Below are 271,136 nucleotides of genomic sequence, written 5' to 3' on the forward strand. Positions count from 1 at the left end.
TTTTCAGTGACACATTTGGTGACCCCAATATAATCGTTTCATATTTCGTCAATCTGGCATCTGTCATGTGCTGGGTTTTTGTTCGGGTCAGCAAAATTTCAACTGAGTGTGGGACCATAACTGTTAAAGGATGTCCCATCACTATGCCTTCACACTGTGTAAGGCTTTGACCAACTGCTGATACTACACGCAGACAACCTGGTAAGGCTGCTGCGACTGGGTCCAAAGTAGCTGAAAAATATGCTACTGGTCTGTTTGCACCTCCATGGACCTGTGTCAAGACTGACAAAGAACAAGCACCACGTACATGACAAAACAGGACAAAAGGCTTCGTGTAATCAGGCATACCTAAAGCTGGAGCCCTGCACATACACTCCCTTAGCTCAATAAAAGGCTTCATCTCTTTCTTGGACATAGTTATGGTATCTGGGCTATCCTTTACCTCCTTAACCGACAGTCAAACCAATGGCTTGGAGATAACTGAGAAATTCGAGATCCACTGGCGACAGTAGCCCACCATTCCCAGAAACATCCTAACGGCTCTCCGGGATGCCGGGGGATTCGTCTGCAATATGGCAGTCACTCTTTCCTGGGATATTTTCCTTGACCCTTTCTCAATTAGATGACCTAGATATTTCACCTCTTTCTGACAGTATTGCAGCTTCTTCGGGGACACTTTCTGCCCATTCTTTCCCAAATGGTTCAGTAAGGCAATAGTATTGTACTTGCTGTCATCTCGTGTTTTGGATGCGATTAACAAGTCATCAATGTACTTCACTAGAGTAGATTGGAAAGGTAGTTCCAATGACTCCAAATCTTTCTTCAGGATCTGATTAAAGATGGAAGGTGACTCCGAAAACCCTTGAGGGATTCAACACCATCTGTAAACTTTGTCCAGGAACTTAAAACTGAAAAGAAATTGGCTGTCCTCATGAAGAGGCACAGAGAATAACGCTTGAGACAAGTCCACAACGGTGAACCACTCTTCATCGCATGGAACCTGGAACATAATCACAGCTGGATTTGGCACTATTGGGCAACACTTCACCACTATGTCATTTATTTTTCTCAAATCTTGAACAATTCAAACTTTCCCACATGGCTTCCTCAGTCCCATAATAGGTGAATTACATGGGCTGCTCATCACTTCTCTCCGGACCCCTTGCTTCACAAAGTCTGCGATTATCTGCGTCACCTGTATGAGGACATCCTGTGCCATGTGGTACTGCGGTACCTGGGTAAACACAGCATTTGGCTTCACATCTACTTTGACTGGTTCTACTCCTTTTATCAATCCCACTTCCTTTCCTGTCAAGTCCCACAATTTCTCTGTCACTGTCCCCTGCAGGTCTGCGGGCAAATCAGTCACTGTGAACATCGGGAAGAAGCTTATCAGGGGTACTCCTCCTCTGTTGTCTCCATCTCAGGTTCTGAGATCTGACCATCATCCCCTTCATCATCACTGTTTGTCTGCACCTTAATTCCCTCATTAGAGCAGGTGATTGAACACCTCGTTTTGCACAGTAAGTCTCTTCCCAGTAGGGACACAGGACTTGAATCACAAACCACAAATCTGTGCAATCCCTGGAAGGTACCAATTTCAACCTGGACTGGATCAGTGATTGGGTTAGTCAGGAGCTGGTTTGCCACTCCTACTACTTTTATTGTACGTCCTGAAAGAGGCAACTTCGGAACCTCTGCACTTCTGACTGTAGAGCGTGTAGCTCCTGTGTGTGTGTCAACCAAGAATGAGATCTTGTGACCCATCACTTTCCCTTGCAAATAGGGCTCTCTCTGATCTACTTCTAGGGACGCTGCCAGTCTACACTCCTCACTATCTGAACTGTCATCCGACCAGTCATCATTTATTCCATTCTCACCACGCAATGGGAACTGTTGTACTGCACTATTTTGACTCATTCCGTGACCTGTTGAGGAAGCATCACCTGTTGCTGTCCCATTGGTGCTAAGGGCAACTGCATTTGCTGTCTAGGTACCATGGGAATCTGCTGTTGGACTTGCTGCATCTGTACCGGTTGTACACGTGGCATCTGTACTTGTTCCATGGGTTGGAGACCCTGTATCTGGACCATGTTATTCTGGAAGTTTGGATTTTGACCTCTCATTCTTGGTCCTTTAACATTTTGGAACGTATGGAAATCATTGCTTTGTTGAACAACACCTTCCTGCACCATCATCGCACACTCCCGCTTCCAGTGTCGAACGCCCTGCAAGCATGACAAGGTAACACCTTCTTTATCCTCTGCACATAATTTTGAACCACTACAGTATTCAGATCTGGACCACGGTTCACAAAACCTCAACCTTTGCCTCTCACTTGTGCCTGAAAAGCACAGTTTCCTTGCGGCTGTTGCACCATCTGTGGCACCCCATTTCCCTGCATCCCTGCTTGCGCTGCTTTGATTTGCATCACCATCACTTTCTCCTTCAATTTTCTCTGCTTCAACTCGATTTTGTCACCACAGTATTTCGCATACTGCAACACCTCCTCAATCGGCTTCGCTTGCCAACAGATCAAATGATTCTTAATCATCTGACTAATTTCTGGCCTCAGTCCCTCAACAAACCTGAACACAAGGTGGTTCATGTCCTTTGCTTCTATGACCTCCGTACCGATATAATGCTTAAACGCTTTCAACAACCTCTCATAGTAAGCATGTATTGACTCCTTGGCCTCTTGTGCCGTTCGATCAATCTTTTGCCAATCAATATTCTGTGGCGACACTTTCTGCTTTAAAAACTCAATCACCTTGTAGTAATATCTCATCACCTCAGGAGATGGTGCTCCAGTAACCCTATCCCTTGCCGGTTCTTCTGTTGGCCAATCCACACTCCTCTGACACTCAAGCCACAAGTCAGCTGGAACAATGATCTCAAACAGTGTGTTTAAGTCTTCCCAAACACACTTCGCAAGCTTCACAAACCTATCTGTCTGCTAATACCACTCTATTGGCTTCTCCCTCAACCTGGGAAAGTCATTCGTAAATGACAGGATGTCACCCCTGGACCATGGTACATGGACAAGAACCCCTCCAGCTGTCTCTCTCATGGGGTACGCTTTTATTGTACCCGTGTCTGGCACTGATTTTGCCTGTTGCTGCTCCGAGCAGTCACTTTTCCTTTTATCTCTCTTCTTAGCCCATCTGCCTTCCCACTTTTCCAATGCTCCCCAAACTTGTGCACCCTGCAGTATTTCTTTAAGGTGCACCTTCATCCCAGTAGACCTCATGTGATCAAAATCCTTCGGCTCAAAGTCTAACCTATAGCTCCTCTTCAGATGTTTAGTATTGTCTAAGTCTATGCCATATTTATCTGCTAGGTTTGCCAACCTCTGATGCACTTTGGTCACTTCTTTAGTTATTTTTGGGCACAAATACCTCAGTTCTGCCTCAGTGTAAGACTCTAGTTTGTTTACTCCCATGCTTCCTTCAACTAGCTCGGCTGCTTCCATGCCCAACCTCACAAAATTCAAGTACTCTTCTCTTTCCGACTGCTCTGCTGTCACCAGGGTGGTCTGTGGTGATTTTAACTTGTCTAACCATTCATTCAGTTGTTGCGCCGTTAACCCTTGCAAGGAGAGATTCCCAGCCTGCATTACTGATGTTTGTGGCATGTTTGCACTTGAGATCTGAGGAGTCAGCAGTCCCAAACCTGAGGGTCTCATGGCATCTGGAGGAACCCCTATCGGACTGAAGTCTAGCAAGGACCTCGACCTCTCTACCATCTGTTCCACTTGAGTCATCCCTTGAGAGCTCCCTACGAACCCTCCTCTTGTCATGTCTTGGGTCATTACTCCCTGATCACATACGCTAGGCTTGTCCTGCACGTACATTGGTACTGGTGGACCAACTGTAATGGGTAAGGATACGGCGGCTGGTGCCGGCTTATTCCCCACAACCTGCAGAACACTAGTTCCCATGTTCTGATTCATTATCTGTGCCGTAGCTAACTGCTGTCCTGTGACCGAAGTATAACTTGGAACCATCTGCTGCTGGGGCAGTAAAAGTGGAGATGGCTCACTCTGCGCCAACTTTGGTCTCGTATATGCCTGATCAGGCGGCACCATTAAGCTCGTAGTGGTTTCTAATACTGGGGCATCAGGGTAGAGCCTCTGGACTGGTGGTGGCTGCAACTGCATCTGCATCTCTGGGGCAGTGGACACACTGACACTATTTTGTACCGGAGCTGGTGTTGCAGATGTATTTACCTGTGCTGTATTCGCTGTTCCCTGGTTCTGTGTTCAATTTACAGGACCTGCATTAGTATTTGGTCTATTGTCATCCATGGCATATGGCGGTGGACGATCATGCAACAAGTGATTAAGGAACTCGTCATCATCTGAGTCATCTGCATCTGCCCAAGACTTCTTAGTCTCCTTTTCTTTGCTAGAGCCCTTGTCCGTTTTACAAGTGGCCTTTCTTCCCTGCGTGTCTGCTTCTTGAGTTATTGCCGGAAACATTCTGACTCCGTCTATTATTTCTCTTCTCCACATTCTGTGCTCACTATCCCATCTAGCCTCCGCTAGAGTCTTTTCTGCCTTTCTCATTCTCCTCTCAAACGTTTGTTGCCGTTGTCGTATGGCCATCAATTCCCAAATCACCAACGCCTCAAACTGTGCTGGCCTCGGAGGCGGCTTTTGCTCATTTAACTCCTTCCGCAAATTCTCTAAGATCCCTATGTTGAACGACCCATTCTCTGGGAACGCTAAACACCCATCTTTCTCTGTTAATTTGCACCATTGCTTTAGCCAAAGACATGGTGGGACTCACTTCTCCTCCATTACGGTCCAAGCCGGAGTATCCTCTGGCGGTGTAGGCTCCCCCACACTCGCGGTAATGTACATATGTCCCCTCAAAGCGTTCCTTAGAGCCTTGAAGAACTTCATTTTTGCATCTTATTTCGTTTATAAATGAATCTGGAAGTGACTTTAATTCCCAGAACACCCTTTGCATACCTTCTCAACCACTGGCCGCTCACGGACGGTTGCCAATCCGTGCGCGACCCTTCTCACTAACCGACCTATCCCAGCGCAGCTCCAATTACATCACACTCACACACACTGCGGCTGACAAAGTCTTGCGGCTTGTCGTCCTCACTCTCGATCTGCACAAACTAATGCAATATATTACGAGCAGTAACAAAACTCAAACTTGCCGGTTTACTACAGGAAGGTGTAACGCAATTTCTTCAGAACTTTAGAGATTTCACTTGAAGCCTCGGCCGCTACTCTCTCCTTCTCAGATCCCACACTCACAAGCAAAATTTGACCCGCAAATTCTACTCTCGACTTGTCAATCGTTTGTCCTAGTGCACTGTAGAACTCACCAAATCTCCATCGATGTTTTCACACACACTTTGACTCAAACTCGACTTGTCAATCACGCCCGATTGACCTATTAAACCACACAAATTACAACATAAACCAAGTGTCTCATACACTTCAACACACTCCGGAGTCTTAGACCACGCAGGGTCTGTACATCATCAACAACCACGTGGACAATTTTTTTAGCACAAAGCGCCACAGTCAAATGCAGTTCGCCGACTTCTCTACTCTCATACTGCGGAATTCACACTCCTACTAAAATATCACCTGGCCTAAAATCCTCACAAACCTCACAATTCACCTGCGATATGCATAAGCTGTGCAAGCGCAAACCCTACGTCACTCACACCATCACTAGAACGCCGAGAACATACCCAACTCACTTCGGCAAGCTCCAGGGTCCCGGGAAAGTAATTTGGGACTTAGGGGCACATCATCTTTCCAATTTGCCTTATTCCGAAAACAATTCTAAAACAATGGTCCCTCGTCCTAGGGCCCCAAAGGGCCAAAAACGTCCTTTGCTACCAGAACTGATAACGTGTCCCGACCTAGGTACTTTCTTACACAGGGGCTCGTTTTAGGCCAATGAATCTTTTGACCCTGATTGGAGACACCTTAAGACGAGATCTCTATTCAGAATTGCGAACCATAAATCAATAACCTCACCAATAGTCACAATAACAGTTCAATCAACTAGTTAATAATGTTAATAATTAACACACCATGACCTTTCGGTCCAGAATAGCCACACGACTTTAGTAAGATTTTTAGATATTTATTTCCCTATTTGTTACACTCTACAAGCAAGTTTATTAGTCTCAATACCAGCAAACACATCATCAATGTAACAATATGGCAACTTGAATAAGACTTAAGCAAAGCAAAGATCATGAACATTAGAACGAAGCACGACGTCAACATGAATCAACTTTAGCAGAGTATCATTAGTACAGTACTCAACGCAAAGATTCAGTCATTTGTCTGTTTGCACTCGATTTAGGGAATTCCTTAACTAACTTCGAATTAGCATTAGCATGTTGGGCTTCATGCAAAACAATTTGGCAACATAAATTTGGAAAACATCTACATATGGCCTCTGTCAAAAAGTGGTTGGTACCTAGAAAGAAAAGGCAAACAATTACAATTTTTCATCATATAGTTACCCACCGTAATGGGTCAGCATACAGAGTCAGTCTTCGTCCTCAGGACAGCAGTCGATTCGCCATCAGCCAGGATAAAACAGCAAAGTCTCAGCAAGGTAGGGCAAAAACTCTTCCCTCATAAGGAGGAGAAGCAAGTAACACGCGAGGCAACAAGGATAGTTCAAAGTGTCAAACAGCTAAGACTAAGATGGAATATCAGAGTAACAGCAAGAGTGTCCCTCTATTGGCTGATTTCTCCTTGTGTCCCGTTGTTAAATTGGATTTGCCAGACAAGTGTCTAATTTCCAATTGGTCAATATTTGGTGCATCGTTATCTCTTGAACAAGTCGGGTCTCGTGAGAAAGAATTTACTACGGTTACACACACATCTCTGGCTTCTGGAAAAGTACAGTTTCATGTCCTTCAGGAAGACAGCACATTGCACAATAGAAAAACACAGTTAATATGAGAACAGCCAGCTAGGCCCAGGGCCTTGCTAACTAGGGCCTAGTGATTAACTTAGCAAAACCTTAATACATAATTCACAATGCTAGTACAAAATCGTACATTATTAATTCATTATTAGTCCATTTCATTAATCATCGTATTCATTGGTGGCCACTCCCCGTGGGCACATTTCAAACGCGTACATTAATTTTCTTCTATCACGTTTTCTATGCAGCTTCATTATACATTATTTTGCAAGCTTTTCACGTTAATAATGATTATAAAAATTACAATCCAACACCCTCATATACTGTTTGAGTGGTAGCTGCTGATCTGAAAGGAGTAGTAAGGTCATATTTAGTATGGCCAGAATGTCATACAAAATCCTGGTGAAGTTGGATTTAATACTACTGTTTTAGAAATGCCACTTTTAGCAAGTGAGCATTTCTCTGCACTTAAATCCTTCTGTGCCTTACAATCCACGTTTGGCTGGGTTCAGTTAACAGCTCCCTTGTGCATTCACTCAGACACACCCCAAACACAGGATACTCAGCCTCACTTGCATACATCTGCATTTTGAATAGGTCTTCCTGGGCTGGGAGGGTGGAGGGCCTGACACTTGCATGTCAAAGGACAGTAGCCTGCCCTCACACAAAGGACTGCCACACCCCCTATGGGACCTTGGCAGACAGGATTGAACTGAAAGGGGACCTTGTGCACATCTAAGCCACTCTTTGAAGGCTCCCCCACTTCAAAGGCATATTTGGGTATTTAAACAGGGCCTCTGCCCCTACAAACTCAGACACTTCCTGGAGAAGAGAACCTGAACCAGAACTTGCATCCTGCCCAGAAGAACTGCCTGGCTGCCCAAAGGACTCACCTGTCTGCTTTCTGTGAAGGACTGCTGCCTTGCTGCTCTCTGGCTGTGGTGAAGAAATGCTCTCCAAGGGCTTGGATAGAGCTTGCCTCCTGTTCCCTGAAGTCTCAGGACCAAAAAGACTGCCTCTCTGCAAGAAGGACTCCTTGTGCAGCAAAATTCGATGCACAGCCTGCCAGAAATGAGGCACATCCTGCACCGGGATGAAAAATTCACTGCACGCTGAACCGGAACGATGCGGCCCGACTTCGCATTGAGACCAGAAATTCGACGCACGCCCCACTGGATCGACACACAGCCGAGCTCATCCTTTCTGGTTCTTTGTAGAGATTTCACACGCGAGCCAGGTAATTTGTGCTTGAAAGACATTTATTGCTTTTAAAAGACTTAAGACACTTTATTTCACTTTTACAGTGATATCTCAACATTTACTTATTGCATTTTAAACGTTTTGACCTGCATCTTATCAGATAAATATATTTTTCTAAACACTGTGTGGTGTATTTTTGGGGTGCTATACTGCGTTATTGCATGATTTTATTGCACACATACTTTACACATTGCTTTCTAAGGTAAGCCTGACTGCTCAGTGCCAAGCTACCCGAGTTGGGCACAGGATAATTTGTATTGTGTGTGACTTAACGTGGCTAGAGTGCAGGCCCTTACTTGGACAGGGGGTAACCTGACTGCCAACCAAAGACCCCATTTCTAACACCTCCCATAATGCCCCATAGAAAGTGACATACAAATTCTCAAGAAAGGAACAACATAAATCCAACAACCCATAATGCAGTAAAATTCTCCCTCCTCCACCCCCTGGCCACCCCAGAGTGCTCAATGTAATCTTCCCTTTTTCCTTAACCAAGAATCAAACAGTGCCACGGGACCCCTGTTGTGTATCCCACTAATTAAAATATTGACCATGTTCACTGGCTCCAAGCCCTCTCACATATTACCCATGTCTGGTCATAGGTCAGGTGAACTGCACTCAGCCTATAACATTATTGGCCTCATCCTCCATCACCGCTGAGGTTGCAGGGCTATGCTAGTCAAGGTCACAAACCATGGCATCCCATGCCAGCAGGTCATTCACTAATTTATCATTGTATCTGACTGTCATGTGTGCTGCCTCCATCCCAGCTCATTCTCTCATGGGGGGGGGGGGGTCGGGGGCGTCGGAGGGGGGTCGAGGGGGGAGTCAGGGGCGGCGGGGGTCTTGGTGGTGAAATTTTGACAGTTCTGAAATTTCATTGCCATTTCCAGTGATTTTGACTCTGCAAAATCAATCATTGAGGCCAACTCAGAAACTAAATTGATAGGCACCTCTTCTTGCCTCGTGCATCTGTAGTCTTCAGCAATTATCATGCACCTTATAATCACCAAATTATTCAAGGGGAACAGTTGGACTAACTATGCCCAAACTGTATAAGGATAAATAATTCTTACTCACTACCCTCGATTGCCTAAATATATCTAAATGTGCAAATGGGCCTAAAGAAATGCTGTTGGATCACTCTGCTTGAGTCAGTGGCAGTAATTCTCTTTGAGGAGTGCGTCAGCCTTAAGTTAAAATGGCTGAGATCCTTCCTCTGACCTTGGAAGCTGATCCGTGGATGTTGGCTCCACTGCCAACTGCTGTCTCAAGGGAGATCCTGAAACGTATTCAGGAGTGGGCGTGGTGCAAGAAGAGACACGCTTGCCCCAGCTTTCCTGACCCACCAAATCCTGCCTCACATCAAAGAGTAGAAGTGCCAGTGTGCTGGATCACTAATCCCTTAACCACCAAACTTTACCTGGTGCACTCCTCAATGGCGGTATTCGAACCAGAGCACCGGGCAATCATCAATCACCCCAATCTACTCCAATGGACACACTGACAATAGTGGCTTCCCAGGAAAGGTAAGACTTCCTGAAATATGCATAACACATCCGTAAAACCTTGGTAAATAATGGGAAAGTAATAAACACTGATCTGAGGCTGCCACATGCAGCAAAGAATGGGGACAAGAAATGGATGTCATGCATTATTATAGTATGGGTGACTGTCATTTGTTAGCATGGTCATATGATTGGCATGCAGTAGGTGTTCATGGGAGTAGTAGCTTATTTTTTGCTGCTGTGAGTTTCAATAAAGAAGACAAAATCATAATTCGAGCCTCTGTCCTGACAGAATATATTCTCACATGACTGAGGAAGATAGTGAGAGTTTACAGAAAATATGCTCTAATTTTAGCTTCTGGAGCACCTTCCATAACCTTTGAAAAAACCATGAAGGGAAGGTTTTCTCTCAAACCTGGTTCATCAATTCCCAGCAGAGGATTACCCTTATACAACAGTTAAATCACGTTAGAATACACCACAATCCTCAAACTTAGCATGGTAACACCAACAAATGACGTATAGCGACTGCAATCTGACACCCTCAAAAACAGGTGCATTTCAATAGGGACCATGTCCAAGAGCCCTGTAATGGCTGCCACAACATGTCATCTTAAAGTGAGGTGCTAACTAAGGGATCACTTATGAGATTATTCAGTAGCAGAAATCGCTAGTATAAAATAGGATTCATCAAGGTTTGAGTCCAGATATTCAATCATAAACAATTGTCATGAAAAATATAAATCTGGCAAGCTAAAAAAATAATTAAAAATGAAACAGGCATACATAAAATCATGTCAGGTGGCTCAAATATATGTTTACCATGTATATGCATTATTTAGGGTACAGTAAAAATACAACCAAGCATAGTGTATTAGATATACAGTGCCTCTTAACATCTCATAGATTAATGCATGAAAGTCTACTCTGATTAAAGGAGTCCATCTGTTTGTGTATATTTCACAGTCCAAACGTACAGTAGGTCATAAGTGAGTAGTGGAACAGCGTCTAAGTTTCAGCCTCCTACGTCATAAGTAAGACTCCTAGATTTCAGTTTTTACAGATTTTTGTAGGTAAATACAGACAGAAAACAAAGTTTTTGTCTGTATTTATTTTTTAAAGTGGAATAAATAAATAAAATTGTGATTCTTGTGAGTAACCCCCCATGCTGTGCTTCATGAATTTGAAGCCAAAAGCTGAACAGGTTCAAGCAAGAAAAAATAAAAAAACAGGATCAGTTTTCCTTAAATACAGGCATATGTTAGCATATATTTGTATATAATGCAAATATTTATCTGTGGGTGTATTTTGTTATATTGAATTGCTTAATTTGCTAAAACGCGACCGGCATCAAAGTGTGAGTCAATGCCTGTCAAATAAATATATCATTTTATGACTCCATTTATTCTCAAAACACAAAATAAATATGGCTAAATAGAAATAAGATGGCCCAAAAATAAATATGGATAAATACAGATATGCTTAAAAAATAAACACCATAATACCGGGAGCCCTAGTCATACGTACGCAAGACAATACTCAGGACCAACAATAGAAGTAGGCTTTTGTGATGACCCAAATAGTTTACAAAGCTAATAAGATTCTCATATAAAGAGAGATTAAGTATATGTTAAAAGGTTCCTGTGATGTACTGGTGGGCAGGAAACTCTGCTCCACCAGCAGAGTTTGCTGAGATTTGCCACTCTGCGCCCTGCTTGAAGTACAGAGTTTGGCAAATACTTCACCAATGTCCACATGGCAAAATGTCCCGCCCTCCCCCATGTCAACCAGCAGTGGCAGCTGCGGCCCAACAGCAACTGGCCCATTACTTCAAGGGGCAGTGGACTAGTAATATTGATAACCATTTGTGGGGCTGTACTACTGCCTCCGAGTGCCAACCAGTATCGGCCTGCAGCAAGACTGAGAATTTTAGCTTTCTGACAGTCGACGAGAAAAGGCTAAGTGAATCGGATTGGATGTAGGAGTTATGGGTCCTCTCCTGCAAGAATGCATTTTCACGCAACTGGTGAGGTCCTGTGCAATTGCTGTAAATGTGCCATTGGTATGGATATGGAGTCTGGGATGCCTGACAGTCAGGGAGGCAGCACATAATGATATTGGTTCTGAGGGCACAGCACGGAGGCCACATTTCTGGATATAAAGTACATTTTTTAAAGTAACCACTTCTCCCGTCCTGAGGGCCTCTTGTGTACATACATACACTACGCTGTGTCTGCTCTTATGCACACTTTTCCTCAAGCTTGTACTAGTCCTGCGGTTTGAGCTTTGCACACGCCTGTAACATGATCCTTGGGGGTTTTCATTGTGTCAGACTCGGTGCCACAGCTGTTGTGAGCCTCAGATCTTGCCAACATCCCAGCAAGTGGTACAGGGGCCCATGTGAGTGTTGTTGGAGGAAATCTTATCAATAAAGTAAGACAAAACAATTTTACACAATAATATGGTTTTAATCACTTGATCAATTGGGAAAATCGGCCAGTCTCAAAAAGAGACCAAAGTCAGAAATTAAAAGTTTAAAGCAGTGGTATTTGTACTATAAAAGCCACAAAGAAACATGAGTTACAAATTCCTATAAGATGTATATAGCAAGCTGAGCAAATAAGACATTGTCAACATACATAGGTATTTCCAAGAATTGTGTGCATGTCCATGTTTAGCAGAAGCCCCTCTTGTAGGTTTCTTTGCAGCTCTCAGTATAAGGGTGAAATAACCTATAAAAACATTTTTGGTTTTCTGCATAGCAAGTGCTTATCTTGTTTGATGTCATTGGGCCCAGCCCAGCCTATCTGACTTTAATATATTCTCAATAGGTTTGCTCTAAGGCAGAATCTACCCTTATTTAAACCCTGTGCTCAATGACAATGCACAACCTCTGTGTGTTTTCTAAAACTGATGTGCACTATGACCTTTATATTTCTGCAAAACCCACAGTTATCTTTTTCAGCACATCTATCTACTAGGCTTAGGCCATTTCACTACTTACATAGTTTTTAAACTATCCCTCACCTGAAATGTTTGTATTGGGATCTGGGATTATATATTTGTGTATGTCTATAAAATATATTCCTATTATTTCCTTACATCAGTCGCCACCCCCCACCCAAGTTGATTCTTCAGCTATCTTTCCCACCTACTAGGGGGATTACCTTATGCTCACTAGTCAATCCCGCAACATCCTTAGCACTTTTACTAATCAAAAAGGCTGCTCACATTTTAGCTGTCATCCTTTTACAACATGCTATTATTACCTGAAAAATAAGACATGTTGAGCAATATCACTATAAAAGGCATTCAGGCCTCAACCCCTACATCCAGGAGGGCACCTATTCAAACCAGCCCTCAAACCACCATTCAGTGTAGGTCATGCAAATTCTGAATGGCCTTAATCAATGTCCCATTGTCCATATCAGTGGCTGGAACATAAATACAGCAGGCGGACCCAATCTTCTTACACAGCCCTCCTTCCATAGTCATGAAGTCCAATACAAATCTGTGCTGCATTACCATCCGTGTAAGGGCTTGGAGTTCTTCCTTGATAGCATTGAATCCATCCTCAGTTGCATTGATTGTCTTTAACTCCCAGCTCGTCACTTGGAGCCAGTTGGGAGTGTCTTTTGCCTGAACAAATGGTAGAATGCTTCCAAAAAAGAGCTGGCCATCTTTGAATAGTCTATATTCCTGTGGGACTTCTTTCTAAAGAGTAGTAACATAGAATTCTGCAGTTCTTTTTGACCAGTGCTGATGAAGCAAGGTCTTTGGACGGCCCATTAGATGGCTATGTAACTGGGAGATGTTCACACCTGGTATCACCAGGGAGAGGGTGTGTAACGTCATGAGGGAGCAGAGGCCATTCCAGTTCAGGGGTAGTTGCATATAAAGCCAGGCCCCACGCATCCAATAGTGATCCATCGGAGGTTCTGCCCTACATATTGGCACTGTAGTTTAGGTTACTCTTCAACCTTACTGTCCCATTTCCTCTGACACAGAGAAAACTGTTAATTTCATTGCTATTCTGGGGTGCGTTGTAATTTGTCTATGTATGTTTAAATCCCATATTTCTTGACACCGGCCTATTATATTAACTTTTAGGTGACCATTTGTCTTGGTACCATCCCATAAGGATATTGTTTACATGTGAACTTGGCTCTAGTGTGCCATTTGACCTGGGCAAATACTGATCCCATAATGCTAACACCTGGTCTGCTTTCACAATCATGGGTTAGAGGGTTAGCTAAATAGTTACTACATTCAGACAATGGGTAAGACCTTCCAAAAATGCCTCAGTGTAATACCCCTTTATCTCTCTGTGTGAGCCCTCTTTTGCCCTTCCTTCTTCATTCTTGATATCTCTTCCATTATCTCTTGTTTTTCTGTGAGAATTTTTAGGACTTCAGGGGTGATGTCAAATCTAGTTATATTAACTTGTGCAGTTACAGGACTAACATGAGTTGGTTGTAGCTGTGCTTTCATTCTGCATAAAAAGAGGTGCAGGAGACAGTGTGCAATATTTGAAGATACCTCTTTAAGGAGATGCAATCTGTCTACTACAGCACAGCATGAGCGATGTGGGAGCATACATAACAGCTGCAGTTGGGTGTGCCTATACTATCCATGTGCTGGTACCACATATTCTCAAATAACACAGTATGGAGAGGATGATGGTCAGTATCATTATCAACAGTTCTGCCAATACAAGTAATAGTTGATGTACGATCAAAGGAATAAAAATGCCCTAGGGCTACCCATAACAGTATTAGTGCACCGAGAAGGAAAAACAAACAAAAAATACATAACTTAAAAGAAGTATTGTCTATTGTATCTTCTGTTCGCCCCCTTCTTTTACCTGCTCGGTGTCTCAATGGATGAATGGCATGGTCAGGGCTAGGCAGATATCCATCAGATGGATCCATGGTTTGTAACCTTGAACTTTCACCACTGTAATCATGCTTTCAGTCACAGGGAACGGGTCAATTGAATCTGCTATCTTTCCACTTGTGCCCTAAATTTTGGATATAAACTAATATTCCCAATGGCAATGGAGTCTGTTGGTCAGCTACAGGAGGTGAGTGGGGATGCTTTTTTGGTGGTATGTGTAACCTGGTTAGAGAAGAACTTTGCAATCTTTGTTAAATCAAACATATATACATTAATTTCAGTTTGTACACCTTCAGGTGAACTCTGTGTCCAACTTATGCTGTGTTTATTGTTCTGCTTGTCATGATTTGATAAGGAGTCAAATGGTCTGATCCTGGGGTGTTTCTCAAAGCAAATAGTTCCAGTGGAGACAGTATAGAATTGTTTTCCAATGTCACACAGTTTAGCTATTTTATTCTTGAGGAGGCTATTAAGGTGATCCACAGTACCATTGCTTAGCTGAGGACAGTTTGTGTGTTATTCCCAATAAGGTGATGAGATGGGAGAAGATATTGACAAAGTGGGTGTCATTTTCAGACCTGATCCCTTCATGAACGCCCAACCGGGATATTACCTCCCGGGTCAGAACATTAGCAGCAGACTTGGCATCACAGTGGACTCAAGGTCCTGCTTCGATCCACCTTGAGAATGGGCAGGCTATAACTATGAGGTAGCGATAATTATTACATCTCTCAATCATATCAATGTAGTCAATGTGCAGTTTCTTAAATGGTCCTTGTGGTCGGGATGAGACTTCAATCAGCCTTAAAGGAATCAGTGTCTGCTCCACCGCATGATGCTATGCACTATTGTGGTGACATTGACAGAATCAGAGTATACTGTTATTATTTCTCCTTCCCCTTGTTTGAGGGCTGCCACTGAAGCTACTAATTGAGCAGCCTAGTCTGAATACTGAGGTGGCAAAGTTATCTTTTCTGTTATCTGTAGTGTATCTGAAGAATCAGGCTGCATCGCTCTGACCACTGCAGCACCGGTGTCTTACTTCTGTATCCTGGTCTATTGTGGAAGACCCATCCACAAAAATTTACAATGCTACCCGGAATGGGGTCTTCTATTGCTTGGCTACACGCATCTGGAGTATATGTTGCAAAGTCATGGACATTATCGTCTGTGTCCAAAATAAGATGTGCAAAGAAGGTAGTAGGATCGACTGAGTGACATTTAACTACCTTCAGGGATGGCAATGATAATATTATTTCATAGCCTGATACTCTGTGTTGTCAGTGTCATCTTAGCTTTCTGAACTATTGCAAACACTGCATGTTCAGCTTACAGTGTCATAGGTGCACCCATGACAATGGGGCACTTTTCTCGACTGCAAAGGCTGCTGTATCTAACACTTGTTCACAAGGGTAATGGCCTTTCATGACAGAATCAAGTAGGCCACTAAAATACACAATTGGCCTGTGGCCTAAAGGATGCTTTTGAGTGAGCACAGCTTTTAACACCTGGCCATTACAGCGGGTAAAAAAAGGAAAAATTATTTATTGTAGTTTGGTGATCCTAACACTGGCGCTTTTGCTACCTCCGTTTTTAACTTGCTACATGTTTGTTTCATCTCTTTAGTCCATGTTATGCTGTCCTTCTCTGTTTTAGCCTGTTTGATAGATGCAAGCAATGGGGATTATTAAGTACTGTAATTAAAAGCCCATTGTCTAACGTAGTTACATAATCCCAAGAACTTCTGCATTCCTTTCACTGTCTCAGGCTTTGTCATCTGTCGGATGGATGCTGCTCTTTTGGGCATAACTCAGTGAACAGAGACTGACGGCAGTTGTGCCAAGTATTGGACTTCTTTCTGACAGAAATGTAATTTGTCCCTGTCCATCTTGTATCCTCATTGAGCAAGGGTATACAACAGGGACTCAGGCGGTCATTATGACAATGGCGGTGAGTGATAAAGTGGCAGTAATACCGCCAACAGGCTGGCAGTAATTACTGCCACATCATGACCATGGCGGTGATAACTCCCATAGACAGCCAATGTACCACACCAAGTGCCAGGGTGTTAACACCACTGACCATACCGGTAGCCATCAACAGCCAGGCGGAAGACAATGTACCGCCCACCATATTATGACACAGCACACCGCCATGATTTCTGGGGCAGTACCAACACCATCAGAATCCTGGCAAAAACGCAACACAGAAGACCAAAGTCTCGCCATTAGAGATACAGAGAAGATCAACGCCACCATGGAACAGGAACTGCAGGTCTTCCGATGCTTTTCTACACCATGCTTCACCTGGAACACCAACACCGATGAAGACGACGGTGAGTACAGCCGCTTAGTACACAAGGGAGGGTGGGAGGAAAAGGAGAGTGACACACACACACAACACACACCATTCACATACACACAACCGGCTGCAGATGAAAAACAATGTCACCAGGACACACATCCTAATAATGCAAGGCCAACAGTAAGGCAGAATTAAAAATGTATTCGCCTGACAACAACCACCTTAGTACCGAAGTTACAAATATTATACATGAACCATTGTCCAGAAAGGGCCAATGCCCAGTCCAAAGTACAAAAGGCCCACATGGCTGCAGGGTCTAAGCCTCAACTTGATCATGACATTCACTGCACCAAACGGCAGGGGCAACATGTTGGAAGTGGGCAGGCACCTCTGGGGGAAGAGGGGTGGGGGGGGGCACCTCAGCTCTCAGCTGAACTGTGGAACTCACTCATTGGTCCTGCAGGGGACTCCATGCCCAATTCCCAAAGCTGGGGAGTGCAAGGTGACTGTCTCTGAAGTGGGGAACTCGCCCGCTGCCTCTGGAGGGGGCTCCTTGTAGAAAGTCTCTGGAGGGTGGTCTACATGCCCTCTGCTGGAGGTGAAGGCTGCATTGTCTCTGCTGGGGGAGGTGTCTCCTGGGCAGCCTCTGATAGAGATGAGTACTACATTGTCTCTGCTGGGGAAGGTGTCTCCTGGGCTGCCTCTGCTGGACTTGAGGGCTGCATTCTCTCTGCTGGGTGAGGTGTCTCCTGGGCAGCCTCTGCTGGAAGTGAGGGCTTCTTACCTTTCATTGGAGTGGGAACCATTACTGTCATTGGTGGTTGAGTGGGAACCATTACGGTCATTGGTGGTTGAGTGGGAACCATTACGGTCATTGGTGGTTGAGTGGGAACCATTACTGTCATTGGTGGTTGAGTGGGAACCTCTTCTCTCATTGTTGGTTGAGGGGGAACTGCTGCTGTCTCTGGGGGTTGAGTGGGAAATGCTGCTGTCATTGGTGATTGAGTGGGAACCTTATCCTTCCTGGCTGGTGGAGTTGGATCCTTCCCTTTCCTGGCTGGTGGAGTGGGATTATTCCCTTTCTTGCCTCTGTGACTAGGAGGTGTCTCTACTGTTCCAGTGGATGGTTTGGCTGAGGTGTTGGGCCGGGTTGTTGGGACCCTGCTCTTATGGGCAGGACGGGGGTGGAGAGGGAGGGAAGAGATCTAGTTGGGCAAGGAAAAGCCTCTTGGGGACGGTGGGGTGGGATGAGGGAGGAGGGATGGGAGCGGAGGTGCATGGGCAGTGTGCTGAAGTGAGGTGGACGGCTGTTGGGTGTCTGAGTGCCTGCGTTTGTGTCCCTTAGGAGCAGGAGGACAGACAGGGTGGGAGAGGACACAGGATGCGTGGATGGATGTTGTAGAGGTATTTGCTAGTGAGGTGTGTGTGCTGCTTGGTGTGGTATTGGTGATGGTGTTGCTGGCTGTTGGAGCAGTGCATGCAGGTGTGAGTGTGGATGTGACTGTGAGGGAGGAGGGGGAGAGAGTGGAGGCAGTAGATGTTGTTGTTTGTGCAACTGTCTGGTGTTTGTGAGAGTCCTTGTGACCTGAAGTGTGATGCCTGTGTTTGACTGTGCCACTCTTGTGTGATGTTTTGTGTGCATGATTGTCTGTATGTGTGCATGGGATGGGTTGGGGTTTAGGAGACTGGGACCGAGAAGTGGTAGGTGGACGGGGATGGTAGGAACCGAGAAAATGGCTGCCATCGGAGAGGAGGCCAGAGCCTGAATCGATCTCTGTTGGGCCACCAATCCACCGTTGATATCCTTCAGGAATACATTGCATTGCTGCATCTGGGATGCCAGCCCCTGGATGGCATTCACTATGGTTGGCTGCTGTACAGAGATGGTTCTCATGAGGTCAATAGCCTCCTCTCTCAGGGCAGCAGGGCTCAGTGGTGCAGCGACTGAGGTGAAGGCGATGCCCACCCTCCTGGGGGAGCGGACACGGGCAACTCGGTGACAGGCTGCTGGGAGGGCGGTGCTGGTATTGGGGGGGTGGCGGATGGAGCTGGGGTGGTCCCAGAGGTGTCGGCCACCACCAGGGATCTCCCATCGGAGAAGGAATCAGTGTTGTCACCTCCTGTCTCTACCATGGTGCTCCCCTAGCCCTCTATCCCACTGGTTCCCTCAGCGGCAGTGGACTCTGCCTCGTGGGTCCTTTGGGATGCAGCTCCCTCAGTCACCGGTGCCCCTGCTCCTCCACCAGATGTTGCTAAGGCACAGATGCGTGTGAATGTCAGGTGTGTGATTTTGGTTTTGGCCATTGTAGTGTTTTGTATTTGGGTGTCCATTCAGAGCGTGGCGGTGTGTACCACCAATGGTTTGATTCCGTTGACTGTCCTCAGTGGTGATTCGTGGGTCATAATGTGGTGGCCGTTGTTTTGTTGGTGTGACGGTATGGATGTTGGTATTGACACTTTAGCACTGACCTTTGGTCTGGCAGATTTGTGTATGTGGCAGTATTCTGTCGGATTGGTGTGGGTGTCATAATTTGGCAAACTGATATCTGCCACTGTGGCGGTATGCTTGCGGCTGTCACCACGACATTAAGCGGTATTTACCACCAATGTCATAATGAGGGCCTCAGTGTCTTTTTTACACTGCTCCTCTGTTGGACTACAGATCAGTAGGTCATCCTCATGCTGCAACACAATGCTGTCACATTGAAAATGGGTGAGGTAATTCTTAACAGTCCTATGAAAGACACTAGGGGACTCACATACCCTTGAGGTATTAGAGAATGGAGGTACTGAGAACCCGGATAGGAAAATGCAATCAAATACTGGCTGTCTGGGTTCAGGGGAATGCTAAAGAATACATTCTTTAAGTCTATGACCAAAATGTATTTAGCATCTTGGAGTACATCGGTGAGAGTGACAGAAGGGTCGGGCACTACAGGGAATTCTGGTATCACTGTCTCATTATTGGGCGCATGTCTTGAATCATGCCACATGTTGCCCTTGCCCTTCTTGACTGGGTAAATTGAGGCGCTGCAGTGGGATACACCTGGGTATATAACTCCCTGCTCCACTAGTGCCTGTATAAGGGGTGCAATGCCCCCTCAGTCTCCAACTTATGCCTAGTTAATGGCACACAAGCACTCATTGTTCTGCCTGTATAAGGGTGCAATGCCCTCCTCACCTTCTTTGGATGGAAGGTATTGTCTTACTCTTGGCAGTATTGCTCCTTCTTTCAGGGTTATTCTAAATGGTACTGCTGTGGGAATGAGGCCTACGTCATGGGGGCTTTTTGTCTACAAATTAGAGGGTACCTGTGCAAAGTCATTGCCTTTGATAGGGCTGGAGACATTTCTTGCTACCGCAGGCCTTGCCTCCAGTCTGGTGCATAGGGATTTACTGTCTTCAAAAACAATCTGTCCTACTGGGGTCATCAACAAACAACTGGTCATCTGACAGGTCTCCTGCCTTTATGTTGGGATCATGAAAGATGTCACATGTCCACATCGCACCAGTGTGGTCACTTGCCATCAGTGTCCCATAGGTGGGAGACACTTTCAGAGCCTCTGTTTCCAGAACAAGGTCTTGGTTTAATGCTTCAGATAGGGGGCCCTGCCGTTGGCAGAAAAAGTTTTTAGGTAATTTGACTAATTTCCCTGTCAATTTCTGTGTGCCTGCTATGATCGTTTACACAGCTCTAGTGAAGGCTAAAAGGTCTCTGGGTCTAGCCCTAACCTGGTCACAGCCTAAAAGATGTGTGACCATAGTCATGATGTGTGTACGAAATATTCCTTGTGTAAAACATATCATAGATCCATCATCTTGAAAGTGAATACTCATGTTTAATTTTGCCATGAGATCACGCCCTAGCAAGTTGGCTGGGGCATTTGGGGAGAATGAGATGGCCTTCTGCATACCTCCCCCCCCCCCGCTCGCCATCTTCACAGGTTTAGTGAAAGGAACCGTCATTTTGGGTCACAATGGTTAAAAGCTGAGGAATCCACTAAAGAGGAAATAATCCAAAAGATCCTACTGGAACAGTATTTAGACACCTTATCTAGTCCCACTAGGCACTCGATAAAACACCCAAATGTTTCTAATACTGAACCCATAGACTTAGCTAATGCTGATCATAGAACCATGTAGTGTAAGGGATCTCCGTCCTGAAATAACAGGGCATTACTTCCGGTGGGGAAGCACACAGTCGCAAAACCCCCGGTACGGGAACCTGCAGAGACTCCTAGGCTTTCTAGACCCATAGGCAGAGAGATCAACAATCAACCTCAATGCTATAATTGTGCTGAGTGGGGACATATTGCCTGCAATTGTCCCCGACTGGTTCAGAGCCCTAAACCCATGGAAATCGTTTTTTCAAAAAGAAGGGTTCTATGCACGGAGGGGCTCCAGATGAAGTATCTTCTTAAGATGAGTCAATGGAAAGCCTATACAGGTCTTAAACGACTCAGGATGTCTCCAGTCCGTGATCCAGGCAGAAAGAGTAGAACCAGAATAATGGATGCCCAAATTGAAAACAGCCATAACGTGTACATGGCGAGACACCTACATATCCCCTTGCCCAAGTCACCTTAGAATGGGGTCCTGCAGAGATTATCTGGGTGGGAGGGGTACCTGACCTTATGCAGGACCTAATCATTGGCACTGATTACCCTGAGTTTACAACCCTATTAGAGAAAGCCATCACAAAAGAAACATCTACACAATGATTGTTAGAGGGACCTTTCCATGGGGAGGAAATAGTCAGGTAAGGAGAGGGAAAAATTAACCCAGACATAAAAGAGGGAGAATAAGAAACACTGTAGTCCTGGAATTGGTACTCATAATGTTTTCTTCTTCCCTACAGTATCCTCTACGAATAACCGTACAAGGAGCTTCCACACCTGTCTGAGAGAAGACCCCACACTTAACATGCCTGGGAACAGGGTGTTCCTGAATTACCCGACCAGATAGGAACTTATTTTTTTGTTAAAAAATGTTTGCTTTATAGATTTAATAACCCCAGATCAAAAGAAGACCCCATTGCTAGTACCAGGTCCTGTTAGAACTCAAGTTCTACACTTATACCATGGTCAATGTGGGGGAGGGATCTTTTAAGATCACTGGTAAGGTCACCCCAGTCACTTACAGAGTAGCAGTGACAAACATGAAAAAACGCGAACAGATTTATCATATTAATATGTTGAAAGAATGGAGGGAGCCAGAAAAACCTATCCCCGTTTCCCTCCTCACCACCATTGCAGATAGAATTTCCACCCGTAGGCGGGGACAGGGAGAATACTTTCCCTGCCTTTGATATAGAACTTTCTCAGAAGCAAAAAGAACAAATACTAGCCCTTGTCCATCAGTATCAAGATGTCTTTTCAGCTCAACCAGGAAAAACAATCCTAGCACAACATCAAATTCATACAGAACCTGGGAAATACGTTAGGCAAAAACTCTATTGTATTCCCAAAGCATGGAGAAAAGCTGTAGAGGAAGAAGTAAAAAAAAAAATGCTGGAACTAGACATTATGGAACCTTCTACAAGTCCTTGGTGTTCTCCTATTGTCTTAGTACCGAAACCCAATAATAGCATTCGGTTCTGTATGGATAACTAAATGCTATTTTGACCTTTGACGCTTATCCCATGCCTAGAATAGATTAAATGGTAGAACAACTAGGATCTGCCAAATACATGTCCACTCTGGACCTCACCAAGGGTTATTGGCAAATACCTCTTGCTATAGCAGACAAATGTAAAACTGCCTTCTCAACTCTCTCAGGCCTCCATCACTTCAAAGTCATGCATTTGGATTACATGGAGCTCCTGTGACCTTTTAAAGGCTTATGGATAGTCTCCTAGTACAACACCAAAAACATGCAGCCGCCTATCTAGATGATATTGTCATATTCGGTCCCTTGTGGGATACCCATCAGTTGCATTTAGACAAAGTCTTGAAAACTCTTAGAGAGGCTAATCTCACGGCGAATCCCAGTAAGTGTAAGTTAGCCAAAACTTCCATTCAATACCTAGGGTATGAAATTGGACAGGGTACTCTCAGTCCACAAATGGCTAAAATCCAGGCAATACAAGATATACCATATCCCACTACAAAAAAACAAATGTGTTCCTTTTTGGGCTTGTTGGTTATTATAGGAGGTTTAGACCCCACTTTGGTCAACGGGGCAGCCTTCTCTGCAGTCTGTTACAAGGGAAAAATCCCAATACAATCCCTGCTTTAACGGATCAACAGATAGCTAGTTTTAATAACTATGATTAAGTCTCGGTAACCATCCTGTATTATGTTGTCCAGATTTTTCCAAGCATTTTGTACTTCAAACCGATGCCTCTACTCAGGGATTAGGCACTGTTTTACTTCAGCCCGATGAGCACAATGAATTACATCCGGTGGTTTACATCAGTAGAAACTTACCCCATGAAAGGAACTAACCAATCCTAGAACTGGAATGTTTGGCTATTGAGTGGGCGGTGGAGTCTCTACAATATTACTTGCTAGGCTGTTCTTTTTCTATCCACACGGATCATGCCCCACTAACCTGGTTGGCCCAGCATAAGGACATGAATCCCAGGATTCTTTGTTCTTAGCTCTTCAACCTCTCTCCTTCCAGGCCATTCACCTTCTGGGGAAACACCGGATCCCGGACGACTACTTGTCCTGCTCGTCTAGTCCATCATGGCCCAATAGGCCATCCTGGCAGGGAGAGTTCTGGAACGGGACGCCGTTAAGGGATTGCAGCCAGCAACAACAGTTGCCAGGGCAACCACAGTCGATACAGGAAGGAGCCCCGGGGGCACCTTCAGAGGGAGAAAATCAGAAACCTCGCATCCCAGTCCCAGGAAGGCAGAACAAAGGATTTCCTCTGAGAGAGGTTGTTACACCCTCTCCCTTTGGAAATAGATGTTAAGGGCTGGGGAGGAGTAGCCTCCCCCAGACTCTGGAAATGCTTTGAATGGCACAGATGGTGCCCTCCTTGCATAAGCCAGTCTACACCGGTTCATGGATCCCCCAGCCCCTGCTCTGGTATGAAACTGGACAAAGGAAAGGGGAGTGACCACTCCCCTGTCCATCACCCCCCCCCCCCCCCCATGGGTGGTGCCCAGAGCTCCTCCAGTGTGTCCCAGACCTCTGCCATCTTGAATGCAGAGGTGTGGGGGCACAGTGGAGGCCTCTGAGTGGCCAGTGCCAGCAGGTGACGTCAGAGACCCAACTTGATAGGTGCTTACCTGACTAGGTGGCCAATCCTCCTCTGAGTGCTATTTAGGGTTTCTCCTGTGGGCTTCTCTTTAGATAACGAATGCAAGAGCTCACCAGAGTTCCTTTGCATCTCCCTCTTTGACTTCTGCCAAGGATCGACCGCTGACTGCTCCAGGACGCCTGCAAAACCACAACAAAGTAGCAAGAAGACTACCAGTGACATTGTAGCGCCTAACCCTGCTGGTTTCCTCGACTGTTTCTTGGTGGTGCATGCTCTGGGGGCTGTCTGCCTTCACCCTGCACTGGAAGCCAAGAAGAAATCTCCCGTGGGTCAAAGGAATCTTCCCCCTGCTAACGCAGGCACCACACCTCTGCTTCACCGGTCCTCTGGGTTCCCTCTCATCTTGATAAGCGTGGTCCCTGGAACACAGGAGCTTGGATCCAAGTGACCCCGACAGTCCAGTGGTCCATCTGTCCAAATTTGGTGGAGGAAAGTCCTTGCCTCCTCACGCCAGACAGTAGTCCTGTGTACTGCATGACTTCTGTGCACTTTTGCAAGGAATCCTTCGTGCACAGCACAGCCCAGGTCCACAGCACTCTGTCCTGCATTGCTCAACTTGCTGAGTTGACCACCTTCTTCGTGGGACCCTCCTTTGTAGTGTTGAGATGATCGCCATGCTCAGTTTTCTTGAACCCCTGTTCAAGTGCTTCTCGGGTGCTGCCTGCTTCTGTTTGGGCTCTGTGTTGCTGAGCGTCCCCTCTGTCTCCTCCCCCAAGGGGTGACCTCCTGGTCCTTCCTGGGCCCGGGCAGCACCCATTTTTTTGAACTGTGACGTACCTAGCAAGGCTTGTTTGCAGTCTTTCTGTGTGGAAATAACTCTGCATCCTCCAGCACGCTGTGGGACATCTCCTGTGCAAAGGAGAAGTTCCTGGAATCTTCAGTTATTGCAGAATCTTCAGCTTCTTTCACCCGGAGGCAGCCATTTTGCACCTTCATCTGGGATTTAGTGGGCTCTTGCCCCCCCCAGACACTTTCGTGACTCTTGGACTTGGTCTTCTTCCTTTGCAGGTCCTCAGGTCCAGGAATCCATCTTCAGTGCTTTGCAGTCTGTTGTGGTCTTTGCAGAATCTCCTATCATGACTGTAGTGTGTTTCTGGGGAAGTAGGGTCACTTTACTCCTACTTTTCAGGGTCTTGGGGTGGGGTATCTTGGACACCCTTAGTGTTTTCTTACACTCTCAGTGACCCTCTACACACTACACTGGGCCTGGGGTCCCTAAGTGGTTCGCATTCCACTGTCTTTGTAAATGGTTTGTGTTGCCCCTAGGCCTATTGCATCCTATTGTATTCTACAGTGTTTTCACTACTTTTCTAACTGTTTACTTACCTGATTTTGGTTTGTGTGTATATTTTGTGTATTTTACTTACCTCCTAAGGGAGTATATCCCCTGAGATATTTGACACATTGTCACTAAAATAAAGTACCTTTATTTTTAGTAACTGAGTATTGTGATTCTTATGATATAGTGCTATATAATATAAGTGGTATAGTAGGAGCTTTGCATGTCTCCTAGTTCAACCTAAGCAGCTCTTCTATAGCTACCTCTATCAGCATAAGCTGCTAGAACACTACTAATAAGGGATAACTGAACCTGGCATAAGGTGTAAGTACCATCAGATACCCACTATAAGCCAGGCCAGCCTCCTACAACTCCTTTAATTGTGTTTTGCACTGATCAGTCTCCATGCCTGTGAGATGCAGTGCAAGATTGCTGAATTGTGAATAACATTTAGGGAAAATGTTTGTCGCTAGTGTAAGAGCAGTAGCTCTAGTAGTATTTTGGGACTCTGGTTAAACAAAACAAGTAGATAATTTGCCAGTAAACTATTAAATGGGCTTTTTCTTTCCTACATTCAGTACCACTAAAGAAGAGGGCAAGGGAGGCCAAGGCTGCAGCCTCCAGCAGTTCACTCCACAAGACCTTTCCTCTGATACTGGTAACATTTTTATCTATTTATTCTTATTTGATGTAACAGCTTTTCTCCTCTAGGTTAACATGCATCATTGATTTCTGTGTATTCATTTTTTATTTTTCCTAACTTCCCCTTATATACTTTAGTCTCCATAACCCCTCACACATCTGTTTCCTTTTAAATTCATTTCTGTTCAGCAGCATTCTTCGTCTTATCTGTTTCATTTTTTTTATTTCTGTTCACTTTTTTCTTAGTGTGGCACCAGCCTCTTCCTTACCCCTTTTACATGTCTCCTTTTAATCCCTTCTTCTTAGTCTAACCATAATTTCAGATTTGAAAAGTTTAACTTGTGCAAATAGTGTGATTGCCAGTGATATTACGGAATAAGTGCTTTTTGTTTTTGTCCAAATGTTACCCAGGCTGAAACTGTGGAGGGCCAAGAGGACCCAGGTCAATATGTGGAACGTAAGGGGGAGGAAGCAGCTGCTTGTGAGTGAGTGGCAGGTCAATTTCCTTTCTCAATGACAGTTGCTGTTCTTGTCAAGGTATTTCTTCTTTACTTGCTTTTATGTCCAGCCCCCAGTTTTCCACTTTCCTTCCTATGTTTCTTTCACTGTCTCTCTGCCATTTAAATTAAGGGGTAGAAACAGGGGTGTGTTGCCGAGTGCCTACCCATAGCAGCTACCACCTCCAATTGTCTCATCCTGTTTCCATCCCAGCTGGTGCCACATTTCTCCCACACATTTTTCGTACACGTCTTTTTCGTCTTCTTCAATATCTTTCAATGGCCCATCCTCTACCATCCATTAATCATGTCATGTGAGTGTGAGGTGACCCAATCTGTCCATAGCCAGACCTAGAATTGTGAAACCCAATTTTAGTTAATCATTTTTTCTGTGGGAATCTTTCATTCTTTTTAAACACATATTAAGTGCCTGATGTGTCACCCCTTGAGTTCATTTAATTTATGCTTTTCACCCACTTAACCTTTTTCTGTAAATTATGCATGTGAATTAAATAATGTGTGTAAGGCACTGTGAATAGTATCATGTGAAGTGTGAAAAATTCCAGCGGCCCTAGAGAACTAGCAAGACTGTGTGGCTGTCTTGCTAAACAAATGTGCTTTAAGTGGGTACTATAATTAATTTTCATTTCTTCTCTCCTTAGATTATCCAATTGTCCTCGCCAAAGGCCTGGCTCCATAGACCTACCAGGGTAAGGTCTTGGACCATCATTGGCGGGGATGCCTACTAGGCTCTGCCTCTGTGAGAAAGCCATCCTTTTTGCCCTAATCACCCCCAAACATTTGGACTGATACTGGTGGTTACTGACTGACTGTGCCCGAGGGCAGTGCTAAGCAGTCCCACGGCCAGTGGCCTATTTAAAATGGTATATGGGAATTGGATCTTCCAGCCTACCAATAAGTCCTTGGTATATGGTAGGGTAGGGCATGACAGTTTAGGGACCCCAGTGTAGTTGGGGCATCCATGGGTGCACTGCTGGGGTGCCATGTGCCATTTTGAAGTAACTCCAAATTCGACTTTGGAATTAAAAATACTTCCAAAGGCTTAAACTACCTTATTTTTTCATATGTCACACCTAAGGTCTGCCCTAGGTGCCCCAAGGATTGAGTCTAATGTAAATATAAGCAATGACTTCATAAAAGATGACTTATAAGCCCTGGTGAGGAAAAAAACTGCCAAATTAGTTTTCCCCATTGTAGTACATTAGCTTCATAGGCTAACGTTGGGAGGCTTTGTTTAAAAACAGTTTCTTTTCTGCTAGAAAAGAGCTAAATATGTCTTGTTTCATACCAAAATAAAAGAATAAATCCAACAACTTGTCAATGTTGTATGTATTAAAACTAGTACAGAGAAAGAGTTTTAGCCTTGTAGTGCCCTTTCTGGATTGGTCAGTCTCTGGCAGCCTGAGTCAAGCTACCGTAATAAGGTGTGAAGTGGTCTGGGATGAAACAAAGTAAGCATCTGGTGGTAGGAGGACTGCTGCAGCAGAAGGCCGAGCAGGAAGTGGGCTAGAGTGGCCAAACTGTTTTCAAAGGATGGAAAGCCACCTTGGACAGAAACTAGACCTACCCCATTTCCTACTCCCTCAACCAGATTGGAGTCCCAGGACTTAGATTAGGAGAGGGGCTGGAAGGGATGTTAGGGAAATGTAGCCACACCAGTGGGTGGACTCAATCAGATGTAACCTCCAAGGAGAGGTTTTCTCCATGTTGGATTTTTATAGAATTTTGCTTTCTGGGATTGATATTTTCCTCACTTAGCAGGACGTGGTTGCCCCAGAGTGTGGCACCCTGCACCCCATTGGTCAGGGGTTGCCCCCCTGCTTGCCAACACAGGAGCAAAGATAAATATGGCAGAGCTGCCCAGCAATTTAGATCCCTGCTGGAAGAAGATACTGGAGAAGGACTGCCTTGCTGAACACCTGGTCTGCACCTGAAGGACTGCACCAGCTGCACACTCTGGGCTTCACTAAGAAAAGGACTTTGCCTTCCTTATACTCTCAGTAAGCAACAGGTACAAAAGAGCTGACCAGACGCTGCTGCATCAAGGCCTGCAAGAAGAGCCCAGTTGACCAGTGTCCTGTCTCCATTTGAGAATTCTGGGAGCTGTAGCTGTTGGATCAGGTTTGTGGATACTTCAAGGACCCAAAAAGGACTTCTGGAACCTGATCCAGAAGTTTGGAGAGGTTTGGAGCAACTTTGTGAAAAAGCTCAACATGGTGACTGTGAGACTTTTCATCCTTGGCGTGGTCTCCCTTAACTTTTTGCCTCTGTTACCCAGGTTGTTGATGTGTGCTGTACTCTGATTTTACTGTTTTTGTTACTCTTGGCACTGCACCACTGCTAACCAGTGCTAAAGTGCAAGTGCTCCTTTACAAAATGTGTATTTAATTGGCTTGTTCATGATTGGCATACTTAATTTACTAGTAAGTCCATAGTAAAGTGCACTAGAGGTGCCAGGGCCTGTAAATCAGATACTACTAGTGGGCCTGCAGCACTGGTTGTGACACCCACATAGGTAGCTCTGTAATCATGTCTCAGACCTGCCATTGCAGTCTCTGTGTGGGCAGTTTTAACTGTAAAAGTCGACTTGGCAAGTGTATCCACTTGCCAGGCCTAAACATTCCCTTTTCTTACATGTCAGACACCTCTAAGGTAGGCCCTAGGTAGCCCCAAGGGCAGGGTGCAGTGTATGGTTAAGGTAGGACATAAAGTATTGTGTTTTATATGTTTTGACAGTGCAATATTGCTAAATTCGTTTTTTCACTGTTGCAAGGCCTGTCCCTCTCATAGGTTAACATGGGGGCTACCTTTCAATCTGATTAAAGGGTAGATTCCCTTTGGGAGCGGATGGACATGTGGAGTTTGGAGTCTCTGAGCTCACAATTTAAAAATACATCTTTTAGTAAAGTTGATTTTGAGATTGTGTGTTTGACAATGCCACTTTAACCATTTCCGTGACTGCCTGTTTGTGGATTACCTGTCTGGGTCAGTTTGACAGTTGGGCTGGTTGCACCTCACACTAGACAGTGACATCAAGGGAGCTGGGGTGTAGTTTGCATTTCCTGATGAGCCATCTGTGCTAGGAGGGGAGGGGAAGAGTGGTCACTCACACCTGAAAGGATTGTGCCTGCCCTCACACAATGCAGTCTCCAACCCCCTGTTGAATGTCTGGGGCCTGGCCTGGGCAAAGCAGGATTTCACATTCAAAAGAGACTTTACTTTGAAGTAGGCCTACTTCAAAGGAGAAATTGGGTATACGAAGGGCATCCAAAACCACAGACTTTAGAACACTTCTGGAACCAAGAGGAACCTCTGCCTGGAGCTGAAGTGCTGAGGAAGAAGAGCTGCCCTGCCTGGGACTTTGTGGAGCTATCCTGCAGTTGCTGCTTCTGCCAGACTAAGAGGGCAAAAACTGGACTTTGTGTGCCTTCCATCTTGAGAAGAAATCTTCAAGGGCTTGATTTAGAGCTTGCCTCCTGTTGTTTGAAGTCTCAGGGACAGCAAAGACTTCTCTCTGCCAGCACCTGGAGTCTCTGGAGAGACTCCTATTCTGCCCTGTGGTGCCCATCCTGTTCCTGGGACCCTGAAAGGAGAAGCTGGCAGCCCAAGAGTGAGAAATCCACGCACAGCGTGCCGTGCGGGGAAAAGATCAGCGCAACTCCGATCTGCGGCTGAAAATCGACGCTCGCCAGAAACACGACCGGAGAATTGACACACGGAGTCGGAGAAACGACACACACCATCGCTGATGGAGATTCGGAGATCAAAACCCGCGCTGCGTGGTTTTTGAATCATCGTGTGGCTGGATTTCCGACTCAAGTACCGCTGGGCATGTAAAAACAATGCAAAGCCTGCCCAGACCCAAGAGTGCCGACCGGATCGACGCATCGCTCTCCTGCGGAGAGAAAAATGACGCGCCCTGACTCGACGAACGGAGAAACGACGCAAGGTCCCGCTCATGGGTGGAATCGACGCATCACAAGCCCTTTTTGACGCTCACTCGCCCGTGCAGGGTTATTTTTGACGCAGCCAAGGTACATTTTCACGCTAACAGTGTTAGTGTGTGTTTTAAAATACATAAAGACTCTTTTTGCTTTTTAATTGATGACTTGTGTATTGTGGATTCTTGTTGTAATGGTCTTGTTTTGTTTAGATAAATATTCTCTGTTTCTAAACTGGTGTTGTAATTTTGTAGTGTTTTCATTAAGTTACTGTGTGTGTTGGTACAAATACTTTACACATAGCACTGTGAAGTTAAGCCTACTGCTCTGCCAAGCTACCAAGGGGGTAGGCAAGGGTTAGCTGAGGGTGATTCTCTTTTACCCTGACTAGAGTGAGGGTCCTTGCTTGAACAGGCGGTAACCTGACTGTCAACCAAAGACCCCATTTCTAACAGTGACCGAACAGTCGCCGAGAGTTAGGCCAGCAACGTGAACCGCCATGAATTACGGGTTTGTCCTGATGAAGCCCCAGAGCTTTTTCCAGTCAACAAGACTTCCAAGATTTGACCAGGACCTCACGCTGAGTCAAGCTGATGACTTCGCAAGCTGGCCTAAAGGGGAGCCTCGACCAGCGACAAGAGCAAAAGCTCCAAAATAGAGGTCAAGTCGAAAGGTAACATTTTGACCAAGGCCTACCGCTCAGTGTATCCTACTTGGGCTCCACTGCGGTCGGCCTCAAATATTGATTTTGCCCTGGTCAAGTACGACCAGATGTCCCCCCCCGTTGGCACTTTTTGCGTTTAGGGACTAGAAAGCTAACTTTTACATTTAATCATTAAAATGTAATATCTCCAGTTTCCTACATTGGAGTTTGTTGTTTTGTTGACACCTGTCTCCTGAGGTAAGCCTAACTGCTTGTGGGCCAAGCTACCAAGGTTTGAGCAAGGATTAATTTAATGAGACCTTGACTGTGCCTAGTGTGGGACTGTGGCCTGTTGCTAAGTTTAGGTACCTACCTGCCCTAACTAATCCACTTTCCAAAAGCTCTAAACAATTGAGGCAATAGCTGCAGGTTTCTACTGACTAATTGTCCTCAAGGAGAAGATGACAGTGGTTGCCACTGCCCTTCAGATAAAGTCAATCAATAACATTTGAAAAGACTGGACAAAATTGAGCAACACCTTTATTAGGAAGGGGCTGTAACAGTTGTGGGTGGTGAGGTTGGGACAGTAGGGAAAGGGATGGCTTTCGAATGACTTACGGAGGGGGTTAGCCTGTTGTGGGAACTGAGGGTGGGAAATATTCTGATCAAATAAATACTTTTTCCTCCTCTTTAGAAGCTTTTATTAATTGTTATGGTTACCTATTATGGTTATTTGTTGGTTTGGCTGTACTTTAGTCTAACATATTTTGAACAAGAAAATAATTTTAGTCTTATAGCCTGATTTAGAGTTGGCAGAGGGGGTTACTCTGTCACAACCATGATGGATATGCTGTCCACCGTATTACGATCCCTTTAAAGCCTATGGAGATTGTGATACAGCAGATGGGATATCCATCATGTTTGGGACTGTGTAACCCCTCCACCAAACTCTAAATCAGTCCCTTCGTCTAGGTCAACAGGGAGGTTTCAGAAGAGACCTGAAATGCAAATGACCAAAATAAGAATCAAGTAACTCTCAGCGTTCATCTTTAATCAAATGATCACCCAAGCATGAAATACAGAGTTTACTTATGCAAAGCCTATCCAGATCCGTACTTGAATCATCATTTGGCATCCATTGATGCAAGTTACCTGTTCGAAGTGTGGTGTCCACCTACCAATCTGTGCATCTTTTTGTCCCCGTGATAGTGATATACAGAGGTTGGATAGTTCAGTCCTTTGCAAGTTTTGTTTCTACTGCTGAGGATGGGAATGCTGCATTAGGAATGGAGTGGCAGACATCTTTTTATTTTTTTTATTTTTTTTTTATTCTTTTTTTTAAAAAACAGTACATGATCTAGAAGTGTCCATTCTCCAAAGCCAATGGTTGACTCTCAGGCTGAATTAGTTTCCTTTCTTTGTCACCACTCAGCACACCCAGTGCTAATAGCCTCCATGTTTATCTGTGCTTCACACATTTGTTCCACACTAAATCTAAAAATAAAAATGTTTTTCTTTCTTTCATATTGGCCGTTTCTTTTGTGTTATTGTTTCTTTTTTTTTACTCTGGAAAGTAGTGTTCATCCTCAAAAATCATTGAGGTTGTCTTGAGGATAATCACTTTCCACACTTGTTCATGTTTGTCTTCTGAAAGCCTTATAATTTCTGGGAATTAAATGTTCATTTTATATTTGTCAGTCTCTCCATGTTTTAAGGCAAGATATTGGCCCTTCTGACCGTGACAATTGCCCGAACTCAGGACAGGCCAGATACTTTATTGCCAGCCTTTTGAGTTCTGGCCACTGTTCCTTCTTCCTATGCCAATAGGTCAATGGGTCTTGATCGAAGTAGACCTCTCTTGGGTCATCCAAATAGTCCTGTACCTATTGCAGATATTAGTAGTGAAGTGGTTTGGAGTGTTCGTTTAGTTGCATGTGATGGTATTATCACTGGTGGGTGCTGCTGTAGTGAGTGTGAAATGCTATTTGAGTCTGGGCCAACACTGTGCTCTACAGAAGGTGAACACAGCATCTCAGTTCTTATACGGCCTCAAAATCGCAGTTGTTCTAGATCATCCGCTTTCCTGGCGCTCTAATTCTTGTAAATTGAGAATGGCATTGTTGGAAAACGGAATGAAAGTGGACAGCTTTTTTTTTTTCTCTTGCTACATTGATCCAGTATCAATGCACAGATGTACTCTTCAGAGGACACACTAATTGACACTGGCAAATGTTTGTTATACCTTTTGCAAATCAAGAAAGGTGGCAGTGGGATAAAATTAACCACATTCCCTCAAGTCCCAAAATTGTGTATTGAATTCTTTAGAAACTAGTGCTCAACCAGTAGTGACACTGAGCCACCCAAACAGTGTCAAGAGATGCAGGGAGAAACCGACAAACAAACGTGATAATGAAATCTACCCAGAGAACATTACATATAGTCACAAATGTGCTCAAATCAATCAAATGCCATTTAATACAGGTGTATTGAAAGCCAAACTGGATAGTGGTACAATCAGGGTTCATTTATTTCGCATGAAGCATAGGCAGCCGATACATGTTTCATCAGAGGCGACTTTCTCAAGACTGCCAAATTGACACCAAAATACACAAAAATAATAATCAAACACAGCTCTTAGTGCGCTATTAAATAAACTGAGTGGTCAAAAATTCTGTTATCTTCTACTTCGTGAAAGAAGAGATCCAAGATCTACTGTGCAATGGAAGCAGAGGACCCACCACAAGTTCAAGAAACCTAGAAAGTTAGAAACATATGAGAACAAAGTAGGAATACACATGGTAACATATAAAAGAACTGAATTATCAAAAAAACATTCACCTAATTAAACCGGATTTGCATACCAGTCAATGGTCTAAGGTCAGTACATCTGCTGTGCACAGTTCGGTATTTGTTGTCACAAGGCGAAGAAAACTGAATTAAAGAAAACAGTGACGAGCAGGAAAAAAGAGAAGGGTGGAAAACTATGTCAGTATCCAGGTCTACCCCTAGCCAATAAAACCCAATTCACCATAGACCAGAAATGATCACATGCCAGCTTAGGAGTAAGTATCCTTCATACCTGATAGTTGTAAGCATTGAAGGACAATGCAACCAATAGGATGTAGCCTGTTATATAACAAAGTCGCACTATCCTGAGTGAAGGAAGCTGGCCTGGTGTGTAGTGGGTACCTATGGTACTTACAACCTATACCAGGTCCCAGTATCCCCTCTTAGTGAAGTGTAGGCAGTGTCTAGAATCCAGGCTCTCTAGAGGTAGCTGTGGATGAGCAGCCAAGGCTTATCTAGGAGACATGCCTAGCTCATGCAATACCTCTACAGTCACACAGTACTTACAGACAAGTTGGAACACAGTATCAGAAAATACTAGAGGCAACCCTCCAATGGGGGGTAAGTAAATATATATATATATATATATATATATATATATATATATATATATATATATATATATATACACATACACACACACTAATAGAAAGAGGCATAAAAAGGTTACAAAACAGTGAAAAATAGCAATAAGCAATAGTGGTGCAAGGGGGAGCCCAAACCATGTACTATAAGTGGAATGCGAACACAGGGCCCCCATCTAGCTAAGTAAATTGTGTAAAGGGGAGCTGAGAGTACTAGGAAACTACATAGGTTAGTAATGGCAATTCCCCCCAACGAACAGGAATGCAGGAGTAAAACAATTGATTTCCCCAAAACCACCCCAAAGTTTGGAAAGAAGAAAAATACACCCAGAGCAGCCTGCAAGGAACCAGTAATGGATTACCGAAGATGGAGACCTGTGGAGAGAGGGGACCAAGTCCAGAAGTGTCTGTGAAATCCAGAGGGAGTAGGACATACTAACCACCCAGAGGTACCTTTTGGAAGAAGGAAGACAGGTCAGCAATGCAGCCCAGAAGCTGGAGAAGAGTTTGCTGATGCATGCAAAAGGTGCCCCACGCTGGAAGCTTGATTGCAGAAGGGTGTCAGGAAAGGATTTCCACCAAAAACCCTTGGCAAGGGCAAATTCACCATTGGAGGGCAAGGGGGCTGGCGGGGACCAACAAGGTCCTGGGGGGTGTCGCAGGGGACCCTCCACGTAGCAGAAGGCCCACAGGAGCAGAGGCAGCACCCACAGGTGTACCACAGGACAGGGACACAGAAGTCGCTGAAGCAGCCCACGCAGCACCCCAGACGTTGTTCCCACTTCACTGGGAGACCATGCAGAGGCCCAGGAGGGAGTGTTGGGGGCTGGAGCTACATGTTGTGTGAAGTTCCCCTTCTAGGTGAAGCCGACAAGCCTGGGCAGCTGCAAAGGACGCGGTGCACGGGGTGCTGTCTTGCATGGAGTGAAAAGGACTTACCACCACCAAAGTGCGACAGCTGGTAGAGAGGACAAAGGGGAACTCTCCGGACCACTACCCGTGATGCAGGACCCAAGCCACTCAGGAAGAATGGGCGATTCACGCAGCTGGTGTCATTGCAGCCAGGTACCTGTGGATGCAGGGGAGTGATGTCTTCACCCCAATGGAGATTCCTTCTTTTTCTGGTGCAGGTTGAAGAGTTGTAGTCTTCTGAGGATGCACGGTCAGGGAAATATTGCAAAGCTGGCAGGTATTCTGGATACAATGTTGCAGAAGAGTCTTTCTCGTGGATCTGCAGCTTGTAGGTTCCTGGAGGGTCCAGTCGTGTTTCCGGAGGCCATAAGTCGAAGCAGAGTTTGCAGAGGAGTCCTGCTGGAATCTTGCAAGCCGAATCTGAGGATCCACCCCAGAGGAAGACCCTGTATAACTCAGAGAATGGGGCTTGTTCACCTAACCAGGTAACTACCTATCAGAGGGTGCCTCTGATGTCACCTGCCTTGCTTGGCCACTCTGATGCTCCCAGAGTTCCCTGCCAAACTTAGAAACAAGATGGCAGAACCCATGGACCCTCTGGAGGAGATCTGGGCACCACCCCTAGGGTAGTGATGGACAGGGGAGTGGTCACTCCCCTTTCCACTGCCCAGTTTTGAGCCAGAGAAGGAACTTGGGGTCCCTGAACTGGTGTGGACTGGTTTATTCATGGACGGCACCGAATGTGCCCTTCATAGCAAATTCAGTGGCTGGGGTAGGCTACCCCCCAAAGCCAGTCACACCTATTTCCAAGGGGAGAGAGTGTTACCTCCCTCTCCCAAAGGAAATCTTTGTTCTGCCTTCCTGGGCTTCATTAGATCAAGCAGCAGGAGGGCAGAAACCTGTCTGATGGGTTGCAGCAGCTGGGCTGCCCAGAAAACCCTGTAATACTGGTGGTAGCAATGCTGGGGGTCCTCTACGGAGCCCCCAGAGTGCATGGAATCATACTTCCAATACTTGCAACAGTATTGGGGTATGATTCCGAAATGTTTGATACCACACATGTCCGGGTTCAGAGTTGCCATTATGTAGCTGGGCATATGTAGTGACCTATGTCCAGTACATATAGAAAATGGCATCTCCGCACTCATGAAGTCCATTAAAATGGGGCTAGAGTTTGTGGGGGCACATCTACTAGTGCAGGGGTGCCCTCACACACAGGTACCTGCACCCTGCCCTCTGGGCTGAGAGGGCCTACCATAGGGGTGACTTACAGTGACGTGGTGGAGTGACCTGTAGTGAAACCGGGTGCGTGCACGCAGACTGCAATGGCAGGCCTGCAGAACCCTTTGCATGGGCACCCTATGGGTGGCAGAATAACTACTGCAGCCTATAGGGGTCCCCTGGGGCCCCAATGCCTTTGGTACCTTGGTACCATATACTGGAGACTTATATGGGGGACCAGTATGCCAATTGTGAGAAAGAATGGTTACTAACAACCAAATTTAGAGGAGAGTGCATAATCACTGGGGTCCTGGTTAGCAGGATCCCAGTAAACACAGTCAAGCACACTGACGACAGGCAGTAATTGGGAGTAACCATGCCAAGAAAGAGGGCACTTTCCTACACTGAGTGTATAGTGAGATGAAAAACCCATGAGAGGTCCCTTGTGTCCGTACTATACAAGAGAGAAAAATACCCTATTCAGTAACTTCAATAAAGTTTCCATGTGAGGTAGGATGGGGTAGCAAGGGGGGGTGGAGAAGGGGGGGGTGGGGGGGGGAGTCTCCATATGGTAAGGAAAAGTATCAGACTTACTGAGCGTATAAGTGTATCAGAGTAGCATGTGGCAGCAACTAGCCGACCCTCCCCATTGTTTTACTTTTGAAGGGTGGGCAAAAGACATAGAAAGAGGACAGGAAAGTGCCCACAGAATGGCACCATAGTGAAAAGTGAGCACCATGCTAGTAGTGATTGCTCTCTTCAGGGACGTAATGTAACTTCACTGACCACCTGGTCAGCGTCTGCTGCCCTCCCCAGCTTCTCTGGCTGTTTCCGCCACCTGCCGGGGACGAACTGAGAGCCTCCTCCACCTGCAGGCTTCTCCCTGCGCCTCATCCCTGGTGGTCTAGTGGCCATCACCAGTAAGTATTTTCTCTGTTGCTCTTTCACTCTTGCTTTTTCTGTCTTTTCTCACTCGTTTTCCCTTTTTTTTTTCTCTCTCCTCCTTCCTCTGCTCTCTTGCTTTCCTCCTTTTTTCACACTTTCCCTTTTCTTTTCCATCTCCCCTCCTTTCCTCTGCCCCCCTCCTGTGCCCCCATCCCTCCGCCAAGCACCTCTCCTGCCTCCCAGCTGATTGCTTCCCTCCAACCCCCTCCCCTTGTTAATGGGGGCTGCGTCTGTGGTGCACCAAAGGCAAGCCCGCCCAGGCGCCAACCCACACCCAGCACCAGGAACCCTGGATCTCCGTTAAACCGCCCCTTGGCCTGCCTCTGTTATGACAAGACCCTCCTCCACCTCAACACCAGACGTCTCAGCAACTGCTGCATCATCTCCCCCAAGGACACCCACTGACTTTTCACTTGCAGGAACTGCAACTTCAGCGCAAGCCTCAACAAGCTGAAGGTACTCTCCACACACAGATACCAACAACCTCCACAACCTCATCAACTGCCTACTCCTGAACATCTGCTCTCTCCACAAGCGCGCCACCGAACTCTGGGATTTGATCGACACCGCCCCACCAGACATCACCTTCCTTACAAAGACCTGGACCAACTCCAGCTCGGGACCGGACATCACAATTGCCATTTCCGATGGCTACAGCATCCTAAGCAAGGACAGACCCTCCCGCCCAGGCAGAGAACTCGCCATTGCACACAAGTCCTTACTACGTGTCAAGGCCGTCCCAGAATAACAATGCACCACCATGGAACACCTTCACTTCCTGGCCCACTCCAACCACAACTCCTCCATCTGCGGCACCCTGGTGTACAGGCCACCTGGTCCTCTCCTAGATTTTATAGAGACCGTTGTAGACATCGCTACCCCCAGGCCCTGATGTTGGAAGACTACCTCCTCCTCTGTGACCTGAATTTCCACCTTGAGGAATGCACTGATCCAAACACCACCACTCTACTCAACAACCTTGTCATCCTCTGCCTCAGACAGCTGGTCTCCGCGCCCACACATCGCAGTACACAGACTGGACCCCAACTTCACCTCAAGCAACCAGATCCCCATAGAGATCATCTCCACCCTAGAATCGACCGATCACCGCTGCACACTTTTCACAATCACCGCACCTAGCAACCGCACCCCCACAACCCCCTCACAGGAAATGGAACGAAATCACCAACGAGCAACTCAACTCATCTCTTGCCAAATCCCTCCCTCCGATGATGCCAACTTGGCAGTGCGCAGTCTCAACATATGGATCACAGAATATGCCAACACTAGCCCCCCGGCTGACATCAGCCAAACGCGTACCTAAGAAAGCCATCTGGTTCACCACCGAACTCCAAGAATCAAAGAGTACCCACAGACATTTAGAGGAAAAAATTGAGTAACAGCCAAACCAGCGAAGACCTTGCCTCCTTAACCACCAACCACCACCCACAGCTGAAAAATCAAGAGCGCAAGGAAGGGTGCACTCTGGGAGCACATCAACTCCTCTACACACACCTTTAAGGAACTCTTCTCAGTCTTCGAGCTCGCAGATTCCCCCCCCCCCTCTGAAGCCACCGGCATCCCCCGTCACAGGACCTCTGTGACAAACTCTTCACCTTTTCCACCGCAAGATCCAGGACATCTATGACAGCTTCCTACCGGAAAATCCTGGCACCAGAACCTGTGACTGACCCATTTACCCCCCCCCCCACCCCAAGAACCCACCCAGACCATACACAGCTGGTCTGCGCTCACCACTGAGGAAACTGTCAGCATCATGAACAGCACCCACTCCGGAGCCCCCATGGACCCATGCCCACATCACATCATATACATCAGAGCCAGTGCATCCATTGCCCCCGAGCTCTGTAACCCAATGAACTGCTTCATCAACACTGGCACCTTCTCAGAGGGCTGGAAACATGCCGAAATACACCCTCTCCTGAAGAAAGCTTTGCCTGACCCATCAGAACTAAGGAACTTCCGGCCCATCTTGCTGCTACCTTACCCCACCAAAGTATTGGCAAAAGCAATCAACGCACAACTACAGAATTTCATTGAGGCCAACAACTCCCTGGACAGCTCTCAGTCCGGCTTCTGCAGCAACCACAGCACAGATGCAGCCCTCCTGGCAGCCACCGACGACATCCGATTAGTCCTAGACCGCAGCGCTCATACTCCTCGACCTTTCTGCAGCCTTCAACACGGTGTCCCACAGCACTCCATGACATAGGAATCCCCGGAAGAGCCCTGGAATGGATCCACTCATTCCTCTCTGGGAGGATGCAGAGGGTCTGACCCCCCACCCTCAACATCTAGACCCACAGGAATCAACTGCGGAATCCCCCAAGGATGCTCACTGAGTCCCACACTGTTCAACGTATACATGGCCCCACTTGCAGCCATTGTCAGAAGCCACAGTATGGACATCGTATCATATGCAGATGACACAACTCATCATTTCCCTCACGGAAGACCCAGACACAGCCAAAAGGAACTTCCACTCAGGAATGAAAGCCGTTGCCACCTGCATGAGAGTAAGCTGCCTCAAGCTCAACTCCGACAAGACTGAGCTCATCATCTTCAGAAACGCCACCTCAGCTTGGGATGACTCCTGGTGGCACACATCCCTCAGTGCCCCCCTTGCACCGACTGAGCACGTCCACAACCTAGGCATCATTTTCAATGACTCCCTATCCATGACACGCCAGGTAAACTCAGTTGCCTCCTCCAGACTGTTGCAGGACAGTAACCCACGCCTTAGTCACAAGCAAGCTCAACTAAGGCAACGCCCTCTACATCGACACCTTGACTAGAAACATTAAAAATTACAACTCATCCAGAACGTCGCTGCTAGACTCATCCTTGACCTCCCATGCCGAGAACATAGCTCCCAACACCTGAGGACCCTCTACTCTCTCCCGGTCGAGAAACAAATCACCTCCAAGCTACTCACCCACACATGCAAGGCTATACACAATGCGGGACCAGCCTACCTGAACCACAGCATCTCCTTCCACACCCCCTGCCAGATCCCTCTGGTCCACCCAGATGGTGCTGGCCACCATCCCCTGCATCCGCAAAACCTGTGCAGGAGGATGATCCTGCACCTATATCGCAGCAAAGAGCTGGAACAACCTCCCCCTGCACCTCAGACAAAGCCCGTCACTCACCATCTTCAGAAAGAACCTCAAGACGTGGCTCTTTGGATGAGGCCCCTCCCCTCTAGCGCCTTGAGACCCTCAAGGGCTGCGCTTTACAAAAACTGATTGAATGTAAAGTTGAACATTCATGAACCAAACTGTTTTAGTAAAAGAAACAAAATCCTATCAGAAGGACAGGGGGAAGCAGACTAGAGTGCCATCAATGTATATTTGTCAGTAACCCAAATTTAAAAACAAGGGTTGGGGGAAAAGTAGGAGCGTTCAAACAAACAAATGTCATATTATTAGAAGAAAGAAATACTGTATGTTAGAAATGGGGTCTCTAGTTGGCAGTCAGTTTGCACCCTGTCCAAATAGGGACCCTCACTCTAGTCCGGATAAGGGAGATACCCGCTTAGATAACCCCTGCTCTCACCCCCTTGGTAGATTGGCACGTGCAGGTTTATCTCAGAAGCAATGAGTAAAGCCTTTACACATAACACACAGTAACAAGTGAAAACACTACAAAAGGACGCCACACCAGTTTTAGAAAAATAGCCAATATTTATCTGTGTAAAACAAGACCAAATATGATAAAAATCAAACATATAGTAATAAAAATATGAATTATGCAAGATTTACTCAAAAATACAGTTCCTTAAAGTCAATAGATCCACCTGGGGCTATCAGCGCGTTGTGATCAACAAAACCAACAGTTCAGGCCAGCTGCGGCATTGAGGGCCAGCTATGGTGTCAGGAATACCTGCAAAACAATACCTTTGGAATTGCAGGGCGTCGTGATCCTCGTGGTGAGCTCCGGAGAGCGGCGTTGCGGTGTCTGTTCTGGAGTCGGTGTGGGAGTTGTCGGGCCCTTAAAGTCACACGTGTGCGGATCAAACTGGAGTGGATGGTGTCTGGGCTGTTGTACGAAGTGGGACGATGCGACGTGCAGTGCCCACAGGTCATGGTGCAGGCAGAGGCTCAGTGACTGCATCCAGCAGCCTCGGTGAGACCATGGCTGTGGTGTGAAGCGGGGCGGTGCGATCTCACTAGGTCACAGTGCAGGCAGCGGCGTTGTCATTGCTGAAGCGCTATCGTCGGTAGGCCCAAGCCAGCGGTATGGGACAGTGTTTTGTGACCCTCACGAGCAATGTCAGCAGGCCACGGTGCAGGCGGGATGTCTGGTGAAGACACTGGAGTCAATGATGCTGGCATCTCTGGACCAGGGCAGCAGTGTGGGACGGTACGGTGCTTCGTGTACCTCACGAGCAGTGTCCACAGGCCACAGTGCAGGCGTCGGGGATACCCAGGCTGCAGTGTGAGCAGGCAATGCCAGAGTGCGGGCCCCCAGGTTGCGGTGCGAACACTGGCTCGGTGAAGTAATCTGATGATGGCGTCGGTGAGACCAGGGTCAGGGTGCAAAGTGGGGCAAGGCGACTCTGTGCAGCCTTGGTAGGTCAGGGTGCAGGCCAACGCCATCGTTGGCAGCGTTGCGGTGGTTTTTCCTCTTGAGCAGCACAAAACACAGTTCCCAGTGCTGCAGGTCAAGGAAACTGAAGTGTTTGGTGTCCCTGAAACTTACAACAGGAGGCGAGCCCTGCTTCAAGCCCTTGGGGTACTTTCTCAAGCAGGATACATAGCAAAGTTCACCCTTTGCACTCTTTTAAGGCAGAAGCAGCAACTGCAGTCCAGCAAAGCATCACCGCAAAGGGACAGTACTCCTCCTCTAGCTCTTCAGCTCTTCTCCTTGGCAGAGGTTCCTCTTGATTCCAGAAAGATTCTAAAAGTCTGGGGTTTTGGGTCTTCCTCTTATACCCCTTTGTGCCTTTGAAGTTGGCGAACTTCAAAGCAAAGTCTCAAGTGTTTGACAGATCCTTCCTTGTCCAGGCCAGGCCCCACACACACACACCAGGGGGTTGGAGACTGCATTGTGTGAGGGTAGGCACAGTCCTTCCAGGTGTGAATGACAACTCCTCCCTCCCCTCTAGCTCAGATGGCTCATCAGGATATGCAGGCTACACCCCCGCCCCCTTTGTGTCACTGTCTAGAGAGGTGCAAAGCAGCCTAACTGTCAAACTGACCCAGACGGACAATCCACAATCAGGCAGAGTCACAGAATGGTTTAAGCAAGAAAATGCCTACTTTCTAAAAGTGGCATTTTCAAACAGACAATTTAAAAATCAACTTCAATAAAACATGTATTTTTAAATTGTGAGTTCAGAGACACTAAACTTCACATTTTTATCTGCTCTCAAGGGGAATCTGCTGTGCTTTAAGGATAATTAAAGGCAGCCCCATGTTAACCTATGAGAGAGATAGGCCTTGCACAGTGAAAACCAAATTTGGCAGTATTTCCTTGTTAGGACATATACAACACACTAGTACATGTCCTACCTTCAACATACACTGCACCCTGCCCCTGGGGCTACCTAGGGCCTACCTTAGAGGTGCCTGACATGCAGTAAAAGGGAAGGTTTAGGCCTGGCAAGTGGTTACATTTGCCAAGTTGAATCGGCAGTTTAAAACTGCACACACAGACACTGCAGTGGCAGGTCTGAGTCAGGTTTACTGGGCTACTAATGTGGGTGGCACAACCAGTGCTGCAGGCCCAATAGTAGCATTTGAGTTACAGGCGCTTGCCACCTCTGGTGCATTTTACCAGCAACTTATCAGTAAATCAAATATGCCAATTATGGATAAACCAATCAACAGTACAATTTACACAGAAAGCATATGCACTTTAGCACTGTTTAGCAGAGGAAGGAGGCAAAAAGATTGGGGATGACCTTGCAAAAAGGGACAGGTGCAACACCATAGATGAAAAAGCACTGTATAGGAGTGAAAAAATAAATACAATTTTGGGCATAAAACAAAAACAATGTGCTAACAATGTTAGGGGCTGGAAGACAGTCTAAAGATGATTTGTCAGATTTTAGTCAAGTCAAAGTCTTTAGCCTAACACATTTAAATAAGTGATAATCTAAGGTGGAATATATGAGATAATGTATGTTTCTTAATAAGAGACTGAACATTGAAATGTATGACAACCTACGTACAGCACATGGAAGGTTTCCCATTGGTTGGCAATGTAATTAAAGTACAGCCTATCATATTCACATCAGAGAGAAAGCGTCAAAAAAGGCATAACATGCAACATGTCTAAACTGGAACTAGTTACAAAAGTTATTAAAATCTGTGTGCTTCACTGTGGAGAAAATTCACAATTTGCTGTATATGCAATTGACCTAGTCAAAACCACCCTAAACATGGAGCCTGTGATGTCAATCGAACAGAAATCGTTAACTGAGTAAAACAAACAGAATAAGATTTCCATCAATCTCTATCAATCTATCCTTCATTCCCACTCTGACCCATCCCAAATCCATTCTACTACTTTCATCTCCTAAATAACCCTGCCTAAGCTCTTCCCTCCTCTTCCACATTCAACTCACCCAAACCTCAGTTTACTACCATGATCTCCCAAACAACCCTAGTAAATTCTCCCTCATTTATCTCACCTTTAACTCATCCAAAACCTCTCCTGGTACTATGATCTCCCTAACCATCTCCACAGACTCTACCCTCCTCCATCCCCCCTTTACTCATCCCAAGCCTACATCCTATTACTATAAACTCCCAATTAACACTTCTGGATTCTTCCCTCCTCCACCCCTCCATTACTCCAGTCAATACAACTAACATATACGCGGCACAAATTAACTCATAATACTAAAACTGTACTCCTATTTCCCTGTACTAATCCACCACTAATTCCTTTTGGTTCCGGAGTAATGCGGCTTAACGAAAAGTGCTTCGACCACTCGTCAGGGGTAGTAAGCGCTATATAAATACTATTACAATACAATCAGTGTTGAAATACATAACACAAAGTGTGAAAAATAAATGTGATTCAAGAATTATCCAGGAAAACATGCAGTTCCAGATTTATTCCATAATACAAGGCCTGAGGTTTGGTGATCCATCTTGTCTTCAGCTTCCTTAGTGTCCGTATTCTGTTTCCCCCCTCTTGGATGGACCGGCACTTCCCCTAGGGCAAGAAATCTGATTTGCAGGAGGTCGCCCACTTTGTGCTTTAAAATGAAGTGCGAAGCAAGAAGGCAATTATTTCCATTCCTGACGGTTTGGATATGTTCTTGTATTCTTTCTTTAAGTGGTCTAGTTGTGCTCCCCCCATAGATTAGATGGCAAACACAAATTATGCAATAGGCCAAAAATCTAGTGTTGCAACTGAAAAAATATTTGATAGTGTCATTTAAGTGTTATAACTGAAATGTCTCAATTTGTCGAGGGCAAAGGAACAAATGTTACAGTAGCCACACTTGTAAAAACCCTGAGGCAGGTTGTTGATCCAATTAGAAGAGGCTTGTTTTCCTGCGTGTATCAGGAAACTGGGGCATTACGTGTTGCAAATAGTTTTACCTATGTTGTAAGTGACCCCGGGTCTGTTAGGGATATGGTCTCGCAACTGGTCATCCAAATTAAGTACATGCCAGTGCCGTGGCAGGATCCTGTAAAAATAAATGTGACTGAGGTAATTTCTGAGCTGTACTAGACGACCGATGTTTGTTAGCAAGTGCATCGTTTCACCTTGTGTATTCTTTGTTTTGCTTGTGTAATGATTTTGACCCGATATCCCCGCTAAATGAATTTCTTTTCCATGACATGGAGTTCGACTTCGAATTCAGTGTCATCACTGCAATTGCGCCTTAGCCTGGTCATTTCCCCATAGGCAATGGCATTATTTTGGGATGTGCGCTGGTGGCATGAAGAATGGAGTTACACACAGTGTGCTTTCTGTAAAGCTAGACGTGATTTTGTCATCCTTACTGTACATTGTCAGATCAAGGGAAGCAGTACGGTTTTGGTGATATTGATAAGTAAATGAAATGTTACAGGTATTGCTATTGGTAAAGTGAACAAAGTCAAACAGTAAATCCATTTTCCCAGTCCAAATGACACGAATATCGGCTATATACCATCCCAAAAACGTACATGCTCAATTAAATGTGATGGGCATTTTGATCAGATGTACGTCGTTTCTATCCAACCCATATAGAGGTTGGCATATGAAGGTGAACATTTGAAACCCATCTCTACACCTTGGCGGAACCAGGTGTTATGCAAAAAAATATTGTTGTCTAGTATAAGTGAGTTCACATCAATAAGCATTTCAGTGTGTTCCAACGAAGTTGCATCTCGTGAGGAAAGGAAATTACGTATTGCTAGTAGGCCCTTTCATTTAGGAATGGAAGTATATAAAGACCATGTCCAGGGTCACAAAATAGAACTCCTCAGTCCACGTAAAATCCATAAGTTGATTCCAGTAGCTGCCGGCAGCTTTAGGAGGGTGGTGGGCGGGGCACACACACACTCATTCTTTCACACACAGACACGCACGCACGCACATCCATTAACAACACTCATACCATTCAAACATGCACGCACGCACCAAACATTCATTTTAAAACATCACACACATACACACACACACTTACCTTCGGCCTCCAGGTCCCAGGAGGGTTGGGACTGCTGCCTTCCCTCATTGGCTGACCTTAGGTCAGCCAATGAGGGAAGGCAGCAGTCCCAGCCTCGTCACAGAGTGGGATGGGGTCAGTGAGACTGCTGACCCCACCCCACTCTATGACGAAGTGTCACTGATTGACACTCGCCCTGGGCACTTCAGGGCTTAAACTGAAGTACCCAGGGAGAGTGTCAATTGGTGACGCTTTCCTCGTCACCCAGGAGAGGGCCTCGAGGCACCTTTGCTGGGCCGAGGAGGTCACGCCCATAGGAGCTGTGATCTCCCAGCCCAGCAAAGTTCAGCTCAGGCAGCCAGGAGTCTGCGCATGTCTGCTCCTGGCTGCCTGACCTGAACATGAAGAGTGTCTGTTAGGCTGACAGACACTCTTCATGGGGGGCAAAAGGTGTGGGGCCGTGGCCCCTCCGCCCTAAAGGACGGGCCGCCACTGGTTGATTCAGGACATCCCTAGTGTCCGGAATGAAGGATAACTTTGAAACGAGCGGCTGCAAAAAGTTATCAATATAGTCAGAGTCCTTCCGTGGGAGAGTCCATCACAGAGATCATCAGCCCCAGGAAAATTTGCCCAATTTATGGATTTTAGGTAAGATGTACAGGCAAGGTGTTCTGGCATAGGGATTGAAGATGTTTTTAAATTCCAGATCTGAAATTAAGCACCGCTCTCTCCAGCTCTTACATTTGTTCTCCTGAAGTTCGGTGATAGCAGGAAGGGGATTGCCATCCAAGATAATGTAGGCAGAGGTGTTAGCGAGTTGTCTATTATTTCATCCATATAATCTTGCCTATTCATAAAAAACTATTTCCCCCCCCTAGTCCGCCATTCTGATGACAATATTCTGTGCTACTTGAAATTATCTAAGAGGATGGCAATCCCCTTTCTAACATTACCGATCTTCTGCAGAATAAACTTAAGAGCTGAAGGGATCGGTGCTTAATTTTGTATTGAAGCTTAAGAAGTGATAGCGCATAAGTAGCACCTGCCATGAATAACCTAATATTCCTGCCACTCAGATAGACAAAAAGCCATATGTTTCTTGTTAACTGTGGCGTCCTAACAGGAAGCCTGCTCCAAACACTCCGTGGGAAGGCTCAGAGGAACAACAACTGTGAACTGGGTCTGTTAGCTTAACTGAATGTTCCATGCCTCTCCTTTTCATAAACGAATTGCTGGCTTGTGCTCCCAAAACACTTGACTATCCAACTCCGTCATGCTCCAGCTTGTTTTCACACACTTAGAAAACCTATACAACACATAAAAGGTGATGGGAGGAAATGCTTGCAATTTGTCTAATCACTGGCAAATGCTCCGGGTAGCATTTTAATTCACAGTTCTTTGCCCATGTTCCTACCTAAGATTAAACAGAGCCTATAGTTGCCCCAAGGTACCTATAACTCGCGCCCCCGCCATGCACAGTTTTTCATAAACAAATTGTACTGCAAATATTACATGGATATTCAGTGATGTTATCAATGATGTCACGAGTGCTGTAATTTGTGGGGTAATTAGCAGTACATGGTGAGGGCGTGAGTTATAGTTATCTAAGTGCACTAGTTTGTTACTGATAACAGGTGAATTTCTATGTTTATTTAGGTTTTAAATGTGAGCCTAACTATAATATCCTTATAACCTTTTTTTCATGAATTTCTATGTTTTTAATTCTATTTACTAACTATAATGTCCCTGTAACCTTTGTTTCTTTTTTTGTGTGAATTCCTATGTTTTTTAAAAATCTATACTCATTTTTATTACTATACATGAAATCAACCACCGCCGTGCACGGCCGGTTGGGCTAGGCCCTGAAGCCAACCCCCTTATAAGTACCCAACCTTACACCCTGCACGGCTTTTGCCTGTGTGTGGCAGGGGTTCCCCGCAAGACCTGGCCTGCGGGTAGACCCTGCGGTCAACCCCCCCCTAACCACCCAACCCTACACTGTGCATGCCCCTTAGGCTGTGCGTGGTGAGAGTTGGCTGCAGCCTGTCTCTCTGGGTGTGAGAATGTGTGAGAGGGTGTATATGGGGATGAGAGTGGCTATGAGAATCTCTGTCTGGGTGTGAGTGTGTGTGTCAGTGTCTTACTGGGTGCGTCAGTGTCTGCACAGGTCTGCCAGTGGGTGAATGAGGGTGTCAGTGAGTCTGGATGGGTGAGTTCCTGAGTGGGTGTGTGAAGGTCTGGTGAGTGGGTGCATAAGGGTCTGAGTGAGTGTGAGTGGGAGAAAGATTGAAAGAGAATGAGAGGAAGAATGTTTTTTAGACTTTTATGGATGACGTACTTAAAATGAGATTTCTGGACAAATTGAAAAGAAAAATATATTTGTCAGTTAAAGAGAGAGATCACTTTTCAGGCTGAACTTTAAACTTTCGAAGTTTAACTTAAATTAAAGGAGGGAAAGAATCACGGACATACCTGTAGTAGAACCCTCAACTGTCAGTGTTAAGGGTCTGTGACTTTCATCATTAAGCCACAGGTGACTTCTGTTGGACTATTGGACCTTGATGGACTGTTTCCAGACATATCTATGACAAGCAACCCACACATGTGAGAGGAAAGAAACGTTAATGTTCAGTTACTAGGAAGGTTCGACAGTCTAAACTCTAGTAAATAAACACATTGCCAAACGATACTCTGAATTGAACCTTCAGCCCACTGAGTGACAGTACAAGAACTTGAACATTAGGCCAACAGTGACTTTGTTCTCTGCAGGCAAATGTAACTATAACATTTGTACTAAACATCCAGCTAGTCTCACTATTTGAAGCCATTGCATGGAGAGACCATTACAATAACAATCTCTCTCTCTCTCTTCCATCCCATTATGGGAAGGCTATGAGAAAGTGTGACAGTACCACGGGGGCGCCTCAAGGTCCTAGCTGGTTCTCCACAATCTGTGAGAGACAACTTTGCTCCCAGAAGCAGGGAGCTGCTTTAAATAGCAACTCCCTGCTTGAGGGAGAAATATTTTCATTTGCTGTTTGCGGTTTGCTTTTGCTTGGTGAGAGCTGTAAGCAAAAGCAAACAGTCTGCTTTTCATCAAAAAAGCAGAGTTTTCATCTGTCTTCCCTACACAGATATTTGCATGCTGGGAAGACAGATAAAAACTCTGCTTTTTTGATGAAAAGCAGACTGTTTGCTTTTGCTTACAGCTCTCACCAAGCAAAAGCAAACAGCTTTGTCCTGGGGGTGGGCACCCTGGGACATAGCAGGAGCAGGCCCTGGGGGTGGCGGTACCCGGGGCCATCATTGGCTCCTCGAGGGGCTGCGTGGCCGCCCTCCAATGTTACACAGCCCGAGGATGTGGTGATTCCCATGGCTTGCCTGTGCGCCCCCCCCCCCAACATAATATTTCTGTTAAGCCCGAGGAGGTGGTGGTCCCCGGGATTGCGGGGGCGGGCTCTTGGCCTCCCACACCATATTTCTGTAAGGTCCCAGGGAGGTAGTGGTCCCTGGGAATGCAGGAGGGCGACACAGCCCTCCCTGCACTCAATATGATAAAAGCCCCAGGGAGGTGGTGATCCCAGGGCTGTGAGGGGCAGAGTGGGCCCCCCGCATTAAATTAGCAATGCCCCCGGGACTTGGCCCCCCCAGGGTCTTAATTAAATTTATTTTTTTCAATTTTCTCTGGCGCAAATTTTTAAAGACATGCTTTTTATGTATGTATGTATAATAGTTTTCATAAAGCGCATTCTGGCTAAAAATCATTGAATCGCTAGCAGAGGTGAGAGACACAAGACACTAAACAAAGAAGAAAACAAGAAGGCAGAGGCCCACAACTATCGCTGGAAAAGCCAAGTTTTTACTAATTTCCTGAAACTTAAATAACTAGGTTCCTTCCTGATATTCAGGGGAAACGAGTTCCAACATTTTGCAGCGGCCACTGAAGGCTTTGTCACCCCATTTAGCTTTATTGGTGTGAGGGGTCTGAATTTTGTAAGCTCCAGATGACCGGAGAGGGTGCATAAGTCTATACCAGTAAAGTTTGGAGACATGATAGTGGGAGCCAATGCCATGAATAGCTTTATGAGTCGTGCAAAGTGTTTTAAAAATAATGCGCTGGGCCACCGGGAGCCAGTGTAGTTGTTTGAGACTATCTCTGGCAGAGGCTGAACGGGGAATATTAAGGATAGTTCTAGCAGCCGTATTCTGGATCAGCTGTAGCTTGTTAAAATAATCTTTATCCAGATTAAGTAACAGGGCATTGCAATCGTCCATTTTGGACATAACCAGGGCCAAAGTTACTGTGATTTTCCATTCCCTTTGAAGATAGGGAAAAACTTTCTTTAACATTTGAAAGTCCACAGGCATGATTTTACAGTATGGTTCACTTGACTTCATCAAAGATGATCCCTAAATTCCTAGTGGCAGTAACTGGAACTGGAAGGGTGCCACAATCAGTCGGCCTCCACCATGAGTTTCACAGCTCATTGCCAAGTCCAAAGCAAAGAATTTCAGTTTTGGCGCCATTTAATTTAAGCCAGTTAGTCCGCATCCAGCTATTTACTGCCTGCATGCAATTATTGAAACGATCCGCCACTTCCTCCCAGTTCTTATTAACTGGTATAATCAACTGTGTGTCATCTGCATAGGAAGTGGGAATTAATCTGAAAGATCGAATCAAGTTGGCCAGTGGGGCAACATACACATTGAACAATGTGGGGCTGAGTGCAGAACCCTGAGGAACCCCACAGGCTAGTAAGTAAGCCGTGGATCTGAAGTCACCGCAACTAAACGTGGTCCACCTATCAGTCAAAAAGGAATCCAATAGTTTAAGAGCCTGCTCTCTGATGCCTGCTTGATAGAGGCGGGCTAGCAAGGTTTGCGGAGAAATGGTGTCAAAGGCCGCAGACAAATCTAATAAAATTAGAAAAGCCCCTTGCCCTTCATCCACCATTCTCCGGATGGAGTCTGAGGAAGTAATCAGGACAGACTCTGTACTATGTGCCTTTCTGAAGCCATGTTGGGAGGCATCTAAGCCTCCCGCTCCCATTAAGAAATGTACTAGTTCCTTATTGATATATTTTTCAAAAATCTTAGCCAGAAAGGAAAGAAGCGCAATAGGACGTAGGTTATTTAAGTTCTGGCAGTGTCCATTTTGCTTTTTTTTCAGGGGGATGACTGTGGTCTCCTTCCAGGAAACTGGATAAACCCCGGAAATAAGGACCTCCTGAAAAATGGGAACTAAAGCTCAGGAGATGAGTTCGGGAGCCAATTGGAAAATAGAGGGGGGGCAAGGGTCCAGGGGAGAGCCTGATTTAATTTCAGAGATCAGCTTTTTAATGTTATCCCGAGAAGGGGGTTGGAAATTGGCTAGTGTGTGATGGCTAACTGTAGAGTCCATCTGAATTGAGGTAGGATGGTCCAGCATGTCCTGATAGGGAGTGAAGTTAGCATACATTTGTAAAATTTTATTTTTAAAGTGCAGAGCTACTTTATTGCAGAATTCCTGGGAATTTCCAATTCAGACATGTTGGGGGGAAGACAGTGCATTAATCACTTTAAAGAGCTCTCTGGGGGCATTCGAGGGTTCTTTAATTCTTAAAGTGTAGAATTCTGATTTGGCTTTAAAACTTGCTTCTTTGTAAGTTTTAAGAACAATCTTTAATGTGTCTTTCTCCCTTAAAGAAGGGTTGAGTTTCCAGCGTCGTTTTTGTTGGCGATACTTTCTTTGAAGGAGCTTGAGTTGATTAGTAAACCAAGGTTGACTGGGCTTCTTAAAAATTACATGGCACATATACCTTGGAGGGGGCCAGCTGATTCATAGCAGTTTCAATGCCCTGATTGAAGCTGTCTAACGGGGACAGAGACAGCTTGTTAGCCTTGTACCATCCCTCTTCCAGGGCGGGTGCCAACTGTTCTCATTTGACATGTTTCCATTGCCTAATTAGTTTACTATTGGCTTTCGGTGCCAGGGAAGGCTAACTGACTGTTAATTTAAAGGTCAGAAGGAAATGATCAGTCCAGCTTAGCGGGGTATTCAATAGTTCCAGCTGGTCCTCAGTGCGGGTAAAGACCCAATCTAATAGATGTCCTGCTACATGTGTAGTGGAAGAGACCTTAAGTGCCCAAAAAAGGGTCGACATGAGGTTTAAAAACTATTACGGACGGATTGTGAATCTCGTCAACATGAATATTAAAATCACCTAGTATAATGGCCTTGGTGGACATAACCATAGGTTCTACCAAATCAGTCCAAATATGAAAGAAACTGGACAGGGGTCCAGATGGACGATAGATTTATAGACCTTCTATGAGAGGTGAATTATTCTGAAGAATTTTAAAAGACATTGCTCTGCATATCTGAGGGGGAGTTCGTACCATTCCATATGCACGTAAAATCGGACCTACAAATGATTGCTAGTCCTCCTCCCATGCCAGTTGTCCTCTCAAACCTATAAAAGGCATATATCATGGGGGCGGCCTCAATAAAATCGGGGTTAGATTCCTGTTTGGCCCATGTTTCAGTAATAAATAAGCAGTCAATGTCAAAAATGGCAATTATCTCCCTAATTTCCAGTTTGTCTTTAGGGAGCGAGCGGGCATTAATCAGGGCATGGTTAGGTGGTTTCCTATAAGCCGCCTTATCACAGGCAGGAAGATTTCCTGACTTAAACATCCCTGCATCTTGGGCTCTAGCCTCCTCCAAAGTTTGGGGAACTTGAGACTCCCAGCTGCAGTGTCTGCAGTTCCAGTTTGTAGGCCAGTCGGGGCCACCTTATATAGGCAAGGATTTCCAGCCAACGTGCGAAGATGTGCAGAGGGGAGGGTGCCCATGTTGGAAAATTGGGCATAATCCTTAGACCTCGGCCCCGTTCGGGCGCGGACGGGCGAAGACTGGCTTGCCTTAGGCGCGCCCGCTGAAAGCTGGTATTGATGGCGCCGGGTCGTAAAAACAGACCTCCTGGCGTCTGGACTGCTAACCAAGCGGATGCGGGTCCAAAGAGCCGGAAGTAGGACTCTAACCGATCCTAACTTCCGGAAAGAAAAAAAAAAAAGGAGAGAGAAAGACCCTCCGATCAACTCCCGTAACAGGGAAAAAGCCCCCCACACATAAAGAGGTAGGCAAAAAGTGCCGTGCTACAGTGTATGCTACAAATTTAAAATAAGAAATCACAAAGAAGCATTAAAAGTAATAAAACCGGGCCAATAGTGTACATAAAAAAAAGATCAAATAGCGGCAAGCATGCTTTTTTGTTCTGGGGATTCCCTTTAGGACGCCAACACCAGAGCTAAGTGGTCAGGGTGACTCTACCCTGGCCCCTTGGTTTTTCTTTATTACAAGATGGCTGCCACACTTCCTAGTTTGATGTATTGGCAGCCAATCAGAGCTGTGCATTTCCCTGCACAAGCTCGTGTTTTTTCGTGAAATCTTCGTGCCCAGAGATCTGGAGTTTTTTCCCTTTAATATCTCCAAAACTACTGAATGGACTTAAGCCAAATAAGCAAAAGCGCAATCTGCATACCAAAATCTATTCTTCTGACAAATGTGGTGGAATTCCATCCAGTGGTTTGGGCTGTAGCCTTGTTCAAACGTCCTATGGAAATTAACATGGAAAACGCATCTTTTTCACCCCCCACCCCCCTTTTTTCTTGGCTCCCACTTGACAGATCACCCCAAAACATTGTGCGTAACAAGAATCACTGGGGTACTTTTATTGGAATTTTTTTGAAGATTTGCCAAATGATGGCAAAGATATGGGCAAGTCAAAAAACGCTTTTTCTATGGAAACATGGTCCTAACTATAGCTACCTAGTGGTGACCGTCACTAGGTAATACGTGTGTGTATATGTGTATATATATGTGTGTGTGTGTGTGTATATATATATATATATATATACACACATATATATATATATATATGCTTTGCCAAATATTTAGGTGAACCATAGACACCCACAAGAAGCAGGTTAACAAAAAGTGACCATTTATCTCTGATAAGTGCTGGAGGGTCACACCCACGCATACAATCCCTGCATGCAGTGCATTTCACCTCTTTAGTTCACATTCATCAATGATTATGAAGTGATTGCAATTCATATTACCAACTGTGCCTCCTTCCATGGGCTACGTGCTGGCCTGGTCCTCCCTCCACTACTCAGATTTGTGTTGTACAAATACCAAGTGACACAATAAATTATGCACCTTTCCTCATCATTCCCTTCCTCTTCCAAGCAGGGGTATAATAAAGCTGCACATCTTCGTCAATCTCCACATCTAGGACAAAAGACACCTTGAGAGCCAGAAATAATTCAGCGATGTTAGAAATGGGGTCTTTGGTTGGCAGTCAGGTTACCCCCGTCCAAGCAAGGACCCTCACTCGAGTCAGGGTAAAAGAGAATCACTTTCAGCTAACCCCTGCTTACCCCCTTGGTAGCTTGGCACGAGCAGTAGGCTTAACTTCACAGTGCTAGGTGTAAAGTATTTGTACCAACACACACAGTAACTTACTGAAAACACTACAAAATGACACAACAGAGGTTTAGAAGAATAGAGAATATTTATCTAAACAAAACAAGACCAAAACGACAAAAATCCACAATACACAAGTCAAGTTATCAATTAAAAAGCAAAAAGTCTTCATGTAGTTTTAAACGCACACTAACACTGTTAGCATGAAAATGTACCTTGGGTGCGTCAAAAATAACCCTGCACAGGAGTGTGCGCGTCAAAAAGGGCTTGTGGTGCGCCGATTTCACTCACAAGCGGGACCTTGCGTAATTTCTCCTTTCATCGCGTTGGGGTGCATCATTTATTCTCTCCGCAGGAGAGCGATGCATCGATCCGGTCAGCATTGTCTGGTCCGGGCAGGCCTTGCGTTGTTTTTACACGCCCAGCGGTGCTTGCATCTGAAATCCAGCCGCACGATCTGAAGACCACATAGCGCGGGTTGCGATCTCACCAGCCTCTGTCAGCGATGCTGCGTGTCATTTCTGCAGCTCCGTGCATCGATTCTTCAGTCGCGTTGCAGACAAGCTTCGATTTTCAGCCGCATAGCCTGTGGCATGTCGATTTTCTAGCCACAGATCGGCGTTGCGTCGATATTTCCCCGCACGGCGTTTGTGCATGGATTTCTTCCTCTTAGGCTGCCAGCTTCTCCTTTCAGAGTCCCAGGAACTGGGTGGGCACCACAGGGCGGAGTAGGAATCTCTCCAGAGACTCCAGGTGCTGGCAGAGAGAAGTTTTTGCTGTCCCTGAGACTTCAAACAGGAGGCAATCTCTTAATCAAGCCCTTGGAGATCTTCACAAGATGGAAGGCACACAAAGTCCAGTCCTTGCCCTCTTACTCTGGCAGAAGCAGCAACTGCAGGATATCTCCACAAAGCAGTCACATGCAGGGCAGTTCTTTTTCCTCGGCTCTTCTCCAGGCAGAGGTTCCTCTTGGTTTCCAGAAGTGTTCTAAAGTCAATGATTTTGGGTGCCCTTCTTATAACTATTTCTCCCTTTGAAATAGGCTTACTTTAAAGGAAAGTCTCTTTTGATTGTGAAATCCTGTCTTGCCCAGGCCAGGTCCCAGACTCACACCAGGGGGTTGGAGACTGCATTGTGTGAGGGCAGGCACAGCCCTTTTAGGTGTGAGTGACCACTCCTCCCCTCCCTCTTAGCACAGATGGCTCATCAGGAAATGCAGACTACACCCCAGCTCCCTTTGTGTCACTGTCTAGTGAAAGGTGCAACCAGACCAACTGTCAAACTGACCCAGACAGGGAATCCACAAACAGGAAGTCACAGAAATGATATGACAGAAAATGCTCACTTTCTAAAAGTTGCATTTTCAAACACACAATCTTAAAATCAACTTTACTAAAAGATGTATTTTTAAATTGTGAGCTCAGAGACCCCAAACTCCACATGTCTATCCTCTCCCAAAGGGAATCTACACATTTATCATATTTAAAGGCAGCCCCCATGTTAACCTTTGAGAGGGACAGGCCTTGCAACAGTGAAAAATGAATTTAGCAATATCAGGACATATAAAACACATTACTATATGTCCTACCTTAACCATACACTGCACCCTGCCCTTGGGGCTACCTAGGGCCTGCCTTAGGGGTGTCTTACATGTAAGAAAAGGAAAGGTTTAGGCCTGGCAAGAGGGTACACTTGCCAAGTCGAATTTACAGTTAAAAACTGCACACACAGACACTGCAGTGGCAGGTCTGACACATGATTACAGAGCTACTTATGTGGGTGGCACAACCAGTGCTGCAGGCCCACTAGTAGCATTTGATTTACAGGCACTGGGCACCTCTAGTGCACTTGACTAGGGACTTACTAGTAAATCAAATATGCCAATCATGGATAAACCAATCAACCATACAATTTACACAGAGCATATACACTTTAGCACTGGTTAGAAGTGCTCAGAGTTCGAAAAACCAACAGCAACAGTTCAGAAAAAATAGGAGGCCAAAAGGTTGGGGATGACCCTGCTTAAACTCAAAAGTCTAACAAGCGCTATAAAATGTAATTCATCTATTGTAAAAGAAGGAACATTATCCTGAACTAGACCTGAAATTGTGAAGTTGGTGGCTCTGTAAGCCATAGATAAGTAACTCGAACGTGTGCTCCCAGAGAGTTTGCTGTGATTCATGCAAACTGCTTATGCTCACCATGTGCGTTGCTGTTGAAGTACGGAATCAGCACTTTATGCATGTGGAGTCAAAGCACAGCAGCAGCCGCTGTGAAGCAGTTGACGACAAAAGCATTGTAAAGAATCTACATGTCGTTGACAGAGAATCTGTTGGTCAGACCACACATAAATTTACTGCCCTGGCACGCAAGATAAAATTGTACATGGTACATAGCGTTAATGCTGAAGGTTGATAAATCCAGGTTTTCATAGCGCTGCCAAAAATAACTTGGCAAATACCACTGGAAACAGAAGCACTGCAAGGTGGAGATCAACCAGGAGTCAAAGTGCAAACTAATATTTAGAAAAGAAGAAATAAATGACTTACCAAATCCAGTAATGAGTCATTGTACTGCTGCACTCGATGATGTGGCTCAAGGGGAGTGCCCTGAGTTGTGCTTACTGAGCCGGCCACACCCAAAGCACAAAGTTGCAGAGTGGGGCTCAGAACAACTTCATAGGTCTACAAAAAATAGAGCTGAAAGTGACTTTCAGAACAGTGAATTTTTTCAGATGGCAGCTAAGAAAGAAGGCAGTTTCAAGAATGTTAAGGATGATCCTGAGGCCAGCATGTCAAAGGACCTTGGTGAATGTGAGTGTTAATTGGGACTGGGTGGAATGCGTTGAGTTGTGCTACGTGGAACTCCGCGGAGTGGCAAAAAAACTACACTCTCCCTTGGAGGTAAGTTATGTTTAGTTTACTTTAAGAATATTACTTAATGTCATCCAGTTAGAGCTGGGCAGGTGTTTGGCGCTTCATTGTACCCGCAGGTACTCACTTTGGCTGATTATTTTAGAAGCCATTGCAATGAATACTCCTCCATGCTCCTGTCCACCATAGTGAATTAGTAATCAGTGAGTTAGCATTCTGTGTGACTTTCCTTATGTAGCTAGTCGAGTCCCAAGCAATTTCAAAGTGATGTGTAGTACTAGTATGCATGGATGCATTGCAAAAAATGGGAGACTGAGTCGGTCCATCAAAGGAGTTGAGAAATGCAAACAGAATCAAATATCATTCATTGTAATTCATTATTTTCAAATGGAGTTTTTGTTAAGGAAATTTGGAATAGGGATTTTAGAAGTATAGTCAACTCAAGGATAGTCGATCAAACTAGTGCCATAGGCGGTCTGATTTAAGTTCAATGTTACCTCATTTGCCTGTTATCTAATAATTGTGTGGAGATTAACTGTACCACTAATCTATTTTTTATCTTCTTTAGTTCTACATCAGCAGCCAAGGGCAAGAACAGGGGTACCACAGAGGTTGATCCAGCAGGAGCTGGGGAGGTGCCGACCACCAGCACAAATGCTGAGGGCTCTGCTAATCCCAGTGAGTCCTATTACTTAATATGATTATTTCCCTAAATTTATCCTCTACCCACTATTATACTACTTCCAATTGTGCCTTGTTTACTTTGTTTATACTTTCCAACTCCACTATCCATATTTTAATTCCTGTTATACCTGCATTATCTGTTTTTCCTGTCTTTATTTGACCATTTTTATTCTACCCTTCCATAATGCTTCAATGATTGAGTCATCATCATCAAAAGCTATAGCTCTTCCCCTCCATTATGCAAAGTTTTTGGTTGGCCTGACTACCTGGCTTTTCGAACACTGTGAATCAACAAAATGCCTAGAGTGATATTTTTGATAGAAGATATTGCAGAGCTAACAGGACTGTAATGATGTATTGCAGTTGCATTTGTTAGATTAAAAAAAATTAAGGGGAGGTGTACCTGTCATCTAAAAACTGTTTGTTGCTAGCCACACCGACCACCAGTGGAGCGGCTCAAGTTCTGCTATAGGAGCAGATGGAGTAGGGGGAAAATCTGCAGCAGGGACCGGGTGGTGGTAAGTCACATTGCTTGCTGGTTGACAATTACTATTACTAGCTACAATGGCATAATTGCGATCATGATTGAAACCAAACCCTCAACCCCCTACTCGCACCCCCACCTTTTCAGCTACAGCAGTGGTTGGTTAATCAAATCAAATCATTAACATTTATAAAGCGCGCTACTCACCCGTGCGGGTCTCAAGGCGCTAGGGGAAAAAGGGGGGGGTTATCGCTGTTCGAACAGCCAGGTCTTTAGGAGTCTCCGGAAAGCGGAGTGGTCCTGGGTGGTCCTGAGGCTGGTGGGGAGGGAGTTCCAGGTCTTGGCCGCCAGGAAGGAGAAAGATCTCCCACCCGCCGTGGAGCGGCGGATGCGAGGGACAGCAGCGAGTGCGAGGCCAGAGGAGCGGAGGAGGCGGGTGGGGACGTAGAAGCTGAGGCGTCTGTTGAGGTATTCCGGTCCCTTGTCGTAGAGGGCTTTGTGTGTGTGGGTGAGAAGTCGGAAGGTGATCCTTTTGCTGACAGGGAGCCAATGCAGGTGTCTCAGGTGTGCAAATGAGCTAAAGCACAAATAGGCCCTCATATAGAGTTCAGCAGTGTTAGGACCTCCAACAGGCCAGCGGTGCAGACCGCCGTATTATGACCTCCAACAGGCCAGCGGTGCAGACCGCCGTATTATGACTGCAGTGGTGAACAGGCTGTAACACAGTTCACCGCCTGTACCGCCAGTACGGTCCGACCGCCAGAGACAGCGTTTGCTATCTCCAGGCCGGCAGACAGGACCTTACCTCCCACTGTATTATTGCTCAGCACAACCCCACGATTTCCAGGGCGGTCAGACCGCCAACCAAGCATAGCACAAAGGAACAGTATACAAGGAAACACTCACCGTAGGGACACAGAAGGCTGCTGATGACATGCAGCGTGAACTGGAGATCTTCCTAATGCTTGTACTTGAAATCCATCTTCAGGACCTGCAGCGCTGACGAAGATGACAATGGAGAGTACCCCACCTACCACGCAAGGGAAGGGCACAATTACACACCCACATGCCACACACCCGACACCGACTGCCACGCCCACACACAAACACACACACACGCAGCAACACTCCTACCCATATACACACCCTTACTCACACTACACTCACGCACAACCAGAACACACACCAGGCCCAGTACCCACATCCCTCACACACCAAACAATAGCATACATAAACACGCCACAACACTCAAACCCAGCTGCACACAAATTGAAAACAAAACTACGGCCGACAAAGACATCAGGTAGCAGACAGGTATACCAGACACACATACGGCACACAACCACAAGTGCCAAACCTCACACACTGGTACCATGCCATGACACCATTGTACATACCACTCACTCTACCCACACCATTCATAACTAAATAAACATCACATTCAATCACCCACACACACCATCCACACCAACTCCCAAACTCACCACCACACATATACATGACATATACCATTTCACACACCAATACTGAAAGAGGTAAAATTAGGAACAGAAGTGTTGTTGCTACACAATCACAGTACACACGCACAGATGAGGAAAATGATCCACATACCTCTGTACACGAGGCAATAGTAGTCAAACGCAGGACAACTGAATCAAATTGCACCAATTGGGCAGGTTGGCCAGATAAATTAAAGAAAAAATGAGGGAAAAATTGAACTATGTACAATAAATGCCCACTGGGCTGTCCAAAGGTCCATGTCCATGTGGCACAACAGGGCCAACAAGGCCCCAGCTTAACTCCTAACACGATCATGGTCTCCACAGGGCAGGGGTATCAATGGGACAGGCACCTCAGGGGGAGGAGGTGGTGGTGGGCACTCAGGTTAGGAAGGAGGGGGGGCTTGAGCTTAGACTTGAGAGGGGGTGGCGGCTTGACCTTAGCTTTTGATGGAGGGGGAGAGGGTCTAGACTGGTGGGTGCGAGTGGGGTCAGACTTCTTAACTATTTTTTCTTGGCAGGGGAAGGGACATGGGAACTGGAAGGAAGGTCATGGGAGGATTGTGAAGTGGAGGTACTGGGTTTGGAGAGGCCAAGGGTATGTGTAGGAACAAGATGGGATGGGCCAGGAGGTTCAAACAGGTCAACGCAGGGAAGGAAAAGTTTCTTAGGAGCACGTGGAGAAGCTGTGGAAACAGGCTTGGGAGTGGAGGTAGAGGGTGTAGTCGTAGGACGTGTAGGTGTGCTGGATTTGGATGCAGGTGGGTGCTTAGTCTGCTTGTGTGTGGTGGATGAATGTTGGGTGGCTGAGTGGGGGCATTTATGTGTTTTGGGAGGGTGGAGAAAGGGTGGGAGAAGGCAGGCAGGTCATTCGAATGGATGTTGTGGTAGTGTCTGCAGGTCTGGTGTGTGTGCTGCAGGTGTCTGTTATGGTTGTTGTGGTGAGTAAGGAAGTAGTGTCTGGGTTGCATGTCTGGGTGACTACTGTTGTGGTGATTGTGTCAATGGGGGCAGGATCAGTGGTGAGGCCACTGTAAGGGAGAAAAGGTGGGGGAGACAGTGGAGGACGTGGCTGTTCTGTGTGCATGCTAGTTGGCTTGTGTGCTTGGGATGGGTGAGGGGTGCTGAATGGGCCACAGGTGGTTGGAGGGGGGGCGGACGTACCAGGGATACCGGCTACCATCAAAGAGGAGGTCTGAAATGATCTCTGTAGGCCAGACCAGGCACAGTGAAAGCCTTCCAGGTAGGTATTGGTTTGCTGCATCTTGGATGCCAGCCCCTGGATGGCATTCACAATGGTTGTCTATCCCATAGAGATGGTTCTCAGGAAGTCAATAGCCTCCTCATTGAGGGCAGCAGGGCTGACTGGGGCAGAGGTGCCTGAGGCGAAGGAGGTGCCCACCCTCCTGGGTGAGCAGGCACGGGCAACTTGGTGGGGAGCTACTGGGAGGGTGGTGCTGGTGGGGGGGGGGTGGCGGACGAAGAGGTTGTTGGGGTAATCCTAGAGGGCCCCGCCATCACCAGGCAGCTGCCATCAGAGGAGGAATCCGAGTCAGATGTAGGAGTGGTAGTAGGTTCCCCAAGGTGCTCCCCTCCCCTGCCCTCCAACCCACTGGTTCACTTGGCGTCGGTGGACTGTGCCTCCTGGGTCCCGTGGGCTGCAGCATCCCCACTCGCCGGTGCCTCTGCTCCTTCACCTGATGACGCTGATGCACACAAGAACACAAGAAAACAGACGGAGGGGGAATACCTTGAAAGGGATGCAGACTGAGTAACTTACCAATTTTGCAGGAAGGCACACATGCAGTACACTTTAGTCTAAGACCACACCTACCATAGCTTTAGTTCCATAGAGGAATAAGCCATAGATAGGGATTACACCTGCCTCTTTTGTGTTCACTACACTGACAGATTTGCTGGACATCTCCTGCATAACCAACTGAGGAATCCATTCAATGCTCAGATGTATTGAGTACCACTCTGTCACTTTGCAAGACAACAGGAACAATATCTGACTGACTGTTCTACTCAATTACCACCTAACCTGGGTACACAAGCCACCTACGCAGCAAAGTAACGAACCCTGGACACAAAGCTGAACACCTGCATACCCTGACATCTGGGTCACTGTAACAGCATACTTTCTCCACATTACGTACCATCCACTCACTACATTTGGAATGAAGAACAGTGTGATTACTCATCCCCTTGTGGCTGCTGTGGAGCATTCAAGTGCCCATCCAACACTGGGTTGGCCACTGCCAGTATGCAGGCCATTAGGGAGGGGGGTCAGGGTCCGACATGCACCCCTCCCTCATTGGGAAGACGTCTCCAGCTGGGCCTCCGTGGTCTTCCTGGCCCAGCATCTCCGGTCCTCCCACCGTTTCCTGCAGTGGGTGCTCTGCCGGCTCTAGACCCCCAGGGTCCACACTTCCTTGGTGATGGCTCATCATAATCCCTTTTTCTGATGGGTGTTAACCTGCATGGGAGACACATAGGAAAATACATTTATGTAGACTTACCACATGCATGCTGACCTAGGGTACAATCTTACTGACAGTAGTCAACCATACATTCCATCATCTTCCTTCAAGTTCACATATATGGCCTATTCCACTACTTCTCTTCACTTGGTCATCCAACATTCACACACACACATGCACCCACAGCAATCGCAGTCACTTCAAGGACACTGTTAATCCACTCACCTGCTCCTCTGGTCGCCCATACAACTTTGCGTTCAGAGGTAGGACCCCGTCCACAAGCTTGGTGAGCTCCTCCGGGGTGACGGCTGGGGCCCTCTCCCCTGTTCCAAGTGCCATCTTCGCAACCAGATGCAGGACACAGCAGCACATGCAGTGGAGTTGTGGTCGTGTTGAGATGCAGGAGTCAAGTGGCAAGGGAAAATTAAAATGGTAGTTATGACTGCAGAGGTTCGCACAGTCACTGCCTGCGGTGATCATGATTTGCCCCTGTTCCCCATTGACACCAATGTTAACCAGTGAGGAGTTGCTCAGTGGTACAGACCGCTTAACGGCATGGTGACTAACACCAGCAGAGTGATGTCACTTCCATCTGTCCTCTGCATGTAGGACAGGCGACTACCATTAGAAGTGCAAAATGTTACAGTACAATCTATATGTACCGTCCATGCTGTTATAATAGATTGTACATATTTGGTATATCAGTCATACACAGCTATACATGCTATATGTAATGTGTGACACTAGTTGGATGCATATGTAGGTTGTATACCACTGTAATCACTCGTCGACTGTCACAATGTAAACAACCCTTCCAATGATTGGAAGGCTACATTAGTGCAATTGTATGTGTGTAGACAGAAATTATTAATGTGTTGTGATGGTGACACGTGTGTTGGTCCTCTTTAGGAACCGACCCATCTGGAGACTGAGGAATGTACCGGTGTACTGGCCCCTTGTTGACCTGGACTACACATTTTACTGACCTACCGTCTGAAAGGATGACAATTTGTGAACTGTGTGCCCAATTGGAGCCAGATCTACAGCCAGCTCTACGTAATCCCTGTGCTATTTCTCCTCCTGTGCAGGTACTATCTGTGCTACATTTTTTGGCCAGTGGGTCAGTGGGCTAAGCAGCATGTGTGTCGCAGCCAATGTTCAGTAACATCTTAAGGGATGTGCTGACTGCCTTGCTGAAACACCTCCACAGCTACAGCAAATGTCCCCAAACTGCTGAATTGTCCACTGTGAAATCTGATTTCTATGTCATTGCACCCATTCCTCATGTGATTGGGGCCATAGATGGCACCCATATTCCTTTCATTCCTCCCAGGTTAAATGAACAAGTGTGTAGGAATAGGAACGTTACCACTCCATGAATATACAGGTGGTGTGTCTTGCAGACCAGTACATCTCTCAAGTAGCTGCCAAATTCTCTGACTCTGTGCATGACTCCTACATTTTGAGGAGCAGCAGGGTTCCGCACATGATGGCACAACTACAAAGAGAGAGAGCCTGGCTTGTAGGTGAGTGAGATGTGTAAGTGCAGTAACTAGCAACCTGCCTTTCCTACTCTTTACCCTCTACACAAAGACATGTGTCTTTACTGGTATAGGAGAAATGACCTAATTTACCGGTGAATGCTGAGGGGGACAGAGGACAGCGATGAAAAAGGGGAGGAGGAGGAGGATGATGTGAACTCCAAAAGTCCCACAACATTGCCTATGTAGTATTGTGTACCAGTGACAGATTTAACAACCAGTGCTGTAGAAACAGCAGTGTGTGTGTGGTAGCATGTATGTACTGTCACATTATCCTCACTGCTTCATGTGTTTGAGGACTCCAAAAGGAAGTATACACACAGGTTGTTTTCCTGAATGTGATTTCATGCCTTCACATGTATGAACTGTTTGGAAATGCTGTGTGGAAAGAGATTGTGGTCCTGTTTTGCTGTCAGTATTTGACACTCACAATATCCTCATTACTGGCACACCCACCTGGAGTTCCTCACAATTTGGTTGAAGGTAACCTCAGCTGAAGTAGATGGCCTCTACACTTGTACTTTTGTGCAAAGCTGCATTTGTGAGTTACTTACTGGTGTGTAGTGCAGCTGACACATAGGAAATACTTGTAAGTCAAGACGTGAGAGTACTCTGGCAATGATGTAAGACATTGGACACAAAGAAGGTACATGTATCATGAAACAAACTGTACCTAAATGTGTGCAACATTTGTTACTCACAGGTCTTTCTATTGTGGAATTCCCTTTGCCATGGAGGGTATGGACATTCCTGGGGAAAGTATTAGAAACGTATTCCTACTGATATGGAAGGAAACATACCTGCATACTATCAGGCTAGCCAATTTAACATCCTGTTTCCCAATTTGACATATAAAAAGCTGTTTGTCACATGCATGTATAGTGAATAAAGCAAAAATGCTTTGAGAGTGAATGAACAGTGTTTATTTTGTGGATCAAAATAAGGGATGGGGCAACGCAAAGGAGTGGGCAGATGGTGGACGATAGTCAGTTTAGTGTTCAAAGCTGTTGGTAGCACAGGTTCAGAGTCCATGGGGCCATTGGTAAATGGAGCAATGACAGTAACAAGTCAACAAGTTGTGCCAGTGGCACACTAGGGAGACAGTTCAGGAGAGGGTCACTTCCTGGCAGTGAGTTTGGTCTTGGCTACAGTCTGAGGGATGTCTGGCTCGCTGGCCACAGTTGCAATACGGTTCGACTGCTACAGAGGAAGGGGTGCTGCTGGCCTGTGAGTCCTCTGGCAGGGCCACCAGTCCACTGACAGCAGCAGATGTGGAGGGCTGGGGTGTATTGTGGCTACTGGAAGGGGCCTGCTGGTGGGTGAAGAACTCACGCAGGACTGCTGTCATGTCCTGTAGCACCGCTTGCCATGGTGGCACTGTGGGCCTGCCATTGCTCCACGGACTCCTGATGGTGATCCCTCTGCAGCCTCTGCTGCCAAGGCTTGCGATATGGCCTCCTGGCCAGTCGGTTCCCTGGTTTGTCCCCTCCCTCCTTTGGCACACAGATGCCCTCCCACTGGGACAGGCCCATGTGCACAGTGGTACCTGTGGAGTGGAAATACATTTCATTGTGTGTCCTAAAGGGTGTTTGACTGTGTGTCAGCTGGGTGGTAGTAGTATTCACATGCTTCAGAGGATATGGTATTGACAGTCAGCTTTCTATGGTGGACATTGTATGTGTGTTTTACTTTCACATATTAGCAGTGGCATGTGTTTCCTTCGGTTTGTCCTCTAACCTGTCATTCCCACGTCCCTGTCAGCATTTGCCACCTGTTTCTTGTGCTTACATCCCCATTCATCTGCATACTCCCTTTGGAATGGGTGCAGTGCAGTTATTCGTGGGATGGGTGATGCATTGTGGGACTTGTAGTGTTTCAAGCGTTACATGCAGGGACTGGTGGTTCTGTGCACAGAATTTGGGTAGGTGTTGGTAGGGTGGCATGGGCATCTAGGGTATAAGGGTATGGGTGATTGAGGGGGTGGGATGGATATGGGATAGGGTGTTTTGGGATAGTGACAAGGGGAGGGGGAGATGTGCATTACAGTTGTAGGTAGTGGGAGAGCTGTGTTAGTGACTTACCAGCGTCCAGTCCTCCAGTGAGGCCCTCTGGAAACAGGATAGCCAAGACTTTCTCCTCCTAGTCGGTGAGCTTGGGGGGGAGGAGGTGGGAGGCCGCCACCAGTCCTCTGGATAGCAATCTGGTGTCCGGATGCCAAGGAACGTACCTCCCCCTGCAGGTCTTTCCACCTCTTCCTGATGTTGTCCCTTGTGCGTGGATGGCTTCCCACCTCATTCACCTTGTTGTTGATCCTCTGCCATAGCTTCATTTTCCTAGCTAGGGATGTCTGCTGGACCTGTGCACTGAACAGCTGTGGCTCTACCCTGGTTATTTCATCCACTATGGTCCACAACTCCCTATCAGTGAAACGGGTGCGACATAGTGGGTTATGTGGGGATAGGAGTGCTTTGATGTGCTGGAGTTGTTTGGGGTAGTGGAGTTTGTGGGTGAGTTAGTGAAAGGGTTGGAAGTGTTGTATGGTAATGTTGTGGGATGCATGTTTGGGAGTTGTATGAGGTGTGTGGGGTGTGCAATAGTGTATCTTGGGTTCGTGGTATCTCTGTGTTCCAGGTGGCTGGGAGTTCTGTGGCAACAGGTAGGCATAGCTAAGGATTGTGGGTATTGTAGGTGTGTGTTTGAGTAGTGTGTGTGAAGTGTATGTATGTGTATCAGGTGTGAGATTTTCAAAATGCCCAATGTGTTTTTTTTTGTTTGTTAGTGAGTTAATTTTGTGACCGCAGCAGTCCATACCGCCAATGGCAGACCGCCTTTACATGAACGCTTTTACATGAACAATGTGCTATTTTGGAGTCACAATTTGGAGGGTGTTTTTTCTTCTTGCGGTGGCGGTTTCCGAGCTGCCTATTTGCTGCTGTCGTTCGGCCTTGCGGGTCGGATACATGGTAGTTTTCTGGCGGCCTTTGATATTTGAATCGTAATACAGCGGTAAGTTTACCACCTCCAGGGCAGTTTTTTGCTGGCCATGTGCTCGGTGGTAATTACCGCCGAACTAGTAATGAGGGCCATAATGTATGCTAAAAAAATAAATGGTGGCTTTATGGAAACAGGAAAGAACACAAGGTTAAAAAAGGATAGGTAAAATGATCAAAAGGAAAGGATGGGTGGATGAAAGGATGCATGGGTGAAAATTAGGTAGATGCATGGGTAAAATGATTAAAAGAAAGCTTGGCTAGTGGATAGTGAATGGATAGATAACGGATTGTGAATTTTGGTAAAAGACTGAGAGAAGGTAAAGATTCAATCATGGTGGTTATGGGTGAATATAGTAGACAGAATGAAAGGATGATTGAATAATTGCTTGGATGAATAAACAAAGGCACTCTCCTGTAGAGGGGCATGCTACTCACTTACTTAGCTTACTTTGTGTTTTATGGTTATCAAAGCTATAGTTCAAAGTGAAGGGTATTTTAATTTGTATTTGAATCCCTCGACTCACTGTATTTGTTAAACAAGGCAGATATGTATCCCGCCCATAATAATCATTCATCAAACCCCTTCCGGCCTATGACATTTTGCCACTCATGACCAAAGAAGTGCAGTGTGGTTCATTTTGTGCCTGCAGTGTTGGCTGTGCAATGTGCATCTGCTTCAGTAAATGCAGCATTTACTAAGTTTTCAATGTATTGCAAACCAAACAGTCAGTTAGGCACACGATAAATCGATCAGTGACACCCCCTCTATTCTATAGCAAAAGCTCTAGCTACCTGTCTAATGCCTCTGCCTTACTCTGCAGTAAAGTAAGTCAAGTTTCCTTTCCTTACTTCCCAGTGAATTAATTTGTTGGAAAGAATTTGTGGTGGAGGACGAGGCCAGTGAATAAAGTGGGGCTAGTAAGTGCCCGATTTGCTTTCAAGTTTGGCAATACTTTGTGACAAATACAATCCTTTCCTTTTATGCAGTGCATTATTTTCGCCACTATCTACTTATGACTGACAGGATATATATATTTGCATTTCATACATGATGTGTGGCATATCTTATTTATCTGCCTCTTTGGAGTCAGGGTAGAAACTAAGTGAAAGGCATTTGGGGAAGCGCAGAGCCATTGGCATGAATTAAAGATAGATAATTGTCAAATACAGCTGCCCCAGCTGTAGACAGTAGCAAAGTACTTAAAGCGCTGGCTAGCATGTCTCCATTAATTTGACACAACAGCTTGTACTCCATAGTGCATAATGCCTTATTTATAAATGAGGTAAGTCATTTTTATTTTTCCACTAAAATGTCTGTTTAGTTGCTAGAAACATATTTAAAATAAAAAAATGAAATAATAGTTTTTTTAATCTAGTGTTATTCTGCCTTAATTTTTCTACCAGTCGGTGATTTTTATGTGAGGCATGTGTGGGTAAACAAATAACACTGGCCCTGTGACCCTCCTAATCACAATCACATCAAATTCCAATGTCCCTGGGGGACCAGCAATGTAGTACTACTGTGCCACCCATTACCTACTCTTGAAAAAGTGCTTCTTCAGAGCATTGTTTACAATTTGTCTTTTTTATTTCTGTTTTTCTCAATATACTCCTGCTGGACTACCACCTAACATGCAGGATATAGTGACTCATCTGAGGCGGTAGAGTCTGTAGAACACCCAGGCTGAATTCCAGCGGCTGGTGGTCCTGGAGCAGGAAGAGGCTGAAACAGCTGCTTGAACCAAGGACCCACCTCAGCAGCACGTCAGCCCCACCCTCCCAGCCACTACATTGCCTATACCATCATCGTCAGCTGTCAGGGTCCCTGACTGCACCTGCTGACACCACACCGTCTCGGACAGGGCATTGCTCCACTATAGCAACCCAAAAGGATGATGGACAGAGTTCTGAAACTTTTCAACCACTCCCCCCCCCATTCACAGATCTGGGTTTAATCCAACGTTCTTTTGCTCACCATGCCACCCCAGTTTGTGTTGCTAGAGTTGCCCTATGTGGGAATGGTATGCCCAGACGTGGGTCCCTTGCTCACTGTGCCACTGGATTCAAGCTAACCTGGCTGATGAAGGGTGATACCCTGAAACCTGTCCCATGATGCTTGTTTCCAGACCAGAGAGGACCTGGCCTGGCATTTCGGGCTGGACTGTTCCCATAGGGAGCAGGGTCAAGACTGGTTTGTATACAGCTGGGTCCAAACTGGGGTAGCATGGTGAGCAAAAGAACAATGGATTAAACCCAGATCTGTGACTGAGGGTGAGTGGTTGAAAAGTTTCAGCACTCTATCCATCATCCTTTTGTGTTGCTAACATTGCTCCACTGTATCCTGTAGGGGATGAACAGGGTGGAGAGCTCGCTCTCTAGAATAGAGTAGAGTCTGGACCAGCTCTGGGCCTATATAGACCGTGCCCTCTTCTGAGCCCTTTTCTTAATTATTTGTTTTGGCGGGAGGGACTTGTGGGTGGAGAGGGTGAGGAGGGAGTTGGGACCGGGTTGTCAAACTTTTCATACTAGGCCTTTTCGTGGACTGGGCTATTCGTTTTGGAAGAGGGATGGGCATGTTGTCTTTCTGCAGGGTTTTTCCCCAAGGTGGCATCTCAAAGGGGTCGTAGGTAGTAGTAGTAGCTGGCTAGAGCACTAACAGTGAAGACCCGAGGTGCCACTCCCACCCATGTGAACTCCAACTGCAGGATTAATCAAAGGGTTATTCATCACTGTCAAATAGATTGAAATAAAACAGAGTTAGTGGGTTATATTATATCATAACTTTAGGAAGACCAGACTACCACAGTGACAGTATTTGACACACAACAAAGACCTGATATGATTAAAAATTAGCAATATCCCCAACTTCTGTACAATGATGGGGAGCTAGTATTTAAAAATTACTTAGGAAATTAAATCGTGGAGTCAGGAGAAGTGTTTGGACAAGGTTGAGGGTTTATGCAATTCAATCAAGCAATCAGAGCATTTGTAAAGTACACTACTCACCCATGAGGGTCTCAAGGTGCTGATGGGAAGGGGGGTGCTGCTACTGCTTGAGGTGACTCCTGAAGGTAAGTAGATCCTGTGTCTGTCTCAGGTCACAACAGGCCTTATTAATGATGTTGATGGGGCCGGTGTGAATTTTGCTGAGGTAATAGGTACTGCAGTGAGTTTGTATTGCTTTCACCACATCTGCCCTAGCAAGTGCGTGATCCATTTATGGTGTAAAATTAAGTCACACCTCAATAAATCACACAGCCCAGGGGAAGAGGGTTAGGGGGCTCGATGAATAGATGGGAAAGGAGATTTGGGGAACAAAGACAAACACTACACAAAAGAAACCATGACAGTAGTCATTGTTACGCCAAGCAGCACACCATCATCAATCTGTTGTGGAAGGAAACCATAAAGGGATAAGTATGACGCAGTTCAGTTAAATGCATTGCAAACAGTCCTTCTGCCCCAGAGAGACCAAAGATGGTAGATCTCTAAATGTCATGTCTTCTAGGTTTGAAAACTACAAGTTTTGGACAATTGAGGTTAACCCACCCAGTTCTAAAAATTGATAAATGAAAAGGATACTGTATTGCCAAATTGAGCGGCGCATCTCCATTCTTCTTGGAATGTCCGTCACTCTTGGGTGCCTGGCTGAACCTGTCTGGTAGGTAAGCTGGAGTCTTGGGCGTTCACCAAGTTTTATTTGTGCACGTGAGGACTAGGAGAAGGCCTGCATATTGAAATAACTGTATTGTAGAGTAAAGAAGGATAAAAGGAAGCAAAGTAAGCTCATGAGGAGTCAGGAGTGTATCAACAAGTCTGAGCCAGAGCAATAACATAAACAGGAGTTTCACGTTTGAGCCAACAATGCAGCAAACACCATCAGCAGCATTTCCCAAATCAATGCGTCTCTCTCCAGTCCACAGAGCTGAGTGAGTTCTAGGCCTCAGTCTTCTCCATCATCATGGTTTCTCTTTGAAGTCAATAAACATTCTCCTGCTAGCTGTTGAGGTAGTCACGCCCTGAGTCCTTCCATCTTCTTCCTTCTGACTCTGAGTAACTCCGTCTCAGTCCCAAACCGGGTGAGGTTAGGGAGACCTGTGTAGTCAAGTGTGCTGCTGTTGAAGAATAAATAGAGAAACAGAACTGGAGTATTTAGTATAGATTTGTTTGGTAACTAAAGTGACTGGTCCGAGGAACTAGAAAAAAGGAGTGGACGCTGCAAGTACACTTCACTAAGTTGGAAAGACCAATCACTTTCAGGAAAAAAATATAACTCATCCGCCCCCAAACATTGCAAACCATCAGAATCAAGTTTACAAATTTGTTGAACTCCCTCATTGTCAACCACCACATACATCAATCGTCACTCACAATCACTCAATATATCACCACACATTGGTGCAATAGTAGTTACCTCTTCCAATCCAAGCCTGGTGGTTGAACAAAATAATTCCCTCCATTGGTAGCAAGTAGCAACACATTGGACTTTGGCTTTGGCACTGGCAGTCTTTTAATCAATGTTCATCTGGGGCAGCCCTGCCAGGTGATGTTAAAAAAAAAAAAAAAAAAAAAAAAAAAAAAAAAAGATAGGCAATGGATTATGAGGGAGGCAGGCATTGTCTCCAGTGTCCTAAAGGGAATGTGGGGGCTTCTTCATTGCACACAGGGCCACATAATATGTGACTAAAAGAAATGATGGGGCAGCATAAATCCAGCACAAACATAAAGGTCCACTAGTGATTTGTTTTGGGGTTGTTTTTTGCAAAAAAAGAAAGAAGTTCATCGAGAAATAATGTAAAATTCTATGATGGTCCTGACATACTCGCTCTGGGAACTAGAGTTCATCCTCAAACTCGGATGGCTCACCCAGAAGTTGATCAGCAAATACACTTGATTATGACCAATCATCCTATTCCTGTGGTGTTTGGGAACAGTGTAATCAGTTGGCATGAAATGCTGGTTCATTTTGATCATGGTTAATCTCTCCACGTTCTGAGGCAAGAGGCTGGCCTTTCTCACTGTAACAACTGCATCAGCTGCACTGAACACATGTTCATCTAACACACTGGGTATAGGAGAAGCCAAATCTTTGCCATTTTGCTGAGCTGTGGCCATGTGTGCATCTTCCCATACCAATACACTAATGGGTTTTGATCCACATACACCTCTTTTGGGTCATCCAGAAACTCCGGGAACATCTTCTGAAGTGTCATTGGTGCTGCCACTTGCTGAAGCCCTTTTGACTTCGCCTCTGCAGTGGACTTGAGACATGCCACTTGAAACCTCTGAAAGCTCTAAGAATCCCACTCCATCCACAAAAGAAAAAGGGAGAAGGCCCAGCACTAGCATTTTTGCCAGCTTCCCATTGTACAAACGTGCCATTGGATGGTTGCTGTCATAGGGCCTGTCCTGCCTATACATGCCCATAAATGTATCCTGGATTTTCTTCTTTTGTGTGGCCATTGATGCAGGTGACTTTTGAGATGTAGGTGGTGGTAGACACAATGTGGGTCATGGTGCAGTCACCATATGCCATGGTGTCACCATCTGACTGAGTCTTCCTGTGCTATTGTGAGGTTGCTGAGGCTGGTGATTCTGGTACACTGCTGGGGACAGGGCTGCTCTGCATGAAGATGTCACCCTCTTCTTCTTCACATTCCACCTTGATTTGACAAGTTTAAGCTGATATTTCCTGGATATCCTCACCTTCACCACTGCAACCACAGTCAGCAATTTTTTTAAAGGTGCTCCTTCCACCGGATTGCATAATGTTTTTTCATATGGGTCGTCTGGCCTCCAGTACCCTAATGTGAACCAGGCTTACCTCCACGAAAACTTGTGTGGGAAATGGAGCATATCGCAATGTTCTTCTCCTGTTTGCTAATTGTAAAAAAGTCCCAAACTGAGAAGAGGTACTTTCTTATGGGCAACTGCCAATGCCACCTTGAGGTAGGTGGGTGTGTTGATTGCCTCTCTGCAGTGCATACTTCTATTTAGGTATGGGTTGGTGCAGGTCTCTGCTGGGGCCTTATAAATATGGGAGCTGGCTGTGCTGTTGTGCTTCCTCCCTTGAAGATTGGATAGTAATGTCTCACTCCTCTGTGCCAGCTTCCAGAATTACTGGCTTGTCACCATTCTCCTCCTCAACATTCCCTTCTGTGATTCTAAGGCTTTCTGGAACTTTTCTTTTCCCTTGCCACTCTGGCGTATCCTGAACTCTGCTGGGATCCACTCTGTCCCTATCATCGTCCTCAGAAATGGTGCTTGGAGAAGATGGTGGAGTAGTACCCTTTCTTTTTCTTGCTGGAGATCTGGGAGCTGTTGCTTCTGAAACAGGAAGTTATTGCTCAGCAGGATGCTCAACCTCCTGTTCTGTTCCAGCTTCAGGAAGACCTACTATTGCTGGCTGCGGTCCACTTTGCTCTGTTTCCTGAAATGATTGGGTACTGCTGTGCAAAAGGGACAAATCCAATTTAATGTCACTCCTCTTTGGCATAGCCATGATTACACTGGTGGTTGGGGTGATGCTGTTGACGCGGGAGTGCTGCTCCCAGGTTCCTCCCCAAAGACTGGTGTGGCAGGTACACGTCTCCCGATGAAGGTTGTGTTTTGCACGCCACTGGTGGAAATCTGCTGTTTCTCCCTGGCTACTTTCTTGGCAGCAGCTTTCTTTGCAGCCATCTTAAGCTCTAAGTTGGCAGTGGCACTAAGATGTGCAAGTGGAAGAGTTTTCAATTTAATCCAATGCCTTCCCTGCCCTAAATGAAGTTAAACATATACCACTGATATTTATTTCATGCACTGATGACTTCTAGTACTGGGCCCACTGGCTAGATGGCCCTTTGGAAACCTAGGCCACATAAGAAATAATATTGCAAATGTTACACATGTGTAGAAAAGGACAGGTACTGAGCTGTGCAACAATGTTTCTTCACAAAAGATGAACAATCAATGAAATGCTAAATAAATACTTAGGCCCATATTTGAACTGCAGGCCACCAACCACCATAAAAATTATAAAATTAAAGTACATAGAAATACTAGTGCATGCTCAAGAAACACCCTTATTCAATAGTTTTTTAACTAACTTGTGTGATTTCACAAAAACAAAGTCCTTAAATTCAAAGATATATCCAGGAGAAAGAGTGATCCTTATACCTCGAAATTCAAGTGAAAAGTGACCAGGAGTTGTACAGACCACTGGGAGGAGCCTGCTGAACAGGAAGTTGGAGTCTCTAGGGCACGTCCTTCCACTTTTTGACTAGATTTAGATGTGTCTGAAGTAGAAAATCTACTCCAGGTACATTTGCGCTTGCAAGCAGGACTGTTTTGGCTGCCGTCGCGGCCAGAAGCAGAGTGAGTAAATGCAAAGTCTTGCATGCACTGCTGGAAAAGGGGCAATCAAACACAAAGTCTTATGCTCGCTAGTGGCCCAGGAGTATTGTGGTGCTTGCGGGAGATCACCAAAACCCAACCTCCCACACGGACGAACTTCATGCTGGATTGCTGAATTCGGGAACTTCGCGCTACTCTGCCTACTGTGAAATTCCTGAATTCCACAAACCCTGCGGGCGGAGCAGATTTCTATGCCCGAGCCTAGTGTTAATGGCTGACAGAGCTGACGAGCATGCTGAAAGACAGGCTGCTGGCATGGAGGCCAGAGGTGCCCAGAGTGAGTTTGTCATGAGTGTGAAAGCCAAAGCAAAAGGCTGTAGGATGCGAATTGATGTCTATACATAAAAAGAAGTTATGTTTTTAGATGTAATATTTCTTCTACATGAAAGTAAATGTCCAGCTATTGGACAGATGCGTAAAGACTGTGGGAAATTGAACCATTTTGTGATGGTTTGTAAAGCAAAGGGAAAGGTAAGTGGATCATGGTGGGAAGACAAAATGGCCACCAGAACTTTACAGTAGCAACACTCATCGCACACCCATAAGGCCTAGTGGTGACATCAGTTGAGGTAAGTCAAAAGTGAACGAAGTCGATTGTTACCTAAATCATTGGCGAACAGTTCTTCCATTTCAATATCAAGTGCAAGTGTGGAAGTTGGTTGCGCCATGTTGATGTTTACCTCAGAGAAACATGTGCATTTTCGACTGACCGCATGAGAAGAAAAATGTCAGTCAAAGGAAAGTCAACATGCCAAAGCACCAAAATCATACAAACACTGTCCAAAGATGACATTGAAAAAAAAATAGTTGTTCAATACCTTTCATTATGGACAGTACTGCATTGATAAACATAATGCCTGAAGAGAAATAGAAACTATTTTCACAACCTTGCCTTATGCCATTGAAAACCAACCTGGATACATAGGATGCATTGATGCCCATAAAAATACAAGGTTAATTTGTAGCAGCAATGAAACACAAGAAAATTAATCCATGTGCTTTAAGGTACAGCCTCAAGTGCCTGTTTACTTAGTTTCAGCACAGCAACTAAAATGGAACTGATTTCTGTGAATTACAAGATGAATGCTCATCACGAAATATGAAGTCAATTCCTTCATTGTTTAATGGTTTAGGAAAGCTTAAGACTGCATATTAATGAGGATGTCCATCCTGTTGCTCAGAGACATAGATGCATTGCTTTTAATTTATGAGAAGCTGTTGAAAAAGATCTTAAATCATTACTCAAGCATGACATTATTGAGCGTTCTACTGGTCCAACACCATGGATTTCTCCCATAGTGGTAGTGCCCAAAAAGGACAGTGAAAGAGCTGTATGCATATGCATTGACATGCATGAGGCAAACAAGACAATTGAACGAGAACTACATCCAGGTCCACACATTGCTGACATAACCAATTAAATGGTGCAAAGGTCTTCTCTCGCCTTGATTTAAATAAAGATCATCATCAGTTGGAACTTGAAGGAAATTGCTGGTACATTACAACCTTTTCAACACATGATGATTTTTTTCGATACAAAAGACTGTTATGACATCTGCTGCAGAACTTTTCCAAGACATCATTCGATGTATCATACAGCCTGTTGTGAATGCATTCCATTATAGCTATTACATATTGGTTTTCCGAGCTACACAGGAACACAATAGAGCTCTCACACAAGTATGTTGTTTACTTACTGATTCAGGTTTGACTTTAAATGCAAATAAGTGTGAGTCACACATGATAAAACAAATTCTTGCATCATATCTTTTCTGATGGGGAGGTACGACACTCGATCCTGAATAAGTACAAGCACTATCAAATGCTGATTCCACTCCCCCAAAGATGTTTTTATGGTACGTTTGTTTATTTCTTGGTATGACCACTTACTGTTCAAGATACACACATGACTTTGCCACTGTAAGTGCTCCATTATGAGAGATGACAAAGAAAAATCTTTCATTTCAATGGTCACAAGATTATGAGAAATGTTTAAAAAGAATCAGGCAAGCCATTGAAAATGCTGCTGAACTGGCACTATTTAATCCGAAGCTTCATACTGAGGTTGTTGTTGACGCTAGTCCAGTCGGGTTAGGCGCTATCCTTGCACGGCACAGTGGTCGCCCAAATGCTTGAAGGCATATTGTGGCCTATACTAGTAGTTTGTCCCCAACAGAACATGCTTACTCACAACCTGAGAAAGAAATTTTAGCTGTGGTATGGGCTTGTGAACATTACCATGTTTCCCTTTATGGAAAGCCTTTAACTTATCAAGCTTTACTGACTATCTTTGGCAATCCAAAATCTAAGATGCCTTCTAACATTGAACGATGGGTACTACAATTGCAAGAGTACAATTATACCATTGTGTATTGTCCAGGGAAGGATCAAAACCCTTCTGGCTACTTTTCCAGAGTGCCTACATAAGGTCAAGGTACTCCATCCAAGACGGCTTGATTATAAAATCAAATATGCCAGCTGCTATCATTAACCCAGATTATCTCTGCCATAATAGGGACAATGCTGAAGTTAAGACATAATTACGCCTCGGTCATGGAACCAACACACTTGACCTTTCACCAATGACACTGATTATCAAAGATGCAGAAATATTAAAGACGAACTGTCCAAAACTCTAGAAGGAGCTATTCTATGATGGTTGAGAATCCTGATTCCGGAGAGTCTCTGACAGAAAATAATTGAAGTGGCTCACAAAGGGCATCATGGTATTGTTGCCACAAAAAAGCTCTCCAAGACAGAGTTTGGTTTCCGTATTTAGATGAGAGTGGTGAACAATAATTTCAGGCCTGTCATCTATGCAACTGCCTTTCTACGAATGTTACTTAACATACCCTGAACATGTCAGAAGTCCCTAAGCATGCATGCGAAAGATTAGCCATAATTTTTTTCAGAACACTCGATAATGGACATCACTTGATGGTGACTGTGGAGGAATACGTTTTCCATTAGTTGAAGATCTCTCATCCACAACTCACGAACAAGTCATTGAAAGACTAGATAAGATCTTTGCAACATGGGCGTTCCAGCCATTTTGAAGTCTGTTAATGGCCTACCTTTTAACAGCAGAGAATTCAAAGTTATCCTGGAGCATTTAAATATAAAGCATCAAAAGAGTGCATCTTTGTGGTCGCAAGCCAATGGGCTTTGTTGAACATTTTATGAGTATGCTAAAGAAAGCAGTAGAGTGCAACTCTTGAGAATCTTACTTAGAAAACTGTCTACGTTTCTACCCTTCACGTTCATAGTTTAACACCTCACTTGACCACAGGTGAGAGTCCTGTTCCTTTGATGTTTGGGAGAGCAATGACAACCACAGTACCTCAATGTACCTACAAGAAAGAAGTGATAACACGATTCTTACAAGGGACTTGGTTAACAAACAGAAAATGAAAGGCTATGTAGATAAGATGTAACATGCAAAGAATATAGCCTAAAAGAGAAGAGATTCAGTGATATCCCGATGGATGAAAAGAAGGAAATCTGATGCTCCAGATGATGCTGAACCTTTCCACGTAGTGTCTACCTAGGGACACATGGTGACTGCCCAGTTCCCTGGGAAGTCTGTTACCAGATACACTTCTCACTTCAGAACTTTGATTTATCGGTCTTCAAATTGAAAGAAATTACAGATAACTTCAATTTGCATCCTCGCGATACACTTCTAATTACCCCATATATTATATCAGTCATGACATCTTCTATGGCATCACAGTAATTATCAATGCAACATTTGCAATAACAACATTATTGATGAGGAAAGCGTGCATTGTGGGAGAGCAAGTTATAGTTACCTTAGGGGATGAATTATAGTTACTTGAAACACACTAAATATAACTGCTGAATTTCTATGGTTTTGTACGTTTGAAATGTGAGCCCAACTATAACAGCCCTGCAACCTTTGGTCTTTGGTTTATTAAGTCTGTGTGTGTGTGTGTGTGTGTGTGTGTGTGTGTGTGTATATATATATATATATACACACACACACACACACACACACACTTTGTAAAAAAATAAATGTGCTTTATTTTTTATTTAACAGAGGGGGAGATGTACTGTCATGCGAGTTTTCTGACCGAACCCTTTTGGTTCTGAACGGACTCTGTAGAAGTGTGGCATAGTTGTTTGAGTGGAATGCAATGAAAGCTTGTTTTAGAATGTTGAGTTAGCAGTGACATGTAGAAAAATAAAGACATACATTATTCATCTCCGTATGTGGCGTAGTCATTGGTGGGTACCCAGGCTGGGGAAGATGCTCCCTCCTTCTCCACCAACCTCCCCCCTGAACCACTTACCTCTGTAGTAGAGGGTTGTGGATTTAGATTTTTGTGCATCATTAGCATCAATTATTATGCATTTTCACACATGACTACACATATGAGTATATGTGATTTAGTTAGGCCACATTTCTGTGTAACACACTATCTTAAATAATATAGGTTATCTCTCTCTCTTGCTTCCCCCCCAGTGCACACCCTCTTCCACAGGCTTCACAATCCACAGTCAAGATGAAGTCGTAATAGTTGATTTCAACTGTTACTGTTGCGCTCACGGTGAATCTTCCACCATCTTCGATGGTGCTGGTCTAAAATTGTTAAATGTAGCTATGTTTTCCGTCTTCTTTGCTGGACCTATTAATTCGAAGAAGGTCTTGTTGTCAAATGTTTCATATTAGTTCAAGGATCTCTGGATGACATCAGCATAGAGGGTGATGAATTTATGGGATCGTCCTTATGTGTTAAGGTAATGACATTCATTGTTCTTATGTTCTGATTTGCTGAAGAAATTATACATTTGTGCACACCATGATGAATGCAGAAATAATTTTCTATGCAGGAATCGTGTATGAAAACCCATTGAATTTTGGGGTGAGACAGAATTATTGAAGACTATCTTGTTCTGTTAGGTATGCTGCCCTATGGTTTTCTGATTGTGCTGCTCATTTGAGACTTGGAATATTTTCTGAATATTGCATACTCTGTATACTTCTGCATCTAAGAGCCTTCCTAGCATTTACTCAGTATTGCTTAATGTTGAATGTTTCTAATAAAACTGGTTTACTTTTCATTGATTGAGAACTCCATTATTGAGCCCATTACTTTATGAATTATTTTACTTTGCTGATTTGATGTTTTGGGAGATGCTATAATGTGGGGACACTGTCTCATGAAATTGAGGGTTACTACTGTCTTCAATCCAAGAAACTAGTGGACAACTGGGTGAGAAATTTTGGGGTGACTACATTTTGGAGTACCTTTTTTCCTCACACACCTGCAAGCAGAACTTTGTGAATTTTTGTTGCCAGGGCCATCTGTAAGAAAAGTTGTTCCTATAAGTATGTTGCTTTAAAGTGGATAAGGCTAGCTATAGTTCTTGGTTCTTTAAATGACTTGCAAAAAACCTTCTCCCATCTCTTTGCTAACTGTTTCCACTCAAAAAGGGCATCTGCAAGAGCCCTGACCTATGTGGAAGATTAACCTTCCACTTGTGTAAGTGGAACTGCTGACCAGAAGTAACCATTGCACTAGCTGCTATTGCTGGAGCCTTAGGTGACATCCAAGAAATGTTTTCTCTCGCTCCATGTTTGCCAGAAGGCCAGAACAGTCGCCCTTCTCCATCTTGCCTGTGGTATAGGTTAAAAGTCTTTGACAAGCCATAAGATTATAGATTTTAGACACTCAGGCCGGAATAATTCCTTTTCACAGGGGTCTCTGGCTTCTCAGCTTTGGAAGCAGAAGTGGAAAAAACGGACACATGGCGATCTAAGCCAGTTTTAGACAAGCAACAGATGAACCACGTAACCAATGCATGCACAGGATCCTCTCATATCCTTATCATATTATCTTGCAATGCTGGATTAACTTGGAACTTGGACACCTCAGTCCTGTGCAATTTACAGAAACATTCCCAAATGGACTGGGTCTCTCTTCATCTGGAGACAATTGAAGATTCAAAGTGATGTAACCCACCATCTCCTGCAGCTCTTCCTTTGTATTTATTTGTCGAGTGGGGAGGAGTGCAAAGATGAGGAGTTATCACCCTCATTGTACTCGGACGAAGGCCATGATGAAGTGATTGAGGATAGTGAAGACACTAAAAAGCAAGAGGAATCTGAAGGGACCAGTGGTGGATGCCACTTCTGGTTCACTACCATGGGCTTCTCCAGAAACTCTAAAGACCATAGCAAACTTCAGCTGGTGTCGACAGAAATGAGTAGACTTCTGCAAGCCCTCCTGCCAGAGGGGAGTGTGAGACATGGCACCACTAATCAAAGTGCTTGCCCATCACTTCTTGATGCCATCATACACAACTCCTCTGCAGAACAGAAGGATTCCCAGTATAGGTGACCACCACCTCCCAGAAAGGAAACCACACATATGTAAACAATCAGAAAAGCTGCCCTAATTAAACCTTGCAGGTGGACTCCAGATAGGAGATGTAGCCACCACGTGAACCTAAACACTGCCACTGCTAACTTGCACTGGGAAGAACATCACACATAGGGGTCAAAACCAGCCACCACTTGTTCCGATCGGACAATGCATAGATGGTGCATCCTCTCCACCTCTTGTCAGCCATATGGAAGTGCACAAGGCAAGGAAAGAAGCATTACCCTTACATGAAGTGAATCCAGAACACCCAATGCGCAGGGCGTAAACATTCTACATGAGCTTCTGCAATGTCCTCACTGAAACAGTTAACAGGGGAAATGCACAGGTGACAGGATCTCTGCAGAAAGAAGCCAGACTCCGCCCCCCCAGTGCCACTATCAGTGACCACTTAGACTGACCCAAGAAGGAATCAAAAGAAGACCGCACAGCAAGGGATGCTGGACCCCAGTGGATCTCTTGTCCACTGTCAAGTGAAAGGTGACATTGCAAGCCCAAGCTTTAATGTCTGCCTTTCCTCCATAGGTTCTTTCAAAGGGTCCCATGATACACACGGATCCCACGCTCAAATATTGTGGCACTACGACCCTGTATGAATGCTTGCAGCATTGGTTGTCAACAGAGGGTCTCAAGCCCGTCAGAGACAGGGTGCATGACCCAGGAGAAAGCGCAAAACAAACCAGGATTTGCAAGTGGCGCAGATTACCTTTTTGGCCCCAGCGCAGTGCGGGTTATTGTTCATCAAAAACATGAAATTATGGAATGTTGATCCAGGGAGACGGGTCTTTCCTTACTGCACAGGCAAATTGACGATTGGAATGAGGAAGTAATATTGTGCCATGGTGATGGGCTGGGGGAGTGTAAGGATACTGGATTTGTCAGAGAAATAAATACTTTGTGGGCACCATTCTATGAGACAAAAAATTGTGGCCAAATATCAAATTATTCACTTAATTAGAAATCATTTATCAGAATAATTTGTGTGCAATTAAATGAAATAGTAATGAATAACGAAGCTCTGGGACATTCCTGTTCAAACTAGAAGTCTTCAAAAATAGCTGGACGATTATCGGATACATTTAAAAAATACATTAGTATGTAAAAAAAAAAAAAAACATGAAATATATGTGGTCTAGATTTGATACATTTATGTCTGAAGGCTGTCCTAGTGAATTCCACAACGAATATTTGGACTTTTAGTATGAATGCAAGGCGCAAACAACTAGTGACGCTCTAGTGCCAAAATCCCTGTCAGGATGAAAAGCGATATGTACCTTGCTACACTATGACAACGTTCTCTGGTCTGTAAGTTTGCAGCTCTGTAGAAGTTTTGAAATCGATTTCCATCTTCAGTGATTGCAACTCTCGAGAATTCTTCAAACCGAGGTAAAATGTATCCAAAAAGGCATATGCACTGTACTGCCGCAGGAACTTTCCCGCTGCCCTCAAGGCCTGGAGCAGCAACACTTACTTTCTGGGCAAAGAGAGCTTCTGCTGCATTTCCTGATCTTGTTGGACGAGGCATCAGGCTACATGTACTTCGAGTTTTTTTTAACTATGCCGCTTACGGGGCAAATTCCCAGACTTCCTCGCTTTAGGCTAATTGTGACATTGTCCAAATCTATCACCCTTCAGGCCATTCTTACTGATTTTCTAATTTGACCAAGAAATGCATTTAAGAATTAACCAACCATCATAATTCGATCTGAAACGTTGTACAAAAACTATAGTGGCACATAGAACAATGGAATAAGGTGACGAATGAAGGTGATTATCATAGTGTACTCTGTGGCAGCTGTATGGCTATCATCTGAGAAGAAAGACAGACACAAGTTGTCCATTCCTCTTCACCCAGTGTGGCAATATGGTGAGCCTGGGGAATGAAGGGGAGTGCCATAGTGAGAGGAAGATAAAGCATGGGGAGTTCTTCCTCCTATTGTTGACAGGTGGCACACTAGCAGAGCTCCACTGGCAGATCCTGCGATATGGCAATTATCCCCTGTGTATAACCTCCATCCACATTCCTCATTCACCGGACGTTGTCTCATGTGGGCTACAGCACCCAAAGGTGTGCCCTGAGATACATTGGGGAACCTGCCCCGAACGGGTGTGCCATGTGGTCTGTGGCTGGGACTCTGCCCTCTGACTCAGGTGACGGCCGAGGCTATGGAACTCACTGAACGGCAGTGCCTGAACTGTTGCTGGGGCTTCCTGTGACAAGTGGAGCCACTTCTGCAAGAGACGCAGTGATCTTGCCGTGGCCCCCGATGGCGGCGCAACTGCTTCCCCTGCAAACCGGTGAGTCAGAAGGGCCTGCCACCAAGGAGCTGATGCCCATGACCAAGGCTGTGTCAGCGGCCACCTATGTCCTGTGACTGAGAGGCTGTGATCCGGTGGTCTAGAGCACTGGTTGCTGTGGGCAGGGGCTGGGCCTGTGACGGTGGCGACCGTTGCCCTATGACGAGAGGCTCCGCGGACTGTGGACTTAGAGGCACGCCTGAGCTTACCACTTTTGAATTCAGTGCCACCCCACTTCCCTCCCTGTGGCGTGTGACAATTGCCAGCATGAGCACCAGTGGATTACCAGGACCATATGAAGGCCCGTGAGCCCCCTTGTTTGAGATACAGGTTGGGGGCCTCCCGTGCTGCAGACATCTTGCCTGGAGCTGGGTGGCAATGAAGGGTTTGTCTCTTGTTCTGCTGCCCTGCAGAGGCCCTGGCAGAGGTTGCGCTAGCCCTGAGTCTTTGGGCCCTGGCAGCTGGGGCTTTCGTGAACAGTGCCCACTTTCCCTGATGCCTCGTAAGCGGGCTTCGGTGCCTGAGCCCTGAGTATGAACTCGGGCCCTGCTCAGACACAAGACCCTGCAATGGAGACTGCACATGTGCTCCTCTTCTCCCATGATGCTGCGGTGGCCCCAATGCAACTGTAACCATACAGTTGCACCTAATTAGCCCTCACTGCAGTCTTCGGCTGCCACTTACAGAGGCACCGGGCTGCTCATGCTGCAGGGTAAGCTTCACATTAGCAAGATCCTGCAGACCAGTTGCGGAGGGATAGGTGACACACTAGTTGACTCTACTGGGGGAGCTTGGCCCCCTGCATGCCACTGATTAGGTGTACTTGCTGAAGGAGGAGACCCCCCCCCCCCATGTCTCTCCCTGCTTCACTACTGACTACAGCAGCTGTTTGACGATGATAGGGTGACTTCACTTCGGTTCCCAGCACTATGGGGCAAGCAAACAGGGACCATTGGAACCACCTGCAGAGGACACTGGCTTGAGGGTGGATTCCCTTGGAGCCACCACAGTTGAGGACAAATTGGACCTTGTCCAAGCGACAATGGAGAAGTCCTTAGTATCCCTTGAAAGTAAGATTGATACAGTAGCAACGGACCTTACTTGGCTCAAACAATTGCTGCAAACTTGACAGAGTATGCACAACGGAGCAGGTGGTGTCTGCGCTTCAGCCACAGACGGAAGAGACTCTGGTACAAATACAAGCACTGCAGTCTCAGATCTGCACACTTACAGGCATAGCGGAAGACACCAAAGGGTGCTTCTGCAGAAACAGCATTAGAATTTTGGGGGCCCCAGGGGGAGCTGAGGGGCAAGACGCTTTGACCTATCTAGGGGAATGGCTTTGAAGCTTTAATCCTGCTTCCACCCTCACTGTCTTTTTCACAATGGAACGAGCCCATTGAGTGCCTGTGTGCCAACCTCCCCTGGCACACCCTCTAGATCATTGGTTGCCCGCCTGTTCCACTAGAGAGACTACATCTTATGAAAAGCCAAGAAGCAAGACACACTGATGAAAGCGAACGCAGCTGTGATGATCTTTCCTGACTGCACACTCACAGTTCCATAGCAATGACATACATTCTTGGCTGTCGAAAGCAAACTTTGGGGACTAAACTTTAAATATTCACTCCTGTTTCCAGCCCGCCTCTGGGTTTAGGTGGAGCCATTCTCAGTTCTTTACTAACCGTAAAGATGCTTGGGAATAAGTGGAGTGCCATGGTGGTGCAGAATATTCTACCTTACAGCAACAGATAAGCCACACGCAGACTCTGGGAAGTGGTAAACAAAGATGTGGAGGATGTCCTGCTCCCTCTACTTGAAGCAATTGAAACCGGAACAGAGGAGAGCCTGACAGGTGGCTGTGGCCTTCTGCAACCCTACTCCTACATTGGACACTGATGAGGCAGACACCAAATGTACCAGAGACGAGGGCTCTACATCCTCCATCCTCCTCCTAATGGGCCCTGGTACTCCACCCACCATGACTCTACAAATTGTGATGATGTTCTCTGACTGGATGGAGTATTGATTGAGTTATATGTATGTCCTGTATATACCACACTGCCACCACATGTAGCTATACACCTCCTCTTTCTTTTATCATCTCACTCTTTTATTTATCATCTCTCACACCAGGGTAAGATTTCTTCCTGAATCGGGGCTCCCCCTCTCTTTTCTTCCCCCCCTCCACTGATAAATTACATATATCACATGTCCTGGATGGAAGACGGGGTCATATCAACTACTACATCCTACAGGATCACTGCACTTGTGCCTTATGCAACACGTCACTTGCCCAACACATAGCAGCCGCAGGATGGATTGCATGGTTTGAAAGTTTGGGCAAGATGCTGCTGTATCTCTGCACCTCTTGATTTGTGTTCTATTAACAGTTAAGTTAGGTTTAATATTGTTTCATAACTGCACCTGTCTACTACACTTTCCCTTGCAGTTACCTGTCCTACCCCTGTATTAATGGGAACCAGCAGTCCCATCCCTTCCCCTTCTCCCTCCTGTCAATAGACATTGCACCCGACACTAGTATCGGGACTTGGAATATCTGCGGCATGCATATCCCCTCCCGATGGTATGCAATGTACTTGTACCTGCAACACATGAAAACACAGATTGCCTTCATCTAAGAATTGCACCTCACACAAACAAAAGCCCTGTGAATACAGAATAAATGGAAAAGGCCAAGTCTACTCCACTAATTACTCCACCTCTGCTCAGGGAGCGCTGGTGTGGATAGATGCTGGAGTAGTGTTTGTGGCCTACATCACAGAGGCATACCCTGGGGGTGTGGGGCAACACGCATTTGTTGAAGGTAAGCAGTTGCTACTCGGAACAATCTACAGTTTCAACAGAGACCAGTCACACTTCTTTCATGAATGATCAGAAGTACGGGAGCGGACTTCCATGGGCGATAGGGGGTGATTTCAACAGTGTCTTCAATGTTATCCTCGACAGATCATTTCCATCCTTCCCCCCCCCACACTTCTGCCACCTCCAACGTCCAGGCCCTTACAGACTGGCTAGGTCAGTGGCAGTTGACGGACATTTGGCTACACCAGAGCAGAAGTACTAGAGTTTATTCATTTTACTTACACATGCACAGCCTCTGCGTACACGTAGACCGACTTGTCATCACAACAGACATAATACCTCATGTCATGCATGGACTATCTAGGCAGGACACAGTCGGATAACAACCCACAACAGCTGTGCTCCCATTGGGACCTTAAACTCACTCCCAACCCCACCGGTGACTTCAGGCAGATGCCCTGGGCGATTAGCCTCTCTGTGGACCCCTCTATAACTGCATTACCAAATGCTTTGACATTAACACAGGCACGACCTTGTCTGGGTTGGTGGAGTGGAACGCCTTCAAGGTGGCAATCAGTAGGCATTGTCTGGGGAACACCATTAACATGAAGCACATGCTAGATAAACACATTATGGGAATAGAGCAGAGATTGCTAGGATTGGAAAAATGGGCCCGGGACTCCCCAGCTAGCAGGCGAGGCAGGAACATGCTGCTATGCTGGAGCTGTTGCGTTGCCTCAATTACACAGCCCACAGCTAAAAAATACATTCGGAGCCTGACAAAGCAGGAAGACTCCTGGCATGGCTAGTCCTCCAGGAGCAGCCCAAATACCACATATCCATTCATCAGGCCTCAGGTACTTGTGTGCAGTGACAGTGGGAATACATGAAGCTTTCATGCAATACTATACCGTCCAGTTCCCATCCATACTTGAGGCTACCTCAGCCGACATTCATGCTTTCATAGCGCTGGTGTTGCTTTCCTGTGCTACATTAGACCAAAGAGAAGAACTCAATGGGGAAATCGCCTTTCTCAAGATTCAGAAGCCCATCTGGGCACTGACCACTGGTAAAACTCCAGGCCCTGATAGGCTGCGGCTTGAGTTTTATAAAAACATCACCATTCTCTTGGCCCCAAAACGGAAACATTGTACGATGACTCCATGACTACCTCTCTCTCCTCTCACCCTCCGTAAGCAAAGCTCTCCTTATATTGCAGTGGATCCTATTTAGTTTTAATGGGAATCAGGAGTTTAGCTTAGCCTTCTGGCTTGCAGGTCTGTGCCCCCGACATTTAACCTAATTATCCTGCTACGTCTTAGCCTATTTATTTTATTATTTCTTTTACGATGGCTGCCTTTGTTTAGAATTAGAGCAATGTTTTGATTTAAGTCATCAGTGCCACTCTGTGAAGGTGTCACTATCAGCGTCAAAAGTAAGTGATGTACGTAGATATTCACATCATGTCCCTTTCCCACTTCCATGAGACTGGAACATAATACACTTTTTGGTGGTAATTGTTTACATAGTTGCTGCCACAAGCCTGCCCCTTATCTATTGTTTGGGGAAAATATATGCGTCAGGGGTCCTACAAGATCTATTTGAATACATCTCACGCAGACAAGGTTATCAGAGAGATTCCTACCAGGTGCCATTGATGCCATCTATGCTCCACATCTCTTTGATGCAGATTCAGCATTCGTGTCAGCACGGAGTCTGATCTAGAGACCTCATTCCAAGGTAACGAGGGTTGGGGGGCTGCTTCTCATGGTCATAGTACTGGCAGATTAGGTTTATCACACCTAACTCTCGTTAGGTTAGAGATTAGGTTCTCCATGCTAGGGTTTTAGGGATATTTTACATTTCATGTTTATTGCAAGATGGTGGTGGTCTTTGTATTTAAGACTCTCATCTTTACCATTCTGTTTCTTGCATTGTCCATTATCCTAATCATTGCAGCTCATGCATTTTATCGTAGATTGCGTTCTTTTTATTAAACCCATTGTGACTGAGACTTATGATTAACGTGAGAAAAGGGTAACTTCCTTTCCACCACCACTCCCCTGAGATGTCGCATTCTAGAGTCCATGTGTAAAGGCTGCCAGAAATCACCTTTTACTGTTTGGGTTTTTGGTGAGGTACTGCTTGTGAGCCAGGAGGGATGGGCCAACAGTTGTGACTTGTTGTAGGATTGGCCTAGTCGCCCACAAACAAAAGTGCCATCATTCCTAAACCAGCAGTGTCGCCTAGGAGCGAGAGTCAAACGACAACACTATCGCTGCCCAAACTGGGCAGAGACCCTGAGGTATTAGCCTTCTACAGACCGTTAGCGCTACTGAACACAGACTACAAGATCTTAGCCAAAATCCTGGCTGATAGGCTGGCCCACCTGGTTCCACAGTTGCTACACCTAGAACAAAATGGATTAGTTCCAGCCAGGAACACCTCCCTTTATATCTGTGGGTTCTTTAGGTAATTGAACTCATCCCTCCTGCTTGGCCACACTCCAGAAGCCTCGTTCTCGACCTGGAAAAAGCATTTGATTCCCTAGAATGGGCTTATCTTCTCAAGGTACTCTCTTGCTGCAACCTGAGGACACTATTTATCATCCTAGTTTGGCTGTTGTCTATGAACCCCACTTCTAGAGTCAAGATGGAAAAACTCACATCTGACCCAATACAGATTCACAGGGGGCACCCAGGAGGGTTGCCCATTGTCCCTGGTTGATGATCTCACTAGCAGTGGAGCCAATGGCTCACATTTAAAGGGACAGAGGCCTGCAATGGGGGATTCATCTAAGCAGTGGACAGCATTGTGTCCCTCTTCACTGATATGCTGTTATCTCCAGGTTGTCTGGACCATACCTGACACTATAGTAGGTGCACTTGACAGGTATTCAGTGGGTCCGGACTCAGTTAGCTGGATCAAATCCTTCCTTTTCCCTTTTGTGGCCAATTCACCTGACCCTAGGCTCATGATCAAAGGGGTCCCCTTATTGTGTCAGCCCAACACATTCAGATACTTGGGAATTTGCATGTACCACACCCCATCAGACCTACTGAATGGCAATTTGTGCCGTGCAGTTGCTAACCTATGGTCGCATATGGCATTTTAGCAGACTCTGCTGCTATCTGTGGTGGAACACATTGCCCTCATTAAAATGGGTATGTTACCATGCCTCCAATATTACTTTGCCAACCTTCCACTATACATCACAAACTCATTCTTCTGCACACTGGAACAAACCTTGCGGGAGCACACTTGCAATAACTCCTGCACAGAGTGGCCTTGGCCAAACTCTATATCTCGCCTAAACAACTTTGAGCAATACTAATTGGCCTCTCAGCTGCAATGGGTGTCCAGGTGGTTGGTGGGTCAAAAACTGTAGGATACGGCCATCATCCTTTTGTGTTGCTAAAGTTTCCCTAAGTGGAAAGGGTATGCCCAGACGTGGGTCCCTTGCTCACTGTGCCACTGGGTTTAAGCTTACCTGGCTGATGAAGGGTGAAACCCTGAAACCGGTCCCAGGATGCTTGTTTCCGGTCCAGGGAGGACCTGGCTTGGCAGTTCAGGCTGGACTGTTCCCTTGAGGAACAGGGTCAAGACTGATTTGCATATGGCTGGGTCCAAACTGGAGTGGCATGGTGAGAACAATGGATTAAACCCAGATCTGTGACTGGGGGTGAGTGTTTGCATTGTTCAGCACTCCGTCCATCATCCTTTTGTGTTGCTGATGATGGGGCACACCTGTCAAACTGGTGTCGGACACTAGGCAACCCCCAGGACAATTCCTTCTGTACACTTCCGTCACCTGGTCACTGACAGCACACTGGGGCAATATACAACAGGAGCTGGCCATGCACTTGACTTTACAATACATGCACATGTTGGGAAAAGGCAGTCACCTAGTGCACTAGCTGGCTAGCTCATTACTCTCCAACCCTGCCATTTCCCAAGGTACATTTTGAGTTAGCACTAGGACACAGACCTGGGGTGCCCCAACATCGACCGGGAGTGACAGCGTATTGAAGGATACCCTGCTTCCACCTTATGCAATGCTATGTGCTACATAGAGTGCACCTCATTCCCTGAGAAATTGATCAATACTTCCATTGCACTGACACAGCCTGCCCACACTGCTACACAATAGATGCAGACTTCTTTCATATGTTCTGTGTGTGCCCTGCACTCTCCCAGTACTGGCAGGGAATAGCAACTCGTCTAGCTAGATACATGAGGCACACTGAACTGCATAACTGGAGAACCTGCATATTAGCCCAGATGCAACTCATCAAGAGAAACAGGGCTACTGCTCGATTCATAGACATAGCAACTCTTCTCACCAAGCGACAGAACACACACAAATGGAAATCTTCAACTATCCCCCACTCTGACTGGCTGGGTGCTCTCTATGATTACATGGGCACAGGCTGAGAGCCGAGAAGACACCAAGAGACTGGGAAAATATCCCATAGCGGCTGCATGGGACACCCTCCTGTCAGAACACTAGGCTGACTTGGGGGCTAGTGATCACCTTCGCACACCTGACACTGTGATGTCTACAGGTCCTCACACAGAGATCTGGAACCCATGACAAAGCAGGTGCCACATAGGCTCATTCCCAAATGTTATGTAAGGCTGGGATTCTGCAATGGTATCCCCGATTTTTGCAGACAAGTGCAAATTATTTAAAAATAAAGGTGTTTTAGGAAAAGGTTGTCTCTCATTATCTTGAGCCCATTGAGCTGTATCCTACGTACTCATATCAGATGCCCGATAATGTCCTAGTTCTAGCTCATGGCTCCTGAGTTATAGCAGGAAACTTCACCCATGCTTCACAACGCTTATTACAATTTGATTATTGTTATCGATACATACCTTCTGGTAGTTATGAAATGCTGTACAATGTGCTGTGTACAAGATAAAAATGCAATAAGAAGAGTTGGGGAAAAAAGGGATCTGACCCTACACCAAACCCACAGGGGGATACTCGTTGAGTGTTGACAGGGCAAATCCATTGGTAATGGTCTTTAGCACCATTCTGCTCAAGGAGTTCAAAGCTAAGACAATCAGGGTAAAGAAAGACTCTCTGCTTCTCACCATGTGACATCAACTTAGACTGATCAAGTGCACCAGATGTCACCCATGCGGCCAATCTGACTCCTGGAGAGACACTGATCTGTCACTTGCTGACCATATGGCAGCCACAGTTGGGAGTATTCACCAGAAGGTCACATCAATTGAGGGGAGTCTGGAAGATGGTAAAGGAAAAGTCTGCCAAAATGAAGTGTTACTGTGGGGGTTGCATGGGCGCCTAGCAAAAGTGATGAGCTCTGTCAATGAACAGGTGGCAGCACTGGAGAGTTATGCCACCTTCATATGTTAACTCTACCATGATCTGGCAAGAAAGAGAGATTGAGTTGTTGGACACTACTGTATGGGATGCACACCTGAGCATTTTGAGATTTTTATCTACTAGAGAATGAGTGGAGATGCAGATTTTCTTGCAAGCAGGGGTGATGGAGGCTGAAGCCACGACTTCACAGGAGGTTTGTAGGGTAATTTGCGAGCTGACAAGAGGACCTAAGGGGAAAACTTCAGAAAGTAGGGACTGGTTCAGTTAGACCGAGGCCTTTGCATTACGATTTGCAAGCAATATGAGCTGCCTGCAAAAACTGAAGGCTTCCCATTAAGTGATACAAAATACTGATTTCCCCAGATCTGAGTATAACATCACAAAACATGTGGGCTGGGCTTCAGATCATAAACAGTTTTTTAGTGACCAATTGCAGTGCTTTCTTCTGACATCCAGCGAGGCTCCGTGTGGGTAGAATATATTCATTTTTAAAACAGAGCCCCAGGAGGCAAGAAACTTCTAGAGAGCAAAAGATGAGACACAGAACTTGAACAGTTGATTGTGAACCTAGAGCTATGTGCTGTGTTTAGGTGTTCCGGCAAGATGCTCAGGGTATGGAATGTGAAGCAGCAACTGTGTACAATGTTACAATAGTCTCAATTCACCTTCTCTGCTTTATTCCTGTGCTTCTATAGCTTACTCAGGGAGCACTTGTTCCTAGAGGATTTCCATAAGTTAGCATGTTCTCGTAGGGATCTGCAAATTAGTTTGCAGAAGCTTTGATTTTTCATTAGTGATTTGTAGTAGCTTTATAAAATGTACAATTTGATGGTTTTAATGATGCATAGTCATAATTGATGAATTAATGATGTTGCACTTGAAACAAATTTACTGAGTCACTTTGAAATTTAATTAATACTGTCAAGTAGTTAGGCCACATTTCACGTGAGATGCCATTTTTCTTAATATGGATGCAGTTTCTGGTGTCCTGTTCATCTCACTCCTCCTCATTCCCCCCTCCCAATCTGTCCCACTGCAAGCCATTTCTCCTCTCATTTCCATGGAGCACCAAGTGAGAGATGTCTAGGATTTAAAAAAATGAATTATTGTGTTAGGGAGTGTACATTGTGAATGAAGCTTCCATTGTGTACCCAAAGTGCCCTATTCAAGAACCTCCACTTGACATTTCGCTGAAGGTGTGCTAGTTCTATGAGCCATAGTTTGAGAAATGTTTAATTTTGTGCTGCTTCTACAGAGTGCAGTTGTTGAGAGGATAGATGGAACATTTCTCTTACCTTAAGAAATGGGTTAGTCCTAAAGATTGTTAATATTTCTGATTTGCCAATGTGATCGTAGCTATGATCATACCATGCTGAATTTGTAGAATCTATTGTTAGAAAGTGTGATTTGCGTTTAAATATTCTTGGGTTTTAGAATTGTGATGGTAGTTTTTTTATAGTTGTCTTTAGAGCTGCTGGGGAGAATTCTCGTTTCTTTCCAGAGACTGCCCGTTTGCCTTAGATTTTTCTGATGGGGATATTGTCAGTACTCTGAGTTGGACTTGGAATTTTATCTAAACTTGCCTAATTTCTGACAAGTTTTAAGACTCTGTATTATTGTATTTCGGCCTTCATGGCAATTTCATGAATTCTTTCTCTGTAGCGCTTATATTAATAACTACATGATAAATCTATTTTTGCCTTATTTTTGTTCTAGAACTGTTATTAGCTCTTCCTCATTTATTCTGTTTTGCTCTGCTGAAATATATATTTTCCATGAGGAGTGCTGTCTCTAGCCGCTAGTTCTATTGGAGGTTCTGGAGCTGAATTAATTTGGTGAAATTTGGGGTGTTTGAAATTCTGGGGTTCAGGTGATTATTGGGGCTTGGCTCCAACAATTTCATGAGTAATATACCATTATTATTTTGACCATTGGGCTAATATACAATAACAGTTACTTAAAGCTAAAAAGAGAATATCTGATTTTAGTGAAAGGTACAATGTTGTGGCTACAGTGTCACTTCACTTCCATTTGCTTAACTCTTTTGAAATCACTTATCTGTTGCACATCTTGGACACAAATTGTATTTGCCTTTTAATATTTTGTACACCTGATATTGAATGAGGCCATTCCTATGCTAAGTGAAAGAAGTCAAAACTCAGCAAAATCACATCTTTGGCAAGTATCAAACACTCCTGCAAACATCAAGTAAGAATGAGAATGAATTAGATCATCAAGTAATTTCTTCATAATTAGCAATTGAGGGGATAATAACACATTTTTCAAATTCATCAAAAAAGTACACCTTCACCAAAAAATGTAAAGACAGTCCACACTGAAGTGTATAATATTGAGTGGCAATAGGCTCTTAACGTATCCAATTACTATTTCAACAGATCTTATTCCTCAACAAAGAGTTTCCCACTCACACATAGGCCCTTATTACAACAGGTGTAGTTTTGGTGGACGTATGGTCAACAGAAAAACTAAAACCTACCAATAGGATAATTATTAATATAACTAAGGCAATTGTCACTATTGGTCATGTCAGTCTCTGTCTTTTCAGATAAAATAAATCAGAAATCAAAACTAAAATTCTACTTGCTGCTCCCCTTTGTGAAAATCAGCAAAGCAATCAGCTCATTCAATATAAGTATATCAGTTCAGTTGAACACCAAATTTGGAACCTAAAGCGAGAGGAGGATTCCCTAAAATGACAACCCTATGGTGCTACTGTACCCTGCGACCTAATCATTTTACAAGATACTCAGGATGTAAAAACGGAATCTTCGGCATTTGTATGTGTCACTTGAATTCAGTCAATCAAAAAAATCAGTTAGTCTTCACTGTGGTAGCACTATTCATGAAGGTATTTTAAGGACTCTCTGCTGATTTTCACTCTTGTGTGTTCTTGAGTCAGGCCCAATTTCAGCAATCTAAGGCCATTCAGGAGCTGAGTAGCTTTGACTATGCACCCACGGTCTCTTTGATCTTCTGATTACTGGTTGTTTGTTGTTGCTGTCACTTTACTTGCTTGTGTCTGTTAATTTTCTGATTGTTTCTGGGGTACTTTCCTCTGACAATACTGCTCTACCTTTTTACCCATCTCTCTCTTCTCTGCACTCCTCTAGCTAAAGTGCCTGTATCTTCTTCAAGCTCAGTGTACACCCTTTCAGCTTCTGCTGCTTTATTCACTGTGGTTACTCTTGCCTCAGTCACCACAGGCTCCGTACTTGTCTCTACTTGACTTCGAGACACTTGAACGAAATCTTCTCCTCCTTTTGAACATTTATTCCATGCTGAAGTTTGACTCTGCGACTCAGTGGTTGTAGTCACCACTTCTTCAGCGGCTTATCTCACTCTTTGTGGGAGCCACGGATTCAGTTTGAGAGGCCCCTGCATTTCACAGCAGTATTCATGGCAAGGGTTCACCTTAGTCAGAAGGACAAACTAGATTAAACAAGTCAATTTTACAAACATGTTTAATCTACATCAGAGAGGGTCTGAAGGAAACTATTCTGAAATGTCTTTCACTGTTAAATGAATACTTGAGTCATACATGCACACAACTGTTATATATGCACATACTTACCTGCATCCACAGCAGCTGGTGTTACATTCCGTTACCACTTTCATGTTGCCCTTTTATGCAGTATCGTTATGAGTATATTGTATGAACAATAGTGCCATGAATGTTATTTTTCTAATGTCTTTTTGCCTTTAGAGTATGTGCCTGTGTATATGAATTCAAATCCTGGAGCATAATCATTGGAAAGGATGGGTCATTATTTAAGGCTGATCACAGAAATGAATATGCTTAAATTACATAAGGCTAGAATTACATGTAAATTGACTAGACCAGAGAATTATTTCATTGAAATTATAAAATAATATAAATTAACCATGTAAGGTCAGACGTGCTAACAGAGATGCTAGCAGTGTATAATGGTTAGCCTCCTTAAGAGTCCATCATAGAGGACCCGTAGACGGGTGGCCCCTAAAAGAGAAAATTTGCAGAAAGTTTGTTTTTCAAATTCGATGATACAAAGTGAGGAGAAAATGTGCCCCTAAATACTTTTCCAGAACCTTGAAGCTTTCCAATGATTGTTTGAGGATTTTCCCAGCATTCTAGTGACAGTGTGAATGAAGTAGGTTTTGCGTGTGCACATCATATGCAAATCACAGCTGAATTGTGATATCTGTGAGGGTTAGGGAGTTTGCGTAATCCAAATGAAGTTTTAGAAGGAGCGTGTGTACTCTGAAGTGTGAAAGTAGGGAAGTAGTCAAGCTTCACATATGTGCGGTGCTTTGTGCTCTAAAATTGTCCAAGTGGTTGTTGGTATACGGACCCTGTGTGGTCTAAGACTCCGGAGTATATTGAAAAGTGTATGAGACACTTGGTTTTTGTTGTACTTTGTCTGGTTTAATAGGTCGATCGGGCGTGGTGGACAAGTCAGAGTGAGTCAAAGTGAGCAAAAGAGTTTTTCAACTGAGATCTGGTGAGTCCTATGTGCACCAGGACGGACCCACTGATCAGTTGGGAGTAAAATTTGCAGGTCGAATTTTGCTTGCGAATCAGGGAAACTGAGAAAGAAGGAGTAGCTGTTAGAGCAAGAGCCGTCAGTGAAAAAACTGTAAGATTTCTGAAGTGATTGTGTTACCCAAACCTTTAGTAAACTGACAAATTGGGTTTTGATTTTGTTTAGTGCTCGCAATAATTTTGCATTAGTCTAGTGTGAATCTGAGTTTAGGAGGACAAGCCACAAGACCTTGTCAACTGCAGTACATGTGAGTGTGACATCATTGGAGCCGGGCTGGGATAGGTTGGTTAGCTAGAAGGGTTGCGCACAGATTGGCAGACAACCGTGAAGCACAATTGGTTGAGAAGGTCGGTAAATAGGATTCTGGGATTAAAAGTCACTTCCTGATTTGATTTTACACAACATAAAGGTCGCAGAAATAAAAAAGTTTAAAGCTTTAAAGCGTGCTTTAAGGGGAGATAAGTACAGTACAACGAGTATAGGAGAAATTGCACCACGTGAAGGTACACCAGTTTACATTGTAATAGAAGAAAAGGGTGCTGTGCCATGTCTTTGGCTGAAACAATGGTGCAAGTGACAGAGAAAGATGGAAGTTCAGCATTTCCTGCACATGGAACATTTCCTTTGAGGAGCTTAGAGAATCTGAGGAGGGTGCTGTATGACTTGAAACCCCCTCCGAGACCAGTATAGTTCGAGGCATTAGCAATCTGGGAATTAGTAGACAGACAGCAATAGCAAATTAAGTTTGAAAGGAGGATGAAAAATGCAGAGAAGACCTTACCGGAGGCTAGATGGGACAGCAATCAGAAATTTTAGAGAACAGAGGCTTTACAGGGGATTAACTTGTTTTCTGCAATAACACTGGACAGTGCGAGAGAAGGAAGGCAAGCTACCAGAAAGACAAACAGAAGCCCTTCTAAGAGAAGGAAGCAGAGATCAGAGGAGTCTTGGAGATCTTTTAGACTTGCGGAAGAGTCAGATCATGATGAGTTTATTTTACAATTATTGAAAAATAGTCTCCCCACCATATGCAGCACAAGAGAGCGGTCCGAACACTAGTGTAAACCGATCAGCACTGACATTGTCTAACATGACGACCTGTCCAGTGCAGATTAATCCTAACATGACAGAGCCCAATGCAGAGCAGCCTTAACCTACCTACTACATTGGCACCACAAAATCAGATGCCACAGTTGAATGTCCCGAGAATTTACCCTGATGTACCCATTGTAGAGGCTGCCACAAATCTAATAGTTCCAACAGGACACGTTTTCCCAAAACCGACATTGAATCAGGCAGAACCAACTCCACTCTTTCTGCCTCAAGTGCAGCCACAAGCAATGCCAAAGTACACTCCCATAACAGGGACACAGACAGATATGTCTGTACTCATGAGCCAGAATACGGGAATTATGCACCCACAGAAACAGAATGTTAGACCAAGTCCCGACACTTTCTGTACCCATCACCATTGGCCCAATAGTATTTTTGTTTGCCCAAGGAAATCACAGTACAAATGGACAGGGAGTCCTGAGTCAGAATTCAATGAGTGGAAAAATCAATAGATATGCCGGAGTAGTTTCTCCTGTGGGACCGACCTTTGACGGAACAGGATCATTGCTAGACCTTAGTCCATTCGAAGTTCCTCTGAATACTGGAGCAGGGTCAAACGTCAGTCATAGCCTGAAATTACTGACACCGCAGTCTCCAAATCTAGTTGTACTGCTGTTGCCAAATACCCAGCCCAATACCATTTAGTTGCAAGGTTTGACTGTCCAACAATTGACTGAATGGTTAGACAAGCTGAATACCCAGCAGAATGCTCCTAGGGGAGAGGGGTACTTGAACTATACGAGATTAAGGATGGAAGCGGTGAGCTTATTGAAGAAACTATGGGTGTGAACAGACTCGAATCTTACACTGAAGCAGAATTAATATACCTGTGCCCGAAAATTACAGCAGAGGCAAGAGAAGCACATCAAAAGCCAGCAGACGTAGCAGAGAAGTACGGAATAGAAATAGAGAAAACAAAATATTTGCAGAGGAGTTACAGGTTAGATTTTGACACAAAACATTTTGAACACATGAGATCTGCAGGAATGAAAGCACACATTAGGGAGTTACTCCAAAGTGTCCAGACATGGGGAGCATTAGATGAGTGGGAAGGCAGATGGGTAAAGAAGAGAGATAAAAGCAAAGGGTATTCTGGGAATCTTACTGCAAATGTGCAGCAGGTTGAGGATCGGGTAAAACGTTTACCCATGAGAGAGATTACAGGAAGGAATTTTGTTCCTGTCCCTTGGAGCAGTAGTGACAGTCTGTCCTTTACAAGTAATTACCCCAGGTTGAGAGAGAGACCAGTAGAATGGTACCAGAAGACTGCAGGTTCATGAAACTTGCAAAATGCCTGTGGGAGGATCTGAATACTCTATTATAGATAGTAGTTCCAGCTGATTTATGGATGGAGTGCAAGAGAAGTATAGATTAGCCAATAAAGTAACCAGAAAGGGATCCAATTACAGGTGCACCATCTCCCGAGGTAATACAATATAACTACAAAGTGATTGAAATTTTTAAAACAAGAATTTTCCCCCAAAACATTGACTGGCAGAGAATAGACAGGACAGCTCAGGAAGTGAAAGAGTCGATACATGAATATTATGAGAGATTGTTGCAGGCAATTAAGCATTACAGCAGTACAGAAACAATTGAGCCGAAAGACATGATTCATTTTGTGTTTAGATTTGTGGAAGGATTAACACCTGAAATTAGCCAGATGAGTCATTTTATTAGCTGGCAAACAAAGCAGATTGAGGTACTGCAGTATACAAAGTACTGTAGTGATGAGATTGAGTTGAAGCAGAGAAAGTTGAAAGAAAAGGCGATGGTGATGCAGATTAGAGCAGCACAAATAAGGATGCAGGGAAATTTTCTGCAACAGCAGCAGCAGCAGGGAAATGTGGCATTTCAAAATCAGACGAGAGGCAGAGGTCGCGGAGGAATTGGAAATGGAAACAGTAGTCCCGATTTGGGTACTGTAGTGGTGCAGAATGATGTGCAGGGAATGAAGAGATTGTTGCCTTGTCAAGGTTGCGGAGGAATAGGAAATTGGAAGCAGGAGTGTCCGATGATAGTACAGGAAAGTGTTGTTCACCAAACAAGTGACATCAATTCATTCCAAAGTATGAGAGGACCAAGAATGAGCGGTCATAATCCAAATTTTCAAAACAATGTGAATCAAATGCAAAGATTTCAACCCATGCAGCAAGTGCAAATGCCACGTGTACAGATGGCTCAATCACAGCCAATGCAACAGCAAGTTCAAATGGTACCTAGACAGCAAATCCAAATACTTCAAGCCCCAGTGGAACAGCAGCAGGTGATGCTTCCTCAACAGGTCACATGTCAGAAGTTTACACAGTACGCCAATTCCCGTTAGACAGTGAGAATGGAATAAACGATGATTGGATGAGCAAGAGTTCTGATAAAGAGGAATGTGTGCTTGCAGCTTCCTTAGAAGTAGATCAGAAAGGTCCATATGTGAAGGGAAAAGTAATGGGTCATAAAGTTTCCTTCTTGGCTGACACATGAGCTACACGCTCTACTGTGAGAACTGCAGAAGCTCCAAACCTGCACCTTTCAGGAAAAACAGTCCAGATTGTAGAAGTAGCGAATCAGTACTTCACCAACTCAATTATAGAACCAGTTCCGGTCAAGATTGGCAACTTTAAAGGATTACCTAAATTTGTAGTCTCTGACTCAAGTCCAATATCCGTACTGGGAAGAGACTTGCTGTGTAAAACAAGGTGCTTGATCACTTGCTCAAATGATGGAATTGAGATACAGACGAACAGCAATGATGAGGATGACCCAGCAGCAGTGTGTGAAATAATAAATGAGTACCCCTATTAGTTTCTTTCCAGTTTTTACAGTAAAAGATCTTCCTTACAGGGAACAGTTAAAGAGAAGGTGTGGGATTTGACAGGGAAAGAGATTGGCCTGATAAAAGGAGTTGAGCCAGTTAAACGTCTGGTGAAGCAGAGCGCAGTTTTCCCCAGATTCCCCAGTACCACATGCCACAGGACATCATTGAGAAGGTTGCTCCTATAATTGCAGAATTTGTAAACCACTGGGTCTTGAAAGAAGTGTTGAGCAGTCCATGTAATTCACTGATAATTGGATTGTGAAAGCCATGTGGGAAAGTTCGGATTTTCCAGGAGTTTAGAAAAATAAATGACATTGTAATCAAATGTTGTCCTGTAGTACCAAACCCAGCTGTGATTCTGTTTCAGATTCCATGTGATGCTGAATGGTTCACCGTTCTAGATTTGTCACAAGCATTCTTTGCTGTGCCTCTTCATGAGGATAGTCAATTTTTCTTCTGTTTCAAATTTTAGATCAAGGTTACTGTTGCTGTAGAATTCCTCAAGGGTTTTCAGAATCACCTCCCATGTTCAACCAGACCTTGAAAAAGAACCTGGAATCATTGGAAATGCCTTTCCATTTGACATTGTACAGTACATTGATGATTTGTTGACTGCATCTAAAATGAAGGAAGAGTGCAAATATAACACGATTGCCTTACTGAACCATTTGGGAAAGAATGGTCATAAAGTGTCCCGACTTAAATTACAATACTGTCCGAAAGAAGTGAAGTATTTGGGTCACCAGATTGAGCAGGGAGTAAGGAAAATAGCCAGAGAAAGGGGCACGGCTATGTTATAGATGAGTCCCCCAGCCACACAGATGTCTGGATGTTTTGGGGGATGGTAGGCTATTGTCGCCAATGGATTTCTAACTTTTCAGTCATTTCAAAGCCATTGCAGAAGCTGACTCACAAAGAAGCCACTAATCCCCCAGTGTTAGGACAGGTATGTATGAAAGCATTTTCTGAATTGAGTTTGTGCAAAGCTCCGGCTTTCAGAATGCCTGACTACACTAAGCTCTTCATGTTGTTTTGTCATGAGCGTGATGCCTGTTCTTTGTCTTGACTCAAGTCCACGGAGGTGTAAACTGCCCAGTAGCATATTTTTCAGCTACTTTGGACCCAGTTGCAGCTGCTTTACCAGGCTGTTTGCGTTCAGTCGCAGCATTTGGGCAGAGTCTCGCACAGTGTGCAGGCATTGTGATGGGACATCCTCTGACTATTATGGTGCCTCACACCATTGAAGTTTTACTTACAAGGACCAAGACGCAATAATTGACAGGTGCCAGGCTGACTCGTTATGACACTAGCATGTTTGAGTCACCTAATGTGTCATTGAATAGATGTACAGTGCTTAACCTGGTAGCCTTACTCCCAAATGAAAATGTTTAAATTGAAAAATTGGAAGACACCCAGCATGATTGTCTTGAAGTAACTGATCTATGCACAAAACCGAAACCTGACATTAGAGACACCTGATTGGAAGAAAATGACCAAATCATCTTTGTTTATGGTTCCAGTCTAAGGGACATTGAGAGCATGATATGCAGGATATGCTGTGCACAATTTCAGGTATACTTGAGGCGTCCTGGCTTCGAGGAGTATATTCTGCACAAGTAGCTGAACTGGTAGCCCTTACTAGAGTGTGCCATGTTTCAGCGCAGCTTAGTTACTATCTATACAGATAGCCAGTATGGACTTGGGGTAGTGCACGATTTTGGCCAGTTATGGTCTCAGAGAGGTTTTCTGACCTCTTCTGGTTCACCAGTAAGAAATGGTGAGAATTCAAGAGCTGTTGCAAGCTACCCAAATGCCTGAGAAAGATGCCCGTGGTGAAATGCAGTGCACATCTGAGATCGCAAGATTTTGTGTCAATGGGAAATGGATATGCAGATCAAGCCGCCAGGTTTTGCGCATTTAACTGTATATCATTCAAGGATAAGTGGGAATTGTTACCTGAAGGAAATGGGATGTCCAAATTATACATTGAATGTTATAGATAACTTGGAAGAACTGAGAACACTGCAGAATAATGTCGACAGGGAGAAGAAAAGATCATGGGGCAAAATGAAATGTGTACAGCAAGATGATGAATTGTGGGTTTCAGAAGAGGGTCAATTAGTACTGCCGAACAGTTTGTTGACTCAAATGGCTAGTGACTGTCATGGTCAAGCACATGTTGGGAGGGATGCCATGATTCGATTGTTCAAACAGAATTAATTCAATCTGAAGTTTAGACAAGTTGCTGAAACAGTTTGCCATTGTTGAGTCATTGGTGAACAAATGAACGCGGAAAAAGGGAAGTGGTCAATTTGAACTACATTGGAAGAGCAGTAGGTCCATTCAGCAGAATGCAAATGGATTTTATTGAGATGTACGTGTGTTGAGGATTGAGATGTGTTGGTGATTGTCTGCATCTTTAGTCATTGGATTGAAGCTTATCCTACACGCAGAAATGACAGTCTCACAGTAGCGAAATTACAGCTTACGGAACTGATACCACGTTTTGGGTTTCCAGTCTCTAAAATCAGATAGAGGAAGTCACTTCAACATTGAAGTAGTTAAATTACTATGTGCAGCCTTAAACATTGAGCAGAGCTTGCTTTGTAGTTACCACGCTGAAGCATCAGGACTGGTGAAACAGATGAATGGTACCTTGAAATTAAGAATGGTGCAAATGTATGCGTCCACGAGTCTGAAATGGCCAGACGCACTACCATTAGTTCTGATGACAATGAGAAATACACCGACAGGAAGACAGGATTGTCACCACATGAGATCCTCATGGGCAGAGTAATGAGGTTGCCAGCGGTTCCTGCAAATGCTCTTGTGAACATAACAAATTATATGGTGTTGGACTACTGCAAGGGTCTGGCTAATGTGGTTTACGCTTTCTCTCATCAGGTGGAAGCCACCACGCTGCAGCCATCTCAAGATCAAGGACACAACCTGAGAGCTGGTGACTGGGTTGTGATCAGAAAACACGTGAGGAAGACATGTTCGGAGCCGTGGTGGAAAGGCCCTATCCAGGTAGTTCTGATCACTACCCCAGCTGTAAAGTGCGTTGGAGTTCCAAACTGGATCCACGCAAGCCATATGAGAAAAGTGGCATGTCCTCTGGACAATGGAGAGGAGTTGATGAGAGTACCGACAACAGACCAACCTCAGAGCTGGAAAAAGGAACTGAGACCAGATCTGAGCACATTGAGAATGGTTCAGCCACTCCTGTGAGAGACGAAGGAGAAGACCTACAGGAGAGTGACAGTGAGCCAATCTCAATTGAGGCAGCTGGAGAGTCCAATTAAAGGAGGGCTCTCCAGAAGTAGATGATTTTGAGAGCCAAACAGAGCAATCGCCAGACCCTAAGGGGGAAGGAGTTAAGCGGATCAAAGCCAATGTGGCCTGACTCCTCCTGAACCAATCACAGATCTGTTAAAAGAAAATCCTACAGAGCATGAAGAAGTTTCAAGTACACTACTGAAAAAAACATCAACCAAGGGTCCACTGAAAGGAGATAAGTGGCCGGAGTCACAAGCAAAGAGTAAGGAAGCAATTGTTGTGACGACGATTGAGGAGGAAGTAGATACGACAAGGAGAGGAGACTTGAGTGAAGAAGAATTAAATGGAGATCGAAAGTTGAAAAGAAAGAGAATAGCAAGTCGAAGGTACGCAGGTCCTGGATGGGCATATGCGACAACAAGTGAATAGCAAAGATAATTTTTGTCTTTTAGTTTGGATCGAGACATTCCTGGTCAATATTTTGGCACTTGAAGGAAATCAGTTAACTGAACTGTTGAAACTATAAGCTGAGAAAAGTATCAGGAGAAAGACTGTTGAACGTAACTGGAAAATACTTTGATAACCTGATTTGACAAGATAAACTGATGTGACAAGCTGCTAAACCAATTTTGACAACTTTACCGATTTTGACAAAGGGTCCTGTAAGTAAGACTGAAAGCTGTAAATATTTGCTGAAAGAAGATTGAAGATTTTTTTTTTTATTTTGCTGCATAATTACTAGTTTTTTTCTTCTACTTTCTGATTCTTTACAGATCATGGGTTACCTTAACCAGCAGGGTAGGAAGAATAAGTGCTGTAAACACATGAGTATTGGTTTGCCGATTGTGTGCGTGGTATTGTGTCTGGTATTGTGGGAATGACTGTTCTTGACGAGTAAAGCCAGCCATACTTCAGCTTTAGAGAAAACTACTGCACTAACAGCAATAAAGAAGTTTAAGTTAGATGAGAAGTATCTGCATGTAGATAATGCACAAGGAGAACTTTCCTCTAAATGTTTTCTATAGCTTATTGAGTGAGTATGTTGAGACGATGGAGATGCGAGAAATTATGTATGCACGCAGATTCCTTCATCAGTCGAAGGAGTTACCTATCATAGTTTGCCCCTCGTGTATGGGATAAGTTGTAGTCTGTTACTAACAAGATTCTATAACCAGGAGTCAATCCAGTATTTCTATTCCGATTTTAATATTGTGTTTTCGTTTGTCCCCATAATTAAGTACCTGAGTAGAGTAGCTAATCGGAACAATATAGATGTAGTGAGAGGATCATTTGAGCCTATATTAACTTTTGGCACGGCATATGAGCATAGAAATAATCTGACATGCTGACATTACAAAAGAGGTCTTAGATCAGACAGATGACAGGAGAAAGGCATTAAAAGAGAAGTTAGAAAAGGGTTTAGAGAAAAGGACTTTTAGAAATGATTATGCATTTAGTGAAATAAAAACACAAGTGAGGTTAGCTTTAGATGCGCAACACGTAGGGAAGCTTTGTGTATATAGGCCTAAATCTAGTACTGACACTTTGTGGGAATGAGTGAATGTAGACATGTGTTTTTGTTTCAGAGTAAATAGACATTTATGTTGAATGGACAGGATCCAGCGATTCCTGGAATATATTACATCTGTGGGTCAAATGCTTATTACCATCTTCCAAGAGGATTGTATGGCGCGTGTTACTTAGGGATCGTTTTCCCAAAGATATTTCAACTAGAGGACTTGAAAAGATTATTAGAAATGACTGAGTTACATCACCTTAAACAAAAGAGTCTCCTTCCAATATAGTGGGAGATATATTTGGAGCAATGATTCCTTTAGTAGGAGTTATTCTGAATTCTATAAAGTTGTCTACCATTGTGGATAACATGTTGACCAAGTTTTCAGGAGCCATGATCCTAATGGATACGGAAATGGCTGCAGTAAGATCTGACTCTTCAAAACTGCCTTGCGTAAGACATTCTTTTAGCAAAGGATGGCGGAGTTTGCAAAATGCTTAATTCGAAGCATTGCTGCTCATATATTCCTAATAATAGCAAATAAATTAGAAGCTTACTTACTAATCTAACTAATGAAGGTGCTGATTTGAAGGAGCTGCTAGAACCAGGTGTTTGGGAGAAAGTTGGAAAAGGTTTTGCTTCATTGGGGTATTAGCTCAGCAACATTGGGAAAGGAATAATATTGAAAATAATACAAGGGATATTGATTATTGTGATTTGCATAATTGGAGCATGGGGAGTATGTGAATTGTATTGTAATCAAAGAAAATGAAAAATGATCAGAGGAGGGAAGAGATTAAAATGAAGAATTTGTTTAGGGAAAATTCAAGGAGTGAACGGAGATTAAAAGGAATAGAGATTTTAGCTGAAGTAGAAAATTTGGGTGGGAAGGTGTATATGTGATGACATATTTAGTCACCAGAGGAGGGATTGTTAACGCTGAACTTTTACTAATGAATATTCATGTATTCTGAGTGTTGAATCTGCATAGAAAATGAGTTAACGTAGAGAAATAATACATGCATTTGAAAATGTGCTTGCTTGAGTGACCACCAATAATCAAAAAGTGTACTTATTGATAGCTTATTAATGTAAAATGTTAAGCTCATGTTTCTTAATGTAGTAGTATGTCACATTGAAGGTTATGCATTATGTACTTGCTCTATTAATGATGGGCCTTAATTTAGCAAGGTGTTGGGCCTAGTTGCACGGCCTCATGTTAAGCTGCATTGCTTAGGCGAATAATAAAATGGCTGCTCAGGAGAATTAAATTGTGATTTTCCATTGCTTGGACCAGATGTTAGTAACTAGAATTATTGTTCATGAGAACTGCTTGTTAGAATATGCTGTACTAGCTAGGGATACATTGTATAACTGTGTGTAAAGACGACCTTCCCAGGAGCAGACAATGGAAGCACTGACTGGAGTATAAGCGGATACAAATTAGTTATATGACGAGCCCAATGACAGGAACAGGAGAAGAAGAGCCAATCATCGAAATATGAACAGTGGGCTAGTAAATTCTTTGATTTGGGGTCCTACCTTAATTGGACTAAACGTACAATTCTTTTACCAATAGCAACGTGGGAAGTAGTTTTAGGGACTCTTACTTAGGCAGACTGCACTGAGAGGAGAGTCGCAATTAGCCCTATTCTTTCGAACTGCCTAGAGAGGCCACTTTCTGATTATTATTCTCTTCACTGCATGATGGAACTTTACTTTCCTGAACTTTAACGCTGAAGTCCGATGCTTTGTTGACCGAACAGATGTCCAGCTTGCTGACCCATGTAGAGGCATGGTATAAGACGATGTTACTGATTGTTATGTCTATTTGCTTTTTTCTCTAGGTACCAACCACAAATTTTGATAGAGCCATGGTTATATGTTTTTCCAAATTTGTGTTGAATAAAATTGTTTTGCATGAAGTACAAACATGCTATTCTAATCTGAAGGTTAGTTGGGTTACTCACTGTTGATGCTTGCTACATATAATAACAGTTGATGTATTTTCTTTGATGAATCTAAATGTATGTCATTTCTCTTGCGCAGTTATTCTTGATATTGATTTGTACCGTAAGCTTAGAATGTGTAGTGATCCAAGCCTTGATTAAATTGCATTTCTTTAGAAGATTTGGGCAGCCAGTGTTTCTGTATGCTTATCATTGGATATTGAGACTAAGTTATGTGATATTAGCATTGTTAATATAGGGAAATAAACAGTATAACTTTTACAAAAAGGTGTGGTTATTCACGATCGAAAGCTCATGGTGTGTGGAAATTACTGACTCCTATGATTATTGATGCTATTGATTGACATTGTTATTGATTGGCATTGCTATTGATTTTAATTGGTATGGAGTCTCATGGTGGGAACTACTCTAAGCACAGTCAAAACGTTAATCGACCTATAAATGCATCCCCTAATTAATTAACGTAAATTAACCAACTAAGGTCAGACGCGCCAACAAGACCTGGAGTAATCCAGGCGCAAGCTGTAAAAGTCGACAACTGTTGTGTATAGTGAGGTTTTAAAAGGGAAAGTGAGTGTAACATTTGACTTCTAAAGTCACCAGAGGGAGGAATTTGAATGAGATTTTGCCATTATTAAACTATTTGCATCAATCTCAACAATAATATGTAACACGCAGATGTAATGAAAGTGTATTGTACACCTTTAGCATAACCATAGCTAATGTATGCCACATTTTAAAATGGTTAACATCTGGTTGCCATTTTGTTCCATGTCATGTAGCTCTATTTCAGGAGTAACCAAACCAGCAATCTCAAGTGATGTATCTTTTTTTTCTGTTTCCATGTGAAAGACAGTCTTTCTTGAATGTACCAATGAGCACCTGCAAAGAGCAGCTTGGCCCAAAAATATTTATTCATGTTGAAGCCTCATTGTGTAGTAGCTTGAGAATATATTGAATTTAGTTATCAGGTTGTTCATTAACCTCATAGGCCCCTCGTCTGGCAATATAGTGCAGGTGTAGTGAAATATTCGAATCGTGTGATTTAAACTAAGCAATGTAGAATCAGACACAAATCCCTTTTTATTTTGCTAGATCTCCTTTGCCTGACACTCTGGCAGATTCCTTTGTAGCAGATTGTTGGAAAATGGGTTATTGGTAAGGGCAGGTAGGTACCTACACTTAGCAATAGGCCACTAACCTCCACTAAGGTCCAGTTAGGTCTCAGTAAATTAAACCCAGCTCAACCCTTGGTAGCTTGGCAACGAGCATCAAGGCTTAACTTAGGAGACAGAGTGTAAAGCATTCAAATATCACAAAACAGTAATTAAATAAAACACAGGAAACCGTTTAAAATCCAAAACCAATTTATAAAAATAGATTATATTTTTATCTTTAAAATGACACCAAAACGAATAAAATCAGATAAGGGGATATGAATTTTTAAAGAATTATTTTTTTTTTAGCGCCTAGAAACAAAAAGCGCCAATCGGGTCATCTGGTTGCACCTCGACCGGGGCAAAGTCAAAGTTTCAGGCCGACCGCGATGGAGTCCTGCTCGGCTACAGGTCGCGGGAGGCCTTGGTTAAAAGTTTACCTTCACACTTAGGGGGTTATTACAACTTTGGAGGAGGTGTTAATCCGTCCCAAAAGTGACGGTAAAGTGACGGATATACCACGAGCCGTATTACGAGTTCCATAGGATATAATGGACTCGTAATACGGCTGGTGGTATATCTGTCACTTTTGGGACGGATTAACACCTCCTCCAAAGTTGTAATAACCCCCTTAGTCTTTTTTCCGAAGATTTTCTTCAGCGGGACGAACCTGCCAGTCCAATCCGACCTCCTGGAGCCCTTCTCCAGATACGCGATGCGGGAATCCTCGGTGGAGATTTTTACCTTCGGACTTAGGGGGTGATTCTCACCCTGGCGGGCGGCGGAGGCCGCCCGCCAGAGTTCCCCCCTCCAAAATACCGCTCTGCGGTCGAAAGACCGCTGAGGGTATTTTGGGTTTTGCACTGGGCTGGCGAGCGACCGCCAAAAGGCCGCCCGCCAGCCCAGTGCAAAACACCCTTCCCACGAGGACGCCGGCTCAGAATTGAGCCGGCGGAGTGGGAAGGTGCGACGGGTGCAGTGGCACCCGTCGCATATTTCAGTGTCTGCAAAGCAGACACTGAAATACAAAGTGGGGCCCTCTTACGGGGGCCCCTGCAGTGCCCATGCCATTGGCATGGGCACTGCAGGGGCCCCCAGGGGCCCCACGACACCCCATACCGCCATCCTGTTCCTGGCGGGCGAACCGCCAGGAACAGGATGGCGGTATGGGGTGTCAGAATCCTCCATGGCGGCGCAGCGAGATGCGCCGCCATGGAGGATTCATTTGGGCAGTGGAAAACCGGCGGGAGACCGCCGGTTTTCCGCATCAGACCGCGGTCAAACCGCCGCGGTCGGAATGCCCTGCGGGGCACCGCCAGCCTGTTGGACCGCCGGGGTCAGAATGACCCCCTTAGTTTCTTTTTCGAGGTGAAAATCCTTCGACCGGGGTAAACCTGGATCTTGATCCGACGTCCCTGGAGCCCTCCTCGGATACGCTGGCTGGAAGGTCCCGGACAACTTTTTACCTTCGGACTTAGTCTCTTTTTCTGAGATTTTCTTTACCGGGACGAACCAGCAAATCAGGCCGGGTCGCGGTTGAGGCAAGCCGGCTAGAGTTGCCGCGGTGGGTCGGACCCTCTATGGAGCTTTTTTACAAAAGTTGTCCAAACTTCTCCAAACTTCTGGGGCTTCTCCCAGATGTCCTTTTAAGGTTCTTTTGGGGTCCACAGCTCACCCCAAGGGTCCAGAAGTTCTGAGATGGCCCTTGGGGGGTGCGGACTACAACTCCCAGAATGCACCTGGCGCAAACTCCTTTTTGGCCACTGGACAGTGGTCAGCTGGTCGCTTTCTTCAGGAGTTGGTGCAGGGGACTCTGGATAGCAATTTTTCACCTGTAGCAAACAGGGAGTCCCTCCTTGAACCAGTTGAAGCCAGGCAAAGTCCTTCTTGTGGTGAAGCCCAAGTGTGCAGCTGGTGCAGTCCTTCTGAGTGCAGGTTCCAGGTGCAGGCCAGGGGTCCAGCAGGGCAGTCCTTCTTCTGTTGTTCTTCCTTTTTAGATGTGGTAGGGAACTGAGGTGTGGGTGCAGGTCTGCCAGTTTTATCCTTGCTCCTGGGTGAAAAGCAGGGGGGTCCTGGTTCTCCAATCAGGTGCAGGGTCCTTCCACCTGCTATGACCACTTCCTGGGAAGTGTGGCAAATATCAATCCCAGGAGGCAACATTCTCTAAAAATACATCATGGCTGAATCTGATTTTTGGAGGTTACATCTGGCTGAGCCCACCCACTAGTGTGGCTAAAAATCATAAACACACCCCTCTCCTGCCCTCTCCTAATCTAATCAAGGGGGCACCTAGTTGTCTGGGGTTGCAGGATGTGGGGGTGTTGCTGGTTGCTCCAAATGTCCTTCTCTGCCTTTGAAGACCAGTTTGGCAGCCCTCCCCCTTCCGGCCTCACCATCTGCTGAGGGGAGATTCCCTCCCACAGGCACATTCCTTTGTGTGAAGCCAGGCCACTTCACACCTCATCAAGGCAGCTTGGCCAAGCTGCTGCATGCTGGCCAATCAGAGCACAACAGCAAAAACAATGCAGGGCTGAAATTGGTAACTTTTCAGGTAAAGTTTAAAACTCTTTACCTGAACAAGTTATATTAAATCCAACAACTGGAAGTTGTGGGATTTATTACAACAATTAATTTGATACCAAACTCTTGGTATGCATCATCTAAGGAGACTTTAAAAATTAAAATAAAGTCTCCCTATTCTAGCCTATGAAGGCCATTTACTACAATGAGGGAAAAACGAATTTGGCTGTTTTTACCTCACCAGGGCTTATAAAACTATTTTTATAAAGTCTCTGCTTATAGTTACATGGCACCCAACCCTAGGGGCACATAGGGCACACCTTAGGGGTGACTTATATGTAAAAATGAGGTAGTTTAAGACTTTGGAACTACTTTTAATTCCAAAGTCGAATTTGCATATAACTTTAATTTAAAAGCAGCAAGCAAGGCAGGCCTGCCTTTAAAATGACAATGGGCACCTCAGCAGTGCACCTATGGGTGCACCACCTATGCTGTGGTCCCTAAACCTACATGCCCTACCATATACTAGGGACTTATAGGTAGGTTAGCTTAGCCAATTATAATTAGCCTAATTTGCATATCCATTTTACACAGAGCACAGGCCCTGGGACTGGTTAGCAGTACCCAGGGCACCATCAGAGTGAGGAAAACACCAGCAAAAAGTGGAAAATGGAGCCAAAAAGATAGGGGGCCTCTGCAATCAGCCCTGTTTTCTCACACAGATGCTATTTCCTGTGTCTTTATGACAGAACCCTTCTTCCCTGATTAATTAGCAATCTTTCCTTTGCTTAGCAGAGTAGGGAACTATGGTTATGTGAGACCTGATCTTACTTGCATGTCCTTTTGAAACATCTTCATAATAGTTTATCTTTGCTTTATGACTTTGACTGGCATTACATTATTCATTGGCTATTGCATTCATGTATTGATTGCTGAAGATAATTAATATGGATGATTTGAATCTGTAGCTATGCTAATCCTTTAATAAACCTTTATGGTTTAAAACATAACCTCTCTGTCTTCCTTGTGGACACATTACTAAAATGTGTTGAATTTTCTTTCTAAAGCAGAATTTGCATGGAGCAAAGTAGTCTATCACAAACATCACAGTGTTGCTGTACATTGTTTAGCGCTCACATACCTTCTTTCATAGATCTGTAGTGAATGCATTTGTCATTTTAAGTATAGTATTTAGTTGTGTATGAATTATAGTACCTTTTCTTAAACGTAGAAGCACTGACTTGATGTTTATCTACTGTTGTGTGATTACTGGAGTCCTACATTTATACCATATACAGGGGAAAAGAGAGGCTTGTTGACCTTTAATCACACTATACAGTGAAACAAACCATGACCTCTGTGCAGGTTTCCTTATTTAGAGAGTCAAATGTAGTCAATCCAGGTAGTAGGATTTATAGTGGAAAAAACAAACAATTAGAGGGCTTTTCCTATTACGATGAAGGGTCCCTCACTCACCAAGGTGGCATGCTTCATCAACTGGACCTGCTCCTCATTGGGTGGGGTGTGCAATACCCAGCAAGGAACCTTACGGAGCTCTTTATGGAGATCTTTTATCTCAAAAATCAAACAAACCAGTCTAGGTGGCTGAATTATCTGAGAATTATCTGTGTCTTGAGAGGTAACTCTAACAGATTGGGCACAAAGGAATTAAAGGAAAGGCTAAAATTAACTATTTAAACGCTTGAAGTAAAGACTTTATTAGTGGTTGACTTCCATGGTAAAATTAAAAACAAAGGAGAGATTAATTGCGCCTAATCCTTCATAAAATCTGGTTAGGTCGACATGTTTCTTGCCTCGATTGCCCAAAAGGATCAGTGGCATTCATCAGGACCAGTATAAGTATATTTTCACTGACTGTACTCTCACTCCTCAATGACTAGCAATCACCACCTCCATTTTGTGAGCCTCAGCATCTTCCCTGTGTCGTAATACAGACCAGTGTTCAAGGATTGCAAAAAGACCTAGGTAAGGAGCCCCCAGAATTTTCTGGGTAAATAGTATTATTTGTTCAAAAGTGTTTATTTCAGCTACCTGTGTCTGTTTTTACTGTGGACTCTCTGTGTTTCAGGCAGCCTGGCCTTTTTAAAGTGGGGTTTTTTAAAATTCGTTTTTGCCGTGACTGTGTGAATTACCTTGCTAGTTTGTGGCACATTACTTCATAACCCCCCCCCCCCCTCCTTTTTCTAAGTAAAAAGGCTACATGCATCTTGCAGAGTGTGTTTTTAGGAGACTGTTTGAATCTGTGTCTGTGATTAAAGTTGTGTTTAGAAACTGACTGCCCCCCCTATTTTTTTTGCCCTTAAAAAAGCCACATTTCAGCATGCGCAACCAGCAGTATTCCAGTGTTTTCTTTTTAAACAATCTCTCCCTTACCTGGAAAGTATACTCAGCCTGTCTGTATCCAAGGAGTTTCTAAATAGAGCAAATAGAGTAAATGAGGGATATACTCCCAATTAACACTTCTGGATTTCTTTCTCCTCCACCCCTCCATTACTCCAGTCAATCGAACTAACAAACTCTCATATCCGCGGCTCATATTAACTCATAATAATACTAAAACTGTACTCTTATTTCCCAATACTAATCTATCACTAATTCTTGTGGGGTTCCGGAGTAGCGTGCTACTCGCCGAAAAGCACTTCGACGCCTCATCAGGGGTAGTAAACGCTATATAAATACTATTACAATACATAGTCATGCCCATTATTACACCTGTCATAGAGTAGCATTTGCATACTACCAACAGTCCTCGCATCCATTAGACTACCAGCCACATGAGAACGGAAAGAACTCTCACATCCTGTACCAACTAGCAGCAAAGTCAATAGGTCTGACTCAACTGAAAATGCCTCTTCATTGGTGCATTTGTACATGATATTGTGTATGAGTGTGGGTACATGCAAGAATGAGTCAACAGGTGGGTAGGTTTGTGCACATGGATAAATGATTCCGTGCACAAAGATGACAGATTGACTGTAAGGATTTCAGCATCCATACACCTTCAGTTATTCGTCAGTACTCAAAACCATCCCGTTTGTAAAAACAAAAAAAAACAACACAAACAAACAAGAAATTAAACTTGTTTCCTATTTATTTAGAAAAAATATTTATTCATTGGTGCTTCTATCCAATGATTCCTCAAGCAACACATATTACTTTTGTAACAGGGTTAACATACTTCATAAGACCCTTGTAATACATTATTAGAAACAAAACAATGGACTCAACAAGAAACACGATAGACTGAATATACAGAAAATAAGAAAGTTAGAATTGCAGCTATGGCTCTGCCTTTCCTTAATATAAAAAAATAACTTACATTATTATACTTGAATAAATAGGCAACCCTGGCATATTCTATACAGTGTTTAGCCCAACTCTCACCTGTTTTTCAGGAGTAAACTGTACTTATTCTAAACCCTGCTCTTCCACACTTTAAACCTGGTAGACAGTATCACCTGTGCCCGCTCTTTCGAGTAAAGGGTCCTAAGGAAGAGGTGGGTTTTTTGTGAGAGTGTTTGTATTCACTGGAGCTTCCTGTGCCTGCCGAGAAAGCTGGGCCTCACTTCCTGTGTCATTGGCCCAGCCCAAGGCGGCAATATAGAGCTTTTTTGGCATTGCACACACAAGAAGCCTGTCACATACCTCAGCTGGCCAATCCCTTGCTAAGGGACGTGGCCTAGCTAGCGCATACTCCCATCAGCTTGGACTCCAAAAGCGAATCTTAGTTTGATGCTATGTGCTCTAACTGTCGCACTCGTCCCACCAATCCAAATCACTAGCTTTCTGTTGCCGTCCACAGCGAGGATCCTATGCACACTTAGAAGTAAACTCCATGATGAATTTCTGCAATATTAGCTCAGCGAATAAATAAATAAAAAAATACAAAAGCCATTTTTGGGGCTTCTGCAGGCAGACAAGAGGAAGTCACTTTATCTCCTTCCATCATGTACCACAATATTAGAAGCACCACTAACCACATTAGCTGTATAAAAAAAATACATTACCCAGCAACTAACGAATCCAGCTACAGCATGTAAACAAACAGCCAAGTCTCCTGAGAATATTGCAAGATTATACATAGATCTGCCCACCTCAGCACACTCCCCAGCCCTGCAGCATTACTAAAGTTATATTCAGAGTCTTCCTGAAGTACATTCACAGCACTAACGCTTGTTTGTATTTCAGGATTTTTTGAAACAGGGCTTAGAATGTTTGATGATCGTCCAGTATATATCTAGATTGTAAGGTGACTGGATCTAATCAAAATACATTTACCCTAGGTTGTGCCTTCTCTGTTGTCCAAGGGTCCAATTGTGGCAGTGCTCTTTTGCCTGTTTCCAGTGGGGATGATGCTGCACTGCAGAACATGAGGTTGAGGTGTTTGCTCTTGCAGAGATAGCAGAGTGGTCACTTGGACTCCTTCTAGAGCAAGACGTGCTGTGATAAGAGTCTCTCAAGGTAGCGGGTCCCTGCCTTGACCAAAGTCTTTTTCAGAGAGCAGCGGTTAACAGGGTACATGATACATAAAGAAAGCTAACATTCACATCATTCCAAATGTATGTTGGCAGCCATGTTCTCATTTGTTGATCTGTCCGGATATGCTGTCTATTTCCGTCTGGCATCTTGCACTCCTGCTCTGTCTGCCTGTGTTATTGAGGAACTTCATACGACCCAGCGTGACTCTGGAAGAAAACAAAATTAAAGATGAATCATTTCATCAAATGCTGTTTGTTGACACTTCTGAGGTCCACACATTGTTGTCTTCTAGGGCATCTAACCACTAAAATCTAAACAAGCTATTCCCACTCAATGTCTTCCAGGCAACGATTAATTTGTTATAAAAAAAAAAAATAGGTAAAAGGCCCAAGGTTTTACTTGGGAGCCAGCCACCTGCGCTGCTAGTGGTTCATTACCAAATTTGCTAGTCTTGATTTATTCTCATGCCTCTTTCCTCACCCCTCACACTTTCTTTCAGTTTTTTTGAACTCTTTCTAGACATTTTAATCTCTGCTTTCTTCCTTTGTCACTGTTATAGGGTATTTCTCTTTGTTGATCTTTTTCCCTTTTCTACTTTTGTCTGCCTTACTCTGGATCAAAGTCAGATGTTGGAAAATAAATCTCGGTCCCAAAGAATGAGTGCAAGTTCCTCCCAGTGGCCCAAATTAAACACTACTTGTAGGTCATGGTTCAGTCTGTCTCTCCATGGAGAGTCTTGGAGTAATGACCGAGATGACTTATGGTGCCTTTCCAGTGAATGAATGAGTGATCTCCCATACAAATAACGGAGGCAGTATTGAGATTCCAGTCAGCCATGGAATAAACCGCACAACCATAAATGTCCAGCCCCACTTTCCCCCAAGCCCCCAAACATTTCTAATGAACATGAACTGAGTTGCTTGCTGTCTTTACTTGTATGAAAGACTGGACTGCTGAGCAGTCCCACTTCTTTGCACGAGCTGCATGCTGTGTGTTAGGTTTTTGCACTTTTCCTTTAAGGCGGGATATTTGCCCATTTTACCCCATATAATGCTCAGTTTATCTTACACAAATCCATACTTCAAATTCAATTCCACTTTCAAAATAAGGTTAATGCTCCACGATCTTCTCAAATCCATGTGCCTTCCCTTAGGAGGTATATGATAACTTAATTTAAATGGAATTTGTACAGATTCCTTGACTCAAGATTTTGTTTACGCTGGTGTGATCTTGCAGAATTTCTGGTATTTTGTCTTACGCATCATGTACAAAATTATGCCATGTAATTGAGATTTTATATGGGCTAAAAAAAAAAAAAAAATCCTATTGCGGGAATTTGGATGTGAGGATGCATTATCGCCCCACAAAATAGCATATGGTGGAGCAGGATGCCGCATAATATTTGGGACATGTCACATATTTTCTGCAAAAGAAATTATGCAAACTTTAACCACTGTCAAATTCATTTTCCTCATCTAGATCCTCTCTAATCTAGACAAAAGAATCCTCTTAATAGGCTTCCTTCCTCTTTATTAGGTTTCCTGGAGTCTATTGAAATTATATTCTCGGGTAAATTCCAACGAAGGGAGAGATCCCCATTATCAGTAAAAACACAATTAACAACCTTTATTCCACAGCAATCACTCTACTACTGTGCTCTCCTTCCTTCTCATTTCACCAAGAGGCATGGTGGACCATTCCAAAATCGTATTTCTTACAACTTTTTTCTCAACCTCAAAAATTAAGACATTGAATTGTTCAGAGAATTTGTACAGAAATTGTATTCCTACATTCCCTTTTACATGGATCCACAGAATAATTTTAAGGTTGTCTGCTCCACCAACCCGAATGCCATTTCTGGCAAAGTTTCTCCCCCCCCACCCCCTTATTTCAGTGTTTCTCGGCCTCTCATAATCCATGACAGCACTGAATTAGAAAATGGTATGTCAATGAAAACGGTGGTCGAGATGTGATAATCTATACTTACTCGCCAGGTTGTCATCTTTATCCCAGATTCAAGGTGACTGTAGGGAGACTTCAGGGCACAGGCTCCAGCTAGTTTTTTACAGATATCCGTTTTCAGTGCCTGGGAAAAGAGAAACATCAAAGTATTTATATTCGGCTACTGAGCCTCCCTTCCCTGTAGACCCTGAAAACAGTCACATCATCCTGGGAGTCCCTTATACATGGGGCACTTGGCACTACTATCCAACTCGGCTAGAAATGCAGGCTTCTGCAGCATCTGAGTGTTCAAGTGTAGCCTACTAGTAAAGCCCTGCAATAACAACAGGAAGGCAAGGGAAGCACTGCCTGGGGACAGAGCTTCAAGGAAAGCTATATTCCATAACATGACTCGAGGAAAAACACTTCAATGGGTCAGGGCTGCAAGGAATGTCGTGCACTCAGCCATAAAAACAAGGGAACCACTGCCCTTGCCAGGGGTTCAAGGAAGCCCCCAGAGGTGCATTTTAAGCCTCCACGCGATAGCGGGTAGGGAAGCCTCGCACCAGGACGAGACTACAAGGGGAATCCCACAATGGGCCCAGACTATGATGAAACTTCTGCACTTGACCAGAACTCAAAATAAAATACTAAACTGGTCCTGGGCCACTTGTACTGAGCCAGGACTAAACATAAAATCTGTTCTGAGGCAGGACTACAAGAAAAGCCTTGCTCTGATCCTGGAATAAATGGAAAACCCAACATTGAGACAAAGCTACAAGGAAAGCCAAGTTATAATATAGGTCTACAAAAGCCCTACACTGAGACAGAAATACTAGGAAAGCCATACTTTAAGGAAAAGAACACAATGGGCCAGACCGGACTAGAGGGAAAGTCCTGCACGAGACTAGAGCTGGAGGGAAAGCCAATGACTGAGCCAGGGCTGCTATGAATTCCATGCACTGGGTCAGCAGTTCAGGGAAAGCCCTGGCCTGGGTCAGAACTAGAAGGAAAGTCCTTCACTGGGCCAGAGGTACGAGGGAACGACTGAACTGGGACAGAAATACTAGGAAAGCCACAAACTTATGAAAGGGACATGCAAGATAGGACTAGAAGGAAGGCCAGAGCAAGCGGGAAAGCCACGCATTGAGCCAGGACTATGAGGAAATTAACACGCTGGGACAAAAGCCCCACTCTGGCCCAAAGCTACGAGGAAAGCCCTGAACTGGGACAGGAATATTATAAATAAAAATACCATAAATCAATACTCTAGGACAGGAGTACAAGGAAATCCGTATGCTGGGGCAGGACTACAATTAAAATTGAACAGGGCAGACACGTACAAGGAAAGATCTGCACTGGAACAGTCATACTAGCTAGGGTATGACTACAAGGAAATTCATATGCAGATCAGGATTGCGACGACAGCAATGTACTGGTGCAGGAATACTAGATAAGGTACGTGCTAGAAGTTGAATGCAAGAAAAGGGACACAAAGTTATAGGATTACATAGGAAGTTCTAAACTGCTTAAGGACTATACGCAATGTCATATGCTATGAGGAGACTACTCACAATGGGACAGGCATACACATACAGCAAATCCATGTAAGTGGCCACCTCTATACGCAAAGCCTTGATAGCACTAGATTGACATTTTTACTTTACAATTTTGCTGGTGTCATTTGTTTACTTCTCAAACATTTTAACAAAGGTTTCTATGTTTTAGATGAGTGATCAGAATGTGAGATGATCAGAGGAGGATTAACAGAGTGATAAGCAAATCATTAATGCAGGCATATCATCTGCACCATGTTTGTTTAGTTAATTATATACATTTGATTTTTTAAATATTTTTTCTGTCTTAATTGCAGAAAGGCTTATTTGTTTAAATAAACAGGAACTCGTTCTTTCTACTACCTATGATTGTATTGGACTGACAAATAAAGTCAGTCCAATACACAGGATTAACTCTAATTTTATATTGAGAGCGTTGGTGGGGTTTGTGGAAGCGCCATCAAATTCAAACTTTTCTTTCCCTGCCACTTGACGTAAGGAGGCTCATCAAATATTTGACCCTAAGTAAATGCTCTGGGGAAAAATGTTAGGAATTGACATGGGCTCTAGAGCACATGAGCACAACATTTGAAGTAGCTCAGTTACCCACCAATAGGATCAAAAGTGGTATCAACAGGATGGCCAGGATACACATGACGATGATGGCTACGGCATATCCGGGGAAAGTGCTTTCAGTTTCCGGGGTGATGCTCCTGGTTGTTGTAGTTGTAGTGGTGGTGGTGGTGGTGGTGGTGGTGGTGGTGGTGGTCGTGGTATCAGAACCTGAAATCAGTATTAAAATGGGTAGCATCAGAAGGAACATACAGAAGATAGAGCAACTCATTCGTCTCCCTGCTGCAATTATCTCCCTACCCACTAACATTTAACCTACAGAGTACCTTCTGCCATTGCACTGCAGGCCCCAGCCTCTTGTCCATTGATAGCACCCTGCACAGTAAGCACTGCACCTCCAACACTGTTATTCAATAAATTGCCTAATACACAATCTGGTAAGATGAGCAGCAGGGTCCTGTTATTGTTTGAGTCCTGATAGAGGATTGATGGTGTTATCACTTATATTGACATTAATGACAAAAGAATGATAGGATATGGCTTCCACATGTTTCACTGTTGTGCATATAAGCAGCCAGCTACCTTTTGTAGATCAGAAAAAACCTATGGAAATCATACCTATCCCAAGATCTATCAAGAATCATCAAAAAAGGAATGAATACTGAAGGACTTCGGGCCAGATCTACTAAGACAGGATTCGCTAAAAGTGCTGCAACTTGTGCACCGATTTTTTGGGGAATTCTATGGAATTTTGCAAACTGAACATATACTAATTAATAGGTTGGTTCACAAAATACTGAATCACAGTGGGTCGTAATTTGACCTAACTCATGAAGGGAAGGTGGCCTGCTGGAATAAGCTGACCACCATGTCTTTGATGGATTTTAGTCCGTTTTTCTAATGCATCCCGTTCTTTAAGGAAAACGGGAGGAGTTTGAATTAAATGAAACAATTAATTACTTATTTTTAGAAATAAGAGGATGTTTCATGAAACACTGCCTACTGCTAACAATATTTTTGTCAGCATTCACAAGTGGAAGGGGTCCACAAGGGGAAGGGGTCCCTTGGGGACTACTTCCCTTTTATAAATGGGTTGCCACTACCTTTGTGCAGTTAGGAAAGTATTGTTGTTTGGCAACCAGAATTCAGTCTCAAAACATGGATACATCCTACTGGAAGTCACTATTTGGAAGGGACACTATAAACACATCCCTTCCAAATAGTGATTGTGTATGTACTTGAAACCCAAACAAGTTACAGAATAGCTATTTGGGTTTGGCACATACCAAAAAGCTCTTTTATGGTCACCAAGGCTCCAATTTAGTAACTCAGAGCCTCTTCTCCTGCAAAATAGCTTAGTATATCTGGCCCTTCATCGGTTGCCCAGTAAAATAACATCAATGCTTAGTTCTAAACAGAATGTAATAGATAACCAATAACACTCACTGATATTCGTGACTGTAGCATAACTACATCATGCACGTTTGTGCATGCAGCAAAATATTGCACTTTTGCAGTGCTTGTGATTTTCAGATTCTTTCCATCTTAGTAGAGTGACCTTCAGGCAAATTACAAAAATGTGTTTAAAATGGGCATGGAAGAAGGCACGATAAGGACAGCCGATGGATGGCTTTAAAAACATGCCTCTTGCACAAAGACAGAGACTGAACACCAATTACAAAAGAAATATTTTAGTTGATGTATACGGTAAGCAAGAACAACTTTCTTGCTGAATGACTTCTTCCAATGTAATTTAAATTCCATGGTGCCTATAACCAGTTTGTACATAAACACTGTGCCCAAAGAATTTCATAAAATTTAAAAAAAATAAAAACTAATCAAGATCTTTGTGATAGGCTGTGTGCTCATCATACTCAGACAGTATAATTTTTTTAGCATTGATGGACCATGGTGAAGCCCAAAGATATACCTGGGATCACAAGTCGGTCATCTCTCATAGAGTGACCAGACACCCAGATTTGTCCAGAAAGTGCCCATTGTTCAAGGACTGTCCTGACGCTTTATGCTAAAATAAATGTGTTCCTTTTCACAAGACCAGGTAGGGTGAGTGTAGTGCAGGTTTGCTTTTCCACCGACCCTACTGTCACACCAGAGGCAAACAAGTTCCATACAGTAGTATAAAGAATCATTTGCTGTGCTACCTTGCCTCACTGAAGCAGTACAGCAGATATGAAGAAGGGGTGAATCCGAAGCCCATCAGCTCATGTCAGGCCTTTTGTGGGGCCATGATGGAGGGCAAGGGGCTCTGAACCTAATTACCCTGGGCATTTGCCACCCTCTCCCGCTCTCTCATGGAGAAACACATTAAAGTTCACCCTTTCCTGTTTTTAGATTGAGCCTAGGCAGCACATGTGCTGTGTCTTCGAGACATGCTGGATCTACTCTGTGGGCTTAAAGCCCATCATTTACGTTTGATTAATTTGTTTGCATGTCCTCTCCAAAGGCTTGCTTCTATGTGGGTAATCAGTGTTTCTTGTCCTTCCTTTTGGTGTCTTACCTCATCCCACGTAGCTGTGACCTCTTACATGTATCATTTCACTTTTTGCTATTTCTGTATGTGCACTATTATGTTTGTTGCTTTCATCCCAGAATGTTTTTTTTCAAAGCTTTCATCCCAGCCCGCGTTTTGGGAATTAGCCTTGTTGTTCCTTGTTCTTTTTTGTTACCATCAAGCTGCTACTAGGCCCCTCATCCCTGCAGCACTGCAGAGCTGCTGACTCTGTCGCTAGGAAACCAGGTTCGAGTCTCGATGTCTGCTCAGCATCCTGTGATTCAGGGTAAAAATGAATGTGTCCTTAAGTAATGTAACTGGTGCTCATGTAAAGTGCTCCAATACCTTCGGGCAAGTTAGTGCTATATAAAGCTGCAAAATAAAAATCTTAAAGAATGTTGAACTGCACTAAAGTGCACTTAGATCTGCAACGTATGCTACCATTAATGAGAATAACTAGAATTCTAACCTTGATTTTTGGTTTAAGACAATTTAATTTTTGTTAACTCTTTGTCACCAGCAGATTTCAACCAATATTTATTGTGCAAACCAGATAGAATTCACCTTATGTTCTGAGCCAATTTGTACCATATCCACAATCTACGTTCAGACGCTAATGGTAATAATGCTATCATAAAGTGCACTCCCCCCGAGAATTTGAATGCGCTGAACCTGGAAATGGTGTAAAACTGAGCTCTGAATTACGAAAAAATGCCTCTGCCTTTCTTACAGATTACAGCATTTCAGTAGCCCACTTAGTAGGTGAAATCCATTCTTAACTGTGACCTGACAGAGTAAGGAGAAACTCTCAGATCCAATTAGTGAAAAAAGGCCACTCCGCATCTTCCTCTTTTCACAATACCCCAGAGTGCGCTGTTTGAGTTGAGAGGCAGACGAGGGGCTACTCTATCCAGAACACGTTCAGCTTTGAAACAGCTGCAACCTATTGAAATGCAGTAAATGTCAAGGTAGGCTTAAAGGGCAGGGTGCTGTCTTATTCCGTTCTGAGCCCTTAACCTATAGTCTATTTAAACTTCTGAAAATCATGGCAATAAATGACTTTGTGATTCAAACGAGGGTTGCCACCTGAGTGGTTTTCTACCGTCTTCACCTGTATTGTGATGTCTTAGCCAGTACATACTTGAAACAGCAAATATAAATAGAAAACACTTTTAAACCTGTTCCAGAGCGCATTAAGCCCACTAAGAGGCAAACCACTTTAGCTTTCAGTGCAGTTATGCTCCACAAGTCTTTCTGCCAGAGCAGATGTTAAATTGATTTTGTTAGTTGTAGGCTGGACCCTGCCATTGTTTGTTTTTCATGTAGCCTCGGGAGATCTTTATTGTTCTTCAAAGGCTCACGATTACTTTCTCCCATGGCTCGTGTTCGTGATATCCTGCTGATGTACTGGGGGTGTGGGGTGCATATGGATCGACCCTTTGATACTACAGTGTTTTGGCCCGTGATTTGCAAAGGGATGCTCTTGCAGAGTGTGGTGCTAGGGCTAAAATACATTAATATTGACCAAGCCAATAGCACTAGCACCGCCTCCTCCTCGGCGCAGATGTCTCTGGTCCCTGCCTGGTGTCAAAATGTCACTGTCCAAGGGGTGAATGAAGGACCGCTCCGTCCTCAACACAAACATTCCTGGGTGGTGGGGCGGAGGGAGTGTGTCATTAAATGAGTTAGCAATACAGTGGCAGAGGCGACTGTATCAACAAGCATTGCCAAAACGAAATAGTCCCCTAATAAAGGCAAGACATTTTAGCTTTGCCAATGCTTGTTTTCATTTGCATTCTGTTACTTGCAATTTTGTTTTTCCGTCATAGCATCGGGACAGTCCCAGAATGCAAAGAAACCCGGACTGAATGAGTTGCTCTTGTGCAACAAAAGATGTCTTTAGATCTCTGTTCTTGCCTTGGTTAGACTCTTAAAATGTGCACAATCTTTGAAAAGCTGTTTTATCTTGTTTTTGTATTTCACCTCTTTTGTAAGTTTGTGGAATGTCTCTGCGGTTCTCCCATGTCGTGGCTATTATCATTGTGGTCCTCCAGCATCCACGGGAGGTGCCAGATTTTAGTCCTGTGTCTACGTCTGTGACCATCCTGGTTTTTGGTTCTAACAAGCTTGTCACAGCAACCCCTCATAATTAAAAGTTGTTCCTGCTGCACGAAGGCATCAGGTAAAACCAAATGCCTTTCTGTGCTCATTTTATAACTAAATCAGGTGGAAATGGTGTGGTGAAAAGGGCCTGGAATCAGGGAACCACATGAAGGAATAGAGAAATGGTAGTTCCAGTTCATTTGTGTTATTCTTCAAACCTGCCCCGAAAATTCATGATTGCCGGCACCCGAGGGGGAGATACTGAATCTGGACTTGGTATTTCCGGACATGTCGTGATCAGGGCCTTCAAAAGACATTAGAATTTCTTCAAAAGTGTTTCTGAGGTAAACATTTACGAATTACAAGTCTGTATCACACATTATACTGCAAATCACATAATTGAAAACATAATGAACACCATCAAACTTTTTAAAAAACTAAATGAATTGCTAACTTGCTTTAAAAAACATCTATTGATTTAATGTTTAATTATGAATTTAGATTCTGGCTATGTACCAATTTTAACTTCGAAGTAATAGAGTAGTTGACACTTACTGTTGGACTGGATGCTCGCGGGGTCCAATGAGTAGCTCCCTAGGGTACCACTGGTCAGGCTACCCTTGAGCGTACTGATGATCTCAGAGTCGCTAGGGACTGATGAGTTGGTGCTAAAACCAACCGATGCCTCGACATCCACAGACCCACTCCTAGGAACAAACATGGTAAGTGTGCAACGCTTTACGTCATTACAGCGGTTTACAGCGCAGTCTGCCAACAAAGAACCCCTACCCCGGCCACAAGTGGAATGAAACCACAACAATATATTGAAACATAGCGCAAGAGAGCAATGAAGGTAAAATGGTGGCGAGGACCAAGTGGAGGGACAGGTGTGGACTTTGCGCCTGGAGGTGGCAGAGGTGCCTTCCGAGACCACTTTAGGAACCAGGAATGCACTTTTCAAATAAATGCTAGGATAGTACAGGAAAAGGATAATGATAATATCAAGAGGTTTTTATGCATGCTGATTGCTACTGCTATGTGCAGCTGAATAGTGCAGTCAAGTACAGGTGTTACTACCACCCCTGCAACCTTTTGCCTTGCTTTGGCTGGCTTCTGACTAACTAGGAAACCTGACTGACTTGAAACCCTGTCGTGTTCTTTAATCTTTTCTACTTTAGTTCCGCTGTAGTCTGTCTGCATCATTTTTGTAAACCACAGGTCATTAAATAAGGCGGTATTTGAGTCAGTTGTGCTAGTCCAGTGACTTGTAGTTTCCTGCACTACACATCTATTAACTTAGCAACTGCTATCCATCTCTCAACTCTCCATCCTGTACACACAGCTTTATTTGTTACACCAAACATGCAGGACGTCTAATGTGTTTGGACTGAACCTCACAGCACTGGCATTAGTCTAACAATCTGGGTGCTCTGTTTGTGTTTCTGCTCAGCATCTAAAACCTCCAGTAAAGTCGATGCACAGGGAGTAAAATACTTCGAGGTTGCCATTTCTATAGCACACCTTCAGACATCAGGTGGTACTTACGTAAAGCCAGTCACTGTCACACCTAGGCAGTTGTTGAAATTACGTTGGTACAATGGCGTTAGCTGTGGGCGAGAAAATAACTGTCAGACCTCACTTTTCCAAACTCATTTCATTTGTTTTTGACTGTGAGCAGATTTCCTTGGTTCTAGCGCAGACACATGAACGCACGAATGTGCTGTGTGCACACAGCTACACACACACAAATCATTTACATTGTATGCAAACGTTTTATTGTAGATGTTTATACTGACTGATGCCATGAAGCTATGCCTGTATGCTAGAGCCTGTAGGAGGTCTGGTGTGAGTATTCACCATCTGCCTCCTTCAGTGGGAAATCAATGTGCAGTTTGCCTGTGTGCCACACCACCGAGGGCCATAGAACCAATGTGTGGTGCTCCAGCATTGACTCTCTCTGGGCCAGACACAAACTTTGATGGGGGGGGGGGTCACAATAAAAAACTAAGAGCTGTTTAGTGCAGAGAGCTACAGCCCTCCCAAGGGGACACTATCAGGCTGTGTTGCATAGGAGTAGTTCGATCACGCAAACTAAAGGCCATTGTGGTTTTTTTGGCGGGGGACGGGGTAGATGTCCAACAGAACAACAACCACATAATTTATAGCTTTAATTCCCAAACCAAACCCTTGGTGAGAGAGACCCGCCCCAGGAGGAGCCAGATTGGAAATTCTCAGGTTTTGAACTAAAATAGGAGATAGAGGTCTTTGTCCTAATACAACAAAAGTTGAACATAATGAGAATCTTTGCTAACAATGTTGTTGTACATTGAGGGTCGTAAATTCAATAACTTCTCAGCCACCGACGAACAGTATGTGCAGCTTTATACATTAATTTGCCATTCTGAACTATTTGTACCAGGCGTATCACACAGAAAGCCAGGTATATTTTGCAGCCAGCCTTGGATTTGGTTTATACAAAAAGCTCTGCCCCCTACACCAGCACTATTCTGAAAGAATTAAATCCACTATTTTTCAGTACTTACCAATTTTTCAAGACTGCCCTTCAGGGCTATGAATTGAGGTGAGGTGGAATTGGTCAAATTGGCGTTGAAGGATTCATTTGTAATTTTAAATTTCAAACGCTTAACGGCACGAACAGGAGTAGAAGTGGTGCCAGATGTAGAGGGATTGGCAGTAGTTGGTGAGCTTGTCGTAGGAGTCGAAGACGAGCTATCTGTGGTAGAAAGAGAAGGACATCAAACTAGCCAAATACACCCACATTGCACTTTATTAGGTGCTAGCAATGAGTAATGAGTCTAATTATCCAAGTGTGCGCAACTATCATCGACCAACGCAGAGGTGGCAATGAGTGTTGTTCAAATGCCTTTAATAAACTTAGTAAATGTCCTTAGAAGGGTTAATTTGGGCTCCAAGAGCAAGCCTTCTATTCTGCCTCATTAGGCATTGACTGTGTCCTTAGCAGGAGCAGCTTTTCAATTTTTTTTCTTTCTGTTTAGAAGATGGCAGAGCTCAGGTTGGAGGGCCTCATCACCAAACAGCCAGATTACAATGTCTAGTACAATTGGGCGATTGAGAACTGATCCAGTATCGGGAGATGATTTAGACTGAAGGTATTAAGACCATGCTATATAAGCCCACCATTTGACATTGCAAGTAGACTAGCATATAAACATAACAACCCCAGGAACATTCTTGCACACTGTGCACCTTTTACTGCTGCCTGCTTCCAGGATATGCTGGACATTTTGAAAGAGACCCTTAAAAAGTATATATCGATTTAATTAAAAACTCTTAATCTACATTGTTTGCTAAAAACAATAGTTTTTACTTTCACCATTTGAAAACTCGATTTCCACAAAGGAAACTGACTAAAACATTATGCTAAGGGGCCTCATTATGGGGTGCCTAGCAATGTAAGCGGGAAATCAGACCCCTGAGGTATAGTTGATGGTCTGATGGATCATTATGAAGTGGGTAATAACTACAGAGGGGCAATTGAATCTACCACACCCAATTCTCCTGGCTTGTACTCATTCATTGCTGTATTTTCATCTGGTGTTTTGGCTGTTTGAGCAGTTGGAGTCCCCAAAGTGAACTATACAGGCTCATGTATTTACCACAATTGTTGTCCCGTTGTCCCTGTTCTGATTACCAGAAGGATTCATCACATTTCTAATCCTGATGTGCACAATAACTCTGGTTACCAAACCTATCAAAAGTCTTGCAGTAGCTGTCTCTTTCAAAAGGCATCACTAACTGGAATGGGAAAGAGTCAGGATCATGGCTGTATCCTGCTGGTCTGTGTGTTAAGAGCTGTTTTTTGGGTTGGTATTCTATGGGTTGTCACTTATGCTGTCAGGGTCCTGAATACTGGATGCCTTCTCTTTAGTAAATTTTAACATTTAATGGTCATCAATTTGTGCCAGAGTACTATGCCTGCATTTTTAACAACAGGACCAAAGGTTCTCGTCCGGAGAGGTTTTAAGCCAAAACCTCTTAGGCCAAATATTATGATTCACACACAATAGGATAAAGTCATACAGTGACTTTAATTCAACATATCAGATTACAGGTGCTCCAAAAACGACACAGTGAAAGTGAGGTGTGACATTTGTGAAAGTTCGTAAGTAGGTGCTGTAAAAAATTATATACAACATATATATTTGTCACTAGTGTCTACCCTGTGAGACTGAATATCAGTAGATGTATACACTGATCCTACGACGGTGTCCTATTCCAGCCTTTTACCTGCATTTGACTACCTTTATCCATCAATTCTACATTAATGTCCTGTAGTAACTCCCTTTTACTTGGGGGATTTTTCCCCTTATACTGGCTGCTACCATTATTTTGTTGTCCTGATGATGACCCTGCTAAATCACACTCTATAGGGTCGAAATGTCGAAAAAGAAGCTGATGGGCTGATTTGTCTTATTGGGACATATACACTAAACTCTTATTCTGAGTCTTGTTGAGAATCTGTAACTTGATCAGTCCCTAGTGACTTGTATATATGATGTATATATATTTCTTGCACAGCACCAACGCAGGAAGGGAATGTTCCCATGAGGAACAGGGTTAAGACTGATTTGCATATGGCTGGGTCCAAACTGGAGTGGCATGGTGAGCAAAAGAACGATGGACTAAACCCAGATCTGTGAATGGGGGTGAGTGTTTGCCTTGTGCAGCACCGCATCTTTCATCCTTTTCTGTTGTCACTGTTTCTTACACTTCAGGGTCTGTTCAATTTCCTGTACTTCACCATCCTCGGTCTGCAGTCTGTCAATGGCCACTTCTGTTTGCTGCTACACTTCTATCTCTTCCAGTCCTAAACTTTACTTATTGGTTTGCTGTCAACACTCCTAGGAGTTAATTTCTTATGGTAACGAAAAATTTCAAGTATCCAATTTTTCTAAACGTAAAGATAATTCATTACTACCTTCAGACAGGAAATTCATTGTTTTTCACTAACGGCGTTTACTAGTAATGTTTTGTAGTTGTAAAACATTTTACCAGAGAAAGTGCTGAAAACAACCCGAGAGACGACAATTCAGTTCATATTCATTGCTGGAATGAACACAGTTTCTACTGAGAATGTATTATATGGGTGTGCTACATCAATTTTAGGAGTTCCTTCTTCTTCACAGAACAATGGGAATAATGGGTTTCTAGAAGTGGGAGGATGCAGAGCTCTCCTATTTACTTTGAGTCACATCAAGCATGGGCAGATGTTGACTAATGACCAGCAGGACGGAGCAAAAGTCAATATTCTGACATGCCCCTTCTCTCCACCAAGATTCTCACTCACAAATCTGAAAAAAGATCATTTTTACAGACGTGCTCTAAATCTGGCACAAAGGGTACATGTTATTGACGCTACCTGAAAAATGCAGCTTTGTTGAAAGCAAGGTAAGGTTGGTTGTGCCCTGAGATCTGAAGCCAAATGAACTATTTGCTGCATGATGTGATACATAGGGCAAGCTGGTAAAGGGGTTAATCGTAAGAAAAGCATCTGAAATGCTACAGTATGTCATGTGGTACACTTTAGGAAAAAGTATTCTGAAATCTGCTTGTCAAGATGCTTCCAAAGGCCCCCTATCCTCAGAAAAGTTATTTTCCCCATACCTCAAATACAAGCCTCATATAGATGAGTAAGAAAAGGCCCATAAGGAAAACATTAAGCGTTCAAAGAAAAGCTGTAATTGGTCCGATGGCCTGACATTACCCTCCAACCATGATCCTTCGGTTACGGTCCAGAGTGAATCCAGATTTCCTTCATCAATGTGATATGTTATCAGTATTGGGGTCTTGTTTTCCCACACTACACAAGTTATCTTTGTTTTGTTCTATGATATTTCTATTGTGTTTCGAAAATTAATAAAATGTTTAGAACTAAAAAAAAAAGAAACGAACCATTCAAAATGAGGCACCATTCTGAGTCCCATACAATTATCTTCCATCATTTCTAAACCCCTATAGTAATGGCTAGTGAAGGCAAGCCACTCACTGTTGGACTGGATGCTTGTGCGGTCCACTTGATATATTCCCAGGACACCGCTGTTATTGCCCACGGACGTATTGAGTGCATTGATGATAGCCTGTGCACTAGGGAGTGATGACGTGGAGTTAAAATCAACCTCTGCATCGACAATCACAGAGCCATTTCTGGAATAAACATGACAAGCATTTGTTACTTTTCTTTACCTTCAGTTCAGTATTATCAATTTATAGTTTGTCCCCAACTAGCGAAAGGGAAACATAGAAACACTTTCTATGTCACAAATGAATTCCAGTAAACTGATTTTGTGCCGTGTACACAGCCTCCTTTAAACAAACAATAAGAAACCATATTAGAAAACACAGACCAAATAGAACAGGATGTGACAAAATTGACCAAATTATGGTTTGACCGAGCGGAGAGTTTGGCTGATGGAACCACTGCCTCTGTGGATATATCTAGTGATGTTAGCAAGAGGGGGTGTTACTAGTGTTAAAGACATTAAATATATTAATAATGAATATCGTATGTGAGTTACCATTTGCAGTTTACAAGAAACAGAAATGAGATGGCTAGGAGGAGAACACGCCTTTATATGCATACATATCTGTGTTTTAAGCTGCTTTAGGCATACTTGATCCAAACATACGCTTAATCTCTGCATCCCAAAGGTGGTTTTGTAGATATCACGCTCAAGACTTAACATCTGGAATGCTCTGCCTCTACTTCTTCCTGTAAAGGTTGACTTCAGGAAATATTTTCACCAGCCGTCATCTTTTTGTGCAGTGGTTAAAGACAACAGGAGGAGGTAGTCGATGCCTCTTGGGGACCTACTTGGGTCAGGATGTGTTATAAATCTAATCCTAACCACTCCCTGCTTTACTATATTACTGTTACCAAGAAGCAATCTAGTTGTAAGGTATTATGGGCCAAACTTACAGGGATTTGGGTAGGGCAGGGCAGCGCAACACAGCAAGCCATCTTGCTGTGCTGCCCTACGCCAAGGGGAAAGGGCAGAAATGCACAGTATTGATGCAGTAAGGTGCATTCCTATCCTGGAACACACACGGCAACGCCCTTAGAACCACTCCCTGGAGCAGAGTAAGGCAACGTATCAACTTGTGCTGCCTTGCCTTACTCCATATCTATGAGACTATTCAAAGCCTCGCAAAGTGGCTTTGTGTGGCCCCCTAGATATGGTTGAGGGGTTTGCGCAGAAGTGTCACAAAAAGTGACATTTCGGCAATGCGAGCCTCTTATATATATGGCTCCACATATCCATTTTGTGAGTTTATATTTCTCCAATAATGTATTTAACAGCATAGGAGAGAAAAGAGGAGCGGCAGGCCTACACTACGCCTTAGCTCGCGTTCTATTTCAATGTTCTCCACAAATACTAGCCTATCTATCCTGAGGGGAAGGTGCCATTTAGAGAGCCCCTATGCAGAGCTGATTAGCCTACCAAGGCTGCTCCCCATTAATATGGTGGGTGACACTATATGCTGGTGAAAATTTGACCTGGCATCATGAGGAACAGGATTTTCAATGCTCTAAGGAAACAGCCTGGATCACTGGGACTTCATTTCAGGATGTGCTGGTGGTCAGGAAGTAAGAAAAAAGGAAAGCACCTTCTACCCTTTCACTTTATTTGATAGCAGTGTATATGTAAAAAGCCTTTGTCACAGTCACTGGGTGAAGGAACATGGGGCCAGAAGTCAACCTGCATCATCTGTAGTGGCAACTCTTGGCAGCAATATGTAAAGAGTGCTGCATACTTGGTTTGTGTAATGCCACTTGGAGCCCGTCATGACGCAGGGGCAACACAGTACATAATGGTTAATTATATGTAGACTTCTATATCAAAAACCTTGTTTTGTGTGTTTATTTTTTGTCAATAATGTAATTAACAGCATGACTGAAGGATGAGGTGTGGCAGACCTAGATCATGCAAGTCCATATACCAATCATAATCTGCATACACCTGAAAACCTACCTCATCGACCAAGCCTTCAGCTTTGATTCAGCATATGTACCATAACTGCTGCTTCCCTCTTTCATCATTTACGAGAGAAATGGAATCGGAATTAGAGGTAGAAGGTTCTGATTAAAATAGTTGACAAAGGAGAGCTAGAGTGAGAGAAAGATTAAATTATCAGGTGTGCGCTTAGGAGGTGGGGGGACCCATGGCAAATGCTCACTGTGCACATGCCTTAACACGTCTCTGATTATTCTGTGATATGCTCAGATTTTACAACCTGACTTGCTTCAGACTTGGAGCAAACTATCACTTTTAAACATGAAACTAAGAGTAAGAGCTAGATTCCACAAATTGCTCTTCCAATTTAGCTGAAATCACTGGCTTAACGAAACTTGAGGGGGACCCCCTGCAAAGTACATGGAGGGCGTCCCTCCCAGACTCATTCACAAGCTCTCAGGCCATGGTACTGTGCTGAGGGGCACTCCTGGAGCTCAACACCACAGGAGCTGTGGGGAACTTTGTTATGCCACTGACTGAAATCAAGAAAGAAAATGGCTGATCACTCTGAGAACAAGGGAGGGCTATAGATTGGTCTTCATATTATATAAGGATGAACTCAGGAAATCTCACAATCAGAATTTCTCTGAGCACATTGAAACTGCAGGAAATAGGCTAAGGAAAAGTTGTACCATATTTAAGTTAAGGGCAACTCCAGCTGCAGTAAGAAATCTAATTGTTCTAGTTGCAGAACTTTGTAAACAATTGGAGCCCTTTGTTTAGAAAAAAGTAAATGAATCAGGGAATACATCAAGAAGGCACAATTCACTGATTAAGCTTCCAAACCTCATTTTTTAGGTGTTCTGGGCCCCAATTCTATCCTGCATACATTTGAAGATCAGTTCAGACTGAACTGTTGGCACTGGAACCAGCCTTTCTCTGGCGCCCTGTGCTTTAGGTATCGTGCAACCATTGGAGGAACTAATATTCCTTAGTTACAGATGAATTTCAAAAGTTTCCCTATCATCCAGATTGATAACAGCTGCATTTAAAGCAGTAACAGTGACCACCATTACTAGTAATCCTCTGCTGACTGGAAAGACCCAAATTATTTTGTCCTATATTTCTCCTGTCAGTATTAATGAAGTTCAAGAGTCAAAGCATTCCAGACCTGGCCCGAAATCTTCTGATCTAATGAATTGTAACAAAGCATGTTCCCTCAAATAGAAGCACTGTTCCGACACCAGTTACTTCACAGGACGACCTCGGGATGAGTCAATATAGCAAAAGTCTTAATGTGCTTATCCCATTTAATTTGCCAAAGCCACTTGATACTGTCATTCATAACATTTGTATTGATCCCTGTTAGAAATGGGGTCTTTGGTTGGCAGTCAGATTACCCACTGTCCAAGCAAGGACCCTCACTCTAGTCAGGGTGAGTCGCACACAATCCAAATTATCCTGTGCCCACCCTCTGGTAGCTTGGCACTGAACAGTCAGGCTTAACTTAGATGGGAATGTGTAAAGTATTTGTGCAATAAATCATGCAATAACACAGTATAGCACCCCAAAAATACACCACACAGTGTTTAGAAAAAATATATAATATTTATCTGATAAGATGCAGGTCAAAGCGATTAAAATGCAATACTATATGTTGAGATATCACTGTAAAAGTGATATAAAGTGTCTTAAGTCTTTTAAAAACAATAAATGTCTCTTTTCAAGCACAAAGTACCTGGTTTGCGTGCAAAATCTCCGCAAAGAACCGCAGAGGAGGAAATGTGTGGAAACAAAGGGGGGCACGTTGATTTCTAGGGCCGCACGCGGCAAAGCGTCGTTTAGCTTTTACGCAAGGACGGCAGTGCGTCAATTTCCAGCACTCGGTAGTGGATCCTCTTCAGGTTGCGGGGTTTTCGGATGCACCGGGGACGACGCGTGGATTTCCTGCGCTGGCAGGACGAAGACTCAGGAGCTGCATCGATTCATTGGGCGTTGCTTCGATTCCTCTCTGGAACTCAGGCTGCATCGTTCCAGCTCTCCTGTGCGTTAATCGAGTGGGCTGTGCGTCCAATTTTCGGTCGCTACGCTGGTGCTGCATTGATCTTCTTGATGCAAAGTTGGGCTCCGTAGTTCCAGTAGGGAGTGCAGTGAATTTTTCACCGGGGTGCAGGCTGTGCATAGTTTCTGGCAGGCTGTGATGAAGTCTCTTTGGTCCTGAGACTTCAGGGAACAGGAGGTAAGCTCTATCCAAGCCCTTGGAGAGCACTTCTTCACCACAGCCAAAGAGCAGCAAGGCATCAGTCCTTCACAGAAAGCAGACAGATGAGTCCTTTGGGAAGCCAGGCAGTTCTCCTTGGCAGGATGCAAGTTCTGGTTCAGGTTCTCTTCTCCAGGAAGTGTCTGAGTTGGTAGGGGCAGAGGCCCTGTTTAAATACCCAAATGTGCCTTTGAAGTGGGGAAGACTTCAAAGTGTGGCTTAGAAGTGCACAAGGCCTCCTTTCAGTTCAATCCTGTCTGCCAGGGTCCCAGTAGGGGGTGTGGCAGTCCTTTGTGTGAGGACAGGCTACTGTCCTTTGACATGTAAATGTCAGGCCCTTCACCCTCCCAGCCCAGGAAGACCCATTCAAAATGCAGATGTAGGCAAGTGAGGCTGAGTAGCCTGTGTTTGGGGTGTGTCAGAGTGAATGCAAAAGGGAGCTGTCAACTAAACCCAGCCAGACGTGTATTGTAAGGCGCAGAAGGATTTAAGTGCAGAGAAATGCTCACTTTCTAAAAGTGGCATTTCTAAAATAGTAATATTAAATCCAACTTCACCAGTCAGCGGGATTTTGTATCACCATTCTTGCCATACTAAATATGACCTTCCTACTCCCTTCAGATCAGCAGCTACCACTCAAACAGTATATGAGGGTAGCCCCAATGTTAGTATATGAAGGGAGCAGGCCTCTTACCATGTTTAAAGGGAGAGATCATATGCACTTTAACACTGGTTAGCAGTGGTAAAGTGCACAAAGTCTTAAAACCAGCAAAAACAGTATCTAAAAAGTGGAGGGAGGCAGGCAAAAAGTTAGGGGTGACCACCCTAAGGCTGTCACGTCTACCAATCACCTTTGGGCTAGTGACATAACCAGTACTGTCCTGGGGACGTTGGTAATTTCTGTTAAAGTTCAGAGTGTGGTTGCATCCTTGTATGTACAACACAGAAAATCCTACTTCTTGGATCCCCAAATTTCTGCACTGTATTGCAGCCTATTTAATGTATGTGTTGAACATCTAGCTTATTTTATTTGGTCTTCAGGCCCCGGTTTTTATATTTACTCTGATGATACACAGATCATCTTCCTGCTGGATTGGTATTCGGAGCTGGCGGCAGAAAACTTACGGCAGTTCATCGTGAAGGAAAGAGAGTGGATGGGTGGTGTCTGGCTTAAACTAAACTCTATAATGTGGCGGGATATTTGGTAACTGACCATTTGGAAAACAAAACCTTTTGACCATTTGCATTCGGAATTTGCCAGGACCTAGTGGAAATAGCCTGAAACTTGCAATTTTTTCCACTGTATTTAATTTCTCCAAAGTTGTTCTTGTTTGAAAAAGTTATTTTCATTTAATACAATAAAAAAAAAATCCACTCTCCAACTTCTGTCAGGAGGGTTAAAGCTTTGTCAGCATTAGTCAGATATTGCTTAAATTATGCATCTTCCTTATACCTTGAACCTCTCAGCAATCTCCTGTTTGCTGGCAATCTTGTGTTATGACTGCTGTTAGGCGCAATTGTTATAGCTCCTCAGCTGTGTAAATGGAAGTGGTTGCCTTGCCAGTGTTAGCCAGGATCATCTTTCAGGTAATGGAAATCATGCATTAGGCTCTCAAAGACAAGCTGATATAGTAGTGTAGAGTAGGCATGCTGTTTGCTCACCGAGCCTGTTGCAAGACATGTGTGTGGGTGGAAGGGCATCCTCTGTACTGGCCGTATTCCTTTGGAAAGACTTACCTGTTCATTTGTAGAGAACCACTAATCAGTTTGCATTTGAAAACCCCATATAAAATCTGAATGTTCTCCTCTGGCTATGTATATTAGAGTTTCGTTTTCAGGCATCTGGTTTTTTTCAAAGTACGCATTCTTTGAAGCACCCAGAACCCCTACTTAATACCAACCATATGTATTCCTGCTGTAGTACCTGTTCTCGGGCACCACATTTTCAACATTGATAAAATATCTATGTATTCTGATAAAACATCTGCAAATTCTGATAAAAGAGTTTGTGAAATGCAAAATTCTTACCTGAAGCCTGTCACTCTCACTCCCTTGCAGTTTGGAAACTTTGCTTTGTATAATGGTGTTAGCTGTGGAAAGGAAGCAAACCATGGTTATATATATATCGCCATTTCAAGAATATTCTTCTCATTTCAAAGTCTAACTTTCATAAGGAGATCTGGTTATAGTTCAAGTACCAGAATGAATGTTTTGAATGAATTTGACCAAAAGTTAATGTCAGCCACAAGGCAGTTTTAAGGCAGCACACGCAACTTGCCCTTCTATAATTTGTGATAAGTATTAATTTTCTTGCCACTAAATTCATGCTGAATGTCTGTGAATTACTGCTCACAACCTAGGTTTGATTTCTCAACAGACTACCTTCACTACCTTCCTGCTGGCAACTTCCGTAGTGAGGAAGGCGGACACTGTAGAGCGAGCTGACTGCGGTTGGCAAATTGCTGATGTCCATTTTTTAAATCGCTTTTGTTAGGCATTGTTCGTTTTGTTCACCATGGATGTTAGCCTTCTTTTTTAACCGTGTGTGTCTAGCACTGAAGACTAGTCACCAGAATGAGCTGGCTAATTTGGTGCCAAAATCAATAGTTGCTGGTTATTTAATTGTGTGTTTTCTACATCATATGGCTGCTTTACAAAAAGGTGTAAAAGTACATGTGGTTCACACTTCCACTTGAATGCACTCATACACTGAGAGCCACAAGCATTTCAGCGGTATGTCTGGAAAGCTGAGTCAGGTGTAGGTTTTCAGGTGTACAATTGGGACTATCATGTGACAATTTCTATGGGTTCCCATTTCCCTAGTAGTGTACAAATACATGCTGTGGAACTACCCTCTTTATGTAAATACACATATTTTTTTCCATTATTTTTCTCCACAAGGAAAGCATTTTCCCAATTGAAAACACATCTTTCACTACATCTTCTCCAAGTTCTGAAGTAATGCATTCTGATCGGTTTCTGGAGTAAATATGTGACCAAGGAAGGGGAAGGTTTGGATCAGAATTGATGAGTCCCCACAAATGTACATGTTTGTGGGTGTTCATAAAATTAAAAGGCTAAGCATGCCTTTCATCCACTTCTCACACCTTGAATAAGGTTACTACAGTGTAAATTCACACACTTGTGGCATATATTTATGCATTAGTAAAAATATTCACACCTGTCAGGAATTCTTCTCTAAAATTAAGACATTTCATTGTAAACATGTCTACCCCTAACAACCCATTTGCGAATTAAGCTTCATGAATGTAATAGATTTAGCAAGCCCTGTCAAATGATTTCCAGTTTGACTAGACTGCTCATAATTGACTGCCAATGGACACAAAGATGTTGCCAGATTCTGGACTGGATTGTGAATTGGGTGGTACCGGATGAATATTTTCTGATACCACCGAGCTCTGAAACAGGCTGAAAGTTTTTTTTGCAAGTAAATGAAAACATGGGGCCATATGTACTAAAGCATTTTCCCATAGACACAGAATGGATAAAACCCTTTTGATACATCTGGCCAATAATCTTTCACAAGTATCTATTAGGGAATTCACTCCTTGTTACAGATCAGGTGTTTCACATTTCATATTTATGTAAGCATATGTGGTATAGCAATGAAAAGTCAAGTATGTCATACAGAAAAAATAAAATAGAAGACGAAGCTGATGACAACCACTGCGAACAGTGGGATGGTTTTAGAACTTTGCATTTGGTACTGCATCAACAATTAAATTTCTGCTCCATTATGAACTGAACATTTTACAAAGAGGAACAGATACATACTGCCGACAGCCCAATCCAACATTTTATTCCACTATGTAATTACAAACTGTATCAGTACTTACCACTTCTTCAAGTTTTTCCTTCAACCTTATGAACTCAGCTGAAGAGGAATTCTTCAAATTGTCGCTGAAGCTTTCATTTATGATTCTAAAGGCCAAAGGCAAAATGGGGGGAGGAGCCTCAGTCACGGTGACAGTGGATGAAGATGATCCTGGATTTGTTATACTTGTGCCATTGCTGGATGTGCTGGAATTGGTTCCTGCTGTTGATACTGAGATTGAAGACTGAGGTCCAGAAGAGGGAGGTGTTGATGATGAATTGAACGTAGTAGGTTGAGAGGTAGTGTTAGCAGAAGCAGAACTTGTATCAGGTTGAGAAGTAGTGTTTGCTAATGATGAATTAGTTGTACTAGCTGGAGATGCAGTATTTGTAAATGATGAATTAGCCATACTAGCAGAAGATGAAGTGTTTGTAAATGATGAATTAGTTGTACTAGCTGGAGATGCAGTGTTTGTAAATGATGAATTAGCCGTACTAGCTGGAAATGCAGTGTTTGTAAATGATGAATTAGTCGTACTAGCAGGAGATAAAGTGTTTGTAAATGATGTATTGGTCGTACTAGCTGAAGATGAATTGCTAGTAAGTGATGTATTGGTCGTACTTGTTGGAGATGCAGTGTTTGTAAATGATGAATTACCCATACTTATTGGAGATGTAGTGTTTGCAAATAATGAACTGGCTGTACTAGCAGGAGATGAAGTGTTTGTAAATGATGTATTGGTCGTAGTAGCTGGAGAGGAAGTGCCAGTAAGTGATGTATTGGTCGTACTTGTTGGAGATGCAGTGTTTGTAAATGATGAATTACCCATACTCATTGGAGATGTAGTGTTTGTAAATAATAAGTTGGTTGTAGTAGTTTGTGATGCATTGTTTACAGATGCTGGTGATGACACTGGTGTTACAGGTTGAGTTTCTAGCGTTGAGGTCTTTCCTGTTGTTGATAGTGGTGAGCTGGTTGTAGATGTGGCAGGGGTGGAACCTTGGAGAAAGAAAGAAGATCTTCTGATCAACTTTACACACACACACACACACACACACACACACACACACACACCCCCCCCCCTTTTACAAAGTGTTCCTATTAATTCATTACCTCAAGCCACACTTTTAAGTCCTCTTGTCAACACTACTACAGCTGGCCCACTTCTGCACACTTAGACGTTTGACAACTCACCCATAAGTTTCACCTAAGTACTCATCCATTCTTTGGTCACAAGGCCATCGGATGAAGTTGACCCTCCCTCTAACACACGTATCCTTATACTTTCTCTTACTTAGCTGATACTGGTGTGAGGTTGCTCAAGGCTGTGTGAATCTAACAGCCATTTAACATACTGATGAATAAGCACCATTATCTCTTTTTCAACTCTCTAGAAACTGACCAAGGAAGCAGGGCCTTAACAAATTGGCATCATTAGGCTCCTTCTAGTTTCTCAACACACTTTATCAATCACTCATGATTAATAGAGAGATGTAGGCACACTATTCCTCTGTGAAAAGCCTACGATCTCATGCACCATTGACCATAGATTGCAATTGTTCCTGTGGGCACTCCCTCTTCTATCTCAACGTACATCCATTATAGTCCCCTTACTTGAAAACTGCTCGCCCTATGACCTTGCAAATTCTTTCCATTCAATCCAGAAACTTAGAAACCAACCATATATTAATACGTAATTGACACTGAAAATTTGATTACCTTCCAAGACACTCAAGTAGGACTAGTCCACAGGATAAGCCAGAGACCAGGAACAAAATCAGCGTGCCCCAACCTGGGCTCTTCAGCTATTATGACCTGAGTGCACCACATGAGCAATATATTGGTGGCCCTCCTCATATTTGTAAAACAAAATGCAGAAGACTTTAGGCTGGTTTTGGTCAGTAACATGGGCCAGTCTTTGTGTGAAACATGCTAGCTGGATATATTACCTTATTAGTTTGCTGTCAACACTCCTATGAATTCATTTCTTATAGTAACGAACATTTCCAAGTATCCAATTTTTCTAAACGTTGAGATAATTCATTACTGCATTTAGACCGGAAATTAATTGGTTTTACTAACGGTGTTTACTAGTAATGTTTAGTAGTTGTGAAACATTTTACCAGAGAAAGTGCTGAAAACAACCCGAGAGACGTCAATTCAGTTCATATTTATTACTGGAATGAACACAGTTTCTACTGAGAATTAATTATATGGGTGTGCTACATCAACTTTAGGAATTCTGTCTTCTTACAGAACAAGGGGAAGAATGGGTTTCTAGAAGTGGGAGGATGCAGAGTTCTTCTATTTAATTTGAGTCACATTAAGCATGGGCAGATGTTGACTAATGACCAGCAGGAGGGAGCTAAAGTCAATATTCTGACATCCCCTTCTCTCCACCAAGATTCTCACTCAGAAATCTGAAAAAATATCATTTTTACAGACGTGCTCTAAATGTGGCACAAAGGGTACATGTTACAGACTCTACCATAAAAATGCAGCTTTGCTGAAAGCAAGGTAAGGTTGGTTGTATCCTGAAATCTGAAGCCAAACTAACTATTTGCTGCATGATGTGATACATAGTGCAAGCTGGTAAAGGGTTTAATCACAAGAAAAGCATCTGAAATGCTATAGTCTGATCATGTGGTACACTTTAAGACAAAAGTATTCTGAAATGTGCTGGTCAAGATGCTTCCAATCCCCCCTACCCTCAGAAACGTTATTTTCCCCATACCTCAAATAAAAGCCTCATATAGATGAGTAAGAAAAGGCCCACAAGGAAAACATGAAGCGGTCTAGGAAAAGCTGTAATTGGTCAGATGGTGTGACATTACCCTACAACCATGATCCTTCGGTTATGGTCCAGAGTGAATCCAGATTTCCTTCATCAATGTGATATGTTATCAGTATTGGGGTCTTGTTTTCCCATACTATACAAGTTATCTTTGTTTTGTTCTATGTTATTTTTTTTGTGTTTCGAAAATTAATAAAATGTTTAGAACTAAAAAAACAAGAAATGAACCATTCAAAATGAGACACCATTCTGAGTCCTATACAATTCTTTTCCATCGTTTCTAAACCTCTATAGTAATGGCTATTGAAGCCAAGTCACTCACTGTTGGACTGGATGCTTGTGCTGTCCACTTGATATATTCCCAGGACACCGCTGTTATTGCCCACGGACGTATTGAGTGCATTGATGATAGCCTGTGCACTAGGGAGTGATGACGTGGAGTTAAAATCAACCTCTGCATCGACAATCACAGAGCCATTTCTGGAATAAACATGACAAGCATTTGTTACTTTTCATTACCTTCAGTTCAGTATTATCAATTTACAGTTTGTCCCCAACTAGCGAACGGGGAAACATAGAAACACTTTCTATGTTACAAATGAATTGCAATAAACTGATTTTGTGCCGTATACACAGCCTCCTTTAAACAAACAAAAAGAAACCATATTAGAAATCACAGAACAAATAGAACAGGATGTGGCAAATTAACCAAATTATGGTTTGACCGAGCGGAGAGTTTGGCTGATGGAACCATTGCCTCTCTGGATATATCTAGTGATGTTAGCAAGAGGGGGTGTTACTAATGGTAAAGACAGTAAATATATTAATAATGAATATCGTATGTGAGTTACCATTTGCAGTTAAAAGAAACAGAATTGAGATGGCTATGAGGAGAACACGCCTTTATATGCATACATATCTGTGTTTTAAGCTGCTTTAGGCATACTTGATCCAAACATACGCTTAAACTCTGCATCCCAAAGGTGGTTTTGTGGCGATCACGCTCAAGACTTAACATCTGGAATGCTCTGCCTCTACTTCTTCCTGTAAAGGTTGACTTCAGGAAATATTTTCACCAGCTGTCATCTTTTTGTGCAGTGGTTAAAGACAACAGGAGAAGGTAGTCGATGCCTCTTGGGGACCTACTTGGGTCAGGATGTGTTATAAATCTAATCCTAACCACTCCCTGCTTTACTATGTTACTGTTACTAAGAAGCAATCCAGTTGTAAGATATCACGGGCCAAATTTACAGGGATTTGGCATAGGGCAGGGCAGCGCAACGCAGCAAGCCATCTTGCTGTGCTGCCCTACGCCAAAGGGAAAGGGCAGAAATGCACTGTATTGCTGCAGTAAGGTGCATTCCTATCCTGGACACACACACGGCAACGCCCTTAGAACCAGTCCCTGGCGCAGAGTAAGGCAACGTATCAACTTGTACTGCCTTGGCTTACTCCATATCTATGAGACTATTCAAAGCCTCGCAAAGTGGCTTTGTGTGGCCTCATAGGTATGGTTGAGGGGTTTGCGCCAAAGTGTCGCAAAAAGTGACGCTTCAGCAGTGCGAGCCTCTTATAAATATGGCTCTACATATCCATTTTGTGAGTTTATATTTCTCCAATAATGTATTTAACAGCATAGGAGAGAAAAGAGGAGCGGCAGGCCTACACTACGCCTTGGCTCGCGTTGTATTTCAATTTTCTCCACAAGTACTGGCCTATCTACCCGGAGGGGAAGGTGCCATTGAGAGAGCCCCTAAGGAGAGCTGATTAGCCTACCAAGGCTGTTCCCTATTAATATGGTGGTTGACACTATATGCTGGTGGAAATTTGACCCGGCATCATGAGGGACAGGGTTTTAAATGCTCTAAGGAAACAGCCTGGATCACGACTGGGACTTCATTTCAGGAAGTGCTGGTGGTCAGGAAGTGAGAAAACATGAAAGCACCTTCTACCCTTTCACTTTATTTGATAGCAGTGTATATGTAGAAAAGCCTTTGTCACAGTCACTGAGTGAAGGAGCATGGGGCAAGAAGTCAACCTACATCATCTGTAGTGACAACTCTGGGCGGCAATATGTATAGAGTGCTGCTGACCTGGTTTGTGTAATACCACTAGGAGGCCGTCATGACGCAGGGGCCACACAGGACTCAATGGTTCATTATATGTAGACTTCTATATCAAAAACCTTGTTTTGTGTGTTTATTTTTTGTCAATAATGTAATTAACAGCATGACTGAAGGATGAGGTGTGGCAGACCTAGATCATGCAAGTCCATATACCAATCACAATCTGCATACACCTGAAAACCTACCTCATCGACCAAGCCTTCAACTTTGATTCAGCATATGTACTATAACTCCTGCTTCCCTCTTTCATCATATACGAGAGAAATGAAATCAGAATTAGAGGTAGAAGGTTCTGATTAAAATAGTTGACAAAGGAGAGCGAGAGTGAGAGAAAGATTACATTATCAGGGGGCGCTTGGAAGGTGGGGGGCCCATGGCAAACGCTCACTGTGCACATGCCTTAACACGTCTCTGATTATTCTGTGATTATTTTCAGATTTTACAACCTGGCTTGCTTCAGATTTAGAGCAAACTATCACTTTTAAACATGAAACTAAGAGTAAGAGCTAGATTCCACAAATTGCTCTTCCAATTTACCTGAAATCACTGGCTTAACGAAACGTGATGGGGTGGGGGCCTGCAAAGTACATGGAGGGCGTCCCTCCCAGACTCATTCACAAGCTCTCAGGCCATGGCACTGTGCTGATGGGCACACCTGGAGCTCGCCTCACCCCCCCCCCCACCGCAGGAGCTGTGGGGAACTTTGTTATGCCACTGACTAAAATCAAGTAAGAAAATGGCTGATCACGCTGAGAACAAGGGAGGGCTATAGATTGGTCTTCAAATTATATAAGGATGAACTCAGGAAATCTCGCAATCAGAATTTCTCTGAGCACACTGAAAATGCAGGAAATAGGCTAAGGAAAAGTTGTACCATATTTAAGTTAAGGGCAACTCCAGCTGCAGTGAGAAATCTAATTGTTATAATTGCAGAACTTTGTAAACAATTGGAGCCCTTCGTTTAGAAAAAAGTATCAGAGAAATACATCAAGAAGGCATAATCCACTGATTGAGCTTCCAAACCTCATTTCTTAGGTGTTCTGGACCCCAGTTCTATCCTGCATATGAAGATCAGTTCAGACTGAACTGTTGGCACTGAAATCCAGCCTTTCTCTGGTGCCCTGTTCTTTAGGTATCCTGCAACCAGTGGAGGAACTAATATTGCTTAGTCACAGATGAATTTCAAAAGTTTCCCTATCATCCAGATTGATAACAATTGCATTTAAAGCAGTAACAGTGACCACCATTACTAGTCATCCTCTGCTGACTTGAATGGCCCAAATTATTTTCTCCTATTTTTCTCCTGTCAGTATTCATGAACCTCAAGAGTAAAAAAATTCCAGACCTGGCCTGAAATCTTTTGATCTAATGAATTGTAACAAAGCATGTTACCTCAAATAGAAGCACTGTTCCGACACCAGTTACTTCACAGGACGACCTCGGGATGAGTCAATATAGCAAAAGTCTTAATGTGCTTATCCCATTTAATTTGCCAAAGCCACTTGATACTGTCAGTCATAACATTTGTATTGATCACTGTTAGAAATGGGGTCTTTGGTTGGCAGTCAGGTTACCCACTGTCCAAGCAAGGACCCTCACTCTAGTCAGGGTGAGTCGCGCACAATCCAAATTATCCTGTGCCCAACCTCTGGTAGCTTGGCACTGAGCAGTCAGGCTTAACTTAGAAGGCAATGTGTAAAGTATTTGTGCAATAAATCATGCAATAACATAGTATAGCACCCCCAAAATACACCACACAGTGTTTAGAAAAAATATATAATATGTATCTGATAAGATGCAGGTCAAAGCGATTACAATGCAATACTATATGTTGAGTTATCACTGTAAAAGTGATATAAAGTGTCTTAAGTCTTTAAAAAGCAATAAATGTCTCATTTCAAGCACAAAGTACCTGGTTCGCGTGCAAAATCTCTGCAAAGAATCGCAGAGGAGGAGATGCGTGGAAACAAAGGGGCGGCGTGTTGATTTCTTGGGCTGCACACGGCGATGCGCCATTTAGTTTTCATGCAGGGATGACTGTGCGTCGACTTCCAGCGCTCAGTAGTGGATCCTCTTCGGGTTGCGGGGTTTTCAAATGCCCCGGGGACGAACCATAGATTTCCTGCGCTGGCAGGACGAAGCCACAGGAGCTGCATCGATTCGGTGGGCGTTGCATTGACATTTCTACCGCATAGCAGGCGCTGCTTCGATTCCTCTCTGGAAGTCGGGCTGTGTTGTTCCAGCTCGCCTGTGCGTCAATCCAGTGGGTCGTGCGTCGAATTTTCGGTCGCTACTCTGGTGCTGCATCGATCTTCTTGATGCAAAGTCGGGCTGCGTAGTTCTAGTAGGGCGTGCAGTGAATTTCTCACCGGGGTGCAGGCTCTGCATAGTTTCTGGCAGGCTGTGATGAAGTCTCTTTGGTCCTGAGACTTCAGGGAGCAGGAGGCTAGCTCTATCCAAGCCCTTGGGGAGCACTTCTTCACCACAGCCAGAGAGCAGCAAGGCAGCAGGGCAACAGCAAGGCAGCAGTCCTTCACAGAAAGCAGACAGGTGAGTCCTTTGGGCAGCCAGGCAGTTCTTCTTGGCAGGATGCAAGTTCTGGTTCAGGTTGTCTTCTCCAGGAAGTGTCTGAGTTGGTAGGGGCAGAGTCCCTGTTTAAATACCCAAATGTGCCTTTGAAGTGGGGGAGACTTCAAAGAGTGGCTTAGAAGTGCACAAGGCCCCCTTTCAGTTCAATCCTGTCTGCAAGGGTCACAGTATGGCGTGTGGCAGTCCTTTGTGTGAGGACAGGCTACTGTCCTTTGACATGTAAATGTCAGGCCCTTCACCCTCCCAGCCCAGGACGACCCATTCAAAATGCAGATGTATGCAAGTGAGGCTGAGTATCCTGTGTTTGGGTGTGTCTGAGTGAATGCAAAAGGGAGCTGTCAACTAAACCCAGCTAGACGTGGATTGTAAGGCGCAGAAGGATTTAAGTGCAGAGAAATGCTAATTTTCTAAAAGTGGCATTTCTAAAGTAGTAATATTAAATCCAACTTTACCAGTCAACAGGATTATATATCACCATTCTGGCCATACTAAATATGACCATCCTACTCCCTTCAGATCAGCAGCTACCACTCAAGCAGTATGTAAGGGTAGCCCCAATGTTAGCATATGAAGGGAGCAGGCCTCACAGCAGTGTAAAAATGAATTTAGGAGTTTTGCACTACCAGGACCTGTAAACTACCTAAGTACATGTCCTGCCTTTTGCCTACACAGCACCCTGCCCTATGGGTTACCTAGAGCATACCTTAGGGGTGACATATGTAGAAAAAGGGAAGTATTAGGCTTGGCAAGTACATTTAAATGCCAAGTCGAATTGGCAGTGAAACTGCACACACAGGCCTTGCAATGGCAGACCTGAGACAAGGTTAATGAGCTACTTAAGTGAGTGGCACAATCAGGGCTGCAGGCTCACTAGTAGCATTTAATCTACATGCCCTGGGCACCTATACTGCACATTACTAGGGACTTATAAGTAAATTAAGTAATCCAATTGGGCATGATACAATTTTACCATGTTTAAAGGGAGAGAGCATATGCACTTTAGCACTGGTTAGCAGTGGTAAAGTGTGCAGAGTCGTAAAACCAGCAAAAACAGTTCATAAAAAGTGGAGGGAGGCAGACAAAAAGTTAGGGGTGACCACCCTAAGGCTGTCATGTCTGACAATCACCTTTGGGCTAGTGACATAACCAGTACTGTCCTGGGGTGGTTTGGTCATTTCTGTTAGAGTTCAAAGAGTGTGGTTGCATGCTTGTATGTACAACACAGAAAATCTTACTTCTTGGATCCCCAAATTTCTTCACTGTACTGCAGCCTACTTAATGTATATGTTGAACATCTAGCTTATTTTATTTGGTCTCAGGCCCCTGTTTTTATATTTACTCTGATGATACACAGATCATCTTCCTGGTGGATTGGTATCCGGAGATGGCCGCAGAGAACTTACAGCAGTACATGGTGAAGGAAAGAGAGTGGATGGGTGGTGTCTGGCTTAAACTAAACTCTAATGTGGCCGGATATGTGGTAACTGACCATTTGGAAAACAAAGCCTTTTGGCCATTTGCATTCGGAATTTGCCAGGACCTAGTGGATATAGCCTGAAACTTGCAATTTTTTCCACTGTATTTAATTTCTCCAAAGTTGTTCTTGTTTGAAAAAGTTATTTTCATTTAATACAATTAAATAACAATATTCACTCCAACTTCTGTCAGGAGGGTTAAAGCTTTGTCAGCATTAGTCAGATATTGCTTAAATTATGCAACTTCTTTATACCTTGAACCTCTCAGCAATCTCCTGTTTGCTGGCAATCTCGTGTTATGATTGCTGTTAGGCGCAATTGTTATTGCTCCTCAGCTGTGTAAATGGAAGTGGTTGCCTTGCCAGTGTTAGCCAGGATCACCTTTCAGGTAATGGAAATCATGCATTAGGCTCTCAAAGACAAGCTGATATAGTAGTGTAGAGTATGCATGATGTTTGCTCACCGAGCCTGTTGCAAGAGGTGTGTGTGGGTGGAAGGGTTTCCTCTGTACTGGCCGTATTCCTTTGGAAAGACTTACCTGTTCATTTGTAGAGAACCACTAATCAGTTTGCATTTGAAAAGCCCATATAAAATCTGAATGTTCTCCTCTGGCTATGTATATCAGAGTTTCCTTTTCAGGCATCTGGTGTTCTTGAAAGTACGCATTCTTTGAAGCACCCAGAACCCCTACTTAATACCAACCATGTGTATTCCTGCTTTAGTACCTGTTCTCGGACACCACATTTTCAACATAAAAATCTGTGTATTCTGATAAAAAAATCAGCAAATTCTGATAAAAAAGTTTGTGAAATGCGAAATTCTTACCTAAAGCCTGTCACTCTCACTCCCTTGCAGTTGGGAAACTTGGCTTTGTATAATAGTGTTAGCTGTGGAAAGGAAACAAACCATGGTCATATATGTTGCCATTTCAAGAATATTCTTCACATTTCAAAGTCTAACATTCATAAGGAGAACTGGTTATAGTTCAAGTACCAGAATGAATGTTTTGAATGAATTTGACCAAAGGTTCATGTCAGCCACAAGGCAGTTTTAAGGCAGCACACGCAACTCGCCTTTCTATAATGTGTGATAAGTATTCATTTTCTTGCCACTTAATTCATGCTGAATGTCTGTGAATTACTGCTCACAACCTAGGTTTGATTTCTCAACAGACTACCTTCACTACCTTCCTGCTGGCAACTTCCGTAGTGAGGAAGGTGGACACTGTAGAGCGAGCTGACTGTGGTTGGCAAATTGCTGATTGTTGGAAAATGGGTTATTGGTAAGGGCAGGTAGGTACCTACACTTAGCAATAGGCCACTAACCTCCACTAAGGTCCAGTTAGGTCTCAGTAAATTAAACCCAGCTCAACCCTTGGTAGCTTGGCAACGAGCGTCAAGGCTTAACTTAGGAGACAGAGTGTAAAGCATTCAAATATCACAAAACAGTAATTAAATAAAACACAGGAAACAGTTTAAAAATCCAAAACCAATTTATAAAAATAGATTATATTTTTATCTTTAAAATGACACCAAAACGAATAAAATCGGATAAGGGGAACCGGAGATATGAATTTCTAAAGAATTATTATTTTTTTAGCGCCTAGAAACAAAAAGCGCCAATCGGGTCATCTGGTTGCACCTCGACCGGGGCAAAGTCAAAGTTTAAGGCCGACCGCGATGGAGCCCTGCTCGGCTACAGGCCACGGGAGGCCTTGGTTAAAAGTTTACCTTCACACTTAGTCTCTTTTTCGAAGATTTTTCTTCAGCGGGACGAACCTGCCAGTCCAATCCGACCTCCTGGAGCCCTTCTCCGGATACGCGATGCTGGAATCCTCGGTGGAGATTTTTACCTTCGGACTTAGTCGTTTTTTCGAGGTGAAAATCCTTCGACCGGGGTAAACCTGGATCTTGATCCGATGTCCATGGAGCCCTCCTCGGATACGCTGGCTGGAAGGTCCCGGTCAACTTTTTACCTTCGGACTTAGTCTCTTTTTCGGAGATTTTCTTTACTGGGACGAACCAGCAAATCAGGCCGGGTCGCGGTTGAGGCAAGCCGGCTAGAGTTGCCGCGGCAGGTCGGTCCCTCTATGAAGTTTTTTACAAAAATTCTCCAAACTTCTCCAAACTTCTGGGGCTTCTCCCAGATGTCCTTTTAAGGTTCTTTTGGGGTCCACAGCTCACCCCAAGGGTCCAGAAGTTCTGAGATGGTCCTTGGGGGGTGTGGACTACAACTCCCAGAATGCACCTGGCGCAAACTCCTTTTTGGCCACTGGACAGTGGTCAGCTGGTCGCTTTCTTCAGGAGTTGGTGTAGGGGACTCTGGATAGCAATTTTTCACCTGTAGCAAACAGGGAGTCCCTCCTTGAACCAGTTGAAGCCAGGCAAAGTCCTTCTTGTGGTGAAGCCCAAGTGTGCAGCTGGTGCAGTCCTTCTGAGTGCAGGCCAGGGGTCCAGCAGGGCAGTCCTTCTTCTTCTTCTGTTGTTCTTTCTTGTTGGATGTGGTAGGGAACTGAGGTGTGGGTGCAGGTCTGCCAGTTTTATCTTTGCTCCTGGGTGAAAAGCAGGGGGGTCCTGGTTCTCCAATCAGGTGCAGGGTCCTTCCCCCTGTGATGACCACTTCCTGGGAAGTGTGGCAAAAATCAATCCCAGGAGGCAACATTCTCTAAAAATCCATCATGGCTGAATCTGATTTTTGGAGGTTACATCTGGCTGAGCCCACCCACTGGTGTGGCTAAAAATCATAAACACACCCCTCTCCTGCCCTCTCCTAATCTAATCAAGGGGGCACCTAGTTGTCTGGGGTTGCAGGATGTGGGGGTGTTGCTGGTTGCTCCAAATGTCCTTCTCTGCCTTTGAAGACCAGTTTGGCAGCCCTCCCCCTTCCTGCCTCACCATCTGCTGAGGGGAGATTCCCTCCCACAGGCACATTCCTTTGTGTGAAGCCAGGCCACTTCACACCTCATCAAGGCAGCTTGGTCAAGCTGCTCAAGGCTGGCCAATCAGAGCACAGCAGCAAAAACAATGCAGGGCTGAAATTGGCAACTTTTCAGGTGAAGTTTAAAACTCTTTACCTGAACAAGTTATATTAAATCCCACAACTGGAAGTTGTGGGATTTATTACAACAATTAATTTGATACCAAACTCTTGGTATGCATCATTTAAGGAGACTTTAAAAATCAAAATAAAGTCTCCCCTTTCTAGCCTATGAATCCCATTTACTACAATGAGGGGAAAAACGAATTTGGCTGTTTTTACCTCACCAGGGCTTATAAAACTATTTTTATAAGGTCCCTGCTTATAGTTACATGGCACCCAGCCCTAGGGGCACATAGGGCACACCTTAGGGGTGACTTATATGTAAAAATAAGGTAGTTTAAGACTTTGGAACTACTTTTAATTCCAAAGTCGAATTTTCATATAACTTTAATTTAAAAGCAGCCAGCAAGGCAGGCCTGCCTTTAAAATGACACTGGGCACATCAGCAGTGCACCTATGGGTGCACTACCTATGCTGTGGTCCCTAAACCTTCATGCCCTACCATATACTAGGGACTTATAGGTAGGTTAACTTAGCCAATTATAATTAGCCTAATTTGCATATTGATTTTACACAGAGCACAGGCCCTGGGACTGGTTAGCAGTACCCAGGGCACCATCAGAGTCAGGAAAACACCAGCAAAAAGTGGAAAATGGGGGCAAAAAGTTAGGGGGCCTCTGCAATCAGCCGTGTTTTCTCACACTGATGTCCATTTTTTAAATCGCTTTTGTTAGGCATTGTTCGTTTTGTTCACCATGGATGTTAGCCTTCTTTTTTAACCGTGTGTGTCTAGCATTGAAGACTAGTCACCAGAATGAGCTGGCTAATTTGGTGCCAAAATCAATAGTTGCTGGTTATTTAATTGTGTGCTTTCTACATCATATGGCTGCTTTACAAAAAGGTGTAAAAGTACATGTGGCTCACACTTCCACTTGAATGCACTCATACACTGAGAGCCACAAGCATTTCATCAGTATGTCTGGAAAGCTGAGTCAGGTGTAGGTTTTCAGGTGTACAATTGGGACTATCATGTGACAATTTCTATGGGTTCCCATTTCCCTAGTAGTGTACAAATACACGCTGTGGAACTACCCCCTTTATGTAAATACACATATTTTTTCCATTATTTTTCTCCACAAGGAAAACATTTTCCCAATTGAAAACACACCTTTCACTACATCTTCTCCAAGTTCTGAAGTAATGCATTCTGATCAGTTTCTGGAGTAAATATGTGACCAAGGATGGGAAAGGTTTGGATCAGAATTGATGAGTCCCCACAAATGTACACGTTTGTGGGTGCTCATAAAATTCAAAGGCTAAGCATGCCTTTCATCTACTTCTCACACCTTGAATGAGGTTACTACAGTGTAAATTTACACACTTGTGGCATATATTTATGCAGTAGTAAAAATATTCACACTTGTCAGGAATTATTCTGTAAAATTAAGACATTTCATTGTAAACATACGTCTACCCCCAATAACCCATTTGTGAATTAAGCTTCATGAATGCAATAGATTTAGCAAGCCCTGTCAATTGATTTCCAGTTTGACTAGACTGCTCATAATTGACTGGCAATAGGCACAACCATTTTTTCCAGATTCTGAACTGGATTGTGAATTGGGTGGTACCGTATGAATATTTTCCAATACCACCTAGATCTGAAACAGGCTGAACGTTTTTTTGCAAGAAAACGAAAACATAATCTTTCACCAGTATCTATTAGGGAATTAATTCCCTGTTACAGATCAGGTGTTTCACATTCCATATTTATGTAAGCATATGTTGTATAGCAATGAAAAGTTAAGTATGGCATACAGAAAATGTAAAAAAGAAGACGAAGGTGATGACAACCACTGCGAACAGTGGGATGGTTTTAGAACTTTGCATTTGGTACTGCATCAACAATTCAATTTCTGCTTCATTATGAACTGAACATTTTACAAAGAGGAACAGATACATGCTGCCGACAGCCCAATCCAACATTTTATTCCACTATGTAATTACAAACTGTATCAGTACTTACCACTTCTTCAAGTTTTTCCTTCAACCTTATGAACTCAGCTGAAGAGGAATTCTTCAAATTGTCGCTGAAGCTTTCATTTATGATTCTAAAGGCCAAAGGCAAAATGGGGGGAGGAGCCTCAGTCATAGCGACAGTAGATGAAGATGATCCTGAATTTGTTATACTTGTGCCATTGCTGGATGTGCTGGAATTGGTTCCTGCTGTTGATACTGAGATTGAAGACTGAGGTCCAGAAGAGGGAGGTGTTGATGATGAATTGAACGTAGTAGGTTGAAAGGTAGTGTTAGCAGAAGCAGAACTTGTATCAGGTTGAGAAGTAGTGTTTGCTAATGATGAATTAGTTGTACTAGCTGGAGATGCAGTATTTGTAAATGATGAATTAGCCGTACTAGCAGAAGATGAAGTGTTTGTAAATGATGAATTAGTTGTACTAGCTGGAGATGCAGTGTTTGTAAATGATGAATTAGCAATACTAGCTGGAAATGCAGTGTTTGTAAATGATGAATTAGTCGTACTAGCAGGAGATAAAGTGTTTGTAAATGATGTATTGGTTGTACTAGCTGAAGATGAATTGCTAGTAAGTGATGTATTGGTCGTACTTGTTGGAGATGCAGTGTTTGTAAATGATGAATTACCCATACTTATTGGAGATGTAGTGTTTGTAAATAATGAACTGGCTGTACTAGCAGGAGATGAAGTGTTTGTAAATGATGTATTGGTCGTAGTAGCTGGAGAGGAAGTGCTAGTAAGTGATGTATTGGTCGTACTTGTTGGAGATGCAGTGTTTGTAAATGATGAATTACCCATACTCATTGGCGATGTAGTGTTTGTAAATAATAAGTTGGTTGTAGTAGTTTGTGATGCATTGTTTGCAGATGCTGGTGATGACACTGGTGTTACAGGTTGAGTTTCTACCATTGAGGTCTTTCCAGTTGTTGATAGTGGTGAGCTGGTTGTAGATGTGGCAGGGGTGGAACCTTGGAGAGAGAAAGAAGATCTTCTGATCAACTTTGCACACACACACACATGCACGCACACACACACACACACACACACACCAATTAAATGAATTATCCCCTTTTACAAAGCGTTCCTATTAATTCATTACCTCAAGCCACACTTTTAAGTCCTCTTGTCAACAGTAACACAGCTGGCCCACTTCTGCACACTTAGACTTTTGACAACTCACCCATAGGTTTCACTCAAGTACTCATCCATTCTTTGGTCACAAGGCCATCGGATGAAGTTGACCCTCCCTCTAACACTCCCATCCTTATACTTTCTCTTACTTAGCTGATACTGGTGTGAGGTTGCTCAAGGCTGTGTGAATCTAACAGCCATTTAACATACTGATGAATAAGCATCATTATCTCTTTTTCAACTCTCTAGAAATTGACCAAGGAAGCAGGGTCATAACAAATTGGCACCATTAGGCTCCTTCTAGTTTCTCAACACACTTTATCAATCACTCATGATTAATAGAGAAATTTAGGCACACAATTCCTCTGTGTAAAGCCTACGATCTCATGCACCATTGACCATAGATTGCAATTGTTCCTGTGGGCACTCCCTCCTCTATCTCAACGTACATCCATTATAGTCCCCTTACTTGAAAACTGCTCGCCCTATGACCTTGCAAATTCTTTCCATTCAATCCTGAAACTTAGAAACCAACCATATATCAATACTTAATTGACACTGAAAATTTGATTACCTTCCAAGACACTCAAGTAGGACTAGTCCACAGGATAAGCCAGAGACCAGGAACAAAATCAGCGTGCCCCAACCTGGGCTCTTCAGCTATTATGACCTGACTGCACCACATGAGCAATATATTGGTGGCCCTCCTCATATTTGTAAAACAAAATGCAGAAGACTTTAGGCGTGTTTTGGTCAGTAACATGGGTCAGTCTTTGAGTGAAACATGCTTGCTGGAAATATTACCTTATTAGTTTGCTGTCAACACTCCTATGAATTCATTTCTTACAGTAACGAAAATTTCCAAGTATCCAATTTTTCTAAACGTTGAGATAATTCATTACTGCATTCAGACCGGAAATTAATTGGTTTTACTAACGGTGTTTACTAGTAATGTTTAGTAGTTGTGAAACATTTTACCAGAGAAAGCTGAAAACAACCCAAGAGACGACAATTCAGTTCATATTCATTACTGGAATGAACACAGTTTCTACTGAGAATTAATTATATGGGTGTGCTACATCAACTTTAGGAGTTCTGTCTTCTTACAGAACAAGGGGAGGAATGGGTTTCTAGAAGTGGGAGGATGCAGAGTTCTTCTATTTAATTTGAGTCACATTAAGCATGGGCAGATGGTGACTAATGACCAGCAGGACGGAGCTAAAGTCAATATTCTGGCATCCCCTTCTCTCCACCAAGATTCTCACTCAGAAATCTGAAAAAATATCATTTTTACAGACGTGCTCTAAATGTGGCACAAAGGGTACATGTTACGGACTCTACCATAAAAATGCAGCTTTGTTGAAAGCAAGGTAAGGTTGGTTGTATCCTGAGATCTGAAGCCAAACTAACTATTTGCTGCATGATGTGATACATAGTGCAAGCTGGTAAAGGGTTTAATCACAAGAAAAGCATCTGAACTGCTATAGTCTGATCATGTGGTACACTTTAGGACAAAAGTATTCTGAAATGTGCTTGTCAAGATGCTTCCAATCCCCCCTACCCTCAGAAAAGTTATTTTCCACATACCTCAAATACAAGCCTCATATAGATGAGTAAGAAAAGGCCCACAAGGAAAAGATGAAGTGGTCTAGGAAAAGCTGTAATTGGTCAGATGGTGTGACATTACCCTCCAACCATGATCCTTCGGTTATGGTCCAGAGTGAATCCAGATGTCCTTCATCAATGTGATATGTTATCAGTATTGGGGTCTTGTTTTCCCATACTATACAAGTTATCTTTGTTTTGTTCTATGTTATTTCTTTTGTGTTTCAAAAATTTATAAAATGTTTAGAACTAAATAAAACAAGAAATGAACCATTCAAAATGAGACACCATTCTGAGTCCTATACAATTCTTTTCCATTGTTTCTAAACCTCTATAGTAATGGCTAGTGAAGCCAAGTCACTCACTGTTGGACTGGATGCTTGTGCTGTCCACTTGATATATTCCCAGTACACCGCTGTTATTGCCCACGGACGTATTGAGTGCACTGATGATAGCCTGTGCACTAGGGAGTGATGACGTGGAGTTAAAATCAACCTCTGCATCGACAATCACAGAGCCATTTCTGGAATAAACATGACAAGGGTTTGTTACTTTTCATGGCCTTCAGTTCAGTATTATTATCAATTTACAGTTTGTCCCCAACTAGCGAATGGGGAAACATAGAAACACTTTCTATGTCACAAATGAATTGCAGTAAACTGATTTTGTGCCGTATACACAGCCTCCTTTAAACAAACAATAAGAAACCATATTAGAAAACACAGAGCAAAATAGAACAGGATGTGACAAAATTGACCAAATTATGGTTTGACCCAGTGGAGAGTTTGGCTGATGGAACCACTGCCTCTGTGGATATATCTAGTGATGTTAGCAAGAGGGGGTGATACTAATGGTAAAGACAGTAAATATATATAAAATGAATATCGTATGTGAGTTACCATTTGCAGTTACAAGAAACAGAAATGAGATTTCTATGAGGAGAACACGCCTTTATATGCATACATATCTGTGTTTTAAGCTGCTTTAGGCATACTTGATCCAAACATACGCTTAAACTCTGCATCCCAAAGGTGGTTTTGTGGCGATCACGCTCAAGACTTAACATCTGGAATGCTCTGCCTCTACTTCTTCCTGTAAAGGTTGACTTCAGGAAATATTTTCACCAGCTGTCATCTTTTTGTGCAGTGGTTAAAGACAACAGGAGGAGGTAGTCGATGCCTCTTGGGGACCTACTTGGGTCAGGATGTGTTATAAATCTAATCCTAACAGCTCCCTGCTTTACTATATTACTGTTACTAAGAAGCAATCCAGTTGTAAGGTATTACGGGCCAAATTTACAGGGATTTGGCACAGGGCAGGGCAGCGGAACGCAGCAAGCCATCTTGCTGAGCTGCCCTACGCCAAGGGGAAAGGGCAGAAATCCACCGTATTTATGCAGTAAGGTGCATTCCTATCCTGGACACACACACGGCAACGCCCTTAGAACCAGTCCCTGGCGCAGAGTAAGGCAACGTATCAACTTGTGCTGCCTTGCCTTACTCCATATCTATGAGACTATTCAAAGCCTCGCAAAGTGGCTGTGTGTGGCCTCGTAGGTATGGTTGATGGGTTTGCGCAGAAGTGTCACAAAAAGTGATATGCCTCTACATATCTAAATCCTTGTATTATGAGTTTATATTTCTCCAATAATGTATTTAACAGAGTCGGAGAAAAAAGAGGAGCAGCAGACCTACACTACGCCTTGGCTAGCATTCTTTTTTAATGTTCTCCACAATATCTACCCTGAGGGGAAGGTGCCATTGAGAGAGCCCCTAAGCAGAGCTGATTAGCCTACCAAGGCTGTTCCCTATTAATTTGGTGGTTGACACTATATACTGGTGGAAATTTGACCTGGCATCATGAGGGACAGGGTTTCAATGCTCTAAGGAAACAGCCTGGGTCACCACTGGGACTTCATTTCTGGAAGTGCTGGTGGTCAGGAAGTAAGAAAAAATGAAAGCATCTTCTACCCTTTCACTTTATTTGATAGCAATGTATATTTAAAAAGCCTTTGCCACAGTCACTAGGTGAAGGAACATGGGGCAAGAAGTCAACCTGCATCATATGTAGTGGCAACTCTGGGCAGCAATATGTAAAGAGTGCTGCAGACTTGGTTTGTGTAATGCCACTGGGAGTCCGTCATGACGGAGGGACCACACAGGACACAATGGTTCATTATATGTAGACTTCTATATCAAAAACCTTGTGTTGTGTGTTTATTTTTTTGTCAATAATGTAATTAACAGCAAGACTGAAGGATGAGGTGTGGCAGACCTAGATCATGCAAGTCCGTATACCGATCACAATCTGCATACACCTGAAAACCTACCTTATCGAACAAGCCTTCAGCTTTGATTCAGCATATGTACTATAACTGCTGCTTCCCTCTTTCATCATATACAAGAGAAATGGAGTCAGAATTAGAGGTAGAAGGTTCTGATTAAAATAGTTGACAAAGGAGAGCAAGAGTGAGAGAAAGAGAAAGATTACATTATCAGGGGGGCGCTTGGAAGTTAGGGGGCCCATGGCAAATGCTCCCTGTGCACATGCCTTATAACGTCTCTGATTATTCTGTGATATTTCCAGATTTTACAACCTGGCTAGCTTCAGATTTGGAGCAAACTATCACTTTTAAACATGAAACTAAGAGTAAGAGCTAGATTCCACAAATTGCTCTTCCAATTCATCTGAAATCACTGGCTTAACGAAACTTGAGGGGGGCCCCCTGCAAAGTACATGGAGGGCGTCCCTCCCAGACTCATTCACAAGCTCTCAGGCCAGGGTACTTTGCTGAGGGGCCCCTCCTGGAGCTCCGCCCCCATCCCCGCTGCGGGGAACTTTGTTATGGCACTGACTGAAATCAAGAAAGAAAATGGCTGATCACGCTGAGAACAAGGGAGGGCTATAGATTGGTCTTCAAATTATATAAGGATGAGCTCGGGAAATCTTGCAATCAGAATTTCTCTGTCTGAGCACATTGAAATTGCAGGAAATAGGCTAAGGAAAAGTTGTACCATATTTAAGTTAAGGGTAACTCCAGCTGCAGTGAGAAATCTAATTGTTCTAGTTGCAGAACCTTGTAAACAATTGGAGCCCTTTGTTTAGAAAAAAAGTAAATTAATCAAGGAATACATCAAGAAGGCATAGTTCACTGACTGAGCTTCCAAACCTCATTTTGACCGCAATTCTATCCTGCATATGAAGATCAGGTTCAGACTGAACTGTTGGCACTGAAATCCAGCCTTTCCCTGGCACCCTGTTCTTTAGATATCCTGCAACCATTGGAGGAACTAATATTCCTTAGTCACAGATGAATTTCAAAAGTTTCCTTATCATCCAGATTATTAACAGCTGCATTTAAAGCAGTAACAGTGACCATCATGACTAGTCATCCTCTGCTGACTTGAATGACCCAAATATTTTGTCCTATATTTCTCCTGTCACTATTCATGAAGCTCAAGAGTCAAAGCATTCCAGACCTGGCCCGAAATCTACTGATCTAATGAATTGTAACAAAGCATGTTCCCTCAAATAGAAGCACTGTTCCGACTCCAGTCACATCACAGGACGACCTCGGGATGAGTCAATATAGCAAAACTCTTAATGTGCTTATCCCATTTAATTTGCCAAAGCCGCTTGATACTGTCAGTCATAACATTTGTATTGATCTCTGTTAGAAATGGGGTCTTTGGTTGGCAGTCAGGTTACCCCCTGTCTAAGCAAGGACCCTCACTCTAGTCAGGGTAAGTCACACACAATCCAAATTATCCTGTGCCCACCCTCTGGTAGCTTGGCACTGAGCAGTCAGGCTTAACTTAGAAGGCAATGTGTAAAGTATTTGTGCAATAAATCATGCAATAACACAGTATAGCACCATAGAAATACACCACACAGTGTTTAGAAAAAATATATAATATTTATCTGATAAGGTGCAGATCAAAGCGATTAAAATGCAATACTATATGTTGAGATATCACTGTAAAAGTGATATAAAGTGTCTTAAGTCTTTTAAAAACAATAAATGCCTCTTTTCAAGTACAAAGTACCTGGTTCGCATGCAAAATCTCCACAAAGAACCACAGAGGAGGAGATGCGTGGAAACAAAGGGGGGTATGTCGATCTCTTGGGCCGCACACGGCGATGCGTTGTTTAGTTTTCACGCAGGGGCGGCTGTGCGCCGATTTCCAGTGCTCGGTAGTGGATCCTCTTCAGTTTGTGGGGTTTTCGGATGCTCCAGGGACGATGCATGGATTTCCTGCGCTGGCAGGATGAAGTCACAGGAGCTGCATTGATTCGTGGGCGTTGCGTTTAAATTTCTACCGCACAGCAGACGCTGCGTCAATTCCTCTCTGGAAGTCGGGCTGCGTCGTTCCGGCTCGCCTGTGCGTCAATCCAGTGGGCCGTGTGTCGAATATCCGGTTGCTACGCTGGCGCTGCGTCGATCTTCTCGATGCAAAGTCGGGCTGCATTGTTCCAGTACGATGTGTGGTGAATTTTTCACCACGGTGCAGGCTGTGCGTAATTTCTGGCAGGCTGTGCATCGAAGTTTGCCTTACAAGGAGTCCTTCTTGTAGAGATGAAGTCTCTTTGGTCCTGTGACTTCAGGCCAAGCCCTTGGAAAGCATTTCTTTACCACAGCCAGAGAGCAGCAAGACAGCAGGGCAATAGCAAGGTAGCAGTCCTTCACAGAAAGCAGACGGGTGAGTCCTTTAGGAGGCCAGGCAGTTCTTTTTGGCAGGATGCAAGTTCTGGTTCAGGTTCTCTTCTCCAGGAAGTGTCTGAGTTGGTAGGGGCAGAGGCCCTGTTTAAATACCCAAATGTGCTTTTGAAGTGGGGGAGACTTCGAAGAGTGGCTTAGAAGTGCACAAGGCCCCCTTTCAGTTCAATCCTGTCTACCAGGGTCCCAGTAGGGGGTGTGGCAGTCCTTTGTGTGAGGACAGGCTACTGTCCTTTGACATGTAAATGTCAGGCCCTTCACCCTCACAGCCCAGGAAGACCCATTCAAAATGCAGATGTATGCAAGTGAGGCTGAGTATCCTGTGTTTGGGGTGGATCTGAGTGAATGCAAACGGGAGCGGTCAACTAAACCCAGCCAGACGTGGATTGTAAGGCGCAGAAGGATTTAAGCAGAGAAATGCTCACTTTCTAAAAGTGGCATTTCTAAAATAGTAATATTAAACCCAACTTCACCAGTCAGCAGGATTTTGTATCACCATTCTGGCCATACTAAATATGACCTTCCTACTCCCTTCAGATCAGCAGCTACCAATCAAACAGTATATGAGGGTAGCCCGAATGTTAGCCTATGAAAGGAGCAGGCCTCACAGCAGTGTAAAAATTAATTTAGGAGTTTTACACTACTAGGACATGTAAATTACCCAGGTACATGTCCTGCCTTTTGTCTACACAGCACTCTGCCCTGTGAGTTACCTAGGGTATACCTTAGGGGTGACTTACATGTAGCAAAAGGGAGGTTTTAGGCTTGGCAAGTACTTTTAAATGCCAAGTCGAATTAGCAGTGAAACTGCACACACAGGCCTTGCAATGGCAGGCCTGAGACAAGGTTAAGGAGCTACTTAAGTGAGTGGCACAATCAGGGCTGCTGGCTCACTAGTAGCATTTAATCTACATGCCGTGGGTACCTATAGTGCACTTTACTAGGGACTTATAAGTAAATTAAGTAATCCAATTGGGCATGATCCAATTTTACGATGTTTAAAGGGAGAGAGCATATGCACTTTAGCACTGGTTAGCAGTGGTAAAGTGCAAAGAGTCTTAAAACCAGCAAAAACAGTTCATAAAAAGTGAAGGGAGGCAGGCAAAAAGTTAGGGGTGACCACCCTAAGGCTGTCAGGTCTAACAATCACCTTTGGGCTAGTGACATAACCAGTACTGTCTTGGGATGGTTTGGTAATTTCTGTAAAATAGACTTCAAAGAGTGTGGTTGCATTCTTGTATGTCCAACACAGAAAATCTTACTTCTTGGATCCCCAAATTTCCTCACTGATCTGCAGCCTATTTAATGTATATGTTGAACATCTGGCTTATTTTATTTGGTCTTCAGTCCCCTGTTTTTGTATTTACTCTGATGATACACAGATCATCTGGAGATGGATGCAGAAAACTTACAGCAGTGCGTTGTGAAGGAAAGAGAGTGGATGAGTGGTGTCTGGCTTAAACTAAACTCTAATGTGGCGGGATATGTGGTAACTGACCATTTGGAAAACAAAGCCTTTTGGCCATTTGTATTCGGAATTTGCTAGGACCTAGTGGAAATAGCCTGAAACTTGCAATTTGTTCCACTGTATTTAAATTCAAGTTGTTCTTGTTTGAAAAAGTTATTTTCATTTAATACAATAAAAAAAAAATATCCACTCTCCAACTTCTTTCAGGAGGGTTAAAGCTTTGTCAGCATTAGTCAGATATCGCTTAAATTATGCAACTTCCTTATACCTTGAACCTCTCAGCAATCTCCTGTTTGCTTGCAATCTCGTGTTATGATTGCTGTTAGGCGCAATTGTTATTGCTCCTCAGCTGTGTAAATGAAAGTGGTTGCCTTGCCAGTGTTAGCCAGGATCATCTTTCAGGTAATGGAAATCATGCATTAGGCTCTCAAAGACAAGCTGGTATAGTAGCGTATGCATGCTGTTTTCTGACTGAGCCTGTTGTAAGAGGTGTGTGTGGGTGGAAGGGCTTCCTATGTATTGGCCGTATTCCTTTGGAAAGACTTACCTGTTCATTTGTAGAGAACCACTAATCAGTTTGCATTTGAAAAGTCTATATAAAATCTGAATGTTCTCCTCTGGCTATGTATATTAGAGTTTCGTTTTCAGGCATCTGGTTTTCTTCAAAGTACGCATTCTTTGAAGCACCCAGAACCCCTACTTAATACCCACCATATGTATTCCTGCTTTAGTACCTGTTATCGGGCACCACATTTTGAAAATTGATAAAATATCTGCATATTCTGATAAAAAAATCTGCAAATTCTGATAAAAAAAGTTTGTGAAATGCAAAATTCTTACCTGAAGCCTGTCACTCTCACTCCCTTGCAGTTGGGAAACTTGGCTTTGTATAATGGTGTTAGCTGTGGAAAGGAAACAAACCATGGTCATATATCGCCATTCCAAGAATATTCTTCACATTTCAAAGTCTAACATTCATAAGTAGAGCTGGTTATAGTTCAAGTACCAGAATGAATGTTTTGAATGAATTTGATCAAAGGTTCATGTCAGCCACAAGGCAGTTTAAAGGCAGCACACGCAGCTCGCCCTTCTATAATGTGTGCTAAGTATTAATTTTCTTGCCACTAAATTCATGCTCAATGTCTGTGAGTTACTGCTCTCAACCTAGATTTGATTTCTCAACAGACTACCTTGACTACCTTCTTGCTGGCAACTTCCGTGATGAGGAAGGTGGACACTGTGTAGAGCGAGCTGACTGTGGTTTGCAAATTGCGGATTTTCATTTTTAAATCGCTTTTGTTAGGCATTGTTCGTTTTGTTCACCATGGATGTTAACCTCCCTTTTTTAAGCGTGTGTGTCTAGCACTGAAGACTAATCACCAGAATGAGCTGGCTAATTTGGTGCCAAAATTAATAGTTGCTGGTGATTTAATTGTGTGTTTTCTACCACATATGGCTGCTTTACAAAAAGGTGTAAAAGTACATGTGGCTCACACTTCCACTTGAATGCACTCATACACTGTTTTGAGATCCACAAGCATGTCAGCAGTATGTCTGAAAAGCTTAGTCAGGTGTAGGTTTTCAGGTGTACGAGTGGGACTATCATGTGACAATTTCTTTGGGTTTCCATTTCCCTAGTAGGGTACAAATACACGCTTTGGAACTACCCCCTTTATGTAAATACACATATTTTATCCATTATTTTTCTCCACAAGGAAAAGATTTTCCCAATTGAAAACAAACCTTTCACTACATCTTCTCCAAGTTCTGAAGTAATGCATTCTGATCAGTTGCTGGAGTAAATATGTGACCAAGGATGGGAAAGGTTTGGATCAGAATTGATGAGTCCCCACAAATGTACACGTGTGTGGGTGTTCATAGAATTAAAATGCTAAGCATGCCTTTCGTCCACTTCTCACACCTTCAATGAGGTTACTACAGTGTAAATTCATACACTTGTGGCATATATTTATGCAGTAGTAAAAATATTCACACCTGTCAGGAATTATTCTCTAAAATTAAGACATTTCATTGTAAACATATGTCTACCCCGAATAACCCCTCTGTGAATAAAGCTTCATGAATGTAATAGATTTAGCAAGCCCTGTCAATTGATTTCCAGTTTGACTAGACTGCTCATAATTGACTGGCAATAGACACAACGATTGTTTCCAGATTCTGAACTGGATTGTGAATTGGGTGGTACCGTATGAATATTTTCCAATACCACCTAGATCGGAACAGTCTGAACATTTTTTTGCAAGAAAATGAAAACATCATCTTTCATCAGTATCTATTAGGGAATTAATTCCCTGTTACAGATCAGGTGTTTCACATTTCATATTTATGTAAGAATTTGTTGTATAGCAATGAAAAGTCAAGTATGGCATACAGAAAATGTAAAATAGAAGACGAAGGTGATGACAACCACTGCGAACAGTGGGATGGTTTTAGAACTTTGCATCTGGTACTCCATCAACAATTCAATTTCTGGTCCATTATGAACTGAACATTTTACACAGATGGACAGATACATACTGCCAACAGACCAATCCAACATTTAATTCCACTATGTAATTACAAACTGTATCAGTACTTACCACTTCTTCAAGTTTTTCCTTCAACCTTATGAACTCAACTGAAGAGGAATTCTTCAAATTGTCGCTGAAGCTTTCATTTATGATTCTAAAGGCCAAAGGCAAAATGAGGGGAGGAGCCTCAGTCACGGCGACAGTGGATGAAGATGACCCTGGATTTGTTACACCTGTGCCATTGCTGAATGGGCTGGAGTTGGTTCCTGCTGTTGATACTGAGATTGAAGACTGAGGTCCAGAAGAGGGAGGTGTTGTTGATGAATTGAACGTGGGTGGTTGAGGTGTAGTGTTAGCAGAAGCAGAGCTTGTATCAGGATGAGAAGAAGTGTTTGTTAATGATGAATTAGTTGTACTAGCTGGAGATGCAGTATTTGTAAATGATGAATTAGTTGTACTAACAGAAGATGAAGTGTTTGTAAATGATGAATTAGTTGTACTAGCTGGAGATGCAGTGTTTGTAAATGATGAATTAGCAGTACCAGCCGGAGATGAAGTGTTTGTAAATGATGTATTAGTTGTACTAGCTAGAGATGCAGTGTTTGTAAATGATGAATTAGTCGTACTAGCTGGAAAGGCAGTGCTTGTAGATGATGAATTAGTCGTACTACCAGGAGCTGAAGTGTTCGTAAATGATGCATTGGTCGTACTAGCTGGAGATGAAGTGCTTGTATATGATGTACTGGTCGTACTAGCTGGTGATGCAGTGTTTGTAAATGATGAATTGACCATACTAGTTGGGGATACAGTGTTTATAAATGATGAATTAGCCGTACTAGAAGGAGATGAAGTGTTTGTAAATGATGTATTGGTCGTACTAGCTGGAGGTGAAGTGCTTGTAAGTGATGTATTGGTCATACTAGTTGGAGATGAAGTGCTTGTAAGTGATGAATTAGTGGTACTAGCAGGAGATGAAGTGTTTGTAAATAATGTATTGGTTGTACTAGCTGGAGATGCAGTGTTTGTAAATGATGAATTACCCACACTCATTGGAGATGTAGTGTTTGTTAATAATGAATTGGTTGTAGTAGTTTGTGATGCATTGTGTGCAGATGCTGGTGATGACGTTGGTGTTACAGGTTGGGTTTCTAGAGTTGTGGTCTTTCCAGTTGTTGGTAGTGGTGAGCTGGTTGGAGATGTGGCAGGGATGGAACCTTGGAGAGGGAGAGAAGATTGTCTGATCAACTTTTTACACACACAATTATCCCCTTTTACAAAGCGTTCCTATCAACTCATTACCTCTGGCCACACTTTTATGTCCTCTTGCCAACACTACCATATCTGACCCACTTTTGCACACTTAGACTTTTGACAACTCACCCACAAGTTTCACTCAAATACTCATCCATTCTTTGGTCACAAGGCTGAAGTTGACCCTCACTCTAACACACCCATCCTCATACTGGAACCCGGGCTCTTAAGCCATTATGAACTGAGTGCACCACATGACTATTATATTGGTGGCCCTCCTTATATTTGCAAAACAAAATGCAGCAGACCTTAGGCTGGTTTTGGTCAGTAACATGGGCCAGTCAAACATGCTAGCTGGATATATTAACTGACCCCTGCATTTTTGCAAGCTTCATTTTGATTTGATTTTTACACTAAAAATACATCTAACACCGTGTTTATCCCTTATTGTATATGCTTGTGTTGGTTTTCCACTTGAACTCAGGGATGGGCAGGTCTTTTATTCAACTGGGGATTTTCCCAGTGGGCTAGGTCCCTTGGAAGGTGGTTTTTAAAAGCCCAAGCCACCTTGGTGCCTGTCACTTTTCCTAGTTCCTTGAGGCTAATTGCAGCAGGCACTGGAAAGCTTCAAGACAGAGAGGAAGAATGGGCGAGGAGGAGGAAGTTAGAGAAAGCCATCCGAGATTGAGAAGAGAGAGAGAAAAAAGGTGACAGAAAGAGGATGGATGGATGGAAAGAAAGAAAGATGGAAATATGGAAAAAGAGAAATTTCACAAGGAGACGAATGGAGCAGATCTGATTTGAGCATATATTTTGTCAGGGCTGCTTTTGGTTGCCCAGTTTGGCCTTGGTTGAAGTTACATGCAGTTCTTTTCCTAGGAATTAACAAAATCTCAAAAATAAAAAAGCAAATAAAAAATAAATATATGCATGACTAATGTTTATCATGTCATCTCATAGGAGCTGACAAAGATAGAAGTTTGAAAGCTTTTTAGAAAGTTGCTAACACCTTGGACTACTATGTTAAAAGTAGGGTTAGCGAAATCCATTTTCCCATCTCCAGTAAGAGGATGCAAAACTGCAGGGAATGTTGCTGTTTCTGCATATGGCCGCCTTCGATTGGAAGAAGGAAGGGATGGAAATAAAATGCTCTGCAAAACAAGAGCTCCTCATTCCATGTATTAAGAAACTGCCTGGCACTGTCAGGGACCAGCCATTATAATAAGCTTATATAGCATGGACAGCATGTGAGGAGGTGTTTTCCTGATAGAAAGTAGCGAAGAGTGCTAGCAAAGAGCTGTATTGGGAACTAAAACACTAAAATGGCAGGAGTACATTTTCTTATGGTCAGTGCAGGTTTATGTAATGTATGATTACACCTGGTGTGAGCACCATCTCCACTAAAGGTAATGACATTCGACTTAAGATTTTTGCAAAATTGAGCATGCCCTGTTTAAATGAACTGTTAGGGCTAAAAGTCATGGATCGTGGCACATTATTCGTATGGCAGCTCGGTTGCACTATAAATATTCACCATTAACTCAAGTGGCATACTGAGCTAAGAATGGGCCATTGCTTTGCCAGTGACATCAGACGGGACAAGCTTGTAGTCCATCTTCACGAAAGGAGAGTACACATGTGGAACTTAGTAGTGATATCATATTTAAAAGGGCTCTCTAGATGTAAAATGGTAATACTTTATATCTTTAGTTGTAAGGCATGGGCACTAGGAGTAACTAGTGTTCCTAAGGTGAACACCATACCAGGAGGCGCAATCCTCTTGTGACACTGGAGTCCCACAGAGAGATATACCCCAAGGAATAGGCAGTAACTGGGTCAGCATCCTGTGTCTATAACACTGTCAACACCCTGCTGTAATGCTTGCTATGAAATATGACACCTGAGCATTCTGTTCTTTCAGAGTGATCTGATCAGAGAAAGTTAAAAAATGACCTGAAAGCCTTCACGTCCCTTCACATTAATTTTCGGCTTTACATAGTTGATATAGGAATACTATTTAGGTGGTAAGTCGATTGTGAGGTAACTTTTGTCTTGGACCATAGAACAGTATAGGAATGAGAGATGCAGAAACTGGGTGGTTTTAGGGTATCTGTCTACCTCCCCATCTTGCACAAGAGAAGGTGAACTCAATTTTCTATCCTTTAACTTTCAGTTTAAATTACTCAGAAGAAGGATGGGATACATAACCTGTACATGGAGTAATGACCATGTGGAAAGAGGTGAAGTCACTATTTCCCTCAGCCCTTTCTGTTCACAAAGTCCCAAACTCAAAGGAGACGAAAATGCACAGGATTATTTTCAAGTGTAATAACAGAAAATAATTAATTTCTGTTGATGTGTTCAAGCTGTGGCACACAAGTACATTTTATAGAGACTACAATGAAAAGCCTCTGAATCGAAGGCAATGTCAGATTTTAGGGTCTTTCAACCATTCCTTTGATGATTGAAGTGTGAGAGCTGGTGATGGTATGAGCAGCAAAGTATATTAAGCAACATCAGGAATTTGCTTCTAAACATGTTTGCTGTGTTTGTCTCAACCTAGGGAAAACCAGGCTGAATGCCAAACTTTCAAGTAGGAGGTTTACAGAAATGAGTAGTAAGAAAAGGGAAAACAATATGACGTGAGACTGACCCAGAGGAGAACTCTAATTTGCCAAATGTCGTAGGAATAAACACAAATCCCAATCATCAGGATGCTTCCCTTTAAGGTGCCAGATATGCACTATTCATTTGAAATGAAATACTTGGCTTTCAATTATGTTCAATTTGAGGGAAATATGTGAGTGCTAGCCTCCTTGCATCGTCATCTTTAAAACCCCGTAATAGTAGATTTTGAAGATGAGTTACTTACTTTTGGATTCAATGGTTGTGCTGTCCACTACAAACTCTGCCAGGGCACTGCTGTTATTGGCCACAGACGTATTGAGAGTGTTGATGATATCCTGTGCAGTAGGGACCGGCGACGCGCTGTTAAAATCAACCTCTGCTTCCACAATTACAGAGCCACTCCTGAGAATAAACATTGCAAGTGAGTGTTATGTTACATGGACTTTAATTCACTTTTACCAATTTATAGTGTGGTCCCAACTATAGAAAGGAAAACTTTAAAACACTTTTTTCAGAAATTAAATTCAACTAACTGGTTTTGTGAGGTGTACACATCCTCAGGAAACATACCAAAGGTGGTCAAATTGGAAAGAAATGATGGACTGAAATGATCATGAGTATTGGTGCAGGCGCTGATAAAATGGGTCTCTGGCCATTACAGTAAGCAAATCAAGTTCTTCATCTTATCCCCGTGCCCCTCACATTTTTGTCTGAAGTTAAGGAAATAGTAATCCTTTTGCTTTCTCAGATACTTAACATCTCACTACACTCAGCCCTAGTCCTTCTTCAGTGGAAACACTGACACATGTGAGCCTTCTTCTGAAAAAACAAACCCTTCTGTCGGTTCCTTAATGTTGTCTTTCTACAGACATGTTGCTGTTCTTTTATTGACCAACACAATTCTGGAAAAATCTGTCAATTGTCAACTCTCAAAATATCCAGAATCTAATTCTCTGCTTGCCAGTTCTCAGTGTGCTTTTGTACAGTATCATAGCACATAATCATCTCTTCTTTCTCTCACAGAACATGTCTGTACTTTATTAGACTAAGGTGCTTCAGCAGCACTAGTTCCACTTCTCTGCAGTGTTTAATAGGTTCGTCCATACATTCTACACTATTGCATTTTTAAGTTGGGTAGCTCAAAAATAGACATGCTCTTTTATCAAGGATCAAGCACAGATTGCCACAGTCTAGCCTTTTAAATACTCTACTAAGCTGCTTTAATTTATTTTTTGGTGGGGGGGCAATTGAGCTCATCTTTATTTAATATCTATTCAATACCTATACGGTCCCTTCACCAGAGCTGGTGCAGTCTTTCGACTCAATATCATCTCATATGTGGACGGCACCAAGATTATTTTTTCCATTACATATATTGTATTGAGACCATAAAACTTCTCAGTAGCAACTCAGGCATTTGCCTCGAGGTGAACAAAAAATAGAAGTTATTATCTTTGGTCAACCTTGTTCAGCTTGGGCATGTACTTGGTCACCACCAGAACGTGGCCAGCCACCTGTTCCTTCGCAATCTGCTAGGAACTTAGGGTTCCGAGTGGATAAGAACCTATCCCTCTCCTCACAAATTACTGCAGTCTCAGCAAAGCGTTTCACTTTGCTGAGACTGCAGTATCTGCTCTATCAGTTTCAGGAAGCTGAGAATGCTGCAGTGCTTCTTACTCTGAGCATTCCAAGCCTTCATCCTATCGCCTTTCATCTGAAAAATCTTCAGTGGCTCCCATACACAAGAAGATTGTGTTTAAAGCCCTTACTTTAACAATCATAGCTATGTCTTGCAAGGACACCACTTGTTGTTTAAATCTCGTTCAACGGTACAATCCTGATGGCATCTTCAGATCACAGGAGACTAAGCTCTTTGAAGTACTGCACATTCCCTGTGCATGGATGGTAGCTTTTCCTTTTCCTTTGTCTATCTGACAGCAATGCATTGAAATGTGCTATCAGCTGGCACCCAGCTGCTGACTTCGAAAAGCATTTTTCAAAATAAGGTAAAAACCTGTCTCTTCAATAGCGATTAAGTTTCCTGTTCTGAGTTGATCATCCTTGGTCTTATCCCCTGGAGGTCTTGTTCGGGTAGCTATGTGCTCTTCAAATGTATCATTCATTAATTCACATTAATGTTTGATCCAAAGAGGGGGTTGAGCAGAATGTAACAATGTCTCTAAAAAGGTATGACTTGCGGGTGGTTCCCTTTAGGAACATACACTAATAATGAATAACGTGCTGAGCTAACAAATGCAGATTTTAAAGAGATTCAGCCACCATTTGAAAGGAAATGGCAAGTAGAAGTAAGCTTCGGATCACTACACAAGCACATGACTTCTGCATGTTTCTCTTTTCAAACTTCTAGGCATATCTCGTCTAACTAGACGCCGAAGCTCAGCTTCCCAAAATCTCCTCTTACTTCTACTGAGATAGGTTTGGTGAAGATCACTGCTCTCCAAGAGTCTCACACTTGAAGTCAATGTATCTGCTTTTTCCCTTCCAGTCTGGCATTGGGAAATCCTGTAGTTACTTAAACTCCCACATAGTCTGCCAAGCTTTCAGAGTTGATTCAGCATGTACCCCTTGTTGCTTGTTCCCTCTTTCCTTACCCCAGTAATACTTCTACTGACACTTAGGAATTACTGATCTGAATGTATGAGAGCTGTACAAAAGCAATGAATAAAACAAACTCTCTACCTAAATTTACATTTTACCCGCTGCTTGTATTTGTGTATACAAATGTGTGTTTTAAATTGTGTTTCAGATTGCAATGTCTATGCTTAAATTAAAATACTGTACACACCTTTTGGACTGCTTCTGCCTCAGTTCATATATGCATAAGTTCATATAGTGTGACACCAGCAGTGCTTGTTTGTACTAAAATGGTCTGTTTAAAAAAGGGAACCAGCATACAGTCTTTCATAACTTTAAAATCTATGACTCGGCAGGGAGAATTACTATCAGCAAGCTACATCCAATTGCTCTTTGCAGCGATTCACCTTCCAGCAGAGAATCCCCTGGTGGAAAGTACACCAATGGTAGAAATTATACTCTACCTTCCATTGATCACACGCTAAGTAATCATTCATGCATTTCTGCTTTTGAATTGTGGTTTTCCTCTGTTACACCTGGAGAAATGGAACACCTTCACTGCACCTAGTGTGATTCTCATATTATTAGCACCTGTCTGGCTTGCATTGTCCTTCATACCGGAGCATAGTCACCCTCATCACAGCATATGAAGAACTTGTCTCAATTCAGATGCAATGGATATACTCATTGTGAAATACAAAATACGTACCTGAACCCTGTCACTCTTACTCCTTGGCAGTTAGGAAGACTTGCCTTGTACAATGGTGCTAGCTGTGGATTAGAAACAAGACGTGGTCAGACAACAGTACTTCAAAACCATTCTTCACATTTCAAGGCCAACATTTGTCAGCAGTGCATGGATTTATGAATGAAGGGGGCTATACTTTGATGTAAATGAAAGTCGTATATGGGTTTTAATGCAGCACCACATAACCATCTCAAAAGTGGGAAACTATTATTATTAAGACATATCTACAGAGCAGAGTGCAACAAATGCCACGAGGTGCGCCCTGAAGCTAATAGGAACATGGGTTCTGCAGGACTCACCGAGAGGATTCAGGTTGGAAAAAAAGCCTTGAGTTGCTTTTGAATTGGCAAATGACAAGACAAAGATTTCAAAGAGAGGGTGACTGAATCCAGACCATAAAAGCAATATATGAAAAGAGTGAACCCCCAAATAAGATTTGAAGAGCAAGACTGTGGTGAGTTTTGCTAAAGAACAACAAAGGCAGTGGGCAATAGAGTACAATCTAAATTTGTTCCAGTGTCAGAGAAAGCTCTATGAACTAGGCACAGGGCATTACATTTAGAGTGTTGACTGATAGGAAAACAATGAAGGTCATTGAGGTGGTGTGAGATGGGGCAGCTACAGGAAGGTTCAAAATGCAATGAGCTTCAGAGTTTTGAATGTTTGTTTGGTGCTGGATAAGGTAGCTAGACAGTCCAAGGTAAATGGAGTCGCTGTAATCAAGTTTGATGTGATAAGAGAGTGGATGATTGATTTACGCAGGAGTCCAGTAAAAGAACAATTTTTCTAAACATTCTAAGGAAGATGAAGCAGAGCCTGGAGACGTGGTTGATCTGAAGGAAGAATGAAAGGAGCTGGTCGAATATGATACCCAATGATTTGGCCGAGGGGCCAGGCACAGGACATCAAACATGCTGTTTTTGTTCCATCTAATTTGAGGCAATTGTTCTGCTTCTAGAAGGTGAGAGCACTCACTCAAATGTGGAAATTAGATGCCTTCAGGTTTAGGCCTTTGGAAATGAAGAAAATAATCTCAGACTGTCCACGTTGCACACAACATTGAGACCAAAAGAACAGAAGAGGTTCACTTTTGGAGACATGCAGGCATTAAAGAGTGTGAGGCTCACAGATCAGCTCTGAGAAACCACACAGCTGAGTTGAATTAGGGAGGACATGAAATTGGGGAATAAAACAGACTGAGTTATAGAAGAGAGAAAATAACTGATCTCTAAGCCAGGCCTGATTACTGATGCCCAGGTTAGAGACAGTGTTGATCGATACAGAGTGAAAAACAGTACCCAGTGTCGTAGACATCAAGTAAATTAAAGGTGTTATGTTCCAGAGATGTTTGAGGGGCAAACTCTGTCTGAATGGTAGGGATTTTGTTAGAAAAGAAAAATGGAAGCTCCTGGCACATTTTCCTGTGAAGCTGGGATAGTGGAGCTGCAAGCCAAATGGGATAAAACCGTAGCTCTTTACCAACAAAGAACATTTTGCATGAAGCATCAATTTTCTTTGCTTAGTAAGAGGTGCAAGCTTCGCATATTAGCCAGTGGTAGTGTTTGATGGCTGTGGTATAGTCTTTCTGTCAAAAAGATTACAGAAACTACATCAGCAGTGTTACAGAGGTCTGCAATGCCAATTGAACACTTTCAGCTCCTCAGAATACCAGGGAGAGGAAGACGTGCACCAGAGGGAAAGAGAATGTTTAAACTGCACTACCACATCAAGCGAGTGGGGAATCCAAGTGTTGACTCTATGGAGGAAATTACACCATTTTATTTTCATTGAGTTATTGTTGAATGTGTCCAAATACTACCTAATGTTCAGGTTTCTTAACCTCATTAAACATGTAATGGTGCATGTTCTACAGAACTGAACGTTATGTTCTTCATCCCTTAGAGGGATCAGCCCTGAAACAAGATCTGATGCTTCCACAGAGATTTTCTAGGGGGGAATGTAGTAGGGAATATCCAGGGCACTCCATGGCAAGGGTATCTGCACTGTACACATTTGCTTCCCTACACACAAGAATTCACTTGAACAACCCAACCCTGAGGGCCTGGGCATAATGTGCCATAGGATTTAACAAAAGACAGTTCTTGTTGTCAGGTAGACTATACACACTCTGTAAATATTGTTTGTACAGGTACTGTTGGATTGGCTTTTCTGGTAGGCTGACACCGCTAGATGATCCAGCTTGAAAGTACTAGTGTTTGGGCTTTTTTTTTCCCTGTCCATCACTGGACGAGACAAGAAAATGACAAGTCCGCACACTGGCCCTCCAGGCTCCCCAAACAACAGTCAAACACTGTGTGCAGGACACAACATTGCAGTTATTGAAAATCTTTTACAACTTCAGAAGGAAGAATTAAAAAGTCACGGACATGGTAAGAACCTCAAGTAGCTCATGTGGTACACACCAAAATGTTATTGGAGAAAGGACATAATGTATCAGGATCGCTGCCCCTGAAAGTGGGTACTGGGACTCTGCTCATTAACTAAAGTGTAATTTGCAGAAGGCTAAGGGCCTTATTTGGAGTGTGGTGGATGGGATACTCTTGTCACAAATGTGGCATATGTCCTGTATGCTGTATTACAAGTGCATTATAGCCATGGGCATTGGTAATATGGCGGAGCATAATCTGCCATGTTTTGACAGAGTATCCCACCCACCATAACTCTAAATAAGGCCCTAAGGTTTTACTACTGTCATCCATGGTGTGGCAGGGGCTTAATCCAGGTGCAATCACTGCTCTCTGAGCTGGCTGTGGTGTTAAATGGGCTCTACTGGTTCTCTGTTAAAGAATGTATGCTTCAGGTCGACAGTTGACTGCCTTAGTCTTGGAACTACCCACAAAAGGATAATGTGTTTGCTGTTTCTACAAGACTAATGAATGAAAGTTTACTGTATTGACTTCAATCTTTGCTCTATTATCACATCTACATACTGTGGACATCCCATTCTTTCAGTCTTTGACAACAACCCTTTTACACACAAGACACTTTTCATTCGGCTAACCAATTAAAAAATGTATCAGTAATTACCAAAGATTCAAGACGGTTCTTCAAATTTTTGAACTCCACCGAGTTAGGATCCTCCAGATTGTGAGTGTAATTTGCATTTGTAATTTTAAAGGTCAAAGGCAGAATGAGAAGAGGAGCCACAGTCACAGTTGCGTTGGATGTAGTTGACCCTAGGTTTGTTACAGCTGTCCCATTGCTGGAAGTGGCTCCTTCTGTCGACACTGAAATTGAAGACTGAGCTCCAGAAGTGAAAGATGCTGATGATGAATTGATTGTAGTCTGTTGAGATGTAGTTTTCGCAGAAGTAGAATTTGCTGTAGCAGGTGGAGATGCAGTGCTCATGGGTAATGAATTTGTCATAACAGTTAGATATGTAGTATTTGTAAATGATGAATTTGTTGTACTAGCTTGAGATGCTGTGTTTGTAAATGGTGAACTGATTGTAGTAGTTGGTACTGCAGTATTTGTGAATGATGAATTAGTCATGGAAGTTGGAGACACCATGTTTGTAAATGATGAATTGGCTGTAATGTTTGGAGACACTGTGTTTGGAAATGATGACTCAGTTGTACTAGTTGGAATCACTGTGTTTGTGAATGATGAATTTGTCATGCTAGCTTGAGATGCTGTGCTTGGAAATGATGAATTGGTTATACTAGCTGAAGACACTGTGTTTGTAAATGTTGAATTGGTTGTGCTGGTTGGAGGCACTGTGTTTGTAAATGATATATTGGCTGTGCTAGCTTGAGATGCTGTGCTTGCAAATGATGAATTAGTCATGCTAGTTGGAGACACTGTATTTGTAAATGATGAATTGGTAGTACTAGTTGGAGACACTGTGTTTGTAAATGATAAAGTGGTTGCACTAGCTGTAGGTGCTGTGTTTGTAAATGATGAATTAGTCATACCAGTTAGAGGTGTAGTGCTTGCAAATGGTGAATTGGTCATAATAGTTTGTATTGCATTGTTTGCAGATGAGGATGATGATGATGAAACTGATGTTACAGATGGCGGCGAGCTGGTTGTTGAAGTAGGAGATGTGGTACCTTGAAGACAAAGAAGTATTTAAACAAATTTATACTTGTAGCAGAGGGAGTTTAAGAATCTAGTAAGAACCAATGAGAGAATAAATCCCGTTGTATAATCACTTCTCCTCTTCATCAATGCATGTTGCACCTCTAAGTCCCTTCAGCCACCACTTCCTCTTCCTATATTACCACCACTAATTCACATGAGCCACACTGGCTCACTTTGCTTACTGACCATTCATAAATCAGACGCTCAGTTATCCTCTGGTATTAAGGTCATAAGGTTGCCTGTAAGAAGCCCACCCGGTACATCCTCCTGCTTCAGTGATCCTAAGGCAAGGCTGAAAACACAATCTGGTGACTTCAAAAAATGGTCCTAGATGAGCATGAATTTCACTTTCCTAACTCCAAAACTTGCCTGAGAGCACAGGCCAGCAATCAGAGTCATTAGGATTGGACCCTGGGTGCCCACTCGTTTCTCAGCCCACCCCCTGATACTATCCCTGTTTGAATATTCAGATATGTGTGAACTCTTGCAGCCTTGGGCACCACTATGTTGGACTTTGACTTGGTTTGTGGAGTTCTCCTACCTTGAAGACTTACCAACATACTGGATCCTTCTCCTCAACTTTCCGCTACTTTTCTTAGTGAACAGGTTTCACACAATTGTTTTGTAAAGTGTTTCTTATAGGTATCGTGCCCTTAAAAACCGATTCTACCCAAATCATAGGACTGAACACCCAGGACCCACTGGAAACCGCAGAAAGGCTCAATAACATGAAACGTTGGCCTTCAACACAATCACCAAGAGAGCAGCACATCAGGGGCACTCGTCATATTTTCATGCTAAAATGTCTTCAGACTTCTGGCTGATTTTTACCAGCAAAACAGTCAAAGTGTGTTAGCTGGGTTATTAATATTGTTATTATATATTGAATTTGTATATAATTTAAATGAATTTGTATATAATTTGCTGATGTCATTAGACAGCAGGAGGTTGTATTGAGGATTCAGGCATAAGGAAAGAAAATGCAGAATTTTGTAGTTTGCTTTGACTGTCCAGTAACAAAATGCATGTTATTTTCTATCGTCGTAATGCCAGTATTTTATCTAATAATTCTGTGAATTAATTTTCGGAGTTCCGTAAAGCTCTGCATGCACTTTACAGCTACAGTGCAGCGGGAGGCATTTTCGCTGCTCAACCGCTACAGCGACCAATATGTCTTCCTGCATCACGCGTGAAAGTGCAACCCTTCTTGGCGCTGATTACAGAGAGAAGCCTGCTCTCAGACATAGGTGACTGGGTGAGAGCTATAAAATGTGCATACAATAGGTGACTACTGGGAAGATTTATTTTTGCCCGTTTCTGAATTTCCTACTCATCAAAACATTGGATTTGTTTGTGATGTCAGTGAGAAACTCAAAGCAATCTCTCACAATGTGAGCGTTCTGTCAAAACTGTTTCATTCCAATATTGGAACAGATTTGACTTTAATACAGTAAAGTGTTGCCATGGGTCACTTCTACTCCAAGCTCTTGTAACAGAATATCTTATTGGTGTGCAGACGCTTGTTAATACAATCTGTTAATACAATACTTAAAATTAAACTTAAACCACCACTGGCAACGCGACGCTGCATGAAATTGACATATTTACATATGTGGGTCATTTACTCATTTACCACTATGTATGTTCCACTTTAGCTCCATATTTTGTGTCTGCTTACCTCTACACTGCCCTTATTTTACATAGGGGTGGGTGACACCCATTTTATCCATCCCACGCTATATCTGCTGCCATTCCACTGTGACAGATAGTCCCAGACCCTCTCCTGCCTATTTCTTCCTTTCACTTATGGTTGGTATATACCATCCATCCTGGAAGTAAATTTCACCTTGTGAATCCACAGGGAAGGAGACTTTTTGACAACACTAGGGGTCTGATTTATGAAAAGTTACTGCCACGTTTACGTCATTTTTTGACGCAAAAGCGGCGCAAACTTACAAAATATATATACATATTATATTCTGTAAGTTTGCGCTGCTTTTGCGTCAAAAAATGACATAAACATGGCACTAACTTTTCATAAATAAGGCCCTAGATCTTTAAGATGCCTGCAATAATACACCAATCCGGTCTTCATTTCGAAAGTACATTCACTTGGCTGTGGGTCAAACCACAAATGTTTATGAAAGTACTTGTCCTTTAGTTAGCCTATCTTCAAATCAGGGTATCCAAATTTTATTTTTTCATATTTGGACGAGTGGCTAATCCGTGCTTCTTACCTTTTAAAGGCCCATGATACAGAGAATGTTTGCCGGTGTCTACAAGAATTACGATTAATTCTGTACTTGGAGAAGCTGCAAGTGTTTCAGGTGCAAGAGTGAAATGTTATAGGAGCATAATTCTCCAAAGAACTGGGAAAGCTGTTTCATCCAAAGTACAGGATCGTGACTCTTCAGAAATGTCTCAGGACTTGTTAGGGAACAAATGGGTTCCACAGAGAATTTTTCACTCCTTTGGAATATGGGCAGAACAGAACCTGCTGACCTTTATGGCATCTTATCTGGCAGGACTGCATAATGTAGCGACAGATTGCCTCAGCAGGGACTTCCCATCATCAGTGGATTTCCATCTGCACACTACGGTGGTTCATATCACAACAGCCCAGTTAAGTCTCCCAACACTTGATCTTTGTGCGTCCAGAGAAGACACTCTCCTTCCCCTCCTTTGTCCCAGCAGCCATCGACTCGCACCAATTCGTTTCTTTGGCCTTGGAGTCTTCTATATCCTTTTCCTCCAATCCTCAGCCCTCCTGAAGGATGATTTAGAGGGAGAGGGTACAGGTTATTTAAGCAGCCCCATTCTTGGAAAGGAGGTCATGGTTCCCAGTATTGAAACAACTTGCACAAGGTTTACCTGTGAGATTTCAGGATCCACTGCTCTGGCCAGAGCTTCCTTAGCCACCTTGTAGCCAGATCGGTAGTGAAAAGCTAGCTCTGCAGCATTATGGCTGTTCATAGAGCATAGTAGACAGCATCCAGCCGAGTTGCAGACCAACAATTGGGGCATCATATTACTGGCATTGGTTGCATTTCTCAAGTTGATAAACTGATAATCCTTTTCTGATTTTGTATTTCTTAAGAGAAGATTTTTGAAGTCCAATGAGCAGCCATTCGAGTTTGTGATGAATCAAGAGACTCATGACCATTGCCAATGCTCTTGTGACCTGTCTTTTGAAAAGGTTTGAGGTTAGGAGGCTAGTTTGTCATCCTCATGTACTGGCATTGGATTTGCAATTGGTATTAAGAAGGCTTCAAGTGACTATATTCAAGCCATTGGAGTCAAGTCCTTTCATTTGACTAATTATTAAGGCGGCATTTCTTTTTTCTGTCACCTTGGCTAGATGCCTTGCTGAAATAAATCCTTTTACTGTAGAGTGTCCCTATCTTTTAAGTCTGTCAGACTGGGTGATTCTTAGGCCACATCCAGATGTTTGTCATAACGTTCATTCTAAGATTCCTCTTAAGCAGGAGATTGTTTTACATGGATTTTTCATTTTCCTTACTCAGAGGAGGAAGCAAAGTTCCAAACCCTGTTGATCATTTATTTGAAAGGACGTCCGAGGTTTTCTTCTGCTTCTCTCTTGATAACTTTTGGTTCGGGGAAGAGCGGTTCAAAGCCCTCTACTTCTATGATTACCAGATGGGTTAGATCCACACATTTCCTCTTGATATATTGGGAAGAAAAACTACAGGGGTTGTAATACCTTAGGCTAGGCTAAGGAAGTCTCATTTTCTGAGTTCTGTAGGGCAGCCACATGGTCTAATCCTCATACATTTATTCAGAACTAAAAGGTAGGTGTCAGCTATCTGGTCACACAATCCTTTGTAAGACAGCTTTGTCTACTGTATTGTTACCTCAATGGAAAATGCATTTGTGCTCTACCAAGGCTTGTTAATGTGTATATATTAAATGGGATGTCTGTCAGCAGAAAAAGAATCTTGACCTTTCTACACCCGCATATCCTTAGAATGAGGAATGGATAACATGGTGGTAATGCTGTGATTACTTACCAGTAATCTTCATTACTCCTAGTTTGATGCTATTTTGTCCCAGTCCTACAACCCCACTTAATGTCTGGTATTCTCAGGTCACAGAAGAGGAAGTAATTAAGATTATTGGTACGGAATTGAAGCATTACCAGACTAGTTGCCTGTCAGCCCCTGTTTATCCACCACACACCACCGTCTGCCAGACTCTGTATCTCCCACTCCCTAGTTACAGCACTGGGGAGGTAAAGTTGACATAATAGTGAACAATAAGTAGTCGGTGGTGTGGCTGACAATGCTGAAACATGTTAAGATGTGGAAACCATGTCTGCAATCATAGCAGCTCCAGTGCAAGGATTTTTAGAACCGCATGCAAAACAATATTTTGATCTCCTGGACCACAGCAACAAGACATTTCTGAGCAAAACTTTGCAGTATGGCACCTTTTATTGGACATTTGTGGTGGCATTGTATGCCAGCTCTTTGCAATGGGCTTAATGCAGCGCCATCTCTGGGCCTCTGGTAGCTGTTTTGCTCTGGTTTCCAGCAGAAAACAACAATGGAGCGATTGCTAGGCAGTATGTGGCATTGTAGCTGATGATAACACTGTAGGGATTAACTACATATTGAAATTGTAAACACTGGGTTTTCCCAGCCATTTATCTACTTCTGTGAGAGAGCCTCTTGTGATGTAATTGCGTACATGGGTCATCTAATCTCACTTTCTGAGATGCCCCTAATGGACAATCAGCACACAACATCTTAGTATCCACTCCGATACCTTTGGTGAAATTACACTAGAGACAGTTGATACACTGAGTGGAATGTCCTTATTAAAGGCTGAAGGTGAGAGGAAGAATGCAGGGTTGGAGAGTGGTCTGAAGCAAGCTTTAGAACCTGCTGCCCTGGGACAAACAATGTTATTTTAACATTAGAACTGATGGCCTGTGCAAGGACTTTTGCTCTAGAAGGACACTGAACTTTTATAAGCTGGCATCCTAGACTTACAATGGGTTACGACAGAGGGTGCTGGTTTTCACTCGCTGTGAAATATAACTTCAAAAGGGGCAACAGGGAGTTACAGTTCAATCAGATGATGGAAACTGTTAGTAATTCTTTCATCACCCTCCTCCAAAACCCATGCTCTGCACGGAGATCAGTTGAAAGACTAGCCTGCTTTCAGTCAGGAATGGTCAGTGGCCAGTGATTTCAGTTTTAATGCCAGGGGGTTCGGTCCGATTTTAAGCCTCAAATATCCTTAGTTTTAATAACAGTGAGCTTATGACCTTCTGTTAGTGTCTGGAGCCCTCAGGTTTAATGATAGTGGGGTTATGGTTTCCTAACAATGTCTGGAGCCCTTAGTTTTGAAATAAAAAGGTATTCTGTTGCCAAGGTCTGATGTGTGGGATTCTGACCCACTGTCAGTGTATTAATCACTCAGTTTAATGACTGTTTATTTCCGCCACTATTATAGTGAGTAACTAGTATGTGGGGGGGTCCGACGTGATGCCAAGTTTTAGGGACCTTGATGTTTATGCCAATGCAGTGGTGCACTGCTGTTATTGCCAGGGGACCTCAGTTTTATTATCAGCGGGGTTCCAGCCTGCTGTCATCACTTGGGCCGGTTAGTTATTAATGGCCATGGAGGGATGACCTTCTGCCAGGTTCTAGGGCTATTGGTTCTGTCATGGGGTGTCTGAGTACTTAAACCTTTCTGGGTTCTAGGATGCTACCAGTCTCTACAACCTCGGGTGGGACAATCTGCATGCCAATGAAGATGTGCTCCTATTCTCTGCTAGGGCTGAAAAGGCATGACATACGCCTCTCGACATGGATGTTCTAGCTCAGCAATCGGGGTCGTTTACTGGTATTGCCTTTCTGTTAGGTGTGATAATCCACAATCCTATGTAGTTTCGAAGCTCAAGCCATTTGAAAGTGGAAAAATCAATTGCACAAGATAAGAATTATACGTAATGATGACACAGTTTCTTCTGTCATCATTGACCGAAACAACTGTTTCACACAACTGTTTCATTTTTGATTTCCATCTGATGGAAGACGCCCATGTGCTGGGCCCACCCATTTGATGTGTCCCACCCTCCTGTAATCGGTGCTCCTCAGTGCAGAGTCACTCACTGGATTGGATGCTCGTGGAGTCCACTGTAAAGTTGCCCAGGCCCCCGCTGGCCACGGTCTCATTGAGGGTGCTGGTGATGTTCTCCGCGGAAGGCACCAGCGTGTCATTAAACTCAATCTGTGTCAGGACAATCACAGAACCTTCCCTGCAAACAAACATGACAAGTGTGCATTACTTTACATGAGACTTAATGAATACAGTGCCTTTAACAGAAACAATACCCATGTACCTAAATTAATACTTTTTTCTTATTATTATTGTAGTGAATCAACCAGTCATGTCTGTTTTTGCTTGCTTTTTCAATAAACATTTCCCTGGTTGATAAAGAAAATGGGTTCCATGATGACTGCACCAAAAAAAAAAGATGTAATATAACAATCTATGATGTTTACCTTACAGTATGTGCCTGTATTACTATTGCGAGGGTCTGGTGACATTTACAAACCAATCCTCCTTTAGCTTGCAGATTGTATTATCACCAGGACCACTCAGTCACATTAAAGACCATGTTACATGGTTAGTTGTAGGAACATATTGCATGTTAGTCATAATGCACTTTTATATATTATGTTTCCTTCGGTGCAATTATAATGAAAACAATGTCAAATTTCAAAGAGGTAAATGTTTACAGAACACAATGAGTGAAATACTGGGCTGTATGTATTGTTTGTAAGACAAACAAAAAATTGAAAATTATTTAGGAGCGCTTTTTTAAAGTATGCCGGTATGGACTTTATCCATAAGGGTGACAAAGGACTTTACGTACGCCGCCCTGGTGGACAAAGGAACAACATTTTTAGAGGTCAGTGCTGGCTCAGCAGTGATCTCTGTAACTTCACATGAACTACTACTTTTGAGACAGATGTACGTTTGCGACGGAGTACCCTGTCCGCCAAGGACTAAATCACGACCTTAATCATGTAAATAATAATGCAGAATTTTATAGAAAACAGGCTTTGCTTTCTTAAAAAAGTTAATCTTTCTATATTTATTTATAAATAGATATAAACACACTTAGGCACCATTTGACGAGTCTGCAAAACGTTTTGTACACCTCCAGTAAAACTGGATACGTTTTCTGCAGATCTCTGCAAGTAAAAGATTAGAGGGGAGTCAAAAAATGCTTCTCCCGTTTTAGCTCGTAAATGAAAATTTGCTCTTTGCTACAGCAAAAATCGTTCAAACGATTTACTTCAAACTCTGCATGAAAGAAGAATTTCAATCAAAATACTTCACTTTTTGTAGAAATTACTTGGTCAGTGGGCTGCCAAGGTGAAAGCTTGGTGGTCCTGTCAATCAAAGATTAATCGTTCATGAAATGTTATTGGCTAATGAAGGGCTTGAATTATTTTTTCGGCCATCGTGAAATATTGCCCAAGTACACAATTTTTGCACCATAAAAAAAATCACAAAAAAGGGTATTATTGCAGAGGCTTGTTGCAGGGCCTAGACGGTCGTAGTGAGTTGGAGTCTGGCCACAGGTATGGCCGTTCATCCTGTTAATGGGGCACATGAGAGTGTGGGTGCAGGGTCTGTCATCAACCCCCTCTTTGCATGGCTAAAGGCTGTAGTCTGTGATGAAAAGGTGGGTTGGGCATCGGACTAGACCACAGGTGAAGCACTGCGTTCAAACCCTCCTTCTGTAGGCTAAATACACAGGCAATGGTACTGCATGCAACTACTAATATCACTTTAAAATAACTTCAGAATGACATATAAGCAGGGTTGGGTGCATGACCAGAGTGCAGGCCCTGCAGCTAAGCCCACTTCATAAAGGGTGAATACACAAGCAGTGGTACTGTGCCCAACCATTAATATTCCTTTAGAAAACTTTAGAAATGTACTGATAACACTATAGTTAAAATAAAATTATGTTTCCAAACCAACTTCTGTAGGCCCTGAAATCTGCCATTGATGTTCCACTACACAAACCACAAAAGCAATTAGAACCATAACCTGCCCCCACAATGGAGTTCTCATGACCTTTCACATGATATGGCAGGTACCATCAGAAATTATATTGATGTCCTCACAGGTGACATTTTATAATACATCACCATTGACATCCATGCCATCACCATAGCTACAGTATAATTTCTTTGATTTGATAAGGACGGCATACCAAGTACTGAGAATACAAACCCCATGCAAAATTAAACAAATTACTAAATATTTGTGGCGGGCTTACAGACCTCCAAGCTTTGGATCACAAAATGAGGTTTATGGACATTCTGCAACCATGCATCAAAATATACTTTTATATTTTGGAGTAATGAGGGGTTCCTTTGGTGCACCACCCTACATAAGAAGTCGGGCAATGCCCTCCTAGGCCCTATATGACTTCTTTAAGGACTCAAGGACCGAATTCCGAACTGTTTAATTGCAGTACAAACAAATGTAACTTTTAATATTAAGGCCAGTCAATCAGATAGCATGGGGTTTGAGGCCACCGATTCAGATCAGAACGCCTGAAATAGACGAGAGAAAATGTTCCCTCCTTAAACCAGATTTGTTTATTTTAATTTGGGTCTGTTGTTCATCCACAAACCCGGGATAGTAAACTTCACAGAATAATGCTCCATGTAGCTCTAACTCTTTCAATCTTTTCGAACATACACAAAAACATTTTTGAAGACTATTTTCTGGAAAGCTACTGAATGGATCTCACCAAATCAAATCCGTAAGTTTTACTTTCATGCTAATTTTGGTGTAAGTCCAGACTGCAAAGAATGGTAAAAGGTAATTTTTAAACACCCCTTGTTATTTGCCACACCTCACTTGATTGCACTTCACAAAACGTGTCCCATCAATTCCAAATAAGATGATCTTTTTCCTTTTGAAAGTTTTCTGCAGATTTGTAGAACGCCGCCAAAGTTATTAACACACACACACACACACATATATATATATATATATATATATATATATATATATACACACACACACACACACACAATGTGGAACATGCGACCTGTAACTATTAGTTTACTTTACTGTTGTAGAGTCACATACTTAGCACACTTCTGTCATCTAGTGTAGGATGCAAACATATGGGGCCTCATTACTACCTCAGTGGAGGGGATTACTCCGTCCCAAACGTGATGAATAGCCCGCCCGCCATATTACAACAGACAGGAGGGAGAGAGAGAGAGAGAGAGAGAGAGAGAGAGAGTGTGAGTAGGGGGCTAATATAGCAGATGGCATCATATCATAATGAATTTCAAAATCTATATACCATTCCTGCTTTCCGAATACAAGAATGCACATCTGTGCAAACATATACATACCGAAACCCTGTTACTTCCACAGCTTTGCAGTTGGAGAATTTGCGTTTATAAATCTCAGTTAGCTGTGGATGAGAAAAATGACAAGTCAGACGAAGCGCCAAAAGAGCATCTCATGGTTCATTGGAGCTCACGCAGGAGCGATTACAAAAAAGATCCTAACATTACAACATGTAAGCGAATTAACATTATTAATAACACACATACCTGGGCGACTATTCATTCCTGAGATTTTAAGTTTCAAAAAGGGCCTAAAACCAATGCCACTAATGCAATGGTGGCTCCCCACTCTGCCACATTAACAAAGATGCTGAACTGAAGTTTAAAGAAAATATTTGCCTGTTCAATTCTTCTCTATTATGACCTACCCACTGTGCATTACAGAAGGGCATGTCCATAAAGTAGGCAGCCCATAACTTCCCTCTTCTGCAAGACTGTATTCATCAAGACGCATATTTTATTTTAACTGATAATTTCAAAATGTATCAGTGCTTACCGACTTTTCAAGACGGTTCTTCAACTCGATGTACTCAGGTGAGGAGGGATTCTTGAGGTTTTCAGAAAAGTTTTGATTTGTAATTCTAAAAGTCAACGTGGGAATTGTGACAGGAGCCGTGGAAGTACTGGTTGAAGATAAAATTGTGCTTGTTCCGGGTGTCAAAGTGCTGAATGTGCTAGAATGTGTCAAGGATGTTGACAGTGCGATAGAAGGAGATGCAGAAGTCGAAGATGTTTCAAATGATGATGATGAATTGGTTGTACTCGGTACAGATGGAGTGATTGTGGGAGATGAATTGGTCACGGTTGGCAGAGATGTAGTGACTGCATGTGGTGAATTGGTCATATTAGGTAAAGAGGCAGTGACGGTGAGAGATGCATCGGTTATATTTGGTAGAGATGCAGAGACTGCATGAGATGAACTGGTAACAGTTGACAGAGATACAGTGACTGCAGGAGTTGAATTAGTCAAATCAGGTAGCAATTCAGTGAATGTGGGAGATGAATTGGTCGTACTAGGTAGAGATGCATTGACTGTGGGAGATGAATTGGTCATGGTTGGCAGAGATGTAGTGATTGCAGGTGGTGAATTTGTCATATTAGGTAACGAGGCAGTGACTGTGAGAGAGAAATCGGTTATATTAGGTAGAGAACCAGTGATTGCAGGAGTTTGATTGGTAACAGTTGACAGTGATACAGTGATTGGAGGAGTTGAATTCGTCATATTAGGTAAAGATGCAGTGATTGCATGAGATGAACTGGTCACAGATGACAGAGGTGCAGAGATTGCAGGAGTTGAATTAGTTATATTAGGTAGAGATGCAGTGACTGTGGGAGATAAATTAGTCATACTAGGTAGGGATGCACTTGCTATGAGAGATGAATTGGTCATGGTTGTCAGAGATGTAGTGAATTTAGGTGATGAATTGGTCATATCAGGTAGAGATGCAGTGGCTGCTGGATTTGAATTAGTCATATCAGGCAGAGATGCATTAATTGAATACGTTGAATTATTCATTTCAGGCGCAGATGCAGTGACTGCTCGAGTTGCATTAGTCATCTTAGGTAGTGATGCACTGAGTGTTGAAGGCGTATTTGACACATTAGAAAGAGATGTAGTGGCTGCAGAAGGTGAATCAGTCACATTAGGTTGAGGTACAGTGATTATGGAAGATGGACTGGTGGTATTAAATAAGAATATAGCATTTGTAGATGCAGATGTGGCGGACTCAGTTCCAGGGGTTGAGGACATTCCACTTGTTGATGGTGGTGAGTCCGTTGAAATGGGAGAGATGATACCTTGGAGAGAGAGATGAATACATGACCAAATGTGCCCATACAGAAGAACATGTTTTAAGAAGTTAGTTAGAACCACTGATAAAAGTGATCCCCTTATATTAGCACACACCTAGGCCCCCCTTCCACTTTCTGCATTGTACCCAGATACAGAGGTTCAACATCCCTCCCATAAAATGAGCAGAAAACATCTGCTACCTCCAAATAGAATAGCTGCTCCATTCCAACATAGAAAAATATTTGCTTTCATTGCTCTTAAGTGCTGTTATGCATCCCCTCTCCACCAAGCTCTTGTAGAAGCTTTTGGCCCGCTTATCAACAAGGGAAGTGAGTGCTTGTTCGCTCATAGTGCACATTTAAACTCAAGCCATTTGAGCGGCCACACACCATGAAGTTTACACTTTTACCACGTGACTATTTCTGGTCTTTCAGTCATTTTCGCCATTTCATATGTGATGTCTCCTTTTTTGTTGCCTGCTTTCTGCCCACTTACCAAAACATTGTTCTTTTCTTACATCATTGGATGCATGTGTAACCCCAATTTATCCCAGACTGTTACCTCCACTCATTCCTTATTTCCCCAGGTAGGTCCTTCCACACCCTCTGTCTATCACCAAGCCATTTCCTGCCCCATGTCTATGTTTGACCCATCTCCTGATCAGTTACTAATCTACTTTATGTCCACTGCTTTATTCCCCAGTCTCTGCCATGCACATTCTCTTTGTCATATACACAAAGCTGATTTACACAAGACTATTGGCCAGTGAAAGGATTTGTGGCACCTGAGGCAGTGACATTTTGTTCACCACTAACTCCAGAGCAGAGCAGCTGATTTGCAGAGATAGACTAATGGTAAACTATTTTGATGTGATCTCAGATGCCTCCTTTGCTCGCTGGAGCTGTAGACCATCAATGGTAAATTGGCCAGTGCGTCGCTTTCACACCGAGAGACTAGTGACCTTTGGCTGTGAAATAAACCCCAGGGCATGCACTTCTTCAAATATTACACACATGCACTTGAGAGAATTATGAAAGCCCTGGCATAATACACAAAGATTGGGGCGCAAGATAAATATTGTGAGGACTCACTGCAATTCTCATCATCGGCAGCATAACTTCTAAATTATATGTGTGCTGTGAGAGACCGTCAAAAAGGGCAACACTCAATGGAACTGATAATGTAGAATCAAGCACCTTTGATAAGAAGCTCTTTTAGCAGCCTACTTCAGGATGAAAAACATCCAGGAGAGGAAACCATTCCAATTAATGAAACTCACACAACTTTCTAACACTACTCGACTAATTATCTATACACAAGAGCACGCATGCAGAAACTATGACCTGACACACACACAGCTTTCTTCCTACAATCAAAATATACGTTGTATATGGCTTAAGATTTACTTGTGTCTCGTAGACCCTGAGCAGTATAGTAAAAGATTTTCTAACCAACATAACAGCGGCAACAATAACCTATTAACAATCCTCGAAAACAAACTCATCACTGAAATATCAGACTCTACAGAGTCAAAGATTCCTACTCTATCAAAGGTAAAAAAAGGCGTCAACAAAGCACTGCAGACCGCGGGTATCTTTATTCAAATAAACAACAGCCTATGTCACACTTGAGTGCATTCTGCATGAATGGAAATCGGCCACAGCGCACACAATTGAAGATGGAGAGACTTTAAAAACTGGATGTAGTTTTCTTAACGGAAACCTGGATTCCATGCTACCTCAAGGACAGGGGCAGCTCCTCCGCAACGGTGGAGGAGCGTCGCCCCCCTGGCTAAGAGCCAGAAGATGAAACATAAAATGATAATTTAATATCGTTTTATTTTTTCATCTGCTGGCTCAGCCAGCAGTGCAGGGAAGGGTGGGGTCATGGGAGGTGGGAGGGGGGATGAGGAGAGAGTGCACCTAAGTGCGCATGTCTCAGGCTGGCCAAACAGACATGCGCACTTAGGGTTCTCGAGCCCGGCTATGTTAAAAAACAGCCGGGCTGGAGAAACTGCACAGACCCCAGGGCTATGTCTGAGTGGCAGTCCGAGCCGCTCAGACAAGTCCTTGCACAGCTTTCCTGTTATGTTTAGTATGAAAGCAGCTCCAGGATTGCTGGGGAGCCTGTGCTGGTGTCCCAGCAAATGCTAGGACACAACCATCAGCAGCAGAGGAGGCGAGGGGTAGGTGTCAGCGGGAACGGCGGGAAAGGTACGGTTTATTTATTGTTTCACCCATCCCCGTCGTCCTCCCCACCCCTCACATTGAAATTTGCGGCGGCCGTCGCTGCTCAAGTATATTATTTCCTTGGAATGGATAGAAGTAATAGCAAGGGAGGTGGAGTGGCACTTATACACTGGAACACTCTCAAGTGCAAGATTAGTCAGAGTTCAACTTCCATTATGTCCAATGCCTTAAAACAGAAATCATATCAAACAACATTTTCCCATGCTCTGTATTATTAATTACCACAGTGATGGACAGAATACCAAATTCCTAGAAGACCTAACTGAATATACCTAACTGAATATACGTTTTGAGTACTCTGCAGATTCCAACCATATACTGGTATAAAATTTCGACGTGCACTGTGGAGACACCTCCGAATCAGCTGCAAAAACACCAGTAACATCTATATAAGAAAATAACCTCAAACATTTTTTCACTAAGCCCACTCTTAATATAGTCTCCTCTTTAAAACGTATAATTGTCAACGAACGTCAACTTACATTTAAGAAACCCTTAATAGTCGCTTTGACAGGCCACCAACATATTGCTTTTGAGATATCCCTTACCAAATCATTGCCAAAATGCTGACCAGTGCTAAAGTGCAGGTGCTTTGTCCTCTAAAACATGGTAACATTGGTTTCTCCTAATTGGCATATTTAAATTATTTGTAAGTGCCTAGTAAAGCACACTATATGTCCCCAGGGTCCGTAAATTAAATGCTACTAGTGGGCCTTCAGCACTGATTGTAGCCCTATAAATATGTCTCAGACCTGCCACTGCAGTGTCAATGTGTGCAGTTTTAAACTGCCATTTCGACCTGGCAAGTGAACCCACTTGCCAGGCCCAAGCCTTCCCTTTTATTACATGTAAGTCACCCCTAAGGTAGGCCCTAGTTGACCCAAAGAGCAGGGTGCAGTGCACATAAAAGGTTGGGCATGTACATTTTCAGTTGAACATGTCCAGATAGTGAAAAAACTGCTGTACATGCTTCTCACTATTGCAAGGCCTAACTCTCTCATAGAATAGCATTGGGGTTGACTTAAAACATCTTTTGAGTGTAACTTCCCAAAGAGACAAGATAGAAATATGGAATTTGGTGTCCCTGGACTCACGATTTAAAATCACAACTTATGGTGAAGTTGGATTTCAAATTGTAAGTCTGAAAATGCCACTTTTAGAAAGTTGGCATTTTCTTACTTTAACCATTCTATGCCTCTGCCTGTCCTTGAATACACGTCTAGGGTAGATGACAGCTGGGCCCTTTGCATTCCTACTAGACAGGCACACACAAAGGGAGCTTGGGTGTGGCTTTAGCATATTGATGACCCATCCCCAGGCTGATGTGTCATCCTGGAATAGGTGGGAGGGAGGAGCTGACACTTGCCTCTAAATAGGGCTGTGTCTGTCCTCACACAAAGGGCTGCATGCCCCCTGCTAAGTTTCTGGAGCCAGGGAGGGCAGGCAAGGGACCCTGGGAACTTCAAAGGAAAGTCTGGAAGTTTCCCCAACCTTCCAGAACCTGGGCACCAAAGTATAAAAGTTGGACCCCAAACCTCACCAAGTTGGTTCACTTCAGGATCCTAGGGAGACTCTGGCCCACATTATGACATTGGCAGTATAAACCGCCTACCACCGCAGTGACGGCCGCCAAAAGACCATCACCACGGCTACCATCCGTCCACCAGATTATGACCACAGTCGGACTTCCGTCACAAAAAGGGCGGAAATCCGGCCATGGCCATACTGGCAGACGGTGGTAAGGTGGCGCTGCTACCACCAGCACCGCCACACCAGTAGACCGTCACCAGCCGTATCATGACATATGATATGGCCTGGTGGTGTTCTCCTGGCGGGCGCTGCTGGCGGTAGCAGCACCGTCCCGTTCCCTGACGGAAGACCAGCTGTATGAAGGTAAGTTGGGCTTCCGACAGGGGAGAGGGGTATGGGTGTTGTGTGTGTGTGTGGGGGGAGTTGTGTGTATGAATGTGTGAGTGTGTGCGTGAATGCGTCTGTGTGTGTAGTGTTGTTTGCGTGGGTGTATGGATGTGTGTGAATGCGTGTAAGTATGGAAATGTGAATGCTGTATGCATGTCATGTATGAATGTGTTCACAGATGTGTGCGAGCATGACAGGATGTATGCATGTCTGAATGCATGTATGCCAGTGTGAGTGAGTGGGTGTATGCGTGGTGCGTGTCTGCGGAGCGTGCGTTTATGGGGAGGGTGGGGAATTGGAAGAGGGGGAGTGTGGATGAGAGGGCGTGGAGGGCATCTGGGGATTGTTTGGGGGGGTGGGTGAACCTCCTACCAGTGAAAGGGAAGGAATTCCCTGTCACTGGTAGGGCCTTCTGCCATGGTTTTCGTGGTGTTGGTAACACCACGAAAATCATGGCGGTAGGCTGGCTCAAAAATGCCGCCGGCTGTGCTATAGTGGCCGCCGGGCTGGAAATTGTTATCTCCGGCCCGGCGGCTGCTACCGCCATGGCGGTAGGTATGGTAAATTGGTGGGTTGGCTGCAGCCAACCCGCCAATGTCATAATGTGGCTGTATGTACCGTCAACATGTTGGCGGTACTACCGCCACATCATCACCTACCGCTGGGGTCATAATGACCCTCTCTGTCACTACAAGGAGCTGGACTGCCAGGAAGGACAGCCACTGGACCAATTGCTGGGGTGGCCTGTTACATCCTGTCTACTGTGCTGCCAGAAGAGATTGCCACTTTGGTCTGCTTTGCTGTGTTGGCCTACTGCACTGGTGCCTGCCAGGAGGGACTGCCAATAAACTGCTGTTTTGCTGTGCTGGCCTGCTTGCACTCTCACAGTGTACCAGGAGGGACTACCTTGGGGATTTGTGCCCTGTGTGTTGGCCTGCTGTCCTTCTCTCCCCCAGGACCGTCAGGGAGCTAACTCTACGAAGGCGGTGTAGCACTGCTTAAAGAAATCACCCCAGCACCCAGCGACCGCTGCTTCTCAGGCCGCCAGATGCAGTCTGCCTAAAATCATCACCAGCGATGTGGCGCTACTTCAGGACATCACCCCGCATCCAGCAACCACTGCCTCTCGGGCTACCGGGTGCCACTTGCCTCAAATTGTCATGGGTGCTGCAGAGCTATCGAAAAAACAATTCCCCCACACTCAGCGACCGCTGCCTCTTGTGCTGCCGGGTGCCATCTAAGCCAGAGAATGCCGCACCATCTCTTACCTCTGCTGGGGGAGCCAGTGAAGGTCCCACACCCACTTCGGGATCCAGCTCTGCTCCCCTCTGACCTTCTAGGCCACCCGGCATCACCCTAACAACGCAGAGGCTCCCTGCCTCCCGGGAACATCCCCTGACCTCCAGTGCGGCTGCAGGACTCACCCAATCCCTGCCATCCAGGCGGTTGCACCGTGACTCCCTCGGGAGGAGGAGTACTTTGGATTGGGACAGTCATCAGCGGCCTCAACAACCAGTAATCTCCACTTTGTGGTTAGAGCCGTAAAGACCCCAGGAGAGGTGCATTCAACATTCACATGGGCCAGAGCAAGGAAGACGCTTTGCACCTGCACTGTATAGCTTCCATCAAAAACACCACACACATTTCATCTACACCCGTTGTGGCACCATATTCCACATAGCAGGAGCACCCTCAGTTTCTCCCACAACTGCTAGCAGCAATGCATCACTCAAGGAAATCCAGAGAGGACACGCAAGAGAAACCATGAGTTCCTCACCCCAAACTGCCTAATTTGGACACCACAATACCGTAAGCACCTCAACAACACCCTGGGAGGAACTCACTGTAATCTTTCATCAGAACCCCATACCTAAATACGCGTGCAACTTAATTTATGATTGGCCTGTTGATTATCTAACTGAATTTCTTATCTGGGTCTAAATTATCAGATCAATGCTATTTAGTTTTCTAAACTGGCGTTGAGACTTCTTTGTGGTGCCTTTCACTTTGTTACTGAAGTTGGAGGGTCACACAAATACTTTTACACATTGCCTTCTAAGTTAAGCCTGCCTGCTCTGTGCCAAGCTACCAGGAGGTTAGCACAGGTTAATTTAGACAATATATATGAGACAAACAATCCTTTATATGACAATATTATTCTATGGAGCCCCCACAAGTAGGACAATACTTGTTAAAAACACCAACAGAGAAGCATTCTTAGAGACAATACCTAAATAAAAAAATTATAGAATGGCATATGTCATTACATAGCCACCCATCACCAACAAAAGAAAGAAATATGTTAATAAACATTGCTAATTTCTCAACATGGGAGAAACCACCTAGGAAAAACAAGCTTTGCCTTTAAAAGAGTCAAAACCTTGAAGGATCACCTCAACCAAAAAAGATCCACACCCCAGAAGAGACAAACTACCCAAACCACTTAATGGTCTCTTTACCTAGTAACAGCCCGCTACCCACGTAGGAAATGCAGTGTATGCACATTCACGAAAATTTATAAAGGTATTTATTGACTTGGATGTCTTAACGGGTGCGCAAAATTTGCATAACTTGTTTTTGCCTTGCTATTCAAAGTTTCTAGAAATTTACACAAAACTATGTCAAATGCAAAACTGGCACCGGGCCCTATATTTTAGCATGAAACGTGTTGTGTCGTTATGCCTATTTTGTTCACAAGGAAACGTATTGTGCTAAATGATAGTACAAAAAAAAAACACAAGTGCTGTAAACAGCAGCTGCTCGCTGGTCGTTCGTGCTGTTCCTGTGCGCCCCGCTACATTTTTTCCACAAACAGCACGTAATTACTAGTGTGATTTAATAAGGTAGTTTCAGGAACTTTGCGTAACAAGCATAACACATAATAATGATGCAAAATGCTGATGGCCTAACGGAAGTTTCCTCCTCCTGGGATTCAAACATCACACAACAAAGACAAAACAGCATAACGACAAAGACAATTAGGACTAGAATCCAGGAGGGGCTCGCGGTGACTTGTAGGGGCGGGATGGGGTGACAACACTCCTGCCACGCCTGCTCGAATCCCAACTTTGTAGTAGGTTGATTGGACACCTAACAATGAAGATAGTAATCAATTACAAGGACCCTGGCTCACACAGAAAACAACCTGATATGGACAGTGGTCCATAAAGTAGGTGAGCACTTAACATCAGTCGCCTTACAAGATACCTCCTCGCACTTTACACCCTAAAGAACAGGACAAACCTTCCCCTTCGAGGCTTCCCACCCTCCTAGAATCAGTGCGCCTTGGAGACAGTCACTCACTGGATGCGATGCTCGTGGAGTCCACTGTAAAGCTGCCCAGGCCCCCGCTGGCCACAGTCTCATTCAGGGTGCTGGTGATATTATCCACAGAAGGAACCGAAGTGTCATTAAACTCAAGCTTTGTCTCGACGATCACAGACCCATTCCTAGGAGCAAAGATGAGAGGTTTAGGTTACTTTACAGTGGCTGCACTGAGTGGATCAGTTTACGGCGCATATCTTACTAAAGGAAACACTTCCACTGTTAAGTAATGAACTGAAGTAAGCATTGGAAATTAATTTGAAACAGCGTGTTGAAATAACTACTGAGAGATAATAGTTATCAGAACAAGATGAAAGCGAATAAGGGCTTGATATTGACAACATGGAGCCTGCAGATCGCGAAATGAGTCACCTGAATGGTAGCATTTCAGCTATCATCATTAAGGATGTCAACAGGTGCGAAGAGGAGGCAGCCAAAACTAAGGGAGATAGACATATAGGGAACGTGTAGACTTATATTGCTCTGCCCTTTGAGACCATCTGGATGATTTAAAGTACCTGCATATGTCTGTTTTTTGTTCTTTTGCATTTCCCTCCTTTTACCAAATATGCTTTAGTTGTGTCTACGTTCAGCAGAATTTGTTCTGGTTTCAAATATGCAGTCAGATTATTCTCCTGTTGTGCAAAGGCAAACTCATCCTACTTCATTCTTGGCCTAAAGTGCACAGACCATGGGCCAGATGTAGCAAAGGGTTTTTCCCATTCTGTATCAATGGGAAAATGTGTTCATACATATGGCCACATATCTCGTCGTCGCTGATTTCACCCTGCTGACTCACGACCAATCAAGGGCCGAATTCAAGACAACATGCCTTGTGAATACGCATCTACATACCTCTCAAACCTCTTAGTACCATACTTGTCAACAAGATGCCTAAGATAAGACACCCAACACAGATTCTAAGGTTTCAACACGTGCATGGTAGTTTTACACGGTCTTCTGCAGCAGGTGTGTCACAAACGTTCTTGGGTCCCACAACAAAAACTGTTGCAAGATCCTCTCTGGTTGGTAATCAGTGGAACATCTCAAAAGTAGAAATAAATGTTCACCATGGAAAGAGAAAACATGGGTTTGGTGCCATCTACTGGCTTGTCTGCGGAAGCTGCACCATGAAGAAACAGATCAGGCTTCATTTTAATTATCCAAATATATTTTTAGTGGGAGCTTGGGACCCCCAAAAAGCACATGGCTCAGAGAAGAGAAAAAACACGTTAGTTGCCTTTCCCTTTTGATGGCTCTACTGGGCAGAATATGATTTAACTTACTAATCCTTTAATAGCAATGGATGGGTGGCAGCCATTTTGGAATTATAGGAAATATAGTTTATCCATCTTGAAACATTATTTTCCACACTTTCAAGATGGCAGAGCCAATGACGGCAACAGTGGCGTATCGTAAAATGATGGGACCCCCCCCTGCAGAATGTGAAGAAGGGTCTCCCGCATCTGTAAGATAAACATTGGTATTGGGGGGAAGAGGACCCCTCTGCACCACTGAGGTATGTGGCCAGCAATCAACAATCATTGGGACAGAGAGAGACTAATGTTTCGTTTTTTGCAAATTTTTATGAATTATGGCCCTCATTATGACATTGGCGGCAAATGCCGCCTACCGCCACGGTAACGGCCGCCAACATACCATCGCCGTGGCTATTGACCGTCCATGGAATTATGACCGTAGCCGGAATTCCGCCAGAAGGCTGGCAGAATTCCAGCAACGGTAATAGCAGCGGACGGCATTAACATGGCGCCTTTGCCAGCTGCAGCGTCACACTAGCAAAACACCACCTACTGTATCATGTTCCATGATACGGCCTGGTGGTGCTTTTCTGGCAGACGCTGCTGCTGGCAGCAGCGCTGCATCCCGTCTCCTGCCGGAGGACCCCCTGCAAGCAGGTAAGTCAGGTTCTCCGACAGGAGAGGGGGGTGGAGGGTGTTGTGTGCGTGTGAGGGAGTGTGTGTGACTGTGTGTGAATGCATGCATGCGTGTGTAATGCGTGTGTGCATGAGTGCATGTTGTGTCGTGTGATTGCGTGTGTGCCTGGATGTATGTTCGTGAGTGTTGCTGTGAGTGTGAATGAATGTATGCATGAGTGGGTGAATGTGTGTATGTGTGTGTATGGGTGTGTATGTATGTGCGTGTATGTGTGTATATGTGGGGGGTGGGCGGGAGTGGGAGGAGGAGGGTGGGGAAGGACTCTGGGGAGGGGGTTGGGGGGGCCCCCTATCAGTGCCAGGAAAGGAGTTCCCTGGCACTGATAGTGCCTACCGCCATGGTTTCTGTGGCGGTACAGAAACCACGGAAACCATGGAGGTGGACGGGGTCAAAATGCCATGGGCAGCCTAGTGACGGCCGCCAGACTGGAGACTGTAGTCTCCAGCCCAGCGGTCGTTACCGCCGTGGCGGTCAGTGTGTTAACTTGGCGGCTTGGCTTTAGCCACACCGCCAATGTCATAATAGTAGATGTATGTAACGCCAGCCTGTTGTCGGTAATACCTCCACTATTACACAGACCGCCGGGGTCGTAATGACCCTCTATATGTTCTTTTATTATTACTATATTAATTATGTTCCATTTGTCTAGCTAGCCCTACTTCGCTTTAGATTCTATATCTCCCACCATTTTCTTTTCTATTATTTTTATTCTCTTTGTGTTGTTTTCTCCATTCTCTTTTCTGCCTCTTTCCTAGATTGTTCCTACCATTCTTAAAAATCTTGTTTCTTCCTTTTTTATAGCTTCTGTCTATTATCTTCTCTTCTCATTCACTTATCTCCTTTACTATCCACTTATACTTTTGTCCACTTCTATAGTTTTTTAGGGTCGAGCGCACAAGCGCTCCATCCCTCTTGTGCTGGTTTTTACATAGGTCAATCACGCTCGTTTTTTTTCTTTCAATTTGTGTGAAAAGTCCAGTTAGGAGTGTACAATGCTAACAGCTCTAACTCGAGCAAATGCGAGACCCGTTGCACTGCAAATGCTTGTTCCTCTTCTTTCCTCTTTCTCCTCTTTTTTTCTCCCTCTTCACATTCACGAGATCTGACTTTTGACGGGTGAATCAGCAGCATAATCCTCATTGAACAGTTGTTTTGGCTTTGTACAGATCATTATACTATGTGAGAGGTATGGACATCGGACCGTTTCAAATAAATCTGCCTACACCTTTAACCCCTTGCATTGAAGAAACACTCTTCGATTTGGGAACGTTTGAAAACATGTAGGAAAGTAGAGTATTATGCAGTGAGGCTGGTTAGGCTTCACTACGCCATACTCTCACAATACTCCAAATTGGGGCCTTTGGATTCACACAAGTAAATCCCTAGCTCAGTCCTGGTAGTGTGTCACAGGGCAGTCAGGCTTCCATAGAGGAATATGTGTTAAGTATTTCAGCGCCAACATGGACGATAAGTAAAAAATGTATTCCAACACCAATTTTTAACAAGGAAGCAAATATTTACATAAATTTATATAAATGTAGACACCAATCAGATCGGTATTACCAGAGTTATGGATTCTTAGAAGAAAAAATAAATCAGTTAATTTCACTATTGTCAAACATTAATGTTTTAGTCAATGGAGAAAACAGCTAGTGACAATCTGTCATTTGCAAGTCGGGTCTAGTGGAAATCACTTAGGTTTAAGGTGATGCAGGTCCCAGGACCAAGCCATGACAGTCAGCTGAATTTTACCTGGCTCATAGGGCCTGGGTGTAGGATTGTCCTGGCTGTCCTTGGTGCTGGAGCGGGAGACCCGGGAGTGCTGTTCTTACTACATAGCTGATGTTGGTGAGGAAAGAGATGCAAAAAGCTAGACAATGGAGCCACTGAGGTTCACTCCGGCTGCAGCATCGAGCAAAGGTAGTGGTAACCTGGCTGGCCACTAACAAGCCTTGGCAGTGGCAAACACAGTGTATGGTTACTTCAATGTCCTTATATCGGGGGAAAACAGTAGCCACCTGAAACTTGCTAGAGGTCAGGACTACATTTCCCCCAGTGCACTAGACCATTTACTTATGGCAGGCCCTATGGCCAGTGATTCTTTGTTTCCAGGAGCGTGCTTTACCTGCAGGCCGCAGGGGATTAGTACGTCTAGTCCAAGGGAGTTCTGGAGTTGCCTTTGGTGCTCAGAGAAGTTTCTCTTGCCTTTGGAACCAGTCTCTGGTCTGGGAAAAGTCACAGAGTGGTTGCTATGGGTGCAAGATATCACACCTTTGTTTTATGCAGGTCCTGAATTCGGAGAATCTGGTCTCTTCTTTGTCCCGGTTTGCAAGCAGAATCAGATCTGAGGTTCCTAGATTTAGGGGCATTTGGGGTGTGGACTAATGGGCTACTAACCACAGTGCCAAATATGCCCCAGAGGTGACCACATATGGGGAACTGTGCCATCTTCTCTACCTAGAACCCTCTATTTTGCAACTTTTCAAAATGTCAGAACTCTTCCTCGACTGTACAGAACAGGTAGCCCACTCTAGGGGTGTGGCTAATCCTCCGGGGGTGTATGCCTTCTGATTACCTCATTTTCGTGGGGCAACGGATGGCTTTGTCCTTCTTTGGGAGTCACCCTGATTGTAAATCAGAGATGGTGTGGGCTTTGACGCTCACCACCTTTATGTGCCACTTTAGCCATCCTGTCAGAGAAGGAGGTGACACCACCTGGACAGGGAGGCCTTTGTTTATGACTCCTGGGGTGTTCACGGCTTCTGGCATCAGAGCAAATTCCTGTCTTGGTGGCAGCAGCTGCAGGCTGTGAGCCTGGTCACAGGAAAGGCTGGGACAGCCTCTAAGGTAGCCACCTGGGTGCATGTCACATTAAATCTGACTGTAAAATAAAGTAAGATTTAACGAGACAAGTCATTTGATACCAAACATGACATATCTTAGCAGGATCTTCATGGAGTTAGTGACTCTGGGATGCGCATGTGCCACACCATGTTAGCCTATGGCCCCCTGACCACTTATAGTGGTAATGGGAAGAGACTACAATAGGGACATATAAGCTCAAACTTATATGCCCACACCTTTAACATAATGCACCCTGCCGCCTGGGCTTAGGATACTTAACTTGGGGGTGACTGGCATATATTAAAAGTAGGGCTTCGACCTTGCCACACATGGTGAGGGCAAAGTCAAGTTTGAGCAGTTTGCACTGTACCGGCAGTCTGCAATGGTGGGTTTGCTCTCCCCTGTTTACATGAGTCACTCAGGGTGGCACAAATAGTGCTTAAGGCTCGGAGACCCCCTTTAACTCCTATGCCCTGGTTACCAGTGGTACCATTTGCAGGGGCTCATAAGGGGTTAAAGTCTTTGTCAATTAGGGATACCAAATCACATATATCATAGTTAGGGAGAGAGCACTGGCTCTAGTGCCTCGTTAGCAGACTCCAGTGAACTTTCAAAGTCCTAACCATTAGCATTGGGGCAAAACATGTTTGTGTGACAACCCAAAAAAGGGCACTTTGCTACAAAAAACATCTACCTAGGCAAAAGTCATCGAATAGGTCTTGATTATGTTTGCAGAAAGAAGCAAAGACAAGCATTTCACAACTTTGCATATTATTTTTAAATAGAGGAAAAAAAGGAGCAGACTTGAAAGAGCAAACAGTTACAACTGAGATCTTGAGATTTCTAGGGTCATGCACTAAGGGTTTTTTTCTTTGCATCTTGAGACTGGTCCTCCTGGTAGTGTAAAAGGATAAACATGACGAAAAGTCCCAGAATGCAAAGCAAAAACCTGGAATGGCAGAATAACTCATACATGAACCTGGGAAACTTCACAGTTCTGTTTCTTCACTGTAAAAGGCACTACCCTTAAAGGTAAGTCTTCTGGCAGCAGGATCACCAATGCATGGTTATGGAACAGCCCTGTATGAACCCCTGCTACTCAGGATAAAGGATGCTCCCGCGGCCTACTGGAAACCATTACCCACAGGTAAATTTCCCATCTTTCCTGGGGTGCGACATCCAGATGCAGAGGCCCAAACTTTGCATCAGTGAAGTCAAACAATGATATATTCACACATCCCTAGAGTTGATTTCACCTGGCACCACTGACATCAGTTAAGTAGGGGAGGGCTCTCTTCTGTGCCTCAGCTCCTCCTCCTGAATTTCAACATACATCAAATGTTAGTGATTTCAGCTAAGATGAATGAATATCTTATGCAAATGCTGCCTATGGTACTTACCTAAAGCCCGTCACTGTCACGCGTTTGCAATTTGGGAATTTTGTTTGGTATATCGGCGTTAGCTGTGGATGTAAAAGAAACAAGTCAAACTCTGTATTTCAAGCCCCTCATTTACATTTCACCTCGCTGCCTAAAAATCTTCTAACTCAGTGGTTCCCAACCTGTGGGCCGGGGACCCCTGGGGGTCCGCGAAGCCTCCTCAGGGGGTCCGTGACTGCTTAAAAAATGTATTAATATTATGTAACAGCTATCAGTAATGACACAGTGGGGGTCCCCGGGTTCCAATAATAATTCAGTGGGGGTCCCCGGGCTCCAGTATTGATAAAATGGGGGTCCACAGAACTCAAAAGGTTGGGAACCACTGTTCAAACTGTGCCATTCCCTGTTACTGGACTTTTAAGACTAGGGAGAACTGTTCCAAAAACCTCTGAGGGAATCCCAAATATAAACAGCTGGCTCTGCAAGCTCCTTGACATAATAAGAAATAGACTGCTTGTTAGAGAACTTGTAAATTACGAATGTTAATATTGTCACACTCAAAGACTTGCCTGTCTGCAAAAAGGATGAAGTCAGATGTTGCTGTCCCAGGATTCAAAGCTGGGACCTGCAGATTGCACACTGATATCAGCAAGCAATCACTTACCTCAATGTGCCAAGAAAGTAGTTGCTCCTTTAGCTACATATGCAAATACAGATGATTTTGGGCCCGATTTAGAGTTTGGCGGAGGGTGTTACTCTGTCACAAATGTGACAGCTTTCCCGTACACCATATTCCGATCCCATAATAGCCTATGGAGATCATAATATGGCAGACGGGATATCCGTCACGTTTGTGACGGAGTAACCCATCAGCCAAACTCTGAATCAAGTGTTGAGCTAGAAGAAAGTTTTCATTCAAATTTGTGCTGAAAAATGCTGTGTTTCAGACCTTATGAAATTCAAAAATCTCGGTTTGACTGTACCTACCCCAGATATGTATGGGCAGAGCAGGAGGAAGATTAAATTGAACAACTAAATTCAAAGTAAGCTTAAAGCTGCACAGCTATTTGTTCAGTACATGAGCAAGCAGGAAAGAGACCAACTGAGCCAATAGGGGCTACATAAAGTATTTTGGGGATGGTAAATGGCTTCATATCAGCTGGCAGCCCATATCTGCAAATTCCTTTGCCAACCTCCAACCTTCAATTAAGATGGATGGACTTGAGGGTTGTTTTTAATTGACTGTGAATATGTAAAGACAAAACGGAGACTGGGTTGAAGCTAAAGTTAATACATTGATCCTCCAGTGGAAATTACACTTCTAGAGGAAATCCTGTCATCACTGTCTTTTTTAGTACCATACATTACCAGTCACTGTCTATCCAGCATTGTTTGCTCCACCCAGCATCATATCCAAAAAAATCAACTTCACCGCGAGGTTTGGGGTCAAAGCATCCAACAGCCATGTAAAACTAGTAGTGTGGCTGTTGCCTATACAAATTGCAATATGAATAATTGTACTCATAGACAGAAGTGAAAGGTTATTTACTACACCTGAAAGTGATATTTGTGATGGCCATCTCACCTGTGAAAGTGGCAATCTCAAATATCAACAAAAAACATCTCACCTGTGATTGTGATAATCTCACACATACACAAGAAACAGAGCTTTCAAAACTATATGGTAAGAATCCCAACCATTAAGTCAATTGATTTAACCTGCAGAATCCTTCCAAAAACAGTGTCTTTAAATTCTGACCCCATCTGGCACCGCTGCTTTGTGTCACAGAGTTATATGCACATTTAGCTAAAAGTCCTTACTTTAACTTTCAGAAATAACTATTTCACCAAAGAAGTACAATTTATTCTAACTCATTTCAGTACTCACCAGGTCTTCAAGTTCTTCCTTTAAAGTTTGGAACTCCGGTGAGGAATGATTATCCAGGCTCTTACTGTATTGTTCATCTGTAATTCTGAAAGAAAGCAGAACAGCTGGAGGAGCCGCGGTCACTGTGGTGCTGGATAAGGTTGTATCTGGGTTTCTTGTGGTTGGCCACCCTCCGGATGTGCTAGCAAGGGATAAAGACGAGGAAAATGGAGTGGAAGACTCTCTTTCAGAGGTAGGAAGTACTGCACTGGATGATGCAATTGACATAAACACACTCACAGTAGATGGCAGATTGGTAGTAGACAGCTTTGTTCCTGTGTTTATGAGTGGTGATGACACAGACACTGCAGAGTGATGTCCAGAGGTTGTTAACCCTTCAGCTGAAGATGGTGGAAAGTTGGAAACACTCATTGTAGGTAAGGAAAAATTAGAAGATGGTTGTGATGCAGTATTTACAGGCGGTGATGAGACAAACATGGCTGAGGATTGATTTCCAGAAGTTGTTAACACTTCAGTTGGTGTCAGTGGGGAGACTGAAACACTCACTTCAGATAATGAACCATTAGTAGATGGGTGAGATGCTGTGTTTACAGCTGGTGATGAGACAAACATGGCTGAAGATTGATTTCCAGAAGTTGTTAATACTTCAGTTGGTGACAGTGGGGAGACAGAAACACTGACTGCAGCTAACGAGCCATTAGTAGATGGGTGGGATGCAGTATTTACAGGTGGGGACGAGACAAACATGGCTGAAGATTGATTTCCAGTTGGTGACAGTGGGGAGACAGAAACACTCACTGCAGGTAACGAGCCATTAGTAGATGGGTGGAATGCAGTATTTACAGGTGGTGATGAGCCAAGCATGGCGGAGGATTGATTTCGAGAAGTTGTTAACACTTCAGTTGGTGTCAGTGGGGAGACTGAAACACTCACTTCAGATAATGAACCACTAGTAGATGGGTGTGATACAGTGTTTACAGCTGGTGATGAGACAAACATGGCTGAAAATTGATTTCCAGAAGTTGTTAACACTTCAGTTGGTGACAGTGGGGAGACAGAAATACTCACTGCAGCTAACAAGCCATTAGTAGATGGGTGGGATGCAGTATTTACAGGTGGTGATGAGCCAAACATGGCTGAGGATTGATTTCCAGAAGTTGTTAACACTTCAGTTGGTGACAGTGGGGAGACAGAAATACCCACTGCAGCTGATAAGCCACTAGTAGATGGGTGGGATGCAGTATTTACAGGTTGTGATGAGCCAAACATGGCTGAGGATTGATTTCCAGAAGTTGTTAACACTTCAGTTCGTAACAGAGGGGAGTTGGAAACACTCACTTCAGGTAATGGACTGTTAGTAGATGGTGGGGATGCAGTGTTTATGGTTGGTGATGAGACAAATGTAGTTGACTGGTTTCCTGAAGTGGTAGATACTTCAAGTGATGACAGAGGTGAGCTTGTCAAGGAAGGAAAGCTGGTAGTGCTGGCTTGATTGAAGATACCTAGAGCAAGAGAGAGGGGCTGATAAGACCATGTGTATGAATATGTTAAAACACTGCATCTGAAGCTAATAAGAAACAAGGAGTCAATGACCGTGGGTTTATGTTTATCAAAGTAACTCTTTTTAAATTTTTCTAATTTTTCAAACATTAAAATTCTTACAGAAGTAAGGACACATCTGAGAAAACAAGAAATAAGTGAAATAAAGTGAAGGATACGATTAGCATGGATACCATTAACAGATAGGCCTTTCGAGTTGGGCTGAACAGCAGCCCAAGGATGAATAGTATCTCACCAGATCCTGGGTCCAGGAATGCATCAGACAAAACCAGGTAAAATAAATGGGCATGTAAACACGAATGGATTAGGCAATCGCATATGGAATTGGATCATGTAAAGCCAGGCACACATGCTTTCTATAATTCCAGGCCTAGAACCATATAATGCTTATTAAGTGGGTTGGTGATACCGGCCAGAATTGGTACCTTCAGTCTCAATTACTGGCTGACTTGTAATGGTGCCATCAGAGGTGCAACCCCGTACAGAATTGTGATGGCAAGTCTCCTTTCAAAGTTCTCACTAAACTAGTAGCATGTGAAAACACTAGTGCAAAACTAGAGTAGCTTAGTGGGTATTTCAATATAATTTTAGATAGTTTTGTCTAGTATAACAGTGGAAATCACTCCACATGGTGGCATATGGTGGCTGTGGTGTGGCATGTAGAGTAAGTCCTAGTATTTAAGTATTGTACATTAACATTTTAGCAACCTGGGATATGCTGGCTAGGTTGGCCTAATACAGTTCAGAGCTAATATCCGCTTAATGGCCAATACTGAAAAGAATAACAGGTAGGTTTGCAAATATTCGTCATAGACAAGTTTTTGGATTTAATATGCAATCCTGCATCACGAGTTCCTACCCTATTTCAAATGAGCTCTGTATCCCGCAACCACCTACACAGTAAGATAGCACTAACAGAAAGAAAGCCATGATGAGTGGAGACACGGGATGTGAAGGCAGAACATGAGCAAACCAATTGGAAACCTCTGTGATGTAAAGCTATAGTCTGAAAGTTTTTAAGAAACAGTATCACTGTTCAAAGCGTGAGAGTGGAAGGATGTCGGGCCAGATGTACGAAAAAGCACATTTTCATTTCTTAAATGGCGACTTCATAGAAATCGCTATTTAAGAAATGGAAACTGTTATGTACAAAGATACCGATTTCCTAATAGCAATTCCTACAGTTTAGGAATCGCTATTAGGAAATCGGTATTAAGAAATCCCATTGCATTTTAATCAATAGGTCGGTTTTGCATTTCGTAAATAGTGATTTCCTATTAATAAATCGCTATTTAGGAAATTAAAAACCAGGGATGGCAATGGGAAAAAGGCCCCCCTGGTGGACCACAAAAATAGGGGTGCACCCTAAGGGGCATGTGTGTGCTCTATTGCAATTAAAAAAAAAGCACCTTGGGTTTGTTTGTTGTTAATTGCACCAGGTTACCACCAACTTCAAGTCGGTGATAATTGCATCTCCAAAATGCTTAAATAGCATTTTGGAAATCCCTATTTGCATTTCCTACTATAGGAATCGCAAATTGCGATTTCTACAGGATAGAAATCGCAATTTGCATTTCCAGAAAGGGCTTTGTAAAAAAGCCCAGTTCTCATTTCTTATCAGCCCAAAATACCGATTTGGACCATTAAGAAATGCAAAAGGGCTTTGAACATCTGGCCCGTAATATTTCCATAAAAAACAGACTTTATGCTTGTAATTATGTATTTTTCAATTATTGATACATTTTGAGGCCAAAATGTTTTATATCAATACAATAACTTCTCTACTCACTGTTAGAAACTGGTGAGTACTGGAATTGTTTTTAAAGTGAGTCCTTTTGACGCTATAGAGTGTATTCAAAATCACTGCCACCTACCAGAATTGAAGGCTTCTTTCCTTCCCCTTCTGTCATCTCGCCCAGGACAGAAAGTAGTCCCTAAAACACCCCAACACTTGTAGGCACTAAACAACTCTCAAAAGATCTTCATGGATGGACCAAGAGTGCAGGACCCTCTTCTCTGCAACTTCCTCCCATCTCTAAGTATACCTAGAAGATGAAGGCATCCCTCCTCCCACTGGACGTTCGTGAGACCCAATTTTCAGGAGTCTCCTATTTTTGTAGCAGTACTTCTCCGAATCTTGGTAATCAGTTCTTCGGTAGGGACCACAGCATTATTAATTTCAATGTGGGCATTGACTGTCATTACCAAGCCAATAGGCCTTGCAAAAGGCAGTGGATACTGTATCAGTGTCATTATTCATTCAACCCAGTTGGTCTGGAAACACTTAAAGGTATACCCCAGTATCAGACAAAGAAGAAACATGTATTAAGCTTTGAGGTTTGCTGTACTTTATGGTGACTACCTGTATTAAACAAAGGTCTATCGAAAGAAGAACAATGACATGATGAAAATTGTGAAGATGCCAGGGGCAACAGTTCAGAACCCCTAGAAGGACAGCCATGCAGAATTCTCCCAGGCGAGGACTCCTCACTGACTCAGAAGGCTCCCACTCAAAGTCTCCTTCTGCCCTGGCCTCCACCCTCAAGTCTCAGCCTGAAAGAAGTAGGACCAGAGGAAATATCCTTCTTCTGGGACCTGGGGCCTTGGCAGCGCACTCCCTACAGATAAGAACGTAGGAGCTCCTCCATCTCAGGAAATCCCTGTTAGAACTTCTCCCTTGAGTGCCTCCTATGGCCCACCTCTGCCTCCCAGTAACCAGATGTGCTGGTGGACATGTGGCATGTCAAAAAGAATGATGGACAAGTAGTTAACCGGCAATGAAAAGGCAGCAGTATTTGTGTGCATGTGAGATAGACATTCACCTTCGGACTCAATGCTTGAAGGATCCACTGAGATGTTTCCCAGGACAGTGTTGGTGGCCAAGGTACTGATGATGTCTTCTGGAGAAGGAAGTGACGATGTGCTATTAAAGTTGACCTCTGCATCAACAATCACAGAACCCCTCCTAAATATAAATAAAGGAAATGTGTTACTTTAGGTGCGTTCAGTTCTCGGTAGTGGCTTAGAGTGCATATGCAGCTAACCAAAGAGCAACTCCAAGTAAACCACCTTTGCAAATTCACAAATGACTAGCAACTAAAGTGTACATTTGCAAATGAGCTTTAGGACATGCACATTCGTGAAAGTGATGCACACATTTGCTAAAAAGGAACTAGATTTTAAGGGCTAATATACGCAGGGGCTGCCTACTTCCATGGGTGACACAGCGGCAAAAGACTGCATGGGAGAGGGGATGGGTCCTGCAACATCAGTGTCATGGGGGTTACAAGAGCTGACACAATAACATCATTACTCGCTTGACCTAACTTATTATGAGTTGTGGCATATTTTCTGTATTAGTTTCTGTTGGACCTGGCTTTTTGACAGGGTCATCCCCAAACTTTTTGCCTTCCTCCTTTTCTTTTTCTGACCTCATTTTTGCTGGTTTTTAGACACTTGCTGGAGAAGAAACCTGAACCAGAAACTACATCCTGCCAAGAAGAACTGCCTGGCTGCTCAAAGGACTCACCTGTCTGCTTTTCTACAAAGGACTGCTGCCTTGCTGTTGGCCTGCTGCCTTGCTGAACTCTTGTCTGGCTGTAAAAGTGCTCTCCAAGGGCTTGGATAGAGCTTGCCTCCTGTTCCTTGAAGTCTCAGGACCAAAAAGACTTCTCTCTTCCTCTTGGACACTCCGTGCGCCGAACGTTTCGACGCACAGCTTATTCCGTGGCAAGAAAAACGCCGCACACCGACGCTGATCGACGTGACGTCTTCGGGACGACCGAAACTTTGACGCACGGCCTCGCAAGGACAACGCCGCCCGACTTCCCGGGAGAAATCGACGTGACGCCTGCCGTGAGATCAAAACTTTGACGCACGGCCTCGCAAGGACAACGCCGCCCGACTCCGCAGGAGAAATTGACGCGACGCCTGCCGTGAGATCAAAACTTTGACGCACGGCCTCGCAAGGACAACGCCGCCCGACTTCCCAGGAGAAATTGACGCAACGCCTGCCATGAGATCAAAACTTTGACGCACGGCCTCGCAAGGACAACGCCGCCCGACTCCGCAGGAGAAATCGACGCGACACCTGCCGTGAGATCGAAACTTCGACGCGCAGCCCCGCAGAATGACGCGCAGCCGGAAAACAAGCAGGAAAATCCACGCCCAGACCCGGGACATCTGGTACTCCCCGCAAACCCCAGTAAGAGACTGTCCGCGCACCGGAAAACGACGCCCGACTGTCCGCGTGGAAAATAACGACGCAAGTCCGTGTGTGCTGAGGAGAAATCGACGCACACACCAGTTTGCCACACACCTCTTCTCATGTGGCCCTCTGAGGAGATTTTCCACCAGAAACCAGGTACTTTGTTTCCTTTCTAAAGACTTAAGACACTTTGGGGGTTATTCTAACTTTGGAGGAGGTGTTAATCCGTCCCAAAAGTGGCGGAAAAGTGACGGATTTACCACCAGCCGTATTACGAGTCCATTATATCCTATGGAACTCGTAATACGGCTGGTGGTATATCCGTCACTTTACCGTCACTTTTGGGACGGATTAACACTCCTCCAAAGTTAGAATAACCCCCTTTATATCACTTTTCAGTGATGTCTTTACAAATTCGTATTGCAACTTTGATCGTTTTGACCTGAAGATACCCAGATAAATATTATATATTTTTCTAAACACTGTGTGGTGTATATTTGTGGTGTTCTGCTATGGTGTTGTATGATTTATTGCACAAATGCTTTACACATTGCCTTCTAAGTTAAGCCTGACTGCTCGTGCCAAGCTACCGGAGGGTGAGCACAGGCTGATTTTGGATTGTGTGTGACTTACCCTGACTAGAGTGAGGGTTCTTGCTTGGACAGAGGGCAACCTGACTGCCAACCAAAAACCCCATTTCTAACATTGGTGATCAGCGGTGAGGATAGGACTTGTGTTTGTGCAATGACATACAGTAGCTAAGTATTTCACTACCTACCCACAGTTGAAGGTCAACTTGATTTTTCATCTTTTTTGGCTTTTGATTCTCTGATGTCCTCCTGGATATACTATTGATATTTTGGACTTTGGATTTTGTTTTTTGCTGGTAAGATCTTATCAGAATGGGATTGCTTACCTACTCATTCTTTGTTCGTACTGACCACCTCACTAAGGCTGACCTAAGGGAGCTTTGCAGAAAGTGGGGCCTTCCTGTAGCAAGGAGATCTACTAAGGCGGAGATGCTACATAACTACATAGTCTGGGGGGAGGAAAGATGGGCGAGAGAGAGGCAGCAAGAAACCAAATGATTAAGTACCCCTCAGATGAGGAGGAGGACTACGCACATGAGGAGGAAGACTGCTCACATGAGGAGGAAGACTACTCAGGTGAGGACAGTGACCCAGCAATAGATAAATGGCTCCGAAGTCAAAGGCGACAGGAGCAACAATTAGAGGAGTATCTTGCAGAGATTGAGGCAAAAAGACTCTTAGCCCTGGAAGAAGAAAAGATGGCAGCTCAAGAGCTGAGCTGTAAAGAGCTGAAACTGGAGGCCGGAAGGGCTGAGTCCAGTTCAGATGGTGGCAGCAAAAATCTTGCATCTAGTACTGCTGAAGAAGGGCACAAGCCCAAAGATGTGGTGCCCCACTTGAAGAAGGGAGTTGACACACCCCAGGCGGTTCAAGGGTATGAGGTAGTTCCCGTTATGTACAGGGTCCCTGAGAAGGATTGGGGAACTGGCACAGGGAGTCATATTCCTACTGGGGGAGGGACACTTTACTGACTCTAGCACAGAGTGACAGAGAAAAGGGTTCCCCCCTGGTGGACGTCCTGGATATAGAGTGTAGAGACATCCCAGAAGAGTATGGGTTGAGTGTCAGGGACAGACAGATACTGTCTCACCAGTCTCAGGAGGGTGAGGTAGAGTGCTTTTTCAAGGTTGAGTTACTGGGTGGTTGGGTGAAGGGTACTGTGGTTAATACATGTGAAGGGCGGAATGATGTAATTGCTGGAGAGCATATGTCTGGTCCTTATTTTCCAGAGCTACGCCAACACCAGGTGGAGTGTGAGTTCTCTGACCCCAGGGAACTTACAATGGAGGCAGACTTCTGGGTGAGTACCAGAGAGTCTGAAGAGGCATTTGGGGGTGCTCCCGAAGGGAGTGGTCTAGGTGGTTCCCAACCGAGTGAGGTGGGAAAGGATTGTAGTGTCCCAGGTAGGTCCCAGGTCCTAGAGGGTTCCATGAGGGAACACCAGGAGGGAAGCCTAGCCTGTGCCGTAGGGCCACCTTTTGAGGGAAGCCCCACAGTGGCAGAAGAACTTGGGGGGGGATGACTGTAGCCAGCATCCCAACAGTTCTGGTGTCTGGCAGTACCCCTCCTAGTGAGGGGGTGCAGAAGTCCAGACATAGGGTTGAGAGGGGGTTGCGGACCCCAGTGGAGGACCTTGAGAGTCAGGGGACAGCTCTGAGAGCAGAGCCCCCCAGGAATGACCCAGGTGAAACCGTTTCTGGTTTGGGGGAAACCCAGACTCTGCCGGATGGGCAGAGGTCGGGAGACCTGCGCCAACCAGACTCTTGTGTGGCCCTTGGGGACGGTGTGTCCCTTGTGGGGGGTGAGAGTGCCCCCCAGGAAGTCCTGGCATGCCAGGCAAAGATTCAACCTCAGGGTGGTGACTCTGGGTTGGATACCCAGGTTCAGAGGTTAAACTCTGACCTGGTGGGAGGTAGATGTGCCTCCCAAGAAGTCCTGCTGTGCCAGACAATTGTCCAACCTCAGGGTGTTGACTCTGGGTTGAATGACCAAGTTCAGGGGATAAACTCTGACCTGGTGGGAGGTAGATGTGCCTCCCAAGAAGTCCTGCTGTGCCAGGCAATTGTCCAACCTCAGGGTGTTGACTCTGGGTTGGATGACCAGGTTCAGAGGTTAAACTCTGACCTGGTGGGGGGTAGGTGTGCCCCCCAGAAAGTCCTGGCGTGCCAGGCAATTGTTCAACCTCAGGGTAAAATGTAAATTAAAAATGTAAATTAGCACTTGTATAGCGCACTACTCACCCGTTAGGGTCTCAAGGCGCTGTACTCATACCGCTATGGAACCCCTCCTGGCTTTTCCCTGTGAGGCGCCCACTCCTGAGCACCCCCAGGGTGAAGCCAGGCATCCAAGCGCTGTTGGGGCCGTTGTGGAGATTAAGCAAGCTATTGCCCAGAGTTGCAGAGTGGGACCCATGAATTAGATTAGGCACCGAGGCGAGAATTATCTGGTCAAGGGGAATTGAGCCCAAGACCTGCCGAAGCGGGACTTGACCCCTGGTCTTGAGCCAGATCTCTGCTTCAGGGTCTGCCGCTCTAACCATTGAGAGGGTGGTGACTCTGGGTTGGATACCCAGGTTCAGAGGTTAAACTCTGACCTGGTGGAAGGTAGATGTGCCTCCCAAGAAGTCCTGGCGTGCCAGGCAATTGTTCAACCTCAGGGTGGTGACTCTGGGTTGGATGACCAGGTTCAGAGGTTAAACACTGACCTTGTGGGGGGTAGGTGTGCCCCCCAGGAAGTCCTGGAGTGCCAGGCAATTGCCCAACCTCAGGGTGGTGACCCTGGGTTGGGGAACCAGGCTCAGAGGTTAAACTCTGACCTGGTGGGAGGTAGGTGTGCCTCCCTGGAAGTCCTGGCCTGCCAGGCAATGGTTCAACCTCAGGGTGTTGACTCTGGGTTGGATAACCGGGTTCAGAGGTTAAACTCTGACCTGGTGGGGGGTACTAGTGCCCCCCAGAAAGTCCTGGTGTACCAGGCAGTTGTCCAACCTCAGGGTGCTGACTCTGGGTTGGATAACCGGGTTCAGAGGTTAAACTCTGACCTGGTGGGGGGTAGGTGTGCCCCCCAGAAAGTCCTGGCGTGCCAGGCAATTGTTCAACCTCAGGGTGGTGACCCTGGGTTGGAGAACCAGGTTCAGAGGTTAACCACTGACCTGGTGGGAGGTAGGTGTGCCTCCCAGAAAGTCCTGGTGTGCCAGGCAGTCGCCCAACCTCAGGGTGGTGACCCTAGGTTGGAGAACCAGGTTCAGAGGTTAAACTCTGACCTGGTGGAGGGTCAGTGTGCCCTCCAGGAAGTCCTGGCGTGCCAGGCAATTGTTCAACTTCAGGGTGGTGACTCTGAGTTGGATGGCCAAGTTCAGAGGTTAAACTCTGACCTGGTGGAGGGTCAGTGTGCCCTCCAGGAAGTCCTGGCGTGCCAGGCAATTGTTCAACTTCAGGGTGGTGACTCTGAGTTGAATGGTCAGGTGCAGAGGTTAAACTCTGACCTGGTGGGGGGTAGGTGTGCCTCCCAGGAAGTCCTGGTTTGCCAGGCAGTGATCCAGTCTGAGGGTACAGACCCTGGGCTGGAAGACCAGGTTCAGGGTGTCCCCCCGGACCTGGAGGGAGGGGCTACTGATAACAGTGCCCCTACCATGTTGTCTTCTGAGGAGGCCACTCCTAGTTGGAGGGTGCTGGACCCCAGAAGGGAGGGAAGGGGGAGGGAAGCCTCACCCCGGGCCCTAGTCCAACCTGAAGGTACAGACCCCAGGTTGGAGGGCCAGTTGCAGGTTAACAGCCCTGCACTGGTGGAGGAATGGTACAGGGCGACGTCTGTAAGCACCCTGACCATGTTGGACTCTGGGGGTACCGCTCCAGGAGGGAGGGTACAGAGCCCCAGAGGGGAGGACCAGGTTCAGGCTGTCATCCCTGACCTGGTGGAAGGGAGAGTGGTTAAAGGGTGCCCAGCACCTGGGGCTACCGCCCCCCACTCTCCACAGCCACAGTGGTTGGAGAGCTTTGAGAGGCCTGGGGCCTGGATCTCATCCCTGGCAGCTGTCAGTAATCACTGTGGCTTGCTGTCCGGGTGGACAGAGTTATCCCTGGGGAGGGGACAATTGTCACACCCCGGGGGTAGAGTGGGCAACACCACTGTGTTGGTCATGGTGGTACTATCCTGCTCCTGGGATACATCTGTGAGCAAAGTAAGGTTAGGTGCTGCACAGATGGGATCCACAGGTAAGGAGAAAGGTTCCCCATGGGTTGGCTTAGTGCGCCCTGAGAGTATGGACAGAGGAATCCAATTGGAGTCAGGAAGGCGAAGAACTGGAGCATGCCCCTGCTGTTGTGGGCCTGGGTCCTTGTTCTGTCGCCTCAAACAGGGAAGTACATCAGGATAGTGATTGTTCTCCCCTGGCTTTAGGCTGGTAGGGGGTCATGTTGGACCTGGCTTTTTGACAGGGTCATCCCCAAACTTTTTGCCTTCCTCCTTTTCTTTTTCTGACCTCATTTTTGCTGGTTTTTAGACACTTGCTGGAGAAGAAACCTGAACCAGAAACTACATCCTGCCAAGAAGAACTGCCTGGCTGCTCAAAGGACTCACCTGTCTGCTTTTCTACAAAGGACTGCTGCCTTGCTGTTGGCCTGCTGCCTTGCTGAACTCTTGTCTGGCTGTAAAAGTGGTCTCCAAGGGCTTGGATAGAGCTTGCCTCCTGTTCCCTGAAGTCTCAGGACCAAAAAGACTTCTCTCTTCCTCTGGACGCTCCGTGCGCCGAACTTTTCGACGCACAGCTTGTTCCGCGGCAAGAAAAACGCCGCACACCGACGCTGATCGACGCGACGTCTTCGGGACGACCGAAACTTTGACGCACGGCCTCGCAAGGACAACGCCGCCCGACTTCCCGGGAGAAATCGATGCGACGCCTGCCGTGAGATCAAAACTTTGACGCACGGCCTCGCAAGGACAACGCCGCCCGACTCCGCAGGAGAAATCGACGTGACGCCTGCCGTGAGATCGAAACTTTGACGCACGGCCTCGCAAGGACAACGCCGCCCGACTTTCCAGGAGAAATCGACGCGACGCCTGCCGTGAGATCAAAATTTTGACGCACGGCCTCGCAAGGACAACGTCGCCCGACTCCGCAGGAGAAATCGACGCGACGCCTGCCGTGAGATCGAAACTTCGACGCGCAGCCCCGCAGAACGACGCTCAGCTGGAAAACAAGCAGGAAAATCCACGCCCAGACCCGGGACATCTGGTACTCCCCGCAAACCACAGTAAGAGACTGTCCGCGCGCCGTAAAACTACGCCCGACTCCCCGCGTGGAAAATAACGACGCAAGTCCGTGTGTGCTGAGGAGAAATCGACGCACACACCAGTTTTCCACGCACCTCTTCTCCTGTGGCCCTCTGAGGAGATTTTCCACCAGAAACCAGGTACTTTGTGTTTGAAAGAGACTTTGGGCCAGATGTAGCAAAGGGTTTGCGCCTCACAAACGGCTAAAAACGCCGTTTGCGAGGCGCAAAAGCCTCTCTGCTATGCAGAAATGCATTTTGCGAGTCGGATCCGACTCGCAAAATGCATTTCCGACTCGCAAATAGGAAGGGGTGTTCCCTTCCTATTTGCGACTCGCAATGCTATGCAATTTCATTTGCGCCCGCGAAAGCGGTCGCAAATGAAATCGCTGTTACCATCCACTTGAAGTGGATGGTAACCCATTCGCAAACGGGAAGGGGTCCCCATGGGACCCCTTCCCCTTTGTGAATGATCACAAAAACAATTTTTCAGAGCAGGTAGTGGTCCTATGGACCACTGCCTGCTCTGAAAAATACCGAAACAAAAGGTTTCGGTTTTTTTTCTAAGTGCAGCTCGTTTTCCTTTAAGGAAAACGGGCTGCAGATAGAAAAAAAAAAAACTGCTTTATTAAAAAGCAGTCACGGACATGGTGGTCTGCTGTCTCCAGCAGGCCACCATCCCCGTGAGTGCCCATACTCGCAATGGGGTCGCAAACTGCGACCCACCTCATAAATATTTATGAGGTGGGTTTTTGCGACCCCATTGCGAGTTGCAGAAGGTGTCTGAGACACCTTTCTGCATAGCAAATTGCGACTTGCAATTTGCGAGTCGCACGGACTCGCAAATTGCAAGTCGCAATTTGCTTTCTTCCTACATCTGGCCCTTTGTTTCCTTTCTAAAGACTTAAGACACTTTATATCACTTTTCAGTGATATCTTTACAAATTCGTATTGCAACTTTGATCGTTTTGACCTGAAGATACCCAGATAAATATTATATATTTTTCTAAACACTGTGTGGTGTATTTTTGTGGTGTTATGCTATGGTGTTGTATGATTTATTGCACAAATGCTTTACACATTGCCTTCTAAGTTAAGCCTGACTGCTCGTGCCAAGCTACCGGAGGGTGAGCACAGGCTGATTTTGGATTGTGTGTGATTTACCCTGACTAGAGTGAGGGTTCTTGCTTGGACAGAGGGCAACCTGACTGCCAACCAAAAACCCAATTTCTAACAGTTTCATATTAGTATTGCATACATGGTTACATATTTACAAGGAACTGGTGCATCGGCTCCAATGCCCCAGTTTCCTTGCCTTGCGCCCCTTAATAACAGCAGGGTAGCACTGTATTTGCAATATAGCGCGCCATGGCGCACGTTAGCACAATAGCGTCAAAATATTTTAGGCTACTGTGGTGCAAAGCTCAGGGAGGCCCATAGGAAATAGCTTAGCATCACTTTAATAAAATCTTGTAGATTTCACTGTGTCATTTTTTTGGTCTTCCCTGCAGGGGAATTTCCCCCCTTGCATACATTATACCAGGCGCAGGTAAAATATGGCTCAAGGGTTTACAAAGTTGTGCAATGATAGCATTGTGCCACTTTGTAAATATGGCGAAGGTGAGGGCCTGTTTAGTGCCGCCGAAACATACAAAACAAATGGTGCTAAGGTGGCGGTAAGAGGGACAAGGGGCTTGTAATTATGCCCAGTGGTTTTGGTCTGTTGACGTTACCCAGTACCCTATGGCAAAGCATGTTATGTATTAAAATAGTTGCAACACTCACCACTGAAATCAATCTACTATTCAATGACCCCTCATTTACGCATCTGGCCCGTGTGCAGTTTGCCCCGCCCACACTTCCATACACTTGAAGAAACTGAATAAGTACTTTGCACAATTCGTACCTAAATCCCAACACGACGACTCCAGTGCAGCCAGGGAATTCGTCTTGGTATATGGATGTCAGCTGTGGATGTGAAAACACAATTACAATATCTTGGTAAATCAAACCCATTAATCAGATTTTAAAGCCATAATAATTTAGTCCTCCACTGCCGCATTGTTCCAGTGTCTGGTTGACTCTACTGGAAGGTAGTAGCAGTAGAAGAAGCAATGCCGGGCTAGGCTGGTAGTTAGGTTAATAGCAGCAACAGCAATCTGACCCAAAAACTGCATCATCTGCCATCTTCTCTGGATAGGGAGATGGAGTAACTACAGGTCAGATTCCACAGTCGCCTTCAAATTATAATACTGACATGTTTTTATATAGTGACGAACACAACTGCTTCAGTCCTTTGCTGTTTCAAACGACTGAAAGGAACAGAAAGTACTCTCCTATAATCTCAGTGAGGATGAGAGGCTGAGATGGTCATGCTGGAATAAAAGTCATGACCTGCATTACTGCAGAGGTCCGCAGCAAGTACTTAGCTAAGGAGGCATTTTGTAAATAATATTATGAAATGACCTGGTGGAGCATGTTTCTAGCCTATGTACTCTTAGACGTCCAGTGAGAAAAAAATGCACGTGGGAGACCTGTCTACACCCCTCTCCCCAGCCATATCTCTGCCTTCAGCAAACAGTTGCACTGACTCAGAGTGAGAAAGTCGGACTTCATGATCCTCCACTGCAACCTCAAACGCCTGATGCCCAAAACGAAACTCTTCTTAGTACAGTGAAGAATGCTATGCAGTCTACCTATACACCTTCTGCCTGTCCAACTAAATCTGTCCTCACTGCCAATATTGTGATAACAAAGAGTTGAAACTGAAGTTTTTCGGCTGAAACAGCTCACCTACCGTCACTATAAAATGAGTTTTACCTGCACTCAACTTTCACAATGCACCAAAGAACACCTCCCTCATCTGACTGGCACTCATAAATCATTTAATCAGCTCAGGGTCCCTGGACAACTGAAAACTGAAGGAATTTGGTTTGTTTTGTGTGATGTGCACCCCATGCTTCCCCATTACCACGATGGAAAGCCTATCTGCTCACACTTTCTAGGCTACTAGGAAAATAAAGTGCCCAGATTTTTACTGTAGGTTGGCGTAGGGGTGGTCCAGGACTGGAGCTGTACCATTTTACCATCGCCCGAAGCCTGGATTGGGAACATGTTACTGGTCGATGTTCAGCAGCCCTGCTACAAGTGCAGGCTACTGTCCCACGATCCCGCATCCACCCTGGAGCTACAGAGTGCCACTATCCCTGGTGGCGGGGCATGCTACGGCTATATATCGTGGAGTATGGTACTGTCCTTTATCTTTCCAGCATGGAGCAGGAGTATGCTATCACCCCGTATACTTCCACCCTGGAGCTAGAGTGTGGTGCTCCGGTATCTCCTTTCAGCACTGGAGCAGGAGTATGCTCCCACCCCATATACTTCCACCCTGAAGCTAGAGTATGGTACTCCACCATCTCCTTTCAGCACTGGAGCACGAGTATGCTCCCACTCCACATACTTCCACCCTGTGGTTAGAGTATGGTACTCCTGTATCTCCATTCAGTACTGGAGCAGGAGTATTCTCCCATCCCAAATACTTCCACCCTGGAGCCAGAGTATGGTGCTCCGGTATCTCCTTCCAGCACTGGAGCAGGAGTATGCTCCCACCCATTATACTTCCACCCTGGAGCTAGAGTATGGTGCACCGGAATCTCCTTTCAGCACTGGAGCAGGAGTATGCTCCCACCCCTTATACTTCCAAACTGGAGCTAGAGTATGGTACTCCCATATCTCCTTCCAGCACTGGAGCAGGAGTATGCTCCCACCCCATATGCTTCCACCCTGGAGCTAGAGTATGGTACTCCGCCATCTCCTTTCAGCACGGGAGCACGAGTATGCTCCCACTCCACATACTTCCACCCTGTGGTTAGAGTATGGTACTCCTGTATCTCCTTTCAGTACTGGAGCAGGAGTATTCTCCCATCCCAAAGACTTCCACCCTGGAGCTAGAGTATGGCACTCCGGTATCTCCTTTCAGCACTGGAGCAGGAGTATGCTCCCACCCCATATACTTCCACCCTGGAGCTAGAGTACGGTACTCCTGTATCTCCTTTCTGCACTGGGGCAGGAGTATGCCCTGGAGCTAGAGTATGGTACTCCCATGTCTCCTTCCAGAACTGGAGCAGGAGTATGTTGCCACCCCAAATAGTTCCACCCTGGAGCTAGAGTATGGTACTCCGGTATCTCCTTCCAACACTGGAGCAGGAGTGTGCTACCACAACATACTCCGCAAGCTCTGGAGCTGGAGTTTGGTACTGCCCTATTTCCTTTCAGCACTGGATCAGGAGTATGCTCCCACCCCATATACTTCTGCCATGCATCTAGAGTATGGTACTCTGGTATCTCCTTGAAGCACTGGAGCAGGAGTATGCTCCCACCCCATATACTTCCACCCTGGAGCTGGAGTACAGTACTCCTGTATCTCCTTTCAGTACTGGAGCTGGAGCTGGACTATGCTCCCACCCCATATACTTCCACCCTGGAGCTAGAGTACGGTACTTCGGTATCTCCTTTCAGCACTGGAGCAGGAGTATGCTCCCACCCCATATTCCTCAAGCTCTGGAGCTGGAGTTTGGTACGGTACTATGTCCTTCCAGCACTGGAGCAGGAGTATGCTCCCGCCCCATATATTTCTACCCAGGAGCTGGACTTTGGTACTGCACAATGTCCTTCCACAGCTAGAGCAGGAGTAGGCGGCCCCACTATATCCCTTCAGGCCTGGAACTGGAGTTTGGTACTGCCCTATGTCCTTCCAGCATGGAGCAGGAGTATGCTATCACCCCATATAATTCCGCCTTGCAGCTCGAGTATGGAACTGCCCTATGTCCTTCCATTCATTACAGGAACATAAGTATGCTAGCATCCCATGCCCCTCTTCCCATTGAGTATTAGCAAGCTACGCCCCAATGCCTCAATTTCAGGAGTAGGGCATGCTACCACCCCCATATCCTTCTAGCTCTGGAGTGGGAGCAGGCCACAGACTCACATCCCTCAAACCCTGGAGTGGTTGTATACCGCCATCTCTTATTCATCTCTTACTATGCATACTACCTCTGTATCCCACTAGCTTCAGAACTCGCGTGTGCGCCTGCCTAGCATGCTTTCTGTCTGGTCCCTCTTTGCATGTTTTTTATTACCGGCACATCCACTATATGTGCACAGCACCTTGATCAATTTTCTTGCGACAGAAATGCATTTTGTGTTACAAAGCATTTATTTCAGGAAAACAAGAGATCTAGAGCAAAATGACATTGTCTCCTTACAAGTACTATATTAAGCAATATTAATTGTATTAAAGTTTCAATTTGAAGACATAGATCTCTTGCAAACATTACATACAGACCACCACTGGCTTCCGCAAGTGTGTGATAATTAGAGAAGATATTTGAAGCCCAGAATTAGTTCAGATCTCCACTGCTACCTACCTCTATTTCAACTTCGACTTTTAAACTGATGTATTCAGACGACCCAGAATCATTCAGATGATCTGTGTAGTTAAGATTCGTTATTTTAAAAGTCAGTTTTCTCACTGCAGCAGGCACTGTAATCATTGCTGAGTAGGTTCGGTGGCTTGAAGTGTCCCCTGGTAGGCTTGTGGATAGTAACAATGATGAATTCGCGCTTTTTGTGGATATTTCACTGGAAACAGTGGAAGACACAGAACTGGGCATCTCTGCTGGTGCTGAAGATGATGATGCCGGTTTTGGTGAATATGAAGGAAGGGGTGGCGCTGTAGATGTAGATGTTGCTTGAGTCACAAAAGCAGAATGGCTTTCTTGTGGCATTATTGAAGTGCCAACAGACCTTCGATCAGGTGGTGAGCTGGTAGGAAAAGACTCAGCTGTCGTGTAATTCGGTGTCGAGGAAGCCGAAACAGGTGTATGAAGTCCAGAACTGGGAGACCCTTCACTTGGTAATGGTAAAGCATCTGAAACACCTGCCACGGACAGTGATTCTGTAGTCCTGTGGTAGGTTGTACTTTTGGCTGGTGCCTCAAATGTTACAGGCTGAGTTACATATACAGGACTCGCTTGGCTGGATGTCCAATCAGAATCTGAAGAACTTGGGGTATTTTGTGAGGACAAACCTGGGGAGAAAGTGTAATCATAAGTTGTTACATATTGATAACTTTGAAATTTAAGCTGTTAAAACCAAAAGACTAACAAGAACTGAGTAGTTATTGCCTGCTTTGTCTACAGAATAGAAAGTGTATAACAATAAAATATAAAAAGCCATACAGATTAATTGGAAGAGGCCTGTCAAATGAACTCGCATTGGAACTGAAAAAGACTAAAGATTTGATCATCTTATGCAAACCCACCAGAGAACCATGAAAAAACCTTGAGCTGCTTTAGGGCAATGATATCACTGAATGTACTAAGAAATGTCACCACAGTGGTCAGGTCTGAAAAGATGGCACCTTATCACAACTGATCAGATGCTAGGAATGGATGAACAGCATTATCACCCTGTTTTTCTGATTCAGTGTTAGCTCATCACCTTTGCAGTTGGTGTAAGTTATTGGTCAAGATTTCAATTACAACAAGAAAAGACGTTCTGAAACGTAGTAAATATAAAAATGTTTGGCATACCTGTACCTGATTAAAGTTTGTGGCAAATGTGTATGTTCTCTAGTTTTTTTCCAGGTTTTGATTTTTTCCCCAACTGTGAAACCCATTTTTCTTGTTTTTCTCCTTCTTCTGTTTTTTTAAATTTATTTTTAGCAAAGAAATGAGTTTGTGTGCCTCAAAATATATGAGATTGCGTCAGGTTCTTTAAAAGTGTCTTTTGGGGTAAAACATTCTAACAAGGTGCGTGCAAGCTTCAAACACAGTTGGTACAGCAACCAGTGGAATATTTCTACCGATAAAAAAATGCAGCGTTATCAGGGTGCTCACTTTGCATCTATTTTCAACCCTGATTTGTTGCTAAAGAACAATATTGGATTCATATCAATCTGCTGAACTGGCTTCCAGCAGGACAGCCTTTTATTCTGAACCCTTGACCTCATCTGTGGGTCTAGCTAAACTCAAGAATTGCTTCCTTTTCCTGACATAGGTCTACATGCCACCCTACATGTTAAATTGTTGCTGCTTCTAGAAGAAGATGAGTAAGAAACAGACCAAGATGCTAAGCCAGAAGGCAGGGTCTAAAACAGGAGAATTTTTCTGGTTTGAAAAGTCACTGAGCTTACAAAGACCTGAGAAGTACCTTGGGGAATTAACTAACGGCACTACAATGGAGTGAGGTGTGTGAAGATGCTGCTAAGGAACATCCAATGTACAACCAATGCCGCTGTGCAGCTCTCTTCGAATGGAGGGACAGGTGAGCCAATGATGTAGTTTGTCACTTTCTTCGCTAGCGCCTACCAGCAGAAAGCACTACTGTATCAAGTACACTACATTACAAGTCAACAGCTATAACTCATTTGGAATACGGTGTAGCCTGGAGGAAGGGAGGGTGACATGGTATGACCTAAAAATTCCCACACAGAATAAACCTAACTTGAGAAGGAAAAACACTTTCAGCGGCAGGGTTATCCAAAGGATCCTACGTGCATTGAGTCATCAGCTAGCACTGATGGAGTAACTATTTGAAAAAAAGGCTGAGGCAGGTGGCTTGTCACTCGTCTGGATTCATCCAGCAAGGGACAGTAGGAATATCACAGGTTCCTTCCGGCTTCGATTGATCACTGAAAGGACTGAAATGCCGGGTGCAGGTAAAATCCAATCATCTAATGATACAGGTAAATGTATAACTACTGTTATAACCTCATACCACCATCAGTCATCCCAAATTAGTTCTGTCAAGTTTACCATCCATCAGAGTAGTATTATTGGTGGATAAATTAATTACCGCTGATGGTAATGCTTGTGTACTGACCTCTTAGGTATCCTGCAGGTGATGATTTTAACAGTCATTGGGAAGACACGTTGTTTTCCAACTTAGGCAGAAAGCATATATAGATAGAGAGTAAAAGTAAATTGGTACTGTAGAAAGTATTACCTGATATCATCAGGAGCACCCAGAAGAATAGGAGCCAGATCATCTTGGACCTGTTCGCTCGCCCCATTGTAGAACTCATGGACAGGGCACCCTGTGGGCAGACACAAATACATCTACTGTCACACAATAGGATAAAATCACATTAACTTCAGTAAAAGTCGCTATTAACATGGTGTTGGTTTATATACAGGACACTGTATACCTCGTAATCATTGGATTGAAAGCAGACAGGTATAATACAAGCAGCAGCAGTGCAAGCCTCCCTCTATCTGCACAGACTAAACAGGTACAGCACAAGAAGCAGCAATGCAAGCCTCACTCTCTCCATGTGGACAGGCTGAACAGGTACAGCACAAGTAGCAGCAGTGCGGGCTTCCCTCTCTCCATGTGCACAGACTGAACAGGTACAGCACAAGCAGCAGCAGTGCAAGCCTCCCTCTCTGCACGTGCACAGACTGAACAGGTACAGCACAAGCAGCAGCAGTGCAAGCTTCCCTCTCTCCATGTGCACAGAGTGAACAGGTACAGCACAAGCAGCAGCAGTGCAAGCTTCCCTCTCTCCATGTGCACAGAGTGAACAGGTACAGCACAAGCAGCAGCAGTGCAAGCTTCCCTCTTTGCACGTGCATAGACTGAACGGGTACAGCACAAGCAGCAGCAGTGCAAGCTTCCCTCTCTCCATGTGCACAGAGTGAACAGGTACAGCACAAGCAGCAGCAGTGCAAGCTTCCCTCTCTCCATGTGCACAGAGTGAACAGGTACAGCACAAGCAGCAGCAGTGCAAGCCTCCCTCTACCTGCACAGACTAAACAGGTACAGCACAAGAAGCAGCAATGCAAGCCTCACTCTCTCCATGTGGACAGGCTGAACAGGTACAGCACAAGCAGCAGCAGTGCGGGCTTCCCTCTCTCCATGTGCACAGACTGAACAGCTACAGCACAAGGAGCAGCTGTGCAAGCCTCCCTCTCTCCACGTGGACAGGCTGAACAGGTACAGCACAAGCAGCAGCAGTGCAAGCCTCCCTCTCTCCACGTGGACAGGCTGAACAGGTACAGCACAAGAAGCAGCAATGCAAGCCTCACTCTCTCCACGTGGACAGGCTGAACAGGTACAGCACAAGCAGCAGCAGTGCAAGCCTCCCTCTCTCCATGTGCACAGACTGAACAGGTACAGCACAAGCAGCAGCAGTGCAAGCCTCCCTCTCTCCACGTGGACAGGCTGAACGGGTACAGCACAAGCAGCAGCAGTGCTAGCCTCCCTCTCTCCATCTGCAAAGACTGAACAGGTACAGCACAAGCAGCAGCAGTGCAAGCCTCCCTCTCTCCATGTGCACAGAGTGAACAGGTACAGCACAAGCAGCAGCAGTGCAAGCTTCCCTCTCTCCACGTGGACAGGCTGAACAGGTACAGCACAAGCAGCAGCAGCAGTGCAAGCTTCCCTCTCTCCACGTGGACAGGCTGAACAGGTACAGCACAAGAAGCAGCAATGCAAGCCTCACTCTCTCCACGTGGACAGGCTGAACAGGTACAGCACAAGCAGCAGCAGTGCAAGCCTCCCTCTCTCCATCTGCAAAGACTGAACAGGTACAGCACAAGCAGCAGCAGTGTAAGCCTCCTCCATCTGCAAAGACTGAACAGGTACAGCACAAGCAGCAGCAGTGTAAGCCTCCTCTATCTGCACAGAGTGAACAGGTACAGCACAAGCAGCAGCAGTGTAAGCCTCCTCTATCTGCACAGACTGAACAGGTACAGCACAAGGAGCAGCAGTGCAAGCCTCACTCTCTCCATCTGCACAGACTGAACAGGTACCGCACAAAGAGCAGAAGTGCAATCTTCCTTCACTTCCACACATATAATCGGTATTTAACAGACTGCAATAGCGAAGTGTCTCTTCCGCACACATAGTATACAGGTAAAGCACAGAACGCCGCAGTGCAAGCTTCCCTCACATCAACGCACTGAATCAGTATATCACAGGCTGCAGCAGCAAAGTGTCTCTTCTTCACACATAGTATACAGGTATAGCACAGAATGCAGCAGTGCAAGCTTCCCTCACTTCAACATGTTGAATCAGTATATCACAGGCTGCAGCAGCAAAGTGTCTCTTCTTCACACATAGTATACAGGTATAGCACAGAATGCAGCAGTGCAAGCTTCCCTCACTTCAACATATTGAATCGGTACAGCACTGGCTGTAGAAGCACAGTGTCTCTCCCTCACGCATTGCGGCTGTCTGTGTTATATAAAGGAAGAGCACACATCCAATACAGGATGATCCCATTGAAACGAATAGAGATTCTTTGGAGTGTGGAGGAGGTTTTCAGGGAGTTGGTCCCAGGGAAGTCTGTGCGAGGCATTTTTCTTGTATGGAAGGTGACGATGGGGATGAGTTGAGAGGTCTATTTTACGGTCCTCAAAAGAACCCAATGTCAGACCTACATATCTATCTTCAATAGATGCGCTACCCCCCTTGTTGCCCAAGCTGTGAGTGGGGTGGAGTTACTAAAGGAAACGTCGCAAGTCAGGTTAGTAGTGCATTTCTGGGGGTGCTGCCGGAGAGAAGTGGGGGACATCACCAGAGCTGCGGATGCACCCCAATAAAGAGAAGTGCATGGGTTGGTAGAGATCACGATCGGGGTGCTCTGGCTGAACTGTGCATCCTGTCCAACATCCGGGCATCCACGAGAGGTTGCAGGGCACAATGACTTTGATGGTATTGTGTCGTAGTTGCATTTATATAGCGCTTCCTGGCCCTGAAGGGGCGTTGAAGCGCTTTACAACGAGGAGCACGCTGAATCGGAGCCTGGTGGTTAATCCGGTGGCTGTTGTTTATGGCTGGTATAGTTGTCTTCGGTCTCAAGTGTTGGATTAGCAGAGATTTTACATCCAGGCGTGAGGTAAACTCGACACTTTCTGGGAGCCACGTCCGAGAGGAGGAGTTTATGAAGACCAGGAATGGAGCGGTTACTGGTTTGTAAGGACTGGTGGTTCATGGAGGCCGAGATGGGGTACTTTTGAGCGGATTTGGGACTGGTCAGAGGTCCTTCGGAGGTTAGGACTGGATTCAACCTGTCTAGCGTTTATGAGGTCAGTGCTCGAGGGGGGACAGGACTAAAGAGTGTTTTCGACGGTTTGTCGGTTATAAGGGTTCTCGAGGCTCAGAAAGAATGGATGTTGGTGCATTAGTGGTAATCACTGCGGTGGGTGGGGCTGCAATCCAGCAGCATGGTCACTACGCGTGGAAACCTCCACATCCTCTGTCTGCGCCTTAAAGGTCTACGTCACTCACCTAATCACGGGCCAGTGACTGGGCGCAAACTCACTCGCCCCCCCGTCAGACTTGGTGAGAGCTCTGATAAATTCACTCAGTTTAGCCACCACATACATATTGGAGGCTCTTGGACGAACATCCCCATGAGTGAGAGAATCGATGAGCCCCATTTCTGTCTCTCGAGGAACGTAAGCCAAACCATTACACAGGCACAGGGAGGGGCGTACAAATTCCAAACCAGAGGCACAGGTTTCAAGGTGGACACAGCGGCTCCGGTTCTGCGGGTTGCTCTGTAAACAACCTGTTGTTTACCGATTTTATCCACTGGAATGTTTCCCGCCAGGCAGGGCGTGGGAAATTCACGTATTTGCTACCCTTTAGGGGCAAAGTAAGGCCAATGCAATAACCAACAACAGCTACCGGCCTGGTACACAACTTTCATAGTGGGGGGTGCTGCCATCAATGTTATATCTCTGAAGTCATAAGTGAAAAAGTCACACAAAGAACAAGTTTATCAAATGAGCCACGTCCATTCAGCAGGAGATAGGTAGGGTGTATTATGTGGCTGCTGGGCATTTTGGAGCATGATGTCACAAATCTATGACTGAAGCATGGTGTGGTAGCACATTGTCATTTAGAGAAACCACATTTTCGATTGAACTGGCCACTAAACTTGCCTAGACATGCAGTTTTACTGATAAAACTGTACAGTGCACAAACGAGTGGAAATCAGGCTTTTGCGAATATTTATAATTTGTGCATCACACAAATAACTTGTCTTGGTATCCATCACCTTTCAGAATTATAAAAACTATGTACTTTATTTGGGCTCTCCTTACAACTGATATATTCTGAAATATTTGTACAGTCCGTATTTATTTATTTAAATTGTGTTGTGTGTTAGAAAAAAATGACACCCTATAGCTCTTCCTTTCACACTGTCTGTGCCACCAGCAAGATGTTTACATTACAAAATCCTCTCACCTTGCAGTCAAAGAAAGGAAACACCAATTTCCTAGTAAAAAGAATAAGCATCAATTTGTCAGAAGACCTTTCCTGACATTTGACCTCTGTCTTTGAACCCATAGCACACGTGATAAAAACAAAATGTTAAGTTGTTTATTCACCGTCTGAAGGCCAGTGGTTATTTTGGGGGAGCTGCAGCGCTCTCACACTCATACTTCCAGCGCCTGCAGGCAGCTATTGTCCACAAACTCAACACGTGAGGCCAGAACTTGAAAAAGTGGGTCAGTAATGCATCTCTTGACCCTCTCCACCTCCCAACCAGAAGTGGACCGACCTCTCAGGGGAGAATCCCAAGCCTGCACCCTCTCAGAGGCCTTGTGTGCTGGGGTCACCTCTGTGTGTCCACGCAGGCTTTCCCACCTCTCTAAAATTGTGGGGGAGCTACAGATTGTCCTCAGACATGAGTGAAACTCATTGTGATTAACAAATACATATATATCCTACGAGTCACACAACTCAGACAAAGGTCTATCAAACCTTACAGAGAAGAAATCATCACACACAAGGGCATATTTAAGAGCCCCTAGCGCAATCCCAACCCCACATTAGCATTTTTTTTTTTTTACGCTAATGTGACATTAGAAGGCCAAAAACGCACCCCATATTTACAAAGTGGTGCAATGCATGCACTGCGCCACTTTGTAACCATTTGCGCTACATTATGCCTGCACCAGTCATAATGTATGAAAAAGGGGCATTCCACCGTGGGGGGGGGGCAAATAAATGGCGTGAGGAAATCTAAGAGATTTCCTTTTTTCAGCACTTTTAACGCCTACTTTTAACGGAGCAAACAGGCAGCTCCTGCACTTCCAGGAGGCAGCCCTGGCGGGGTCGCCAGTGAGCAGCTCCATCTTACAGGGAAAGGCCTGAAATTGCCTTTCAACACACGGTGTAAAATAACCCCGTTTGCTTGTATCTTTCCTACAAAAACGGACTTGAGAATCTAATAAAATATTGTATTTAAGATACAAGTGAAAACTGAGTGAAAATTCAGAAATTTGCAACAGATTAATTTCTCCTTTTTTGTCTTCTGCGTCAAACTACCACATCCCTTGTGTTAGTGTGATAGCACTCTCAAAACGAGCGGGAAGGAAGGGGTGCACTGGAGGTGGCATAATTTGCATACTGAAAAGTTAAATAACTAAAAACAAAGAACAAAAAGCCTAGGACTGGGTTATCGTTCAGGCTTTGCCACGTGTAACACTTGCAAACACTGTGGTCTCCACATATTGACACCAGCAACCACACAGCCTTATGTCTGGACCCCCCAATTTGTGCAGCAGGAAAACGGGGTGCAAAAAATAGTTGCACTCATTTTCACGGCTGTCCTTTGTTCTTATTGAGGCCCGTGTGTGCCGCCTTCCTCATAAAGACTCTTGTAGGTAATGTTCATTAATCATGTTATAGTCAATTTAAACCTTTGCATGATATAAGAGCACAATATTGTACCAGTATACAATCAGATTTTTTTTTTAAAACGAGGACATGCTGAAACATAAGGGTATTTCAATTAATTTCCTCCTTAAAACAAGTCTTCACAAGGAAAAGCGCTAGTGCTTGGACTCTTCAGTAATTATCCTTAATGCTCCCTAAAACACCTCATACAGACTCTTAATGTATAGGGAAAAATACCAGCTACTGCAACTTATACAAATAGTGCAAGTCACTAAGGAGCTTCCGTGACCAAAAGAACAAACCATTCATTTCACCCCTGGACACCGCATCATTAACTTTCTAGAGGTGACAGTTCTGGGCAGACTGGGGATCCCCCTGCCCCAGGCAGAGCAGGAATGATCAAAAACCTGAGTCCACTCAGGAAGAGCAGCTTAAAAAACACGAAGGAATCCGGGCGGGTCCAAGGTAGGTGCCCCACCCAGGACATTTGCATGAACCAAACCAACACCCCAGCTGCACCTCGGGTGAAGTTCATTGCGGGGGCTGGGCACAGAGCCTCGAGGGGTCCATCGAACCCTGATAATTGCTGTATTTTACTACCCGCACAGCAATCAAAGGGGGCCTTTTCATTGCTTGCACCATTGTCCATGACATCCCTGCTACGCTACTGGTGAACTGGGAGGGCGAAGGAGCCCGGTTCAGTGCACCACGAAGGATGAGAGTGGCACTGTCTGCCACAGAAGCGCGGGCGAATCCTCACCTCCGCAAAGCAGATTCTGTGGGGTTGGGGCACTGGAGACGGAGGCGGAATTTAGCCCAAATGAAGAAAACTGAGTTTTTAGTCCCATCTCTTCTCTAACCCTAATGCCTGCAGGGCTACATCGCACCTAGGACCATATTTATACTTTTTAAGTGCCGCATTTGCGTAATTTTTTGACGCAAAAGAGGCGCAAATTTACAAATTACAATTGTATTTCGTAAGTTTGCGCCACTTTTGCGTCAGAAAGCGGCGCAAATGCGGCGCAAAAAAAGTATAAATATGGGCCCTAGTACAGGGCAGGAGCGCCGCGAAGGCTTGCTGAGGAGCTACACTGCCGGGAAGCTGTAACCGGAGCAAGTAGGAGATGAACAGTGGTCTGACGTCACCCTGGATCTATTAATCTCCGACACTGCATTATCCAGTCTGCTCCTGCGGGATTCTCGCCACTATGTTAAACAGCTATCCCTTGTCCGCCAATCTCCGATCCCCAATGCTGCAAATTTAGAGCCTGACTAAGATTTTGGCCAACGAGTGACATGAGGGATACACCGTTCACCGTATTACGATTCCATTATGTCCTATGGAGATCGTAATAAGGTGGACGGAATATCCATCACATTTGTGACGGAGCATTCCATCCGCCAAGATCGTAATCAGGCCCCTAAATCTCTAAATTTGGCAGAGTATCCTCCTGTTCTTTGCCGTATTAGACCTGGACCATACTGTGTGAAACTGCAAGAACACAACCGTCCACTTTACCTGCTGGTAATTGTAATCGTATTTATATAGCGCTTACTACCCCTGACGAGGCGTCGAAAGGCACACTTCGGATCTCCAAACCAGTTAATGTTGAGACCTTCCTTCTTTCCCCTTAGCAAAGGTCAATGGACAAGTGCTCATCGGAAATACAAGTGTTCAGCGGGGAAACGTGCAGCATACATTGAGGAATGGCGAGGGAATGGCGAGCAAAGAAAACATGGTTTCTGCACTGCTCACCCTATGCGAGTGTGTATGTACTCATCCAGTGATGCAAATATAGTTCAAAATTGCACCAGAACCATTATAATTTATGTAATCCGGTAGGGCCAGCTGTAGGAGGCTGGACTGGCTTGTAGTGAGTACCAAGGGGTACTTGCACCTTGCACCAGGCCCAGTTATCCCTTATTAGTGTATAGGGTGTCTAGCAGCTTAGGCTGATAGATAATGGTAGCTTAGCAGAGCAGCTTAGGCTGAACTAGGAGACGTGTGAAGCTACTACAGTACCACTTAGTGTCATATGCACAATATCATAAGAAAACACAATACACAGTTATACTAAAAATAAAGGTACTTTATTTTTATGACAATATGCCAAAGTATCTTAGAGTGTACCCTCAGTGAGAGGATAGGAAATATACACAAGATATATATACACAATAGCCAAAATATGCAGTATAGTCTTAGAAAACAGTGCAAACAATGTATAGTTACAATAGGATGCAATGGGGAAACATAGGGATAGGGGCAACACAAACCATATACTCCAAAAGTGGAATGCGAACCACGAATGGACCCCAAACCTATGTGACCTTGTAGAGGGTCGCTGGGACTATTAGAAAATAGTGAGAGTTAGAAAAATAACCCTCCCCAAGACCCTGAAAAGTGAGTGCAAAGTGCACTAAAGTTCCCCTAAAGACAAAGAAGTCGTGTTAGAGGAATAATGCAGGAAAGACACAAACCAGCAATGCAACAACTGTGGATTTCCAATCTCGGGTACCTGTGGAACAAGGGGACCAAGTCCAAAAGTCACAAGCAAGTCGGAGATGGGCAGATGCCCAGGAAATGCCAGCTGCGGGTGCAAAGAAACTTCCACTGGACAGAAGAAGCTGAGGTTTCTGCAGGAACGAAAAGGGCTAGAGACTTCCCCTTTGGTGGACCGATCCCTCTCGCCTTGGAGAGTCGTGCAGAAGTGTTTTCCCGCCGGAAGGACGCCAACAAGCCTTGCTAGTCGCAAATCATGCGTTTGGCATTTTTGGACGCTGCCGGGGCCCAGGAGGGACCAGGAGGTCGCAAGTTGGACCTGAAGAGAGAGGGGACGTCGAGCAAGACAAAGAGCCCTCACTGAAGCAGGTAGCACCCAGAGAAGTGCCAGAAACAGGCACTACGAGGATGTGTGAAATGGTGCTCGCCAAAGTTGCACAAAGGAGTCCCACGTCGCCGGAGACCAACTTAGAAAGTCGTGCAATGCAGGTTAGAGTGCCGTTGACCCAGGCTTGGCTGTGCACGAAGGATTTCCACCGGAAGTGCACAGGGGCCGGAGTAGCTGCAAAGTCGCGGTTCCCAGCAATGCAGCCCAGCGAGGTGAGGCAAGGACTTACCTCCACCAAACTTGGACTGAAGAGTCACTGGACTGTGGGGGTCACTTGGACAGAGTCGCTGGATTCGAGGGACCTCGCTCGTCGTGCTGAGAGGAGACCCAAGGGACCGGTAATGCAGCTTTTTGGTGCCTGCGGTTGCAGGGGGAAGATTCCGTCGACCCATGGGAGATTTCTTCGGAGCTTCTGGTGCAGAGAGGAGGCAGGCTACCCCCACAGCATGCACAAGCAGGAAAACAGTCGAGAAGGTGGCAGGATCAGCGTTACAGAGTTGCAGTAGTCGTCTTTGCTACTATGTTGCAGGTTTGCAGGCTTCCAGCGCGGTCAGCAGTCGATTCCTTATCAGAAGGTGAAGAGAGAGATGCAGAGGAACTCGGATGAGCTCTTGCATTCGTTATCTGAAGTTTCCCCAGAGACAGAGACCCTAAATAGCCAGAAAAGAGGGTTTGGCTACCTAGGAGAGAGGATAGGCTACTAACACCTGAAGGAGCCTATCACAAGGAGTCTCTGACGTCACCTGGTGGCACTGGCCACTCAGAGCAGTCCAGTGTGCCAGCAGCACCTCTGTTTCCAAGATGGCAGAGGTCTGGAGCACACTGGAGGAGCTCTGGACACCTCCCAGGGGAGGTGCAGGTCAGGGGAGTGGTCACTCCCCTTTCCTTTGTCCAGTTTTGCGCCAGAGCAGGGGCTAAGGGGTCCCTGAACCGGTGTAGACTGGCTTATGCAGAATTGGGCACATCTGTGCCCAAGAAAGCATTTCCAGAGGCTGGGGGAGGCTACTCCTCCCCTGCCTTCACACCATTTTCCAAAGGGAGAGGGTGTCACACCCTCTCTCAGAGGAAGTTCTTTGTTCTGCCATCCTGGGCCAGGCCTGGCTGGACCCCAGGAGGGCAGATGCCTGTCTGAGGGGTTGGCAGCAGCAGCAGCTGCAGTGAAACACCAGGAAGGGCAGTTTGGCAGTACCAGGGTCTGTGCTACAGACCACTGGGATCATGGGATTGTGCCAACTATGCCAGGATGGCATAGAGGGGGCAATTCCATGATCATAGACATGTTACATGGCCATATTCGGAGTTACCATTGTGAAGCTACATATAGGTAGTGACCTATATGTAGTGCACACGTGTAATGTTGTCCCCGCACTCACAAAGTTCAGGGAATTGGCTCTGAACAATGTGGGGGCACCTTGGCTAGTGCCAGGGTGCCCTCACACTAAGTAACTTTGCACCTAACCTTTACCAGGTAAAGGTTAGACATATAGGTGACTTATAAGTTACTTAAGTGCAGTGTAAAATGGCTGTGAAATAACGTGGACGTTATTTCACTCAGGCTGCAGTGGCAGGCCTGTGTAAGAATTGTCAGAGCTCCCTATGGGTGGCAAAAGAAATGCTGCAGCCCATAGGGATCTCCTGGAACCCCAATACCCTGGGTACCTCAGTACCATATACTAGGGAATTATAAGGGTGTTCCAGTAAGCCAATGTAAATTGGTAAAAATGGTCACTAGCCTGTTAGTGACAATTTGGAAAGAAATGAGAGAGCATAACCACTGAGGTTCTGATTAGCAGAGCCTCAGTGAGACAGTTAGTCACTACACAGGTAACACATTCAGGCACACTTATGAGCACTGGGGCCCTGGGTTACCAGGGTCCCAGTGACACATACAACTAAAACAACATATATACAGTGAAAAATGGGGGTAACATGCCAGGCAAGATGGTACTTTCCTACACCAGCACGCATTTGTACCGCACTGGTAAAATGTAATTTTTGTAATCCAGACACGGCAGGAGATCTGGGAAGCCCTAGTGTCAAGGACCTCGCTGAGGGTGTCCACGCGCCTGAAGGGGCAGCTCTGTGTCCTATGCTGGTGTTTGCACAGCGCGCGCCCGTCACTGGCGTGGCCGCCGCATTGGCTTTCTGATATCACCTTAAAAATGGTGTGGGGGTCGCCGAGCGACGGCCCTAGGGCAAAGCGACACATTTAAGAAGGAATTTAAATGACGTTCTTTGTAAATACTCCATGGGTGAAGTAATGCTGTTTTGTCAGCTATATGCTAGTCAAGTTTTCTCAGGAGGCAGGAATCAACTGATTGCATATCTTGATGACTGATAGATGTTCTCTGCTGCTGTCACCACACGCACGAGCGCGCTAACTCTCTCTCTCTTTCTCACGCTTAACTCTCCTGGGTGAAATTCCATTTTACTATTCACGTGCCGCATATCGTTTCTTGATCACACAAAAACGAAGGCATTCTGATTGTTAACATAAAAATACCAGTTGGACACCAGGAACAATTTTCAAGATACAATCAGAATCTCAGGAATTTTCTTCGTAATACTTAACTCGATGCCTAAAATGTAAAAGGTCATAAAAAGGGATCCACTTGAACATATTTGTGATTCAATCCATTAATCAATATTTGTAAAGCGCGGCTACTTACCCGTGAGAGTCTCAAGGCGCTGTGAGGGTCTCAAGGATTGGTGGACTCGGACCTCCACTAGGGGAGAGTTACCAGTGGGCCCATGTCACCAGGTCATCACACTCCAGCCCGTGGCTTTTGGTTCAGAAACCAATGCCTTTTGGGCTTCGTTTCGATTGAAACAAAAGTAACGCTCCTAGTAAGAGTTCATTGTTAAGGGAAAGCCCAGGATCACACGGTGATCACAGATCAGGACCCCTGCTCGTTACCATTGCTTGCCCAGTCCTATCGGGCAGCATGTGTGGCTCACTGTTCTGGCCCGGCCTGTAAATCCCGTCCTTATGGCTGCGTGGGTGGGCAGAATCAGCCGAACCCGCACCCCATAACTCGTTTCAAACACCACCGTGCACGCCCGCCCCTTCATGGGTGCAATACTTCATTCACCGCATTTGTGTAGCGCTTTTACTAAAAAGCTGTGCACGCTTTGGCTAAACATGTTAGCAAGTACAACACTTTTGTTTGAGAGCCTTCCAAATGTTAGTACATTGTAGCCAACAATGATGCAGGCACGTGACATAATCAGCAGCAAGGTTTGGATAAAAGTGATTAGTTCTTAGTTTCTGGCACAAAATGGTGCAAGAAATTCAAGGACGATAACAAGGGGAGCAAAGCACCAGTGCCGGGGATAAGAACAATCCAGAGAAACCGCGGAGGAGTAGGGGAGGGGGCCACGCGCAGGAGCAGTGAAGAAGGCTGGAGTGAGGATAAGGAGTCAGCCAACAATGCAAGCAGCTGCCCGGGGCTCAAGATGGAACCAGACTGCAGAAGCTGCAGACGGACTGCAGTCTGCAGGGCATGGAACAATGCAGCACGAGAAGAGAGGGAACAGCAGTGGGGATCAGATGGGGTGCAGTTAGGGTGACCACCTATCCGTAACTTTCACGGGCTGCCCGTAATTTCGCCCTAACATCCGTTGTCCGTGATGAAAGGCTTAACGGACCGCATTTGTCCATAATGTTAGCCTTTCACCTAAAAGACAACGGAGGCAGGACGAAATTATGGACAGATGAGTTTCCCCAGCTGGATTGAAAGGCAGGGGGTTTCCTGTGCTCTGAGGGAGGGAGGGTCAGGCAGATAAGAAAGAGACCTTCTTGCCAGGGGGTCTCCTTCCCTAAAGAAATACAAATGTGGGCAACTGGTGAATCTGCAAATGCAAAGGGGCATGAAAACCTGCATTGACTTTAATCAAAGGAGTCACTTGAAACTTTCTGATGACAAAGATATTTTCTTTTAGAGAGGTACTGTAAGGGTGTTCCAAGGTGAGCTATGGAGTGTGTGGTTTTAATGGACTGTTATGAAAAAATGTTAGTACTAGGTATAAACTGTATATTATTCAAATATGTATTTTAGAAGGACTTTTTATTTATTTAACCAAAATGTATTTGGGCATTTTTTAGCAGCCTACATTATGATATAATTGTTTTTATATCGCTTACTACCCCTAACGAGGCGTCAAATTCATGTTTATAATAGGGACTTACACATTCAGTTCTTTCAGGGTCCTCGGTACCTCATAGTACTAACAAGCATTGGCAAAGCCAATAGGTCTCGTCTAACCAAGAGTTATTGGCTTTGCCAATGCGTTTTAGCCATGTTATACACCAGAGTGGCTGCTGTTCAGCATGGCTAAAGTTAGTGGCATAGTGGTGTGGAATGGAGTAGAGTGGCATAGGAGCAGTGGCGTAGAGCCCAGTGGTGCAGAGTACTATGCAGTGGGTACAGTGCCGTTGTTTAGAGTGCATTGGCGTAGAGTGCAGTGGCATGGAGTGGAGTTGGGCAGAGTAGCGTGGCAGAGAGTGCAGTAGTGTAGAGTAGTGCAGTAGCAATGAGTGCAGAGTAGGTTCGCATGGCATAGAGTGCAGTGGCATAGTAAACTGGATGTCGCTACAATGCATGCTGGAACCACGCATGCCTAAACAACGCGGTCGGAACAACAACTGCATTGTTACCACTAATGCCTTTACCACGAATGCCTTAACAATGATTTTTCGTTGTAAAGGCATTCCTGGTAAAGGCATTAGTGAACGGCATGCATGGTTCCTGCATGCGACTCTCCTGGCCCCCATCCCTAAACATTAGCCAACCCCCCCCACCCCTGAAACCTAAAACCACCCCAACCCCCCACCCCTGCCCCTTAAACCTAAAACCACCCCAACCCCCACCCCTTAAACCTAAGACCACCCGAATCCGCCACCCCGCCCCTTAAACCTAAAAGCACCCCAACCCCCACCCCACCACTTAAACCTAAAACCACCCCAACCCCCACTGTGCCCCTTAAACCTAAAACCACCAACCCCCCACCCACTCCTAAAACCTAAAACCACCCCAACCCCCCACCTACCCCTAAAACCTAAACTACCCCAATCCCCCACCCGAAAAAGTAAAAATACCCTGAACCCCCACACCCCGCCCCTAGAACTAAAAATACCCCCACCCTCCCACCCAGCTCCTAAAACTAAAAATAGCTGACCCCTCCTCCCATGCCCCCACTGATCCCCTAACCTTAAAACTAAAAATACCCTGACCCCCACAAACCCGCCCCTAAAACTAAAAATACCCCGACCCCGCCCCTAAAACAACCCCAGCCCCACCCCACTTACCTGATCACATCGTCCTCCTCAGCCGACTCCCTTCTTCTCTGCCTTAACCACGCATGTGCGTGGTTAAGCACATGCGTGGTTAAGGCACTGAACAAGGAAGTGGTGGTTAACAAAAGCGTTGTTCCGCTTTCGTTGTCCATGACTTCGTTGTTCATGAGTCGTGGTTAAGGCTGCTTCCCGGCACAGAGTGGTGCAAAGTGGAGAAGTGTAGAGTGGTGCAGTGCAGAGTAGAGTATAGTGGCGTAGAGTGCACTGGCATAAAGTGCAGTGGCATGGAGTGGTGTTGGGCAGAGTAGAGTGGCATAGAGTGCAGTGGAGTAAAGTGGCATACAATAGAGTGCAGTAGTGTAGAGTGGTGCAGTGGCATAGAGTGCAGAGTAGACTTGCGTGGCAGAGAGTGCAGTGGTGTCGAGGGGAGTAGTGTAGAGTGGTGCAGAGTATAATGCTGAAGAGTGCAGTTGCAGAGAGTGGAGTGATGCACAGTGCAGTGGCATAGAATGCAGTAGCGTAAAGTAGATTATTTCAGAGTAGAGTGAAGTGGCTTAGAGTGGTGAGGTGCAGGGTAGAGTGAAGTTGCGTAGAGTGGCATAGAGTGTGATAGCATAGAGTAAAGTGGTGTAGAGCGCCGTGGCATAGAGTGTAGAGATGCAGAGTAGATTATAGTGATGTACATACGCTAAAGGAACACTAAGTACATTTTAAAATTTTTTACATTTTATTTGTGCAATTTACCTCCCAAATATTTTGAAGATTCTATATGTACTTGACACTTATGGATAATCCAAATCACTAGTTTGGCTTTTGCTTAATTTCAAAACCATTTAAAGACGTGGACAAAGCGGGCAATTGCCTTGCACAATGTTGCAAGGGGTCTGGCCCCTGCTCACTCATCACAAGCATGAACAGCAGACCACTGCACCAGAAGAGTTTGCCAAGGTGGATGGGTGTTGCTTGTTCAACCACTTGACAGTGCCTCTTCTGTTTCTCTCCTGTGTGCAGAGATAACTCCCCAGGTACCCAATACCTTCTGATAGTCTTGGTGGACCCATCTTGTCTGATTTTAGGAACTGTCCCACATTGTTCTTCTCTTCCTTATTTATCCGGTTCTTAGCAACAACCCTTTGAATCACTTGCCGTGGACCTCCCATTTGATCTCAATTTCATCTTCCTCTTTTATTATCTTTAATTGGTAGTCTGAGTTCCCATTTCTGAGATAAATGTAGAGTCCCAGACATACACTCTAGTGCTGTAAGACTGCAGGCAAGTTGTGGGTACCTCACATCCTGACATTAGGTGTGAGACGGTCGCTCACACCATCTGCCCTGCCTCATTAATTGCTTTTTAGGTTGAAAGTCCACGGGCAGTTGGGGCAGCCAGATGATTTTGTTCAATTTGTTTAAACTAGCATAAGGTTAGTTACCTTAATGTTTCCGAAACTGCTTTCCAGGGTTTTTAAAATGTACAGAAACATAATTAAAAGTTTGTATTCAGTACACATTCATAACAAGGAAGTGGTTAATGCTATATTGTCGCACATCTGAAGCCAATCAATTTAAAGTCGCGTAGCCTGTATTTGTGCGCGGTGCCAACCTGGTCGGAGAAACCCAACCACAAAGGGTTTCAAAATTGCACAGGTTTCGTAGATGGAACCCCGGAGGGGACCACCCATGGACTGTGCTGTGAGATACAATTTGAGAAAGAAACAGGGACCAGGGCACTCTGAGTCTCTATAATAAATATATAGTCCAAAATGAGTAGAGTTGCAAGGAGTGTTTAATCCAAGAACAGACAACAGCCAACACGTGTTTCGTCGTAGCGGACTTTTTCAAGGCTCATAGATTCAGACTTGGATGAAGAATAGTTTCACTAGGGCTGCTGTAGCCCCTAAAATATACACCGGCAACAAGACAGCGTTATCACGCGCTGTCCTTGCGCTCTCCGCACTAATGGATGCATTACTAAACGTATAGTGACTGAAAGAAATAAGGTTGGGCCCAGAGGGACCCCGTGTCTATCACCGTATGTAACTACGGATATACTATTTGACCAATACTTACGAGTACGGCAAGCCGCATAGTGCCAAAGACAGGAGCACTAGCCACAAAATATGGCAAGACTGACTATTTACATTGGAACCAATGCTATATTTTAGGGGCTACAGCAGCCCTAGTGAAACTATTCTTCATCCAAGTCTGAATCTATGAGCCTTGAAAAAGTCCGCTAGGACGAAACACGTGTTGGCTGTTGTCTGTTCTTGGATTAAACACTCCTTGCAACTCTACTCATTTTGGACTATATATTTATTATAGAGACTCAGAGTGCCCTGGTCCCTGTTTCTTTCTCATAATTAAAAGTTTGCTGTTACTTTCTCTTCAAGAAAGATTGGGTAGATTTGGGCAGGAGCGAGGGCCTTGACCCAGTGCTGAAGGGCGTTAATTTATTACTAAACAAGGACGTACTGTGAGACCTGAAAGTAGCATACCAGGAGGCAATCACAAAAAGACCACAGTGAATAAATAGTGCTATGTTAAAAAAGAGTAAATAAATGCACTGACAACATAGTGAGGCATGGCCTCTCTTGGGTGTGTCTGTAAAACTGACGTTTGATCTTGAATTTTTGTCCTAAATTTTGACACTTTGTCCTGAATTTTTGTCCTGAATTTTGACCGTTTGTCCTGGATTTTTTACAGTCCTGTCCAGAATTTGTCTCAATGCCAGGTGGTCACCCTAGGTGCAGTCCTAGAGGGAGCCCTAAGAAGGGGCGCTACACAGAAGATAGTTAGAGTGGTCATACAGACACTAGTGCCAAGAGACCCTCTGGTTAGGGTTAGCGCTGAGTCCTATAAAAGGTCACGTAGCATAGAATGGAATACAGTAGAATAGATTAGAATGTGCAGCACAGAGCTGTAGATGGGGAAACAGCTGTAGTGGGTGAGAAGGTGGCACCTACAAGTCGAACCTGGAGAGAAATTTGAGTAGAGGAGACCGGAGATTTGAATGGTAAAAGAAGAGGAATATAATGGGATTGAGAAAGGGGCATCCAGGATAATATAAAAGATAAAAGTCAGGAAGAAAGATCACGAATGAGCAGAGTGGACACCTCACTCCATGTCATCATGCACACCGTCCAGTCCTGGGTTTTAATATGGCACCCAAATGCATTCGGGGTGTTATGGTCTCAGTTTGTTTCCTTTGAGCTAAATACACTAACACACTTGATACCAGTGATGTATGGGCATAAAACCCAAGAGTGGGAGCCATGCCAGTGGTGACATGGAGTGAGGTGGTCACTAACAAGGAGAATATCGGTTCACGAGGGATTCACTGAAGAGTGAGATGGTCTTTCATTCCCTAAGATGCAGCACCACCTCACTCAACTCTCCAATCAATAGTGACCAGGACAGAAATCACCCCTGTGTAACACAGGCACCAGGAAGAGCCCTGCAAGCTGATGAAGGGCCGCAAAGGGACTAGAAGGTGGCAAGGTGGAGCTGTACAATACAGAAACTGATCTGTTTCACAGCCCGGTGATGCCGCTCCAAGTCTTGTAAATTACCTGCAGGTCACAGGCTTAATGCCCGACAGGACGTTCTAAGCCGCCCAGCCTTAGTTAAGCCAAAAACATGAGCACCATTACGTTCAGTGTCAATAATACTTATATTCAATTACCCAATACTTTTCGAGAACATTTCTCTGTGCTGCTCACTGTTTATTGTTCAGTGAAATAGGCTTCATTTTTTCCTCTCTTCTTAAACAATAAATAATCATTGCTCTTTGCACAGAGGACGTCCTCAGCAAAATACTTAACCACAATGTTGTCCATATTCACAAAAAGAACATTAGGATCGAGAAAAACGAAAACAATCATGTTTGGAGCCAGCCCACTTCAATTCACCAATTTATGAAAAGGGATCTTTTCTGGCATGGACTGTTTCGACAGCTAAAGCGGCTCAGTGAGTCGTGCACCAGTCGCAAAGCATCTGAGTGACATATAGTTTACAGGTTGAAATCCTGAGTTCATCTTTCCAAGACAGATATGAGTACAACTCATTTATCTTCAGTAAGGACTATTTTTAGAGCTACTATGTCAACTCAGTTTGTGATGTGCAGTGCATAAAGGTCAGTGCTGTACTGTTATAGACCCATGAGCTAAATACATGGAAGATATGTGTTTCAAGGTGGACATTTTTATCAACATGTGTCCACTAAGGGGAGAGAAGACAAACGTTACAGAATGAATAGAAAGGGGTCCATGATGATGTTTGGAAAGTAAGCTAATGCAGTTGAAACTAAGGGTGGGTGGAATGTTTCATTCTGCCCACAGCATTGGTGGAGTTTGGTGACTTATGGAGTTCTGGCCAAATTCCACCAGAAGTATTTTCCTGCGAGGCTCCAGAAATGTGAGCTGGTGAGTCCGAGCATGATTTTGACATCTCCAAGCATGATTTTCTTAAGCAAGTGGTTGCAAGTGGTCGCGGTCAAAAGGCTGCTTCTCGAGTAGATTTGCTGCTGCTCTAGTAGATTTTCTACTTCAGCAACAGCAACTCAAATTGACACACGGTCTTGTGCAGTGCAACTCTACGGAATCTCGCTGGCCTTTTATGCAACTCTGCAGCTTTTCAAGGAGTCACATTCTGCAACTTCTGCTCACTCCTAGTTGAAATGAGCAAGATAAATAAATTGCTTGATTCAGTTCACCAGATGGCTTCATTGTCAACGAAGAGCTCAATAAATTCACATAGCTAGCTCCTTTGGCCTCCTGGAGCAACCACATATCTCACTATCACCAAGATGGGACTCCTACACATTGTAACCCTCAGTGTTGTTTGTAATATACTCCTTATATTGACTTCCACACTTGTATGATTCTTTGCCGGCATAAAATATGTGTGATTTTAAGTTCTACGATGCCGTACATTGGGCTGAGTAGCACTGTAAAAGAAATGTAAAAAATTTTTTTTAATTTTTTTGTATAATTACTCAGATAGATGGATGTATTTGATGTTCTTCCATTGAAGGCATGTCTATTATACACAGGGATATGAAAACTCAAAAACCTGCCTTGAAATCACAGTTTGAGTCTTGAGCACTAGTGAAGAGACAACAAGCTGAGTGTTTCCCTTCATGGTACTGACATCTAGGTGTTAAGGTCACGCTAGCCTCAGCCTTCATGAGACTCGAAAAAGGAGTGCTGATTGCCTTTTAAGTGTGGTATTTGTGTTGGGTCCAGCTGGAAGTAAAAATAAAAGAATTCCTTCATTCCCAGTAGGTTGCTGGTCTGCCCTCAAAGTAGACAAAGTGCTTGCACTGCTGAATGTGTTGTCATATCTGCAAATTACACTGGGACAAAGTCAACATTTTCAACACCTTGTCAGGGGTATTAGTGCTATAATAATGCAAATGCAATTTCCCTAGGGTGGTCTGGAACCCAGATCCAATTCAGTAATAGCTGCCAAAGTCAGGAAACAGCTGGATCTTCCTCATTTCCTGCACTGGATGTAGTGCTAGTCCCCTACTATATTGCAGAGAATATAGACCTTATAACAAAAATATTACAATTACTCCTACAATATGGCTACTACATCATAAAGTAGTTAATATGGAATTAGAAATAGTTCACTTATATATTTTCCTAAATTATGTAGTTATAGGTGATATAATGGAAGCGAAATATTTTGTTTTATTAATGACTTCAATATATTGAGGAGGGTGTAAACAGCAGACATGCTTGCAAAAGTACACCTCAGAGCAGGGGGCTTCAAACTGTGGGGCGAGCCCCTTAGAGAGGGATTCAAATTATCCCAGGGGAGGGGGTTGCCTGGCTGTGGCCAAAAGAAGCATTATGCTGATAACAGAGCTTTGTTTTAAGCTGAAAACATGGGCAGCAGTAAACCGCTCTCTAATGGGCCACCATTAACATGTTTTGTCATTTATATCCAAGTTGGGAGTGTGTGTCAAAAGGGAAGGGACTCCAAATGCTCTTCAAAAGCCCCACCCACAACCCCCAATAATCACACTGGATACTTGTATGCATTAGTAAGGCCTGCTTGACCAGAAAAGTTTGTTTACGCTATAAAACCAATTAAATACACGTGAGAGAGGGGCTATGGAGAGATGACAGGCACAGATAGACAGTGATGGTGTGGGAATAATTGAAAAGTCCCATTAAAGATTGCCGTATCCTGGTGCACTGTGAGGTCATTGTTTACCATGCTTTAAACAGGCACACAGTTGAATATATAATTAACACGTGTTGTAGAACGCATTGCGTTTGGCATTTTTCCCCCAAATTTCCTATGGGGGCGGCTGACAAAATTTGACAGGGCTGCGTTCGGTTCCCACTCCGGCCATCATGTTCTATCCAAAAATACTCACGGATTTCCCTCGGGGCTAGACATGATCACTTCAGGCTGGCAATCACGTAATTAGAAAATGATATTTATAACGCAGTCTTCATAACACAATCTTGTATCCACAAACAAGCGAATACAAGAAACTGAAAATATATGTTTGACATTGAGTTTCAAACAAGCGTAAATGTTGCTCAAGGAGCAACGACAAGGCAGCCATAAACCTCAAAATTCATGTCAAGCATGCTGGAAATTCTGGAATAGTCCGCGAGACACTGCGCCCCAATTGTTCTAATCCACCTTCTCTGCTCAGTGCAGACCACAAGCCTGCACAACACAAGATGCATCACACTCGCCTGTGATGGGCGACGAAGTACTTGTGAAGTGCCCTCTAGCACAGTCATGAACCACATGTAACTGGCCCCTATGTACAGCTCCCATTACTCAGGCGCTCGCCTTTACCGAAAGCCACTAGAAGTTGAGTTATGCCCTATGTGCTTGCCAAACACAACAAATGTTAACATAAACTTTTCCTTTTACGAACGGTATTCCAAAAATAACGGCACTAAAGTGTTTTTATAGCGCGAAGACGCGGGAACTTCACATGAGTACCAGTTATGTTACACAAGCATTTCTTAAGCACGGGAGAGTACATGAATTGGCCAGAATCACAGGATGTTGAGCTCGTGCTGGGACTCGAACCGGGTTCTACGGTCGGTAGAGAAGGCCCTAACGCCACATCCTCTTAGCACGTTGAAGGCGCGCTGGGTTTATAGCTTAGTCGGTGGTTTGCACTTCACCTTACCGTGTATTTCGCCTTCCCTTTGCTGTACCGTAGTCCTCACTGGATGTCCCTTGTCCCTTGCAGGGTGTCCTCCCTGCCGCAGGCGTGGCTGCTCTGGTCTGCCTCTCCCAGGCCGGCAGGTGCTTATATAACAAGGGCGAGGCCTGGGAGTGAAATACTTTGTATGCGAGATGCCCTTTCTCTCTCTTCACACACGTCAACCCCCAGGGGCCCTCGAAGCGCCAGACTACCATCCACTGGAATTTTAGGTGTTTCTAAGCTTAACATTTTTAAAACTTACTTTAGTTCCTTCTTCCACAAGTGGGTCCCTACGTCACGACGTATTCATTCAGGTTGATGTGATGACACGAGAGGCGTCAGCGTTAGTCAGTGAAAGGTTTTCTTCGTCATATGACACAAAACGCGTTGTCTTTGCAGCGAAGGTCCTGTTTTTCGACGCTCAGCCACCCGGGCTATGATAACATATAAGAAACACAAACATTTTAAATTGTCCCAGTATTGGACATGCGCACCTTCTCATGCGCACACATGCAACGCTATGTTGGGGGAAATAAACAACGGGCCAGAAGTATGGAGAACAGTTACAGCGCGGAACAGGTTGTCTGCAAGTGCAGTCGTTTCTGGAAATCGGAATTATTTTAAGGATACTTCTCTCCAGCCATCAATAGTGCAGAGGCACCTGCCCAGAGGCTTAAGGGCCCCTCTGCACCCAAATCACGGGTGCATAAGGGATTGGGACCTTTTTCCTTGCTTGCATTACTGCCCATCCCAGCTTTGCTACGCCACTGGTTGACCTCGGTTTGTATCAGGGATGTTTGTTTATGTCTTTATCAGAAAATGGCTGGCTATGGGACCATAAACCATAGTTTTCTCATGTTTTTTCCCTCACAACCGCTACTACACAACTGTTCAAATTATTGTAGATAACAGAATGCGGAACACAACACGAGCCTGTCTTCTGTCAACCTCGATATACATTCATGCAAGTAAACGAGTGACTTCGGTCATAGTAAGCGCTATCATTTACAGCGCTATGACGCTAAAGGCCGGACAGCGCTCTTGCTAAAAAGAAATCGAGCATTATTGACTGCATATGAAGCCCAGCTGCCACTTCTCTTTCTGCTGGTTTCCTTCCAGAGCATGGGCGAAGGAAGTGTGGTGGATGTGGGGGATGTATCCCCCCAGATTTGGGAGGATGGGGACACGGGGGACGAAGGTGGGGGGGACAAGGGGACAAAATAATTTCCCCTCTCATATCTATTATTCAGAGGGCCTTTAGCGCACAAAAGCACAAAAGCGCTACTTATAATAGCCCTGTTCCGACCATCCTCCAAGCTGATGGTAACAGAATGAAGGTGAGTCCAGAGGCCCCCTGTGCCCTCTGCCCTTTTGTCCTGTTCACAGCTGTGGGCATTAAGGGTGCTCATAAGAGCAAAGGGCATGAGGAGGAGAAAATAGTTTTGGATGATTACTGTCAGCATCACCTGCTGCCTTAAAGAGGAGCACTGCAGGATGCCTTCAAGAGGAGCTGCAAGACAATGAGGAAGATCTAAAGAGGAAACAGAGTCCCACTCACCCTGATGCATGCAGGCTAGAAAGGAGAATCTGAAACACAATATTTGTATTTGCCTAAGATCACACCAGTTGGTGAAACAGTGAAGTCGAGATTGAGCCCAGATTTTACTCTTTCACACAACAATTTAGCTATAGAAGGGTATATTTTTCTAACATTTATGTTTAATGTTTTGTTATCTGGGTAATGAAGGGCTTGATTACAGTGTGGCGAACAGGGAGAAGCCATATTTCATTTTTGGCCATTATGCCTAGCATTATTATTTATGTTGTTGTTATCGTCACATACTTAAATTGAAGTATATTATTTTTCCTTTATCTTTTCTTCACTCTACTCTGAAACAATCTACCCTATGCCACTGCACCCTACACCACTTTTCTCTACTCTGTGTTACTCTACGCCACTGCAATCTATGCTGTACCACTCCACTCTACACCATTCTACTCTGCAGCACTCTACACTACGCCACTGCAATCTATGCTATTCTACTCTAACCATTGTACACTACACCCCTGCACTCTGCCAGTGCATTCTTCACCACTTTACTCAAAACCAATGCATTCCATGCCACTGCACTTTATGCCAATCTACTCTGCACCACAGCACTCTATGCCACTGCACTCTATGCCACTCTACAATACACCACTGTACTCTGCGACCCTCTAATCTGCAACATTGCACTCTCTGCCACTGAACTCCACGCCACTCTACTCTGCTCCACTGCACTCAATGCCATTGTACTCTGTCCCACTGCACTCTTTTCTGCACCACTGCACTCTAATCTACTCTACACCACTCCACTATAGGGCACTTCACTCTACTTTGAAATCATCTCCTCTATGACACTGCAATCTACGCAACTCCACTCTATTCTATGCCAGTCCAATCTACCCTGCACCACTCCAATGTACCCTGCGCCACTCCAATCTGCTCTGCACCGCTCTATGCTACTGCACTCTACATCACTATGCTCCACTCTGCAACAATCTACTCTTCACCACTATACTGTACTCTGCAGCAATCTACTCTATGCCACAGCACTCTATGCAACTCTAATCTACTCTGCACCACTGTACTCTAAGCCACTCTTCTCTACTCTACATCACTCTACATCACTGCACTCTACACCAATGCATTCTATGCCACTCTACTCCACACCACTGCCCTTTATGACACTTTGCTATGCAACACTGCACTCTGCCACTGAACTATACTCCTCTCTACTCTGCACCACGGCACTCTACTCTGCACCGCTCAACTATATGCCACTCTACTGCACTCTACACCAATGTACTATATGCCACTACACTCTATGCCACTCCACTCTGCATAACTGCACTCCACCACTGCACTCTGCATCAGTCTACTCTGCCTTGCACCACTCCACTCTATGATCACTCTATGACACAGCACTCTGAACCACTGCAATCTATGATGTGCCACTCCACTCTGCTCCCCTCTACTCTTCACCACTCTACGCTACTGTACTGTACGCTAAACCAGTGCAGTCTTCTCCAATACACTCTACACCACTTTACTCAAAACCAATGCACTCTATACCACTACACTCTATGCCAATCTACTTTGCACCACTGTACTCTATGCTATTTCAGTCTAGACCACCCAGCTCCACTCTATGACACTTCACTCTGACATTACATTCCATGATACTAGACTCTGACACTCTATTCCATTAAACTCTAACACTTTCTCCACTCTGTAACTCCCTACATAACTCCCTATACGCCACTCCATTCCACTTTACTCCACTCTATGCCACTCCACCCTATGCCACTTCAATCGACGATACTCTACCCAACGCCACTGCACAACCCTCTATGCCACTCCGCTATACAACAATGTACTATGCTCAACAACACTCTATCCAACTTTCTCTATGCCACTTCCCTTTACTTTACTTCACTCTACTCCAGTTCACTCTTCTTTATGCCTTTCCACTCTACAACACTCTGCCACTCCACTCTATGACACTCAATTACATTGTGACACTACTCCACTCTACTACTATTTTATGTCATTGGCGCTTGATTAGAGATTCAGATCTCCATTGATTGCCTTCTCATTCATATGAGACGCAAGTCAGATTTATCTTCGCCATTTTGGTTACAAGCACTCTGTAACCCTTTTAACTCAAGCTTAACGAAGGCTTAGGATGATCCTGATACTTGTCTAGGGGATCGAAATATCGTCGGCCAAAGTACCTTGACTTGAATTTGTGATATTGTACATAAGTTGGCATAAGCATAGGTACTCTGAGCTAATGATTTCTTGATTCACTATTTGAGTCATTCATGTAAAAGTCGGTGTATAAAAGCTTGTAAATCATTATTGTGGATGCTAACCTTGTAGGAAAGTAGCCTCTTTCTAGCTTGGTTACCCCCACTTTTGACCTGTTTGCCAGTGTGTTTGAGTGAGTCTACTGGGATCCTGCTAATCAGGACCCCAGTAGTTATGCTCTCTCCCTTAAATTATGGTTGTTGCATACTGGTAACCCAGTATTTCACCCGAAATTGGCATACTGGTGCCCCCTTATAAGTCCCTAGTATATAGTACGTAGGTACCCAGGGCATTGGGGTTCCAGGAAATCCATATGGGCTGCAGCATTTCTTTTGCCACCCGTAGGGAGCCCATGCAAAGGCTTCTGCAGGACTGCCATTGCAGCCTGAATGAAAAGGTCCATGCACCCTTTCACTGCCAATTACACTGCACCAGGTCACTTATAAGTCACCCCTATCGCAGGTCCTCCAGCCCTGAGGGCAGGGTGCAGAGTACCTGTGTGTGAGGGCACCCCTGCACTAGCAGAGGTGCCCCCACGACCTCCAGGACCATTTTCCCAGACTTCGTGAGTGCGGGGATGCCATTTTACACATGCACTGGAAATAGGTCACTACCTATGTCCAGCTACATAATGGTAACTCCGAACATAAAGGCCACTGGAAAGGCTTTGAATGGCACATTTGGTGCCCTCCTTGTACAATCCAGTCTACACCGGTTCAGGTACCCCCAGTCCCTGCTCTGGCACAAAACTGGACAAAGGAAAGAGGAGTGACCACTCCCCTGTCCATCACCACCCAAGTGTGGTGCTCAGAGCTCCTCCAGAGGGTCCTTGGGTTTTGCCATCTTGGATTCCAAGTTGGCAGCAAACTCTGGGAGCATCTAAGTGGCCAGTGCCAGCAGGTGGTGTCAGAGCCGTCCCGTGATAGGTGCTTACCTGTTTAGCTGACCAATCCCCCTTTCAGTCCTACTTAGGGTCTCTCCTTTGGGAGGTTCTTCAGATTCGTATTGCAAGACTCCAGCAGGAATCCTCTGCATCCTTTACTTCACCTTCTCACCGAAGAAACTGCATCTGGACCCTCCAGGAACTCCACTAACTGCAACAAAGAAGCAAATACGACTTCTGCAACATTGTATCTTCAGCTCTTGCCAGCAAATGCAACTGTTTCCCGGTCGTGCATCCTCAGAGGACAGCCTGTCTTCAGCCTGCACCAGAAGAATGAAGGAATCTCCCTTGGAGTGAAGGAGTCACTTCCCTGCTTCAGCAGGCACCTCTCTGCAACGACGACCATCTGCGTCGGTCCCTTCTCCTGATGAGTTGCATGGATCCGGCATCTGAAGTGGTCCCAATGGTCCTGACGTCCTACTGTTCAACTTTGGTGGAAGTAAGAGCTTGCCTTCCCACGCAAGACTGTACCCCGGTGCACTACATGTTTTTCGGTTGCCAAAGCTTGTTGGCATCATTCTACGAATTTCTTTGTGCACAATGTAGCTCCGGCCCCCAGAGCTCCTTCCTGCGATGCAGAGCTTCCTGAGTGGTTCTCTGGCGGTGTGGGATCCTTTGTTTTTGTGCTGCGTGGGCCTCCTTTTGCAACTCCTTTGTCTTCATGCTGGTGGACTCCTGTGTGCGCTGCCTGGTCTTCTGTGGGCTCTCTGAGTTGCTGAGAGCCCCCCCCCAACTCCCCCTCCTGGGTAGAGTCCACCAGGTCCCTCCTGGTCCCGGGCAGTGTCATTTTCCGCTAACCGTGAGCTTTGCATGTGCCAAGGCTTGTTGGCGGAATCCTGCAATCATCCATCCGGTGTGGGATATCACCTGCACCAACCAGGAACCCGCATCCATCTTCTTGGGTGCAGTACTGACTGTTGTTCTTCACCAGTGGTTCTTCTTTTGCACCTTGATTCGGGATAGCAGGGGCTCCTGTCCTCCCTGTGGACTTAGTCCAATTCTTCCACAAGTCTTTAGATCCAGGAATCCACCCTTTATGTCTTGAAGTCTCTTGTGGTTCTTGCATTATCTTTTTTCTCGTGTTCTTGTGTGGTCTAGGAAAATTACTGTGATTTACTCCTGTGTTCCTGGGCTCTGAGGTGGGGTCTATTACTTACAATTGGTGTTTTCTAATACTCCCAGCGCCCCTCTATATACCACACTTGCCTAGGTGGGAAACAGACATTCACATTCCACTTTCTTAGTATATGGTTTGTGTTTCCCCTTGGCCCATTTGTAACCATTGTGATTTTCACTAATTGTTTTTTAACTGTTTTTATTGCTATTGCTGCATACTAGTGCATACAGTTGTTGTATTACTTAACTCCTAAGGGAGTATAGTCTCTATGGTATTTTTGGCATTTGTGTCACTAAAATTAAGTACCTTTTTTTTTGTATCACTGATTATCTTCTTTCATGTGTGTAAGTACTGTGTGACTACAGTGGTATTGCATGAGCTTTGCATGTCTCCTAGATAAGCCTTGTCTACAGCTACCCTTAGAGAGCCTGGCTTCTAGACACCGCCTACATTTCACTAATAAGGGATAACTGGACCTTCTATAAGGTGTAAGTATGAGGTACCCACTACAAACCAGGCCAGCCTCATCCAAACAACTGTACTATATAAGTTACTTTTTACATTTTTCTTGTAATTGGTGACATTGGGTCATCCAGATAACTTGTGTAATGCCCTAATACCAGTCTTTCTAGATTTCCCCTGTTGATGTTTTCCCACTAAACTTGATCTTTTATATTTTGATTGAATACATACATGAAACATTCTGTTTGCATACTACTTTAATATCATTGTTTATGGGAGTGGTGTTGCATTTTATTCAAGGGACCCTTGTTCCTTTAAAGTTAGTTTACTGCTCCATTCTGGGACACTCTAATTACTCCATGACACTACGCCAAGCAGTCGATGACACATAATTCTCCTTTATGCCATTAACTTTGAGCCATGCTAAATAGTAGTCTTACCAGTGTACAGCATGGCTAAAACACATTGGCAAAGGCAATAGAACTTGCATAGGCGAGACCTATTGGCTTTGCCAATGCTTATTTATAAGGTATGAACTTCAAGGTGACTTGCAATATCCTTATGTATGCAGGGGGTATTTTACCCCATATAATACATGGTCACACCACCAACTTTCCCACAAACCACTTAAAACCTTAGTGCATAGCTTCTGTCATTCCAAGCTATTAAAGTAGAGCAGAAGAAAGAAAAGCAACATTTCATTTTTTGCTTTAAACAGCTGCATTAATTATGCTCTGTGACCTGATCTGCCTTTCACCTTGGCTGCTAGCTCTGGCAGAGGGCATTGTAATGTCAGAACTCAACTGTAATAACCCTATCATAGTCATTTTCTGATGTCTTTTTTTATAATCAGTGAATGTCTTTTCTTTATACTCAGTGACTTGGTGCCTCACAAACAGCCGATTCTAAAGAAATTAGTGACTGCAGTTTATACAGAGATTAAAGAATCCATGTGTTAGATGGCATGTGTAGCTGCAGATACACATGCTATGCACAGGTCCTGCCATCTAGTGTTGGGCTCGGAGTGTTACAAGTTGTTTTTCTTCAAAGAAGTCTTTTCGAGTCACGGGACCGAGTGACTCCTCCTTTTCGGCTCCATTGCGCATGGGCATCGACTCCATCTTAGATTGTTTTCTTTCCGCCATCGAGTTCGGACGTGTTTCTCTTCACTCCGGTTGTTCGAGTCGGAAAAATCTTACAAACCCTCTAAATTAGTCGGTATTGTTTTCGATCGCGTATCATCCATCATCAACACCTCGGTACCGGCGGATACAGATCTCTACTTGCCCTTCGGGGCACCCGCGCCCAACTTGGGCCTGGTCGGCCCGACCAAAACTATCGTTGAAGCCTCATGGACCGGATCCCGTTTAGATTCTGCCCTCGGTGCCACGCCAAGTATCCCTACACGGATCAACATCTGGTTTGTAACCTGTGTTTATCTCCGGATCATCGAGAGGATACCTGCGAGGCCTGTAGATCCTTCCGCTCAAAAAAGACTCTAAGAGACCGAAGAGCGCGAAGATTAGAGATGGCGTCCAGAAGCACCGAACGCCTCGACGCAGAAGAGGAGGAGATGATCCTCACCACCGTCTTATTTCTAGGGTCCGAACAAGAGTCCGACATCGACTGACCAATAACAGCGGGTCAGCACGAGAGTATGCTTGCCCCGACCCAATCCAAGCCCAAATACAAGGCCTCGGGGACGCCACTGCCAGAAGGCCATGACTCCACCCGTAAGAAAGCTACCAGTGACCAAGCAACATCTTCGGCACCGAAAAAGGCCACGCCAACAACAAAGACTCCGGACTCGAGCCGAGGCACAGGCTCCGAAATTATAAGGCACCAACCCATCGAGTCCAAACCTCGAAAGTCACTTTCGGAGTCGAGGCCAACAAGTACTCCAGGCCCTTCTGCGCTGAAAAAGACGGCTTTGGACCCGAAAAAGCATACTTACACTGAGGAGCATGGACTTTCATAGCAATTAAAAGAAAGCCATAGATTTGATGAGGAATTGACACAAATGGAGGATTTCAATGAGAAACAGGCCAGAATACAAATCCACAAAGACACTGGCAAAATCCGCACAGCACCTCCTCTAAGAACAAAGAGGAAACTGGCCTTCCATGGACGTTTGGACACTTACCAGCCAATAGCTAAAGTGCCAAAAACAAGCGAAAAATCTCTGCCTCCTCAGTTTTCACCTCAACAGTCTCCTCCTCATTCTCCTCAACTAACTGTCTCCCCGTCTGCTACACCCACTGGACAGTCTCCATCCCACACTACACAATCACAACATGACACGGATCCATGGCATCTCTATGATGATCCAGTCTCAGATAATAGTCCAGAGTGCTATCCATCAAAGTCATCACCCCCTGAGGATAGCACCTCATATACACAGGTTCTAGCCAGGGCAGCGGCATTTCACAACATGGCCATGCACACCGAACCTCTGGAGGACGACTTCTTATTTAACACATTGTCCTCAACTCACGTCACATACCAGAGTCTACCCATGCTTCCTGGCATGCTAAAACATGCGCAGCAAATCTTCCAGGAGCCAGTTAAGGGAAGAGCCATAACTCCAAGGGTAGAGAAGAAATATAAGCCACCACCCTCAGACCCCATTTTTATTACACAACAGCTACCCACAGATTCCGTAGTGGTCAGCACAGCAAGAAAAAGGGCTAATTCCCAGTCCTCTGGAGACGTACCCCCTCCAGACAAAGAAAGTAAGAAATTCAATGCTGCAGGTAAAAGGGTGGCGTCACAGGCAGCCAATCAATGGCGTATAGCCAATTCGCAGACCCTACTAGCCAGTTATGACAGGGCTCACTGGGATGAGATGAAGGACATTATTCAGTATCTCCCCAAGGGCCAACAGAAGAGAGCCCAGCAGGTAGTAGAGGAGGGACAAGCAATCACAAATAACCAAATCAGGTCGGCGCAAGACTCCGCAGATACAGCCGCAAGAACTATTAATACGGCTGTCACCATTAGGCGGCATGCATGGCTTAGGTCATCAGGATTTAAACCTGAAATCCAGCAGGCTGTCCTCAACATGCCTTTTAACCAACAACAATTATTCGGCACACAAGTTGATACAGCCATTGACAAAATGAAAAAAGATGCCAACACTGCCAAAGCTATGGGTGCGCTTTATTCATCCCAATACAGAGGCTCATTCTGAAAGCCTCAATATAGGGGAGGCTTCAGACCCCAACCATCCGATCCTTCTACCTCACAAGCCAAACCCTCTTACCAGACGCAATACCAGAGAGGGGGGTTTCGGGGATCCTACAGAGGACAGTTCCCCAGATCTAGAGGAAAATACCAATCCTCAAAACAACCCACTAATACCAAACAGTGACTTTACCATCACCTTCCCTCACCACACTTCCCCTGTGGGAGGAAGACTGAAAAAGTTCCACGCCCACTGGTTACCCATCACAACAGACAATTGGGTGTTCTCCATTATCCAACATGGTTACTGCATAGAGTTCACACAAACTCCTCCAGACATTCCCCCAAAAACGCACAAACTTTCATCTCAACACATTTCAATGTCGCAAACAGAAGTACAGGCACTATTACTCAAACAAGCGATTGAACTTGTGCCACATCATCAAAAAGGAACAGGGGTTTACTCCCTGCACTTCCTCATTCCCAAAAAGGACAAAACATTAAGACCAATATTAGATCTCAGGAGTCTCAATCTCTACATCCGATTAGAACACTTTTACATGGTAACACTACAAGATGTAGTCCTGCTGCTACAACACCAAGATTTTATGGCAACACTGGATCTAAGAGATGCGTATTTTCACATACCCATCCATCCAGCTCACAGAAAATATCTCAGATTTGTAATACAAGGAAAACATTACCAGTTCAACGTGTTACCTTTCGGGATTACAACAGCTCCCAGAGTATTTACAAAATGCCTTGACGTAGTCGCAGCATACATAAGGAGACAACACATACATGTCTTCCCATATCTCGACAACTGGCTAATAAAAGCCAACACTCAAAAACAGTGCCAACATCACACACGTTATGTAATAAACACCCAACACACACTAGGGCTCTCAATAAATTACCAAAAATCGCACCTACAACCAGCATAAATGTAGCAGTACTTAGGAGCCATATTAAACACCCAAAAAGCACTTGCAAGCCCAAGTCCACAAAGAGTGCAATCGTTCCACAGCATATTAGCAAAAATCCAGCCAAACCAACAGTACACTGTCCAATTTGTCATGAAACTGTTGGGTAAAATGGCATTATGCCTCACCAATGTCCCAAACGCAAGATTAAGCATGCGGCCCTTACAACAGTGCCTTGCAAAACAATGGTCGCAGGCACATGGTCATCTCCAAGATCTAGTGTTGATAGACCGCCAAACACACATTTCGCTTCAGTGGTGGAATCCCACAAATTTAAACAAAGGGCGGCCATTTCAAGACCCTGTGCCTCACGCCATTCTTACAACAGATGCATCAAAGATTGGATGGGGAGCACATCTCAACAATCACAACATTCAGGGACAATGGGACAACAAACAAAAACAACTTCACATAAATCACTTAGAACTGCTAGCAGTATCCCTAGCACTAAGAGCTTTTCAAACTCTTCTTGTTCACAAATACATTCTTGTCAGAACAGACAATATGACAACAATGTACTACTTAAACAAACAAGGAGGAACCCACCCATCACAACTTTGTCTTCTAGCACAAAAAAGTTGGCATTGGGCAATTCACAACAACATACACCTGGTAGCTCAATACATTCCAGGGATTCACAATCAATTGGCAGACGACCTCCGCCGAGATCACCAACAAACACATGAGTGGGAAATTCACCCCCAAGTGCTTCACAAATACTTTCGTCAGTGGGGGACACCAGACATAGATCTGTCCACCACCAACCACAATGCAAAATGCCAAAACTTTGCGTCCAGTTACCCACACCCTTGATCCAAGGGCAATGCTCTATGGATCAACTGGTCGGGATATTTGTTAACGATTTTCCCCCTCTCCCACTCATTCCATTTCTGGTCAACAAACTGCGTCAAAACAAACTCCACCAACGTGGGCACGTCAACCACGGTACACCACATTGCTAGACCTGTCGATAGTACCACACATCAAACTCCCTAACAGACTGGACCTGTTGACACAAAACAACAGATCAGACATCCCAATCCAGCAATGCTCAATCTGGCAATCTGGCTCCTGAAATCTTAGAGTTTGGATATCTACATCTTCCACCAGAATGTATGGAAGTGATTAAACAGGCAAGAAAACCTACCACCAGGCAGTGTTATGCAAACAAATGGAAAAGATTTGTTTTCTACTGCCAAGCAAAACACATAACACCCTTAGACGCAACCATACAAGACATTGTAGGCTATTTACTCCATCTACAAAAAGCAAATTTAGCTTGCATCCATTAAGATACATCTCACAGCAATTTCTGCTTATATGCAAAATAGACAAACCAAATCTCTATTTAGAGTGCCTGTCATCAAAGCTTTCATGGAGGGTCTAAAACGCATCATACCTCCAAGAACGCCACCAGTACCTTCATGGAATCTTAACATTGTACTCACACGACTCATGGGTCCACCCTTTGAACCCATGCACTCCTGTCAGATTCAATTCCTAACTTGGAAAGTAGCATTTCTAGTGGCAATCACTTCATTATGAAGAGTTAGTGAAATACAAACATTCACTATTGAACAACCCTTTATGCAAGTACACAAACATAAGGTTGTACTTCGCACAAACCCTAAATTTCTACCTAAGGTCGTCTCACGGTTTCATTTAAATCAAACAGTGGAACTTCCAGTCTTCTTCCCACAGCCAGACTCAGTGGCAGAGAGAGCACTACATACATTAGATATTAAGAGAACTTTAATGTATTACATCGACAGAACAAAATCATTTAGGAAAACTAAACAGTTGTTTGTCACATTCCAAAAATTCCATACTGGTAATCCTATATCAAAACAAGGCATAGCCAGATGGATAGTGAAATGTATCCAAACTTGTTACCTAAAGGCTAAAAGACAGCTGTTAATAACACCAAAAGCACATTCCACTAGGAAAAAAGAAGCAACAATGGCATTTCTAGGAAATATACCAATGACAGAAATCTGTAAAGCAGCCACTTGGTCAACACCCCATACATTTACCAAGCATTACTGTGTAGATGTGCTAGCAACACAACAAGCCACAGTAGGACAGGCTGTACTAAGAACACTATTTCAAACAACTTCAACTCCTACAGGCTGACCACCGCTTAGGGGAGGAGAGCTGCTTTGTAGTCTATGCATAGCATGTGTATCTGCAGCTACACATGCCATTGAACGGAAAATGTCACTTACCCAGTGTACATCTGTTCGTGGCATGTTCCGCTGCAGATTCACATGCGCCCACCCTCCTCCCCGGGAGCCTGTAGTTGTTTAAGTTACATTTAAATTTCTACATATGTATATACATCTCTATTCCATTGCATGGACATCTCTTTCTTTGCACTCTATCACTCCTACCTTACCCTCTGCAGGAAAACAATCTGAGATGGAGTTGATGCCCATGCGCAATGGAGCCGAAAAGGAGGAGCCACTCAGTCCCATGACTCGAAAAGACTTCTTTGAAGAAAAATAACTTGTAACACTCCGAGCTCAATACTAGATGTCAGGACCTGTACATAGCATGTGATTCTGCAGCGGAACATGCCACAAACAGATGTACACAGGGTAACTGACATTTTCCTTATATAGCCTGTAACTCCAAGAGCTTCTTCAGTTGAAATGCTTCTACTTATGACTGATGTGGAGGTGAGCTTCCCAAGATCACACACAGGAGTAGAAGTGTTATTAGAACTATGGTTTCCGAGCACAGTTTACAACTGTTGTACCTAATCACATTTGATATCTCTAGTGCAGTTCCAATTGGCATGAGGCGAAGGGCATGATGGGTGTGGGGCACACAGGGTATGTTCTTCCTTTTTACCCTCCTACCTTTATTTGCTTGGTGCATGAAGATGCAAGGTTAATCAACATGTTATTTTCACATTTGAGCTAATTACTTTGTGAATGTAAATAACAATAAAAGATACTTTCAGACTGTGAAAACATGCCTTCCTTTCTCCCTATTTCACTTCCAGTATATATGATTGTGTATATTTATCGGAGCTTCAGTTCACAAACAACAAGCGATTTGTATAGGGTTGATTGAAAGTCCCCAAGGCTGTCCCTGTCCCCCCCAGAAATGTATTGTCTCCTACGCCCCTGAATGCAGTCCCACACATTCCTGCAATGCTGCCCTGGCCTTATATACTTGAATGCTGTCTTGCTCATTCCAACTTCACTAGCAGCTCAACCTTATATGAAGTCTCACTCATTGCTATATGTGAGAAATTGGGTTGTTGGTTAACTGGGATGTGGTCCCTGGTCAAATGACAGCCACAACCCCTTGCAGGGTGAACCACAAAAAGTCACTAAATTAACCTGTGCTCAACTCTGGGTAGCTAGGCACAAAAAGCAGTCAGGCTAAATTTAGAGGCAATGTGTTAAGTATCTATGCAGTACACAAACAACAACACAAGGAAAACACAACACAATAAAAATCACAAATCACTTTAGTAACATAGAGAAAACTTTAGTAAATTATTTTGCATTGGAACCATGAAATCCAATAAATAGAGCCAGAGTTCTGAATTTGTGAAGTTTAAGGTTCAAAATAGCAAGTCTTCAGTTTAGAAAATGGCTACCTGGCCACCTTTAGCACCACAACCAAGGGCCCGGGAGTGGAGGTAGACCTTTGGGGGTGCAAGATGCAGGCTGGGTCCTGGTGCATGTTTTTGATGGTGGGAGCATGTTATGTTGCTATGGCTCAAAACAGCAGACTAGCTAATCTAGCCCTTTGAGTCACTTATGGAGTGCTGGGTGTAGTGGTGATGCAGGGCTCTGCAGCATGGCTGGTCTCTGAAGATCCCAAGCAGACTCCAGGCAGAAAAGCAGTCTTTACAGGTACAGCAGCAGACTGCAGAGTGCACAGCAGGTTACAGCAGCAGGCATTCCTCTGAGAGTCCATCCACAGGTCCAATAGCGAATTGAGGAGCAGGTACACAAGTGATCTTTTATACCCTGGTGCCCTGCTCCTAGAAGTTGGGAGAAGTTTCCAGAAAGGTACTCTGAAGTTCCAGGAACTTCCTGCCTCCCCTGCCCTGGCTACTAAATGGCTGCACTGCCAATACATGGCCGTTAAGCCTATTGTGTGGTGGCAGAGCCCAGCCTATTCGGTTGCAAGTGGGGCTGTGCTTATCTCCGTCCCCATCAAGTCAGTTAATGGCCCATTCAGACACCGATAATCCCCCTATTGTGTGACTGTCTGGGGTGAATGCACAAAGTCCCAACTGTTTGTTACAACCAGTTGACCTATGGCAGGTTACAGGCACAAAGGGCAAAGGACAGATACATTCCAACTTTTTAAAAGTAGCATTTTCAAACTTGTGGTGATAAATACGACTTTTCCATTAAAGAGGGGTTATCTTTACACATTCATAGGTATCAAATACAACATATATACTACCTCTGGTTTAGGAATTACTTCTTAATTTTAATAAGGAATCCCCAATGTTACTCTATGAGAGAGATAGGCCTCTCAGAAGTGAGAAAACTAATTTGGGAGTTTTTCACGACTAGGACATGTAAAAGTAAAAAGTACATGTCCTACCTTTTAATTACACAGGGCTCTGCCCTATGGGCTACCTAGGGCCTACCTTAGGGGTTATGTATCTGTCATAAAAGGGGAGTTTAAGGCTTGGCAAGAGAGTTTATATGGCAAGTCGACTTGGTAGTGGGACATAGCCTTCAGGCTACCATGGCAGGCCTAGGACAAGTTTTGAGGTGCCACTTAAGTGAGTGGCACAATAAGTGCTATAATCCCACTGGTAGTATTTAATTTACAGGCCCTGGGTATATGGTATACCACTCTACAAGGGACTTACATGTAAATTAAATATGCCAAACAGACCATGTTTAAGGGAGTGGGCACATGCACTTTAGCACTGGTTAGCAGTGTAAAGTTCACAGAGTCCTAAGGCCAACAGAGCAAAAATCCAGAGAAAATGGAGGCAAGCAGGCAAAAAAGTTTAGGGTAAGACCAACCTAATGCTGACCAGTCTAACACTATATTTATTACCTTGTCTACTTCACTGGAGTCTCACACGTTCGTCCATTACTGTACTGGCATCAGAAACTTGAATGCAGTTTCGCTCTTTCCTGCGTCACTGGCCTATTACGCTGACGTATCACTCAGTCATGCTGATATGTGGTCATATTACACTGATGTGGTCAAAGGAGATCTAAAAGTATTAAAAGCATATTAAAGATTTGGTCAAGGCCTTTTAGACAGATAGCAATTCGACTGGTTGAGGTGCCACCCCTTTTGGTTTGGGGCAGTCCCTCCTCTGCCCTTGTGAAGTGCTGGAAATACAGTGTAAGACTCTTGTTCTACAATCTCCACACTAGATTTGGTGATTGCTAACTTGACATTCCAGTATTTAAATACTACATTACTTTACTTTAGAGTTCAAAGCCAAGTTAACTCATCTTAAATTCAGAGATCTATAATTAGTATTCTACGTAGCCCTGCCAAGGTCCATATGTGACTGATGTAGGAAGCTGGCTCTGTATATACTGTACCAAAATTAGATACAGTGTGCACAGAGCACACAAGAGGCTTGGCAAAGGTAATAATAGATAATACTGATGCTATATTTGTGGTAGTGTGGTCGAGCAGTTAGGCTTATCAGAGGGTAGTGTTAAGCATTTATTGTGCACACACAAGCAATAGAAGAAATACCCACTCAGTGACTTAACTCCAGTCCAATAGGATTTTATATAGAAAAATATATTTTTGTACTTTATTACTAGAACATCAAGACTCAGTTCAGAAGTAAGTACTGTTGCAGGTAAGTACTTAGCATAGACATCAATTCAACTTTGTTTCACTTTAATCAAGTTAACAGTTTTTAAGAAAACAGAGGTTATAGGCAGTCCACCATTGGGGGTTCAAGTTAACCCCAAACACCCACCACCAGCAACAAGGGGCCGGACTGGCACAGAGGTCAAATTGAGCAATTTTAACATGGGCTGCTATGGAGACAGGGGGTACTTGGAATTCGGTCTACCAGCAGGTAAGTACCCGCGGCTGAGAGGGCAGACCAGGGAGGATTAGAGGAGCACTGGAGGGGCCCCAAGTAGGCACCAATCCCACACACTCAGCGGCACTGGGGCGGCCGGGTGCAGGGTGCAAACAGGGCGCTGGGTTTCCAATGAAACTCAATGAGGGGACCCCGGGGTCACTCGGGCGCTGCAGGTGAGGTCCGGGGGGTGTTTCGGGCACACCACCGGTCGGACAGGGAAGAGGGCTACCTGGTGATCGTTGCTGCACCGGGTGTCAATTTCTCCAAGGCCAGGGGGCTGCGAGTGCAGCAGGTCCTTTGTCGTCAGTTATATTCGTCCAGGGCAGTCGTTGTCAGGGGGGTTCTCGTGATTCCTTCTGCAGGCGTCGTGGTGGAGGGGTGGAGAGGTCAACCCAGGGTGGGCACTTGGTCTTCATTGCCTGGGGGTCCTCTCTGGTTGGTTAGGCCACCTGGACCCCGGCCGTGGGCATCGGGTGTAGAGTGGTTAGGACTCATGCTTCTGGAGTGAAGTGGGAGTCCTTTAGAAGAGGTTTCTTCTTTTCTTCTTTGGACAGGGCTTCTGTCCACGGGAGTTCTTGATCCTTTGTGATGCAGGCAGTCCTCTGGAGGGTTTTCAGAGGTCGCTGGACCTGCAGGATGAGTCACCTTTCTTCTGCAGGTTCCTTGAAGCAGGAGACAGGCTGGTAGGGCTGGGGCCAAGTCAGTTGTTGTCTCCTTACCTTCTCTGCAGGGGTTTCAGCTAAGCATTCCTTCTTCTTTCCTTGAGGTCATCAGGAATCTGACTAGCTTGTTTCAGGGAGCCATTAAATACAAGATTTAGAGGCGTTTTAGGGGTCAGAGGGCAGTAGCCAATGGCTACTGTCCCTGAGGGTGGCTACATCCTCCTTGTGCTCACTCCCTTTGGGGAGGGGAGCACATTCCTATCCCTATTGGCCCTGATCCTCCAAACCAAGATGGAGGATTCTGCAAGGAGGGGGTCACTTCAGCTCTGGACACCTTACGGGTGGTCCTGGCTGAGGTGGTGACTCCTTCTTGTTTTTCCTAATTATCCCTCTGGACTTGACACCAAAAGTGGGGCTTTGTCCGCGGGCTGGGCATCTCCACTAGCTGGAGTGCCCTGGGGCTTTATAGCACGAAGCCTGTGCTTTTGAAGCTCACCGCTAGGTGTTACAGTTCCTGCAGGGGGAAGGTGTGAAGCACCTCCACCCAGTGCAGGCTTTGTTTCTGGCCCCAGAGAGCACAAATGCTCTCAGTGGCAGGCTGGCACAGACCAGCCAGTCCTACACTAGATGATTGGGTAAAATACAAGGGGATTCTCTAAGATGCTCCCTGTGTGCATTTGTTAATAAATCCAACACTGGCATCAGTGTGGGTTTATTATTCTGAGAAGTTTGATACCAAACTTCCCAGTATTCAGTGTAGCCATTATGGAACTGTGGAGTTCGTTTTGACAAATTCCCAGACCATATAATTAATGTGGCCATATTGTACTTACAATGACTAAGAATGGACTTAGACACTGTAGGGTCATATTGCTCATGAAGCTATGCCCTCACCTGTGATATAGTGCACCCTGCCTTAGGGCTTTAAGGCCTGCTAGAGGAGTGACTTACCTATGCCACAGGCAGTGTTTTTTGTGCATGGCACCCTGAGGGGGATGCCATGTCGATTTTGCCTTTTTCTCCCCACCAACACATGTTCATGTGTTAGGTGAGGGGTCCCTATGGAGGCACAACACATGCTGCAGATCCTTAGGGACATTCCCTGGTCACAGGGCCCTTGATACCACTGGTACCTTTTACAAGGGACTTATCTGTGTGCCAGGGGTGTGCCAATCGTAGAAACAATGGTACATTTTTAGTGAAAGAACACTGGTGCTGGGGCCTGGTTAGCAGTGTCCCAGCACACTCTCAGTCAAGTCAGCAACAATATCTGGCAAAAAGTGTGGGGGGGGGGGGTAACTGCAACAAGGGCCATTTTCCCACAACTCACTTTTCCAGTCTAGTTTTTTCGTTTGCATTCTGTGACTTCTAGTCTTCTTTATTAATTATAAAACCAAGACTACAAGTCCCAGGACACAAAGAAAAAAACCTGCCAGTTACTCAAACATTAACATGGGAAACATAGCATCTGAGCTTGGGTAGGACAGTGCTTTTGGGAGGCAGCTATAGTATTCTGATATGCTTCAGAAAGACCAGAGTTAAGGGTTTGCTTGCAGGACTGTAAATGTAAGCTGTAGATATTTTGAAAGAACCTACTTCCTGTTTCTGTAGGAAGATAGGTGCGAGAGGGAAACTCTTGTTTGCTATTGTTCTGTCTTGCAAAATGTGAGTAACGTATGAAAGTATGTATGTATGTGTATTTCTATAGCATGAACCTAGCCCAAAGGCACCAGAGTGCTGTTCAGGATCAAAAACCAGCACAAAGTCAATAAGTGATTGGTGAGGTAGTTGGTTTATGGACTGTTATTTCATTGTGATGTAGTGTGTTTTTAAAGAGGTGCATCTTCAACTCTTTCCTAAATTGAAGCAGCATTAGGGTGGTCCTTATGGATAAGTGGATGTTGTTCCGCACTACAGATTAAAAAGGCCTTTTGCGTAGTTCATAACTTTTTACACTTCTTAGTTTGAAGTCTGATGGTGTCCTGGCTTTGAAGCAAAATTCCCATATTCATAAATCATTATTTTCAAACATCCCAGGCACTCTTGCTTTACTGGACATGAATCTTCTTTACATTTTCATTAATTCCAGCTTTACAGGGCTTAGCCACTTAGGCCCTCATTTCTAGTTTGGTGTGTGTCTCTTGGGAGGAGGGAGGAAAAGATGCAGGGAGAGGGAATGGAAGATGTGTGAGTGAATGTTGGGGTGATGTGTGCAAGAGAGGTGGATGTGCTGCAGCTGGTAGAGAAGGTGGTCGTGGTGAGTGCAGATGTGATGTGTGGGGTGGGTGTCTGTGAGTCTGCTGTTGTGATAACTGAGTGTAGGACAGGCATAGTGGCAGGATCAGGGTTTGATGATGCAGTGACAGCTGGTGTGAGTGGTGATGTGACTGTAAGGGAAGAGGTGGGGGAGAAACAGTGTGGGAAGTGTCTGTTGTGTATGCAGATGTGTGTTGTGTGTGTGCATGCATGTGGGTTCGTTTGGGGTGCTTGTGTCTGTATTTGCGCACCTTGTCTGTTGTAGTGGGTGTATGCTGGTCTGTAGGTGTGTTCTGGATGGGTGAAGGGAGAGGGGTTGTGGATTTGGAGCAGGTAACTGGAGGGGGGACGGAACATGAAGGGACACTGGCTGCCAACAACGAGGAGGCCAGAGCCTGAAACAATCTCTATGGGCCAGACAAGGCACTGTGAATGCCTTCCAGGTAGGCATTTGACTGCTGTATCTGGGATGCCAGTCCCTGGATGGCATTCACAATGGTTGTCTGCCCCACAGACAGTGGTCAATAGCCTCCTTATTGAGGGCAGCAGGGCTGACTGGGGCGGGGGCAGAGGTGCCTGCAGCAAAGGAGACGCCAACCCTCCTGGGTGAGCGAGCACGGGCAACTGGGTGGGGAGCTACAGGGAGGGCAGTGCTGATAAGGGGGGTGGTGGACAAGGATGGTGCTGGAGTGGTCCCAGATGGGTCCGCCACCGCCAGAGATCCGCCATCGGAAGAGGAATCTGAAGAAGATGTTGTAGTAGCTCCAGTCTGCCAGTGGTGCTTTCCTCACCCTCCATCTCACTGGTACCCTCGACTCCACTGGTGCCAGCCCCCTGGGTCCCGTGGGCTGCATCTTCCCCACTCGCCGGTGCCCTTCCTCCTTCCTTTACCAGATGATGCTAATGCACACATAGACAGAGGTGTACAGAGAAGGAGGGTGGGAGAGAAAGAAAGGGAGGAAAGGGTACATACCTACCCATCTAGTACACATAACAAGATACCTAATTGTCCTTGTCCTGACAACAAGACCCCATAATACAGTCATGAACAATAGAGTCCTGGAAGCCATTACCAAACATATCACCTATTAACTCACCTCTTCAGCCTACACGCATGATTGAATGCCCTACATGCCCATCAACTATCTAGCTCACTTAGCTATCAATTTAATCCATGAACATAGTCAACTACATGTCAGTCATTACAGGATGAAACAAATCTGACTTCAGAGGTACTGTGTACTCAAACGATATGACAGGTATGTGTGGAATACATTCTGTACAGCTGTCCAGTCATATTTCAATGATACCACTTTCAATGTACACTACACATACTTGTCATTACCCAAATACAGTGCCAACAAGATCACTTTGGGCGAGTAAAGTAGACTCAGGGATAGAGTATGAAGGCATTAAAATACCTCAACATTGGAGTAACTTACATCTATAGTAGAAACAGTACCACCACATCATTTCCTGTATGGCTTTGCATAGTTAACGTACTACAGTGCAACATGATTGGAGTGACAACCAGGACTGTATGCTCCCCAAATTCCATCAGACCTTATCAATACTTAAGTCCAGTAAGGGACACATTAGCCAATCATACAGAACTTACTTAACAGTCTGCACTTACCCCCTTGTGGCCGCTGTGCTGCCCTCAAGTTCCCATCCAACTCTGGGTAGGCCACCGCCAGTATGCGGGCCATTAGGGGGTCAGGGTCCATCGGGTACCCCTCTCATGTTGGAGGCCGTCCCCAGCTGGGCCTCTGCAGTCTTCTGTGTCCAGCGTCTCACGTCCTCCCACCACTGCATATCAATACAATATGCTTAATTGTAGGTTACAATATGTCAACCCTCACATATGTAGTGGGTGTCAGCTGACATTACTACAGTTGTTTATACATATGTCTGTATTGACAATCCATATAGTGAAACATATGGAAAGCCTTTGTTTGTACATCACTACAAGTCCTGTACATGTCCCTTGTCACAGGTATGGCAATATGACGTATTGCCATGATGTCTGGGTAGGAATGGTGTGTGGAGAAATGTGTCTTTCTACAACATGACAGACAACTTACATGACCAATACTTCCTGATTGTTATATGTCATACATGGGTCACTACATTGTGAGATATGTCCAGATTGTTGATTGTCTCCCTGCCTAGATACCACCAAATTGGAGTGATGAGGAATGCACCAGTTTACTGGCCCCTAGTAGATCTTGAAACCATGAAAGAGCAGCACATCATGATGACCTATCGACTGAACCGTGTGTCCATCAAGGAACTGGTTCCCCAGTTGGAGCCAGACCTCCTGCCAGCTGCAAGAAATCCCCATGCCCTCCCTCCAATAGTCCAGGTGTTGGCACTCCTGCATTTTTTTTGGCCAGTGGCTCGTTTCAGGTGACTGAGGGACTGGCGGCAGGGATGTCACAGCCCAAGTTCAGCATGGTGTTACAGGATGTGCTGGATGCCCTGCTCAAGCATATGAAAAGGTACCTAAGGTTCCCACAAAGTCCAAAATTGAACACTGTTAAGACAGCCTTTTACAACATTTCAAATGTCCCACATGTAATAGGGGCCATTGATGGGACTCACATCGTCTTGGTATCTCTGAGGGCCAATACACAGGTATACAGAAACTGGAAGAGTACATAGTTGCTCAATGTACACATGGTGTGTTTCAGACAAGAATATATCACGTATAACAGCGAAATTCCCTGGTTCAATACATGATTCCTACATCCTGAGGAACAGCAGTGTCCCTGCATTGATGTTACAGTTAGAGCGAGAAAGGGCCTGGCTGATAGGTATGTGTACTGCTGTCCCTGTCAGACGTTTGATCTACCTCCCTACAGAGTCTGCACCATGCCTATCACTGTTTCCATTGTTATGTTTCCATTTCCACACAGGTGACTCCAGGTACCCCAACCTGCGCTGGCTCCTGACCCCTGCTAGATATCCAACTACAGATGGGGGAGAGGTACAATGAGGCACACGGCCAGACGAGGCGGGTAATAGAGAGGACTTTCGGCCTCTTGAAATTTAGATTCAATTGCCTCCATGTGTTCAGGTGTGCCTTACAGTACCAACAAGGGAAATTTAGCAAGATCATTGTTGCATGCTGCATGCTACATAATGTGGCACTCAGAAGGCACACCCTACTATAGGAGGAGGGGGACGTTGATGCAGAAGCTGTGGCTGAGGCTGGTGACTCTGATACTGAAGAAAAGGCAGATGAGACGGGGGCAGATGATAACAGCACTGACCTGATTCATCACTGCTTTCAATGATTCTCAGGTATGTGTGATTTAAATGTTATGTGCACCTGGACCATGTATTGGAGATGCAAGTTGGTTCTTAAATTTTGCATGCATCAAGGTGTGTGTGGAGACTACTGCCTTCCATCTTAGTTTCCAAAGCTGAAAGGCTTCTGACTTAACATGAGGGGAAGTGGAAATGCATTTCTGCCAATGACATGTGATTAATGCCGGTGCCATCATGATTCATCCCTATATATGTACCCAAGTTTATTGGTCCTAAATCTGAATAGTTGGGTAAATGTAAGGTACACTTATCTGACTTATCATGTTCTGTAGGCCTATCATATTGAATTATCAGCTGCTCTCTGGTAACTACCTGTTTCTGACTACGTAAGGTGGTGTACTGTAGAGGATGTCACCTATGAGGAATGATACCATTACTACACATGTGTGTGACTGACAATCCTGGCCTATACATATATGGTATCATACCTGCTGCACCAACCATCCTGTATATGTGATATACTGCTGTTGATGTATAGATATGGCCTACATGACTTACAACACTGAGGCTTATCTCGTGTTTTTTCCCTCTTCAGGTGACATGTCTGTTTGCAATCTGCTTTCTGAAATGACTTTTGGCACCGTTGCCATTGGACGTTAATACCAAATCGATGTTCTCACACACCTGCTGAAGATTCCTGCTACATCTGTCACTCTGACATTCTTGTAGTCCAGGTATGTGTATATGATTATTGCTTGTTAACAGAAATACCACTTTAAACAATGAAGACACATACACAATTATTTTTGCTCATTGGTGATTATTGAGTGTTTCACATCACAGTTCTGAGGAGTGGGGTGCATGGTTTCTGTGATCATCTGAGTGGGAGGTCTAGCTGTATGTTCCAGGTCATGTTTCCATTAGTCTTGGGATGATCGGAATTTGGCACTGGACAGTCAACAGGGTGTAACAGTGGCACACAAGGGTGCCAGTTCAGAAGAGGGATCACTTCCCGATGGGGAGTTTTGTCTTGGCCTCAGGTCCTGCAGGATGTCTGGATGGTCGACCTCTTTTAAGGGGGGTACCTCAGCTGCAGGGACAAGGGTGCTGGTGGCCTGTGGGTCTTCTTGCTGGGCCTCCATTCCATTACCAGGTGCAGATGTAGAGGGCACAGGTGTTGTGTCACTACTGGATGGGGCCTGCTGTTGGGTGGAGGACGTCTGTAGGATGGTGTTGAGTTCCTTGAACACCCCTAACATGGAGACCGTGGTGGCATTGTGTGCCTCCCACTGCTGCATGACCTCCTGGTGGTATTCGCATTGCAGCCTTTGGTTCTCCAGCAAGTTGTTGAGTATCTGGCCCATCTTATCCTGGGATTGCTAGTAGGCTCCCAGGACTCTGGAGATAGCCTCCTGGCCAGGCAAGGGCCAGTGGGAGGACAATTGTGGGCCAAGAAATGAGGCAGCAACAGGTTGCTGCCTCATTTCTTGGCCCACAATTGTCCTCCCACTGGCCCTTGCCCCCTGTGCCTGTGCCCCTGGTACAATGTGCCCCCTAACACCGAAACCATGATCTTCATTGTCTTGGGTTTGGAATGTTGACTCATGGCCCTCTACTGTGGGGCACACTGATGTTTGATCTGTCCTTGGGACCCAGGTTTTGGAAGGTGGGTTCTGCTGTGCAATGGATGCCACAGGGGAGGGGGATTCAGTAGTGGGCAGGGTGAGGCTGGTGGTGCTGGACTGACCAGTCATGCCTGATTGGCAGGTACGCAATCCCTATCCAGACACCCAGGGGATTCCCCCACTATTGGACCTAGTACCAGAGCTGGGCTTTCTGTCTCTGGCATCCTCTGCTGTGTGGCAGTATTTGGAATACCTGTGTAATGAGAGGTATTGTGTTACATGATGGTATTGTACTACTGACGCACGTGGTGGTTTGACATCATTGACTGGATTTGCTGAGCAGTAATGGCATTGACAGTTTCTTGACTACTGTTTGTTTTTGCATCAGCTGAAAGTTCCTATGGTACAATGTTGCTCTATAGTTGGTATTGGTCTTTCCTACTCTCATTGCCATGTACTGATGTGCATTCCAATTTCTTGTTAGTGAAGAGGGGTGACATGGTTTTACGTGCAGGTGCTCAGATGTGAAGTGGAATTTGCACTCATACAAGTTTGCCTTGTGGTAGTTGTAATACTTGCTGCAGAGTGGGGAATCCATGCACTAGGTTGGCCTATGAGGGAATGGTGTTAGTAGGGAACTGTGGCATGCAAGGAAGGGTATTGGGTCCATTGGTGACTTTGTGCACGTGAGGAAGGTGTGAGGGGTGACAGGGTGTTGGGGGTACATGCTGTGCAGGGGTACATGGTGGCCGGGGAGTGTTGTTGACTTACCAGAGTCCAGTTCTCCTGATATTCTTGTCAGCCCCCCTGGGTGTAGAATGGCCAAGACCTTCTCCTCCTACGATGATAACTCTGGGGGAGGTGGTAGGGGGTCCACCACCAGTCTTCCTGACTGGGATTTGGTGTTGTGATGCCAAGGCCCGAACATTCCCCCGTAGGTCATTCCACCTCTTCCTGATGTTGTTCCTTCTGCGTGGATGGTTTCCCACTGCGTTCACTCTGATGACAATGCTCAGCCATAAGTCTGTTTTCCGGGCTATGGATGTCTGGTGGACCTGTGCTCCAAACAGTTGCAGCTCCACTTTGATGATTTTGTAGACCATGACCCTCAACTCCTCGTCTGTGTATCATGTTTTTTTTTATGGTGCCATTGTGCTTGTGTTGTGGGTGGTGGGATGTGTGATGTGCAGGGAAATTGGGTGTGCTGTTTGTTGGTGTGAGGTTAAGAGCCAGGATGTGCATGTGGTTTGTGGTGTTTGTGTGCAGTGGTGATGTGCGTGTTGTGTTGTTCTTGATGTTGTGTGTTATGTGATGTGTGTTCAGTGTGATGGTACCTGTGATATCTAGGTGCAGTGCTTTCTGTCAGTGTGGTCTTGCCTTGCTCTGCCAAACCTTCTGGGTGCAAAGGATTATGGGTATTAGTGGGGGTGTTATGTAGTGCTGTGGTCGGGTGTGTGTGGTGTGTGTATCTGTATCAGGTGTGGGGTATTGATATTGTTCAATGTGGTGCAGTGTTCTGGTGGAGGTGCATTTTTGTCTGCAGAGGTTCGGACCACCAATGGATTGCCGCCCTGCTAGGACCGTGGTGCTGATTTGTGATTCGTAATTTGGAGGGTGGGATGTCGGCGTGACGGAGCTAGTGGTAGAAATGCCTCTTTCCCACCATAGATCAGGCCGACAGAGTCGTATTTTTGTCTGTGTTTTGGCGGTGTAGTGTTGGTGACTCGTAATACGGCAATCTTCAGACCGCTATCACTGGCAGTCTTTCAGTGCCCGCTTACACGGCGGTCTTCAGAAAAGATTACTGAAGTCAAAATTAACACCTTAATTTCTTCTTTAATTAACTTTATTAGGGTTTCCCTCAGTCTCTTCAATGGGGGCATCACTAAGGCCCACACCAGTGGGTCTTTATGCTGCAATACCTGCACACTCCTTCCAGACTCATTACACTTCAATGGAGTGTCATTTATTCACATACCACGGGCTGCGTATGCCTCAATGAGTCTCACTCATCCCAAAACCATTTACCCTGTACAATTAAATGTACTGTAACTCATTTCAGCACCATTTCCGAAACATTTCAAGGAACGCCTACTCATTCAAACACCACTGACCCAGTACACTTCACTGGAAGCACACACATCATCACATTTCTCACACAACACGCTTCAACACTTCAATAATTACTCATTGAAATTGCCTTGTACACTTCGTTGGAGTCAAATCCATTCCCATACCTCTCACTCTTTACATTTCAGTGGTGTTTCTCTCATTCCTACTGCACTGACCCTTTACACTTAGGTTGAGTCTCATTAATAGCAACACCTTGGACATTTCAGTGGGGTTTGAGGACCTCATTTACACCACTGTTGGGGGTGCCCAAAGCGGCTTTGATGGAGGAGGCACTCACTGTACCACTTCAGCCACAGAACACCCGCCAATATGTCACACATTTTTAACCAATCTGCTCCTGCCAAGACAACACATACATTTTTGGTGAAACTGCCCAATGCTGGTCGGCCTACCAAGGCATGACAGTATAATGAGCCAGTAAACAGTATTTTTTTACTTTATAAAGATAAAGGCCCAAAAATGGGATTATTTTTGGAAATAAAAAACATAGGCCCTCATTTTGAGACTGGGGGGTAAAAACCGCCACGGCGACGGCCACCAAAAGACTGTCACCGCGGCTACCAGCCATCCACTGTATTATGCCCACAGCCGGATTTCCGCCAGAAGGATGGTGGAAAAGCGGCTGTGGCCATGCTGGTGAATGGCGGTAAGGTGGCGCTGCTGACACCAGCAGCGCCACGTCAGTAGACCGCTGACAGCCGTATTATGACCAATAATACTGCCTGGCGGTGTTCTGCTGGCGGACGCTGCTGTGGGCAGCAGCGCCCTGTCCCATCTCCTGCCGGAGGACCCCCTGGACACAGGTAAGTGGGTGCTCTGGCAGGGGTTGGGGGTGGGGGAGGTGTTGTGTGTGTGTGGGGGGAGTGTGAGTATGTGCGTGCGTGTATGCGGGTGTCTAATGCATGTTGAATGTGTGTGCATGTATGGAGGTGTGAGTGCATGTATGTTGTATTCTGTGAATACGTGTCTGCGTGATTGTATGAAAGTGTGTGCAGATGTGTGTGTGAATGGATTTATGCATCTATGGATGAATGTTAGAATGGGTGTGTGTATGCATGTGTGCGTGTGTGACGGAGAGGTGTAAAATGTAAGGGGAGTTTGGAGAGGAAGGGGGTGGGGGCAATCTGGGGAGGTGGCCATTGTTTTCGTGGCCGTAAGGAAGCAACGAAAACCATGGCAGTAGGTGAGGTCATAATCCCACAGGTGGTACAGTGACAGCCGCCGGGCTGGAGATCGATATCTCCAGACTGGCGGCCGTTACCGCTGTGGCGGTCAGAGTGGTACACTTTCCACCATATAACCGCCGACTGCCAGGGTCATATTGAGGGCCATAATGTCCCTGACACTGCAGAAGCTTTCGCCCACATATGTGGGGCATTTTCTTTTTTCATGCCTGGATCCAGTCAGGATAAAATGATGAAGAGTTCTGACTGGCTGGTCATATTAGTCCTTTCTTCAAAGAGGTCAGGAGAGTATGGGAGAGTATAGGCTTTACATCGACTTATGATTTGTAAATGAGGCAATATGGATAGAGAGTATTCTGCTTCCTAATCTGCAGGTGCTGCATCACATTTTCAGCCATGGGACAGACGCTGCATCAATTTTTCTGATGCGCACACAGCAGTGCGTGGATTTTTCCCTGCAGGGAACCAGCTTCCACTTATAAGGGCCCAGGGACTAGATTTGGCACAATTTAGCAAGTCAGGACACTCAGTAGAAGAGCCAGGTGTCTAGCAGATGAAGTCTTTGATGTCCGTGAGACTTCACAACAGGAGACAAGCTCAGTTCAGAAAAGTCCAGTCTTTGCCCTCCCCAAAGCAGAAGCACCAACTGCAGGCCAACCCAACAAAGCACACGCAGCGAAGGGGGAGTACTCCTCCTCACAGCTTCCTTCCTTGGCATAGTTTCCTCTTGATGCCGGAGTGTTCTAAGGTTGTGGGGGTCAGCAGTCCAATACTTATACTCATTTCAGCCTTTGAATTAGGCAAACTTCAAAGGAAAGTCTTTTTAGTGCACAAAACCACGCCTCTCCCTGTTCTGGCCACAGACACATTCCAGGGGGTTGGAGACTGCTTTGTGTAAGGACAGGCACAGCCCTATTCAGGTGCAAGTGTCAGTTCCTTCCTCCACACTAGCCCAGGAGACCCATCAGGATATGCAGGACACACGTCAGCTCCCTTTGTGTGACTGTCTAGAGTGAATTCACAAACAGCTCAACTGTCAGTCTGACCCAGGTGTGTATTCCACAACCAGGCAAAGGCACAGAATTGTTAAGCAAGAAAATACCCGCTTTCTAAAAGTAGCATTTTCAAACTTATCATTTAAAAACCAACTTCACCAAAAGATGTATTTTTAAATTGTGAGTTCAGAGACCCCAATCTCCATATCTCTGAGAGAGCGTAGCTTATATAATCAATATTAACATGAAATGATTATGAACTAATGTGCAATAATGCGGCATAGAAAATA

The 271,136-nt window shown here is 44.5% G+C and overlaps 1 protein-coding gene across 1 annotated transcript; it reads right to left on the bottom strand.

Moving 5' to 3' along the window:
• Positions 1-113,644: 113,644 nt before the first annotated feature.
• On the bottom strand, positions 113,645-242,288 carry LOC138283927 (pneumococcal serine-rich repeat protein-like). The gene is made up of 29 exons (XM_069222158.1): positions 242,108-242,288; positions 221,066-221,156; positions 218,485-219,146; positions 214,965-215,026; positions 205,817-205,959; positions 201,435-202,936; positions 199,568-199,629; positions 193,347-193,492; positions 184,582-185,882; positions 184,089-184,150; positions 180,801-180,946; positions 173,605-174,629; positions 170,518-170,579; positions 167,458-167,615; positions 163,404-164,548; positions 161,644-161,705; positions 154,984-155,141; positions 151,874-152,850; positions 147,634-147,695; positions 140,941-141,098; positions 137,847-138,823; positions 136,018-136,079; positions 129,764-129,921; positions 126,279-126,469; positions 125,281-125,342; positions 124,291-124,442; positions 119,158-119,330; positions 117,038-117,136; positions 113,645-115,256 (listed from the first exon to the last, which is right to left on the bottom strand). Exons 2-29 carry the CDS (start codon positions 221,142-221,144, stop codon positions 115,224-115,226), a joined length of 9,879 nt encoding a protein of 3,292 aa, XP_069078259.1. The 5' UTR covers positions 221,145-221,156; positions 242,108-242,288; the 3' UTR covers positions 113,645-115,223.
• Between the last annotated feature and the right edge of the window lie 28,848 nt (positions 242,289-271,136).

The sequence above is a fragment of the Pleurodeles waltl genome, chromosome 3_1, assembly GCF_031143425.1.
Source record: "Pleurodeles waltl isolate 20211129_DDA chromosome 3_1, aPleWal1.hap1.20221129, whole genome shotgun sequence".
NCBI classification, from domain to species: Eukaryota; Metazoa; Chordata; class Amphibia; order Caudata; family Salamandridae; genus Pleurodeles; species Pleurodeles waltl.

What these genes read in the sequence shown, in the direction of transcription:
- LOC138283927 (XM_069222158.1), bottom strand. Translation starts at nt 221,144, where the DNA reads ATGAGTTCTACAATGGGGCGAGCGAACAGGTCCAAGATGATCTGGCTC. An exon ending in GTAAGAGTGACAGGGTTCAG is followed by an intron (nt 167,616 to 170,517) that starts GTACGTATTTTG and finishes GTTTATTCTCAG; the next exon opens with GAGTGGCTCTGTAATTGTGG. An exon ending in GTGAGAGTGACAGGCTTTAG is followed by an intron (nt 141,099 to 147,633) that starts GTAAGAATTTCG and finishes TGTTTATTCCAG; the next exon opens with AAATGGCTCTGTGATTGTCG.